Here is a 285,887-nt window from a genome sequence, read left to right as displayed (position 1 = left end):
CAGCAGGAGAACGAGAACATGCGAAGACGAAAAGAGGAGGAGGAGCGCAGGGCCAAGATGGAAGCCCAGGTACATCACCGTTTGCCGCTTCTATGTTATGAACCACTACTCTGTTTACACAGAACTTGTTGACACAGTCGATAAACCCTCTGACATTTAGAGCAGTCTTAAAGAGCACTGACCAAAGTATTATAGTAAATAACCATGTAACTTTTAAAGGAAGAGAAAAGTCTTTTATATACACGTGGCTTAACTCACACATTCGGGGTCTTGCCACTGCTGCACCATTTCCTCTGGTATGACCAGTAGCTTATTGTTGCTGAGTGACGTCTATGATATTAATTTGGCATTATGTCAAATACACAGTCAGAGTCAGATGAGAAGAAACCAAATATGAAGCTGAAGCTGGCAGCTGGTTAGCTTAGCTTAGCTTAGCTGGTAACACAAGTACACACTATTAAGCATTAGTTAAATAATTCATAAATACTGAATTCTTAATTTATAACGCATGAATACTCATTAGTATGTAGTTTATAAATACAGTTAGTGCTTATCGATGATGAGTAAAACATTTTAACTGTGTTTATAAACTACATACTAATGAGTATTCATGTGTTATAAATAATGAATTCGGTATTTATTAATGCTTAACTAATGCATAATAGTGTGTAGTTATTATAAAGTGTTACTGCTTAGCTTAGCTTAGCTTAGCTTAGCTTAGCTTAGCTTAGCTTAGGGAGCACAAACAGGGAAGCTGCTAGCGTTGCCTCCTTACATCGCAAACAAACTTCATACAGCAGCACCTTAAGATCACTAATTAGCACACTGTATCTCATTTTTTAAATCTGCACTAAGAGGAAAACAATACCTTGTGTTTCTGGGGTTATGTGCTGGACTCATTCTCAGCTGGTTGCCTAGCAACCTGACAGTACTGATAAGGAGGAAGCCTCTGCCACTGGCCAAGAAAATAGCTTTTGGGTCTATTTTTTTTTTCACCTTTAGACAGAGCCAGGGAAACTGTGTCCCCTCACCTTCAGCGTCTGTCCAGCTGAGCTCAGTGTCGTCAGATGGCCTGGACGTTCTCCACAAGAACAGAGAAATTAGTTTTCCCCCCCTGAGCTGCAAGAAAAGAATGACGTCACTCTTTTCCTGCAGCTCTGGTCTGGGACTTACTGCAGCTTGTTCTTGACGCATCATCTGGGCAGAACTTTTTCTTCTTGAATGGTGTCTGACAACTATTGTGTGATTAGTCAGAAATGTGAAGTTCTGCACTTGTGTTTCTTGTTTGTTTGTTTGTTTGTTGTTATTAATATGATAACATGTGTTTGTGTGTCACCAGCTGAAAGAACAGAGAGAGAAGGAGAGAAAGGCCCGGAAAGCAAAGGCAAACGGGGAGGATGACGGCGGCGAGTTTGACGACCTGGTGTCAGCGCTACGATCAGGCGAAGTCTTCGACAAGGACTTGTCCAAAATGAAACGCAACCGCAAACGCATCAACAACCAGAGCACGGACTCAGGCAGAGAGCGACCGGTCACAAAGCTCAACTTCTAAAGCAGCAGAGGTCGGGATCGCCCCACCCGGCCGGCAGCCGTTCCCCCCTGCACATCATTAGTTTCCCTCTCGGTCAAACTGACATTAACATTCCTCAGCAGCCTCCTCCGCTCCCGCCCAGCGCTGCCTGAACGCACCACGGTTGCATCATCGCAGCAAAGCCACACACAGCACATGTTTGGACCTTTCATCCTCTCAGATTTCGATGTTAAACGGAGCAGAAGCCAAAAACTATTATTAATGACCAAAATCTGATAAATCCCGCCGGAGGATCAGTTTTTTGGGGCAAATGAAACGTTTTTAAGAAGTTTGTGTCACGCAGGACCAGGATGTTCTGTCTCGTTCCAGGTGTGAGAGATGGTCACGGTTTTGATAGGGTGCGTTCTGCGCTGCTTTTTGTACGTCAGAATCTATGCACAGAGTGAAAACGTGCAGCTTTTAGACTCGTTCAGGGCTTGACGCTCGATCCAAACAGGAAGATGATTCCATTAAAAACACAAGGGGCCATTTTGTACGGACTGATTTCATAGATTGCGAGGGTTTTGTCCAAGAGACAAAAAGAGAAGGACTGAATCTGAACTTCCTCTTGACGCTGCCACTCTCTTGCAGTCAGAACCATTAGAGGACTGGGACGCTGCTTCTTTAAACAGATGTGGTTTTAACTGCAAGTAGCACAGTTGAGAGGCAGAGTGTTTTTGTTTGTTTTTTTTCTATTCATCATTATTGACACGCAGCATTTATATCTGATCACTGTATGTTTTTTGAACGTTTTCCTGTTAAGAGCTGGCCTTAACTCTGTTGACTTTAATTGTTGAGTGGATACTCTCAAAGGCCTGGGCCTAATCTGCAATTTCTCAACAAGTGTGGACACTCATCATGTCATAGATTACATATATCTATATATAAGGTTGCGTGCTTGTTACACTTGCACATATGAATTCATAATTACTATGCTAAAATACCATTAAAACCATCCCCGATCGATGCAATACACTTGTTTTTCCTCTCTGAGGGGAAAGCCCTCCTTTAAAGTTTTATTTGAACAGATGAAAGATGTTTTCTGCACGCTGGCTGGATTTACACTGCATTTACAAAGAAAAATAACTGAGGATCAACATCCTGATTCTACAGTCTGTGATCCACATGTGGGGTCTTCTACAAGAACGAAAACCTTCTGCGGCATGTAACTTCTGATTTCAATTTGTCCCCTCAGCAGCTGCGTGAATCCATCCAGTGTCATACACACACACTGCCCCCACTGGACTTTTATAATTTAAATATTGCCTTCCATTGTACAATGACCTGATGAAAATAAATGGGAGAAACCAGTCGTGGGCTTTGGTCTTTGGTTCAGAAGAATCTTTCTTTGTTTTTTTTTCTGTGTATCCAACTTCACGGACCCTGACAGCAGCCAGGCTCAGAGCGCCATCTACAGGTCAGTACCGGCTCTTCACAGCCCACTGTGGCTCCACCTCTTACAGATAAAACAAATCCAAACTGTGATACAACCTGTTCAAAATTTCAGACACACAACACATGTGTACAAATTAGTTTATATCATTTTTTAATCAAATGTCAATGCATTATAAAAAAATATATATATATTTTAGACTGCCTGGATTTGTTGTGTTATTACTAAAAAGTGAGCTTTTTTCACATAGAAATGTCAGGATGTCAGCTACAGTAGTATCATGTACTACTGACTTCGCCAATATACAGTATTATTTCAGGACAATGTAATTTTTCTATTTCTTAAAGCAGTTTAGTGCTCTCAGAGAATACATGATCCTTAATTTACTACTACTGTATAAAAATAATGAATTGTTAAGTTAGTAAAACAAACTAGTATCTCTTTAAGAGTTTATTATAGGTTAAATTCCCTCCTTAGAGTTTTGAGATGATTCATTTTGTAAATGTAATATTTTTAATGCTGCAATTCAATATTTTTAACCGCCTTTGCTTATTTCCATTTTAAGTTGGAAGTTCACTTCAGCAGAAAACCGTGTGTCAGTTCGTCATTCGGCTCCTGCACAAAGCGTGACACTCCGGTGTAGAAAGCTCTGCCAGCGACTTCCACCACGACGGCCTTGAAGTCTCCGCACTTGGTCTCCTGATGAGAAACATGAGAGAGAGTCACAAACACTTCCTAACATGAAACAGAGGTAACACGACATACACAGGAACGTTTTTGAGCTCTGTTTTTTGTAATGGGGAAAGTAGCATTTTGGGAAACACTTTAATTCACTTGTGCCTGGTCCTGGGGGTTTGTGGGTCACTGTTGAACTAATTAAGTTAAGAGTCAGCAGTTTGTATAAACAGTGCATGTTTTAAAGATGGACAAAAGCAATATTTTATGTACAACCAGAGGGATCAGAGGTGAATTTGTTTGATTCAGAGATGGAGGCCCCAAATTCTAATTAAACTCTTAACATACTGTAATATATCAAACAAATAATCACAGACACACTCATTTAATGTCAGTCCACTCATCAGGTACCTGCACAGCTTTCCCTGTGAACTGGGATCCAGTGGCTCCGCTCTGGAACGTCCTGGTCTGGTTGAGCTGTATGAGACCTTTGTGATACTGAAGAGCCACTCGAGCTGTGACGCCCGAGCCCGTGGGGCTCCGGTCCACCTGAGAACATGTTTAAAACCAGGTTAACCGTAACACTAAAATAACCCAGCCATGATCAAATGATGAGGTGTCTGTAAAATACCTGAGCCTCTGCAAACACACAGACGTTGGCGGTGGGATCGGAGGAATAATCGTCTTTGCCATCAGTGAGGATGGTGCCGTAGAGGAAGGCCAGGTCGTCACTAGTCGGGTGGTGCAGCTTCACCTTGGAGTGAATAAGGGAAAATACTGTGAAAAAAAAACACATGCAAATATATATTCCTGACACTTCTCGTCTGAGCTTTTACAACTGGGCTTAACCCTCTAGGTGTTCTGAACAGGAGCTTAAAATAGCTACATTTAAGTTGTAAATCTGGTCTGGCGGCATTGTGCCCAAGCCAAATTTCCTTCAAGTACAAGAAGAGTTCTGGTGTCTTGGTCATGTGCTGTCACCATGTTCCCACACATTTACATGCATGAGGCCTCTAAAAAAAACCCTTATATTCATGATGATGGTTAACAAGGTCAACAAAATGAATGCAAATTTGGGAACGAATGTAAAAGTAGCCTAAAATAAAAAGTGCAAAGTGTCATCTAATGACAGCTGGATTTCCTCCTTCAACGCCCTTAACCGTGAATTGTGTCAGGTATGGGTGTCCAAATAGACTAGAGAGGAGAGTAGAGTTAAACTTTATTCATCCCCGCAGGGAAATTCAAATGTCAGGGAGCCCATCACAAAAAAAAAACATACCAACAGCCACACCTCCAATTCATCCAAATGAGCACAAACTAACATAGAGCATAGACAGTACAAGAACATACCATAAAATAAGTTAAAATAAATTAAAGTGCATGTGTAGAGTTTAAAATGAATTTAAAATTAATCTTAAAATGTAAATAATTCATAAATTAGACACTTTATTCCACATTTGTGACTTAGACAAACTCTGAATTAGATGTTTTTCTGTAACATCTTGCACCTGAGGTTTCCTTGCTGTCATTCCACATCTGTCTGACTTGTAGAAGACCAAAGGTTCACACCATCACGATCATCGATCATCACAGTCTGTACAACATGAACATCTCACCTGAGCTTTGACAGCTTTCGTCACAGCTGAGGCTGCGTCCACCAGATCTCGAGTCCTGGACTCGGACACATCCAGACCAAACTTCTGGGCGTCTACGAAGGCGTAGAAGGCTCCTCCGTAGCTGATGTCCACCGTCACATCACCGAGCCCCTCCACGGTCACCTTCACATCTGGGGAGAGGTGGTGATGGAAGTTGGTCCGGGGGGGGGGGGGGGGGATCTAAAAACAGTTTGGTGTCTTGTGCATCCAGTTTCTATCTTACCTGTAGCAAATGCAAACGCGGGGACGCTGTGGAACCTCACTCCTCCTGTTTTGCCCCCAGAGAACTCAACAAAGGCCTTGACCAGCCCACAGGGGCAGTGGATGTTCACCTGTGTCTCCGGGGACTTGGTCTCCTTCACCAGTTTGTAGTCGACAGCGAAGCGTCCCAGGGCGATGACGGCGTGTCCACACATGGTGCTGTAGCCCTCGTTGTGCATGAACAGCACCCCCAGGTCGGCCTCGGGCATCTCGCTGTCCACGATCAGGGCGCCGTACATGTCGTAGTGTCCCCGGGGCTCGAACATCAGCACCCTCCTGAGGTGGTCCAGATGTTCCCGGACGTACCGCCGCTTGGCCAGCACGCTGTCACCTTTGACCTCTGGGTAGCCGCTGAGGATGACGCGTAAAGGCTCTCCACCTGTGTGCATGTCGACCACCGAGAGCTCGTCTCCCTCATGAGGTGGAAGCTGCATTTCCATCTCAGCGCTGATTAAAAAGACTGAAAACAACAAAATGCAGTTTTTTAAACAACTGGTTATTATTATTATTTATTTATAACCTTTATAAGACCATTGAGGAAGGTCCTCATTTACAATGTGTCAATTGAGAACATTGAAAATTATTTACCAAGTTAATATATATGGAGGTTAATCTGCCCATGACCTGAGGGTGTCTTAAAAACATAAATAAATAAGCTATATATATACATAACACAACCTGCTGCATATTTTACAAAGTGCAAACATATTTTAAAGTCAGAGACTCTGTTAGAAATGATGAAGTTTCTGGCCTTTCACAGAAGCTCCAGTGAGCACAGATATCATTGGCAGGATGAATAACTTAACTACAATAAATCAACTACAAACGCTTCTCAAAAACAGGCTTCACTGGCACTGCAGTTTGGATTGGACATGATCAAGTTTGACACACTGTTGCGTTCACTGCACCTTGTAGAAAAGTGGAAATCCCAGCTACTGTGTCTACCACAGCTGCAAATTCCTGCAAAAGCAATTCACCACTTCACTAACTCAGCTCTGCGGCTCATTTGTATTCAAAAGACCTGGATCAAAGTGGATACGACCGTCACAAAACTAATTATCATGTCATTAAGATTTTCCTTTCAGACGCTTATAGTGTAAGTGAATGGGGGAAACGGCAACAACTCAAGGGAAAAATGTGACATGACCTCACTCTCCGATAAAATGAAATGCTGCATAAAAGCAGCGACTTTTAAACTGGGACAACCCCACAAAGAGTCATATTTACCTGCTCCACAGATTCTCTGAACTTCGGATTCAAACTTCTGCAGCCTCCACTCTTTTTTCTTGTGCTTGCGTGTTGTATATTTACACTTAACACTAAAAATGAGACCTTAGCGCCACCCTGTGTCCTGGAGGGCTGCATTACATGAAGTAGGCTACTCATATGTTGCCTGTTCTGTCTGTATATCTATGGTCCTGTCTGTCTACTCTCTGCTGCAACAATGAATAAAAATAATTAATTGCGACCAGGTCAGGTGAAAGGTCAGGTGTGTTGCCAGGCTCAACTACGGTGGCCCTGAGTGCTCAAATTCTGAAACATTGCAGATTCAGAAAAAAACTATTTGACAAAACTGACTCTGCAATTTTAAAAAAAAGGATAAATAACAACAAGTGTTTCTGGAGACACAAATAGAGACGGACCAGGCTGTTTGTTTGGTTTATCATAATATCCACATTGTATGATTTAGATTGCAAATATGTGTTGTGTAATGCAATTGTGAAACGTGCTTGTGTCTGCACACACCCCAGCCTGGTCTGTCACTTTTTTGTGTCACAGGAAGCACTTCTGTTGTGTTGTGAGTCAAAACGATGACATTTTTTCTGGCTTTGTAGCACATTTGTGTGCACAGTTATTCCTAAGTTGCAGTGTTTTGAGCTCTCAGGGCCACCGTAACCTCCGTACGCAGTGATAACTTCAACCTCAGAGCCTTTGACTCACGCGTATCAACAGAAACAAACAGTTTTCATGTTGCTGTATCAACAGTCTTTCATAACAGATGAGACTAAACAACAGATTGTGGTCAGGCATCAGTTTCATTATTCACTTCACCGTTGACAGGTTCCTCGAGTGCATGCAAGGTCATTTACGTACCCAAGATAAAATCATTAAACAGTCACATGCTTACATCCTGACAGACCAAAAAAAACAAAAACATCATAAACTAAAACTTTGCAACTTTCTTACAATTTTTTTTATCAACACAGAATAGACAAATAGGTTCATTTAGATTTGCATAGCGAGGTGTGTAGTGACTAATTATTTAAAATCTTCTACAAACATGATTCGCATCACAATTTGATCATACAGGCAGGCAAATACAAAGTAACTAACACCGAAATAAAGACAATGCAATTCAATATCAGAACAAACATACCTGAGCAAGAGGCATAGTTACATGAAGTAAAGGACAATAAGTTCCACTGCTTTCATGTTTAAGGAAAACAAATCTCCAAATAAGGAGAATTAACAATATAAACCTTTAAATTAATTAACTGTCATCACAGCATTCCTGTTTCACATGCATGGTTATAAAGTAAATACACTGATGAAAAAAAAAATCTTCCTGTCCTGTCATTTCATACAGTTTGTTTTCATCCCAGCGACACTGAATGAGGCTTTGTATTGTAAGGCACATGTTCAAGTACCTGACAACTGAGTCATAGAAAGACAGTCCTCAATAAGATAAACTGAACATCCAGGGTGTTTAGTAATGAAAGTTACAGCAGGTGAACTTTCAGAGTAAAAGACCATGAAAATTAAAGTTTTCCACAAAAAAACCTCCATCTTTCCAGTGATGGTCCAGTCAGGCTGAGATGTTTTGACAAAAGTCTTCATGAAAGTATCATGTTCTTATAAAAACATACTAATTTCTTAGTTTTCATGAGTTGTTCCCGTTTCCTCTCGGCTCTTGGAAACGTAGCGTCGTACACAGGAGCATAAAAAGTGCCTCTTAAGTCAAAGTCTGTTAGAAAAATCCCTGGGTTTCTGTAGTGCTAAGGTAACATGGAAGAGGATTTCCACATGCAGTCAAGTGTCTAATGCAAGAAGTTTCTTTGGCAGGCCAGAGTCCAGCAGCAGGACATGCACGGTGACGATAGCTGAGATCAGTCTGTGGGGGGTTTTAATCAGTGAAGTCAAAAAGGCCCGTCGTCTGTTTTAGGAGTGACCGGCCTGGAGGCGGCGACCGAGTCTTGACTTTTGATTCTGGCCTTCGGAGAGGCGGACGGCGGCAGCGAGAGCCTCCTCTTCATCGACAGCAACCTGAGGACCTCTCCCACCTGAGACTCGAGGACCGACATCCGACCGCTCAGGAACTGGATGTCCCCCTTCAGCTCCAGCTTGGCCTCGTGCAGCGTGGCCTGAAGGAGCGCCGGTTCGGACACCGGCTGCACGAAGGAGTGTTTGAGGGAGACCTCGCTGTCGACGCCACCGCCGAGGCTGTGCTCGAATGGGTTTCTCTCCATCGGGCTCTTTTCCATCGGGCTTCGCTCGAAGGAGCTCCTCGAATCTCCTGCTCGGTCGATCCGCAGATCGCTCTTTGTGATGCCGCTGTCGCAGGAGTCCGTTTTGTGCAAGGCGCTTGTTTCTTCGTCCGCTTCTGCGCTGTTGCTGCCTTCTGTGGCCTGAGTTTCTCCGCCTTCCTCAGAGATGCTGATGGCTGCCAGCTGCCCCGAGGACTGAGATCCTTTGGTCCACTCTTCCCCTTTCTGTGTCTGCTTCCCTTGCTCCTCGGGAGCAGGAGGTGCTGGCACGGCAGAGGTGGCGTTCCTAAACTTTGCCCAGCCTCTGGCGCCTCTGGCACCGCCTGGAGCTGCCAGTCCACCTGCACCACCGGGCCTCGCAGGGGGGTTCGCCCTCTGAGTCTCTCCACAAGGCAGCGGTATAGACGCTCCTGCCTCTTGTGTGGAGCTCTGCTCTGACTTTTCATTGAGGACAAACACTTGTGCAGGTGCAGCCATGTTGCCTCCTCCTCCTGCACAGGGCGCGTTGTTCTGCACCGTGGAGCCGTAGTCGGGCTGCAGAGACGACACAGTCTGACTCTGGGTGTAGGAGTTTGAGTCGGAGCGGTGGTGTTGGTGGTGGTGGTGGTGATGGTGGCGCTGTGGCTCCACCTGCACACAGTTTGGACCAACATAGGCGTGAGCCTCCCCCGGTGTTGGAGCGTCTCTTTGCTGCCTGAACCTCTGGAAGAGCTTTCGCACCGGGTGGTCTTCAGGAATGGAGAGAGTCACTTCACTTCTCTGACGCTCCTGCTCCTTCTTCACATCAGAGATCTTTCTGAAGATTATCTGCAAGATGGAGAGTCGGTGTATGAGAACTGTGATGTGGGTTATACTTTGAATTTACAGCAGTGTAACTCTTTTTTTTCTGCCCATCGTGCTCTACTTGGATTCAACAGAACATACATATATAATGTAGCTTTAAAGCAACTATAACCTTCTAGACCCGCTGTGTTTGTTGAAATATTAACGACCTGAAAGCAGCGGTGCACTGGGGAAACAGTTAATGGAGCAATAATGCAATACTGGAGCGATATCCACGCCCAGCCAAGCTCTGTCTCTGAAGACAAGAAAAGTTGTAACAACTCAGCATCTCGCTGTGTTTGCAAACATTTTCAACCTCTGTTGTTTAAGTAATCGCAATTATATATAGGCAGCTCCTAGTTGCCTATGAAACCAACAGGGACATCTTTTCTAAGAACTACAAAAGGCCAGAGTCTTCTGTTTAATAGTTATATCAATGATTCATTCCCCTTGGGAAGGGAAAGGTTTAAAATGTTGATAATGCTGATAAAATAAGATGTGTAATGATTGGCTGACTGATTCCACATGAACACCTCCAGTCTGTGTTCATGTGCAGGTTTAATGCACATTCACTAACACGAAAGTGAACTAAGTATGGCGGGGGTTAAACCTTGAACCTCTGCAGGCATGAGCAGTTTCTGAAGCTGCTCAGATAAATAATAGATGCTTTTCTTATCATTTAATACATTTTAAGTAAAAGCCATACATTTTTGAACAAGTTGCCACGGTTTATTTTGAAATTGTTTAGATTTAGAGCTTCATCACAGAGGATGTGTGTTTTCACTGTAAATGCTTACATAAGGCCTTTTAGACCGGAGCGCCAACAAACTAGAGAAGTCAGCGATGTAAATTTAAAGTTCATACAGTAGTTACTCTTGATAATATAAATCATAATGACACAGAGACCTGTTGTATAACCCTGCGTGTCTCTGTACACACACTCTCACTGTATTGTCTGTGTTTTGCTTTGACAAGCTGAGATGATGCATCCGTTCACTTCCTTCATTAATGCGACTTTTCAGTAAAAATCTCTTTTTCACATCCACTGAATTTCAGAAATATTTCATAAGTTGCCCCTGAACAAAGAGCACAATAAATCACATGTACCCCTCTATCCATTAAGAATTGATATAATGTGTTTCCCATAGGATGATATTACAGAGATATATACTATATAACAGCTTCTGAGACTGGAAAGCAATACATCACCATGCTTTAATGGGATTAAAATGTATAGCCTGGAAAAGATCTATCAAATATTAATCAGTTTCTTAGTTTGGACTATTTTTCATGATGTTTGAGATTGCTCCACTTCATCTCAATATTTGAATGTGTCTCTGTGGCACTATCTGTGTTCAGATTGGTTGCTTATACTTGCTTTCACTACACGACTCTGTCTGCCACCAAACAGGAAAGACTGATGTAGCTTTGATTTGTGGCACAAGTGTAGTATGTCACTGTGTAACCAAAACAGGAAGAAGAGGACAGTGCGTGTGTGTTTTCTCTTTTGGCTTTTTGTTTACAGTAGCTATTTCCAGAGAGCAGAACTGGTGGGTGGTGGAAGAACCAGAGTGAGAGAGAGCACAATACCAACAAGGTGTTTTGCTCTGAGATCAGGAGTATGTGGCTCAAATTAAGATTGTTACTGTTGTTTCTTGTTTTGGACTGAAGCCACAACTGCTGTCACTCACTGCTAAGAGGTACCTTCATATCTGTCTTCATGCTGTCTCTACCTGAAGCACTATGATGTAATTCAGCATTCGGCTTGACATATTTGGTATCTCTTTCTTTAGTTTGTAATGGCCGATCATACATTATAATAATATTTAACTGCATTGTTTGGTTTGACAGTTTTAAAGGGAAACTATGCAAGTGTTGCTAACCCTCCTCTCGGCTATGTGCATTTGTTTTCAACGGAACCAGTGGGAAATCAATCCATCAATTTTTCAAGCAGCAGACATATAATGTTTCATATGAAAACCTAAGAAATGTAAGTGTTTCTGTCTTTTTTTTACCCGTTTTCGTAGATTGCAGGTGAGTATGAGGTTGCGGGAGAACGAGCTGGCGAACGCTGTGTAAAACTCCAGCACCCTCATCAGAGCCTCCCTCCGGATGACGTGCAGGTCGCAGTACGTCAGGGCTCGGACATTTGCACATGCGCGGGCCAGCGTGGTCTCTTTCCAGAACGCATCTCCAAACACGTCACCTTTACCTGGATGGGACATCGTCACAAGGGAAAAGCGGTGACTACAAACAAACAGCTCACGCGTCAGGTAACAGTTACACACTCTGGCATGAGACTGACTGTCTGGTTTTATCACGTTCAGATAAAACTTGTCCTGATCTGTGTCATAATATTGTGTTGCATTACCTAGTATTGCGATGACCTCATCATCCTGGATGACTTCCAGTGACCCAGAGACTACAAAGCAGAGGGTGTCGACACTCTCGCCGATATGGAAGATAAGGTCTCCAGGCGCACAGTGCGTGGTCTGAAACTCCACAGCGAGCGAGCGCAGACAGCCGTCGCTGGCCAGGCGAAACGCAGGGTGGTCGTTGAACACCTGTCTGTTCAGGTGGACGCAGATGTCCGCTCGCATGTCTTTGGGACAAATCTGGAGAACCTGAAGGTGAGATATCACAGACGTTATCATACGGAGGTGTTTCAACATCATATAAAACGACTACACAAACATAAAATATCTGTGTCAATAAAGTTTTATCAGATTTATGTTTTCAGATTTCGGTTATATAAGAGTTGAATAATGTTACATATTTTATCACCTGTTAGAGCCAAGCCAAGAGTTATCATAACAGCTGAATTATCACATGGAAAAGAAAAAATCGGCATCATATTGAAATCATATGAACTGCATTACCCAGCGGGCACTGGGACTTACCAGTTGACCTCTTTGACACATCAAGTTAATCCCACTAGAGTTCATCTATGCTCACACAAAGTTCTCTGAGGCTACTGTAATTAACCAAAATGTGTCCACAGGGATCATAGAGCTGCAGTTTGATAATGAGAGACTATCACAGGCCTCCTCTAATAGAAGTGTAATAAGTCTAATACAGATCTGAAGCCTGATATCAAACAATATCAAATTCATTCTTGGCAAATGAGAAAATAAATTGATAAGATAAAAACCAGTGATATCTCTTTTATGTATAAATTTGTCCACTTCAGGAAACTTTAGGCAAAGTTAGGTAAGATAAAAATCAGCTCCTATCATTACCGTGTTCAAGTTCAAGTATTGAAAATAAGAGCCTTTGATAAATATAAGTTAGTGTGGTGTAAAATCATTTGACACCTATCTCCAGGCTTTTCTTCTTCAGGGTGTCTTGGATGGATGAAAGCGTATTTTTCCCTTTTTAAAATTAAGTATTAAAGTTATTGATTATTACATCTCTCAGCTATCAGTCAGTTATTGCTTCAGCCTGCAGCATAGCACAAATACGACTTAGCCTACTAAGAGTCTGTGATTATGAACTATGTGACGTTGACTGTCTAGAAGTGCAAAAGATCCAGTTTCAGTGTGTGTCAGCGAGTGCACTAAATCTTCTGTTGACCTTTGAAGTTTACATCACAGTTTTCACCTTTCACCCAGTCCATACATGCTGTTCACTAATGAAACGTGTTCACTATAGGCCACTATAGATCAGTATCAGTTGTGATAACCCTATAGGAATAAACTACAATGACCCACATACAAGTTCACCTTACAAAATAATGGCACTATATAGATTAACGTACACTGCACTGTGGATTATTATTATTTTAAAGTTATTTGCTTAATACCTGGATGTTTAATAAAATTAATGTTCGTACTATCACTGGTAACCATAACTACTACATATGATACCTTATCTGTGTCGATGCCCTTGGACATGGCCCAAGCAGAGACGATGAAGTCCATGACTCTCTCACTCAGGCCTTTGGGAACCTGGTAAAGTTTGAGGAAGTCGCGCACGTTGTTGAGCATCTCATGGTAGCGGTTGGTGTTGGTGTACATCTGCTGGAAGATGGTGGTGACGTTTCCGAAGATGGTGGCGTAAAGCAGAGCTGAAGCAAAAAGAGAGAATAAAATATAGCGTCAGATACTGCAGCGGTAATGCAGTTTCACATTGATGAACAGGGCAGATTTACATGCAGAGGGATTTAATTTAGGAAATCACTTGTGATCATTAGGATTTCAGATCAAACTTGAGTTCATGGTTCAGTGTCCTCAGCTTTTTATATCAGTCTGTGGTCTCACCCACTATTTAAGTTGCAGAACACATGCTCACAATCTCCTCTTCTGTCTTAAAGTCTTTAAATATACAAAATAGCATTGCACATAACTTATACCCTCAGAGACATAAATCTTTCATTTGAATTTACACCAAACATGGGATGAATTTGATGAACCATGAAAATTATAAATTTTAATCTTTCTTGGAAACCCCTAAGGTGCAAATTAAATGATGATTTTAATGTGTGTTTTGAATGGTTTTTTAACCCCTTAATAATCCTGCAGACATGTAAATCATTCAAATGCTATAATTTGACACAATCCATGATCCATAATTCATGTATTGATTATCCCATTATTACAATAAAATTACCTTAACAATCATCATTGTTAATAAAAAAAAAAATAATAATAATCATAAAAAGTAGTTTTAAGATACAAATTAATTGATGGTTTGTAATATTTATTGCTAAGTGTTAATGGGGCCTCTTAAAGACCTGTAATAAAAGCATATAATCCTTTTAAAATATGCAAATAAATTGATAATATTTTCATACATCAATTTGCGCCTAGGATTCAGATGAATAGACTGTATACTGTATAATGATCAAAAAAATAAATAATAAAAATTGCATTTAAAGAGACAGAAAAATGAATAAAACTACCATAAAATAAATACGGTAGTAATGTTTTCATTAAGCTATAAGTGCTTCATGTTTTAATGCAAACGCTGCGATTATGTTGAATAACTTCCTTCACTGCACTTCATTATAATAATGTATACTACAGCTGACAATACAGCTCTCATTTAGGTTAACGTGTACACAGCCACATATACACAATGAGTGGTCTTAATAATATAATTCCTAACGCACATTTCCTCAGTGGGAGCACTGCTCTGCCGCGCTGCAGTGACCTCAAAGAGTCAGTCAGTATCTCTTATCCTGAGGTTTTATCCACTCAAGAGGAAAAGAGTCGTCTCCAGTCGTCACAGCAGGATCACAGAGGTTAGGATACATATCTAACGTGATGGCTCATTGTCCATTTACTACACTGGAGCCTGCGGGCGAACTCTGCATCTCCTCTCCTCCTCTCTCCTCTCACATAATGACTGTATCCGTGGCAGGAGATTTATCGGCCGTAATTGTACACGACACTGCAGTGTGACTGAGTGATCTTCGTGATCGAGACGCCACCAGAGTAATGGGTGTTTACTTTTGGGAAGTACGAACCTTTAAGCGTGGCTGTCAGATTGTGTTCCCCTCACTGTTTTTATTGCATCACTTTCCATGCTGTTTTAAAGGAGTGGGTCAAAGGTCAGCACACGAAGGCGAGCAGTGACAGAGGAACTGTAAGAAGAGGCTGACAGTGGAGACCCTGACACTGAAGGTGAAGCTCTTACTGTAACTGCAGCGAGTGGTGACACCTAAAAATAGACACTTCTATTTTTGTGAAGACGTTCACACTCAGTTATATCAGGATGATTTAACTCACTGTTTCATTTATCATAGCCTCACTCAGTTATTTTTATGAATGAAGCTGATATTAATGAATCTCATGTTCATCACTCCTGAAATTACCATGATATTGTAAGACTAAATGTTTATACTGTGTCACACAACATGCCAAGGTATATAACACATCAGTACTAAGTTCATTTCACACAAAAACTTCAATACCATAAATATACATTTATATAGCTTTACAATTAGATAAAGAAGCCAAATAACATAAAATGTTTGTTATACTTTTCTTTTCTTTTTTTATTCTCTCCAGTATTTCTACATAGAGCATTAGGAATAATACAATATAAAAAAAATGCAAAAAATATTTGATGCCTGAGTTCAAACAAATAATTTGAAGCAGAAAAGCAGTTAATAATAATTTTAGCAGTGGTGAATTTACACATAGACACTGCTGTTTTAATAAAGGCCAGTGATGACCAACCTTCAGACAGACACACACAGAGCAGGCTTGGCGCCGAACATGTCACTTTTTGTTATCGACAAAGCCGAGTCCTGAGCTCTCCCTAGTTCTTCGAGCACTGAGACTGCAGCGAAATGTGAATTACATGAGCGAGAGTCAAGGGAGCCTGTGAATTACCTAATACTACATACTGTTGAATGTACAGGACTATTTCTGGATTGTATTTATTTATACAAGACTCTTTCAGCAATCAAAATTAAATGACAGAATTAACTGTTCTTTTCTTGATTTATTACAAATATAATGCCGGTTTAATTGCTGAGTCGATATGAAAACATCAATTTGCATCTCAGATAAATAAATAAAGTAAATTTATCAATTTATATCCATGTCCAATATTCATGATCTAAAACAGAAACTTCACTGATATCATTACTGTTGAATTTCACTTATCGTCTGTGATGATCCTCACAGCCTCTCTACCATATGTTGCTCGAGTGCAGCTGTTGGATCGCCAGCAGGGCTGCGCGAGCACATTATCTTGTTTGCATGCAAGTAAAAGGCATCCAGATTGTTTCGGCTCCTGCGAGGTTCTTCTGCCGTGTTATGAATGGATGAGTGAGATGAAAACAGCATCAAAGGATTGTACGCTTCGTTTGGTGTGGAGTGATGGGGAGACTGAGCTGAAGGGTGGCTACTGCTATGTAGCTGCTGATCAGGCATATTGTACTAATGAAGGACATGTTACTGCATTTGTTCCATTTGCATATAACTGAACGTTTATCCCACTTTACTCGCAGATTACCAGGCATGTTTACACCATCACATTGTGGTAGCCTGTCAGCCACAAGTTAAGCTAATTATTTCAAAGCCAAATTACTCATAATAGTAATGATTTGTTTTCTCTTGACTTGGGAGTTGGTATAGTATTTAACGTATGCCACTGGCTTAATGCTAATAATCGTTAAAATACCAGAGTCCAACTGGAAAGGTGTGGTATCTGTCAGCACAGTCAAAACTGTGATCTAATATTTTCATTTTTTATGTTATGAATCCATGTTTCACCACATATACAGTCTGGGCTTCATACTGTATGGATCAGAGGCAAGAGTGAAGCTGCTGTTCTTTTGTCCTCTACTCAGATTTATTTGGACTGTCAAGGTTGGGGTTTGATTCCAGTCTGTTCACTGAAGGAGAAACACTGTGGTCACTTTGATTTAAGCTGTTGACTTGAATTCCCATTGTCCACTGGCAATTGATGATGAATTTACAGTTTGTGTTATTGTCAGTGGTTTAGAGGGAAAAGGGAGAGGCTGGGAGCCTTGTGTTAACTGGAGGCTGTTTAAATGTGAACGTGGAAAGTGCGCGTTTGTATCTATACAAATTGTATCTCTTCGATGCCTGTGTGAGTTTGCTGCAGTTTTTATAATGGCATATCCATCTACTGCTCCATTAAACACCACAACTGGTCCCAGCAGCAGTAATGTGAGCAGTACACTGTTATGTAATATCCAATAGTAGGTTTGTTGTTTTCTCTTATGTGATATAAAAAAAGATTAAACTTTTGTAATAATAATAAAACAAATCAACCAAAACAATGTAAAAACATTGACCTTATTAGATATTTAGAAAATACTTAAATTTCATTAAAGTGTGGAATAAATAGTGAAGGTGGTGCTTGAGTACTTACAGCCCACCATCATCATGGCCACTGAGAAAATCTTCTCGCCATCTGTGGTCGGAGCGATGTTTCCAAACCCGATGGTGGTGAGACTCGTCATGGTGAAGTAAAGCGAGGAGATGTACAGCGTGTCCTTGTTGGGACCACCTTCCCACTGGCCCGTGCCGGTGGTGTTGTAGCGGTATGGAGTTCCTATACTCAAAGCCAGCTGGTAGAGCCAGCTGTCCGTCTTTATGGTGTTGGTGGTCTCATCGATGACCTCGTAGTCCCCGATGCTGTACCAGATGCAGGCCAGCCAGTGGGCCACCAGGCCGAACACACAGACCAGTAGGACCAGAACGGCTGCACCATACTCCAGGTAGTGGTCCAGCTTACGAGCTACTCGGCCCAGACGCAGCAGGCGGATCACCTTCAGGGAACTGAAGAGGCTGCTGAGACCCTACAGAAAAACACATTTCAGTGTTCACAAGGTTTTCCTCTGTAGATTCAGACTAGAGAATGGACCTAAAGTAATATGTCTGTTCTGACACGTTTTGAATACATTAAGAATAAAGAAATTAGATGTTAACAAGTCAACTAGTGAGTGCAGGTGCTGGCTTATTGAGCAAACAGACTCAAGAGTGGTTTCAATCAACTCATTTGTTCCCAGAAAAAAAAGGAAATTAGTCTGTTTTCCAAATGACAAACTGTCCCTTTAGAAGGAAAATATGTATTTCCTTACTGGAAGTAAAGAGTCTTCAAGAGTCTTCGTTGCATTCCTGTGGAAATTTGACTCCCGTAGATGAGTTGTCGGAGCTGTGGATGTGATGACGTCCTTCAAAGAGACAATTGTACAGTAATAAATGAATCCCATTCAAATCTCTCATCAAAGAATACATCTGAAAATCATAAATATCACTCACCTCATCTACATGTTCAAAGGCGTTGATGACATCATACGGCAGACAGGACAGAAGATCGATGACAAACCACGTCTTCAGGTAATTCATTCGTATCAGCTTTGCGTCTGAAATGACCTCTCCAGCGGGACCTACAAAGGTTGTGTGGAAGTTCAGCACGATGTCAACCAGGAAGATGATGTCTACCACGCTGTCCAGCACCAGCCAGGCCAAGTTGTTTTGCTTGGTCTTAAAGGAGACGTTATAGGGAACCATGATGGCAGTGTAGAAGGTGAGGATGAGGATGACCCAGTCCCAAGTGGTCTTGAAGGTGCAGTAATGGAGAATAATGTGAGGAGGCGTCTTGGGGGCCTCTTGTTTGTACTGAGGGAGAATGTCTGATCCCAGCTGCAGAGCCTGTCATTCAGACAGAAGATTCAGCATCATCAGCAAATAAGCGTATAAAGGTTTGTATCTTCTTTAGAAATAAATCACAGTTTGTGTTTTCTAGATTTCCCAGATGCCCTGAGAAGATAGTTAACATTTCTGTTTTCAATCTGTGTGGTCTGGCCTGTAGATGTTTAAAGAGGAACTATGCAGTTTGGCACCTTAAAATGATAGTTCAGCTTTTTTGAAGTAGAGTTGTATGAGGTACAAATGGCCATTAATACACCAGTTCAAGAGTACGATATGAAGTAAAAATTTACAATGCATCAGCTGGTCGGGAAAAAAAGTTTGTTTATCTGGAACTAATCAACTCATTCAGTTAGTACTCCTCCACACAGGCAGGCTCCGCGATGCGCTGTATCACTGTGTGGAAGAGGCGGAGTGATCCAGCGCGTCGCAGAGCCTGCCTTTTAATCGTCCCTCATTCACAACAGCAGTGCGATGCGCCGGTGTTTCTCAGCGGGGGGAGCAAAGACCTTTCTACTGCAGATATTATACTTAATGGCCATTTGTACCTCATACAACCCCACTTCAAAAAAGCTTAACTATCCCTTTAATTAAACATCTTCGGAGTCATTGTGATAGTTAAATGACTTAAATGACAAAGCCCGGTAATCCATAAGGTGGAGGGAGGAGGGTTAGGAGTGAGTTTTTACGACAAAGGGTGCAAAATATGCACACACCACACAGTTTATTCACACACCATGCACATATAGTACACAGCACAACATCCCTCCGTAACAACTCTGAAACTATCGGTGGAGCTCCGTAGAGAAAAAAGTGACCAAAACAGCAAAAAAGCGACCGTACCTGCATAGTTCCCCTTTAAATGCAAAGATCATTAACCCTCAAAGCACAGCCTGCCTTGTTACTGCTTTGCAAGTCTACTTTGGCTAAATTAATTTTGAAATTTTGTGTTTTTTCCTCATTCAAAAAAGTTGTTTTCTCTGCATGATTGTTGAACATTGATTGACTCCAAGAAGAATCCATTTGACTGTATGCTGTTAAACTTCTCAAGCACTTTTACCTTGAAATCTGACTGAAATTCTGAGCGTATTTGCCCCTTTAAATTCAAAACCTATGGCCTATTTTTCCAGATCTTATATTTCTAAGTGACTTTCCTGATTGAACTTGAGTTATTTTCTTTGACATTTAAAAATTCAACAACCTCATTCAGACCGTACCTACCTCAGCCAGTCTGGACGGCTTGTGGCTGACCTCAGTTTTGCTAAGTGGCGCTAACTGCTGCACCAGGTTGCGGTTGTTGGTCAGTGCCCGCGTCAGTCTGGCAAACTTTGTCCATCCTTCTCCAAGATAGAAACACAGATACTTTTTCTTTATTATACTGCGCGACATGATATCCAAGACCTCTAAAATCTTAAGTTTGCCACTTATGTGGAAGAAATTATATCATTAAGTCATTTTTACGGCACATAAAGTTGTACCAGAAGGCATCACCCCTGCAGACTTTTAAATCCACAGTTTAAACTGAATTTCTTGGGCATATTGTTCCTCTAAAGAGTGATACAGTAGGACATATAAGCTCCTTGGTGTATTTTCACTGTAAAGCCAGTCAGCAGTTTTCCATGCGCTGGGAAACACTTGTGTTAAAGTGGACTGACATCTCTTCATTTCTTCTGTATACAAGCAGTATTTTCATACAGTCACCATCCCCATGTGGTCTGAGTGTCCTTTGTTTCTGCTTGATGTATGTGAGAGACTTAGTTGCGCATTGAATCCCCAGGCACATGGCACTGCGGAGACCCACAGAGACCAGTGTTCACTGACCCGCACACACAGCACCTGGACAGTTGTACGTTACATATCAGGGAAACAAAAACGTCTCTTAAGTCATGTGCTTAATATTTTGGCTGCGCTGCCTCCCAAATGGTCATATCAAGTATATTTGAGCTCTGAGACCAACGGGTGGACTTATTGAGACAATTGCAAGTGTAGTTAAACAGTGAATAGAAAATTAACTCTCACCTTTTGTCGCCTCGTCTTCAATTGGCTGTTTGAAAAGTGTAATGTCTCTGAATGTACAGAGAAAAAGCACCACTTGGTCATTTTCATTTCTGATTGGAGCAACCTGCATGTAAAGCCATATCGGTGTTCCTGCGGGAAAAGAGAAGAAAAATCATTCATTTTATGCACCTAATGTTTTCACTGACTACAAGTGACTCAGCAGTGATACTCACTATTCTTTGAATAGAGCAGCACCTCATAGAAATTGGACTCATAGTTGTCAAAGGTTTGTCTGATTTTGTCTCTAGTCTTCTTATCAGTCAGTTCCCCGTACATGAAACTACAAAATAAGAGCGAAACAAAGCAGGAATCAAAAAGGAGAAACAAAGGCAGATAATCAAAGACAGATATTATTCATTTTAATATGTTCTTTAAATAGATGCTACAGTTGTTGTGAATTAACAATCCACTGGAGCTTCACATTCCTGTCGTGATATGACAAAGGCCCATCTTACTTGCACGTGCTGCTCCTGTGCATGACCTCAGCTCTGTGGTAACCAGACAGCTTGCAGAATCCATCATTGCTGTAAACGACGGGCCACTCCACGATCTGTGCATTTCCCAGCAGGAAACTGGTTTCTGCAACAAAAACAGAAAAATAGCACTGAAAAGCATGAAAAATAAAATTGCAGGTTAATAATAACACACCTGCAGGAAATCCCAATAAGAAAATAATTGTTAAAATCTCACATTTTGATGTTTTTTATTTAAAGTTGCTTAACAACTTTGTGAGGAAACTAATGTGAATCTCTACCTGAAATATTTAGTGCAATTATTAAAATCTCTATACAGAAAACTCTCCAATGACATTTAAATAACCCTATGTAAACAAGGGGCAAATATCATGAATATTTAAAACAGCAGTAGTAATAAGACGAGTCAGTGGGTAGAAACAGTTGTAGATAAGATGTTTATGTTCCACCCTTAATGTTAATTAAATATTAACGCAGAGCAGCAAAGTTCTCCAGCTTCACAGCAGTTTGAAGCCTCCAGAGAAAAGAGTGAGGACATTGTCTCCAAGTAAAAATACATAGTCACCAGAAAAGCAGCTAAAGCACCTGCAGATTCATCTTCGAAAATAGAGCTTAGGTCATCATCACCCACAGAGAAAATCTGCTGACTACACAATATTGTAGACAATAACTTTACAGACTTTACCTCCATGTTGCAGGATCTTTCATCACACCAACATGCATCTTCATTTATACTAAAAAAAAACCAGTCTCACACTCATTCACTCTAATGTGTGTTTTAGACTGTCGGTTTTGCACAGATAAATAGGTTATAGTTCTTGAAAACATTACAGCAACAATACACCACTCAGCAGGTCATGGGCACCTGCAGTGATACAGTACAATGCAGCAGAGTGCAACTGAGTCAAAAACACAAATTAAATTACAGCCTACAAGCCCTAAATGAAAGATAAAAAGGTTTTTCATGAAGTGAAATTCCGCTTCAGTTGTACACAAATTATCAAACAAACAAAATCATTTCAGGGATTAAAAAAATATGCAAATATGTAGGCTAAACTAATAAATTAATATCCTTATCCTTCTAATTTCATTTTTTTAATAATGGGATTTTGCACATGGTATTTTCTTTTTTCAGTGCATATTATTCATTGTTGGGTATAGCTTTAAAAATGCAAATTATAAAGATGAGTTAGATGAAGCTTTTCCCCATTAATTGGCATATAAATAACATTATAGGTTTACTTTAGCATCCCAGTGACATGTCAGAACAACATCCAGTCATTACTGTTTCTCTTGCAGATGAAAACTCACCGCTGGAGCGCCGGACAATATTTTCCAGAAAAGTGTTTTGCGGGGCCACCAGTCCTCTCTTGCCCCCATGCATTATGAGGGTTCAGGACTGAAACTCGCTGCTGCTCGGTGGTCGTCCTCACGTTGACTGCCCCTCAGCTGTGAGCCCGAGAGCAGCGTGGATCGACACCGTCGAGTTAACTATGCTTAACGTGAATGTCCGGGCCAGAGTTTCCAAAATAAAAGCAGCGTATTGTCGATAGAGATGCCTTATTCATCTGTTATTTGGAAATGACATCAGTCTCAGTAATAATGATCATCATCAGAACAGTCGCATATGTAGTTACGATTAGGATTAGGATCATATGATTATGAGGAGTAAGAGGAGGAGGGTAGTGTGGCACTATTATTTTGAAGGTAAGACAACTTACTTCCGGTGTTATTCTGATATTTTTTGTTTCTGACTCCTCATCTGTGAAATTTGTGTTGAATTTATGAAATATGTATTTTTTTTTAAAAAAATATAGAGATAATCATGTGAATAATAATCTGATACTGAGTGGCAAAATATATTACTTTCTAAAGTAGACTATAATTCAAATATTACAGGTCTACTGCACCAGCATAAGAGAATAAATTAAAATGGAACTGATGGTGCTTAAACACAGTTTTGAGGCATAGGCAGTTCAATTGTTTATTTCTATTTTATGCATTTTTATGTAGCGCACATTTAAACAAATATCCTCAGAGAAAGAAAAACAAGGAGTCCTCATAGCGTGATCCAGGAGACAGGGGGACAGCTTATAAATCCAGAGGGAAACTGTTCTCTGTGATGCCTTGAAAAACCTAATTGTCAGGCACAGGAAAAACTGAGTGCAAGTGTAGGAGTCAATGGGAATTTGGTGCTTTTTAAAAGTCAGTGTGGTCACACCAAATATGAATATGATTTACGTTGTCATCATTCATAAAAACATTTATGTACTTGTAGTGCCTAAATAGTCCCACATTACAATTTATATTCACTTCATTTTGATGAGAAATGATTTGTAGGCTATAATGTTTTATGGCTTGTGCGTAGATTTATAGTTTGAGGCGTCAATATTCTGGCAATGTCCAACCATGAGCAAGTTCAAACAGTGACACAAACACATGGTATTCACCAGGTATACAGGGAAGAGGGGTGTGACCAACACTAGGGTTCTCACATTATGTTTATGTACTTGTTATTTATTCTATTTATTTTTTATTGTCGACACAGGAAACGATATTGTTGTTTGTTTGTTTGTGTTGAGGGTAAAAGAAAAGAAAGGACACACAGGAAGTAGGCTAAACAAGTACTGAAGTACTAAGTGGACTTCATTGTATTGCAACGTTGTATTGACTGCAGTGCTTTAAATGTGTCATATTACTCCATGGGCGTAATTAATGGGGGGATTAAGGGGGTTATAACCCCCCAGAAAATCAAATCCAGCCAATATAATATTGAATAATCACATAATTGCAGTAAATAAAAAATATCTAGCAGCTGGTATGAAGAAGTTTTTACTGTTTTAATTTCATTTGCAAGCAACCAAAAGTAGGATGCCACAGAATCAATGTGCTGGAAGGAATACCATACTGATACTAATATGGGAATGCCAAAATAAAGAGGTAAATTAGCCATGTCCTTTTCTAAAAGTTAATGATTTTGCACTCTTCACCCAAACCGAGATATATGCTGACTTTTTTGCTTTAGAAAAATCCTTTTATGGGCAGAGATCGTTCAGAGATCATTCATTCAATATTTATCCACCGTGTGTGTGTTCACCACATGTCCAGCAGGGGGCGACACCTGCGGCTCTCCACCGTGGATGGACCGACAGGAAATGGCAGCAGCAGAAGAAGCAGCAGCAGCAGGAGCGTGAACAGGGCGCAGGGCTGAGCGTCAGTCTGCGGAGCAGCGGATCTGTGTTTCCGTCAAGTAATGGTTAACTCTAACGGACTTTGGATGCTGTCGTCCAGAACTTCTACGTCGGTGTACAAAGTCGGTGTTTTGAGCGTGCGGTTGCCGGGTAGAGTTCAGGTGTAAGTAGCTGCTCCTCCGCTGTGTTGTGTTGTTTAGTTGACGGAGTAAATGCGTCGGCCGCCGAGCTGCACTTCTTCTCCTTAGAGCTCAGTCGACGAACATGAACTCCATCTTTACGCAGACAGCAGCAGCAGAGTCGTGTGTTGTAAACTAAACAAAAAACAAAAAACAAAAAACAAAAACCTCGCTGTGTGAAGTCATGGCCAACGACTTTGTGAAGTCGTTTGTGCAGATGTGCAATTACCTCCAGCAGCCCTGCCATGTCGCGAGGTTTCAGCAGCTGTGCGGCGTCAGAGGGACGTTTCCGGACAAATCCTCCACCACCACCAAGCCGGAGAGCGGACAGCCGGACCCGGACTGTCCCGGGCTGAGGAGGAGGGTCCCGGGCTCGGATGTCGGACTCGGGAACGGAGCGGCTGTGGATGCCGCGGCGGCTCCGCGGGTTAACGGGATGCAGGGTGATGCTACCGTTAGGCCCGACGGTTCATCATCACCATCATCATCCCCATCAGCGGCGGCGGCGGCGGCGGGAGCGGATGATGAGGAAGCCGACTCGGACACCGTCAGAGCCAAACCGCTCCGGAGAAACTCCCTGACCGGCGACGTGGGTCAGGAGTTCCTGATCCACAACAAGTTCCTCTTCTACCTGTTCACGTTCGGGACTGAGCTCGGCAACGAGATGTTCTTCATCGTCTTCTTCCCCTTCCTCTTCTGGAACATCGACCCCCTGGTCAGCCGGAGGCTCATCGTGGTCTGGGCCTGGAACCTGTTCGTGGGCCAGTCCACCAAGGACATGGTCCGCTGGTCCCGGCCGGCCTCGCCGCCCGTGGTGAAGGTGGAGGTCTTCTACAACTCCGAGTACAGCATGCCCTCCACGCACGCCATGACGGGCACGGCCATACCTTTCTGTCTCTTCATGCTGACCTACGGGCGCTGGGAGGTGAGCGGTGTTATTAAATGTCCTGCAGCACGACAGTTAAAAAAGTAGTAGCTATGGCAACTAACCAAGTTCCAACCAGTAGCTATGGCAACTAACCAAGTTCCAAGCAACGGGAGCAAAGGGGTCACCTAACCCAGACCTCCAGGGGTAAACTTTTATTTTGTAGGAATACGTTCAGTTCAGTTCAGTTCAGGTTTATTTATATAGCACGTTTAAAAACAACCATTGTTGACCAAAGTGCTGTACAAGTCATATCAGACACATAATATCAAACACATTCAGACTCCAGATCCATACGCATGCACAAATACACAGTTCCACAGCATAGGCTACATAGCTGAGTTTCCCATATTAACCCACATTGAAGGCCAGCGAGAAAAAGTACGGTAGGTCTTGAGCAAAGACTTGAATTGCACAACATCTTCAGCAGATTTTATGTGTCTCGGAAGCTTGTTCCACCGCAAAAGCTCTGTCACCTCTAGTTTTGCATCTTGTTCTAGGGACCCCCAGGAGAAGCTTATTTGCTGATCTTGTTTCTCTGGGTGCAACTTAAAAGGTCACATAAATAGGGTGGGGCTAGGCCATTTAAGATCTTAAAAACAAACAATAAAATCTTTAAATCAATCCTAAATTTAACAGGAAGCCAGTGTAGTGAGGCTAAAACTGGTGTTTTATCTGGTGGTTCCATCCCTTAAATGTGAATATTCACTTTTTCCCATATGAAATATCTTTGGGTTTTTTGGGGGGGAAACAAAAAATGTATTAAGCATCAGGTAATCAACAAACTATCCAATCCAACTTTATTTGTTGAGCACTTTAAAAAGCATCCACAGTGGACGAAAGTGCTACACAGAATAATAGACATAACAGCTCACATAAGGCATACAATTATATATAAATACAAATTAATAAATTAAAAGACATTGAAAACAATAATAGCCGTACAATAAAAACAATAAAATAAGATCAAATAAAACTAATTATAATCTTGCCTTGGAGTCCAATGCTTAAAGTGAACATTGTCCTCTAAGGAAATTATTCTAAAGAGGCAGTAAAGCCGCCCACGTCCATTTCATCCCCTCTCCTTTCAAATTAGTCTGTACACTGACTTAACAATAGCCACGTTTAAAGAATACAATCAGTAGGAGGAAAGGGAGTGGGGGGAATTGGAGGTGGGGGCACAATGGAGTTTTCAGGCCTCCTCCACCACTTTCCCTAGACTATTATTGTGTTATGGCAACTGCAAAATGTGGAAGTAGAAATGTGTTATTACAGAGAACTGGTACCAGCCACAGTCTGATACGTCTGAATTCACAATGCGCTGCACGTGCTCTCCTTCTTGTTCTTCTTTTTTCTTTTTCTTCGTGTTCTTCTTTTTCTTGCTTTTTAACATCAACATCAAGAGGCTGGTCTGAGAAAAGATCAGAGTTTAGGAGGTATACAGAGCATATGACATTTATCGGCAGGCACCCCACGGTGCCAAAATGAGGGTCAGTGGGTCAGATTGGCCAAAGGATTGAAAAAAGCACAGACTTAAATCCCTGTTAATCCTTGTAGCCCGGTCCTTTATGAGGCACAAGAGCCCAGTCCAAATAATTAAATGAGGCTAAATACATTTAGTCTTTGTAATAACTGATGCTTGCAGATGTTGACAACAAACATTTTTCTGTTTCAGCAGACTGTAAGGACGTGACAGGAAAAATACAGGAGAAAAGACACAGAAGGAATTGTGAGTTTTAGAGGATGGGAAAGTACTAAATGAGGTTTTAGTGATTGTTTTGAATTGGCAGTAGAGCAAATAAACAGAATAAAACAGTCACATATAGGAGGATATGAATATTTTTTGGATAAGATGGAGGAAAGAGTGATGGGACGGTTACTGAGAAAGAGCGAGAGAAGAGTGGAGGGTGGTATCACCCAGGTCAGAGCTCAAAGCCACAAAACTTCTTCTACTGATATGACATGCAGCGGTTGGATTTTCCAACACCAGCAGAGAGATAAAACTACTCAACTGTATGAAAACAGGCAGAGAGAGACACAAAGGATGTAACAGACAGACAGGGCAGGGGTTGTTGGTGAGAGGGTGTGGGGGGGGGGGGGGGTCACCGCCAGGAAGGAAGAGCTAAACACCACAAATGGTTTGTATGCAGTCGTAGCCATGCGGGGGATGCAATGCAGCTGGACGGTCTGAACCGCCTGAACTCTTACCCAGTGTCATCAAGTTTCCTCCGGTGTCGTGACTCTCAAGGCCGAGACACCGAGGCACTCAGAAGGCAGAGGTTACTGAAGGTTAGAGGAGATAAGATGCAAACTATTAACAGCCACCGGGGCGGGAGGACGACTCCAAGAGTTCACTAAAAGGCATTCAAAGACACTGTGCCTATGCAGTGACCTTTGCCTGGATACATTCTGAGAATGATATCAGTGAGTTTTCTAGAAAATGGACTATGTACTGTGGTTTTTTGAAACCTTATATTTCCTGCATGCATTGCCTGCATCTATTGAAATTAAGTGTCAATTCCCTGCAAGGGGCGGTGCTGCTGGAGTATCTGGGTTACACTTCACTCATGGTCAGCAGGATGTGAATAGTGAATAGTCCTCTAAAATGGCTCCTCCAGGAACGTGTGTTGGTGGTGGTGGTTGTATTTTTCAAAGCATCATCTTCAGATTCATTTGTAAAATCTGTAGTTTCTCAAAAACCTAATTCTTTCTGCTCTCTCCCACAGTACACCTTCCTGTTTGGCTTCAGTGTGGCTCTCAGCTGGAGCGTCCTGGTCTGTGTGAGCAGAGTCTACATGGGGATGCATTCTATCCTGGTGAGCACGTTAAATAAATCATGTCAAAAACAAACCAACAATCCCACTACACTAATATAAGAGTTAAATCAATAGTTTGCAGTCCAGTTCAGGATGGTAAGAGACGGTAAGAGACTTTAGGAAAACAAAATGCACTTAAGGCACCATTGGTCCTAAATAATACAAAATGATACACATCTTGGATGATTGTAAATTCTGGCATGACTCCAGTACCTGATGTTGCACTGATGATAATAAAGTCTTTCGGTAACACTTTATAATAAGTGCACACTATTAGGCACTAGTTAACTATGAAATACTGAATTCATCATATATAACACATGAATACTCAGTCTTGCATATATTATGGAGCCCTCCCTCCCCACCCTCAGCCAGCACCAGGCTTATCGGTCTTTTGAACACATTGGTGCATATTTGAGATTTCTGTGTGAGAGGAGTCGTCAGACCAGTTGTTAAAAATAGGATTCAGCAAAGACACAAAACAAACTCCTGTGAAAAGTTTTTCAGTCTTCACCTGTAGCTCTCACTATATGACATTAAGGCGTCAGAGGAAAAGATGACACTTTTTCTGGTTACCTGCTGTAAAAAGGGATAAAAACCTGCATGATTACCGAACACAATAACTTGTTTTGAAGTACAAACTAATAACACAAGCACTAGATAAACACACTCAATTCCAAAGCTAGTTGGCCTTTTCATTAATTTGCCCTTTTTTTCCCACACATTTAGAAATATAAAAATGACAATATGAATGTGTGTCGTGTACGCTAATGACCCCGTTATTCCAGCTGATAACAGAGCAGACACACAAAGGTATAATGACGGTCATGATGGAAAGTTGCGGGTAATCAGAACCAATAAACTCACTGAAGCCAACAGATAAAGTCAGATTAGATTCTGTGGTAGGGCAACTGCTGTTTGGAGGCATTGTTTATGTTGTCCAGTAGTAACACCTTCAGCAGGTCATCATGACCTTCAGGAAAAAGCTGCTGCTTACTGTAAGTGAAATGCCCCGGTGGAAAGTGTCATTTGGTGTCACCTACAGGTTGTTTGCTGATGATGCACAAAGACTTCGGACTGAGTGATGGTGTTAGTAGCCATTTTAGTTAGAACTTTATTATGTCATAAAGCACTTAATGAATCATAAACATTGCATGGATGACCGTAGGTGCATCAAACACGTGAATATAAAGCTATTAGAAAAGAGTTCGTGCAGAGTTTATAATAACTTGTGCTGTGTGTCTGTTACAGGAGGTAATCACTGGATTCCTGTACAGCCTCCTCATTCTCGCCTTCTTCCAGCCACTTTTGGACAAGATCGACACCTTCTACATGATGGGCCGCTACGCTCCGCTCGTGATCATCGTGTCACACGTGAGCCTCGGACTCGTAGCTTTCACCCTGGATTCCTGGAGCACGTCACGGGGCGACACAGCTCAGGCCCTGGGCACCGGCGCGGGAGCCGCTTTGGCTACCCACGTGAACTATCAGCTGGGGCTGCTGCTGGATCCGCCGCTGTCCGCACTCCCTCTAACTTTACCATCAGTCAGCATCGGCCTGGTGGTCCGCTCCCTGCTGCGCTTCCTCATCGGAGTCGCTGTCCTCCTCGTCACGAGGATGGTTATGAAAGCAGTGACTATTCCGTTCTTATGTCGACTGTTCGGGCTGCCCTCGGATGACGTAAGACGAGCGAGGCAGCACATGAGAGTAGAGTTGCCATACCGATACATTGTCTACAGTGTTGTGGGTTTTAGTTGCGTCTCTGTGGTCCCCTTCCTCTTCAGTATCTTCAACCTTGCCTGAGTGTGTTGTTGAAACAGTCGATGCACTGCTGACATGTTCATCTACACGGTGAAGGCAAACAGCACTTAATAACATGCAGGTAAATGCTTGAGAGAATTTAAAAGACTTAAAGGATTCATCTGATTATATTCTATATTTTTCTTTGCTATTAATGTCAACAAATCCCAGACCAAATTTAACAATGAATGTATCTTAATACTAACAAGTATTGTGTATGTAGCCAAAGCCTGACATGGCCTATCCATCCCACACAGCTCCATTGTCGTCCAAATGCTATGAAGATGCATCAGTGAGCCACACAGCTGCACTGAGTGACATGTTTATTCATTACAATAAAAAGAATCACTCTAGTTTATTTTGATGTAATCCAACATGTGCAGTTGTAAATGCATTAATCTGTGGTTAAAACTAGTCCCTGACAAATGAGCTGTGACTGGATACAAATTGCAGAGCCTGGCTGTTTTAGGAAATTATTTAGGGTTTTAAAAAAAAGTGTAGAGTATATATTTGTGATTATTTTAAAGCTTTAAATCTGCACTGGGAGAAGTTGAAAAGTATCGTGAGACAAACTAACACGGCGTTGGTTTTGACTTTTTCGTTTGGATTTGTTTTCAAGCTCAAAAATATAGAATATGACCTGGTTCATCCTTTAAAATCCTCCTGTGGTCGACACATTCAAGTGTTAACTGGAACTTTGCATACATATATACAAAACATGCCAGGTATACTGTAACGATGCTTGTGTTCATTTTTGGGGAGAATAAGTTGTACATTTTCATGGTTTGATTTAAATAAAAAACATAATATGTTATCAGAGAATTACATACGCTAAGAATAAACTAAACCACGAATCAGTGTGAAGGCAGTTCATGTATCATTTGTTGCCATGCTTAAATGCAAAACAACCTGGAGGCGGTAAAATAGTCGAAGTATTAAAGCTCACAGGTATCAGGGTAGTTGGTGATCTATATAAATCTGGGAGATTTTTTTTGTCAATGTGCAGGTTTGTTGTGTTATTACTGTTTTTCTACCATCGTCAGCATTATCTTGTCGCCTTCTTTTTGTACATTTCTTGTGCTGCAGTCCTAATTTTGGCACAAATGTCAACCAGGTGTTCTCCTAAATAATCATTTAAAAGTATAGAACTAAGAAAAGTAAATATTTTTGATAAATTATTTTATCATTTGAACTATCTTGACCTGAAATGATGCTCCAGAGAGAATAAATATAAATATATTATTACAAGGAATTTGAGAGGCATTTCAGCTGTGCTTGTACTACAGTATATAAAACACTGACTCTAGCACTTGTCTAAACATTGTAATTGTTGTTTTTACCAGATGTTAAGTTGTGATAATGGTTTTCTCTAATGTCCATCTCAGATTATGAATCCCAGACTCATTTCAACAGTACTCATGGAATATTTATAGATCTAATATTTCCATCAACACTCATCCTTTTTTCTGTTATGCAAGGACTGTAACTGAAAAAAATAAAATAATCTAAGAAAAGAGAGGAAAACGTTTTGAATGCATGTTATTTTCAGAATTGAAGTCTAACCAGTGCATCAGTAGTTGTAGACCATTACGTATTCTACTTTTATCTCAGTTCTCAGACAAAAAAAAAAGAAACAGATTTCAGATAAAGAGAATCGCTGCAACAGCTCTATGCTTGCTGTCTGCTCTGATTTTTTGATAGCTCAAAATACAAGAGGTCAGTAGTTTAGCAAGCAAGGTTGCGTTTTTACCTCCTACGCCCAAATACCACACTCAACCTTTGAGCAGCTTAGATAAGGAGTCTGTACTGTCTTTATAAACTGAACTTTGGTTGATGGCCCGTTTTTGGTATCTAAATCCAAAGAATTCACTGTCACAATGCCTGACTGTCCCTGAGCCTCCCTCGTCACCAGTATTACTTTAATAAGTACACAAAAAAGTTTGCCTTTAGATTTCAAGCAGTACTGACGAAAGCATGGTTCACAAGAATTTATTTTTTTGTGACATACTGTAGTTGTGAAACAGTATTCCAGCTCTATTTTTTTTTAAAGTAGGCCTCTCTTCAAGGTGGGCTTTTCTCCCATGCACCCTAAATCACTAATAGCTACTAATAGATCTCTTTTAAAGACCCATGTCCATTAATCCTATTAGTGATAGTACCAGACACCAGATAGACAGACTAAACAAACTTAAATTGTATAATATAATTGACTGATATCTTGTTGCAGTAATTTCTTGGTTTAAGAGTTAAAGCACAAGTTACCTGTTATCATTTTACAAGGCACAGCTAGACAGTCAGACACACAAAGTCTGACACTAAGACATTTTGCAAAAAATACTACTCACACAGTAGTGTTTTTTTGTTTTCTTTTGTTTTGTTTTCTTTTGTTTTTACAGCGTTAGTTAGTTATAGCAAAGTCGTCTCTGGTTATAGTAATTAGATGTGGCTTTATTGTGTTTTTCCACCTGCAAACAAACCGAGTTTTATTTTGAAAAACCGCTACACATGAAACCGGAAGTCCGTACTTTTAACTTCTTCCTCCCAAAACAATCACTCGTCCTACACTTCTCAGTGGAAAGACGCAAGGTAGGTAGTCGAGGAGTTAGCACCGATTTAAACTATGCTGTGGTTAACCTGTTTGGCAGCATTTAAGATAATAAATTAACCGGGAGAGTATAAAATAATAAGGTTATCTTAAATAACCGTGAAGAGGTCGGCTCGTGTTTCCTCGGTAACCACTAACGTTACTACGGCAGCCGCACTCACTGGTCTCGAGCTAACTCTGGAGTAGCAGGTTAAAGTTAAAAAGTTAGTTATCGGCAACAACAAGTGTTAAAACCGTATGTGAGGTTTTGTCTGGGGAGGATCCTGGTCCTCTGCCCACGGAGCAGATGCCTCGTCTGGACAAGTCAAGTGGCAGAGGGACGAAAAGGTAAGAGCCTGGAGCTACAGCTGCAGGAAGGCTGGTGGAGGAGTTACAGTCCGTCTCTGTAGATACTAACAAGTTTTACTGTTGTTCATCTTGTCATTTAAAGCAGAGGGATTTAATTGAATACGTAATGTTCACTTATTTGATTGTCCTTAAATAGCTGCACAGAAATACCTCCGTCTACTCCAGATCCTGGAATCAAAACAATGCAAATACACCATGTTGACTGCAAAGAAATGCATACTTTACATTTCATTGTCACGTTTTTTTTTAATGCATGTTAATTTATGTGAGTGACACACCTGTTTTTTGTTTTGTTTTGTTTAATTCACCCTCATGTCTCTCTCAGGCCAAAATTAGACTGGAAGTTTGTACAGCGGTTCTGCAGCATCCAGCAGGTCCTGTTCCCATCATGGAGCAGCCAGAGTGTCCTGATGTTTGGGACGCTGCTGTTTGTCACGCTGACAGGTAAATGCTGGACTTACCTGTTTGGCACTGTGGCAGCCCCAAGGAGGAAATACTTTAAGTTCATGTTGTTACATCAATGTGTTACATCAATGAAGGAACTAATGCCACTATTTGTCACGAGACGCGTTCCCCAATGACTTGTGTGCAACTGTAATGTGACACATCTGTGAACAACAGGGTGCATTTTATGTTTTCTCCCCCACTGACCTTCAGTTTCAGAGTGTTGTATAATTTCCCTGCTTTGTTTTACGAGTGTCTGTTTGAACTTACTGATCTCTTCTCTTAACAATGCACTAACATCTAACGTCTTTTTTTTTTCTGCCATCAGAGCAGCTGATCATTTACCAAGTTGGTGTCCTCCCCAGTCACTTCTACAACGTGCTGGCAGACAAAGATTACTCAGGCTTCAGGAGTCTGCTGGGCAAAGCTGTTGTGCTCATTTTAATCAACTCCACAGTAAGTTGATGTCGCTGGGAGGAAGAAGCAGTTGATCTACTTACTGACCATATACAGTACAATTCAGTACAATGTTCAGAAAGTTGACTCATTCATTATTAAGCAGAGAGACATGCTCTGCACATGCACATGCACTTTAATCACACTTATGACTAATCCAACCCAGTCCGTATGCACTGAAACTAAGTCAAAAATCAACTATATTATTGCAAGCATTTTATTAGATTTTTATTTTGGATTGCTACCATAACAGACAGTAGTTCCTCTATCAGGTCAGGGCAGCTTGACATTTTCATTTTATAGCCTGTATTCTTTTTTTTTTCTTATCTTGGTCATGTTTATTTTTGATGTTTACGTTTTGAACCAGAGGAAAACACTACATTTATTCAAAAGAAACAATTATTCTACCTGCTGTTTATTGTGTCTCTGTTGCTTTTTCTCTCTAATAGACATCTCTCTCTCTCTCTCTTCCAGCTGAAAAGTGTGGACCAGTACATTTGCAATCAGATGTATGTCAGCTGGAGGAAGACACTAACTGAGAGCCTCCATACGGCCTACTTCCAGGGCCGAGTCTATTACACACTCAATGTACTCAGAGAGGACATCGACAACCCGTAAGTAAACTGTATCTTTTCAGAGGTTTCATGTATTAGATCATGTGGATATTTGAATATTATACATGATTCTGCAGGAGAAGTGTTTCTGGTGATTGATTTTTTTTTCTTAATGTTTGTTTTACTTGTTTTTCAGAGACCAGAGGATCAGTCAGGATGCAGAGAGGCTGTGTAAGCAGATGAGCACCATGGCTAGTCGCTTGATCGTCTCACCGTTCACACTGGCTTACTACACCTACCACTGCTTTTACAGGTGGGTTAGAGCACCGTGGCAACACTTAATAAAAAGGCATTTAGCACCTACTGTGAAGTTAAAATAAAGCATCATCAGAGACACAGACAATGTTCTGTTAAGATGAGTATTGTGTCGTTACAGATGCATTTATAATGCTTGGAATAACTGAGAGAAAACAGAGAAAGCTGCCAAAAGCAGGGCATCCATTTATTTTTATCTGTGTTGGTTTCCTGTCCTCAGAGAGTCTGTCAGTATGCTTGACAGCAGGGAATTGAGAAGAGCTGAAAAAGACAAAAACAGAGTCTGTTTTCTCCACTGCTCCACTATCGCTTTTTGTTGAATTTGGCTTTTAGTTTTTTGCTTCATTTAGAATAATTGTATTAGGCTATAATTTCATTTAACGTTCTTTTAATACCCAGTGTAAATCACTTTAGGGGCTGTAGTAATAAAGTGTCTTTGTCTTGCAGCACCGGTTGGATCGGTCCTGTCAGTATCTTTGGCTACTTTGTGGTTGGAACCATCGCTAATAAAATCCTCATGGGGCCGATTGTGTCCACTCTGTTTGAACAAGAAAAACTGGAAGGAGACTTCAGGTATTTTTTTATACTCTGTGTTCATTGTGTATCAAGTGACAGAAATGAACCAGTGTCTGAGCTGAAAGGAATTTGCTTCTCCCAGAAAAGCAAAGCAGGACTGATTTAAATGGCCAGTCAACATGTGTTCTCCTCAAATTCCACCAGAGCAGTCGGCTGTTGTGTCGGGTTCATTTGATGGAAACATTTCCAGTGTTTATTGTTAAGGAAACCGGTCCCTTGTTAAGAGGAAGTTTCTGTAGACTTTGGCCCAGTGCCCTCTCTCTCAGGAAATAACACAGGATATGCGTCAGTTTGCACTGTAGTCTTTTCCTGAGGAGGAATTGTAATTTTATTTTTTTCATGTGTTGAAACTATGTGATTTTTTGTGTTGACCAAGAATTTTTTTTTTTTACAAAAATGTTATGTTTTTGTATCTCCAGGTTCAAGCACATGCAAATCCGTGTTAATGCAGAGTCTGCAGCTTTTTACAGGTGAGGTGATTTTTTTTTACTCCATTATGCTGCACAGGAAGATATAAACAATACTAGAAAGTGTAGACAATCCAACCCAACTTAAACAGGAAGTCTGCTTTCTTGTGATTTAATAAAAAACACTCCCTAGGTCTGTCTGAATATTCCTGTTGCATCAGATCACACAGATGACGTGGTTAAAGCAGTATGGAACAAATGCTTTTCTCTGCGTTTTTCAGAGCTGGTAAAGTGGAGCACACGAGGACCAATCGAAGACTCCAGGCTCTGTTGGAAACTCAGAGGAGTCTAATTAATAAAGAACTCTGGCTCTATAGTAAGAAAACCCCTCACACACCCACTCACTGGTATCTGTCATTATACTGTTAAGCTTAAATTAACCTCTGACTTCTCCTCTGTCAGTCGGGGTGAACACCTTCGACTACCTCGGAGGTTTCCTCAGCTACATTATAATCGCCATTCCCATCTTCACTGGTGTCTATGATGGTCTCACTCCTGGCGAGCTCAGTGCACTCATCAGTAAGGTGGGTTTTTCTTCCTGTTCCCTCTGTTTTAGCAACTGTAGATGTTTAAAAAAAAAAGTAGCTTTCTCGTCACTTAAAACATAAACATTGATTGTGGAAAAACAAAGAAAGACAAAGAACAAAGAAAAACTCCAAGGCACTCTCTTTAGTTAATAAAAATGCCTTTAATTAATCTGGCATTGTCACAATGGCATGTTTAAAATGACTACGACACGTTTCGGCATCAAGCCTTCATCAGGGAGTCAAACGGATAATTCAGATACACCTAGGTCTTTTGTCTTGGTGTTTAGCCAATGACAAGTTGCCACTCGATTGCTCTGTGACCCAGAGTGGGTGTGGTCAGCAGCCAACTCCTGCAGAAGGGGCTTGGCTATAACCACAGGTGACAAGGCTAAATAAAGCCTTGTCACTCTCAAGAGAGTGCCTTGGAGTTTTTCTTTGTTTTTCCACATCCCTTGGATCCCTCTCCAAAGAGCACCTCTAGTTTTGAGAAAGAAGTCCACGTAGCGCTCCTCGTTTTGAACATTTTTTATAAACCATGATTGGTTTAGTTTCTCGGTTTAGATCTCTAAAAAGACTATTGCTCTTTATTATTTGCCATCTGCTACACTCTTCGCAATTTCAGGATCCTGTAGGAATGATTTGATTGAGTTTTTCCCATAATCTGATTGGTCAGTTGTTAGACCGTTGACAGGTTTTGATCTGACCCTCTGAAGCTGACCTGCACCGCAGCAGGTTAAGAGTTCAGTAAAGGTTACCAGGAGGAAGTGAACCGTGTGGTAACCCTGTAAACCCACAGTTAACCCTGAAGTTACCTCATTAACCTCAAGTCCTGCTTCATAGCACCGGCTGCCTGTGGAACGATCATCTGCTCTGTTTTTTCACAGACCACCAGTCGTTTTGAAGACTTTCAATGTGTGACATTAAGAAGTTTAAGAAAATGGGAACTAAAAAAATAGGACATTTGAATCATATGATCAGTGATTAAATGTTTTCAGGAAGATGACAATGTAAAAAAACAATCAGATAGACCTAAAAATAAATGTAAAAAAAAAATGCTGCTGAGGAGATTCAGTGATAAGTCACTGATTTACACACTGATCATGGGAGTGTGAGTGTTGCTCACTGTCACAGTGCAGCGCCGCAACTGTTGAATATTTAACCACTAGATGGCAGCAAAACCTTTATATCCTGATCTGTTCATTTTGAGCTCATATGCCTGTTGATGGACAGAGATGTCACTTTGAAATGTGTGAAGATGCCATATTTAACCTTCATGCAGTCATAATCACATATAGATGAGTTTGTGTGTGTGTGTATATGAGTCTTTATCATCAGTTTTTTCTTAAATGCCTCTGTTGAGCCCTGCGGTTGTTGCCTTTTGTTTTCAGACACCTTTTAAAAAATAATGTTTTATCTTATTCACACTGGTGCTCTCTCTCCTTGTTCACATTCAGAACGCCTTTGTGTGCATCTACCTGATAAATGGCTTCACACAGCTAATCGACCTGTCAACCACTCTGTCAGATGTGGCTGGATACACCCACAGGTATCACACAGCATACTTAAACTCAACTCCTGGAGGAAAGATGACGATGACAGCAGTGAATCTAAGTGTGTGTGTGTGTTGTGGTCAGGATTGGGCAGCTGAGGGAGGTGATGGATGACATCCTACGTACACAGTGTGACTATGACCCAGCGTCGGGGGAAAGCTACGACTTTGACAGGTTTGTGTGAGCGTTTACAAAAATCTCAGCTGCAGAAAAAGCCACAGTCAGTCGATGTAACGTTTTATCACACAGCATATAGATTTACTTTATAACACAAGACAAATGGAGAGAAAAGTGTGATTCTTTAATTAATTTGATTTCTCCACACAGTGACTTTAACGTCCACGCTGGCCCAGTGGACACTGCCTTCATACTGGACCATCTTTCATACAAATCTCCGTATTCGGACCAGCTGCTGGTGGAGGACCTGAGTCTGAAAATCAGTCAGGGAACTCATCTGCTGGTGGTGGGGAACACGGGGACGGGCAAAACGTCCCTACTAAGGGTGCTCAACCGCCTCTGGGAGGCGGACAGTGGTGAGACAAGAGGAAGAGTTTGTGAACTCATACACACCTGCCTGGGCTGTGATAATAACCTGCGATTGGAATATCTATAAAACGTCAAGGCAGATGCAAAATTACAAATTCTCAGTCACGTGATGCTGGCAGAAACAGGCGACCGCAATTGTTAGTTGGTTTATTAATTCAAGCAGAAATTCTCATATTAGTAAGAATAGGTGCTTTGACATCTTCAGTCATTGTAAACTGAATAATCTTTGGGCTGTTGATTTGGCAAAAGAAGATATTTTAAGATGTCATCTTGCAGAAAGATTTGAATGACCATTTTTCACAGTCTTTTTGGTGTAGACTGAGCAATAATTTGATTAAGCAAAAAAGAATCATCAGTCCGTAATGATAGTGATGTTGGTTACAGCTCAAAATAGAAACTTTGTTCATGAGTAGTTGAACCTTGTCCTAATTTTCCCTTTGATTTGAACAGAGCAACAGCTGGTTCTAGTTAAACAAGGATCTCACTCTGAAACAAAAAGGTTTTTTCTCTGTTGGCATCTTAACTCATAATGTTGTCAGACATTTATAACCTGCCAGTGGTTAAAAAAAAAAAAAAAGCATTTCTAAAGGACGAACTTTGACATGTGCAACAGCCCCTTTCGATTATTTTCAGCAGCTATTTAGCAGTTTCCAGATGTGCTGTTCTTACTCAATATTGAGCCAACTGATCAATCATTTAAATCATCATTTAAAGAAAACGTCATGATCGAGAAACTCAGCATCTGTCTCTGGTGCAAAAAGATATAGAGATTATTTTTGTGCAGCTTGTCTACTGTTATTGTTTTGTTATTAATACTCTTTATGATAAAACTATTTAATGTGTGGGAGGGTCCAAAGAGAAATATAAATGTTAGTGAAATGATTTTTATTTTTCTCTTCCTCAGGTTTTGTCCAGATGACAACATGTTTTGGGCCCAGAGGAACTCTCTTCCTGCCGCAGAAACCGTACCTGACCGACGGCACGCTGCGCGAACAGGTCTATTCCTTTATATCATTTGATTTCCAGTTGTGTAGTCGCTGTGCTGGTTGAGTGAGATCTAGAGAAATCAAACGTTCAATGAAATGAGGGTTTACTGCAGCTGTCCTCCCCAACAGGTGATCTACCCACTGAAGGATATTTACCCTGCATCAGGTACCACATCTCACTGTGACTGAACAGCATTAATCTGTAATAGTTAGAGGCTATGAACTGGGACCAGTGTGTGTAGTCGCATACAAAGAGCAAAGCAATATTTCTAATTAATCTAAACTTGGTGTAGTGCCAGTGTTGCCTCATAAAATGACTGAAATAGTTTCTAATTGTTCTTTCTTCAGGGTCCGTGGATGATGACAGAATTATAAATTTCCTGGAACTGGCTGGAGTGGTGAGTGACTTTATTTCAGTGCTCTGCTTTTAAAGCAACAGTGTTTCTCGAGTTTCCCTTTTACATTTTTTTTTAAAAATGTGAGCACTTGTTCATCTATTCCAGTCCAGCCTCTTGAAGCGGACAGGCGGGCTGGATGAAAATGTAGACTGGAACTGGTAAGAGCCCCAAGAAGCAAGGTGCAGCAATAGCTGTTTGTATTGTGTGTTTTCAAGAGTAACATTTATTTTTTTCTTCTGCAGGTATGATGTTCTGTCTCCAGGTGAAATGCAGCGTCTCTGCTTCGCTCGGCTTTTCTACCTGCAGCCCAAATACGCAGGTGGGTTTTAAAAATACACTGTGTCATTTAGTGAGAGCTCACCCAGCCCACTTTTTTTTATTTTTCAATTATTGAACACCCAGTTTGGTTTAGCAGATTGTTCTCTGTGTTAGAGACGACCCAGACTGGAGTTTTTTTTATATCAGTGTTTTTTTTTCTTTTTCTTTGCAGTGTTGGATGAGGCCACCAGTGCTTTGACAGAGGAGGCTGAGGCACAACTGTACCGGACGTGTAAACAGCTTGGCATGACTTTGATCAGTCTGGGACACCGTAGCAGCCTGGAGAAGGTAGATTGAACACACACACCTTGGTTCAACTTGGGTTCTTTCACACTAAGACAACTAACAACTAGAAAACTCATTAAGTAAAATACTAAGAAAAGTTGAAATCATTTTTAAAAATCCATGAGCTCAATTAAGAGGAAAGCTTAATTGTACTTCTGACGTTTTGCCATATTTAGATTTTCAAATTTCCCCAGGTAATGCTTGATATATCCCAGTTCTGCTAAATGTCTAGAAATCACAAAAGCACTTTTATCAGTGTCTCTGAACCCTCTGACCTTGTGCTGTTTTTGTCTCTATTTTCATTTCCCTTCATTTTAACCTCTACTTCCTCTTGCTTTATCATGAAATCCGTCTAAATCCAAAAGATTTAATATGTTAATCCTGTTTGCCTTTTATGTCTTTCTCTAACAGTACCATGATGTTCAGCTTAAGCTGTGTGGGGGCGGCCAATGGGAGTTAACAAAGCTAAGAGGAGGCAGCGACAGCTTCTATCAGAGAGAAGACGATGAGACCACAGAGTCTTTGTGAAGTCCTGGACACGTGGAAACATCGGTGTGGGCAGCAAGATCAGAAAACACTCCAGTACTGATGTACTCTTCAATAAGGTGCTTTAACACAGTTGCTCCAATGGTGGTGGAGGCACATGCAGTTTGTGCAGTATGTATTCATGCTCACATGCATTTTATTTTAACCATTGCTTGCTTGCTTGGTTTAAAACGAGGTAACGAAAATAGGTTGAAATACAGAATTTGTCCAGACAAGATGCTGGTGTGGAGGACGGTCGATCATGGGTCTGGAACCAATGAAAATATCTTGGACCCATACAGGAAGAAATGGTTCATAAAACTATGTAATAGCCAGTATGATAATAATTATCATGAAAATGTCAGGAAAGTGACTCGTGTGTGCCTTTTATGTGAAATCACAGTGGTTTATTGTGTGGTATGTTTACACTTAATACATTATTAATGTCATTAATGCTGTGTTTTGAATATTTAAAAATACAATGTTTTTTTAATGCTTTTAGTGATTCCTAAGAGCAGGTACATCTGTGGAGAATACATACACTTTAAACAGCTGTTTATCTGATTTGATAAAAAAAAACAATCATATGTGCAATAAAAACAGAAAAATATTTGGCCTTTAAAAGTCATTTTGGATTAACAGGCACAGGTCTGTGTAAGTGAGATTAACATTCAAGTGTCACATTCACGTTCAGTTTTCGATAAGAACATTTTCAAAAAAAATGCATCATCATTTCTGCGCTTTGCTGGAGAGGTCACGCTGACCCTGGATGATCTCCTGAACCACCGCAGGGTCATCCAGCGTGCTGAGGTCACCCAACTCATTCAATTCACCCTCCACAACCTTCCGCAGCACCCGGCGCATTATCTTACCTGAGCGTGTCTTTGGCAGACGCTTGACAACCTGTGAGGGGGAGAAAAAAAACAAAAAATGAAAGTTACAAAGTGAGAGTTGGTATTAAATGTCTGTTTTTGCAACGGTAAATTTGGTGCAGCAGGATTACCTGAATGCAGTCTGGACAGGCGTACTTGGCGATCTTTTTAGACACCATGTCGTTCAGCTGCCTGCGCACGTCCGCCTCTTGGACGTCTGTGTTCTTTTTTAGCACCACAAAAGCGTAAACACCTGACAAAGCACAGAGAACCGTGATTTGATTTTAAGCTCTTATTCAACCAGGAGAACGACGGCGTAATGTGGGAAAAAAATGTGTTGCTCACCTTCTCCTTTAATGTCATGTGAGAATCCGATGACGGCAGATTCAGCCACCGCAGGACACTGGTTCTGTTAGAGACACGACAAAATAAAATATCAACAATCAACAACAATATGAATGAACTAAAATACAATGAAACTGAAACCACCTTTCAAACTAAGGACATAATTAAGATTTATTTTTACCACTTACCACCACATCTTCTATCTCTGCTGTGCCAATCCTGTGACCGCTCACATTGATGACATCATCAAGGCGCCCAGTGATCTGGTAATATCCCTCCTTGGATCGATAGGCCCCATCACCGGTAAAGAAATAACCTGACAAAGATATTTTAGAGATTGTTAACTTACAATAAGAAATAAGAAAAAAAGTCCTGCAAAGCAGAGATATACAGAGACTCCATATTGACAGTGACAGGTTGTTCTTGAAGGCATCGTTACTGTACCAGGATAAGGCTGACAGTAGGTTTCAGTGAATCTCTGGTGGTTGTTATGAATCGTTCGGGCCATACCAGGCCACGGCTGAGCTATACACAGAGCTCCAGATGAGTCGTTCGATGTCACAACTTCACCCTGAAGAAAAATGATACTAGTGATGAAGACAGTGACAACAAAATGACAACTTTATATTACTTATTTTTTAAATTATATTAAAATCACACAGGGGGCACATAGTGCTGCAGGCATAGAATAAATAAAAAAAAACACACATGTAGACAAACAATATTAGACATGGTGGACAAACAATGTTAAAAGGGGGACAGAATAGAGCATTAGCATTAGGAATCATAATAGCAGTAGGATAAAATAAAATACAAGTGACGTAGAATTGCACATGCACCGAATGAGTAATAATTTAAATCTGATTAAAAAGTAAGAATAAGAAACAAAGTGCAAAGTGCTATAATTCCAATTAACGATAATCGAGATGTATTGTTGATATTTTAGGACTAAATACTGTGTTATTGGGACCCTGTGATCTCTAAAAGCTGCGTGGGTTTGTGTTGATGAGAGGGAGGAAGGGAGATCAGCTCAGAGTCACGGCTCCAACTGTCTGCACAATCTGCGCATTTTCAGAAACAAGAGCAGCCGCGATAGCCACAAAGTAGTTTGACAGATTTTTAAAAGGGAGCGGGGGGGGGGCAGCGGGGGGAGTTGGCACGCACAGAGTGGCACTGGAGGGTGGGAGCAGGGTGGGTATCAAAAGTGACACAGCTGGTGACTGTTTTATAATCCTAATCTGACCCTCTCCTCTGGGCTGTTCCCAGCCATCCAGCATTTGCAGGGTGGCATGCTACACACACACACACACAAATAGACAACCCATAAGGATGAGCAGCAGTACCTCAGTGTCCATGAGCACTGGCTTTATGCCAAAGAAAGGTCTCATAGCCATTCCTGGGACAATCTCTGCGTCTGGGTCTGATGGCCTCGGGGCGATGCAGATACCACCTGTCTCTGAGAGCAGAGGGAAAAAATACAACAGATTATATGACGTAATGTATAGTATAAAAATAATTTGGGATAGGGGGTGGGGGAAGGACACGAAACAAAGGTCCCATATAGAAACGAAGCAGGGACATACAGTCTATGTGTCCAAACACCAGGCCAAAATAATTAGGGTTAACTAGTAGTTATTTTAGATGTAAGGTTTTAGAAACACAAATCATTGTCCAGGACATATTCAGCTGCTACAGTCAGACAGATGTTGTGTTATATGTTATAATAATACATACTTCTAGTACATGTTAACAGTTTGTTTCTATGTTTATTTCTCTCTCACCCCCAGAAGTCTGATTTAAATATTTGCAGCCTGTGGCTCTGACTTATTTATGAAATCTCTAACATGCTTAGAAATTATGACCATAGAACAACGCAAACATGTTGTTTTTGTTTTTAAGCCACACCCAAAACACCTCTCTGCTGCTGCTCTATCTGTCACTCAGCAGAGAGAAAACCCGTCCAATCCTGGAAACATTCATCAACTCAAAGTCTCCAGTTTTCTTTGGAAAAAAAATCCTTTGTCGGGTCTGAAAAAGTCAAACAGAGCTCTGGTATCTGATGTCAGAGTCTGATAAATAATCTTCCACGACAACTGAAGCTTTTCCAGAACATTTGACTTATTTACTCATTTTCCATGTGTTTTCCATGACTGGAAAATTGGTCAACGGCTTTCCAGGTTTTCCAGGACGCGTGGGAATCCTGTTCAAGCCACAAAACTCCCAGCATCTAAAATACTTAGCATGTATTTGTTTTCAATTGTCGCCACTCGCCACAAGTTACTAAAACCCAGACATTAAACCCTGTGTTGCAAGTTCCTGAACAGACCAAAATAGTTGCAGACCAAAACTTAATTTTCATTCAGAGTGCTGACGATGAATTGCAGTAGGTGAAATACTGAGGGGGACAGAGAGGAGAGAGCGGTAGATGAAGGTAGATGACAGTTTGTAAATCTACCATAAGCCCTTCTCACTGCTACAGATGTAGATTGTGGAATTACTGCCATACTAAGTAAATTAAATGCAATTAGGGTTCGTCCCTCCCAGCCGCGGGCGCACTGCTAAATCTGCCTGGTGGTGTTGGTGGCAACAGTGTCGAAAGCAGCAGAGGGGAGTGGACACGTTATTAAGTAGGACACAACAGATGATCCCACAATAGCACTAGCAACTGGCATCCTGGTCAAATCAACTGTATCTGTCCTGTTCTGGACTGAAACCGCCCCCTCAAGAGCCTCCAGGGACCAGGACTGCTACAGTTTTTACAGAAATACACTTATTTACACAGAGTATTGTTGTTAACACCCTCACATCTGTCTGTTTTTATATGGAGTTACAGTCAGCAGCTTGGTACCTTAGCTTAGCATGAAGATATGCTTCCCCGTTTCCTGTTTTCATGCCAACTAGCTGCTTGTTGTAGCTGCATATATTGCATATCATTTCCTGTAACAAGGAAAATTAACAGTAGTTCCAAAAATGCTTTGTTTTTATGCTAAACAGCTGCTAATTTAGCTACATTCACAAAGAAATTAACAGAGTAGTTTCAAAAATGCTTCAAAGTTAAACATTTAAACATGTAATTAAGTATATTTCCAATTTTTTATTTATTTCATCCTCTCACCTCCCCAGTGCTCTATAATCCAACATGGGGGCCGTATGCCAACAGTGGATCAAAATCTAATTTTCCCTCTAAACAGGCTACTTGCTCCCAGATCAACCAAATGGCATTTATGAATAATGCCACTTAGCCCTAATTGGAAACAGTGGTCCAGAAAAATAACATAACAACATAATCCTTTTTGCTGAGGTAGGGTATTTGGGTCATATCTGTGTCTGTAATTCTCAAGCTCATGATGCGCTGATGTTTAATTATCGTCAATTAATTATAGGTTTTTGCCATTTGTATGGTAATTAACGCAGCTTTTGCTCCATTTGGTCATTACTCAATCTAATTTGGAGAGACTGAGGATGAAACGCATAGTGTCACTCGGGTCCTGTGTTCATCTGTGAAATTGATTTTATTAGCGAAATCAGCTGATTTCAAACATGTTGTTATTATGTCCCGTCATAAGCAGCTTTAGAAAAGGAATAGTGGTTATTTTGTGGGGACTACAGAGGACAGTAGAGGCTGAAGGACAATTTTCGTTGCAAATATGTTGTGTCACACCCAACGCAATTACTCTAATTATGTTGTCGGTATAATAATATATTCCAAAATTCACTCAGGTTTATACTACAATACTTTTTTTTCTTTTCCCCACTGGTTTCTTGTTACATAACCACAAATGAGCACAGAAAGTATTGAACTGATTCTATAAGTACCTAAAGCCAGTTTTACTTTCTCTTTCTTTATGAGGACAAAGTGGTGAACAAGTTCACATTTTTACGGCTTTGAGAGCGAAACAGCTGCACTGGAGTGACTCGACTGATAGAGGGAGGTTCATAGACTTATCAGAGTCTCACAGGACGCCTGTGATCCATTTTGGCAGCTGCGGTCGTAACAGCTGCAGCGTACTTCGACACGGATCCAACTGGCTAATGTGAAAATTGACAAGATGAAAAGAGGGAAGAAGTGTGTGCCACCTACATTTCTCTACATGGCGTTTGTGGTGATGATGATGGTTGTTTTTATTAAAAATGGAGGACATAAGAAGTTTAATATTGGAAACTGATCCAAAAATCTGGAGATAAACTGAGAGGAAAACATCTGGTTTGAGTGGGGGGGCTGTACTACTGTGCATGCACAACCACAACCACATTCCTGATGTTATGTAACACTGTTGCTGGAGGGACACAGCAGACTGCTCGCCCCTTTAAGACGGACTCAAGAGCCGTTACAGAACCAGCAGACGTGGCTGCGTTGGAGGAAGAGCTTGTGAACTGAGCTGCCCTTGGGTTAGTCATTGTGAGGGTCATGAAATATGTACAGTCACACACCATGAGAGACGAAACTGAGCTTTATGTGAACTCAGCAAATCTGGTTAACTGGTCCCCACAAGAAGTGTACTCACAGTGTACAGGCAAAATCCGCATTTAACACCTGGACCAATAGTTGAACATTTACCATTAAACAGAGGATCCCTAAAGCCAAATATCTATTTAAGCCCATTTTTGATGGTAGCAGTTTTAGCTTTAATAATGAGCTGACTGACAAAAAAAATAAATTGCACAATTCTAATGATCAAAACAATGATCATTTCCTCATTACAGCTCACAGCTTCTCACAGCAAATACGTGTTTTCTGTACATGTAAAATCTGAAATTCAGACTTTAATATGAAGCTATTGGGCCATTTCAGGCATTAAATTACATTTTGTTTCGTGTAAATCTCTAACAAATTCAAGGTGTGTGATAAAAAGGTGTTGACATGAGTTGTGTTCAAATTTGGAAAAGGACACTGTTCATCTTATTGTCCATCTAACATGTACATCCCACCCACTAACTGACATTTTGGTGACAATGAAACAACTCAAGTTTCCAGTAGCTGATAGATTCAACACACCAGTGTGTTCACAGTTACCTGTTTGCCACCAGGTGTCCACCACAGGACAACGTCCGTCCCCAACCACACTGTGGTACCACTCCCAGGCTTCAGTGTTGATGGGCTCACCCACTGTACAAAGACAAATACAAATTAAATCAGACAGTGTGGTTATGTTTTGTTGAGGTCAAACGCACAGGATTTACATTCTTCGTGTTAAGCTTTATGTTGTTTCACTGGAACAGGTGTAGGACGTGCGCATACTGTGTGTGTGTGTGTGTGAACTTTGCTATGGACACTGAGGATTACTGAGGCATGTTGACGTACCACCATTAGTCCTTGGGCCAAGACCCAAAATTTCACATATCGGTATCACCTGGGAGGGCAAATTCTAGTTGTGATTTTTTTATTCCTATACACCCCTAGATTAAGTTTTGATATGATAGACCTTGCTGACTGGCAGCTTTATAGTATTTATCACCTCTTAGTAAAGTACAGTAATAGACTGTTGCTGTTCAGAAACGAAAAAAGTGCCTTCCCTGTAAATCATCTTTGTTTCATCATATCCTCTTCTTTGGGTGCACTAATGGCCAGCCACAGAGACTTGTAATAAACCCTTGAGTGGTGTGCACATTAAAACACTGGATCCAGATATCAGTTCAGTCCTTTATTTTGGTAACTGAACAATGATGAACGCAGATCAAGAAAATGTGAACAAAAGGTGGTGGATGTGACAGGGCACAATTGACAATGTGCCCTGTCAATTAAGTATTTTTTTCTCAGGGCTTGAGGCAGCGGATAATCTAAGGTTCTTCCTTCAAGTTTCTCGGTCTGCTGCCTCACTGTACAGTACGAAGCTCAAGTTGCTCGGGCTCTCCCTCCAAGCCCAGATATTCTGCTGTACCAGGCAACAACATTGTGCTAAGATGACATACGTAGGTATCAAAGGTTTTGTCCTTGTTAGATAGTCACACTTTAATAGCTTTGGGCCTTTCTCGAAATCTGGTGTTTGTCTCCTGCCCTCTCTGTTTTCACACTCACACCTTGCTTGCCCTCGCATTGATCTGCCTAGACTGGACAAAAACAGATGCGCAGACACCATGAAAATGAAACACTATAATTCCTGTGACAACTGGCCTAGGTGTTATTGATACTGACTACACGTGTCAATAACCTCTGTAGCCTGTCAATCACAGGCTACAGAGGTTCAGCAAAACATGTGGGCACGGGAATTAATATTATTACTGATGACGTATGACACCCATTGAGATCCTATCTGTCTGTTTAGACTGCAGACGTATTGGCAGATATCTGATTTGTATCCGATTTATTTCGGCTGTCTTTACACTGCACGGTTCAAGTGGCTCAATTCCGATTTTTTTCTCTCAAGTGGCTCAGATCGGATCTGTAACATGAAAGTGTAAACGGGACAAATACGCATGGAATCAGAAATTGTCAGATCAGATTCAGGCCCCCGTTATATGTGGAAATTAATCAGATAGGCCTACCTCTGTAGCCTGTGATTGACACGTGGGGCTGACCGGGACTACCTTGGCCAGTTGTCACAGGAATAGTGTTTCATTTTCATGGTGTCCACGTGTCTGTTTTTGTCAAGTCTATGCGGATCGATACAAGGGAAAGCAAGGGAGTGTGAAAAGAGAGAGCGCGCGGGACAAACACCAGATTTCGTTTTCCTGCCGGCAAAAACTGAATCGAGCCCATTAGAAATCAAGACAGGAAAATCAAACAATGTACACAAATGTGTCCAAGAGGCTCGTCCTGTCTTCACTTGAGTGACGGAGGATTGAACGGTGGCACAACTGTCACCGTCACTGTCAGCTGCTCATCTCACAGCAGCTCCGCTCCACGCAGCCACTTCACTGACTTTATTTAGTAAGGACAGACTAGGTGTTCACTTTGTAAACAGTGACGGGTTGGATATAAACTCTGAACACCAGACTCACCTTTGTTTAAAAATATTATGGAATCATAACGTGACAAACTCCCGTCTTAAAAAAAAGAAAAAGAAAAGAAATAACTAGTTTATTTCCAGCAGGTTGTTTCACACAAACAAAGCAGGTGTAAAGGCAGATATCAGATAGTCACTTCTGATTGAAAATGTAAATAGACAGTCAAAAAAATAGGATGAAGGCAACAAATTGAAATTGGGCATCAAGGCCTGTACTGTAAAGACAGCCTTCCACATATAACGGGGGCCTGAATCTGATCTGACAATATCCGATTCCATGTGTATTTGCCCCATTTACACGTTCAGGTCCATTTTCCAGATGGGTGTTTGCTCCGGCTCGAAGGACCATGAAAAAACTATGATGTGTGATGTCCAAAAAGAGTGTTAAATGACTTTAAATGTGTTATTTGGCCGTCTGTGTTCTTTTTGGAATTAATGACAATCTGCCTATAGGGGAAAATAAGAAAATGCGGGAAAAAAAAATATAAAAAGCTGCTCCTATGAAAAGGCTATCATATTTTAATTTACTTATATTGACCCTAAAAAAAATGTAGTATAGGTAAGGTTTTGCCCACTCAAGTGATACCGGTATCTGGTCTGGCCCAAGGACTACATGGCTTAACTTTCAGTTTACTGCAAGTGTGTAACACGTGTGTGTGTTCCCAGAGGAGACAAATTCCTCTGTTAACACACCAGTACATGAGTGTACATGTGGCGTAATACACTTATTTCATAATGTTGTGTATATTATACACTGTATTGTGTAGTTTGTGAGGAAAGCAGGAGATCACTTCTTTTTGTTTTTGTACTTTCGGGTGAAAATAATTCAAACGATGGTTCTCGAGCGGAGTATAACGTTACAAACGGGTAATAAAGATATGATTTCCCTATAACGGTGGATCATTGTGCACATACCAGAGCCCAGAGTTTTGAGGGTGGAGCGGTCGTACTTGTGCACCCACTGATCTCCGTATTTGAGCAGCAGGCGGATCGCTGTGGGAGCTCCGTAGAACTGATTGATCTTCAGTCTCTGAACCATCTCCCAGTACCGGCCTGTGGAAAAACAAGGCACACTTTAGTAAAACCATGGTCGAAAGGGACAAACTACCATGTACTGATAAGATACTAATCAGGGTCAGTTTCACCTTGACAACAGCCAGGTGTTTGCTCTGACACATAATGACGGCCGAGGCCCCGATTCCTGTTAATACTGAAGCGGCTAATTTTAGTTTAGCAGCTACAGCCAGGTTCAACTGTGAACAGTTATTTATAGACAGACACAAGCAAGCAGAGCTGCTGGCAGAGGACAGGAATACTCTGAATACTTCAACACACGTTGTGTAATACAATTTTACATGAACACAATCAGGGAATTGATAATAACATGATAAAATTACATTTATTGACAATTACATTAACATCCTGAGAATGTTTTGCTGTGCAGGTTTAGGTGTGGAGGCAAAAACCTTCGCCCTCTGGTGAGGAATAAGAAACAACGGAGGCCTACCGAGGTTTTGAGAATTTATTACAGCCCTCTGTCTAACTAAAGGGAACAACGAGTAACTAATAAACAAAGATCATCCAAATAAAGAGTCTTTCTACTCGGCCGAATAGAAGAGTCAAGTTTACAGGTCGCCTGAAGCTCCCGTTTGTTTTATCAACAAAGGAATATTGACACAAAAGCATGACATTTTCGCCGCAGTAAGAATACATTTGGCTGTTGTTCATTCTGCCTGTAAACATACTGAGCGCGTCAACTTGACTCTTGCGCAAAACTTTGTATTGCAGCTACATTTACAAACAAGTCTGCTTTCTTGAAGTAAGCACACCCCTTGGTGTATGTTTGAATAGCTATCTGACGCTGTCTGTGGCTGGAAAAAAAAGTGGTTTTGTGGGATGTAAACAGCCTAGACAGCCTAAGATCTATCCGCTCCCATTAAACGATGCCGTGGCGATGCGGAAACAGACAGAACTACTGCATAACAGGAGCAATTAAAAAGAAAATCTTCAGGTTTGTTATTTTATACCTAAAATATTAGGAAACAATTGCCTGGAATTGTCCTTTAAATACAATGATAGTAACGGGTATACAAACAGTTCAAAGTGCTTAAATACTATTGTCTAGAAAGACAGTCCAAAGTGACTGACGACATCAGCTACAGCCCAGAGTAGCAGCTGACCCTTATTGATAAACCAATCATTCCTTTGTTTCTGAGGTGATTAAACAGATTTAAACCAAAATGTTCCTTTACAATAAGTATTTAGAGTATATTTGTTTCATTTACTATGACAGAGCCAAACAGTTGGAGAGATTGATAGGTTTCTCGGCCTTCGTACCTGGGTCAGGGTAAATGGGAGTGCTCTCAAACAGGAGAGTGGTTCCCCCGTTGGCCAGGGGCCCGTAGACGGAGTAACTGTGACCTGTTATCCAGCCAATGTCAGCCACGCAGCCAAACACGTCTCCGTCATGGTAGCTGAAGACGTACTGAGGACGAGAGGAAAGAGCGATGAAATGACTGGACTAAAAAAAAGAAGTTCAAAATATGTTCAAAATCTTAGTTTAAAGATGGAAATATAGCATTTAGTAAAGAAATATAAACACATCCTGAACTCACTATTTTATGTCAATACATTGTGTAATCTGTTATCTGCTGTCACCAGGCTGCCGTTTCCTGGACAACCGGTCGGACGCTACAGATCACATTTTGGCCTTTGACACACAAAACCAAAAAACTACACACACTGCACCCACAGATAATAAAATCAGCAACACTGCACATGGTGCGTGGCGTTACCCTGTGGGTGAGAGCGGCGTACAGCAGGTATCCAGCCTGCGTGTGGACGAGGCCTTTGGGCTTCCCCGTGCTGCCCGACGTGTAGAGCAGGAACAAGACGTCCTCGCTGTCCATGGCTGCCGGCTCACACACCACGTCCTCCTTCAGCATTTCCTGAATGAAACAGTATAAATGTGTCAAGATGTTTCAAGATAATTTTAAGACAAAGCAACATTTTAAACGGCGAGTCCATTCAGCAGCAGCTCTGAAGCTTTTTCATGAGATCACAGTGTTCACAATTAGCCAACAGCAGATTAATTTTCAAAGTGATGCATCAAACAAAAACATTTAAAAATCTTTGTCTCGTTCTGATTGGCCGTCTGCTCTCTCACCTCCTCCATGGGAACGTCCCTGGCTGTCATGACAACCGGATTCTCTGTTCTCATAGCAACGAGGACCTGCTGCACCGTCGGACAGGTCTGGACCGCTGCGTCCACCGTCTTCTTCAGCTCTGTGACTTTTCCCCCTCGGACGCCCTGGTTCACCGTGATGACGGTGCTGGACCGAGCTGAAAATGAGACGCAAACGAAAATCAGACCATTGATACAAAAGTCTCTATTAAACGTTTTTAGTTTACTGCACTGCACTTAACTAGAAGATTTTTTAAACCGACATTCAAAACTTGAATTCAACATTAAAAACTGAATATGTGTGCAGCACATGGGATATTACTACAGATGAACCGGTATCTGATTTAGAAAACATCACCTTGACTTTATTATGTAAAATATTCCACAAACCCAACAGTACAACATGTTTTTGCCCTGCAAGCAATAACACAAGAATTATTTCTGTGCCAAACATGTGACACAATACAAAGCCAATCATCATCTTTTAACCTGGGAAGACAACCCAGTTTTACAAGTGTGCAGTGGAACAGTTCAAAGCTGAAGAGTAGCCTACATCAAGATGTTTTATTTAATTTTAGAAGTTAGAATCTGCCTCAAACAGATCACAGAGGCACAAATTACTGACCTGTCCCCTCATACTTGTTACTTTTCACTTGTTATCAATCAAGTTTATTCTAATAAATACTATATAATCTACTGTTACTGTTGATATTTGGAGAAGGGCTGTCTCGTCCTCTGCAGTTTAAACGTCGACCCTGTAAACTAAGTATCAACAGGTCAGTGAACGTCTCACCGTCTCTGATCCTCTCTGCCAGGGCCTCGGCACTGAACCCTGCAAACACCACATTGTGGGCCGCACCGATACGAGCACAGGCCAACATGGACGCCACGGCCAGGGGGCAGGGAGGCATGTAGATGGTGACACAGTCGCCCCTCTTTACGCCGCGCCGCCTCAACAGGTTTCCCAGGCGACACGTCATCTCCAGCAACTCCCTACAGATGGAGATATCAGTGAACTATATGGTACATACATGAGGTAGGAAAACACACAACAACACACACCCTAAATCCACCTTGCTCACCTGTAGGTGACCTTGACCTCTGTCCCAGGTTCATCTCTCTCCCAGATCAGAGCCACCCTCTCTGGACAGGTGTGCACGTGTCGGTCCAGGCAGTTCACTGCAATAAAACACACACACACACACACACACACACACACACACAGAAACTCACTTTAGTTGCTCATTCATCATGATAATAGCATGCAAGCTCAGATAAATGTGCTGATAGAGACTTGTTCTGCCTGGTGATGCCTTCAATGTCTCATTTTATCATGGAAATTCGAGTCTGTCTTGGGAAAAAATTAAATTCCACTTCATTGCCTCTGATTGTGGCTTCACTCACTGAATCAGTTTTAATCTCTTGATGACATTTATCTCCAAAAGAAAATATAATAATATAATGTCCTAATGAAAATGTGAAGTGAAGCTTACCGGACACGTTCAGCTTTCCTCCCTCAAACCACTTGATCTTGCCTCGGCTCAGGTCGCAGTCCTGCACCGTGTGGAAAGGATCGATCCAGCTCAGTCTCTGTCGCGCCACCGCGGCCCAGAAGCTGTGGCTGTCGGAGACGGAGAACTGGTGCAGGGCTGTCCGGTCCGAGACCCCCGCGAAGCCCGCAGCCTCCGGCATGAACGCCGCGGTGTTACTGCACCTCCTGCGACTCACACCGTGTAAACAAGACCTGAGGATCCGACGGCTGAAGGAGGTCATGACGGACTTCGAAGCGCATCCACAGGGCAGCCACATTATTATTAGGCTATTCCTACGTGAAGACTTCTCGGTGCGATGTGTAAAGTCTCCACAGCAGTTTCGCAACGGATAAAGGACGAGGTGAAGCAATTTCAGAAGTTACTGCGCTCAACTTCACCGAAGTGGGAAAACTTGGAAACTCCGGAGAGGAAGGGCCAGACGGAGGAGTGATGCGTTAAAGGGCGGTACAGACCCTTTGTGCCGACACTTTAGTTTCCAGGAAAGTAGTTCTACAAGAAGGCTGCAGCTGGATTTTAACATCAAATGCAAAAAGGAAAGACAAAGTGACTGTCGGGGTCAGATCCTGGAAAAACAACCCGTGACCGACAGTTCAGAGGACGGACTGTGTCGAAGTAAAAGTCTGTGGGTAATGATAGTGAATCACTGAGTAATAAATCCATAGTAGGTGCTGGTATATTAAAAGCGAAACTACTCTATTGTTGCAATGTGACGGTTCACTTCCGCTGGGAATAAACAACAACTCCTGCAGCGCCCCCCAGGCATCTTGCACCCTCGGAGACAGTCGGTGCTCATCTCCAGACATGACTGAACATTATATAATCTAATGCTTTTAATAGTAACGTGCATCTGATTTGATTTCAGGTTCAAGAAGAGAGATTATTCACATTTAGCTTATTCCTTCTTTGTTAAAAAAAAAAAAAAAAAAAAAAAGTGTAAACAGCCTATGCCTTTTAAAAATGTAAAGGTCCCATGCAGCCCAACTCTTTTCCATTGTTAAATTTGAAGCTTTGATATCCATGTTCATGGTTTTAGGTAGGTAAAAACAAATAGTTTTAGTTATTAATTATAAACATCACATTTTAGGTGAAAACTTGAGGAAACCAAGTCCTGGGGGCCACTTCTGGTGGACTGTAGCCTAAATGCTTTTTCGTGACATCACAAAGTAACATGAATCCAAGCGGCTCATTTTCTCAGTTTCTGTAACAGGCTGTCGGTACTTGGCTGTGTACTGAGCACTGTGATAGGCTACTTTCACAGTTTTAATATTGAGCATAGACCTACTTTATGAACAACAACAAGTTAGAAATTGTAAAATAAAGGACCTTTAACTACTGGACACTGGACGTCCATTCTCAGTCCAAAAACTGGAGGCTTCAAGTTTCCAAATCACAATAATGGATTTTAACGTGTTAGTTAGTTTTAAGCATCACAACTTCAACCTGCACATACATGTTTTAAAGGTTAATTAAGGTGATACAAAAACAAACTAGTCGAACAAGCAAAACACATATCTGAGTGGAGGTGCACTTTAAATAGTAACTTTTAATAGAGCTACAGTTACATTTATACAAAGACAAACAGATAGTTAATGTGAACTTTACATAATTGTACAGTATTAACTATTGGACAATATTTTTTAGTATTTACATCACAATTATTGAAATAGTTGAAATAAAATGAAGAGTGCCAGGTTTAACCGTGTTTTTTCATTTTCCCCGGCTGAAATTGGTCATCACAGGAGGTCAGAGGTCACAGTCAACTCCCAGTGAAGTCCTCAAACATGTTCACTGATAAAAAATCTTCAACCCAAGTTAAATACAAGCTGCCATGTCACAGAACTGTGAGGTTAAAGATATGTTTTAAAGAAAATAAATATATGTATATGTAAATCCAGCTCCGTGTGAGAACATTTTCCTAAAACGTCAGAGTGTTTAAGCTCCTTCTGTCTTTTACAGCGTCACTGAAACTGTGATGTGCAGTTTTTGTGACCTGTACAAACATTTCTATGAGTTAAATGGAGCCAAATAAGCCTTTTTCTCCCAAACCACAGGGAAACCTGAGCAGAGAAAAGTCTTTTTTTCCCCCATTTAAACATTTGAGCTGCAGGTTTGATCAACAGTATAAGTGCAGTGGCTTATTTAATAAGTTTATAGCTGGCTCCATGTTGCTTCCCCCCTCAGCTCAGCCAGTTAAAGAAGTCCTCTGCCTTTAAGAAGCTGTGTTTGCAAACTCTTTGCAGGTATTTCACCATCAGGCTGAACCTGGCAGCCTTTTTCAGTTTCTCTTCTCCTCCTCCACTGTTTCCTGCTCATCCTCAGCTTCCTCTTTGTGCGTCGAGCGGCCGTTTGTGCCGTTTGAAACTGTCCCGAGCATCTTGGCGCTGTGCTCCTGCGCCTTCGCCCGCAGCGCAGCGATACTGTTCTCTCTCAGCTCCTCTTTAGAAATCGGGGAGTTTGTGTCCTTCCTCTCTTTCTCCTTCTCTTTCTCTTCCTCCATCTCTCTGTCGGTTGGTTTCTCCTGTACTGGCGATGGGGGTGTGCAGCTGGTTTTGCCTGGATAGGTGTGTGTGGTTTCCACCGACTTCTTGTGCATACCTGTGAGGAAGACAGGATGAGATGTCGTACGGTTCAGAATAAGATTTAAGTCTTTTAATGGCTAAAATGAAGAAAAAAAACATTAACAAGGAATGTAACTATTGCTTACAAGTATGAAATCTTGTCTATTACTGAGCTATTTGACACTAAAAAGAGAGAATAACTATAGGCAGAGGAAGGATGGGTGGATCTTATTCAATTAGAGTCATCTCATTGATCTGAACTAATCAATTGACATGAGGTGAGAGAGGAGATTTGGTCTAATCTGACCTGATGGAGTAGGATTATCACTGTATCGACCGCTGCCTCTTATTGACACGCCGACACTTTTATTGGCTCCTAACCTGAGCAGGGCTAAGCTCCCACTTCCTGTTGTCAGGATTCATCTGTTCCCTGCAGTTCGATTTTTATCGGTTTCAGTCAGAAGTCACAGGGGAATTCATTTTGAGTTAACTTTTTTATTCATTTTAAGATTGTTCTGCTCTACATCCACTACTACTACTACTACTACATTCTACATCCAACATGTTGGACTTTCAGGATGATTCTGTCACAGTGGGAAAACGGCTGTGTTTATTCACATGTCCTATCCCACTCAGTCATGGTAATCTGTTTACTACAACAGAACCACTCAATTCCTCATTTATATTTTTATATTTGAAGAGTTCATTTGCAAAAGCAGATAAGTGCCATTTTGAAAAAAATGAGCTGAGGCTTTGTAATTATTCTTTGCATAGTGTTGTTTTTCAATAAAACTTTATTTTTTTGAGATATGTCTGTTTTGTTACATCTCAAAGTCACTCAACTTTGGTTTAAAAACGGAGTTATCTGCTTTTGCAAATGAACTCTTCATTTGCACATGTACAAGAAACTTGGATTATATTTGTAGGCCTATATGTACTTTCAATGTATGTGATTATCGTTACATTTAACCTTGAGCTGTGCTACTCCATCAATCAATAAAAGTACATCTTATCTTATCTTATCTATTTTTTTCTTATCTTATCTTATCTCACTGTGACACATAACACAACAGGATGATTCTGCAGCGACTCACCCAGTAACCACGGAGCGTACGACTCTGTGACTCCGTCCTTGGCCGACTTGAGGATGGACTCGGGCAGGGGGATGGAGTGACGGACCATGGCGCCGTACAGGCCGTACTCTGCCATCACGCTGCTGCGACCCCAGCACTTCTCCCTCTTCCTCCACTTGGCTCTGCGGTTCTGAAACCACACCTGCACAAACAACCGGCACAGCACGTAAGATAAGGTCAAACTAGATAAAACAAGATTTTATGAATGATGTAATTTCCCTGTATTAGATTAAATCTGTGCAAATAATGTGTCAACCAAAACATTCATGATCTGTCCTCTGTCACACTGATGGTCACATTTAAATGTGTTTTGCTCATTGTTACTTATATCCTTACAGTATTTGCCATAAAACATGGGGGGGCCTTTGATACCTGCCTTCTCAAACCATTGATTATAACTCTATTTATTCTTCCTTTTACAAAATCTTAGCATCAACCTGTCATCACTGCTTCTCTGTATAAATGCAGGACCAGTAAAACAATGACATCTGCTGGAGATTTAAAACAACAAAAGCTCTTGTTTCAGGCACTGGTTGTGAGAATAATAATCTCTCTTGAATGTTTTTTGCCTCGGCACCATCAGTAGAATGTCGCCTTTTGTCACTTGTGTGAGTGTGTGTGTGTGTGTGTGTGTGTGTGTGTGTGTGTGTGTGTGTGTGTGTGTGTGTGTGTGTGTGTGTGTGTGTGTGCGCTCCTGCATTATCCTCCCTCTGCCTAAATTGATTTCCACCATCCAGACTTTGTAATAGCCTCAGCAAGCTTGTGAATATGGATGAGGAAAACAGGGGGAGAAAAACAGCATCCTAAAATGGCCGGATGAGATTGTAGGGATGGTGTGTGTGTGTGTGTGTGTGTGTGTGTGTGTGTGTGTGTGCGTGTCTGTGCGTGTCTGTGTGAATCTGTGTGTGTCTGTGTGTGCGTCTTTTTCAGACCTGGAATTAAAAACGATCAAAGCCGAGCCGGGAAAGCTATTCAGGTAGATCTGATGATAACCTCCATCTCATAAAAAGATGGGCCTCAGATGAGCAATCATGCTTTTTGACAGCGACGGTGTGAGCGTGTGTGTGTGTGTGCGTGCGTGCATGCGTGTGTGTGTGTGTGTGTGTGTGTGAAGTGCTTCCTGCAAGAGGTGACCCCGGGGGCAAAGAGGCTGATTGAAAAATAAGTTAATTTCCAGGGCCAATCGATGGGGGACAGGAGCTCAAATATCACGGGAAATTAAAATGCTCATAACAGCCAGGCAGAGCCTCCGCTCAGCCGCTGACCTCTGCTAATTAATTTCCGTGTAGTTATCATTTCATTTTCAGCGCTGTGGCCCGCCGCTCGCAGGGAGAGAGGTGATAAGTTCTCCTCAATTAACTAATTACACTGAGAGGTTGAATTGGCTGCTAATGTGGGAGCTGGGGAGAGTTTGTGAGGATGATGATGGAGCAGATGACCCCACTCTGTTTGCCTGAATACTATCTATCTATCTATCTATCTATCTATCTATCTATCTATCTATCTATCTATCTATCTATCTATCTATCTATCTATCTATCTATCTATCTATTTATCTATCTATGCAGAACATAGTACCTAGATTATTTGGCTAAGCCTATATAAGTCTTAAAACAAGACAATTAAAGCATCTTCAGGATGTGAAATATTAGAAAAGCTAGGTAAATTTAACGCAGTGCTCTGACTGGACACATCTGCACAGACATGGACACACACCTGGATTCTGTCCTCAGGTAGCTCGGTCTTCATGGAGAGCATTTCTCGGGCGTACACATCGGGGTAGTGAGCTTCATTAAAAGCTTTCTCCAGCTCCTCCAGCTGATAGGAAGTGAAGATGGTTCTGCACACCAAGGAAAATGGAGCACATGAGAATAAATGCTATGAACCTGTACATTTTATTTTCTTCCATGTTTGTCTATTATTTGTCAAATAAATGAGGCTAAATCTGAAAATCTTACGAAACATTGAAATAGAATAATCACTAGATTATCCACATTTTCCAGCAATGAATTTTAAGTAAAATCAAGATCATGTAAAATAAGAAACATTTTTTTTCTTCTTCTTCTTTTTTTTTTTTTTTTTACCTCATGAAACAATTTTAAAAAAATTAAAATAAGAAAAATCAATGTCTATTTTTTCATTTCTATACCAAAGTGTACAAAACATTAACAGGTGATTTGATTTTTATTTCTAACAAAAAATGTGTTTATTTTTAAATCACAGCTGATCATGGTGATTTTAGAGGGAAAGAGGAATTTTTCTCTGCTTTCATATTAAATACAAACACCATTTAACCCCTAACACACATTACACACACAGAGGTGAAATGATGGTGTTTTTTTCGTTGGGATTTCATCACTGACACCAAACGAAAGCGGCCTGCTTTGAAACACGGCCTAGTACAGCAGATCTCATCATCGATGTAAAAAATAAAATACAGACACATTTCTGAATGTCTCTGTCTTGTCTTTACCGGGTTTAATAACCTACTGTATCTCTGTTGTCTTTACCTGTGTCGTCGTTTCTTTCTTTTCTTGCTCTGACTCATGGATGATTTACAGAATTTCTGGTCCCCGGAGGAGAAACTCATGTCATCAGAATCTGTGAGGAAACACATCACTCATCAACCTCAACATCAGCAATAAGAATAATAATTATAATTATTACTAATAATAATAATAATAACAATAATGATAATATAATAATAATAAATAACAACGATAACAAATACATGTCTTTTTTGTTAGTTTTTTTTCCAATAGCCTACATGTCTTTAAAAAAATAATTCTCCCTGGTGTCAAATAAATTATTTCTTAATTCTGAAGCCTGCAAAGAAAAGAAAAAGAAAGTGGAGAAGAAAAAATGAATAGGAAAAATTGAGTTTAAATTGTCTAATTATTTTAATCCCAACACGCGCTTCCCAGTATTTCCCCTTTTTTCGATGCATTGAAAAACAAAACGACAAAGGCCTGTAGATTCCGTGTGTTTTTTCAAAGTGAATCTTTCAGTCTCTTTTCGTTTTTGTTGCTCAGTTGCAGCGCGCGAAACCTTTGACACTTGCGCTCATTTTCTCCTTCTGTGGCGCAGGGAATTACTCTCACTATATGGATAAATAAACGGAAAATGTGATCTAAATGAACTTTGATTTTGTTCACTCTCGCCTCGCCATCAGAAACATGACATTGTGCATGTGTTAACCAGATGTACAGCAGCAGCATCTTGTGTCAGACACTCACCGGAGCTGGCGGAGTGCTGCGCCTCCATCTGCGCCTCCATGTGCGCCGCCGCAGCTCTGTGCAGCGGCTGCAGGTGCGCCGCGTTTTGCGCCTCTGACAGCACCTCCAGAAAAGCGGGCTGACTGTAAAACGAGTGTATTCCCTCCGGTCCCAGCAGACCCATGCCGACCCCGACCCCGACTCCTAGCCCGCCGTGACCGAGCGCCGACCTGGCGGCCAGGACGTGCGCCCTGTGCGGCAGAGCCTCCAGCGGCCGCCGCGGCGCCGCCGGGGGCTCCTTGTTGAGGCCGAGCAGCTCCTGGATCCCGAAGCCGGTGCGGCGGTGCACCGTGGGGGCCATCTTCCAGACAGGAGGCGGCTGCTGCTGCTGCTGCTGCTGCTGCTGCTGCTGCTGCTGCTGCTGCTGGGATCCCCCGTGGTTCACGCTGGTTTGAGAAGCTGGTTTCTGGTTATTCTCAGTGTCTGAAAGCACAACTCCCTCCTTCCCTGTCATGGTTGTGAAAGTGCACTTTTCTTTTCTCTTCTTTTTTTGTTTTTCACTCCGGAGTCCCTGGTGCAATGAGCGGAGTAGTAACTGCTCCTCCTCATCACGCTGCCCCTCTCCTCTGCTTTTTATCCAACAGGCAACAGGCGTCAGCCAATCACAGGAGAGGAGACAGCACACTGAAGTTTCCATCAGCCCCAATGAGCTTTATCCAAACACAAAGCAAATATGTGGTAATTACGTGTGACAGAACAGCCTGACTATATTTTAGAAACTGTGAGGCTGTGGATGGAGTCTGTCGAAGTCCCTGACGAATGGGCTAATAAGTGATGTCATCTCTTACGGTGTCAATCACCACTCACACTCATTGTTTTTTTGTTTTAGGCCTACATAAAAAGATTAATCTTAAATTTGATACCATATCGAATCTAGGAAAATAAAAGTATAGGCTACTTTATTTAGCCAGTTTTGACTTGAACTGAGAGAGCAGAAGGCAAAAGTAGTTCTTATTTCTATTTCATTTTATATATATTTTTAATCATAGCTCGTAACCTATATAAGCCAGAAAAGAGGATCAGAGATTTTACTTTCACTAACTCTTCGTGTTCTTGTTGCTGATGATCTAATCCAAACAGACTCGATGAAGCTTCAAGTCGAGGGAAAATCAGCTTGATTTGTCCAAAGTGAGAGACATGAGTGTGAAAATGTATAGTAGTAATATATAGGTCCCAAAAATGAAGAATCAGAGGCAAAGAGCAAATAATGCAGCTCAGTCTTATACATGAAAATGATGTAGAGCCAGTGCAAAGCTGTTTTTTAAAGATAAAATAGTGAGTTACCATTAACCAGTTAAAAAGGGGAGTCACTGCAAAATTATTTTCATTATTCTACTTAATTATTTCCCATTAAATATGCCAATAACACAACACTCATGTCTGCTCACAAGCAAGAGAAAACATAAATATTGGCCTAATAGAAAATTAAATGATTACATTTAAATAAATGCGTATAAACAATTTCTCTGACAGTTAATTGATCAATCCAGTTTGTTATTAGAAAGACAACACACTGATTGATCCGGTAGCTCCATCCCCAACGTCCCATATATAACTCACTCAGTGTGATTTGCATATCCCGGCCTGTCTTTGGTTGCTAGCTGTCTGCGCATCTGTTGATAGGTTATTAAGCTTTGTTTATTCTTTGACGGGTCACATGATAAAGAATACAATGTCCCAGTTCGGGGTATTTAGGACACACCAGGGTGGCAATTAAATACCAGACCAAAAAAAAAAAAACAGGGAGCAAATGCCAGTGCACAATAGCAACAGATTTATTTACCTCCTGAGGCTCAGCTGTTTGTTTTTTTATACTTGAGGTTTGGTATCAGACATAAAAAAAAAAAAAGTAAAGAAAAGCTGTGACTAAGACTGAAAGTGTTTCTGTGAAAGTGAGAGCAGAGACTTTTGGATCCGCCGGGGGAAATCACCTGCAGCTTCTCCTCACACTCATTCATCCAGATTCAAACAGCACTGAAATGTGAAATGAAGCGAAAAGATCCTCATCTTCCCGTCCGTCTTCACGACTTTAATCCTCACTAATCAGCCATTATTCAATTATTGCGCACCTTCAATTATCGTTAGCGGATCATTTGCGGCACGCTTTCGGACAGCTGGGTGGATAATTACGGAGAGAGAGGATGAGAGTTTATGGAGATGAGCGGACGCGCACGATGGAAGCGCAGATAGGGTTTTTTTTTTTATTATTATTTCATCAATGGGACATGTGGTGATGAATAAATAAAGGAAGAGGTTTCTCCCCGTGGGACCGTTTGGTGCCCGTGCGTCAGGCTGTCAGAGGCGGTCAAACCCACAGCAGGTTCACTGCTGCTTTGTAATCTGACCTGGGATCAGGAGATGTGGCAACAGTGGCATCAGGTCCTCATGGGCTCTGTTGTTCTCCTGCGTCCTATCGCTGAGATACTGTATCACGTTTTATTATCATTTTTTCATTTTTTAGTCTCCCTATAGTCTCTAACGTTTAGTTCGGGATTGGTTTCTGGATAATTTAGTCTTTATTTATTTCATAAGAAGTCAGTGTGAAAATCAAATCTTCAAAGTCAAATGGTCCAGATGTTACAAAGACCTAGAGAGGCTGAAATTACCCTCAGCATCTCATGAGAAGCTATTAGAGACATTTCATTAGAGGTGAATGAAGAGATCAATGCCATACCAATAGCTATGCTAATGAGGTTTCTACACACACACACACACACACACACACACACACACACACACACACACACACACACACACACACACACACACACACACACACACGTGCCGATTACTTCCACCAATCATATCCTTCATCTTAGATTAGGATGCAGCTGAAACCAATTTCTGCATCATACTGTACATCTCATCTCATCTCATTTTAATTCCAGCTTCAGCTCCACAGGTCTGGGATCAGCCACAAGAAGAGAGGAGTAAAACTGAGAGTGAGAATCAGGGAAGACTTTTCTTTGTAAGCCTGTCAAAACTATTTACCATAATTATCCATCAGTCTTTTATGTATTCTTTTTGATTTGGTGAAGTTATAAAATAATAATCCTCTGTAAATTGTGATGTGCTTTTATAAAAAACCCTCTATCAATCTGGTTGTAATTATTGTACTAAAGTAACTTGTAATATAGGTTGATATAAATGATGCCAGTTTTTTTTTTTTTTTAAAGAAACAGTGTAATATGATCACATGAGAACTGTAGCAGTCTGTAAACTATATTTCCTTTTGCCTTATTTACCAGGTCTATTCTTTTGTCCCTCATGACTTTTGGGAACAGACGTATGGAGGACAGAAACTGACAAAATCAAAAACTTACAAATAAATGACCTGATAAATACATAAATAAATGTTCCACTGCACCGCCACCACCAATAATAATGTGAAAAATAAATTTAGACATTCACTTATAAAATGTGAAATGTATTGATATATCTGCTTTATTTCCTTATTCATTCACTTTCTAATTAAATTTTACGTGTCGGTTATTCAATTGTTTGAATTTATGTTTTTATTTCCATTTGCATTTCCAATCAAAATTACACAGAAATGTTTCCATACTGTAATTGTTGGTTATTTTAGTTTTCACTTCAAATACTGAAACCATCCGTCGCTGTCATTGCCCCTTACAGAAAGAATCAAGCACCAGGGGAAACGCACACATTGTATCATCTGCTCAAAAAAGGGGCTTTACCACAAAATACATCTTGGCCCAATGGTCTGGATGTGATGTTTTCAATAGTCCAAGGCATCTTTTCTTTAAAATTATTTAACATAACCAGTAGCAACCATCATGGCTTGAACATCCAGGTGAACACCTACTCCCTCATTATTCCAGTTCATTCAAACTCATTGTGCACATGAAATTCATCAAATCATAACATAATATGAAAGATAATGAAAAAACAAACACAACCTTGTGATATTGCATTTACAATCAAAATCAAATTCCATCACTTTTCCAGAACTTTCAACAATTTCACTGACTTTCTTCCAGGCCTGGAAAATAAGACTTTGAAATTCATGACTTCTCCCTGATCAATTAAGAAAAACAACATCAACTGCAGTTGACAAATATTGATTACAGATTACAGAACAACCTGCACCCTTTGACTGAGTGGATATGAGTCTGTTGTATAAAAACATTATTGAACACATCTTTAAATAGCTAAATGATAATTAATAAATTCAGCTCTTCACTGAAAATAAACCTTTAAGGATAGGAGAGTCTGGGTCGGTCATATTCTGGTGGAGCTTGTGAGCCATTGTCAGCTCGTTCTGTCTGATCTATCTCTGTCTTTGTTTGAGGCTCCACAAATGGCTCCTCTAATCTAGCTAATTGCGTTTCCCAGAGCTCGGGGTTTAAGAAGAAGAGCTGGGTCACCATCTAACCGTTGATCAAAACATCCTATTAAGGTGAAGAAACAAAAGGCTCTCACAATCCTAACAATGTGCCACTGGTGATTCAACAGTTTGCTCTGTGGGCACAAAGCATTAATTAGGGCAATAATTTCATGCTATTGCCGTTCTATAGTCTCCATTTCTGTATGAGTGCATCTATTTATGCTCTGAAGTTTGTTGGGGACTCTGACTTGCCGAGTGTGCCGCATTCCCCTGTTGCATGTGCAGATGTGTTATTGGCATAATGAGGAAAATACTTTGGGAAATGTGGGAGCGGGGGCCCCCTCCTTCCTCTCTTCCTCCCACCGGCACTGAAACTTTCTTGACAAAATAATATTCTTCATCGTGGTTACTTGTAACGAGAATTGACATAATTACTCAGGCCCATTTCTTGTCTAATTAGCACACTTCCACAGTGGATAGGGACTAGCAGTTAGGCAGGAGAAGGGAATCGGACAGGCATGGCAGTAGCAACACAAAAAGGGGGCCCCTGGTTTCAGCGTAATTAGGTGAGACAATGCCCCTGACTGTTTTGAGCCATGGCGGCGGCTCAGAGCTGGGGCCGAGCGGGCGAGCGGACGCCCCGTGAGGTACATCTCCCTGAGACCCTAATAAGCCCCTAATTGTCTTTCTTTCTTTTTTTTTTAATTCACATGGGCTGCAGCAGCAGACATGAAACCAGCCTATTCCTGGTCTCCTGCAGAGATCATGGCCGTCGTCCTGCAGGAAAGGAGATTTGATTTGAGTTGACTCACCCAGGATCTTTACTGTTTGGCCCCAAAAACTCCAGACAGCTTGTAGACCCACTAACATCCTGTGACAGCGTCCCAAACCTGGAGAGCTGCCAACATGTTGGAAACGAAGGATAGACACCCACTGTTATCAGTGCATCATTATTTTTTTCAGTTTTCCCAGTAGTAGTATATAAAAAACAGCCATAAAAGCCAACTCATTCATGATATCTGCAACAATGCAAAACAGTCTGCTGAGTATCGCTAAAAGAAAACACGCCTGTACAGTAAATTCATCAGTTTTAACTAAAGACAAATTTATTTCAAGCAGTGTTGAAGGGATAGTTCAACATTTTGGCAAATTGGCCCATTGCCATAATCCCTATAGTCATAGCAGTAGGTTCGTTACCTTTAATTGTCGGTGCAAGATATTTTTAGAACGGCCGAGCAGAGCCGCGAGCTGCTCAGAGATACGCTACGGAGGCTAATGGGATTTCTTGGTTTCCCTCATGATGAGTTTGATTAGGGAAACCAAGAAATCCCATGAGCCTCCGTAGCGTAGCTCTGCAGCTCACGGCTTTGCTCCGCTGTTCTAAAAATATTGCACCGACAATTAAAGGTAACAAACCTACTCCTAAAACTATTGGGATTATGGCAATGGGCCAATTTGCCAAAATGTTGAACTATCCCTTTAATTGGTTCATGAACACGCCTTATGAAGTTGAGTGGTGATGCCGAGCCAAAGACGCAAAACCAAAACAATCAGCTGAAAGATGCTAAAAGGGAAACTGCAGGACTTCACTTATTTATATTATCAGATTCACTTTCTTTTTTTCTCACAGCTAAAGTAATCCCTGAACCACAAGCAACAGGTTGGGGTGTTTAAGGACACGCACACACACGCACACACACACACACACACACACACACACACACAAACACACACATAGAAAAAGGGTCCATATGTTTGAGGCCACTTCTAATGGCAGGTGGTGCTCATTTCATAAGTCGCTCTCTCTAACATCCCCTGCAGTCAAGGCCTCGCAGCTCAGAGGAACGTCAATTCGATGTGCCCTCACTCCTTTAATTAGCTGTCAATTAGCGCAAATGAATCAACTCTTCGCCTAATTAAGCAATGCCACCAGGCAGCTCCCATATACAGGCCATTGTGTAAGCAGCATGAGAAAACTACTAGCTAGCAAACTCGTTTTGGATCACAAGTGCAACCTAACGATCACATTGACACACACTGTGTTCAGGGTCCTGGGTATGCATGTGTGTGTGTGTGTGTGTGTGTGTGTGTGTGTGTGTGTCTTTGTGGGGTGTAAGGGAGGGTGAACTCACACACTTTGTCACAAAACAAAAAATTACTTTCCTGACTCATATGTTGATATTTCCTGCACAAGGACTGTTTTTATGTGCAAAACAAGCACATACAGTGCAGGACATTACCCCACTTACCCCGTTTCCTACTTTCAGCAAACTGTCACCGCTCCAAAACACACAAACACTGAGCAAACACACTGTGACATGAGCTCTTAGCCATCCATTTAGGCCTTTAAATGTTTCTAATCCCCTAATCCCCCAAATATGTCTTATAGTTTTATGTTTGATTCAGATCAGGGGATTTACTACACAGCAATTTAATGGAAACACTTATTTTCATCAAATAAACAAAACATGTGCCATTCAAGGCCGCTTTTGGGATGATTTAAAAATACTTTGACTGTTCTGACATGCAATATAGCAGGAACCACTTTTTTAAAAAATATTATTTTGTAGTGTCAGAAATTGTGTGGATATGTTATGACAATGAGAAGGTAATGCATTAAAACATAAGAATGATTCAATCTAGTTGATCATAAAACAAAATTACCTTCAGTAAAATATTCTGTCACATTGCAAAATTATGTTTTTATGCTCAGAATTGTACATTTAAGGTTTCATAGCTCCTCTTTCTGTCTTTTTCATCTTGTGTTTAGTTATTCCTCTGCCTCCTTCAGTGATAATGGTACATGTAATAAATGCAGTCCACTTGCCATAATGGAGCTGAGGCTCAGTAAATTGGAAGTGCATCTCAGCCTCCCAGGAGCCTCCGAAGCAGCCAGGAAGCCATGGACAGCTGGGCGACTGCCCGTAACACAGGAGACCAAACCCTGAGATCACAGTTTAAACAAAGTGTTAAATCACATGACATTATAATATCATTGAATTTACTGAATTTAGGAAGCAGAAATGTGAATTATATTAACAGACACATGATAAATCAGGCACCAGGACCATATCTTGTCTTCATATCCCTGCCTCTCCTGAATTATTATTATCTCTGGTGGGGACTGAATTCACCCCCCCTCCCAAAGCGATCATGGTGGCGGTGGCTCAGGTGGAGTCAGTGAGCGCCGGTGATTACAACCGCACATGGTCCAACCATATAGTAGAGTTATACCTAGTGCTGTACTTTCAAATCGTGGGATTGATACCCTGCCTCCAATTGCAGAGGATGATTTTTACCATGCAGACCACATACTTCATTTACAGTTGGAGTGGAAATGTAATCTCTTCAAACATCTGTTCGCGTCTGACTCTCAAGACGAGAGCCAACACCTTTTATTAAAGTCAAGCTGCCTTTAGCACATTGTTAACAAATGAGTTCAGATGTCTTTTAATTTAGTTTCTATGTTTTTATTTCACACACTAAGTGTAATTTTCACTCCAAACAAGTGGCCCTCATTTGAATAATTGTTGTACAGAGGTAACAGATTCTGTAAAAGATGCAGGAGAGGGTGTTTTATTTTGGGTTGAGTATTAATGAATAAAGCAAATCTGTGCAGGTGTTACAATAGTCAACTGAGCTGCTCATTAAACACATCTGTACATTAGAGATCCCTTGACACTGGGCGACCTAAACAGTCATAGCCTACATCATTTAGTTAATAAGTTAATACATGTTCTCTTGGACCGGCTGCAGAGATGTAGCCAGAGGTTTATGACGTCTGAGGTCAGGAGTCAAACTGGACCCAAGGCGGAGAAAAACAAAAGCTCTGTCTCTTATCATATTGACGAGTGCGATCAAATCAAAATATGTGTTACAGTGATCCAGGCTGCAGCTTGCATCCTGGTCATGAACACAACAACACAAAGAGAGAGTGAGTGTGTCGCCCGTCCTAGCTGAAAAGCTGACACAAGTATTTTATGGCCTCAGTAGTCGGTGTTTATGTATAAACCCTAGAGTTTACAGACTTTCCACGCTGCGGTGTGTGCGTGGTCAGTCAGAGTCAGAGTTTGAAGTTGATTGGAGGAACTGTTGAAATATAGATCGGCACCCGTCCCTCAATTTATCGTCTTCATATTTCATTTACAGAGAATACATTAAATTACAAACCTGTAAACTGTAAATCAGATGATTAAGTGAATTCAATGTCACATCAGGTGAGGTTGTTGTAGTGCTGTCTCAGATTTTGTTCATGTGATCATGATGTAATCAATGGGTCTCAGAAACAATGCTTGTAAAATAAAAAATTAAACAAATACTCCCATTCAAATCTGATGTTTTTATCTTTTCTTAGACCTTGATATTATTTTATCATTTATCCTTAAAGTAATCTGGGAGTAATCAAGTGTAGCAGTCTGTGATCTGTCCACAGCACAACACCACTGAAGTGCATTATCTGACCTATTATGGAAATATGATCACTCAGTCAGTCAGTAACATTTGCTGTTGTATTTCCAGCCAACATTTTACATTTTTTTAAAAAGTAAGTTTGTGTGTTAGAGTTGTTTCGTTGCCTTATCTCCTTTGTACTGCAGCTATGACCGAACCAAACCGTACAAAGACGACCAAACCTGTTGTAAAGCCCTCTGCTCACTGTGAGGGATGAATGATGCTGCTTCATTTTGTCCATATACTATGTCCTGGTGAACATGTGTGTGAGCGTGTGTGAGGATGATGTGTGTCATGAAGATCCAATCTCATCGGCACGTGAGCAGTTCAGCCATGTTGCCCCCCCCCCTCTCCCCTCTCCCCTCTCCCCCCTCCACCAGCCACTCTGCACCATTACAGGCAGTAATTGTTATTTAATGGATTAAACATTCATCCTTCCCGTGCAAACTCCCAGGGGACCAGAGGACAGCATCACCATGTTCATACAGCTAAACATCCCCCAACACACACACACACACACACACACACACACACACATAGACGCCAGTGCTCATTTGATGACAGTGTTTGTGCTTAAAATTCAATTACCCACTTATTGATAGCTCTCTGGGGTGCTAAAGAAGTGGACACGGTGCTGCTGGAGGTGTGGATGATTTCCCAGGAGGCCTCAGTCTCCTCTGCACATCTCCAGCTGGATCTATTTCATGGCTTTACTCATCAGCAGCAGACGCAGATGGAGCATAAGCAGCCGTCATACACCTGCACACACCAGCGCATGCAGACACAGGGGGAGTATCACACACACACACACACATCAACACACACAGATACAAACACAGAGATACAAACACAGGATCACAGGTGATTTTGTTATTATTGTATGCAAACAACTATTGGTGAGTTTAATAAAAAATGTTCTTTGTGCCTCATGAGAAAAGTGACCAAAGATTTCTATATGGACAAAAAGCTGCTACACTTTCATTTTTGAATCATCTATGTCACAAAATAGTAAGAGAAGCCAGTTACAATTCCTCATAGCCCATAGGCATAGATTAAACACAGAGGGAAAACAGCAAATCACATTTAAAGAGGGGCAACCAGCAACTCTTCAAAGTTTTGCTTAATAAAGGAATAAATGCATGTTTGGTGATTGATTTATTGTCAGTTATCTAATTGATTAATCAGCTTCTTTGAGCTTTACTAAATGTTAACAGCCAATAGAATAAACTAAGCCCAGTTTCAAGCTAAAATGTACTCATGTTCACATCAAGAGACATGATCCCCCTTCCACTCTTATCCAGAGAGCCAAATATGTTAACAATTAGTGATACATTTTTTTTTTTCTTCGTTTTTCTGAATTTACGTTCAGGAACTGTGAAATTACATTACAGGAAAAAACACAATAGTTCAGCTCTGTGGAAATCATGACAGTGTGAAATTGAGTCCTAAACAATAACAGGGCCCTGAAGCTGATGCATTTACTACTATGACATCATAAATGTCCATTAAATAGGCCTACGTTGTTACAGTAATGTTTCCTTATTCTCCACATCTTTCTCCAAACATTTCAAGCTCCAAACAAGCTAGGATGAGATCAGATCAGCAGTCAGAGCCACAGGTAGCGGCCCACAGGTTAGCCACGCGTCTCCAGGCCCCCTGAGGCCCCCCGGGGCCCCGTGGGAACACTTGGCTTGCTGCTGGCCTCGTTTCTCTACTAATTACAGCACTTGTCTCAGCTCTCCCCCATGAGACGCCACCACACTGATGACAGAACGCCCCGGTCTGGAGCTCTGCATCGCTCTGCAACAGCTGGGGCCGACGGCTGCACGTCAATACCCTGGGGGGGGGATGTAGGGGTAACACTGGCGTATGTGTGTGTGTGTGTGTGTGTGTGTGTGTGTGTGTGTGTGTGTGTGTGTGTGCCATTTTGCAGACACCATCCTAACTCTGATCTTTGCTCTGATAACTGCAACACCTGCTTTTCTTTACACTAAGTAAGATTTTTTTTAATTTTTTTTTTACAACACAATAAAATGTCCAATTTCATAAACAGGAGCTTTGATTAGAAAAATAAAGATGAATCTTTGTTGTCCTGTGATGTGGCAGGGACAGACCGCAGGTTAAGCCGTCCCTTAGGATGACACTGGATCGATGAGCTCTATACATACTGTACTCCTCTCTGTGTGATTGCTGTGGCTGTTCATTAGCAGCTCGCTGGGTTTTTAATGGCCTGCACACTTCTGTTGGCCGTAAATCTCCAGACTCCACCCAGGTTTGCTCCCCTGTCCCATCAAAGACCTGTGAAGAATGAAGTCAGCGTGATGAAAAAGAGAATGAGATTTATCTCCTCCTCCTCCTCCTCCTCCTCCTCCTCCTCCTACTGAGACGAGCTCATGAGCAAAGAGAAATGACAAGTGAGACCTCTGTGAGACCCACCCGTGAATGTGATGGTGCCACTGGATGTGTTTGAGATGCTAATGAACCTGCGGGTCAAAGACAGACACATCAGTGCATCAAGGTGTGTGGAGGTGAGCAGCTAATCCAGTCCAACCCAAACGTATTTGTTAAAGTAATTTCAAAGAATCCCAGTGGATCAAATCGCAGTACAGAAGAATGAATGAAGGAGTTTTATTTACCTGAGAGGACAGGGATGAAGAACAGGAAGTCAGGCTGTTCCTATGGTGATCGAGCAGGTGTAGCCTACATAATGAGGGTCAGGTGAGTTGACAGGTGATGGAAACTGACCGAAGAACAACAGGGACTGAAATGACAGGATGAGTTGTTATTGAGAGACATGACGATGCTGTCGTTCTGACGGAAAGAAGTTTCTGGTCTTAATAATCAGTGTGACTTCAAGCATCGCTTAAATGAATGATGTGGTGTTGTTTTACTTTGTCATGTCAGATAGGATGGTGACTCTAAATTATAATTAGTTGTTAATTCTTCCAAAATCCAAACCGTCGATTTTGCAGCGCTGGGTCATTTATCATTTCAAAGAGCTCCGTTAGTCGTCTCTGTTGATGCAACTGCAAGAACATGGGAGATGGGAGATTAAAGATTAGAGACTGTATTGTTACTCTGTGTTTTTATCTTCAGGGTACTGTGATTCATTAATCTATTTTGAGATATAGGGCCTACCTTTTTTAAAATTCTGTACTTTGTTTTATTTGTCTTTTCAAATGAGAAAAAGTGTAGGCTATTGGGGGAATTTTTTTAATGAAATGTTTGTTTTTTTTCTTTTGAAAGAAATTCAATTCAATTGCTGAATCATTGCTCAATACCTGGGTGAGGACTGTGTCTTTAATTAGGAAACTTAACATTGGTTTTTTACAACAACAACAAAAAAATCCTTCATAAATAGGAATATCTAATGTAAGAGAAGATTATAATCAGACTGATACTAAAAATGAACTCTCTTTGGTGTTTTATTAGTCAGACTGAACTGTGTTTCCACAACCTGTTCAACACAGGATGAAGCCAGGAACACGAACAGGTTAAACTGCTGATTCCAGGTCTGGGTTTTGTTCTCACCTACTAATCCACACTTTTATTTTGAGGCAAAGCTAATTGTCATAAAATGTAGTCTGACAGTTGGTCTGACCACTGAGTGTGGGGAGTGAAGACATGTTGTTGCGTCCATTCGCTATGACCTTTTTGTTCCCTTGCAGTTCCAGGTCAAGAAATCTAGGTCACAGAACAATGCACTCTCTCTGCTGGACCGTAGCGGGGTGCCAAACCCTTCACATGGTCCCCTCTGACCCTCATCCCTGCAAGCCTTCACATCCAACCACTCAACACCCTGCTACACTTGGCAGAAGCACCAAAACCCCCAGTGGTATTCAGCTGTGTCACACCTTCAAATAAAGCAGCATGGGGAGTCCCCTAGTGGTTAGATGTTACAACTACACTCTATCTATCTATCTATCTATCTATCTATCTATCTATCTATCTATCTATCTATCTATCTATCTATCTATCTATCTATCTATCTATCTATCTATCTATCTATGGGTCATGGGAACTACTTTGCTTCAAAATTGCATACATTTTTAACATTTACAGAATATGTAGAGTAATACACATTAGCCCATCAAGATATGTGCCATGAAATAAATCAAATACCATCACATGCACAATAGTCTTTTCAATGTCAAAATTATAGTCGAGAACATAATAATATGAATCTCTTAGAACATTTGATTGATTTGATTTGATGTAATTAATTAACTCTCTTTCATTTCACTGGAGAAAAACTATAATATAGCCTACTCATGTCTTCCTAAGAGACGTAACTTCATCTGAGTTGTTTTTTTTGTCTCACCTTGCCCAGGTGATGACGTCACGGCCTCAAAACCCCTGTGAGTGAATGGTTACGTCTCTTAGGAAGACATGAGTAGCTATATTACAGTTTTTCTCCAGTGGTTTGGCTCAGAAACAGAAATTACATTCTCAAAACTCTAAGATCATTTGGCTTTAACAGTCTTAAAGTTATAAGCACAACACCGTAGCTCACTTGCAAAAGCTCATATCTCTCCCAAAACAGTTGACACGTGTCAAAACTAAATTCCTTTCTCATATAAAAAATGTCAAATGATGAGAAATTTCTGTTTCAAGAAATGAGTCAAAAACCAATGGAGAAAAACTGTAATAGCCTATACTCATGTCTTCCTAAGAGACGTAACTTCATCAGATGCTTTGAGTCTCACCTTGCCCTGGTGGTGACGTCACGGCGGTCAGCCTCAAAGCCCCTCTGAGTGAGTGAGTTTGTCGCCGGGTGCGGTGGCGCGCGCCTGTAATCCCCGCTACCGGGAGGCTGAGGCTGGCGGATCGTTTGAGCTCAGGAGCTCTGAGCTGCAGCGGACTATGCCGATCGGGTGTCCACGCTAAGTTCGGTATCGATATGGTGGTCCTGGGGGAGCCCGGGACCACCAGGTCGTCTAAGGAGGGGTGCACCGGTCCAGGTCGGAAACGGAGCAGGTCAAAGCCCCCGTGCCGCTCAGTAGTGGGATCGCGCCCGTGAATAGACGCTGCAGCGCAGCCTGAGTAACACAGCGGGACTCAGTCTTTTATCACACTCACCGACACTACACCGTCACTACACACTCACACACTCTAACTTCACTCAACACTGCAGCTTCACCGCTCATTCTTTAACCTCCTGCTCCATCAACACCTGCACAAAGCCGCTGCTCCACACCGCCTCCACCTGGACGATTCACTGTTGATGCAGCTTCAAGTCTGGACCTCAACCCCCTCGAACAGTGAGCCGAGTTGGAAAATAAACTGGACAGGTCTCGTTTACATTCAAAGGAAAACCATTGGCTTGAGTAGCAGAAGGCACATTAGTGTTGAAGTTTTCACCAAATATATTGACACTATAGCCTACCAGAGAAGTCTACCAACATCAATACACCAACAATAAAGGAGCAGATCTTGGAAAACACAGATCACTTCACTTACCTTGGAAGTATCATCCATCATGATGGAGGAACAAGCCAGGGATCAACAAAGCACGTACAACCTTCATAAAACTTCTGGAAATCAAGCCAATACAAAACTAAAACAAAACTCAGGATCTATTAAAGCTGTGTATTGTCGACGCTACTACAGCATACAGTAGCCTATATCAAAAAACAAGGAAAATTAGGCTATATGTGGCCTAAATCAAATCAAATCAAATCAATCAAATGTTCATATATTCATGACATTATGTTCTTGACTAATTTTGACATTGAAAATTCTATTGTTCATGTGATGACTTATATGATACTGACATGTTTTGGAGAGAACAACCAGACTGAGAATCAATCAATCAGTTTAGATCAACAAGATCTATTCACTTGGAAATTGTGCTAACTGTAGGCTACCTGTACTACTTAATCATTTGCAAAGATTGCAATTTGATGAAATGAATGAGAAATTCAATTCTGTTGTGAACAATTGCCAAGTGGTTTGGAGGTTCGTCCATGTTGTTGTGAGAATGTCATTTCTGTTTTAAGAAACAAACCAAACCGATGGAGAAAGGTATGTCCACCTTTTACAGCTATTACAGCAGCACATTTCTCTGGCTCCACTTCTGTCTGTCTTTGACCCTCTTCTCGATGGTTCCCCAGCTCTGGTGGTGCTGTTGGAGTTCCTTCTTTATGGTCCTACGCCACATGTCATTTTAGGCCTCCCTTTCTTTCTTTTGCCTTCTGGGGTCCAATGTAAAGCGACTCTTGAGATAGCGTTGGTGTCCAATCCATCCTGAGGACATGGCCAATCCAGGATCGTCTTTGCTTAATGATTATGCTGTAGCCTACATGTTATCTTGTTGGGTAAAGTTGAGAAGTTTATTGTTTGAGATTGTCTTGGGCCAGAATATATGTAGGCGCAGGCATGATGTGTGAAATGTGGGAAATCTAGCGTCGACAATACACAGCTTTGATCCTGAGTTTTGTTTTAGTTTTGTATTGGCTTGATTTCCAGAACTTTTATGAAGGTTGTATGTGCTTTGTTGATCCGGTATTTAATATCCTTATTTTTATATGTGTTGGTGTATTGATGTTGGTACACTTCTCTGGTATAGTTTCAATATATTTGCTGAAAACTTCAATGTGCCTTCTGCTACTCAAGCCAATGGTTTTCCTTTGAATGTAAACGAGACCTGTCCAGTTTATTTTCCAACTCGGCCCACTGTTCGAGGGGGTTGAGGTCCAGTTTTCCTTGTTTTTTGATATAGGCTACTGTATGCTGTAGTAGCGTCGACAATACACAGCTTTAATAGATCCTGAGTTTTGTTTTAGTTTTGTATTGGCTTGATTTCCAGAAGTTTTATGAAGGTTGTACATGCTTTGTTGATCCCTGGCTTGTTCCTCCATCATGATGGATGATACTTCCAAGTGAAGTGATCTGTGTTTTCCAAGATCTGCTCCTTTATTTTTATAGGCCTATGTGTTGGTGTATTGCTGTTGGTAGACTTCTCTGGTATAGTGTCAATATTTGCTGAAAACTTCAACACTAATGTGCCTTCTGCTTCTCAAGCTAATGGTTTTCCTTTGAATGTAAACGAGACCTGTCCAGATTATTTTCCAACTCGGCCCACTGTTCGAGGGGTTTGAGGTCCAGACTTGAAAGCTGCATCAACAGTGAATCGTCCAGGTGGAGGCGGTGTGGAGCAGCGGCTTTGTGCAGGTGTTGATGGAGCAGGAGGTTAAAGAATGAGCGGTGAAGCTGCAGTGTTGAGTGAAGTCAGAGTGTGTGAGTGTGTGTAGTGTCGGTGTAGTGTCGGTGAGTGTGATAAAAGACTGAGTCCCGCTGTGTTACTCAGGCTGCGCTGCAGCGTCTATTCACGGGCGCGATCCCACTACTGAGCGGCACGGGGGCTTTGACCTGCTCCGTTTCCGACCTGGACCGGTGCACCCCTCCTTAGACGACCTGGTGGTCCCGGGCTCCCCCAGGAGCACCATATCGATACCGAACTTAGCGCGGACACCCGATCGGCATAGTCCGCTGCAGCTCAGAGCTCCTGAGCTCAAACGATCCGCCAGCCTCAGCCTCCCGGTAGCGGGGATTACAGGCGCGCGCCACCGCACCCGGCGACAAACTCACTCACTCAGAGGGGCTTTGAGGCTGACCGCCGTGACGTCACCACCTGGGCAAGGTGAGACTCAAAAGCATCCGATGAAGTTACGTCTCTTAGGAAGACATGAGTATATTACAGGTTTTCTCCAGTGGTTTGGCTCATTTCTTGAAACAGAAATTACATTCTCAGCAATTAATTGTATCGACAATATATTGACACTATACCAGAGTCTACCAACATCAATACACCAACACAAAAATAAAGGAGCAGATCTAAGAAAACAGAGATCACTTCACTTACCTTGGAGGAACAAGCCAGGGATCAACAAAGCATGTACAACCTTCATAAAACTTCTGGAAATCAAAAACTAAAACAAAACTCTGGATCTACCAAAGCTGTGTATTGTCGACGTTACAGTAGCTACAGAATATACTGTAGGATAACTGTAGGCAATTTTTTTTTTAAATTGGGTAATTTGAAAGTGAAAGTTGCAAAGCAGTAGCACAAATGGTTTATCTATTATGAATTTATTTTCAAAGTTTTGAAATTTAGATACATGCTGTAAGGCCACCATCAGGTCTTGTGTTAGTTGACAACATCTGGATATGTCATCATCATTACCCTTGCTGAGGCTTGAACCCACAGCCTCAAGCACCAACAACCAGCTCCTAACTCACTGAGCTAATTGTTTGGAAGTGAGCCCTGGTGAGTGACTTCTGAAATAGACTCAGGGAGTCACCGGACAGGCAGCAGTTGTCAAAATGTCAGAAATACAGTTACCTAAACAAAAATCTGATAATACATTAATTGCATTTAGACACCATGGAAATGTTGGTGATTTGTTTTTAACAATAAGTGTTTTGCATCATAAGATAAAATGTGATGTTTAAAAATGCCACTCTTACATTGACTGCAGTTGTTCCCATGAGAGCAGATTTAAAATGTATTTAGTAAGAATTGGATGGTATATTTTTACAGTACTGTTTACAGTCAAACGTTTTCATGCACTGTAGGCTCAATTTTTTTTGATTAATCAAAAATCTGTGTGGATCGTTTGTGGAGGACAGTCTGAAGATGCTCTCCAGCAAGTTTGGTGTCAATTGAGCAAAAATTGTGGGAAGAGATAGGTTTAATAAGTTTTACAGATTTTGAAACAGAGTGATGGACTTAATAATTTGTAATGAGTTTAAGTGGACAAAAGTTTCAGCAGTATTGGGGTGACATTTTGGTTAGAGTTGCAAACGTTGGTTTGGTAAAAAATTTCAAAGTTTTTAAATTGAAACACTTATTGTGAAAAGTCTGAAAGTCTTGTGAACATTTTACAAGAAACATGTTAACATAAACCAAGAGAAAGAGGTAAAGAGACAGATCGGTTGGAAAATGCACCAACACGGTTATTGAAGCGAGATACAAACCCACATCCTTTGTGTTGCCAAGCTGACACCATACGCACTGAACTACAGTGAGACTCGTTTACTGTAACAGGGATTTTGCACTGTGATCAATTTGATGCTAGAAAATGACACTGACCAAGTGTGGTAGTTTAAGTTCAAAGAGGCTGGTACACTAACAAAGTTGGCAGGGTGGGATTTGAACCAGTGACCTTGTGGCTTTGTGCAGGTGTTGATGGAGCAGGAGGTTAAAGAATGAGCGGTGAAGCTGCAGTGTTAAGTGAAGTTAGAGTGTGTGAGTGTGTGTAGTGACGGTGTAGTGTCGGTGAGTGTGATAAAAGACTGAGTCCCGCTGTGTTACTCAGGCTGCGCTGCAGCGTCTATTCACGGGCGCGATCCCACTACTGAGCGGCACGGGGGCTTTGACCTGCTCCGTTTCCGACCTGGACCGGTGCACCCCTCCTTAGACGACCTGGTGGTCCCGGGCTCCCCCAGGACCACCATATCGATACCGAACTTAGCGCGGACACCCGATCGGCATAGTCCGCTGCAGCTCAGAGCTCCTGAGCTCAAACGATCCGCCAGCCTCAGCCTCCCGGTAGCGGGGATTACAGGCGCGCGCCACCGCACCCGGCGACGAACTCACTCACTCAGAGGGGCTTTGAGGCTGACCGCCGTGACGTCATCACCTGGGCAAGGTGAGACTCAAAAGCATCCGATGGAGTTACGTCTCTTAGGAAGACGAGTATATTAGGCTACTACAGTTTTTCTCCAGTGGTTTGGCTCATTTCTTGAAACAGAAATTACATTCTCAAAACTCTAAGATCATTTGACTTAACAGTCTTAAAGTTATAAGCACAACACCAGCTCTTGCAAAAGCTTGTCTCTCCCAAAACAGTTAACTTGTGTCAAAACTAAATTCCCCGTCATCATATTAAAAAAATGTCAAATGATCTTAGTTCCTAAGAGACGTAACTTCATCAGATGCTTTTGAGTCTCACCTTGCCCAGGTGATGACGTCACGGCGGTCAGCCTCAAAGCCCCTCTGAGTGAGTGAGTTTGTCGCCGGGTGCGGTGGCGCGCGCCTGTAATCCCCGCTACCGGGAGGCTGAGGCTGGCGGATCGTTTGAGCTCAGGAGCTCTGAGCTGCAGCGGACTATGCCGATCGGGTGTCCGCGCTAAGTTCGGTATCGATATGGTGCTCCTGGGGGAGCCCGGGACCACCAGGTCGTCTAAGGAGGGGTGCACCGGTCCAGGTCGGAAACGGAGCAGGTCAAAGCCCCCGTGCCGCTCAGTAGTGGGATCGCGCCCGTGAATAGACGCTGCAGCGCAGCCTGAGTAACACAGCGGGACTCAGTCTTTTATCACACTCACCGACACTACACCGTCACTACACACACTCACACACTCTAACTTCACTCAACACCGCAGCTTCACCGCTCATTCTTTAACCTCCTGCTCCATCAACACCTGCACAAAGCCGCTGCTCCACACCGCCTCCACCTGGACGATTGATGCAGCTTTGCCTTAAGAACCAGTCGGTATTAGTGTATCTGATATACGAGGAATATCTATGGAGGAATATACATATACCCCTCCATAGATAGATAGGCTACTCTAACTATAAATACAATAGATACATGTATCTATCTATATAGGAGGAGTATCTATGGAGGAGTATACATATACCCCTCCATAGATAGGCTACTCCATACAATGATTAGATAAATGTATATCTACAGGAGGAGTATCTATGGAAAGTGGTGTTTCCGTGCTTCAAAAACTGGAAGATCAAACTTTGCCAAAGAGCATGAAAATAAGACTGATGGATGTTTCCAGCACATCAGTCAGTTCTAGTTTCTGAGTTTACCACATTTATTAGAATACGTGGCATATTTAAGAGGTTTCTGTTATTGTTGTTGAATTGGCCATTAATCATCATTATGCTCTATAAACCACAGAATAGAGCCATCATAAGAAGATTTGGGTAATTTTCCTTGCGAAAAACAAGCTCGGCCTATTTCACTGTCAGTGTAACAATCATGTTCCTTCACAGAAGAAGCCAAATTATTTACAAAGTCTGGACCTCAAGACCCTCAAACAAATGTGGGGCGAGTTGGAAAATAAACTGGACAGGTCTTGTATACATTCAAAGGAAAATCATTGGCTTGAGTAGCAGAAGGGATGGGATAACATTAGTGTTGAACATTTCACCAAATATATTGACACTATACCAGAGAAATGTGCTGTAATTGCTGTAAAGGGTGGACATACCAAGGCATTTTCAGATCTGTCAGCCGTTCATATAATTTTGACCACCACTGTAAACGAAAAAGTAAAACACAGACAAATTTGCATTAATTAACTTATTTATTTGTTCATTACACTGGTTATAGTTCGTGGTCTTCTGGGTGGTAAAGTTCACTCATCAGTCGGTAGATGTACGATGGTGCGTGCCCTCCAATGTTTGAGATGAAGAGTGTGATGAGCTCAGGTGGGACGTAGTCGAACACCGGACAGTGCACATTCACCTTTGAGAGAATCTCCCCTGAAATGCAAACAGCAAAGTGTGAATTACCCTGAACGCAACATTTGGGATATTATTATTCTGCAGGATGAAATTATTTTTACAGGATTGTAAAGCTGTTCTTTTGTTAAAGATGTGCTTTACCTTCGGTGAAAGGAAGCACCTCATGTGGAGAGACAAACTTGTGGAAGGTGTCCTCTTCATTTGGGAACTGAGGACACAAAGTGACTTTCCTCATCATTTGTTCTCAGCAGGAATGATAATAATCTGACAGAACGTACCGTCGTCTTACCTGAGGTGAGAGCTTGAACATGGGAGCGCAGACGATCAGCGGTGTGGAGTGATGTTTGGCCGCGAGGGCCAGAGTGTGTGTCCCGTTCACTGCTCTGAGTCCTCCGTTAGCTAGAACTGTTTGTGTGCCAATGATGACCTGAAAAGAGATCATCGCCACTCATGTTAGCCCACATTCTCCGACATGGCGGTTTCAGAGTCCTGTGTGGTGTTGAATACCTTATTAACGCGAGACATGACTGCGAATATGGCAGCATCTGCGATCACGGTTGTCTCGATGCCGGCTTTTGACAGACTAGTGGCCATTTCATGTCCCTGGTGGGAGGTGAAGAAATATGATTTTATTATAACATATAACATCTATATAACAGTGTCTTACCAAAGCAATCTTTTATCTCAATCACACCAAACTTTCTTGTTTTTCCTGCATAAATTTGTACTGTTCTTTCATGTTACCTGGCAGAAGGGTGCGCACTCTGCAACAATGACATGAAACTTTCGTTTGCGTGCAGCGTCTTTGAGGAAGGACTCCACGGTGCGAGAGCGACCGATCGTCATGATGACCTCATTAGAGTGGATGTGCTCCAGGGCCTGCATGGCAATGTTGTCCGTTGTTCCCTCTGAGAATACAATGGTGCAGAGAGAAAAAACAACAACACTGTAACTACACAGATTAAACACAGACTTGGCTCAAGTTTATTTACTGAGAATCTAGTACCAAATTGACTGGTAAATTACTACTTGTGAAAAGAAAAAAAGGAAACGTACCCAGCTCAGTCAGCAACTCATTAATGGCCTCGATGACGTTGGCTTTGAGGGCGGCAAAATGCTGTCTGAAGTTCTCCTCGCTGAGACCTCCGGTGGTCAGCAGCTTGTGGAGGGACTCCTGCTGGTCTGCTTCTTCGCTGCTGCCTCGAGATCTGAGGGAAGGAAAATTGACAGTCAATTTTAACAAGCAATTTTAGCAACATCAATTTAAAAAAAAAAACCTTCTCAGATTGTAGATTAGTGACCCAAATCTGTGTGGAAACTGATGCACACCTTGAAAAGCTTTTGTGGACAGGTGCGTTGGAGCACAAAGAAGAAAAGGCTGCCCGCACACACTGTCCTTTGACATGCAAAAAACTTTTTCATTTTTTTTGTGTGGGCATTGGGCAACTTTCCTTAGATCAGTGACCCAGCAATTGTAAAACTGAAACTGAGGGAAGAAAACCCCTGAAAACAACATGTAGTTGCTCGTCTCTAAACCTCCATAGTGTCATATTGTCCCCTTTTCTATTATGGTTGAGACTGCAAATTCATGACAAATGTATGACGAACTACAAAACAACTACTGAAGGCACCACATTTTTGTTATATGTATATTTTATGTTTATAACACTTTACTTCACAGGTCTACACTTCCCAAGTTAAGCTTTTACATAATGAGCAAATAAAGAATTCATATTTAGTTGTTTGAACTGAAACATTTCTTTTAGTACCAAAGAAACCTGAGTCCTAAGAAATTACCTTAACAATGAACCAAATTCCTTCAGTTAACTCAAGGAATAAAAAGCTGTTAAAAAACGTCAAAGTGGGGCCGAACTTTGTTAAATTTACTCTGATGAGAGTTTAGAAATGCCCGATTAGTCATCTGAAATGTGTATTTATGTGTAGACGACTGATTCTTGGTATCATCATGGAGAAGAATCGTTACGTATTAACCATGAATGACACCCAGAGAAGATACATCAGTACTAAAAGCACAAACAATCTGGCTACGACCATTCACCATAATCAGACCAAATCAGTGTGTGTGTATAATAATCAATGACCCTGATGTGTAGACGGTTCACACACCTGGCATATTCCTCTCTGATGATCTTCAGCACTCGTCTGATCATGTTGCCAACAGTGGTCTCTGAGGGCTGGGCTGCAGTCATCCTCCTCCCCTCTTTACGGATGATTTCCATCAGATCTCCTGAAGAAAAGAAAAAAAACGTCCAATTTAAGTGGAAATCAAGTATCTGTAACAAGCCAAGGCTGGTGGCGACAAATTAATACCCAAAATTTCTACAGTATTAATCACATCTTCAAAGTTAGAGTATAAAAGTTATTTCTTCTATTTAAGGTACAGAAAATAAAGCTCTGTCAGCCTCCCTGCTGACTCTGTAGTTGACCCAACACTTCATCACATCACAGACTCCCTTGAAGAAACGAACACCACTCTTTAGACAGCTGTTGCATCAGCTGCAGTAGGTTTGTTGTTCAGCTACGACACTGTCAGCTGCTCTAACACCGCTGTAAAGTCTGCGTCCATCTGTACATTGACAGACTGGATGTAGCATGACGCACCGGCGCTGTTCCACCGGGCCTGGGCTGTGATCCTGCGGAGCAGAGCCGTCGTTTCTCGGGCTGTCTCCGCCGAGCCCCGCAGCGGCCCCGTCCCGCTGCCTCCGCGCTTCAGGTCGGACAGAAACGCCTCGACTCTCTCGGTCAGGTCCGTCTCTTTGTCTGGGCCCGGCATGGCTGTGGTGGCTTCAACACGACACTAGCTGTCAAAGTAGAAAACCAGTGAACCCAATGTTTCCACCATGCAAAAATGTTTTAGACGACGAGGGAAGGACTTCAGGACTACTTCCGGGTCGTCGTGACCGTAATGTCCTGTGATTGGTTGGACCGCCTCAGCGTCAATGTTTTTTTCAAATAGTTCTTTATTGACAACAATAATTTCAGTAGAAAGGCAGAAATGTGAAATACAGAAATGTGCATACAAACCATAGACTGTATATAAAAGAAGTGAACAACAGCCAGGGGGGTTATTCAAATAAATGCAGTAAAAAAAGAAAAAGAGCACAAATGAGATGTGTTGATAGCCTTCTTATTAGAGTCAGAGATGCCTTGGATGTAGCTACTGTTCCGTTTCCCATAGCTATGCCACAAAACAGGGGTTTGAGTGACTAAATTTAGCTTTGTGTATGTATTTCCATAATATGATTAAATCTGAGATAGTTATTTCTGTATTTTAATTTTTACATTATGGACACCAAAAAGTATATTGTTCCAATCTGAAGAAAAGTCAATCTTCAACGTGATAAAAAATATTGCGTCAATGTTGCGTCGTTAGCGACAGGTTGCTATGACGTTGGCTGTTTGAGACGTGCCGTGTGTTAAATCGCCGTAACGTGTTGCATCGGTGTGACGTTCATTCGTCACACCGATTATACCACCAGTTTTTTTTTAGACATATCAAACGGAGAGGCAGAACTGTTTCCATTCGTTAGGAATCTGTAAACCATGTTTCACTTTGGTAACTGTAGGTACACAAACACAGCTTAATGTAAAAAAGAAAATGCGTGTATAATACATCAATTCAGTGATCATGACAACCCATCCAAAGCAGAAAGAGCTAGTATCTATTATGTGATGTGTATTGTCATTTGATTCACAAGTGTCACGGATGCAACATGGATGTTATTTTAGGTCATTTTCTAAAATCTTTGTTGTGTTAAAGTAAGAACAACTTACTCACCTTCTCTTCTGGTGAACTCCTTTTCATGGCATCTAGCTCTGGATGGTTTGGGAGTGTGAGGAAACTTGCTGTTGTTTTGAAAATAAAGCATCTTCCAAGTAAATGTAATGACTCCATCTTCTTTTCAAAGTGAAGATAATCAGCTGTAGTCATGAGATTTACACCAAACCAGCAAAAGCGCTCGTATCTCTTCAAGACAAGTCGTCACAATCACAAATAATACATGAACATTAAACCTCTGTGGAAAGTAAATTTAAAGTTCGAAAATTACGTTTTTAATGGTCACTGTTGTGACCAGCAGAACAACCAATGTAGTGTACATAGTGCTGTGATGTTATTGTGCCATTTTCTCCTTTACAATTTGAGAGTGACAATATTGTGATATGATTACAGCTAATGTCTGTGCAGGTAAGAAAAATAAATTTTAAGTAAAACTCTACCATACCAAACCCAACTATTAGCATCATAAGTAGGAGATACATGTTAAACTACATTGTAACTAATGTAAATTCATCCAATATTTTATTGAATAAAAGCCCAACACAAATTTACAAAATTTATCAGTCAACATAAAAATCATTGATTGCGCACAGTGCGCATGTTCATTGTTAAAAATGTATCCATGACAGATGCCTCAATTAATCCCTGTCAAAAAACAATCTGAACATTTGCAACCACCCACACTCTCACGTAACCCAGGCCTCTGAAGTATCTTTAACAAGAAGAAGCACGATGGATGGACCTGCAAGTACTGTACTTGGGGAGTGATAGTTTGAAAATGTCACAATAATAACTAAATTTACCAGTGTGTGAAGAAAAGAGGCGCAGGACTGGGGGAAATGTTTGGTTAACTTACTTTACATTTCCCTTTAAAGCCTCCATCCATTGCAGTCTTAAAAGAAAAAAAAAAACTTGCACAATCATATATGAACTGTATCATAGGAATCAGGTGGTTAAATTGCTCATAGCCATATACATATGCTGGAAACACCCTCCGAAGAACAAGGTTTTTGGTTTCTGGCTACTTTTGATTGGTGGTGAATTGCTGTTCAGGTGGTCCAAAAACAAAACTAGAACGTGCAAGAGCTAATAGAAGTGACCTAATTTATAACTAAGAGGATATCACTCTCACAACTCACAACCCCGCAAAAATATACCTGTAGAAGCAACTAAATAGCATTTACAATATGAAAACAAACCAAAGACGCCGTTAAATTTAGCTACCAAACATGTATGCAAATTAAATGACATAACACAGAAGTTAAGTGGTTGCCAATTTTCTTATCAAAGTAACAACAAACCACTTTTTTTTTTTCCAAATAGCCTTCACTTGATCAAAGGGCACCAAGGATCTAGTCTGCTTGGCATGGTAAAGAATGTGTACATCAAAAGAAGGGCAAAGGACATTCGCTCATGGCACATCCATTCAAACTGAGCTCAAAATCAAACTGTTGAACTGATTGAAGGAACAAGTTCTTATTCAGTAAGTCGCAACATTTAAAAACAGTGCAGACAGAAACGTGAGGTACCATGGGGGTGGACGTATCTCACCCAGTGCACTGCAGTGACATACGCCTCCCATGTCTCACAGTGCATTTCTCCCTACAGCGCTTTTCATGTTTCAAACCCCTAAATAAGCAGGTGAATCTTTTTTCTTTTTTCTTTTTTTTTCAGAGGACAACCATGACATTCTCAAAACCGTGAAAACTAGAATTTGAGCCCCTCAACCCCACTTGCTGTTGTTTGCTGAAGCTAAGTCCAAGGAGGGTGGATGTCGGGATGCATTGGCTGACCGGCAAGTAGCTTCCCCCGAGGTTAGGAGCGGGGGGGGGGGTCGCTTTTTACTCGATCAGCTTCTTTGCCTTGAAGAAGCGCCTCAGGTAGAAGACCTGCCATGTGGCCAGCCCGATCAGACAGCACATTGAGAATATGCTGAAGTACAGCACACGTGTGTTGGTGGACTCTGGAAAACGGCAGAACAAGAGGGGTGTGTTTTTAGATACAAGTATTTTTTTTGTTCATAACAACAAAGAAACAACACTGATCTTTTTTTCTCTTTCCTCACATAATCAAAACCTGGTGCTTCCTCTAGGGTCAGCAGCAATTAGTCTACATGCTCTACTTGCTTTCAACAAAGTCACCCATTTTGTTTTGTTTTTTGTTTTTACCATTGGTGTCCCGCATCTCTTCCTCTCTTTTCTTCATGTAAGCAAAGTCATTGACGATGGACTCGGACAAGTCTTCCAGTCGCCTCAGCTCAACCTCAAGAGGCTTCAGCTTCTCCACCTTGGCAATCTGGAGGGGGAAAAAAAACAAGAGGCTTCTGAATCCACTGAAAAATGATACCTGAGAAGTTTATCACTGTTGACATAGAACGACCAATTTAAACTGTGTTGTTATAAACTTTGTCCAGCAGGTGTCGCCCCTTGGCTGTGAAAACTGTTGAGATCATCCGTGTTTGGCCTCCTACTCTGGTCTACAGAGAAACAGGTTGGACCTTTATCTTAAACAAACTTGTGTGGTCGGTGTATGATGCAAACGAACATTCAAAGCCAACTTCTGAAGGAAACAAATCTACAGGATTTATCTGATGAATATGTAAAACCACCATTCATCATGTTGTAGTACAAGGCAGAGCCAGACTGATTAATAGGTTTGGAGGATTGCTGGTGATTGTGATTAAACATGTAGCAGCACAAATGACGGTACCGTTCGAGCTGTGGCAGCCGTCACTCGTAAGGAGCTTCTTTTTTTTTTTCATAGTGCCTGGTAATCAGCTGTTGGCCTTTTCTTGGTCCAAACAATCGTTATTTAAAAAAAAAAAAGTAGATCGCTAGTTCACGATATTTCCTCTCCAAGCAGCAGTCAATAGTTGTGGTTTTAACTAATGGCTGCTCACACAACTGTTTACGTAGGTACTCTTTGGCAGGACTTGCTGTCAGACAGGTCACCAAACCTGCTCAGCTAAAGGTAGGGTTGGAGATTCTGGAAAAAATGCTTCTAGCAGACCCCATTTTGAAAATACACAAGTCAAAAGTCCCAGCCCCTTTCCTTAGACCTCTCTCGTAGGTGAAGACACCCAACATGCATTGCCAGAGCCACATTGCCACCCATCAGACTGGAGTGTGGCTTTTCCACGGACGTAGGTGAAGACTGATCGGGCAAGCGGGAGGAGGGAGAGGGTGAGAGAGACGGCAGCTTGATTGGGCGTAGGCAGAACTAGACATGAAGGCATCCGATTGGTTTTTCCTTTTCGGAGCGAAAAGCATGGATTGGTCAGAGTTTTGTCAGTCCTGCAGCTGACACTTATTTTCATTCCTTTTTCTGAATACAAAATGTATTGACTACTCTCAGGATAGAAGGACCATTTCACCCAGTATAACAAAAAGTGTTTCTGAACATAATCACCAACCATTATCTTAATAGGTTACCATGTCACTTGTGTTTATAAATTTTGTGGAGTGTAATTAAGTGTGCTGTAAGTGGATTGTAAATAAACAAAAACAAAACAACAGTCCCCCCTTTCTGTAGACTACAGTGTGCCACAGATGGAGTATATAAATAATAAAATCATAATCACAGAACTCATCAGACTAAACAATCAATGGATACTGCACAGTGCACCTGCCATGTTCACTTTCTCAAACACTGTACAGCCACAGCACATTTACCAAATAACCACCACCACGCTGTCTACTGAAGAGTCTGAATCTGTTCAAGGTTACACACCCACCAACGTAGGTAAATACATGTGCACATTCGGCTCCACCCACCAGCCCACAGACAGGCATACCCGCTTTAGCCCCCACCCCCCCCGGACATCCACCTACACACTCACTCAGAAGAGCAGGACGTCATGTTTGGTGCGCCATGTGTGGGAAGCAGGGCGATTCTCAGCGCGCAGCCTTTATCACTTGTTTACTCAGTAAGTGTTGCCAGAGGCAGCCAAGTGCTAACCCGTTCTCAGAAGAACTATTAAGTTATGTGAGTGATGATCCAAATCAATGCGCCTGTGTACGGGAAAATACTGAATAATGTGGAGGCGAAGAAACCTCCTCCACCCATTTCCCTGTGTTCTATTCTATGCATTGTTGCCATTAGGAACAAGTGTTTTATGTGGTATATATGTAAATAAGGCACTGACTGCAGCAGTAAATTCTCGCCTCCACAGCTCATTGTGATTTATCAATCTGATGAAGGCATTGCTTATGTCAGTGTTGTGCAACGCTTACGTGTCTCTGGCTCTCTGATAAATAAAGGCCTTTATCCTGAATAGGGGTGTTGCTGAAGATTTAACAAAGTGTGCCAATACGCATCTCTTCACGGCCCAAAAACAACTCTGACCCAAATTTTAGTTTGTGGCCTCTGGCGCTTTTATCAGTGTCAGTGTTGGCTACTAGTAAAACTCCTTCAGCAAGACCAGTGTCCCACATCCAGCGACGCAGCCAGGCTGCAGAGCAGACAGACTTTATTTTATCTACAGTTTCTATCACATTACAAAGGCAACTTTACCTCTTCATAGTTTTTGGCCTCCACACCATGCTTCATGTCCAAATTGACCAGCTGGTCAGGCACTCTTCCAGTTCCTGATTAAAATAAGCAGAGCTTTTAACATCATATGCAACTGATAACAATAAAATAAAGACATAAATCAATTAAATTAAATTGTGGTTACTTGTGTGTGCAACATAGCGCTCATACGTTTTTAGAACATTAAAGGAGTTTATATTGATGCCAACTGTGAAACTTTATAATTACATTTTTCATATTCTGGACAAATCCTTATTGTTTTCCTGTTACTCCCTCATTACTGCTCAGCAAGAATACACTCTTTTTTAATACCTTGCCCTGGAAACGACCCTGCACAAATTTACATCTTTAATTTTATAACCGTCTGTGCGTGTGACAACAAAAATAAAACCCAAGTTACACAACACATTTCATTTGCACACAAACTGGAGTAACATCCTGCCTTTGTTCATCCAAATTAATTCTGTGTGTGTTGAATAACTGCTTTAGTATTTATGCATCTAGATCAGTGAAAAAAAGATGATGCCGACTGGTTTTCCCAGGTGACACACTTACCCAAGGGGGACTTGCTTTCAAAGCACACCTCAAACATGTCATAATCCTCTGTGGTGAATGCAAACTTTCCTTTCGTTGCATCTTCCTTGGAGTAAAGAGTGTGACTGGAGGAATCTGTGATCTGCAGAGTTAGAGGGAAAATAATAATATAAACATCAGTCAAGTGCATAAATGATTGACGGAAAATGTAATGCCATTATTTACATAACCCAAGCAAGATGATTATTTTCGGTATGGCAATGTGGAGTTGCTTGTATAAAACAGGACATTTCTGACTTTTGTGCAGTTAAATTTAATAATATCATACATTTTACAGATTTAAACTGTCCACAGAAGTCGGAACCACCGGATTAAACATCGTACCAACACAAAAGATCACTAGCCGCCCAAATTGGCATCAATCAGATCAGTGCAAAACATTCATCAACACCAATAAGTGCTTTTTCTTTATCACAAGGAAGACTACTGTAATTGTTTCCATATGACAGCTGTTACAACGTAGGGACTGATTTACAAAGCCTTATTGACTATCCTTTTTCAAATTAAGTTGCATTGAGTTGACAACAGTGTAAGGACAGGCTCTCAGTATGGTGTAGGCTATGGATGTGCTCTTTATGAGTCATTAAATAATTAAACACATGCCGCCGACGTTGACATGTACTCAACGCTAACAGCTAACGTGCTAACGCCGCTAGCCCGACTGTGCCAGCTGAATGGAGGCTAAGACTGACGTGTAACAGCAGCGGAGCCGAGCCGACGGCCTAATATCACACAACACACGACAACTGGGGGATAATCACCCACCTGAGTGTGTGATACAACTGCATTTCACTGTTTTGTTTTGTTTTACTTAAATGCGACTTAAATAAAAATCATATTAAAGTAAAGTCTGAACGGTGATGATGTTGCCACTGACGTTAGCCGGCTAATTAGCACCTCAAACCAGGAAGGCTAGTGTTTCTGGGCCTAGGCTAGCTACGATGCTAACAACAGTTGTCATGAAAAAAAAAATCCTGCCGCAACTCCGCACACCCCTAAAGGCTGTCCAAGATACAAGTTGTGAATTTCACAACCTTACACACATCCACGCACACAGTGAAGTCATTTCGGCCTCGGGAAGCAACCGGACCCGTTAGCCGCAGCTAGCCGCAGGTTTGTGTGCTCACCTTCAGATTAGTTTTGGTGTTCGCCTGTTCGCTTATTTCATATTCCCCCGTGACGAGGACGTCTTTGTGGATCTCCTCTCGTAAACACTTTCTTGAGTTGACCGGTAAAAAGAAAGAAATGGAAAATACCGATTCAATAAGAACCGGTAACAGCAGTAGCGCAGCGAGTCGAGCCATGGCTACCCCTCAACCGACCGACCGACCAACCAGCCCGTGCCAGCCCACCAGCTTAACGCCGAGCTCCAGCTCACACCGCCGGCCTCGCTCAACACCCGAGCGCCGCCGCCGGCCTGGAGGGAGAACTGCACCGCATCCACTCACTCAACATCAGCCCCAGAGGTTATGGCCAAATCAAACTGTGCTGTGCATGATGGGTCTAATTATCTGTTTGAAGCATAGACTGTAAAAATAAGGTTTGAAGGGGCAGGGCTCAGACTGCTCCTAAACTTGAGACAGTGCAAGTAAATTTTACATCTACCTATTTGCGCATGTGCAACCAGTGAATTTGCTGGGATTTTTTTTTTTTTTTTTTTTCAAAACTGGTGAAACATGGTCATGGAAGCAGCAACTCAAATGTGGAATCTGTCAACAGGTGGCATGGCCTATGTGTGTCAGGAGGATCATGACTTAAAAGGAAATGTGCTTTGCAAATTGATTTATGGTGTGCATAAGCGCCACAACATTTTCTGCTGGCGCTCCTAAAATTTTAAGTCAGAAGTCACTGTTCTCCAAAATGTTAGCCTGAAGCCCCGAGGGACCCTGGGGTGTCTGGGCAGTGGTCCACTTCAGTCAAGTGTTTCCAGTGTGTGGCCTTTAACCTTAAACCAACAGCTTTACTGTACAGAATAACTGAACTGGCAATATTTTAAAAACAAAAGGAGAGACATAGTGATTAGATTTGAGCTGACTCAGGTGTCTAAGGAATGGCCTCTCACTACCCCTGTAGCCTATATCTTAGTGGTGAGACCACCCCACAGCATCACGTCAGAAAAGGGAAGGATAACAATGAAGGTAGGTGCAGCAGGTCCATGTGGTAGCCTACTCAGGGCAAAAGGTTACAAGAAATGGGTGATGAGAATCCCAGTCAGTGTTAGGCCTGAGGCGGCACTGAGAACTTAAAAGCATCCCAGGCTTAAATCTTCAAGTCACAAGTCACTTATACCACAAACTACTCAACACCACAAGACTTCTTCTGGTATACCCTCAAGAGAGGACATGCCCAGGGAGGGAAAGTGAGATGGAGCATGACATGTGCAGCACCTTTGGGAAAGCAAATGCATCAGATGTCTCTGAATCACAAAATCAGCATGGAGGGGCTCGTCGTTTCAGAAAGAGGAAATTCACATACAATTTTACAAATACGAGGTCCACGTACTGAGAAAAAGCTTATGATCTCCATCCACATGTATTGCAGGATGCACACATACATGATAACATCTGAGTTGCTTAGTTTCTTGAGGAATATAGTGGGATGCAGTTGAAAACTCTGAAAACTCATTGACTAAACATGGAACAGGGGGAAAACATCTCTTATTTAATGACTGGACACAAAACAATAGACTACACATTTCATTCTTTATAAGTACAAATGAAAACATGCAGTTGGGCTGCAAACAGTACAAAGGGCCCAGCAATGCAATAGGACAGCATCATAAAGTAGTAGCGGGGTTACAGTGAATATTCAGGGTCCACATGTCAGTTTGGGACTTTGCAGGACTCCAATAGCCACAAGCTCTTGTTGTGTGTTAATGTATTTCAGATTGTAACAGACAGGAGCCTTTAAAAATATTGGCAGTCAATGTTTCTAGTTTTGACAGTACTCCAGAGCCCGAACACAGAATGCAACACATTTAGGCGCGAGGCCCTCTAGTGGGTCCGAGTGGGAATGTTTTAGAGACTAATCAGAGGCAGAATGTGAGAGGATTGTGTTAACATGGAAGTATTAGAAAGATCAGGGCTTTCACCTGCCTATCAAAATTCACTTTATTCAAGAATTATTGGCAATAAAATATTTTTCAAATGGACATTAACGGACAATTATTTCAGTTAGGCATCTGGTCTGGTGTTGTGTTGTTGTTATTGGGAACTCATGACAATCAATGTATGACCTGTGTTTCATATCTTGTAAACTCCTTTGGCAGAAGCCAAACACTGTAACTTGAATGAGTGATGATTGATATACTTTTATAATTGTATTTTCTATCAGTTTCCATAAACCTACATTGATATTGCTCTTATGAGATTAGAAATACACTCTTTTGATTTCATTCTATCAGCTGCTCACAATTAGCTTATTGATATTTATAGATTTTCTATCAAAAACGTCTTTAATATTACCATAATTGCATAATAATCCATCCAATATGTGGCTGATAAATCCGGATTATGAAACAGACATATCATGCTCAGTGTTGGCTGGGGTATTTTGAAAATCCCAAAAGCTATTATTTTTCTGTCAGCAGCTCAGGGATTACCCAATTACATATGATAGAGCTGTCCAGTTTCCAGGGAAACATCCTTGTTACGGATCCCACGAGACGAGACGAGAACAGGCTGCTGAGTGGGGAGTCTGGCACTAAGTGAACGGTAATTATTGGATAGAGAAATCCCTCCAGTATTGTAGCTTAGTGCGTCAAATAACCTCCAAGAATAGCATGTCACACACTCCTCCGTGCCACAGAGCTTTTAGACTATAAATGAGATCCACAAAACTTTATTCTCATGTACCTGTGACTTGTCAATGCTTTAACTATACTGAAAGGGGAACATCATCTGCCCATTAAACCTTAGTTCAGGCCATTTCAGTCATTTTCAAGAGCAATATTCATCGTACATTGGATATTTAAAGAGGTCAGATGAGGTCTTTAAACCACTTGGAAAACTACTTCAGTAATATGACAATTGATTGACTAACCTTTTTATCACCTCTTGGCACTGGTTCAGTGTTGCGTGCTATTATGAAAGTACTACAGAATAGAGTAGCTACTTCCATAAACGAGCCCGCTTGCTGACGCATGTCTCCACACCCTTTAATAGCTGGCTAGCGGCTGTCATGAGTTGCGTTGTTATCGCTTACAGATCTGTAAAACAAATATGTATCGATAAGGACACACCATTCAGACAGAGTTCAAACACAATTTTGATTTGTCATGCACTACCACAGAAGCTCACACAGACTGTGTCATAGGGACTTCATTTCGTAGAATATTTGCATTGTGTCAGATGGAGTTACAGTTATGATGACACCCATGATGGTAAAACATTGTAAGGAATTGTCAAATCAAGTGCACGTTATTGGGTAATAAGGCATCATAACCGCATCACTCTGTCACTCACAGAGACTCAGGGAAAAAACAGAACCATTTGGGCTTTCTTAAAGGTTTCATATCCTCTCTCGACACAAAGGGAAGGTATCAGGAGATGGATTTCTGTGAATATGGAGCTGAGCCAAATTGAGCTCTTTTCATCGTGTCACGGAGGCGACTCGGCTGTTTCATCATCACTGTGCTCGCAATTACACCCAGGCAGGGATCCTCTGTCTGTCTCCCTCCCAGCCTATCCTCATACACTCATCATTTCTCCTTTCCTCCTCCTCCTCCTCGCCTTAGTTTCTTCCTCTCTGTCTATCAGGCGTACGCTGCCTGGTCCCTCCCCTGGGTTGCAGCACCGACGCAGGTTGGCGTCATAGTGGTCTAATTTTACTGCTGTTGATGCTGATGTTAAAAGAAGCAATAGGCACCTGCTATTTCTGCCGCTACCCCATCTCCCTAGGGCCGCCAAAAAGGTATTAATAGACAGAGTTATTAGGCACTGCATGGTCGCACATAGAGGCTTTATTGAGGAAAAGAAGCTCTGCTTAAGTGCAAGGGAAAACATATCGGTGCTCTGAATTCGGTGGTTATACAACAGCATTGCACTGACAAGACATGAGGCTCTGCACTGCTTCAGTTCAAGCATTTTGAGGGTGTACTACAAGCAAGAGCTGAGGAAGTGGTGCATTGTACTTCTGCAACTTAAATCTTTAAATTGTATCAAATATTTTAACCTTTTGGTTAGTTTCCCTCTGGAGAAGTAGGCCATACAGGAAGTAAAGGAAGAACTGCTGATATATTGGCAGTGTTGCACAAAAGGGTGTGTCCACAATGAAAAACTCAAACGTCAGCAAAAGTCAGTTATTGTGTGATAGTAGTTTTTCATCCTGCCTGTCCCAAATGCACACGCATTTCCTGGTGAGGCAATCCGCCTTTGGATGATTCTTAATATGGTATAAAGTTGATAGAAGGTGAAATGGGCCAGAGAGGCGCAAGAATGACACATGGGAGGGACAGGATGGAAAGATTCTTGTTGCAAACTGCGTAACTAACACAGAGTTGCACAAATGGCAGAAATTTTGTCAAAGATACAAAGTGTGGTAAAAATAAATAAACACATAACAAAAAGAAATCCCCACCAAAATAAGGAAAATAACAAATCACCTCATGTGAGGAAGGAAATCAGTTTGTTTGATTAAAGCCAACAGAAAGGTAGGCTACTACATGATGACTCACCTTGTTTAACTTGAAATGAAATGACCATTGTTAGTTAGTGATGAACGTGTTGTCATCATGTTCGTACCTTCACCTTCTGAATAATTTTCTGTTCAAGAGAAAACAGAAGAGACAGGATGACATTAGTGCTCACAGAGCCAGCCAGATGCATGAAACCCTCAGCTTTAGGATTATCTTGCATTCACTTGAACCTTGAGGACATGAGCTGAGATGAAGTGACCACTGACCACCATGATTACTTTAAAACTGTTTTTTAAAACAACTAATTAATAATGATAGTGGATAAGAAAATGAGTGTAAATAGGCAAATATAAATACTTGCAAATAATAACATCTTTGTTTCCAAATAGTCACTGTGTGTAAAATGTAATCAGAGTTAACTAACCTGCATTAACAACCAGTGCAAATATATGATATTCTGGATAATTTGTCATTTATGTTTCTAGATCACCATCTTACACACTGGGTATGTAGCCTACATGTGACCCCTTTATCAAACAAGAGCTTTGATGTGATGTGGGCTGGTCAGTGTTGATCTTGGCCCTCGCTTCTGCTCCCAGAAGAGGTGGTTTCACTGTCCGCAGTCTGTCTGATGGGAAAGAGTTGGAACAAGCTAAATAAAAATACCAGTGTGCAGAGAGACACTTTACACCTCATGTCCAGCTGTCCTGTCCACATGCCCACAGTCTATTTGCAGGAAAACAGCTCATGTAGGTGAAGTCCACACTGCTGTCTTGTAGCCTATACCTTTATGAATTATTTCTGGGAACACCCCCCCCTCCTTGGATTGTGCTGTAACTCACGTATATGTCTTTGCTTGTACGTGAAGGTTAATAACAGTTGAATTTAAACCTTCCCAGTCAACAGAATAAATGAAACCGACGCAGACTGTGGTGAAAATGTTGCTTTCGAGTGTGATTTCTCTTGTGTAACCACAGTCTTTCGTCAATGTAGCCAAGTGTCTGCAGCGGTTTGTCGACCTGCGACATCATTGTGAGAGACCTATCTGCAGCACATCACGTTTTTTTTTTCTTTTTCTTTCCGACAACCTAAACTCAAACCTAAACCTCCGAGGCGAAGACCTGGGCTTCATGAAGGCTACGTAGTTGAGCGGAAAAAGGTGTCTGACCAAGCGCCATGTCGGCTCCTTGCAGGAAGACAGCAGCGGCGAGTTGTTCTAGCGTTCTATATTTGGGCATGGAAGTCTGACGTCATCGCGCTGGGCTTGCGAATTAAAAAAATGGAAAGAACGCACTGACGTAGGAGCCCTGACGTATAGTTAACCTTGGCAACAGACGGAACAATAAATAGAGCCAGTGGAGGTGCAGGAAAGTTGCCTCTATTCCTTATATACAGGCTAATTTTAGACATTATTTTAATTGCGTGTTCGACTGCTGGTTATACAAAGAAAATGCATGTGTAATATGAGCATATGTAATGTGTAATATAACATGTGCATATCATATGAGAGGGCAAAAGATTCAACCAGGCAAACTGAAGTGAATTTAAATATCACTATTTTATTTACATCTCTTACAAACAACATTCATCTTGACTCTCTCTGTAAAAAAATAAATTGAAATTTCATAAATTAAAATCACTAATGTTTTCACAGAAAACCTCATACTAAAGATAGACCACTCAGACCATGGTTAAGACAAAGCACGTCAGTTTTAAAGTTTTCACAAACAGTTCACAAGTACTCTCACATTCCATCAACCAGAAAAACAAACTGGATCAATAATAGCTATTGCTCGGAGCACACATCAATACTACAATAAGTTTTGTTATCTAGCACCATAAAATCATATATTAACTCATATAACGACTAGGTGGTATTAGTTGAAACATGCTTTTTAACTTGCTACATTGGTGTAATAGGCAAGTATAGATAAAGGCAAATAAAATATTAAATAATTTGCTTCCTGGTACAAGTCCATTCCATAGCCCTGTGATCTGCACATCTATCTCATAACATCAAGAAAATGTGCTTGATAGGAAGTATTTTTGTTTGTGGAAGAGTCTTTAAAGGGCCAGCAGGGTTGGTGAGCTGAGGGAATCAGAGGACTGGTCGTTGCTGTTGCTTCCTCTCCTGTGGGCGACGCCACAGGTGGGGAAGGTCTCTGCCTCTGGGAAGGTAAACACAAAAGAAGACGTGTAGGTGGTGCCGGCGGGGGTGCAGGTCACCACAGGTGTGCACAGGGGCTCAAAGTCATTGTTATTGGCTGAAGCATGGAGGGGCTCCCAGTCCTGAGTTGTGTAGAGGGAGCTGGACAGGTCAACCTCCGGCACCGACCGCGCCGTCTCCATCTCCGTCTTTGCGAGCAGATCCAGAGACTCCTCCAGGACGGAGGAGTCCAGGTCTGTCATCTTGACCGTGCTGCTGGAGATGGTGGCGGTGGAGAGGACGGAGCTGCTGCTGGAGAAGATTGAGTTGGAGGTTGAGGTGAAGGTCGGCTGGCTGGTAGTGATGGCGCATGTGGTGGTCTGCGGCAGGGAAGACACCTCGGTGGAGAGGCAGGAATGGACGGGAGAGATGGAGACCACGGAGAAGTCCGTGTCCAGCTCTGAGGGGATTTTGCAGATGGGCTGGTGGGCAGCCAGAATGAACTCAAGCCTTTCCTTCTCCTTCATAAGATTAGCAATATCGTTCTGCAGACTGGACTTTTCATCCTCCAGCTGATCAGTTTCCTGCAATTGATGAAGATGAAGAAAACATTAACTTGGCTGTTTGACAACATTGCTTTTAGCTGCGGCATGAAGTAGATTTTAATGAATGAGGGTAAATCTGTGGGATACTTACAGCTTGCAGAGTGTCGGTAAGCTCTCGCCTCCTGTTGCGGCACTTTGCTGCTGCCTGCTTATTTCTCTCTCTGCGAACCCTTTTCTTCTCTTCCTCCTCAGGGTTAACCTGCACATAAGACAAGAAAAAGTTAAGACTCAAGTTCTATGATACTTAATGCACTGCAATAAGGAAGTTACTGCTTGTTAGATAATTCCTAAAATAGATTGCTGGATGATAATTACCTGTTCCATTCTGCCCCTCTTGGTCGAGCTGATGTGAGCCTTGGATGAAGACCTCATGCCTTGTCTGGGGTATGCAGGGCTGGGGCTGGAGCTGTAGGGGTGAGCTCTGTGAGAAGGAGCCACTGAGGAGATCAAAGGCTGAACCATCCACTGCAGATCTGGGCTTGTTGAAATGGCTGTGACAGTGGGGATGAAGGAGGCACTTGATGCTGTCAGGTCAGTGAAATCCTGGAGGGAATGAAAGCAAGAGGATTGTCAGTCTGGTATACTTTCAAAAGAGGAGGGGTGCAGCTTTGCAGGGTACGTATGAATGAAGCACAGGGTCTATAAAAAGCTACATGGTTTAAAAATATCCTTGTGATGTCAACTATGACGTTACACTCTCTCTATGGAGTTTCCAGGTGGATGAATGAAAATTGTGAAGCGCAGGTCAGCAGGCTATGTCAAGCACAATCGGCAGAGGCTATCGCTTTAGCATATAGTTATAACTACAAAATAACATATTTATTGCTTTCTAGCGGTATGTTTTGTCCTCATAAGAGAAGCTAATTCAGAGAAGCTTCATCTTTATCTTTTTAAGTTGTTCTTTTCATGCCAAACTACAACAACTTAACATATTAAGTAAGCTAGAATGTTTAATAATATTAGACTGGACGTACCTGAGACTGTGGAGATCCCAAGCTGGAGTAAGATCCTGCTGGGGATGGGTAATATCCCAGATTGTCCGCTGATGGGGAAGCTGTGCTGCAGCGGGAGGAGGAATCGCAGTCCGCGTTGAAACCGGTGAACATCATCGTTCCCAAAGAACAAGACAAATATGAAGATCCAAACAAACTCTGCGAGGGAGGGTCTTGAAATAAGAAAATCCCTGTAGTGGGTTTGTGGAAAAAGCTCTTAAGTTCTGCTCCCGGTCTCTTTCTCTGTTGTCGTTGCTCTGCTAGTGAAAGTTTGAATGCCAACTCAGGCACCACGGAGGCCTTTTATAGTCTACCAGTGACGTCGAAAAGGGGAGTGCCCTTTTTTCGGCACCGAGAGGAAAAAAACACCAAAACACCGCCTTAACAACGCAGTAATACGCCAGCTTAATGCCTGTAGGTTCTTTAAAAGTTAAATATACAATACCCGCTCATGTTATCTAAAGCCAAAAAGTGATATTTAGCGATATTTTTTAAGTTCACCCTCAAGAAATGGAATATTCCAGAACGGGATCCCCAATACGTAATTTTCCAAATATGGTGCATCCTGTTTAAGGGGCGGTCCTTGCTGGGAAATACACCTTCCGAGATTGGCCGACAGCGAGTTGACGTTATGTAAGACAACAAACACAGAGGCTGTTGTGAAAACTAAAGAACTGGGATAATGGTCAGCAAAAGTACATCCTACACAACAAAGTGCATCAAACATTTGAACATGGAGATCTGTCAGCTCTGAAGTGTTTCAGATAAACGTAATGAACACTGACTATGTGTATTTCTGACTTTCATGTTAAATAGGCTAGTTAAGCTATTTAAATTATTATTATTCATATCAAAAACCTAATTTTAATCCCTCTGACCAGCTATAATGCATTTCACAGGGTAGCTTCCTGACAGGGGGATCAGCTGAAAAGCAAAAGTTGGCCTACATTTACATTTCAACAAACTGTGGTTTGAGGAGCTCTCTCAGTCAGGTATAGCACCGTTGTGTCAGAGGTTTGGAGTTGAAAAGCTTCAGAGATTTTTTGTCTCACGCTCATTCAATATATGCAATGAAAGGCAAGGGCATATTTTTGAGACTGTGCAGAGAGCACCATTAGAATTGTGTTAATAATGAAAATAAAACAATAAATAACAAATATGCATATTGAAGAAAAAAAATTAAATGTAGCCTAAATTTAACTCTTGGTTGCTTTTTTAAGTGAAAACCTCTCCATCTTATTTGAGATACGCTTTACTGACAGGTGGAAATTGTGGCTAATTTATTTGCAATCTAAAATACTTTCTACATTAAAGGTGCGTTCACACCGGACCTTTTAGCCTAAATATACATCAGGAGTAGTCCTACACGGATGCATGTCAGAGCAGACAGTGTTGCGTGTGCACTGTGCCTCCAGGCACTGCTTGTACCTTTTGTGTGTAATTCAAGCAGGGGTGTGTTAAGTTGTAGAGCAAGGTGATAACAGGTTTGTAGTGTGTACTTTTCCATGCCAGCAGTTTGTTTTCATGAGGGATGTCCAAACATGTCCATAAAGGTCTTCCCCAAGACTATGGTGGGGGGAATCCTCAGGTCTCTTCCTGTGTGATTTGCATAAAAAGCTGCAAGTTCACACATAGACAACCATCAGGCATTAGGCTATATTACTCTTCAAATTAATTATTTAATTGCTCTATGGCTAGGGTTATTATTTTGTCTTCTGTTATCTAATTTTGAAAGGTAGTAGGACTGTAGCACTAGGACCCCATGTCATTTTTTTATTGGCAATATCAGCATTTTGTTACTGTTGTTGATTTATTTATTTTAAAAAAAGACACAAATAAGCAGAAAATAGCATATTTGGAAAAAGCTAATATTCTAGCCAAGTTGATCTGAAAATAGTTACATTGCCCCAGTTCCCTTTTCTGTTCGTTTGTTGCATTATTAAACAGTGTATACTTATATGCAACATTGTGATCAAAGCGGTAACATATATTTAATATAATTCTAGAGAGTTAATAATAGTAAGCTATTATTGTGTCAAAGTGCATGGATGTAGGTTAAAGGAGTCTTGTTTTGTTTCCCGCGCTCGTGTTTTGTTCAACATTCCTGGTTGCCTTAGCAACACTCCACCCCTTCGCGTCAGTGACGTCCTAGATTTGCATGGCAACAAAGATTGTTTGTGTTGTAGCGATGGACCACTCGACACAGTAAAATAAAAACCGGCTGTTCAACCGCCGCCGGCGCGGGTCCCCCATAACAACACGTCATCACGCCAGTTAACGAGCCAAAACGTCTGGTTCCGGGAAACAGGGGCAGAGTGAGAGCTCTGTCTGTCGTGCTGGTCTCAGACGGTGCTCCTCTCCATGGAGCCTGCGGAGCAGCGGAATGAAACAGGACACCAAACAACCCGTTCGTCTTGTGGATTGTTTGACTGTGTTGTTTGATTGGTTGGCAAGAACAGCGGCTTCCCAATCAACGGTGCCGACCCAGACTGTTTGTTTTGAACAATGTTTTTAGTTATCAGGAGATAAGAATAAACTAATGCAAAGAATTAAATACAAAGATTGGTTAGCATTGGCTATAGGTAGAAAGCTATAGGCCTATATTTTGTGACCATAACAATTTAGATGCGAACTACCGACAAAAATCACATCAATTCTAAATTGACATTGAATTGAAATTAACACTGAATTTCTGGAAGAGATCATCTTCATTATTACATTTTTATACATATTGCACTCTGAAGTGCCCTTGTGCTTATTTGACAGACCTCTAGGATTTTTGTGTTTTTTCCTCATTGTAATAGGAATAAATAGCAATATAAATGGGAATATTTAATTATTTGAGTCATGTTATCCGAGTTTTGCTTTTTGTTTTGTTTTGTTTATTTATTATTTTGTTTAATTGCATTTAGCAACAGTGCACACGCCAAGAGCACCATGAACAAATACCTAGTCTATTTGCCTATTTTGCATGAACTTTGAACGCTGATGTCACAGAGTCTAAAAATAAACTCGGCCTGTTCATATTCACGCTCAAGTTGCTTTAAAGAAAACAACTCTTTGAGCTGTAGTGAGGGGTGTCTACAGCTATGTCCGACCTATGAACCCCACTGGTCTTGAGCCGCCTGTGACTGAATGGGCTAAAGCTGGCCACCTAATGATGTGCCGGTAAAAAAGCCTGGAGGGGGCTGTGACTGCCGGGAAGCAGCCGGGAGCGCAGCCCCTCTCAACAGGGTGAGGCCCCCCCTCTATTCACCATCTATCCCTTTCACTCTGGTGGATCTGTGAGGTCATCCGAAGCCTAAATATAGATTATCCCGCCTGCTATAAGAACCCCTTTTCTATAGAGTCTGATTCAGGATATGCGGGAAGATGGCTTAAGCTACATTGGTGCCAGTTGATTGCATCAAAAGAACAAAAACATGTAGCATATCATAAGCGATCATAAGGAAATCAGCCCTCACATCAATCAGTGAGTCATGAAAGCCTACTTGGAGAAAATTAGGGGCCTAATATTTCCAATTATCTGCATTACGCCATTAGTGTGGTGCTAAAGAAACTATAAATAGGCTAGTACATCTACAGATCAATATCTGCGTAGATTCCTATTCTTGTGGCAGAGGTGGGTCAAGTGCATGGATTCGCCCTCCTCCTCCTCATGTCCTAAAAGCAGTGTCTCTGCGGCCACAGAGAATAACGCTGATGTTATTGGGGGGCTAAAATACGTGACGGCCGAGCTTTTTGGCTCATGTTTCACTTTCTTTTGTAAGTGTGAGTGAGTGGGCCACACACAGCCACACGTCCGTCTGCGCGCTCTCACTCTGTGCGCCACAGCGCGCCCCTGTTCCCCGGAAACACCATATATGGCTCGACAGCGGTCCATTCGGCGATTGGCTGCTTTACTACAGCAACAAATCTGTTGCTGGAGCCCTGTTCGGATGCAGAGACAGGTGAAAGGCAAATGTGATATATGGATGACACCTCACTTAGCAGCTCATAAGTAATCCACCGGTGTGTTGGAGGTTTTGTGCATTGATGAAATCATGCTGGGGTTTGCAGTATTGCTTCAAAAGCTAAAATGGAGTCATTGTTTACATAATATATCACTATAGTCCCTATAGGAGCACACCAGCATTGTTGAAATCTGCTCTGTTCGATGGGAACACGAAGTACTAAACACACCAAATCCTCAGTTTTAAACAGTTTATTAACATATTGCACTGCCATCACTTGCAGTCACCTGCAACAGCATTTCTGATGCCACGAATAAACCAATCCAATTAGGATACGTCTCATGAACATATGTGGACATAAAAGGAACATGATGTATATGATGCAGATGCTGCATACATGAGATGACGTAGTTCATTCATGGCGATGGGCACCTCTTGCAGGCGGGGGTGTCCCTTTACACATGTTTGCTATGTTTTGATATTTGACTTAATTAAATGAGTAAGAAATAAAAATTGATGCTTAATGTTGCTGCTGGATCTTTTCGCCCATTTAAATGTTAAAGTGCATGGAGAAACATCTGCCGGTTTTTTCACCCTCACCTCTCCCTCTGTGGAATGGTTCGGTCTCACCACACAGATTTCATTCATAAAATTCCAGATCACTATAAAAGGCGGGCCTCTCCACTATCTGCACAGTTACCATTTATGAACCTGGCAAATGGAATATAAGTAGGCGTTTAGCTGTCTGTTTTGCTTTTTTGAATAGACCAGTCTGTTTTTTATGCAGTGATTTTAGGTGAGAACATGCATCCAGACTCCTGCACTGAGTTCGACTCTTCGTCCAGCTGTAGCACAGCATCGCCTGGCGGGGACACCCCTGGGTGCAGCCAGCATCCTCCTGACTCGCTTTCATCATCAGTGGACAGCGCCAAGGTACAAGCGGATCTGATCATCCAAGAAATGATCCTCTCAGAACGAAAATTCTTGCAGAATAATAGATGCACACGGATGATAGGCTATGGGGTTGCATGCCTCAGATTCTTCACACACATCCAAGATTTCATAGACAGCATCATCTTCAACAGGATTACTGTCCCGTGCTGAAAATGATTCAAACATATATAGGCTACAGTCTCCACATACGAAATCTGTGGAGACAGCGCGGTGACATTAAGTCTTATTTCATGGAGAGGTATAGCCATGTCTTGGTCGTGACCTTTCATTTTAGAATGGTGATGAAAATTACTGATAGGGATTTTAAGATTGGACGTGTAGATGATTTTTGATGGATGTACAGACAGCATTGATTTTCGTCTTTTTGCCATTCCTCAACCAAATGATTGATGTAACATTTATGCACATCTAAAGGTCAGCCATGAACGTGGTTGCACATTCATCAGATAAGCTAAATTGGTGTTTGTCTGCATGCGTGTGTCTGTGTGTGCTTCTGTGATGTGGTTTTTTCCAGGACAGTGATACAAGTGCAGCAGACTCCTTTGTTCCGACCGTGACTGCGATCTCAACCTCTCCGGATCTGAGGTGGATGGTGCAGCCGACAGTCATCACATCTGCCTCTCCGTCGTCCGGCCGAGCTAAGTCCAAAACTCACGGCGCGACGCAGCCGTCCTCCCCGGCAGGTGCAAGCAAGGCGAAGCCCTCCAGCAGGAAAGGGCAGAGAGAGCAGGTATTCAAAGAAACAGGGTGGGGAGGAGGCAGTGGCATGTCACGTTCACAAATACAGGTTACAGGTAGCCAATCAATCAATCAAACAATCAATCAATTAACCAAGCAAGCGATTGAGCAATCAATTGCTCTTCAACAATATCGCATCCTATCCATCCCTTGGCTCTCTATAATGCACAGAGGTTAATAAGAAAACTGAGCTATCGCGATATTTTAAAAAAGGGACATGCAAATAGGATGCAACTGTTTTTGCAGTAAAATTGAACTAAAACTGAGTAATGAAGCTAAATTACTACAGGGAGTTGCACATAAGGTGATTGGATTATGTCTAATTGGTGCAGCGATTGCTAATTACTGTTGGAGTGAGGAGCACCGCACTGTTTATGAATGGGATGGGAAATTGCATAAAATGCGCGTTCACGTGGCTGCCTTGACAGTGCCAGTGGTGCAGCATTTTAACGCCTCAACTGAAAGAGTCTGCACCGACTAGATCAGTATTCCCAGCATACACTGCAACGTTTCCCCCCCCCCCCTTCTCCTCAAATGATTTTAAAAAACCAAACAGCTGATATGAGAAGACTTGGCAGGAAGGAAGTATATTTAAATGGGATTTTTCTGATTGACTTTAGCCTTCCAAAGAGGAGGAGGAAAGGAGGAGGATCAGAAGGGAGAGGAACAAAATTGCTGCAGCGAAGTGTCGTAACAGACGGAGGGAGCTGATAGACACTCTACAAGCTGTAAGTATCCTGTTTTGTGAAATCATATGCATTGACACAGCACACGCGCTCCTCCAAAGCTGAAGGCATTTACAGTGCTGTAGCCTACGACATGTCGCTTGTCGTTATAGATCACAGCAGCACAGCAGGGAGGACTGCAGAGCGCCATAGGGCACCGTTGTTTTCATGCTTCCCTCATGCCAAGCCCTCTCTCTGATATTGTTCCCTCATCTCCTCAGGAAACCGACGAGCTTGAGGAGGAGAAGTCTGCCCTCCAGACGGAGATAGCCGACCTGCTGAAGGAGAAGGAGAGACTGGAGCAGGTCTTAGCCTCCCACAAACCATCATGTAAACTCCCTCCAAATGAAGATGATGATGATGAGGAGGAAGAGGCGGAGGTAGGGGGGGAGGAGGAGGAGGAGGAGGTTAACGAAGATGATGATAACACAATGCTGCAGGATCCCCCGGCCTCCCCACAGTTGCTGTCCATCTTAGAGAGTGGAAAAAACCCAGAGAGCAACCCGGCAGTTGGAGAAGCCCCTATTGGTCAAGACATTGACGAGGTCCCTTGCATTCCTGCTGCAGCCATTTTGGGGAACTCCAACATCCTCCTGTGTTCGAGTGCAGAAGAGGAAGCTCTGGAGGACTTGAATGGAGATGACCTGGATGACTTGGTGCCCAGCCTCGAGATGGCAGTGACTTCTGAAACAGCCGTATCGGTCCCTGACATAGACCTGAGCGGCCCCTTCTGCCTCTCCGACTGGGAAACCCTGTACAAGTCTGTGGCAAACGACCTTGAATCTTTGAGCACGCCAATCATGTCTTCCAGTCCCACTTGTAGCAATTACCGTACAGTGTTTTCCTTTAATTACTCTGAGATTGATTCCTTGGCTGAGGGCTGCGAGAGCCTCAAAGGCAGCCTTGCTACGTCTGAGTTAATGAAAGATAGTCTTAACTCTCCAACACTTCTGGCCTTGTGAATGCAAACGAGTTATGCAACGATACTGTCATCGTATTTTAACCAGCCAGCAAGCTATGATCTTTCTCAAATAATCTTTTATAGTGTGAGTTTTGATGTTGTGTAAAGCTGAACATCAAAGGTTGTGTGTAGACAACATGTTTTCTGTGACTGTAACAGGGTCGATTTCTTCCATAATGCTGGTGCAGTTCTCTTGAGATGAGACTTTGTGCTGGTGTCAAAAATGCATGCAAATACAAAAGTCATCTGTAATCCAAGAAGAGGTGGTATCTTGTGTTTTTAAAAATCCCTAAATGTGATTTATGTGAAGTTAGGTCATGCTCAATAGCCTAATGTGTGTAATAATGTTGACAAAGTTGTGTTGTAACAAGTGAAAAAAAAGAAAGGATACTAATGTGTAGCGTATAGGTGTAACATCTTGCTGTAAGGTGTCCCTCGACATTTCCTTTCGAGTTTTCCATGAAAAAATATTATGTCATGTATTTTATCAAGATGTATTTTATGACATAGTTTATTTTTTTACTTATTACAAATGATCAGATGCAAAAAATAGCATAATGCTGGTAATAAAAGAAGATAACTGCAAACATTTTTGTTGTTGTTATTCAGTCAGGAATATTAATTTGAAGTGAGTCTCCCCACAAGGGCCACAAGGTTCATCCAGGACCTGTTGTAGAGCTTTTAATCATATAGCACATAGTGAGATCATTTTTTGCCTGATATTTCCAACATTGATAATGAACACTTACCCTGAGCTTTCAGGCAAACATGAACGAAGAGCCTTGAAAAGCAGTTAATTTATTTGACCTTCCACATCAATTGAGCAAATTGCATGTAAAAACACCATTATATTTCATTAAAAGCTGCAGAGGAGCTACTAGATGGACTCATCTTTTCATGCTTATGAGTGTCAACTTATCTTTTCATGCGATGACGAAGATCTAAATGGACCTCGTGGTTGGATGTTCAGTCATCTGTCATTTCCAAGGTCAAGAGTGAACTTTGAATCCCAGCTTTTTGGTCAACATGAGATGATAGGAGCTCCTAAAAACAAACAATAAAAACAAAATAAAAACTGCTCGTCTGTTCCTGCTAATAAAAATAAGTTATGTAATATCCATTGGAAAACTTAGTTAAAAAGAGTCAGGAATGTCATATTACAGCCCAATTCATGCAATTGTCAGTGTTTTCCTTTTTTTTTTTTGGATCCAGCGTTACATAAAGTAACCATGACCACTGGGGATTGAATCGTGTTTAAAATGAGTGGGAGCAGCAGAAACAGCAGGTTAATTATTTATTCATAGCTCGCTCTCTCAGCTCCACTATTGTCACGGTCAAGGGAATCCGATTCCACAGCAGCACAGTGCGTGCTATGCGTGACGTCAACACGCGATTGCCACCGCTGCCGTATCATTTCCTATATGACCATGTTTGGGTGGTTGCAGTTGTTTTGTTTCCATGGCGACTGGTGTCATATTTCGGGGCCGGACTGTAGCGTGTTACCGGAAAATGTCGAAGCAGGGCCGAGCCGGAGTGTTGTAGAGCATGGACAGACGAAACTCCCTCATCACGTGCATACTGACAATTGGAGTAATAAGTAATTGACCACCAGTGCCAAGGCCTTTCCCGGAACAACACTTAGGACATCTAATGCTCACAACCCGTTTGCTTTCGGCTTTGAATAGGCAGATTGTGTTTTTAAAGCAACATTAACGCAGCAGTGGATGCACTTAATGTGACCGCATTCAAGCCCAAGGGATTACGTAAGACATTTACGTATGACAGAAAACCTATTGTTTGACACGCAATTAAAACACACAATGCGTCTCAGTGCGTGACTCTGGCTCTGACAGAAGTGTAGTCTCTTTCAGTCATCAATAGGGGGAGCTGCAGAATGAGCAAGAGACAGCACCAACACACCAGAGTCCACTTTACCCACAGCTCTTCATTGGGCCCCTATTGCTCTTAATGTATCCACTATCAGGCCTTTACAAATAACAGAACCAACAACTACACACATCTATTAGGTTCATGTGCAAGTGTTTGAGAAAGTGCACAGTGTGAAATCTCAGTCCTCTCCCCTCAAGACGCTGTAATCAGTGTGTGTAGCTCTGGGCTTCATTAACACACTTGGCTCCATAGGTTTAGTGTAATACTTAATTTTTACTCACTGTCAATGTGCATTAAGTTTACAACAAGGGCTCAACTCTGTTGGACTGTATGAGTGGCATAGTAAACCAAGATGACAGCATGCAGCCATCTAAACTGACTGATTTGTCCTAATAAAGACAGTCATTTTAAATAATGACTAAATTATATGATTATATTAAATATTGCTGTGGGCTGAATAAGTTGCCGTATTACTTGAGAAACATTATACATTACAATCTTAAAACTACTGAACAATAAGGCTTATACAATAAGACAGACTACTTGGTGTTTGTGTGACAAAACGTCTGTGTGTCTGAAATCCACTGCCAAACTAACTACAAACCAAAATCAAATCATTCAGCTCTGAATTGCTTCAATATTAGAATATAAATATGTTGTCAAAAATTTTATTATAATGCTGATAACATCAAATTTCAAAAATAAACTTTGATTTTGAAACCTTTTGAAAGGCCAATGAATGTTGGAGTACTTTGTTCCCTTCACTGCTACGCCACTGTTTCCAATCAGCCGTGTGTGTATGCGAGATGTCTTGGTGCTCAGCTATTTTCGAGCGATGATGGATAGGCCTGTCAACAGCTCTGATGCGTTCTGACTCATTTGTGTAATAATCTTAATGCTTTTTTTTTTTTTTTCTCTATTGTCTTATCCATTTCCACTATTTTATCTTATGCCTGTTTACTGTTTTTCTGTATGATGTTTTAATTGCTTTATTGTTTCAATGATATTGTATTTGTATTTTGTGAAGCACCTTGTAACCTTGGTTTTGAAAGGTGCTATAGAAATAAAGTTTATTATTATTATTATTATTATTATTCTCTGTCCACTCCACTTGTTCTGTCGGATTCTGTGTCCAACAGCGTGATGCCTCTCACCTCCATAGCCTGTTTCAGAGTTGCAAAATATCACATACTGAGAGTTGTTCACAACCAACCATCAAGCCACAAACCCGCTGTCCAAGATGTGAACTTCTTATTTTACAGTGGGGATAGAGACCTCCGCCCGCTGTTACTCAGCTGTATGGGGAAGTATTAATTCTCATTTTTTACTTTGAGAACGAAATAGAAACAATTCTGCCAAAATCATAGTTGATACAGTGGCTCAATTGTGACTTTGGAGGTTAAAAGCATTGAATAACAAGCGTGTCCTTATGCAATATTTCAGTGTCGTGGCTTTCCAGGAAGCTCATCATCAGCATATTTGGGTTGTTTAATCCCTGAACATTTGAGTTCCCCTTTTCTTTTGTCTCAATTAATTTTAAGGTTGTTAAATCATCTTATTACACTCGTATCATGTATTGACCCTCAAAAGTAACTTTGGTAACTTGGAATGGTAAAAATATTGTCATTATTATAACATTGTTGGATAATCATTACTGATGCATTAGTGTCAATGCTGAACAATTTTAGTTATGTGGTACTTGGTCAATACATTTACAGGATTTCATCGACTGATGTTTTGCATGAAAATTCAAAACAAAGCAAATAAGCAATACAGAAATTAAACATGCTGTTAAGTAAAAGTTCAAAGTTTCACGAAGCAGAAATAGTGAAGTGAAATATGAGTATGTATAAACACTATATACTGGAGGTAAATGCAGGTTACACCGGTGTTTTCAATGACTGACTGATTAAGGCTCTCCTCATGTACGTAGGTCCAGACTGCTTGACTGACAGCTCCTTTATTCTCCCTGTTGCTCTAGTTGCACCTGTTTCACCGTAATCTTCATTATTATTACCTCATAAAGTTTTGGGGGAAGTTACACAAGTCAGCAGAACTGTCAGAGAACACCTGTGTGAGTAACATTAGTAACATTTAGACTGAGGCCACATAACTGAATTCAATCTGAATTTATTTCATAAACCTGTTTCCTCATGTCCTCAATGAAAGAGGCCTATAGTTTCACTTTACACTTGGTGCATGAAGGCTGTTTTTATTTGGATGAACTTAAATTATGACTCCTAAAATCTAAAATCCCAGTCTAAGCATACATACCTTTTTGTTTTTACCACTCTTTTTTTGAAGTTTGTATTTCTGTATCTCTTTGTCATCTTGAAGTAATGTGAATGCTGTTGTAAAGCACTGACTTGATATTGCTAATTAATAAAATACATAACTTGGAGAGGGTGGAAGGGCAGTCTCCCTGATCATCAGCATCCTGTTATATGTCTCACATTCTCCAGTTACAGATCTCTATTCTTCTGTTATTTGTTGTTTGCTCACTGTTTCCACCTCTGTTATCTCATCCTCATACACCTCCTGACCACTCTGTTTCCTGCTGGCTGTGATATTCCCAAGGAAGTGCTATATTTACATGGATAAATCAATGTCATAGGGGTTTGGAAAGGCTGGGTCACCTGACATGAGAACAACCTTGTGGCAGTGTTAAAAAAAATGGTACTGAAATGTAAACGAACAGTATCCAACTGGAGATGGCACCTCCCGTGATAAGGTAGGAACAAAAAAAGATCTTGTGTTTCATTTTGAAAAGACTTGCCTGTTTTTCCAATATAACCATACCATTAAATTAACATTTTCTAAAATTGCAATGATTTCATTTCTGTGTGCAGCTGCAATGTACTTTTTATAGAGTTTGATGCATCAAATGGTGAATCCATTTCTCATGGCATTAAGACAGTAACACTCGATTGCTTTTACTAAAATGGAAATGAGGGTGGGGTCAGGGTACTGGCTTCATAGATGACAGCTTTTTGCTGTGAGAGGGAGATGAAGATGAAGATGAAGAGGGTTTAAAGTCAGCCACAGCACGCAAGTGGTGCACTAAGTGATTAGGAGTCTGCCTCAGCCTCAATCCATTAAAGAGAGCTTGTCCTGTACATCTGTCATGTTCATGTAAATAACTGGATAGGAAAAACTGTTTTGGTTAACAGTCTGATCACATCAGACATAATCATGTAGGGTATCTAATGCATGTTATCATTTTCGTGTATTGGTGGTATTTATGCATGAATCTTTTATATACTGTATCTGCAAATAATAGCCTGAAAAAACAACATTTGTTGATGCTTGCTGAATAAATCACAAAAAATATGTTTTTCCATCTAGTCCTGAAGTGTTTTAGTCATAAAAAACACTCATTCTATAGTCATGCACTATTTCAAAATCTAATACCCAAATGGCAAAATGCAGGGAACCAATCATCAAAGTTTTAAATAAACAGACCTAAAATGTGGATGTTAAACGCGTTACTCCACGTATTTTGACGCGATCTACAACTGTCTGGGACTAATTGGGAAGACAAAAAAAGGAAGGAAGGAAACTTATAAAATAGAGCATTCTCAAAAATACAGTTTGTCCGTAAGCTCCGCAGTATGGTGGATGATGAGTCAGGATTGTATCCGGAGGTGTCTGGTACAATGGGTATTTCCCAGAGATGCGATGGATAATATTGCGACAGAACACATAAAGTTAAAATCAACAGGTTTGAGTCAGGTTGATCTTTTGAATAAGATAAGAAAACAAGACTTGTGTCACATCTCATTCAACCAAGAAGATAAAGCTCATATCAATGCACCAAATGTTCTCCTGAACACACGTTGCTAAAAAGATAAATAAAACAGAAAAGCAGTGATTTCTGGTGCAAAAAACAGTTACATTGTTTTTACCTTGACTCCTGACGCCCACACACCAAGAACCGTGCATGAGTTTGGAAAAGATGCAAACCACAAACTGCTCTCCCTCTCCATTCATCATTTGGGCAGCTGTTGGAAACACAAGATTAAGTTTTAATGCAAAGACTTTCTGCAGGATTGGAATAAACCAAAACAAACTTGATATATATGTTGAGATGGAACTCTGAACTTCCAAACAGATCAAACCAACTTCGAGCTTTAAACACTTTGTCTTTGCCACATTGTGAATCAGACCCTGATTTTCCATAACAGCAATGTTTCTACTTGTCTTTGTGTATCCTTACACGCTCACAACTTGTTTCTCTAATGTTAAAAAGCAACTTTTTTGTAAAACAAATTAATATGCCCTGCATACTTGGTCTGAATATCCAGACGGGTGTATTTTTTTTTCACTGTGTCATTATCATGGCTTATTGTTCTTGGCAGGGACAATTCCCTCTTAAAGGCTTAAAGTGCCAAATGGGCCTGCACCATGTGTGTTGATGTACTGAGTGACATCTCTGGCTGCCTTTGTGCAGGCCCAGAGGAAGTCAGCTGAAAGTCTACACCTGGAAGGGGAAAACCAATGTCTTGTCTTGAACATCGATGGCCAAACACTCTCCGGTTTTATGAAATCTGTCTGCTTGTCGGTTCAGTTCTGCTTTATTATGTCTCCCCTAAAATTTGTCATCTATGTTAAGAGTGACTGTGACGCACTGCCTGCACCCCCCCTCCCTCTCCCCCTTCTCCCTTCCCTTTTCCCTCCCCTCTCCGACCTCCCCTCTTATGCGAGACATAAATCACAGCAGAACCAAATTAGAATCTAAAAAAAGGAACACAGTGGGGTATTTTTGTGAGCCTTTAATAACTCGGCTGCTTGTTCTAGATGGAACAGTTGAGATGGTATTGTGTAACAGCAAACTGCTTCAGATAAGTCAAATAATACAAAAAAACCTTAATAAAAGGTATTAAAATAATGCTAAAACTTACTATTTTATTACATTTGGGGATAATACGCCAAAATCTACATTTGTGGGTATTATATTGCAGCTCAGCTGTACTTGGGTAGGCTATTTTGTGAAGGATGTAGACCTTGGCACGATTTATTCGACTATACGATAACTGAGAACCCTAAATGTTGCAACCAAAATTTTATTTAAATAAATACACAACTCATTATATTACAGAGCTTTAGGTCTTTTAAGAGTATAACTGCACGTACCTATAAAGTGCAGGGTTTTAGTTTTCTTGCAGCAGTCCAGAGGGGTGTAGTTAGAGCCGTCCACACTAGAGGGAAGCAGCAGGAAGAATGAGGATGAAGTTTTTCTGGAAGTTTCTGGAGGCACCATCTGAAATACTTAGACATGATTTGGTGCACATGTGTTGTGGTTCTGTTTTTTTTCTCATTCAATGACAGCTTAATTAAGGTGCATTTGAGGAAAATAAAATACGGTTTTAAAACAGCCAAAGCCACATGTGTGAATATTCTAAAAGATTTACTGCAACAAACTTCCTCTACCAGCTGAAATAATAAGATTTCAGCAGCTCGTCTCCTTCAAACATGTGTAACAGCTGTGATGAATCTGTGCAAAAGACATCTGAAGATAAAAGGACAAATGACAATGGGGCACTGAGTAAAAGGGTGCAATAAATGTATTTAAATGAATTCTTAACTGTAATAATAATATGGTTTTAAATTCCACTTTTTTCCTCAAGAAAAACAGGAACTGATGACTTATCTTTGTTTGGAAAAAAGGGAACAGGCAGCAATTTGATGTAAGAGGAACAATCTGACACTGCTGTCATACTATAGGACTTTAGTGAAATGGATAACATGCTTTATTCTTTGGTTTTACAGTTATTTAACATGTTAGCCATCTTCTGAAAGCAATCAGGCACTAAACCACATCCTTCCTTGTACTTAAATAATCACAAGTAGTCTGATCTGAGGGAGGAACACATAACGGCATGTGCTCCAGAGGAAGGTAACCCAGTGCTACACAGCACCGATTTGGGGGTACAGGAATGAGAGGTCACTAGATAAACACAGGTGAACTAGATATATTTCTGTTACAAAAAAAAGAAAAAGGAACCTGACCTCCTTGGACCTTTTAAACACTACAGATGAAAATAGGTCACAGGGGTCACTGGAACAGGCTGATTTGTTTAAAGGCCCCACAAGCCAAACACATGGATGGATACTGTCACATTTAAGTATTCAAATTACCTGCCCCTATTGACCTTTGTCGGACTTGATTGTCACCACCACCACTACTACGACAATAATAATAATACATTTTGTCTATAACAACATCTATTGCACGTCTGTCCGTCCTGGGTGAGGGATCCGTCTGTTTCTCCGATTTTTCCCTGTTAAAAGGGTTTTCTATGGAGTTTTTCCTCAGTCGATGTGAGCGTCTAAGGGCAGAGGATGTTGTTGTGATGCCATGTAAAGCCCTTTGAGACAAACTGTTTGTAAAAACGGGCTATACAAATAAAATTGCCTTGCCTTGCCATTTTATTTCATACTGTAGGCGCCTTTCTGTCACTCAAGGACACCTTGCAATGAATAAAAGAAAGCGCAAAATAAACAATAAAAACCACAAGAGGTACACAAGATTAAAAACAGGTTCAAATCAGAGGGAAAGGGCAATCTGAATCCAGTGGTTTGTGAGAGTGAGTTTGTAGAGGGGACAGACAGTCAAATGAATGGAGGAGGATGATCTAAGGGTGCGAGATGTATTATAGCAGGTTATGACAACTTATAACCAGACTGATAACTTTAAGCCTTTTATTGTTGTCAATGGTTCAACTTTGTCACCTCCGCCTACTGCAGCTAAAGTGAGTGTGTTTATAGCCACTTATTTATTTATTGACTCGTTTGTGTCTGAAGGCGTGTGTTTCCCATGTTTGTGTGTCTGTCCCTCAGCTAAAAACTTTCCTCTCCTCCAGTCTGTGTCAGGTCTGTGTATGTTTTTTTTTTCTCTCTCTTTTCTTTTTGGTTGCTAGGGGTGGAGCAAACAAACCTCTGTGTGTGTGTGTCTTCAGCAGCAGCAGCACCTCCTCTTACATTATTTTCATCCATGCTTACGTCTGGGACAGCAGTTCCGCATTCCCCAGCCCTCACAGACAAGCTCGGTACTTAAACGGGCTGATGCAACGACTTCAGCCAGTCCCCTAAAACCGACATCCGACTCCTGACTCCCCGCCATTATTATTATTACTACTGCGGCTTTTTGGACGCACAACAGGTAAGTCCGACTGTCACACACCGAGCAGAGCAGTGCTGTTGTTTTCTATTGTATGCTAAGTTGTTAGCTTCACGTCGGCTTAGGCTTTAAATATTTGCATATTTTTAATACTTTTTTTTTTTTTTACTTACCACGTTGTAGGGACTCACCCCAACACGTTTGGTTTAACGAGTTTCAGTGCGGCATTTAGCGTCAATTAACGAGCTTGTTGTATCACTCCGCGGTTGTTTTAAAGTGTCCGACGTTTTAAATTAGTTTTAAAGTTTTCCGTCAATTTGTTGCTGCTGCTGCCACCGCCAACAACGACCGTTAAGTTCGTTGTTGTTGCAAGTGTTGTAGCAACGGTCGCCTCTCGCGCCCCGGCTTGTTATTTACAGAGCCGTTGGCGCTCAGACAGACACTTTACACCAGTCAGACAGTGTCGGAATCGAACCGGAGGTATTTATTTCACCTCGGGATTCTTCACGTCGGCGTTGCTAAACACAGGAGAAGTGTCGGTTAGCCTTGTGGAGACGGTTATGTAACGCCACACTCGCCGCACATCCATCGTGGGGGCTTCCTATAAGCTAACGTCAGTGTGGTGCACGAGAGAACAAGGAGCTGCGCGAGCTTCTGCCGTCTCACACAGGAGGGATCGTTCTGATTTACACCGGAACGTTCTGAATTAGAACTTGAACGTTCGGAATTAAACTGGACTTGCATGCTGTCAATAAATCGACCTGTAACGACCACAACAACATCCGCCTCCCTCAGTATAAATCTCAACTTCAAAGACAACACTCGTGCAACTGCCAGAGAGATAACACGCTGAGAGTGGCAGATTTGCAAAATCACTGATAGAAGATGATGATAATAATACTAATAAATAAGGATGGATTCAAGACATAACAATGATTTGGGTGCTGCTAAAGGCTCAAGTTTATTTATTTATGTAAATCATGGATTCATGTTTTTTGGGGGGGATCAATCAACTAATAATTTATCCTAAAAACTGCACTTTCAGAGCTTAAGGTTATAGTTTTCATTTGGAAAAAACAAAACAAAACAAAAGAAGCATCAAATACTCACATTTATTTGTGAAACAGGAACCAGTGAATGTTTGGTACTTCTGCTTAATAATCAATAAATTAATGAACTGTCAACAGTTTTTGGATCATTTCCTCTCCATCAATCAACTGACTAATGTTTCAGCTCTAATACCAACAATAATACTTCTTCTGTGAGTAACAAGATTTATGTTATTACCTCCCTATAGCGTCCAAACCCAGTTGCATCATTGACAGAAGACGACTGACAAGTTTTCTCTGAGTAAGTATAAGTACTGTATGCATGTAAAGCAGTTTTAGAATTAAGTAAGCAGGGAGGCTGGAGTATCACCTCCTGCTGCACAAAAAAAAATCTTTTCTTGGCATTAGCTAGTTCATTTTGAAACATAAGCGATGTAAATGAAGTGTGAAGTTTATTTGGCAGCATGTTAGTGCTGCAAGAATGTGCACTCCGATTGGCTTATATCTGTAGTCTTTGCTTTGGCCCATGATATTGCTCATGCTCAGTATGTTTAACTGCATTTTTATAGATACTGGATTAAGGAACCTCTTTGTTTCTGTGTGTGTGTGTGTGTGTGTGTGTGTGTGTGTGTGTGTGTGTGTGTGTGTGTGTGTGTGTGTGTGTGTGTGTGTATGTGCGCGCGCCAGTCTCTCATGTGAATTTGCATACTACCAGATAAATGGACACCAGTACAGTACACGGTGCCGTCGTCACAGCAATGGTTTGTTTCAGCCGCGTTGTTGTGATGAGCCAGTAAATATCACTTCGGGGTCTTTTAAAAGATTTACACTTTACTGTGTAACAGTAACTCTATCTAGGCCACAGATAGGTCCAGTTATCTGACCTTGTTGACCCGGAGGTTTAAGGCCAATCATGGAATGGGAACTATGACTGGCAGAGGTGGATCGTGTGTGCGTGTGTGTGTTTGTGACTTGCAAGTTCATGGGTTCAGTGTTTTCCTATATAGTGAGGGCACGCTGCTCAGCTGGTGCAGTGCTTGCCCATGCAGCAGCGTGCCACACGGGGGAAACTATTTGTGTGTTCTTTATATATGCGTTTCCTCTGTGTCTTGATCTGTGTTTGCGTGTGTCTAAGCGAACAAGCGTGTGTTGCAGAGGGTTTAAATGCCCCAGCGCCTGCCCGGGCACATCCGTAGGATGGTTTCCGCATAAATGGAACGCTGCAGTGGATTAATGGGGAAGGGCTGGCGAGCCGACAAGCAGTGCAGGGCCGACAGGGCTGTGAGGCTGGACGTGGGCGCACAGGGTTTATTTTAAGTAGAAATGCCTTCCAGTGCGTCTCCGGAGAGCTGAAATTGCCAAGCTGCACCCCACTACACTGAATAGACAGCAGACGCATTGCAGGCGAGCAAGCCAACTATGCAACAGCCAGGCTCAATGATACTAATACTAATGCTGGGGGGAGCAGCTATTCACTGCTGTGGGTATCACATTATCAGTATCACATTGTAGTTCCCATAAGCCTTTCCACATGGTTTGTAAAAACAGTGTGTCAAGACAGACTAGATGTACACGGTGGAAGCAAACACCCAAATGTCCAAAGGTGTAAGTGAGAGAAGAGCCATGACAGCCTGTTTTTTTTTGTAAGAAGAAAAGAGCACAGTAACAGCTCCCTCCTAAAAGGGCTACAGATACTTTATGAATTCCAGATTTCTTGCGGACCTGAAGCCTGTTTTCTCTGTTGACACAGAAAACAGTGTTGTCACTAAATGTCGACCTAAGCGCTGACCTTTCCCTCACAGCCTCCGAGAACAACAGAGTGATTGAACACATTGTACAGTGTGTAGACACTGGGGCTTGTTTGATCAGAGCAAGCGTCTGCTTGACGTAGGACAGATGAGGAAATATCAGAGTGCAAAGTATGAAACAGCAATAAAGTGACAACCACACGTTACATAATAACGGCGATTGCTTCAGCAAGGGGCATTAAATCTAATTTTCTGTGCACGGTTGACCAATTTTTTTCATTGTCAGGGATTGCACAGTACCATGCCTCGGATTTGTCATAGACGCGAACCCCATACATTTGAAATAGCCTTTGTCTGCATTCTGCATTTTGATTCATTTAATCCATGTCTGAGACAAGCCAAAGCTCTGCGCCCTGCAAGGTCTAATCCTGACTTACAATGTGGAGAAAAATAGTAACATTATAATAATTCAACCAGGACCACCCAGATGCAGAATATAGTTGTGTGACTGTCTGAATGGCATGAAGCAAGCCAAGCGGGAATCCAGCCAATGATCACATAGTAATGTTTGCATGAAGGCAGCCACAGTCCTCATGCTTTGTGCATATCTGCAGGTGCTTCGTGTTTGAATTTGCCTGAAAAATGTCTCATTCTTGTGCTGAAGTCGACAATAAAATGCAATCGTTCAACTTCCCGCTCTCTTGTGTAATTTCCTTGCGAACAAAAGATAACCCCAGCATGCACTGCACACTCCAGCTTTTTGCTCACTGCTGCCGCATCCAGACAGCGATTGTGAGCAGAAAACGGAGCTCGATCATCACCATCATCGACAATATTGTGAGGTTAAATGTTCCTAATTGTGTTGAATTGCTGTGTGAAGGTTTTGCTATCTTCACTAGAGGAATTTTAAAAAAAAAGAAAAAGTCTCCCTCAGTGTATGGGAGCTGTTGAAAACCATAAGAACAGCCAAAAGAGAAATGAAAGCTGAAATGAACAGAGATCCCATTTTCTGTTGTGATAATCACTTCCACTCCCACATACGATCACTCTTGAGTTTGATGGCCAGCGATGACCGCAGCGTGATCCAAACAACAGCCATTATCATCACGGTGGCTCCTCTCTGCCCCTCCCCGTGTCCTGTCTTGTCCCTCCAATGAAAATATAATGAGAGGTCGGAAGAATGTTGATATTGTATATTTGGACTGTCCTGTCCTCAAGGAAAGTTGGTGCCAACATCCCTGGTTTCCTCTGAGAATTGCGAAAGGGCTGTAACTCAACACACGGCCTGACTGAATGCAGACGGTAATGATGATCGCTGAGACCTTGGCCAGAGATTGAGAGAGTGTGCCTTGGCCCGAGCCTCCCTGCACATTGTTCACTTTCAGCGCTCGTGTAGAGGCTGGAGCTGTAGAAGCTATTTGCAAGAGTTTTGCAAGATGCTGGTGTGTGGGCTGTGCGATGTCTTATTAGTCCAAAATTAGACTTAAATGAAGTACACTGACAAAAAGCGGTCAAATAGCATCTTGGAAAGTGTGCAAGTCTTTCCCGTAACACTATGATCCAGTGATTTAAAAGTTGAGCAGTCTTGGCATCACAAAAATTTTTACTTTTAAGACTTAGGGAAAGATAAATTGGCCAACAAATACTTCTGACTCCTGCTTTCAGTCACCAAAACTACTGTGCTGGTCAGATTTATAGCTGTAAGTGGTCTCCTTCTTAAAAAGCAACAGTATATAAAGATAATGAGTAGCCTTTGAAATGCCCCTGTAACCCCCCCACCCCCGCCCCCTCCCATACCTCTCCATCACCGTCTCTATAGGGGTTGAGAATAATAGGGCCTCCAGTCGTGCTGCTGGCGTTTGGTAAGGGGCTGAATTCCTCAGCACAGCTAATTGCTCTCAGGAATGACTCAGGAAATGGACACATTTGGTCGAGCTGAGGACAGATACAGTATGTGAGCGAAGAAACCGGCGGATTGTGCATATGTGTGTGTGTATATATAGGCTACACTCACATGCTGGCATGTTCACGTATAGGAACCGTCACTCTCTTGACACGCTCTCTTCACAAACACCTCCAGCTATCCACAGCTCACATGCCGTTAGATTAGTTTTGGGCCGACGCCAGAACCTGCGTAGAGCACGGTCCTATATTTCATAAGTAATACATGACATTTCGGCTCCCCGCCCTTGGCTTCAGCCCGTCTCCTCTCAGTTTGCCCTGAGAGGCTGCGGTGCCCACACTGCTGCTGGGTTGTGTAGGTGTCTTTGTTTGAGGCCAGTGTGGGCCTAAAAGCTGTGGCACTGGCTTTTCTGCTCGACTGCAAAAGCACAGTTACCGCGTTGCATCATCAAACGCTGACCACTAATCCTCCGCCACAGGCTGCTGCTGATAGAAAAAAAAGGAGCAAAATACCCCTGTTTTGAAAAAAAGAAATGTAAAAAATCATTTTGACTCATGCATTTGAGTATAATTACACCCTGCGACGCATGCATCAGCGAACTTTCCCCTGTGTTGTAGAGATGAGACTTCTTCGGGGTTTCATGTCTCGAGGCTTGACGGGGTGTCGAATTTGCAAGGGGGATTTTCAGTCACTTGTGTGGCAGGTTGAAAGCAACGGAACAGATTAAACATAAAACCAACTTTCTACTCAACTTTAAAGTCAGGCTTTATTTACCGGCGAGGCACAGTGAGAGTCTGTTATGTCAGTTTACAATGAGACTATAAATTGTCTTTGAATTGAATGGTGTGTAACTCACTTATGTCTCGTAATTGTTAGGCATCTTGCTTCACACATGATTTCACCTTTGTGTCGGAGGCTGCTGGCTGGCAAAACCACCTCTGTGGTTTTTTTGATTTATGGGATCTGATGTCATGCAGACAAATATGAGGTTTATATATGTTTATGTGCAGAAGAGTATTACTGTGTGTGTGTGTGTGTGTCTGTGGCGAGGTCTGGCCTCAGCTGCATGTTTCAACAAGCCATAGTGAGGAATGGGGGCTTTCCTTGCAATATGTCTGACTGAGCAGGGTTCAGTTACAATGTACTGAGTACGAGCCAGTCTAATAGACATAAAATAAGATTATTCCTGAACAAACTTATTTTTTCAGCGTCACTTTCCATTGAAAAATCGTGTTTCTCCAGGATGGAGCCTAATCCGAGTCTGTAAACCAGTCCTGGGTGTCTGGCCAGCTTGGATATTGGACTCCATTTTGGCTCTGAAAGCGATTCGCTCAGTCATTCCTAATGGGCGCTTCAGTTCCTGTGGCTGTTTTCTCGGCCCAGGGGTTAGTTTGGATTGCATCTTTTGAATTCCAGCGCCGTTATTGGTCAGCAATGAGCAAAATATGAAAAAATATGGCACACTCTGTTGTCACGTGTCGCAGGACGGGGGGGGGGGGCTTTCGCTCCTGTTGGACAGATTTCTGGATGGATTTAGTAAAACATACAGATGTTTGGACACACGGAGGCACATTCTTGTAAGTCTGCACAGGCCACTTGCTCTGTCAAAAGACTTCATAATAAATGCAGCAGTTCAGTCACCTCCAGTCCAACAATTTACACTATTGTCTGGCTATTTTTTAACAGCCTCCGCTCTCACTCACCCCTGGATCAGCTGCCATATGGTTTGCCTTGTTCTTAGCCTTTACACAGAATGAGAAGGCCTTGGCACCTTTCATTCCTCTATGCCCCTCGGGAGTTTCAGAGAGAGGGAATTTTGTCTGCGAGAGATTTTTACCAGGGCTGTCTTGTTCTTTTCCTCTCCAGCAAAAACAACAGGCCGCTGCCAAGTGCAGTGTAAATGGGAGTATACATACAGTGGGAGAGAGGGAGTGAGGGAGTGAGGAAAGGGAGAGAAAGAGGGGGAGAAGGAGGGGGCAGTTAGGATTTAAATAATAAAATGCCTCATTGGACACTGGCTCCACACACCAACTTGTCCTTGGAGCAAATAAATCATGCAAACTGGAGGTGGAACAGCTCAGGAGTAGTAGGGATATTAAGTAAAAGACTTTTGGCTACGGATGCACTGTTTCTCCCTTTAGATGTAAAACAATATCCATAGTTTCATTAATACAGGAAGGTTAAATGCTGCATGTAACAACCTTCCCCCCCAAAAATAAGTGAGAACAACAGTTCGTGGTTGTACATGTGCTTTAGATTTTATTCGCTTGACTGTTTTGCATCATATTTGCTACCTGTCACTTCAGGTTGTTGAACTAATGGGTGAAATGGAAACGATACGGTGTGGACGTGGAGAATAATGATCTATATATCTCTGAAGCCACACCAGTTCGCAGAGAAATGTCAGGACTGCTGCTCAGAAGTGACTTCTTTTTGCCACAAGTGAGCAGGTTTGGTGGCTGCCATGCATGACAGCAAACCCCGGCCCAACTGTAAAAACACTCTGAGACCAGCCCAAGAGCAGGGTGGAGTACATTAGAATAGAGTTACATAACCCTGGTTTTTTCATTACCTCCTCTATGGCTTTGTAATAGTTCAAATCTTTCACCTCTGCAAAAGAAAAAGAAAGAGAAAGCAAAGAAAGGAAAACTTGGTATAACTTACAATACTCTGAGCCCCGTCGCCTGGTCAGCCACCAGCGAAGTCAGCTGTTTTTTTCGCAGCACCTCACAATACACTTCTTTGTTGGTTCCATATGAGAGGGGCTTTGTTCGGTTTGTGCCCAACCTGTAGAGGTTCAGGTTTGGCCAAATGCTCTGGAGGCAAATGTGAATTAAGCTGTTAAAGCAGAAGTCACACTGATATCATCAATCTCTTTAAAACTCCTCATAGCTTTGGCCGGTAATCCTAGCTGACCCCCTGTCACCACGCCAAACTTACTGAAGTATCAGTTGTTCAGTTGTATCAGTCATGCAGAGGTTTGGTCCAAAACAGATTTGATCTATGCAGAGATTGTGTCTCTATAAACAGTGTCTGCCTCCATTATTCAAACTGTTCCCATTTATCTACTGGATATTTTTCATTTGATGTATTTCTATTTATTTTCTACACAAAATACTGGACAGTAAAGGAAACAATTTCTTGTCAGACTTCTCTAAAATTCTCTCTTCTCAGTCTGCGTCTCCTCAAGAGATTGCAGGGATGGGCAGGGTAGAGGCGGCTCATGTTACACTGTTCCCATCTGTAACATTTGTTTTTTATTTGGCCATCAGAAGTTTTCCAACTCTTGGTCTTACAGTAATTAGAGAGACGTCTTAATTCTCCAGCCACTTCCTTTAGGCCCGCACAAGTTCTCCTTTTTCCTCCTCTCTGCCCCTCATTCCTCCCTGATTACATTAAAAAGTGCTGCGGTCAAACCCTCTAAACTACCCAAAATTGTTGAAAGAGGGTGGCGGTGGAATGTATGAGTGTTACCCGCTCTGTTTTGACACAAATGCTTTTGATATCCTTTGAGTCCTCTTTACGAGAACCGAAATGAACATTCAAGATGAAAAACCCACTGGTGGGTTAATGGTCGGGAGTGTAAGAGTAGAAGATAGTCCTCTGTTTGTGTGATCAGACCCCGGGGGGTTCATGACATTCTCTTTGCATGTGAAGCTACAGAGATGAGTGTGTGGCTGCTGACAGTGTTCAGTTTGTTTTCTCACCGGCTGCTGACTAAGAAGATAACACAGCTGTCAAAGCTGTCAACGTATGAATGCATTCTTGGAAATGGCAACATGTAGTTAGAAAAATGTTTGATGCCGAAGATGGTTAATTTTTTTTTTTTTCTGAAGCGGTGCCAATCCTCAAAGATCATAGTAGAGATAAAAGAACAGATCCGATGACTGCAGTTTGTTACAGGGAGAAGGAAATAATTACGTGGATCATATACACATTTTGGACTTGAGCGACTCAGGGATATCCTTTTCTTTCTTTCAAAGGCTTTCTATCACATTTTGCAGAATGAATTGGCCATTAAATGGTTATTTTAGGAAAGAGGGCAATAAAAACTAGAGGATTTAAAAGGGGTGTGTCCACTTTTGCTTTCCAGTATACTAAAAAAGAGTTGCACTAAATTTTAATCATCAGCAAGTTCTTTTTTTGGCTTCTTTTTCTTGTCCTAATTGCTTCTGCTCTTCCTGTTTTCTCTCTCTCCCTACAGCGGCGGTGGTGGCCGGGTCGGACATGATGCCGGGACAGATACCTGACCCTTCGCTGGCGGCGGGCTCTCTGCCCAGCCTGGGCCCGCTGGCGGGCATCTCGGCCACCACACTCACTGATCAACTCAAGCTGGCTGACTTCCGCCAGCTGGGCTCCATGTTGTCCCCGCTGCATTTCCTGGGGAGGCTGGGGAAGAGGCCGCTCGCCATCAAGACAGAGGTGAGGAGGAAGAGAAAAGAGGAGAAAAAGGGGAAATGGTGCATGAGTAGGGTGTGTGAAACATGCTTATCAGGCCAAAGGGCAGAAACAAGAAGGATGGTATCAGTTTGAGGATGTTTCAAAGGCCCCACCTCATGAACCAAATGATTAATTTGGGTATTACCAAGGCATTTGGCTTCATGTTTGTGATCTGATGTAATTGTAGGAGCTGCAGATAACAACTGAAGAGATGTTATTTTCTAGTGTGAGTTGCTCAGGAACTGGAATTATTTGTTTGATGCAATAAATGTTATCACTTGATGACAGAAAATGCATGAAATCATAAAAAGTTACATATTGACAAATTGGCCTGAGCTGGTTTAGGACACTGTATTTTCCTTTATTTCTCAGTAAAATGCTTGATTTAAATTACCAGTATGCACTTGTTATACTATGATGTGGTAGTATAAGTATAAAGATGTTGCTCCCTCTTGTGCTTTAAACAAGAATTACTAAAGAGGTTGTGGTGTAGTGATAACTACTCTTGGGAGTAGGTTTATATAATGTGTTTCATAATTATCAGAATCATATAAAACAGCCAGATGATATTTATGTCTTATACTATCGATGCTTTGTGTTTGCAGATGGATGAAGACGAAGAAAGGAGGAAACGGAGACGAGAGAAAAACAAAGTAGCAGCAGCACGATGCCGAAACAAAAAGAAGGAACGGACCGACTTCCTTCAAAGGGTGAGTTCATGACACAGCACTGCATACTAATGAGCAGAAGAAGAGCAGTTAAGGGCAGTAGCCAAGAGTAGCCTGATTTAAAATGACCTGAGCTAAGTTCAAGCCCATTCTGAGCCAACACAATCAGGCTAATTCAAGCCTGGTTTAAACAATCTGGATTACTGCACGCAAGCACAATTTAAAGTCATGATGGTCATAACTAAAATGAACCAACCTAAATCGATCCAAGAACTCTGAAGTACTATTTATTATTTGCTCTGTAGGGTCTGATAATGAAATGTCTCCATTCAGGAATCGGAGCGTCTGGAGATGGTGAACTCAGACCTTAAGGCCCAGATCGAGGAGCTCCGTCTGGAGAGGCAGCAGCTAATGGTGATGCTCAATCTCCACCGGCCCACGTGCATCGTCAGAACAGACAGCGTCAAAACACCTGAAAGCGAGGCCAACCCTCTGCTGGAGCAGCTGTCCACTGACACCAAGTGAAACCAGGAAAAGCAGGGACACCGCATCCCTGAAGCCCAACCTTGCACCACAGTGGCAGCCATTACAATGAAAATATAACTGGCAATAACATTTCTAAATAAGCACTTGAGCTCCAAGCTGGAGACTTTCGGAGACTCTGCCCAAGGACCTGAGGTTGTGGGGCGTCCTCAGTACTGTTACATGAGCTGGCTCTGTCCATTGGAAGACTGGAAATACCCAGTTTCATCTCTGCATTAAGAGTTGTTGTCAACACTTAATGCGCTGTGCCTAGTTGTTACTTCAACCACCTCTACGTAAAGGGACCAATGTAAACTGTAGAGTACGACTGGAAACAACGCTGAGGAAACACACTAATAATGAATATGGTGCTCTGTTACAAAAGCCCTGAGTTAACTGTGTGGCATTGTTTCAGTGCAGAGGCCCACAAAGGCTTAGTGTCCTGCAGTTTTCCTTTGTATGCTAGTCGAATATACAGGTGTAGAGTTTTTAGGATATAATACTCAATACAAGTACACCAAACTGAGTAGAGTTTTTTTTGTTTTGTTTTTGTAATGTTGATTTCTATACCCTGCCTTGACGATGGCAGATACCGGTTGATCCGATTTGTGGTGACGCTGGCGTCATGAAAAGCACATATACACAAAATGTTTACACCCTTGTTTTTGTACTTGTTGTCTGTCCATTATTGTACTTGTTTTATACTGCTTTGTATACATAAACATATATGAAATGCTTGTTAATCACTTGATGTGATTTGTCTCTTCAGTCTTTCCAGTCTGTCTGTCATGTTGCGCTGTCAAACAGCTGTGAAAACAAGCAGAAATCTTTTTCAGCTGAGCAGTATTTCAATGTCTGTTCTGGGCCTGTATCTGCTATGTATGACTCTGTTACCCTGAATAGATTAAATTTTATTTTCTAACTACAAGAAAGATCATGCTTTTTTTTTTTCCTCCACTGAAATTAATTAAAGTGATTTTATTTGTTCCAGTCATGACACCAGAAGTACCAAATGACAGAAGTTGTGTAATCATGTTTTCAAACAGCTGAGGCATGTTGCCAAAGTCAGGGATTTACTTCAGTTTGCAAAACTCAGAAAAGGTCATTCATGCTTTTATTTCTTTCAGGCTCCCTTTGTTCAGCACTCAGCAGGGGAAATGTCTCCCATCCATGGAGCTACTCAGTTTTTGACAGGATAGATTTTAAGATATTTCAATAACTACTTTAATGCCACCAAACAGTTTCCTCCGATTATCATGAAACTATAACTTCATTGTAATTGTACTTCCCTTTATGAGTCACATCTTTTGTTTTTACTCGATATGTTAAAATCTTTTGTTCTGTTTCCTCCTGACTTTTGGTAGTCAGCTTTTTACTGAAGGAAGAGCATTTATGATCCCCACTTCCCTCCTCACACTGACAGACATTTACTTATGGATGGCAAGAACAATTTACCATTCTGGGCCTCTCTCTCTCTCTCTCTTTTTTTTTCCCCCTCCATTTTTCTCATATTTTCTCCCTGGATGGGGTAAAAACACACTCATAGCAGTCTGATTAACACATTAATAATTATGGGCTCATTGAAACCTGAGCCATAATATTCTTAACCTGACAGCAACATAGGGTGGACTAAATAAAAATAGTTTTTTTTAAAAGAGTAATATAAAATAGAGTGAAATAGACACATAAGAGTAATAAAGCATGTGGGTTGAGAGTGAAGCATGGATGTATTGGTGTGAAGGCATCACTGACCTGTATCTACCAGCTTTGCCGTAGATACAGTGTGGTGTACGGAAGTATTCACGGTCAGCAGCGCCACCTACTGGCCATTTTTGTGAACTGTACTGTACTCTACTAGACCTGATAATTCAAATTGTCCTCACAGGACTGTAAAAGTCATGGATGTATTATATTCATCCATGGTAAACGTGTAGGCTAACGATTTGTGTGTCAGGAAAAACGTAATATCGTATTTACGTAGGCTACAGCTTTACGTAATGACGCATTTACGTCGACGATTCCAGTGCCAAGCAACTGCATTCTGTTTTTGCGCGGTTAACGGTCATTTATTAATTGATTTATTTTGTCAGTTTTACACGATCACATAACTGGCTCGGGTAGGCTGTCGTCTTCTTTTACCTTCAACTGTAGAGGTAATTTTACATTCCTGCTAAACGCATAACTTTAAACTTTTAAATGAGATTTATTTTGGTCCAAATCAAAGGTTACAATGTTGGGTTGTTCTAACGTAACTTAGACCGGAAACCTCATTCACCCTCAGTGTGTGTCTGTCCAGTCTCATAAGTTACTACTGTGGGCAATGCCCTCAGCTTTTCATGTCCACACTGCAGTAGGCTATGCTAACTGAAACACTCACCTGTCTCGCTCAGGACTTTGTGCAGGTGTATTGAAAGAGCTAGGCCTCTATTAGCTTCTTGTGTGATGATGATGGATCAGTTTGAAGAAGTAGAAGCAGTCCAGCAGCAGCCACCTGATCAACCAGCAGCAGTCCAGGATGGGATGGAGCACCAGGAGGGACAGACCCAGGGCCAAGAGCAGGACAATGGTGAAGAGTATGACACTGATCTGGAAACAGACGGTAGGTTAACATGGTCATTCAGTCCAGTAATGATGGATATCCCCCTCACCTTCTCAGGGTTTGTCTTCCAAAGCATTGATATAGGTTACCTCCAAAATATCAATACGTGAATCATGGTAACTTGGTAACTCTAGGCCACATCGACCCAACTGGTTTTCAATCTCACACTTACATCTACTTTCATATATAATTAAATTTCATTACATGTGGTGTTTACAAGCCAACGAGCAGAAACCCTGTCTCACTCATGCTGTCCTACTCCTTTTTCATTCCAGATGCCACAAATAAGAGAAAGAATTTACCATGTGCAGACATTTACCTGCAGGCCTGCCAGCGGTTAAGAACCACTCCTATTTCCTCCTTCATCCGTCATTTGAACGAAGCCACCGTCAACCTGAACCACTATGGTGTGGGACCTTTGGGCGCCAAAGCTCTGGCCATAGCTCTGCAGGTATGGATGGCCCTTCATTCCTCAAATGTGTACAATGATCAGCAAATGCAATGGTTGAGATGTAGAGAGAAATGGGATTTTATATTTACTTCTCCAGTGTTAAAATTTCCTTGATTTAGAGTAACCAAGATATCATTAACCTGGAGCTGGAGGACTGCCAGCTGAAGGCACAGGGGGCACGCTATCTGATGGAGATGCTTCAGTCAAATATCACCATCCAGAGTCTGGTAACCGTTCTTAATGTATCACATCAGCCCTGGAAAAAATGTCTGTTTACAAGTTTAATACATGGACGCACTTATTATTATATATTTTTTTCTTTCTTTTAAAAAAAAAACTATGTATATCACATGTTTTTATCCCAAAAATGACTGAATGTCTTAACTTCAGAATCTTTCCAACAACCAACTGTGCCTAAAAGGAGCGGACGCCACGCTTTTGAATATGCATGTGCAGCATTACTTATGCAGGCCCTGCAGAGTGGGATTATTAAGGGTGTGCGGATGAATTGTCTCAAGGTGTGATATCGAACAGAGCAATCTGTTTCAGTCAGGTGGCTCCAGTGGTAACCACAGAGGAGACAATGACATGACGCACCATCTCACCTGCACATGTCCTGTGTACCTATTTGTAAGTGATTTAACACAATAATATTTGGTCATCAGGACCTTTTTAAAACCTTTAAAACATCCTATTTCAGTCAGATTCATCAGTTCATATTTTGGGGGAACTGAGCATCACCACAGTCCAATATCTAAAGAGACATAATAAAGAAGTCTAGTCAGGGACAGGTGTTGGGAAACATGTGGAGGGTTAGGTTCGTCTCAAATGAAATTTGATTATTACACAGTAACAGCTGTGAATTAAATGAAAGTCCTTGTTCGGTGAAAACACTTTCTGGTGTAAGAGAAATGTGGTTGTTGAAGAAAACTCACTCCACTACATCTACCAAATGTGTAAAACTTGAGCTGTAAATATGAAAAATCCCACTTTCCATTTCAGGCATATGGCTTCAGTGGGTTACAGCAGCAGAGAGATTTGATTCTTAGTGTTGACTGACACCCCTCTGTGATGGATAAGATGATGATAAGAACACTTATTATTAGTTGAATATTTGTTGTGAAAATCACATTTCAGAGTTTCAGTAACACAACAAAATCAATTTCTCCAGTGCAGATAATTAAAAAATTTGACTTTGCCCAATCACAATCATAGATTGACCTTAAAAATCACAACAAACTCTGAGGCGCTCTTCTTTAAAACCTTTAAAAAAAGCCTTGTTTGAAACCATCACAGTTTGTTGATTTGTAAGGTCTTACATGACCACGCCATTATGATACAGGCTTTTTAATAGTTTTAAAGGAAAGCGCCTTGAAGTTCTTTGTGATAATTCCCAACCCAAAGAGCCCCTAAACATATGCACCTTGAGTCCACAAAGCGCTCCTCCTCCAACACTTTTTGACCTCACTTAAATGTGACTGGTCTGATGCATTACTTCTAGTATGCTTGTGTTCATTGCCTATTTGCCTCAGGTTTAGACTGTACTAACAATGAAGTAGAATTACACAGTTGTTTTCATAACCATTGGTAATGTTTAAAAAATGTGAGTCATGGATGTGGAAATTGTGCTTTAGTTATTGAACATCTTCATTTAACTGGAACTAATGAAGCTATTTCATGCTTTTCTGTCAATATCTGAGTCCAGATAGAAAGCACATAAAAAATATTCGCTCTACGCCTCTGTGCCTTTGATTTGGTGCATTTGTTGCTGCCATTGTTTGCCACCCATGACTAAAATGATAAATTTGTCCCAGGTCTATTAGTAAAAAAAGAATATGAAATAATTTGATTTGACTTAATCCAAAAGAGGATTTTAGAATAAGATACAAAATACCGGTATGTGCATTTGACAATATGTTTGACGATAAATGAAGAGCACTTTTCAAACTTAATAGGGTGCACTTAACTTTTTTAAAAGCAAAACTGTTTGAGGATAAAAAATATAAATGGCACATTTAAATACGCTAATTGTATCAATGTCATTATATGAAGAACTGAATTTTAGTCCAATTGGAAAAACACAGAAAAAAATAACAGAATAATTTAGGTAAATTATCTCTCTGATGTGGCTAAATGAAAACAAACAGCTAGCTGCCAATTTCTAATGGGCCATCTTTCATGTGAATGGACACAAAGACTTGAAAACCCACATCTTATTGAGCAGTCCAATTGGAAATTCACAGATTTGGCCAAATTTTGAAGACGAAACAAAAACCTGCCAACAAACCCTTCAGATATCTATGCACCCACTGGCACACGCTGCCAATTAACATGATCTCGAAAGCGCTAATGGAATCTTGAGCGGTAATAAAAGTAAATAATTAAATTAAAGGAACCCTTGTGTCATTGTTTGCTGTATTCAGGCCCATTAGGACCTCCAGTATTCTCATGGTAATCTAATGTTTTGGGTTTTTTGTATTCTCATAATGAATTCTGTGTTTTTCCTCCAAACAGTGTTGCTCAGACATTTGTGTAGGTGCTGGCAGAGAAACAAAGACGTACATTAGGACCCATTGTCCCCTGTGATTATTAAAGTAAACAGAAATACTGAAGGGGTATCATACACAGCTGCACACACTTGAGCCTGTGTTTGTGAAGTGGGAGAAAGGGCCAAGCAACCCTTAAGACTTTGTCAGAGATGATCCCATTATTTGGAGCTTCTCAAGAGCCGAGATGTAGTGCCGGCTAATGAGGCTTTGAAGATCAGTCTCTGGCGTAGAATTCATCTGCAGCAGAGAGTTTCGGAGCAAAATAGACTTGGCACGAGATAAAATGCTTCGGCCAAGATCACGAAGGCAGCCGCGAAGACGTTCCCTGTGTGCTTTTATTTTGCCGTGGTCAGATTTCTGATTTTCTTTTTAAAAAGGATAAGGGTCTGTTTTTAGGAGATGAAAGCTAAAGTGTAATGTGCAGCATCTACATACCTGGCACTACATGAATCACGATAGGGCTGCAAATAATTAAGAAATCCGATTATTGACTGATTGGGGCAACAAGAAGTAATCAAAAATGCCCATCACAGCTTTCAGGAGGTGAATGTGACATCTTGTCCTGTTTTGCCCAAACAGTTGAAAACCCAAAGATTATATTTTCAGTCACACAGAAACTTAAATAGAAATTTTTGCTTAAAACCTCTATAAAATAGTTTAACTACTATTATCAAAATAGTTGCAGATTAATGGATTAATCTACTGACAGAGACCTAAACCGACTAATTGTCAGGCTGGAGATAGTGTGGGTTTGTAAAGGAAATGTACAAGACAAGTTTCAGTACATAAAACTCTTTGAGATGTTTAATGTTTAAAATTGATTCTTTAAATAGATACAAGTATTTTATATATATAGGATAGCACAATGAAAATTCCAACAATGGAGCTTAACATAAAAACCTGCTGCCAAATTGTGCGTTTTGAACATACTCCCCAACATAACTGCCCAGAAACTAACATCATCATAATGTATATATGTTAAAAAACAAAGTGTCTTGTTTTGTACGCTTTCTGCTGATTAGCCGTGATTTCATTTGTGTCTTTTTAACCAGTATTTTTAGATGTGAACACTTTAAACCAAAAATCACATGCTCATCAGACAGTCGACTTGGGTTTAAAGGCATGGCACTGACACGCATGTGTTCCGTACAAAGATCTGGCTTCCTGTTCGCTGAGCCCTTTTTTCCAGACTGTAGCCAGTAACGATGACCAGCAGCAAACCAAATGAAATCTCTCAGTTCTATGTTAACATTAAAACATCTTGAACTCATTTGACTGAGCTCTGTTCTGGAAAAAGTGGCTCATGAGCACCAACTAACAAGCAGGGGAGAAGGTCTTGCAGCCAACTGTTGCCTGGAAAAGCCATTTGTATTTCATGATTACTGTGACAAGGATGCAGCGAGTGTTTATCTACCGTTTCGTGTCCTTCTGAAGAGCACATGCTTGGAATAAAAACACCCATATGCGAGTTGTCCTCAACATTTTCTGACTGTGTATGTGATTCGTCTCTTTGCTAAATCGAAATGTTTGGCTACATTTGGATTTAGACAGGCAGAGGATGTTGAGCAATCTTTTTGCTTTTTTGATTTCATAAAGGCTGATGCTTCAAATAACTCTCTACAGATAGCACAACACGTTTAAGCTCCATGTGAGTGTTGGAAAACATCCTCAGTATCCCCCTGCTCTGTGCTTGAACAGTTATAAAGACAACAACAGTTGTGTGAGTGGTTCTGTGCAACTTGTGCGTGTTTTTTGTTGTGTTGTGGAGTTCATTTTACGCAGCTGAGCTATATAATATATAGACATACTACATGTCCAGAAGCAGAACTCGTGGATCTTCAACCACAGCTTTTATCTTGCGTAAGAAAGTGACTGCTTCTCTACCGTCAACGAGTCGGTGGTCGTATGTCAGTGCCACATACATCATGGGCCGGATCTCAACCTGCACAAAGCACAAAGCAGTTTATTTAACCACATGAACTCCTCACAGTTTTCCTACTCACACAACATCTGTATTTATGGCCACATAATTTCTCACCTTGCCATTTATGGCCACAGGTCGGTCGAAGATGCCATGCATGCCCAGAATGGCAGACTGGGGAGGGTTGATGATGGGTGTACCAAACATGGAGCCAAACACACCACCATTGCTGATGGTGAAGGTGCCGCCATCCATATCTTCAACAGCAAGCTCATTGTTACGAGCCTGAGGTGCACAACACGCAAGATTTACAGGTTAAATTTTATAGATACTGATTTGAGTCTAGGTCGTGTGGCATTGTTTAAGATTTAAAGGTCCAGTGTGTAATATTTGTCAAGGTTTATTGGCAAAATCTGAATGTACTACCAATGAACATATTTGTATAAGTATAATTGCTATAAAATAAAATCTGTTTGGTTTTCATAGCCTTATAATTCTTCTTTTATAGATACATATAGCATGGGTCTTGCTTAGAGAGTGTCGCCATCTTGCGCCGCCATGTTTGTACAGAATGGAAGATCCAGCCAACCAGAGAGCACGTTTCACGTTCATAAATAAAGGATAGAATTATTTAATAGATAAATAATAGTCACTGTTTTCCCCTCATTTTACACACTGGACCTTTAAAAAGAATACTTGTGTATTCCTTTTTTCTGTTTACCTTTTGTCCCAGTGCATTAATGGCTTTCTCAATGTCAGTGAAGTTCATGGTCTCAACATTGCGGATCACTGGCACAACAAGCCCCTGCAGAAATGAATGACAAAAACGTCAATCATATGCTATAAAGCAACACTTTCTGCACAAAAACGTTCAGTCTACCAGAGTCAAAAGGCGTACCTTTGGAGTTGCCACGGCGACACTGATGTCCACATAATCCCTGTAGATGATCTCTTTGGTTGTGTCATCAATAACTAATAAAAACATTGTGAGAGTAAGGTTTATTTAAAATATATATATAATATTTGGCTTTTTATACACTGGAGACAGGTCAGTGTTGTCTTTACCAGCATTGACAGCAGGTTGGTCAGTCAGGGCGTGAGCTGCAGCCTTCACAAACGCTGACATAAAACCAAGTTTGATGTTGTGCTTCTTCAGGAAAGCATCCTTATGGATTTTCCTCATGTCCGTGATGTTGCTAAAGATGATGGCATGTTTATGAATTTTTGGCGAGGAAACAGCTTAATAAAATAGTCAAATAGATCCTAAGATTACAAGTGACTCTGGTGTGCAAGTAGTTCTGCTATGAAAAGTCAACCAGGTAATTGTTGTGTTTGTAATCCTGACTGTGTGGGGTTGTAAATATAATGAGTAATCACCGTATCTCACCTCATGTCCACCTCATTGAAAGTGGTCAGCATGGCGCAGGTGTTCTGAGCCTCCTTCAGCCTCTGGGCGATCCTCAGCCTCATTCGGTTCATCTTCACCTGGTCAGTGGGAGAACAACAGGCTGTGTGAACCATCTCCTTTATCTTGGTGGTAGGCCATGACAAAAAACTTCACTACTTCCAATTTGTGTTACCCTGTTTTCTCCTCTGGCTCCTGCTGCTGGAGGAGCCGCTGCTGGAGCTGCAGGAGTGGCCTTGACGGCAGCAACTACACAAGTAGAAAGACGGAAAAACTGTTTCAGACACAGCTACAAAAATCTTGTAAGAAATATATAAAGGCAACCTGCGGAGGAATACATACCAGGTTTTGCTGGAGCGGCCTGCGGTGGCACTGGAGGCATGGCTGCAGGGGTCGCAGCTGGAGTAGGTGGAGGTGGAGGAGGAGGAGGAGCTGCAGCCGGTGCCTCTGCAGCCGGAGTGGGAGCAGCTTTAGCAGCAACAGCTGAGGAGACAAAAAGAAAATAACAGCACTTTGAGTACATTATGTTGCTTCTGTGCATTCACAGTGCTCTCTCATTACATTTTCAATTTTAAGTCTTTGTCCGTTTAGATTAGTTTATTAGCAGCACATTACAATACACAGTTACGGTACAGTCCTACATGAACAATGTGGTGAAAAGCATAGCCTGTCTTTGCTTCGCCGAAGTATTACACATTGAAATATTCTTGGACTGTAAGTAAAATGCGCTGGATAGAGAGCCTGGAAGTGAACAGTAAAACAGTATTTATAATATACAGTATACGAAGTATGAGTCACTGAACTGATTCTGTATCTGATATAAAAATATTTAAAATCATAACAGCGTTAGTTTCTCATTGTATTTCATGACGGTGAGCAACAGCTGTTGTGTTAAGACAGCACTCTGCACTGATAAAATGTACTTAATATAAAAAAGTCTGTCCGTACAGTGAACGATCAAATATTGTGCTGTTTTTGTAGAGCGACTAACTGGCAGATAAACAAGAACCAGGACAGAGAAACATTTAACAGCACCAAGTTCTTCCAATTTATTATAAGTGATTAAATGATAAATGATGTTGGACTGTACACACCTCCTTTCCGGAGTTTGAAGAGCGGCGTTCCTCCTTCTACCTTCCCTCCGTCGGGCACCAGCAGCTCCTCAATTACACCGGCTGCTGGAGCCGGGACTTGTACTGAGGTCTGGAAACAGAATATACGCATGATTTGCTAAGATTTTTCTTATCCTGTTTAAATAAAATGAAAAATATACACCATATATATAAGAGAAAAATTAAATTATTCAAATTATTCTAGTTTTTTGCTCATACCTTGTCAGTCTCAATTTCACACACCACCTCATCTTCTGTCACCGAGTCACCAACAGCTGAAGGAAAAACAAAGAAAGAACATTTTTACTTTTTTGACTCACTGATGATACAAAAAAAATACAACACCTGTGAAATTCTGGTTACTACAGTATTGTGCATTGACAATTACCAACCTTTCTCCCACCTCACATCTCCCTCTGTAACAGATTCAGCAAATGCAGGAGTTTTGACTGTGACGACTTCATCCCCTGCACAAACACAAAAACAATAGTTACTATGAGTTGAACACTGAGCAGTGAGTTGAGTTCAGCAGAAAACGTTGAGACCTGCTGCAGTACATACTGTGAACAGCAGATGTCTTGAAGTATCTGATGTGGAAGACATTGGCTGACGATGGAAATTCACATCTAAATGTCAAGAAAACAGACTATTACTTTTATTTCTGGACTAACACAATTCAACAAATTACTTTGGATGAAATTAATTAGGGTAAGTGTACCTATTAAGCCCACGTACCATATAAGCCCACTTGTGACTTCTGAGTCAAATAAAAAAAAAACTACATCACCATTTTTGCTGGTTCATGGTTCTTCCAATGAAGCAGCTTGTTACATAAATTATACTTTTTATTCTAAGCAAATCAGATTTGTCAATCTTGAGTTATCGAAGCATATGTGTGACATGTGCCTGCTGCTCCCGAAGAAGTTGCAAAAAAACTTCAGTGATTTTGATGCCCTGAAAAAACAATATTTATTCCATATTTCTACTCCGACTTTAGCTAAGAACTCATTTGTTACCAAAATTTAAGAGATTAGTGCTTTAAATAAAACATGTGTTAGAATTTTTCTAGAATTAGAAATAGTTTTTCTTTTGAATTCGAAATATGCATTTTAGCATGCTAGCAAACAGCCCACATGCCACTGCACACAGCCACTGCATAGCATTGTTCATTGCCATGACATAAAGCATGATAAACATGGATAGTTTACATTTTTGTATGCAGAATATCCTATTTTATTGTTAAATTGATAATACATATGAATATTTATCTTTATTTATTTTTTAATTAACATTTTTACCAAGTGGGCTTAAAGGGGACAGTAGCAAAAAAATCACACCATTTAGGGCAGATGTAAATGAGTATAGCTAATTACTTAAATACATGATCAATTAATACTTTTCATGTTATGTTAGTGCAGCTTATATAGATTCATGTCATGTAGTTGTTTTTAAATGCCATGTGTGTAGAATAAAAATATTCAGATTTTTAACCAGTAATTCACTGATGTTCCCTTTAAGCCCATCTGCTCCCATTAAGCCCACTGGCTGTGTTTCAATGGAGAGTTTCTTCCTTTTGACTTTTGAACCATTTTCCTGCCTAAGTTTGACCTCACCTAATCAATCAGCTTCATAATTCAGATAATTAAATACCCAAATTTAAATATTAGTGATATTGCATCGGCCAATTCATTCATTTTATTCATTGTTTCTATTTAAGCTGTGTTTTTATGTTTAAAAAGTTATTTGTTTTGTAAATACTGAAATTGATTAATTTATTATCCTTAAAATAGTATTGAACCAGGAAACTGTCTTTCTCTCAGTCATTGGGTCTTCAGAAATCTAGATAAAAACACTTTCAACCAGCTGGCTGGACCAGAAAATTTGGCCAAATGTAAATGCCAATTGTATAATGTAGGATAGAGATACAGACAAAATGACAACAGATATTGAAAGCTTAAGTACCGAAGAGTAATTTCCATTCTAATTTTTATTTTGTTCATGAATAGTTTTTTGGCTACATTCCAAAGAAGACATGTTGTAAGTTTAGCTTTTTCTGTGTTGACAACACAGCAAATAGGCCGATCATGCCTATTTCAAATGCCGTTTACAGGGCCGAGGAGAGGAGTGGAGACAAAATGAAAATAGCTATTGAGAGCTAAGAGATTACATATTTTAATAGAATAAGTTTGGATTTTTAAGATTTTTAAATATATATATGTATTTATCAACAAATCATGAAGTGGGCTTATTTGGAACACCCATGGGCTTAAAGGGTACATTAAGTACCCATTAAGCCCATGCCAGATTTTTGGTATATTTTGACAAATTAAACAATAAAAACAATAAAAATTGCTATAAATGAACGATTGACACTTCAAATTAGACAATAGACTATCATTTGAACTAAAATGTTTTCACTTAAATTGGGGTGGTATATATTAAAAATGGCTGAAAAGCAGATTTGGTGGGCTTAATAGGTACACTTACCCTATATTCCTGCTAAATAATATTTTACTTTTTGATGTTTAGTCCACAAATGGTGAAAATGCTCATTACAATCACATTATGTTTTCATAACACTCATTTCACGAACAGTAAAGCAGCAAATGCACACATCAGAAAAATGAACTGGTAGTGTTATACAGTGGTATATTAACTTTGTTCCTAAGCGCACAAAACTATTTATCTTTAGCAATTTCACTTTTAGCACAAATTTCAAGTTTACCGAAGGACAATTGAAGGTGAACATGAACACAGGAGGGAGCACTTACGGCTGAGAATTCCTGTAAACTAGCCGGCTGCAGACGGAGACGCCTTAAAAGGTGGAAAAAGAAAAGAGAGAAACAAGAAAGAAGATCAACAAACGCTGCTTCTGCTCTGCCTGGCACATGAGATGTGAGTGCAGTTAACCACTTGTGGGCTCCTCAGGCATCTCAGCCATTCAATGAGCATTACTCATTCTGCTTTGAATGACCCACTCGTAGCGCTTGTTCATTCATGAGCAACAGAATGAAGACAGCTGTCTTACATGTTGAATCACTGTTGATGCTCTCAAATACAGCCCAAGCACTGGTTTATGTATGCAAGTGTGGAAGCATATTTACCTGATACACTTTGTCGGACCAGCACATTGTTGGCCTGAACAGATAAAAAAAAATAAAAAAGATTTATTTATTAAGATGTTTTTGGATGATGCACATGATTCAGAAATATCTATCTATCCGTCTTGAGATCAATTCCCCTGCGCCGACTTAAACACATTAAAACTACATCGCAAAGGTGCAGCTGAATGTTTTGAGCCTACTTAATCTGCCGTGGCACTGTGTTTGACTGTAAACAGACAAGCCTAAGCTGTAAGTCTCCTAAAGAGATTCACCAGTGATCACAGATGCGTGAGCACTGACTGAGCACACACAAAAACCTCTAAGTCCGCTTTACATGCACTTCATGGGGTTTTCTACTGGGTTATATTAGCAGAGAGAGACAGACCACATTACCTGAAGCAAACTTTAAGACACTACAATTTGCTAACTGAAAAAAAGTCACAAGAGGAAATGAATCAAGATCTGAGTGGTTTACCACCTCAACTATAACCTTCTTGGGGGAAACCCAGATTCATTGTCACTGCACAATTCCCTTAAGAAAATCCACCTTCGCTCTTCTCCTTTAGGGCATCACATCAGTGGAATACAGTTCCACCATCAATCAAGACGTCTCCATCATACAACTCATTCTAGCACAATGCCAAGAAATGGCTTGTTAACAAACAAAAATGTGAACAGTGATAAAGATTTTTTTTTGTAGTAGTAGTTTTGAGTATATAAGTGCATGATGCAATCATGGATGTGTGTTATTGTCTTTCAATTGTGTATATAATAATGTATGTGTTACCTTTTATATGTGGTATTTTATTGTTGCTGTTTTTTTTATAGGGTGCCTTTTAACATTAGAACATGAGGCAGAGGGACTACTGATGGAAATTAGCGTTTTAGCTAACTCGGGTACATTTACATTTTTTACAATGTTTTATCAATACTAATAATTATTAGTACACTGTCCCTTTTAAAATAATCTAATAAATAAAATCGAACAATCTCAGTACATCTAAATAACACATTCTACTAGTTACAGGTCATGTGCATTACTTTGTATAGATGTAGGGAGAGACAACCACAATATGAACAACTCTGAAAAACCTCACTTCTTAATGGGAAGAACATAAAAAAAATCCTTTGTAGCTTTAACTTTGAGTTGAAACACTGGATTTCCCAATGTTAGTATGGTTAACTGTGCTGTTTTGCTGTATGTGATGAGTCATGTGTGAAGTTATTTTGAAGGCTGGGCCTCTAGTTCTGGCTGAGGTTTGTCAAAGGGGATAAGAAGACAGGGTGGAGTTTGGACCAAATCATCAGCAGGATACTAGAGCAGACATGTTTGTGCAAACATGCAACTATTGAACTGGTACTCTAGTGCTGATAATGCACCATAAAGACCACTAGCAATATTTGGATTCATTTTGAATTCTTATAAAAACTATTTTTTCTTTGAATTCTTTAAAAACTCTTTAGTGCCATTACATGGACAGACAAATGAATAAGAAAGTAATGCAGAGACACCTGCCTTGCAAGAAATTCTCGCTTCTGTAATCCAACCTTCTCTGTCTACAACTGCTAAACTTGTTTGGTCCATGGATTTAAAGTAGTTTAAAGCAAACCAAACGCAAAATAGACATTCATTGGTTCAAGTTCCTCAAACTAATCTAATAGATAATGAAAATAATCATAAACTACCACCCCTGTAGTCTGATACAACAATCCTGCAATGCAGCCAACTTTAATTTTAATTTCACATAGGCGAGTTTTCAACTTACTGATCATTCAATGAGGCAAAAAAAATGATGATATTATTCAGTTGCACAGCATTTTACTGACAGGTGTTACTACTATTCCTAGTAACTCTCACTTACCCGTTAACTGAATACAATTCAAAAGCATGACTGACTGAAGCCTCTAAAATGATAATGAAAAGTTCAATCAGCAGGTCTAACAACTCTGACTTCAATCTATATAATAAAATCAGCAACATGAGCTACCAATTAAACCAAAATGAAGTTGCATCGCAAAAACCCCATGAAATAAGCATTTACAACAGAGCTGTTGGATCAGACTGCAGTAGTATCGACCCAGTGCACTGATAGTTGAGTGTATATCTGCTGTCAATGATCAGCTGGCAACACAAGACCCAGTGTAAGTCATAACTTTGGTGATCGTGTTTCAGTTTCACTACCTGCTCACTGACAAACCGGTGAGGGCAAAGCCATGATGTCTCCTCACTGCACTGACATGTCTACAACATGACACGGGCTATTTCTGTCTTCAACCACACGAAACCACAATAACATACTAACATTAGCCTGGCACACCGGGGCGTGTCCTGTTGTACAAGCGAAACACAAAATAATAGAGAAAACATTTATTAGAGCTCGTTAACAGAGGTTGTAACTCTACTCTATTAGCGTGTTAGCTAGCTAGTTCAATGCAACATGCTAGATAAAGATAATAATAAATGCGGTTTTTGACAAATGCATTCAACTAAAATAACATTTCCAATGGTTAGGTAGTTATAGTGGGGACTTCTGTCAGCTTCCTGGACAGCCTGTGCTGCCCCTGAAGCTGTCTCTGTCTGTCTGCCCTTGGTAGCTGAGGCCCACACAAGCTAACGTCTGCGGTCGGCTAGCAACCATCCAGCTGTCCGTTATAAACACTTTTTTTTTTACTTACACTTTATTATTACACTAAAGGTTTACAAACCTACCTGACTCACCGCTGACAGGGAGCGGCCCAGAGTCCGGTACACACAGCAGGACCGTGATAACATAGCGATAGCTGCTGGCGGCTGCTGCTGGTGTGAGTGTGTGTTGTTTGACAGCCGCGGAGGGAGCGCTGTTGGTGTGTGAGCCGCGGCCGGCGAGGGAGGGAGGAACCACCGGGAGGAACCACTGCTGCTGGGCGGGAGGGGGGAGAGGGGAAAAGGGAGATGGCGGGGGAGTCGATAAAAACGAAAAGGAGACTATACTGTAATGTAGAACATGATAACTATTATAAATAGGTTGAAATAAAAGGGATTTTCCACATGATGAAGATAATAAAATGTACTCGCTGATAACAGGACTGTACCATTACCTGCTTAAGGAGAGTAGTCGAAGTAGTAGAAGTCTTTCAAGCAAACTTTACATGCACAACCAAAGCCCTTCTAGGCTCTGGCACAACCCACAGTTGATTCAATGAGTCATCCCTCACTCAGTGTTTCAACAGTAGGTTTCAAGTGTTGTAATTATGATGTTATTATGAGGCGGGCAGGTAGGGATGGGATAGGTTGCCATGTTTGACCACACCTCCTGGCTTCTGAAGTGGCTCTTCTCTGGATCAGTACAAATAACAGGAGTCATTTCTCCTCCTACAAGATGCAGACCTGCAGCCTCATCTGGGCCTGACCTGCAGGCAACAGGTACGTGATAGTGTTTTAAACTACAGCTAGTTTCTGTGATATCTCAGTTACATGTTATATGTTAGGTATCATGCAACTTCGGTTTTAATTTGAATAGAAAATAGAGTCAATCAGAAATTGTATCACAGTGGGAAAACAATGCAAGTGAGAAACTTTAAATCTGGTTTTAGTGAAAAACTGTGCTATAATCTGCTACATATAATACATCTGATCAATTCACATTAAAAAAATATAGGCTATATTTTTTTTCAAAAGCAGTATATCAAATTGTTTGTTTAATTCACTTCACAGAAGAGGTATGATATTCATTTTATTATAAACTAGGCTACTATTTAAAAAGCAATTCAGGTCTTTGTGCAATAAGAAGTTAGCTGACCTCTGTTAATGTGACAGTTACAAGAATTCCAGGAAGAATTGTAATTTCTAATTTCTGCATTATATAATAAATTACGGTTTTCCCCCACTGTTGTCTTTTTAATCTAGGAAGCATGAATCTGAGTGCCTGGAGTAAAAGCATGTATTCCACTAGCAACATTTGTCTTGATGGCTGCACTGCCGAGCACCTCTCCTCCTTCCAACCTGACCCTGTGCCGTCAAATTTAGATGCATCAGGCGTCTCTAGTCATATAGACACTAACACAAAAATACCACCAGAGAGTGATTATTACAGCAGCAATGAAGCTGGTTCAGGTTTGATCTGTCCCAGCAGCCGACCGGAGCTGGATCCACCCGGAGACGCCACCTCAAGACGGCACCCATCTCCTGCATCCAGTTCTTGTGGTCATAATGACTGGAACCTGAGCAGTGGCCACCAAGCAAAACGAGCCAGGGTAGAAAATATCATCAAAGGCATGACCAGCTCTCCCGGTGGACACTGTTCAGATGTGATGACAAATCAGAATGATGAGACGGACTGCATGCAGGGAAATGAGAGGATTCATCGGGATCACATGGAAAGAAGTGGACCTGGTGGCACGGGTCACGGCCAGGCAGCGATCAAGCAGCTTGAGAGTCAGCAGCAGCACCTCCGACAGCTCAGAGCTAAGTTTAACTATGTGAATGAAGTAAGTGAAGCCCCAGACAGCCACACGAAGGAGAAATATCCCCCCTGTGTTGAATCTCCTGATACATCTCCAACTGATGCATTTACAGATTCATACGGTGAGTTTGAGAGCAGCTCAGGTAGAAAGTATCAAGGCTGGAAGAAGGTAAAGCTGATGAACTACTTCCAAACCAAACCTGAGAGAATAAAATTAATGGCAGATGTGTTAAAGTATGAACTTTCCAGAGCTGTCAGTAGAAGTGTTGACTCCGTCTTTAAAAGCATGCCACTTCTACAGGCATCACTAAACAATGAAGGGAACGCGGACACTGATATCCCTTTGCAGTCCATAGTGTGTGATGATAAAAAATTGAGACTTTCATGTTGCAGGAATGCAGAGGTCCCAGATGTTCAAACTGAAGCTCTGTCCCTGGTCGTGCAAAAGCCTCGACTGGACCAGTTGATCCTTCAGTCCAGATCGAGAGCTCACCATCGCCCCAAACCCCAGGTCCCCTTCAGTCCTGACCTCGCTCTACACGAGGACCGTCGGCCGCCACAGACAAATCAAAGCTCTCCCCACCAACACGGCCTGAGATGCCTGCAGGACAGATGCTCTGATGTCGGCCAGGCGAAGTTTGAGATGTTAGACACACGTTGGAGTTCAGTCAAGGTCAGGTCGAAGGTCAACTCCAGATCTGTGAGAAGCCCACAGACTCACACACTGTCTGTGGATCCCATGCTTTTAGAAAGCCTGTGCCTCCCCCACGTCAAGATCGAGTCTGATTCCCTGGTGAAGAACAACCTGTACATGCTGAACGTATCCTTTCTAATAATAGTAACATCCAATTTTTATTTCCTTATTGTGACCTCTGAATCGGCTGCCTTTAGATACAAGTAATAATTCTTCCTCTGCTGATTTTAGGTTAAAATAAAAACTCATTCTGTGTCATAAACCTTGTCATCACTCAGGGATGTGCTTAAAAAGACTTAGTCAATTTGACCTTTTTTTAAGAAAACAGGAACTTTCGCACCTTAGAGAATCCGATGAGTTTTCTCCTTGATCCCGGAGACTGTGAAGAAAGCGGCCGTCTTTCCACCTTGACCTGAGCCATAATGATTTCTTGGAGAGAAAATGTTTCCAGGCTCATCAACAAAGAGAAACCAGGCTGTTTAGTTATGTTTAATATGTGTGTGTATTTCATCCTTAACACTTGTATGTTTTAGGAGGGTCTGACCACAAACCACCTTAAGAAAGCAAAGCTTATGTTCTTCTACACTCGCTACCCGAGCTCACAGGTACTGAAGATGTGTTTCCATGATGTGCAGGTAGGAAAATACTTGCAGTGTTCAACACAGGTACACTTCTTCCACACGATCATATCAATTTAGAATAGATTCTCAATGACTAGAGACATGACTTAGTTTTACTAAAAGAATACAGATGTATAACATTAATCAAGATCTCACTCTGGAAAGTTTCTGGATTTTGTATTATAGCAGGCATAATGGTATTTCTTTTTTTTAAAAAAGAAGACTTTTACCCTTAAATCAAAAATTGATTTCTAGTCAATTTTGTTTTTGCAGGATGCATCTGTCACAACAGAATGAAAAAAACAATCAAGTCCATTATTTTAATATTTTATTTGTCAACACCATTATAATATTCAGGCAATAAACATCACTACTGGATTTCTAGGCAAAATGTACAGTGAAAACACAAGATAAAAGTACTTTATTCAGTTTTATTTAATTCATTAAATAAAATCATTTCTTTTCTTTAATTACCACCAAATTTTAATAATCTCCATATTTCATCAGCTCACTTACCTGCTGTCCGTGTCGTCCTCAGTTCACACGCTGCATCACCTCTCAGCTCATCAAGTGGTTCAGTAACTTCAGGGAGTTCTACTACATCCAGATGGAGAAGTTCGCCCGTCATGCCCTCGTGGAGGGAGTGGCCGATGTGAGACGTCTGGCTGTGGGGAGAGAATCAGAACTTTTCAGAGCTCTCAACATGCACTACAACAAAGCCAACGACTTCCAGGTGAGTTACACCTGTACAACAAACGGGGATTCATATTGTTTTGAATGTAACCGTTATTATTAGCCTCTAGAGAGGTCATTTTATTTATCATGTGCCATCCATCATGATTTACTTGTGTTCTGTGTTCCACTTCATATTTAATATTTCCCGGTAGTCACACTCCAAACTTTCCGATCAATCCACTTCACCACATCTCCTCATTTCTCTCCGATACATGTTTTAATGGGGGACATAAGGTGTACAAGACTTATTTAATATACCCATGAAATAGTGAACTACGTGCATAATTTTTGTTATGTGATGCAAGTGTAGAGATAAACAAAAAAAAAGTAATGGTGCTTCATCATAATCAGAAATCCTGCATGCATCCTACATCTGGTATTAACATTTGTATAACTCCAAGATGATGCATAAACCACAGAAGTAGGTCATTTTTGAAATATATTTAAATTCAAACATATTGCAACATGATACAAGTCGCAGTACCCAACAGCATAGCAACTATTATCTGAATTATACCAAACAAGTAGGGGGGGAAAAATCAAAACTGGGTGTTAAAGATTCATTTATGGGTTTTCTGCTTCATTAAATAGGTGACAAGAGGAGACTGAATTTAGAGAAGGGTGATTTTAGAATTAGGTGCCTCTGATCTCATCTACTTCTTTAACTAAAATATAATATTAGGAGAAAAATACCTTTCACGTCAGGTTCTTTCCAGGCATCACAATAACTTCAGAGACAATATAATAATTCAAATAATTTGAACACCAAGCAGAAAACAGCCCCATCCCTTCGTATTTATCAGACGACGTAGCATTAACAGTAAGGAACAAACACATTATGGATAAATGCTCTACAGCTGGTAAGTCAACATGTTAATTAATCACATATTTAGTATGGTGACGTGTCTAACTGAAACCAATACAAAGGTTCTGTCATAAAGTCCATTTTTATGATACCTATTTGTTGACACTGTCATAAACTGAGTTGATTAATAATCAATGTCATTAACAAGGCTTACAGGCTGTAATGGATGATTCAGCCTTTCAGCTATAGAGGCGTACTGTGAAGTTCATGTCACTGAGTAGCACTGTTTGAGATTAACAGTAAAAATGAGTGCGTGAGTGTCTCTGAGACATTACATTTTTTTTTATACATATGGAAATTAGAAACACCATGTATTTTAATCAGTGATCAAAACTGCACTTAAATGCGACCCTGGCGCATGTAAACTAAGTTCTATGAGTTGAGTTTACATGGGATTTAGCAAAATCGAATTTAGGAGGGCATCACTTTTGGCTATAGTTTACCAAGTGAAATTTAAAAATAAATGAAAGACTAAATTAATACCACCATTTATTGGCCTAAGTATGAGCATGTAATAGAACAGCAGTAGGGACAACATGGCTGCAAAATGTTTTTCCTTTAGCCCCCAGCACTACACAATATAACTGTAACGGGTAATGAATGAATTGTGTTATTTAAATTGGACCCAAGGAAGCACCTGAAAATGAATAAAGAAACTGACGACAATCTCACATTTATTGCTTTGACAGCCTGTACGTAAAAATATTTTATAACTACCATTACTGAAAAGTTACTAATTTAAACTTGTAAAACATTGTGGATTCAATGTGTGGTTTGGCTCAGTGTGAAATTCAGGGGTTCCAAAAATGAAAATATGCCAAGATGATCGATGAAAAAAAAGAAAGAACTTAAAGTTAGTTGTTAAAGCATCACCAGAGAAACTCAAGCTTTATCTGTTTTAAGAGACCAGTGTCAAAAACAGCACAGCAGCAGTTACAAAGGACAGAGAGAGGACAGGAAGGTTAGAGTGAAATGCTGTGAGTGTATAAAGTCCCACTTCCACCAATGTGCACTGAGTAAAAAGCATTTTTAAATTCAGTGCATGTTTCAAGATTTACATGACATAATCATCATCAGAGTCATATCAGATTAGTTTATATACCATTCACCTCTGCACCACTCACATCCCTGTCAGGTATCAGCTAAAACGGATCACACTGATGAAGACACCCAGCAGCGATGCTGTGTTCATGTGCGCGGAGCTGAAATCAAACATGCATGTCCGATATAGGCCGTTGCTCTTTGTTTCAATCCAGTTTCCCCTATTCGACTTAAACTGTGGATCCTCTGAAAACATGTGTGGCTGTGACTGGAGACTGTTGTTTGAATGCATGACATTCTGTATTTGCATTATGTTTAAACACGGCTGGACTGGAAACAAAAGCACCAACATGGACACACAAAGCCCATTAAGGGTAAATGCTCATTACATAGCCACCAAGGCAACATTATCTCATGTGTTAAGCTGGTATCCTGAGATAAGGTTGCCTGTTAGATGCATTGAAATAGGTCTGGTGAGCATCAAGCCTCTAGATTCCTCTTTGATGGAATTTATGAAATCTATAATTAAAGCAGAAGTAAGCGGAATGTTTGTGTTAATATAAGTCTTAAATAGTTATATCTTCCGACGGCAATCACTTACATAGAGTGTTTGGTCCGAAACACGGGTCTGTCAGTCACTCTGCTCTGCTGTAAGCCGAGGAGAAAACTTTCCTTGTATCCTACAACCTTTATCCAAAGAGGAGAGAGAACGGCATAAATGGGCGGTCCTCTCTGTGTGTGCAGCCAAGGGATGCGCGTGAATGTGGTGACGTAGGGACGAGGGCGGGGACTGCTAACTCCATCGGCTGACAAGAAGTTAGCCAAAACGACCGGATCGCTTACTTCTACTTTAACCAATATGTTATCAATACTACTAAAATTGGAAGAAGAAAAAAAATACCAGTGAAAATCCACAATTGAGCAGGTAAGAAAAACCTATAGGTTTAAATTAATTAAAATTACCAAAAAGGTCCTGCAGTTCTAAAAAAACAAACAAACTATGAAGTATAAACGAAATAGAGGGTTCATCCTCTGGGAAGCAGGAATGCAACAAAGTGCTCATTTTTGACAAAATGGTGGTGAAGCAGTTTAATTGCCAATGCCAATACAGTTTATGATTCTTCATCAATGGTGATCAGCTCAGAGGAGGACGATTCCATTGGTTTGGACAATTTGGAACAGATTCTTACAACTCACATCTGTAGTCACAGTTACTGAAAACATCACAAATCATCCTCTGAGGACAATGAATATTCGGACAACAGTCCACAGGAATGAGGCTGGTGATTGTTAAGTGGAGAAACATTGAGAAAAGCAGAGGCAGATGTGTGTACTGTCCATGAAATTTGCTATTGATCATTTCTACTGATTAAATATTTTCCCCCAATTACTCAAGGTCCTCTCCACTTGTTACTTACCTTGATTTGACAGACCCATAGATTACCTCGAAAACAATGCAAATCTACAATACAATACACACACACACAAAAAGAACTTAGGTTATGTGTAAATTTGTTTGTTTTTAATCCTGTCATTTCCATTCACAGGTTCCTGACAGGTTCCTTGAGGTTGCTGAGATTACACTGAGAGAATTTTACATTGCCATTTCGATGGGCAAAGACCGCGATCCATCCTGGAAGAAAGCGATCTACAAGGTGATCTGTAAACTGGACAGTGACATACCAGCTGAATTCAAAAGTCACCACTCTGGATAAAAGCCGACCTGGAGACAGAGGCTACTGTCACAATGTGGACTAACTCTTGAAGAATTTGAGGAGTTCATGTTTTATTTCAGACAAACATTGTAAATCAGATTATCAGGTAAGTAGAGTCCATGCCTGCATGTCCAGTCTCCATGTGAGAGGCAGACTGATGGCAGAGTTTGTAATTTACTGTATCTGTGTTTGCTTCAGGTATCGCCTTACGTTATTGTTGCAACATTGGGTTAATTTGACATATGTATTTTGCTGTATCAGCCATATTCTATAGCAACAATACATATATTTTTCGTGATTTCGGTTTCATCAGGAAGTGTAACAGTAAAGCTTTTTTCTGTTTTTGTCTTAAATAAGAACAAAAAAAGGTCCACACTGTAAGAGAGAAAATGTTTAATATTCAGCAGTTTGTTATTGCATGTATGTACAGGGTATATAAAACAAATCTAACATTAATGCTAAAACGAATCAGTGAATTATGTTTCACCCACCCCTTACAATCTCCAAAGATACAAGTATTGATTTCTGTCTTCCATACTTACCAAATGGATCCATTCATCCACTTTCCAAGTCATAGTGTAGTTGGCCATCAATGGACAATACAAGCTCACTTCATCAGCAGCGCTGTGGTTTCCACTCGCAACTGATCCTTGCTTGGGTCTTCAATGGTGATGCTCCAAATGAAAATTATTCCATGTGCGAAAATACTGGATTCTCTGGTTCTCAAGTGTGAAGTTTGTGGATGTGAAACGTGAATACATCTGCACATATTGCCACATATTAACATTAACCATTATAATCATACTCAGTTGGACTGAATCTGATTTATTTTAATATTATCCCATGTGCTCACAGGCATTTGTATTGATCAGAGTTCCTTAGAAAACTCATGTGGGGTAAGACAAGCCCATATATCTGAACATACCTCTGTAAATTTTAAATTCATCATGTTAAGCAATCACAGATATTATAAATCAGGCTCTTTCGCATGGAGATAGTCCAGATAAATTTAGTCACTTGTTTTGAGTCTGCTTAAAAATTTTACTGAATTAAGTGGTATTGAGATATGTTTTATATATGAATATAGAACAAAACAACATCATCAAACAAAAACAGCGTGTTGTACTTTTCTGTAATATTATGGTTATCTGCAGTTATCTTAATATAGTACAGGTAACATTTTTGTGTGTGTTAAAACAAAGCCAAGATTTGAAAATGGAAATGAGACATTTAATCAAAAAAAGAAAAACACAGTCCTGTGGTGAACAGCTATTGTCGACTAAAAGAACAGGCTTCAGCTACTTGATGTTCTTGGGTTTACTTCTCTGTTGTTTGCCAAAACACATCTGTGAAACTGGCAACTCTCAAAATATTGTAAAATGCCCATGCACACTGACATTATACAGCATCAGGACTTTTCAAGTATTTACAATCATTCCCTAATGAATTATACTGGTACACTTGCAGGTTTTTACCAAGATTGAGGTGATTCCACAATCATGTCCTCAAATCGCCCGTTGATCCTATGACTCTTGCAAATCTATTCAAGCAACAAGCTGAGACAACAAAAATACTACAACAAGCACAAGTAATCAAATTCATTTGAACTAAAAACTTGTGCCGGCCCATCATTTAATCTCATTCTTTTTAAAATGAAAATTTAAGACAGAGAGAATGGCAAGACCCCTGTCATTATTTGGATGAGGAAGTGATACAAAGAGGTGTATAACTATCAACGGATGTGGATACTAATTAGCAATATGCCATTTTATCATATTTTAATTTACTTTGTAAGAAACTTTCATGTTAATGGTCAAAGCCAACGTAAACATGACTGGCACATCATAAATATGTCATGCTGCCATTAATTCCCCTCACTTAAAGCAGATATCAGTGGCACGGCCGTTTCGGCTAATGCTGTGTTCAAGGCAGGCTTTTGAAACCGTAAGTTACAGCTTCAAGTCACAACTACGACTTGGTAGCGTTCCAGGTAACCCGTAGCTCGTGTTTTTACCGTCCTGTTGTCTGTGAAAGTTCCCTATAACGGCCACTCGTAACTTCCGACCCGTGAACTCGTACCAGATCGAACTGGTATGACTTCACAGGAAGGAAAAACACAAAGTACGAGTTTCCTTGAACGCACCATGAGTTAGCAGCCCCCGCCCTTGTCAGGCATCAATTGGTCCTCGTGCTACGTCACCACATTCACGCGCATCCCTTGGCTGCACACACAGCCCTTCATGCCGTTCTCTCCCCTCATTGGATAACACTTGTATCCCACAAGGAAAATTTTCTCCTCGGGTTACAGCAGAGCAGAGTGACGGAGAGACTCGTGTTTAGGCTGAAATACTTCATGTAAGTGATTGCTGACGGAAAATAGGACTATTTAGGACTTATATTAACAAAAACATTCCACTGATATCTGCTTTAACTGTGATAAACCTCATTACCTTTAACACAAGGGCAACACAAGTGAAGTCGGGCTCACTATTTCTCAGCCCATGTGATCTGCGCTGTCATTTCTAGCACATCCTGCCTTCATTGGTTTGTAAACACACACTTTTACGGCTTCTTGTTGACAAAGCACAGGTGACATCCTCCAGTAAGACTCCCAAAGTTGGTGACATTGTGAAACTTTATTGTCTTTTTCTTTTCAAGTATCCATGGACCAAAAAAATACAGTGCTACAGGAATACAGTACATAAAGCATGAGGAGTATAAAACAGCAAGAATCATGACTGAATATAGGATACATGACCAGAAGTAGCACAAAATTATAAACTACAAATTAATTGGTGAACAGCCAGAGTGGCCTTCAAAAATAACAGGGAAAATACTATACTGACTCCTTATCAATGTAGAAGTAAGAATTTGATATCTGTTGGTGATCATCACCTTGAAGAGTCTCATGTTTTATCACGAGTTGGCTTCAGATCTTTCACATTCTGGACACCTGCAGAAAGAAAAAAAATCAGTCTCAATTTGGCCAAAGACAAATTAGTGTGAGGTATCCATACAATTAAGTCAATCAGATTTATATAATAATCAAAGACATTGTCCCCTATAAATTAAAGTAAATGCAAACTGTTCCAGTTGTCCTTGCATTGTCAAAAAGTTACTCATTTTGTAATTGGTAAAATATTCTCCAATTAAAGAGCTACTTCAGAATCGTTCAGAGCGTTTTATTTACTTTTTACTGTGTTTAAGCTTTGAAGTGTAAGTCTCCTCAAGGAAATGACTGGCTGAACAATGGTGAGATAAGGGATTCAAAAATATTTTGTAAAATGATGTTTTGTCAAATGGAAATTTCCGTCACTTGTATTTAAGAAACTATATATTTTCAATAGAGGGCATGTAATAAGAAATAGTCTCAAACATGTCCTCATCAAAGGTCATTACAAGTGTATTATCATTTCAGATTGTACAATCGGGATATTCAGAAGCACCACATTGGTTTTCTAGACAAAAACACTCTTCTAACAGCCATTCAAACATTTTAAAGAAGAGTAACGAACCTACCTTTCAATGAAGGAAAAAAAGGGGGGGATACGATTCTCTTCTTAGAAATACTTAGTACGGTTTAGAGCTCTTTGTGCCAGCTGACCGCTCTCATCCGTTATTCTCTCCCAGTCCGTTTGACCCACCACAAAGCCGATAGCTCGCTTACGATCTGCTTCCTTCTGCTCTTCAAGATCAGCCCATCGAACCTTCAACAGGAGAATAAGCCATGTGTGGTGTTAAGGCAGGATCAGGACAAGCATGGATCACTGACATTAATATATAATAGTGTCATCTATAGTTCAAACAATCCTGTAGCACTTGAATTCTCACATAAAACATGACGTGTTGCCTTGCAAACAAATAAATACACTTTTAGACGACCCAAGCTATGTTCAGCATTGTCAAATTACCCGTTTCTTTCCTGGCTGTGACTTGCGTGTGGCATAATCGTCTGGCAGCTGAAGGTAGTCCTCCAGGCCTTCCGAGTCATCACCTTCTCGTTTCCGCTTCCCACTGCGGCCCACACCGTCTAACTTGTCTGTATAAACGGAAGATTACTGTTCAGCTCATTTTGGCCCTCCTATAAAAAGTCTTATTTCAACATTGAGAAATCTATAACCACTAAGCCAAATTCAGCCAATCGACAATGTCAGTTTTATTAGGCTCTCCATTGTAATGACATATGAAAACAACTGGCAATTGCCACATTAAGAGCACATCATCCTATAGAGGAGAACGTTTTTATTCGACTAGTACAATATTTGTGTTTATTTGGACAAAGGAGATGACCTTAAACGCAGAGCCAGAGTTTTTGATTTCCACAGTACAAATCAACCATAGGTTGTTCAAGTTAAAAATAAAAATCATATTATGGTGGCTCTGACTATTGTAAAATAATTCTGATATATAATTGGAGACATAGACAGTTAGGCTTTAAACAGTGTGTTATCGCTGCATTGCAGATAAAAGACTCAGTTTTCAGTCGTTAATTAGGGACTAGATAGAAAATAGAACAGAAATACCCACCAAGTTTGGCCTCAGACGTGTCCATCTCCCATTTGCTTTTTGGAATGTAGCCCTATATTATATAAAGAAACACTGCAATGGTTAAACATCTTGGAGAGACAGGGAGAAGGGAAGGAGAGAGACGGCAGGGGAAGGGGGTTGGCTGAAAAGAGAGGATACTGGTTTATCAGAGGTAGAAAAAAAGACAGACAACTGAAGGATGAGTCTGCATGAGAAACGGTCCAGTTAAGACACATAATGCAACACTGGCATAAAAACATTTTCATCTTACGTCAAGAGAAACTAATGTGTCTCTTTTGTAGGCCACATGCAAAAAGAAAGTAAGGATGGACAGCAGCTGTGCTCTGCCTTGGAGAACACACATCTCGTATGTCAGGCAAACTCTTCTCTGTTCTCACGTCAGGAGATTCAAAAGCAAAACTAGTAGTTCAGTCTCCAATCGTGTAGTTTATCTGTGCTAATGATCATGGGATCAGCACATTAACTCTGATTCACATTTCCCCCCAAAATGTCACAGAACAAATTCCTGTGAGTCTGTGTTTGCAGTTCTGCTGCTCACACGTTTGTTCAAATGAACAAGACAACGTTCATTGACATGGCATCTCTTTGTCGTAACCCTCACACAGCTGTCCAGGTGCACTGACTGGCTAGCTAACAGGAAATGGCTGACAGTCAACTGTCAGCACTCGTCACTTACAAAGTGAGGAACTTCATTATTATTTAAATATATTTAGTAATTTACTCTTAAAGACCTGCTTTTTAGGAACTTACGAGGATAGTTTGTTGTTCTTGGTGTTATCTCAGAGAGCGGCACGCTCAAATTGTGAGTGAAAAGCAACACAGGAGTCAAAGCTATGTTCAACAATCATGTTACACAGAGGACTTGTTTTTTAACCAGCTGGGCTGGAAACAGATAAACTCGTCCTTGACTTTTCTCTGAATAATAGTCAGAACATAAAATTACTAAATCTAATTAAAGTTGTATCTATAGCCCAACTCCATTGCATTATGATTTAACAAGTTCTTTATATTTACACATTTTAGTGAATTTTTCTTTGGGTTCACATTTTATTAACAGTTTAGGTCTCCATGTATATGATGAACACGGCTTCTGGCCGCTCTTAGAAAAAATTGGCACATAGGGTTCATTTCATAGATGAGCTGAAAATGACTGAGCATTAATTTTATCCTGCTTTGGAAAAAGAAAAATTAATAAATAATCCAGGTATAGACAAATACTCAACAAACAAATCAACAGGAACGTTTTAAGAGAAGGGGTCATACAGTTTGTTTATTTGTTTAAGTGCTGGCTAATGAGTTCAATGACAAATGAATGTCAGATTTAATTTAACTTAATTTATATATGAATATTAATGTAATTTTATTGTGTTATTTTTATGTATGGCTTTGTTGTTGAATAACTGGTGAATAATTGGGTTTGGTTCTCTTTAAAAACTTTAAAGAAATGATCCACACAGGTCAATTTTTTTTTTTTACCGTTTGAAATTTTGTGTAAAACTTAAGAGTCCTTTACACCCACACAAGTGTTTTCAATTACTGTTCCTCATTAGACTTGTGTCAAGGCTGATGATGGGCGGAGCTTTGCTGTCAGATCCGTTAAGTACAGTCTGTACACGCCCACTCAGTCCTGACAAACAGTCCAATCAGATGGAGTGAGTGAAAACACTAGTGTGAGTATCTGGTTGGTGCGTTTGAGCTATTTTTATTTGCTAAATATTAATTTTATTTTGACAATGTTACCCACAGAGTGGATGAAACTATGCTGGATATTATCAGTATTGCTCAGATTGTTGTTAACATGCACATTTGAAAAAATTATCAAAAACAAAAACATGAATGATAAAGACACACCACTGAAAATTCAACTGGGTGGGTTTGAGCCACGTCCAGGCGCTAAACACACAAAACAAAGCCTCATGCTTAAGGCTGACAAAGCAGTACTCAACTGCCACATAGGCCACCAGCCAAGATATGTTTTGATTATTCATAATAAAAAATACATATGAGACACACTTTCTCACTGCAGACTTTCACTGAAAAATACTTAAAACAACCTACAATAACTACATTCAGGTTGGTTTCCCTGCTTGTACTGCTGCTGCATGCCGTCCACACACTCTGCAGTAAAGCTCTTCACAACATGCTGCTGTGCAACACTACATCACCAGGGTGTGGTCATGAGTACGACAGATCTGACCACATCTGACGGTACTGTAGCATGTTGTTAACTGTACTTATGGCGCTTTTCCACTACACTTTCACGGCACGGCACAGTAAAGGTGCTTTTCCACTACAGCTGAGTTCTTCTAGTACCTCCTCAGCGGGGGCGAGGTCGGCACGGGGGTGATCGCGGGGCCGCATTGTCCGTCTCTCTTTTTTCGATCCTCTCATCAGCTCCAAACTCACTTGTCTGCACCTCAATTACGGACCACAGCATGGTTTTACACACAACATCATTTAACTCGAGTGAAGGAATAACAACAGTCTCGATTAGGGGTGCAACGGTACAGGTAGCCCACGGTACAATACGTACCTCGGTTTTTGGCCACGGTTTCGGTAGGCCTATGTGTTTTGTGCAGAGAACTTTTTTTTTCTCCCAAAATAATGTTTATAATTTATAATATAGCTCTCCTCTCTATCTCACACACACACACACACACACACACACACACACACACTATCACACACACACACACACACACACACACACACACACACACACACACACACACACACACACACACACACACACACCTGAACTGTCTGTGAACAGCCCCTAGCTCCTCCCTCTGCACACTCCTTTAGTCTTTCAGTAGCTATATGGTGCACACTCTGAAGCCACTTTCAAACAGAGATCGCGCTATATTGCCGTCATGGAAGACCGTCACTATGCTGGCAGCCACAGTCTCTCACTGGGAAAGAAGGAGTTAGTCTATTGTGTTTTTTTAAACAGCCTTTCACCACCTCTCATCCCTGTCAGTCAACTCCTGCTCGACCTCGGTCTCTCTATCGCGCTGAATCTGAAATACCGCGGTCCAAGATCGTATTGCACCGTGCAGGCCGTACCGAACGGTTCGGTATTTTACCGAGAACCGTTGCATCCCTAGTCTCGATACAGATCAGCGGCCGCTGTTGCCGCTCTGTTTTTGAAATTTCCGGGTTTGATTCTCATGTCGGACGTAGCGCTCACACTCTTCCAGTGACGACGCTCTGCCCAATCAGCGGAAGGCAGTCGGCTGACGTTACGTTTTAGTATCGCTTCGGCTTGCTTGGAGCGAGGGCCGAGGAGGTACTAAAAATAGTACCTGCCTGGTACCAGGTACTAGGGCTAGTGGAAAAGCAAAAAAAGCGGGCCGTGCCGTGCCGTACCGCGCTAGTGGAAAAGTGCCATTAGAGAGGGGTGATGGTGATAAAAATGGTGTAGCACTATTATTTCTATTATCTTTGTTTCAAGAAAACTAATTCTATAATCTCACCCAATTATACTGATCAACATATTTTAAAAAGTGTGACAGAATTTTTTGATTTAACTCAGTTTACCTATAGCCAGGATATAGCAACTTGAACAAAAAAGTCACCTTTCCAATTAGAAGAATTAATGGAGAAGCAACTTCATAGTGTTGTTTTGTTTTGTACATGTAGCATGTGGAAATGAATAAGGTCCAGTAATATATATATGTTGTTTATATTGTTTATGTATTGTTGTTTTGTCTTGTTTTGTCCTGTAGATCGTTGTGAGTTGGTGTGGTTATGGATGTTGTTATTGTGTTTATGGTGTGATGTGTTTTTGTATTTATCGACTGCAATGGACAGTTCATCTGTGAAGGTAGACTCCAGGAAGAATAGCGATGGCCTTTGCCAAAGCTAATGGAGATCTAAATAAATGAAATGTTAGCATGCTCTGCATCAACACCTGAGATAGCACTCACAATAGTCGGTCTGTTGCCCCTGGAGTTGGTGTGGTGATAAATATGAAGCATTATCGGTATGGTCTTCATGTGTCTACTTTCCTCAAGGATCGATATAAAGAACTATTTTGTACTTGTACTTTATACTAGGAAAAGTATCTGTTTTTTTTGCTGTATAGCCCTTAAAGGGGAACTATGCAAGTCGGTCGCTTTTTTCTCTATGGAGCTCCCCCAACAGTTTCAGAGTGCATATTTTATTTTTCACTGTTGCAAAAACTCAAATCTAACCCCCCCCCCCCCCGGCCATGTGCTTTTGTTTTCAACAAAGTGGGCGAGAAGGCAATCCATGGAGTGATGTCTACCAAGGTGGGTAACCTAAGGTGGGTAAGAGACTACAGATTACCGGTCGTGTTTGTTTTCGTAGCGTCGTAAAGCAGTCAATGTTTCTCGCAAGAAAAGAGCTGGGACACCGGGTCTGAGGCCGGATCATGCAAGGCTGGTTTCCGGCATGAGAGCCTCCATTCTGCCCGTAACAAGTCATTGAACCATCACAATTACTCTGAAGCTGTTTAATTAAGGTGCAAATCTTGCATAGTTCCTCTTTAAATCTCCCTAGAGGTCGACAGAGAGACAACAAAGCCTGCAGCACAAAAACCTTTTTCCGAGGTCATTATTTTTCTTTTAATGAGGCTGAAAACGTGCCCGTCCCCACTTTACCCATCATCAATGAGGTTGAGGCTGAGTTTACACCTTCCATTTTGATCTAAATTATGACTATGAGGAAAGATTTCCAAACAGAAGTCAAGCTCACCATACAATCTACAACAGTCCATTAACACGACATGATTACATTTCTTAAAATGTTAGTTTGTTTATAAACACAAATATGGATTAACAGTTTAGGAGTATTATCTTCTCAAGTGAAACAGTTTACATACATTTGACTCGGAGAAAAATGTTTTTCAAGTTTATAGACTATTGGTCGATTTTCTCTTAACAACAGACCATCAGACCTCCTCATGTTTCTCATTGGTGATAGGTGTGTTAGATGTGGTACTCAAACACTGGAGGTGCTTGAGATGTCCCATGTTTTTACAGGTGTTTTTGTATATATGTATAACTCTGAATATGAGAAACTGTAATGGTATTAGTAGTCAAATTTCAAAGTCATGTCCAGTGGGATTTATCTGTGGAGCTATGTTGTAGTTTTAGACCTGCAGTTCAAACAGTTAGAGTCTGGTTGAAGGTTGTGGTGGGAGTGACTTAAGATTTTGAACAATGTCAAAATCTAAATCAAAAGGCGTTACCTGTACACTGTGTCAAACGGCAGGTCTGAACTGGATTACTAAACAATGATCAGAGCAGCTTTACATTTTCATTCTTGAGCCCTAAGAGACTACCGATAATTCTCCTGGTAGTCTCAGGTCAACAGTTTTCAAAGTGTGAGATGTGCCTTCCCTGGTGGACAACAAAGAACCTCAGAGGAGACACAAGGTGAGAAAAATAATAAACCAGAGAGCAAAACCATAAACATCTGGTTTGATAAAAAAAAAGAAGAAAAAAAGATCTATTTTAATAGGTATATTGAAAGGAGGAAGTATGATCTACGTTTATTCAGCGCAAGTCAAAGACGCAGGTTTCTCTCTTACACTTTATGTAAAGTAGTGCAAAAGACAACACAAGTGTCTTCGCTAATTTCAGACCAACACAGTTGCTCTGTTCCCGTCCGACAACCTATGCTGTTTGTACAGAAGATACACCTGGGCTCAATGACTGTTGTCCTCTCTCAGGGTAGGCTCGCTTTCTCACACTTTGAAAACACACATCTCGCATCATAGTGAGAGTTTAATACACATAGGTTGAAACATTTGAGCGAATTTTAAATTCTGTGGGAGGTATATTTTCAGGCAATGACTTAGTGGTGGAGCTAATGCACCAAAAAACAATGAAGTGTCTACTTTTCAAGTCACATTCTCTACTTTAGATATCTCCCAAAAGAGTTAAGTATGTGTCACTGCATGAGTGCATTTAGCACAACCATATATTAAAGAAAGTTATAGATTTTGTTTACACACACATTTCAATCATGCCAAAGTGAACTCATGAAATGTGCTCATCACAAAAGCAAAAAAGAGGAGAATCAGGGCAGAGCTCAGGTATGTGATTCTGAAGTAATAATAATCTACAAAGAAACGTCTCATCACAACAGCATTTTCATTGATAATGCTAGCGCTGTACCAGATCAACCGATGTGCTGTGAGGTACTATTCCTCAACATGGATGTAAAGTATAAAGAGCTAAAGCATCTACACAACTAAAAAAAATCATTCTTAATGGTCATCTGGTCTGAGGAACAAATGGTGCAAAAACGTTTCTTACACTGGAAAAAAAAATTAAAAATGAAAATAATAATGTTTTAAATTAGAAACTGTTTCGCAGTTCAAGCTTTAGTGTTTGTAGATGAATTATTGTCAACTGTAACGGTGACATAGGTAGACGAGTAGTACTGCCGCATAAGGAATCCATTTTGACTAATGCATTGAATTTGCTCCTATATTTGAAGAGCATTGAACCAGAGCATCAACAGTCAATTTTACCAGGTTGGTCTGTTTATCACATTTGGGGACAATCCCATTGAGGTAGCACTCTAGGACAGATTTATCTTTTGAAACTTACAAAATCTGTAACAGGTGCTACAGTTTTTAAGTTTTCATCCAACTGTAAACAAGTGTGGAGAGTCAGCTTAAAATTTTGAATAATGATAATAGTAAGAAGAAGAAGCTAAATTAGTCATGTAACACTGCCGATGAATACTACTGTAACCATCTTCATATTAAAAGGCATTATTATCCTCATGTTTGTGAAATACATTTGCCGGATGATTAAAAGTCCTTGTATCATTGACTTGGAGTGTAACTTTTTTGGGGGGCATTTTATAATTAATGAATGTGCAATTTATTATGGACAAAAAAACTTTAAAACAAAGAAAGACATGTTTTCATTTGTTCTTGTTTTTTTCAATTCTGACATTGTGTGTTTTTTTTTTCTTTCTTTAGATAATGCATGCATTTTTAATAATATAAAATGTAAACTGAGTTAAATGGATAAGCATCACCCAAAATGGTGCAGACTGAAGTTTAGGAACACTTTTCCTGATGGTGGCTCCACAGCAACTATGTGAGTTTTTTCTTAGCTTGATTTTTTTAGGGGGGCTGATTCATTGTAAAATAATATTTTGACTTTCTCCATCTTGCTCCCTTCTATTCTTCCCTCTTACTTCTACTCTTCTTTGTAAACCTTACAATTTCCTTCTTAACACACAACTACATAAACAAATAAACTATGACAAATCTCTCTGACTAATGTAAAACATATGAACCTATGACTTTTCATGAATTTCATCTATATGTCTCTTTCACTGATGTAAAAAAAGAAAAGAAAAAAGAAAGATGGTATTTGAATACTAAAGGTTAATACTAACAGTGTGACAGATGGGAATACAAATAAGTGGAAATGATTCTGACATCTACGTGGCTATAGATATAAGGTTTTTCATGTCCTACCAGATCACTCTCTTCTTCCTCCTCTCTCTTGGGTTCCTTGGGCTCGTCATCAGGATTGAAGTCTTCCATTTCAACCTAGTAACACAAGCACATTAGTTGACATTAATTTTAGTTCATAAATGAGAGACAAAAGTAATATTTTTGAAAACTGTTGAGTCTTGAAGACTTCACCTCCTCTATAGCAGCATCCTGAAGCAGGGACCGAACATCTAAGCGCACCATATGACGTGGTGAGGACTCCCAGTTGTTGGACATCTGAGTACAAGATGCTTTGTTATACAGTGTTTGTTTTATGTTTACGAGACAGAGGACATTCATTATTGTAATTATGCCAGGCAACCAATCTACAAACCTTCGTTATGTCTTTCAGTGTACGCCCATGGACATTTCTCTTTGCACAGGTCTGAGTGTCAGTAGTGATTTCAGCCAGATACACCTTGAAATTTAAAAAAAAACAAAAAACACACCTCTTTTAGCACAGGAAAAATAGGAAACAACATTTGTTCTGACTTATTCGCTAACAACTCACCTCAAAGCCTTTTGTTTTGGCAGCGCTCCAGAACTGATCAAAATGTTTGACCCTGTCATTAATAGTGTCTAAAATGATGAAGGGGAAAAAGCCGTCATCAAGAGTTTTCTTGAACGTTTTGAGCATGCTGCTTCGGTAGGTGTCCTCCATCTCTGGCTCATATTCATATTCAAGAACCTGTAAAACAGATTTTAGTGTTACTTTGGTTCTAATATTTTCGATAGTAACTGTAAACTGTGTCCTTTAGTAACACTTCTGTGACAGACTCACCTTGTTTTTGACCCTCCTGCCTGTGTCTGGGTCTTTCTCAACTTTCTCAACCTCCGTCATGAAATAGTCATCCAAAACAAGGACTCTCGGTGGGGCACCGCCACAATCCACTTCTTTGTCCTTGATATTATTAATGAGATGCAAAAGACATGTTTCATATTTCTATGATGACAACTGATATTAAGAAACAGTTTTAAGGACACATTAACAGGCTCTATGAATGTTGTTCTCATTGTTGTGGCATCCTGTAAAGTTTGAGTTATAAAGAAGTACATTGAAGAAGACCTTCACTCACCCGTATGAGCTTTGCAACATGACTTTTTCCACTTCCAGGAAGTCCTCTCATGATGATGACAATCTGTTAAAATAAACATTTTAAATGAGAACTACTAAACATTATGTAAATTAGATGTTGATACATTAAGAAACACCAAACCAGTAATGCGTACCCTTTCAGGCCGAGACGATCTGCCAGGTGGTTTGAGGATATCATCAATATTCTTGATTTCTGGCTTCTTCTCGACTCGTGGAGGTGGCTGAGGTGGAGGTGGTAGAGGTGGTGCAGTGGGAGGCCCTCTTTCCTCCGGATAACTTCTTCTGTCCGCTGTATGATATTATTTGTAGTTCAAGTTTTTCTCTAAATCACACTATTTTTCAATTTTAAATGCACTTTACTGGTTAAAAAACGTTTCTACATGTTTTCTCTAAACACTTGTGATCTGAAATCTGAAATTTTCTTTTAAAGTTTCTACTTTCTTTAAAATCAATTTTTTTTTTTTTAAAGAAGTCCACCATCAACTTGAGCACTTAATGACTACAATGACCTGGATGACTGAGAACCTTCACGGACAAAACACTTGTGACTTAAGTGTAAGAAGTTTCAGTGAAATTCTACCAAACGCAGTTGTGTATGTGAAGACACACCAGGTAAAACATCTAGTACTGAACATACCATAAGGTGAGGAGCTATGGCCGTAACGTTCAGGCCCACTTCGGTCAAGTCCAGAGCGCTCGTACGGAGGTCTATCATAGCTAGGCCTTCCATAATGTTCATCTCGATCGCGACTGCCACTTCGGTCCCTCTCTCGGGGATCCCAGTCTCTCTCCCTGAATGCCGAGCGTAGGTGTGGGGCCAGTGAAGATCTACACAGAGGAGCAGTGGTATTGAGTTTCATTTTCCTCACCAAAATTTCTTGTTTCAAACTGGCACACACAGATGACTAATCACAGTGTACGACACAATGTGATATAGTACCTTTCTTCAACCAAGGACTGTGTGCTTGAATCAGAACAGACAAATAGAAAAGAATATTACAAATGTACGGAAGCAGCACACTTCCCCATAGTTTGGAAAAAAAAGGTTTCAGAGCCACAGAGGAAACATGTTACCTGTCATCTCGTTCTCTTGGGGGAAAGCGCTCCCTCTCAAATCTTTCTCTTTCGTATTCGAGTGGCGGCTTTTCCCTGAACACCTCCCTGTCTCCCCTGTAGTCCCGACGGTCCATGTAAGGGTCTGATCGTCGCTCATAATATGGATCTCTGCTATAGGGATCTCTGAGAGGTTCTAAGAGGAGGATTAAATAATGAACAATGGTTAGAGAGATGCTTAAGCTTGCCCCACCTGAGTAGAAAAACATAAGCTTTACAGTATCTACTGAACTCTCACCTTTTTCATAACCTCTGTCTGATGGCACCGGGTCAGGCCTCAGCACAATTCTCTCACCATAAGAGATCCGCTCAACAGTGGCACCAGGCTCTGAAATTAGTGTCAATATCAGCAACAATGTCTAGAAAGGTAAACAGTTTCATCTCTTAAACTGAAGAAATATGTTCTTCTTTGCAGCTCATACCATGTCCATGCCCATAATCCACAGTCTTTGGAATCACTGCTGGAGCTCTGGGTAGAGCAGACGGGGCTGGATGACCTGCTGTGCCAACAAGCTTTGAATCCCAAGACACAGCCTCAGTTGTGGACGTCTGTGCTGCTGCAGTCATGCCCTGAGGATGACCATTACATGATATCATATAGATCTTACTGTTACGTATGAAATGGCAAAGTAGAAATACAACCAAGATAGAATTTGTGAAAGCTGACTTGTGCCCTTTAGTTTTTATGCTGCTCATTACATGTCACATTGCGATTTGGAAGCAGCTTGCACAAAAACAATAGTCTTGTGAATCTGACATCAATGTTCCTTTGGAGTGAGGCTGTTAAGATAGCAAGATAGTTAAGTGTTGATATTTTGGCATTTACCTTCAGAACATTCCTGACCTCCGCTGGGATCTCCAAACCGAGAAGACCAGCAGGTAGTTCAGGCATGACATCAGCTGGTGCAGGCTGAGGTTCAGTGCCAGTGGTCTTCCCTTCCTGCAGCTCCCTGTAAGCCCAAAATAATGTTATATTGTAGATAAGTTCTCCTTGAAGTTGCACAAGATCTGTTAGAGCATTATGTAAAGTAGGCTTACAGTTAAACTTGAAGTTGAAATTACCGTATAAGTTTAAGTTCTTGAGCAGCTTTCAAGATGATCTCGTGCTGACGTTGAGAGAGAGCCAGTACATTTGCTGCACTTTCTGCTGCAGGTTCAACTGAGCTCTCTGGTAAGTTTGTCACAGGAACAGCAGGAAGTGGAGCTTTATCCAAAGGAAGTTCTTCCCTGTGGTCATCATAACGAGGTCTACGATCTTCATAGTCAGGAGGATATCCTCTTTCAGGTGGTGGAGGGAGTCTTGAAGACCTATCCCATTCTGAAGAAGGGGGTGGTGGGTAAGGTGGCTCTTCTTGTCGGTATGGTGGCTCATCCCTGTATTCACGGATTCTGAGTTCTCCTCTACCCCTATCCAGCTCCTCATATGGATATGGGCGACCCCTTTCTCTTTCTCTTTCTCGTTCTCGTTCTCTTTCCTCTACCCAGTGACTATCCCTGTAGGGCTCCAATGGAGGCATGCGGGGGGGATAATCCCTCTCAGGAGGCGGACGCTCTCTGTCCCATTCAGACTCATAGTACTTGGCCTCTTTCTGAAAGTCATCTGGAGGATATTCCTGTGGTGGCCGCCAGCGATACCCATCTTCTCCATGACCATAATCCTCAACCAAAACCTCATTATACCCCTCCTCATATTCCTCATGTGTTGGTCCTGGTCCTGGTCGCCACATACCTCTTGCCATTCCTCTACCCATAGGTCTTCTCCTTATTCCCCCCCTGTCCAATATCTCATGTGGGGGCATAGGAGGACCTCTACCATGTGGTGGTCGCCATCCCAAGTCTCTCTCCATTCCTTCATTGTACGCGGACTCCTCCATAGGATCCATCATTTCGTGGGGCGGTGGTGGCACGCGACGCCTGCCTCTCCCTGCATCAGGATGCATCAGGTGGCCGTGAGGGTCATGTCCATGGTAAATGGGGTGTCCTGCTGGATCAACTTCAGCGTCATCATTGTCCATTTCATGGCCTAATGGCCCATGATCCATTGGCCCATGCATTGGATGAGGGGGACGTCCTCGTCCTGGGTGCATGAAACCAGGATGACCACGTGGAGGACGACCTCGGCCAGGTGGAAATGGGGGTCTCATTCCTCTCATTGGAGGGGGTCTTCTCTCTCCCCAGTAAGGGTCTTCTTCCTCTAAGTACTCCACTGATTCAGGCTGTTCCCAGTGTCTGTCCGCTGGATCTACTCTTCCCATTGGCGGTCCTCCTCTTCCCATGGGTGGTCCTCCTCTTCCCATTGGGGGACCACCTCTCATCATAGGGGGACCACCTCTCATCATAGGGGGACCTCCTCTGACCATAGGTGGACCCCCTCTACCCATAGGTATACCTCCTCTTCCCATTGGTGGTCTACCTCTTCCCATGGGCGGACCGCCTCTACCCATAGGTGGGCCTCCTCTTCCCATAGGGGGCCCTCCTCTCATCATTGGGTGCCCACCTCTCCCCATAGGGGGTCCTCCCATTGGCTCTTCATAATACTCTTCCTCTGTTGTAAAGTGATGTTCCTCTGGCAGCCACATTTCTTCAGGGGGCACCTCAGTCTCCTCTCCTCCGAACTCCTCATAAGACGGATCTTGCCAGTGATATTCTTGCTGCTCCTCTTGCATGCCCATCTCCTCTTCAGGTGGCATGTAATCGTAAGACATTTCGCCCATCCCCTCCTCGAGCGGGACAGTGTTTGATCCTCTGAAGTCTCCACGACCCCTCTGCCCACGACCTCGTCCTTGTACCTGAACAGGCACTGGGGGCTGGCCTCGTCCCCTTCCAGGGGGAGGCCTTGGAGGCTCTGGTCTTGATTGCATTTGGCCAGAAGCTTGTGGCTCTGGTGGGATTCCTGGAGGCTTGGAAACCACTGTGGGTTTGTTGTTTGTCAATGGTCCATCTGCTTTGACAGGATTTTGAGGAGTAGTATTTTTTGTTGATGAAGAAGCAGGTACTGAAGGCTTACTATTCACAGATTTGGGATCCTTAACCTTTTCAGAAGCATCAGTGTCATCTACCACTGGGTTTGTCTTTACTGTCTGAGGAATGGGGTCACTTTGGACAAAAAACCCACCATTTCCAAGTAAGTTGTCATCTGTCATGTCTTCGGCATTGATCTTCTCATCTTTTTCTGATTCACCTGTTTCTTTTTCAGGCAGTGGTGGCACATCTGGTTTTCCATCCGTCTTGGATTCAGTACTGACTGTGTCCTCTTTAGGTTGGGGTCCTTGCTGTTGTTTTTGCTGAGGCACAGGTGGGCGTTCAAAACGAGGTGGGGGGCCAGGTGGCGGGCCAGGTGGCCTTGGGGGTTGTTCAAACCTAGGGTGCTGACCAAATCGTGGTTGGTCAAATCTAGGGGGACCATCAAAGCGTGGGCGTGCTTGGTCAAATCTGGCAGGACCGTCAAAGCGCTGACGTGGTTGGCCAAATCTAGGGGGTCCATCAAAGCCCTGTTGTGGCTGGTCAAACCGTGGGGGAACATCAAAGCGCTGCTGGGGCTGGTCAAACCTTGGGGGCCCATCGAAACGCTGCTGGGGCTGGTCAAACCTTGGGGGGCCGTCAAAACGCTGCTGTGGCTGATCAAATCTCGGGGGACCTTCGAAGCGTGGCTGGTCAAATCTAGGGCTGTGAAACAAATAAGACAGAAACTGTGAGAAAATGTTGCTAGTGTCCTATTAGTGATAGCATATCAATATAAAACATACACAATATACATTTTAGTCTACTGCATTAACTTAAGTCAACTGCCAGTAACCCTAGTGAGGCAACCAGGGTACCGGGAAAAAAGTGACACAGCAGCATCTGCTCAAAATAAGTCACCGCCAGTGAGATAGCAAGCACCAACAAAACAGCAAGATTTATGGGGTCATGAGTTTAGGAGAAAATGACTTTAAACTATTTTGGCATAAGGATAAAACATAACAAAACACAAATATAGTGAAGAGGTCTGGACATATTCTGAACGCATCAGGTGTGCCAGTTTAATTTTGACAGAACTCAAACTTTTGAAAAAGTGATCTGAAATGTAATTTTTTAAATTAAAAAAGGCAATCACAGTGGTACAAAACAATCCATACTGACCGAGGACCTCTAATACTGTTGAAGTTTGGTGGCTGATGAGTGGGAGGACCTGGGGGTCTGACTCCTGTGCCAGCAAGGCCTCCTCCTCTTACAGGGGGTCCAGCAAGTGATTCCATTGGTGCCCCAAACCCAGTGGGACGTGGACCCTGTGCTCTGGGACCAACAGCAACTGGAGAATGCTGCATACTCTGATTTAGTGACTGCTGCTGCATTTGCATATCTTGTCCAGAGTACTGGCCATATTGACCCATCATCCCACTATTATACTGGCCTGTGGGGAATGGCACCATGGCAGTCAGAGAGGCTACCCTTTCTTGAAGGTGGGCATTGGTGGCATTCATCTGTTCCTGCCACTGCTTCCATTGGTGCTCGTAGTCCTGTAGCTGGTCTTTGTGAGGATAGGTCTGGAACTGCTCATACCACAGGGCAAATGAGCGATCCCAGTCTTGGAATAAAGGGATGAACTGCTGCTGTTGTGCTTCATAGTGCCTTAGTTGCATTTCAGCAGACATTGACTGCAACAAAGGACATTAAGGAAAGGATGTTATACATTTTTTGTTTCAGTGTTATCATAAAAAGGTACCGTACATGTAGAATGAAGAAAAAATTACAGTTAAAAATGAAAACATATACGCCTCTGAAATGCTGCAGCAGGGGGTCGTAGATCCTGTAGTTATTCTCTTATACCAGCTTTGGTTCAACTAACATTCTATGCTTTATTTTCACCTTTCATTTTCTGGACAGGTCATCTTCAAACCAGTGAAAACAGCCAAAGAGTTAAGTCAGAGAGTTAAGTGTTACAGAAACTTCAATTTACTTACCTGAAGGTCTGCAGGTTGCTGAATCAGCTGTTGGTATTTTTCCAGGATCTGCTGAAGCTTTTCATGCTGTTGCATTAGAGCCTGATACTGTACGCTTGCCCTCTGCTGTTGCACCTGCTGCCACTGTGCTGCTGCAGCTTGTAACTGCTGAAGGCGGGCAGCCTCCGCAGGGTCTTGTGGGACTTCAGGCTTAAAAAAGAAACAAGACAAGAATTAAGCAAAGTGTGGCTCTGTAACTTGCAAATAATATTTATGATAAAGGGAAGTTTGTGATGGAGGGTGACACATTTTTGAGATGGAGGCAAGCATTACTAAGAATGTATTACACAATCACACAAACAACATTATTCTTGATGAATGTATTTACAGGACTCATCTAAACCATTTGGTATAGATGCCCTCAAAGGTATACCAGTGCACTTTTTTGGTAACTTACACTCAGTTAGTCTAAAATTACTTTAGTCTTTAAAAAAAAGGGTGGAGAAGGGGGGTGGAAGAAATAAATGAATGTACTTGACATGGAAATTATCACAAGAATTGGAGCCATCTATGAATGTGATGGTAATGATATAGTGGGGGGTGAGACTTACTGTATCTGTAAATATAGGTGTTTTTTCACTCTGAAAATTCATGCAAAAATATAAACCAAGTTTAGATCTAGTAATATTCCAACCTGTCAGGTACTCCATTTGAAACTGGATTTTGTTTTGTTTTTAAACTTTGTGGAGTATTCCATACAATGAGTGTGAAATAAATAATTGACAGTAGCAAAATTTGCAACCCAGTCATTAGTTTCATTGCACAACTATGAGAAGGGAACACAGTGACCATAGACATCTGCACATGTCAAAATCGTGACATACTGTTGCTGGGCAGTTGAGAGTTTTACATTCTTGTACAAAACATTTCAAATTCATTTTATTTCCTTTCATGACAAATGAAATACTCCAACGATTTTGCACTAAAATTCTACAACAATATCGGTTTGATCAAATTTGATGCAGCAGGACCACAGGTTAGATCTTTTTTCTTCCTTCTTCCGTCTACATTACCAACAACAAAACTCAAGTCGAGATGAGGAGCAGAAATTAGATATTAGGAATGCTTACCCTCAACTCGTCGGGTGGTGGAGGTGGGACAGGGGGCTCATCTTTTGGAGGAGGAGGAGGAGGTGTGTTTTTTGGAGGATCCGATGGAGGAGGAGGAGGAACTGACGGCCCATGAATGTCACCCTCTTTCTGATTCTGTTTGGCTTTTTCTTGCTTCAGCTTCTGTAGATTCTGAAGATGCTGTTTGTACCAAAGTTGCTGCTGTTCCTGGATAAATAAAAAATCACATGGACTTGTCAAACAAAGCACATGAAGTACCTCTGACTTTTTATTTCTCTATTTGTTTATACCTACCCAGTTCAGTAACTTTCTGAGGCTCATTTAGTAATCAAATACCAACATTTGACAATTGCTTTACAACCCCTGTTACAGATCTGTTCTTATGAGGTATTAATTACAAACCAAACTGTAAGAATGTGTTAACAAGCTAAAATATATTAGGCACTACGCAGGTTTGTCAGAAACACAACTTTAGGCTGTACAGGTGTGTGACATCGCAGTGTGTATTGGGACAAGAACAGTCACCTTTTTCATCCAAACAAAGACCATTTTTTATTTTTCATTGCCTATTGTCTGCTCTTTGATCCTGGTATTATCTGCTAGTGTTGTTTGATCGAAAGGAACAACATTGTTCCTGCTTTTTAAACCTGATCCTGATCAAAAGTCAACTCAAAAAGTCAATTTGGTAGTTTTTTAGAAGTGAACATATTCACGGTACAAACTGAGTTCCTGTTCCTGTGGTTAAGTGTCACTTCTCTAGTTCCCACTAGCAGTGATGAAGAATTACAGTTGTCTACACAGGATGTCATCACTTAAGACTGCACAGAAAATTACTAACAACACTAATTTAAAAAAAAAAAAAAAAGTTTGTTGAGGTGATATGAGGGAGTAAGTTCTGGCTGCAGGTGATCACCCAGTGATGTGATTTAGCATCAGACATATCAAAACAAAGCTGTACCTGCAAAGGTAAGGCTTTGTCCTCTTCTGCCGTGGAGGAATCCTTCTTACTGACCTCGGAGGCTTTGGGAGCACTGTTGATCTCCTGCGGCTTTGATGGCAGAGGCTCTGGAGGAGGAGGACACGGCTGGGGCTCTGTGGGGTGAGGTTGTGGTGGAGGCGGAGGAGGCTGCTGCTGCTGGTGACCCTGCTTGGGAACAGGAGGGCCTCTCGCCAGAGTCTCGTCTTGTTGATTATAGTAGGACTGAGCCCCAGCACTACTGTCTATTTGTCCTGAGGGGTCTGAATGCCACGATGACGGCCCTGAGTACCCACCACCACCGCCAGCGCCAGGGCCAGCGCCAGGGCCAGGGCCAGGGCCAGCACCAGCCCCACCACCACCGTACGCGCCGCCGCTGTTTCCGTGGTGTAACACGGTCTGGAGCTGCTTCTGGTGCAACATCTGCAGCTGCTGCATCTGCTGCAGGTGCTGCTCCTGCAGGCTGGAGAACATGGTGCCGCCGGACGGGGCCTCGAAGCCGCCGAACCCCGGGGCCGGGCCGGGGTGGGCCGGGCCCGGTTGTTTACGAGGCCCAGGTGCTCCGTAGTTTTGTGACTGAGGTCCACCATAATTCCCCCAGGAGGGATACATTGTTTTTAAAAAAGAGAGAGAGGTGGGTGGTGCACGGCCTTTGTGCTCACCCACAGCCGGGTCCCGGTGGTTGCTAACAACGGCTAACAGCTAACGTTGACTTACCTGTTGTAAAAATCAATAGCTACATTTTCATTTCCCGGCCGTGGCTGCCCTCATTAGGTAAAGCTTTTGATTACCACTTAAACGGTTAGAGCACGTTATCCGTTAAAGACCGAGATTTGCGCCCGTGGCCTTGCTAAAGTTACGTTAGGGAAACCATTCAGACACACAGGCCGTGTCGGCGAGCGTCTGATGACGGAAACACGTCACCAGTCGTTAGGTGACCACTTCCGTTTCGCTCCTTTTTTCTTTCTTTCTTTTTTACATTTAATTTAATTTAATTTAATTTAATTTAATTTAATTTAATTTAATGATCTGTATAATAAAAATATACATCCTGTATAATAAAAAATATACATCCTGATTCTCTTGTGATTACATGGAAGTGTAAATTATTTTTGCTGAAACTGTTTTTTGTTTGTTTTGTTTTTTTGGAGGGGGGGGGGTTAAGACATTTTAGTGGTCCACTGGTTACTGACTATTATGAGTTATTTTTCTTTAGTTGCTCACAGCACATGCACAAAATAAGATGTCCAACAGCTGACCCTGGACTCCCGATTTTACCACAAGAGGGAGACATTTACAAAGGTATTTGTACTCAACAAGAGGAACATTTGACTGTAACAACATTACCATTATCATCAGTAATTATTATAGTAATAATAATGACAACAACAACAAGAGGAGATACTTGGCTATTAAATATAGGACTATCAAAATACATTTCTTGGACATTGACAATTATCAGATGTAACATTATTTAAGTTAACAACAATAATATATGTAAATACATAGCCTAATTCAATTATAGGCTATATGAAAAAGACCTGAAGAGTTGTTGTTTTTTTAGGGCAAACCTATAGTAGCCTATATGAGTCCTTACAGCCTACAGTAGTTTGTTGACTCAGGGAGCAACTGTGTGAGTTCAGACTGTGAGAGGACTTTGTGTTTAGAAACCGAGGGGGGGTAGGGTGGGAGGAAGCAGTGGGAGGTAAAAGACCAGTGACTTTAGGTTGCCCTTGAGGTCTGATACACATAAGAGTATTTTTTGTCTTAAGATCACCAGTAAATCTGTATTAATTTTGACCAGAACCACTTAAAAAGAATCGTTAAAGCGGATTAATCAAGCCCGTCCTGTTTAATGTCTCCCGTTAATTAGTTTGTCAGCAGTGTTTTAATATCGCCTAATGACTTCATATTTCACTGATGACATTAAAGGGGTGTTAAAAGAGGGGAAATGGCCCATTCAGGATTCAGTTCTTTCGCTTAAGACGCCCTCGATGAATAAGACAAGGTCACGGAGGCCTAGCCTTTAGGGAGAGATACATTATCAGGGGATGGGGGTGGTGAAATCCCATAGAGGAAGCTCTCTCCCCTCTAAAACAGCATGACGGGCACAATGTGATACAGTTCTGTCTTAGAACAATACACTGCACAGGGAATTCATGCTACAGCTTAGGGCAGCCACGCTGTATAGGATGGCAGGATAGTCCCACAGTGTACAATAACACTGATGCTGGGGCCTAATGCCTGGTGTTGTTTGGAGGGGAGGGGTGAGGCTGATTGTCATAATGTTTGGCTGTGCGGTGTGTTAATAAGTATAGCATTTTGAGGTGATTATTAGTTATTGACCAGATGAATGTATGAGAAAAAAAAAACAATAGCCAAATATTTTCAAATCTATTTGAAGTTAGCCCTTTTTGATCTTCATCAGCACTTTCGAAAGCTATCTAAGCAAGAACAAAGAAATCAGAAATCGTAAAGTTGTAGCTCACAGTATTGAGGACACTGCATTTTCTCTGTGATGAAAATCCTATGTTAAACAAAATGCTCAATGGAGGCTAATGGATCCCGAACAAGTCCATGCACTGCTTCCAAAATGCTTTGTTTGACAAATCAATTTTCCCATAACCCGGTGAGGAGAAAAGTGATGCGGATTGATCGCCCCCCCTGACTTTGTTTCCAGAATATTGTTTGATGGCTGGATAGATTAATTGGTATGACATTTGAAAGCCTTCTCTTGACTGTCAGCATCCAAGCCCCTATACGCCAATCGAACCTCGGTCTAATTGTCTCTTCTATAATACCTCACTTCACAAATTAGAGACGCTGCCTCTATAAACTATTCCCAATGTAAGACCCCAAACAACATCACCCTGCTCAATCAGACACTGGTTTGAATAGGGGTGATGCTGGGCTGATAAGATAGAGCACATTAAAGGGCATCACCCAAAGCGCTGTGCCAGCACATCTTCCTCTCAGCACAGTACATCTGAAATATACAAATCAGACTCCAGCAGCAGCTCCAGGTAAACAGGCTCCAGACTCATCAATCTGGAGTAGTTGAATCTTAGTTAGGAGCCTAATTTGAATTAGGGCAACTACAACGAGGAACACAAAGAGAAAAGCATCTAATTCAATGACCTTGCAAATGCTGGCTGTGTGTAAACATGTCATCCAAGTGTGTTATTGTATGTGGCTCTGTGACTGGTTGAAATCTGAAGTCTAAACCATAATCAACACTCCTAAGTCAAAATATTTTGGCCGTGAAAAAGTCAAGTTGACCTCTATGACAACATACACAGTGTAAAAACACAATTATGAAATGTTGCATATTTCAACTTGTGCTGTAGTATCTGTCCGTTTTCTAACCCTTCATTCTTGCATTGGTGAGTGATGTTGTAATGAGAAGAAATACTTGGCAGAAAAATTGCATTTTTGTTTGCTTCCTGCAGTAATGTGGTGTAGACTGAACATTTTAATTCTGAGGTTATTTTTCTCCTCATTTAGATGTTTTATATATAAAAATATATACAATGTAACATATATTGTGATGGAAGATGCTTAGTGACCACTTCTAATTCAAACAAATAAACCCTATTCATCTAAGTTTGTTTTTGGGATCATCAGTTGTACAGCACAATACACTATAGCCTACATATGAAAACACAATACATTGTTACTTGTATTAAAGAGAAAAGTGAAAATACAAATGTATACATTAAAAAAAAAAACATGATAACATACAGTTAAGACCGTGGTTCAATCGTGAGACATTCACACGAAACTCCATTTGTGTCAGTAAACAAGGGGAATAAAAGATACCGATAGATTAGAACATCATCTGATTTAGGTTGTGCTTTCTCAGTTGTGTGTACTTTATGTGTGTGTGTGTGTGTGTGTGTGTTTTACTGTTTAGAGACAGTTCTGCATTAAGTTACATATCTGTAAAGCAAAATGAAGACAGTTTGCTGTAAAATATTAAAACAACCAATAATCTATGGTCTATATAGTCTGGTTATGTTTCTATATAAAGAGGGGGCAAATTTACTTGAGTGGGATAAGACTGTAGTTAGTGTAGTATCTGCCCCCCACATTTCATCACCATTTATTTATCATTCACAATGACTAATTGCCTGACTTGACTTCAATTTTGTGGGCTGGGATCCTCACAGAGCAAGCTGCTCAGCTGCCCACCTCCCTTCACTCGCCGCACCTCCCTATCACCCCAACACACCCACTTGCCTTTGAAAAACTGTAATTGAATGAGTTTATGTCGTCAAATTGATTAATCATATTAATTTGTACTTATTAGTGGGATGGTTGAAAGTGATGACAATTAGATTAATGAAATTAGTTAATTCTTCCTACCCACACCACACTCCCAACTATAACGAACCACAAAAAAAAAAAAAAAAAAAAGCATAGAAAGGGCGACTTATGACAAAATTGGCAATCAAGATTTGGCTGCTAATTGAATGTCTGCTTTTATTAATGATGAGGTTTATAAAAAGACCTTGAGAAAAGAATATTAATTGATTAATCAAAGTGCTCCAAATTAAAGTGGGAGTATACAAAGCAGAGGTCTGAAAATCTCTCTCATATGATTGTGAAGAATGCTGCAGTGTCTTTCACAGGATGCTAAATGAAAAAATATGGTGATATTTGTATGTGGAGCTGTTGTTTACATTTCCTTGCTGACTGAAATATTTGTGAATCATGTTTTGCTATGAATAGTCAAGTAAAAGTGACATTTCTACATCATTTTCTTTGAGTATATTGTGACTGACGACATCTGATTTGTTGACAGTTATTTTTAGTTACCAGTTATCTGTGCGTTGCTATATTTTTCAAAGACATTGGTGAAATCGTGTCATCTTTACATTACTCTGAGGAAAAGGGGTTAGTCTTTATTTGTCATGCATGTTGAGATGATGAAGAGGCTCCACTGTAATAAAACGTTGCACAAACTGAGGCTCTCCAGACTTTACAGTACGGTAAAGAAGCTGCCTGACCTCAGACCAGTTCTGCAGGGAGCCGCATGCCCCCATGGGACCGCAGCCATACATTCATCATGCCTGTTTGCCTGTTGTGGAAAAACAAAATCCACATAAATATATGTAAATCTAAGTAAACAGAGTGTGAGATCCCTTGAGCTGATAGACTGCTTTGAATTTCATTACGCAACAAGCCGTCTGACGGTTACAAACGATGCTCATGAAAAAGAAGTGATCGCTGGATGTGATAAGGATGAAATGTAATAGTTTATGCCACCATGAATCTGATTGTAACGTCCACACTATTAGAAAGGCTGATAAGAGCATTTATGACTATTTGCTTTGTGTGATAAAGGGAAGTGGGCTGTTTGATTAATATGAGCAGCTGGCCGGCTCCAGGTTCAACAGATTGTGTTGGTGCATATAACTAACAGTAATGGGCTGGTATATACTCTAAAATGTGAACTGTCACACGTGTGAGATAAGCAGAATTATGACTAACACATTCTGCATTTACAAAGTATGATGTTTGATATGCATGCTGTGTAAATGGAGGTGAGTTATGTTTTTGTTTTCACTGAAGAAATATTCACTTCAGTGGCGAGAGATGCTATCGCTTCATGTGGGCTATACAAAAGTGTAAAATAGGCTGGTTTCCACATTCAAAAAACATATAAATCTTGCTCATGGTTATGCTGCTGGAATGGATTACACCTCAACTTCACCAATTCAGTCAGTGCAGTGGGTCAGTACACACTTATGTAGCCTATATCTTCAGCCCGTTCCTTCAAAAAGCAGGAATCTCTTTTAGTCTAAAATAAAAAGTTATTAGAATTAACATCATGTTGCTACACTAGATACAGGTGTTAATTTAATAGTAGATTGTGTTGAACTACATCCTTTAGACCTCTTTACCTATGTGGTCCTTTAAGCCTCCGTAATTGGGGCTTGTTGGTAATGCTTAACAGTATACTGTATATAAAACCATAAGAACTTTGTTTTTAAAACATGCCTCTGATAAATTTAATTTGTTCCCATTCGAAAGTCCAGTTTAGGCCCCCTGAGTGGGAGTTTACAATAGCAGTTGGAGGTTAGAGGCTGTTTGCCAAGGGATGGGCACAGTTAATGTTTTGACATCCAACTGAGAAGCTGTAAACTATATAAATAATCATAATCATGGTCCATTAAAACTCCTGCACAAAAAAGGAGAAGAAGAATATTGCATGGAAAAGCTGATGCCTGAGATATGGTAATCCAAGTCTTCAAAGATGCAGTAAAATGTTTTATTTATAATAAATCACTTTTGAGAAAAAAAAAAGCAAAAAAGCGTAGCATCCAGGTTTGGTGTGAGAAACTCAAAACTGATGCAGAATAATATTGTGAAAAATGGAAAAAGCCAATTCAGTCTAGACAAAGAACTGGGTAAACATCCTTTACACTATAGTAACACTTGACCATCAAAAACATTTGTGGTCAAAAATTGATGAAGAAGACTCCCTACATAACCTAAAGTCAAAATCATAAAACACAAATAAAAGCTGTAAATTAGCAGATAAGGCTTTTTATTTGCAGGCTATTAACATATCAACTAATCAATGATTGTTGCAGCTCTAGTTGTGATTAATGGTCACTTTTCTTTAAATCGAGAGGATGAATGTGTGTATTGGGCTATTGTGAAGCAAAAAAGGTGAATCTGTCCACTTGACACCCATGGGACACTGTTACTGGACGCCTGTTTGCCAATACCCTCCTCCTGCAACTCTGGTTCCCCAATGGCCCCAGTTCAACCTCAACTGTAACACTCCAAGAATTGACCACTCATCCCTGGACCCAACCTTTACACATTTCAACATCTTGACGTCCCACACAGACAGGATCCAAACCTCTCTGTGCTGAAAGTATTGACAGCCATCAATGTTCGACTTGATCAAATGCTACCGCACCAGTCAGAGGCCATCAGTGGTCAAGGCATCCTCATTGGCAAGATCCATCGTCTCAATTTACACAGTCCATCCTCTTTAAACTGTGCTATTGATTTTGGCCTAGGTCATGAAGGTTTGGCATCAAGGTAGGGGAGAGGTGTAGGGGAGGGTAGGTGGGAGAGTAAGGACAGAGAGGGAAGAGAGTAAGGACACAGAGGAAGAGGCTTCCCATGGGTGTCTCCAGTGCCAGTTTCTTCTTATTTAGCATTTGACCCTGGTCTTGGCTTTACTGCTCAATGCAGTGGCCTTATTTTCAGCGTATAGTCAATGGCTGCCAATATTTTCAACAAAGATTTGTCACTGCTCTTCAACAAAAGCTTTAAAATACTTTAAACAAACAGACTTGATCTATGTAAGGTCAGAGGTTTCAGTTATGTTCGGCTATTCTGTTCCTACACATATCCTTTTTCTTTCTTTCTTTCTTTCTTTTGGTCACGGAGAGAAACTCAACACCAAACAGGAATCCAGTTTTCAAATCTGTCGTCCTGCTTTCCACAGTGTGACAGGTGCTCTGTACCTCCACACTTGCCGTTCCATTATGGGCACTTCTCATGGTCGCCTGTTGCTGTCGTTATTTTACAGCTCCGTGCCTCAGTCCATTAGCAACACCGCTGCCAGAGCAGAGCCGATAAACCATCTGGCCACGCTCCTGAAACAGATAGGAGCCTCTTAATGGAGTGAAAAAGTAAAAGCAATTAATGTCACATTAGCACATCACTAATAAGGCCTGCCCTCCAGTATGCTGCAGTGAGAATAATCGGTTGGTTCAAACTGAGATGCATCCCAACGCAATGCTTCACTGTTAGTCCTGAACAAGACTGTGTCAGGAGAATCAATTTCCATAAACAAATGACACACTTTCAGGTCAGCTGAGCACTGGCTTGAAATGTAAGGTCAACGTCATGTATACATACACCACACCAGTAACATCATGACAAAGGTGTTAACATTAGCATTCATTAGCAATTATGCTTCTGGCAAACAAAAGTCCGTACTAGTCACTCTCCTGTAGGCCTATATCTGCTTTTAGTCTCCCCCAGCTCCTGAGAAAAATGGCAAATTTTAGCTGAGATGATAAAAAATACTCCTCTGTGTTCACCAGCTAGTTGCTAACTCAGTGAGTGTGGTAGAAGGCTAACACAAGGCTGTACCTAAGCTACCTCTGCAAACCTGTGCATGGAGCTATAACAATGCTAACAGGTTAAGGACCATTGTTCACTATGTAGCATGCTAAAACTTACTGAATACATTTTTACTTGAAGATAGGCCTAGAGGGGAAAAAATACAGATTGTTAAACTGGTGGCTGTGGGCTGTCCCATGTTCAGGAGGTTAGTGGTTTGATGATTCCTGGCTCATGTAGCAACAAACTGAACCCAAAATTGCTCAGTGTATTAGTACTGGTAGGCCTAGCTATGAGAAACTGATATCTGTGACTCAGTTCAAGATGATGGAAATGATGGAGCGGTCACAGTTAGTTAGCCTATGAAGAAATGCTATCCTGTACCAAAATTGCCATGGCTGAAATATTGTTCATAGTTGCTTTAAAGTAAATAAAGAGAGGAACTTCAAATCTACAGCATCATATAGCTGCAAAATTGAGAAATGCAATTCTGCTACTCTGTTTATTATAAGGAGAACACTTTATTGTTATGTTACGACAAGATCTGAAATTATCCTCAAATAGGGCTTATGTTTTGTTGTCTTACGGTGGCAGCAATAGGCCGACATGTGGAACACTTTCTGTGCAAAAAATTAGGCTAGTTCCAAGTAAAATCACAAAATCCAAGGCCACATGTTTTCAGCTAAACAAAACAGGCAGACATGATGATTTGCAGTGATTCAAAAACACGGCACTCAGAGTAGCTGTGCGAGAGTCTTCGACCTCTCTGAACGCCCCCTCCCGTCGCTGCCTTGACCTCCCTCACTTTCAGCTCTCGTCTTTGAACTCTAATTCAAACTTCACACAACAACATCCCCGTCTCAAGAGCTTTCCCCAAACACAATACATGCCCTCTCCGGCTTGAATGAGACTGGGATTTTAAGATCTGGCTTAATTGTTGTCTTTTCCAGCGTTTAATTATGAAAACACCAAAGCACAGTCTCTGCTGCTGTCTAATTCCACCATGTTCCGCTAATTATGTTGTGTTAATAGAGGTTTTTCTGTTGTGGCGTCACACTCATTAACTCAGCGGTGACACTGCCCTTAATTGGATAACAGGCCATTAAGTCATTTTTCTTTGATTAAAATTATTGCTCCCTAATAAACATCAGCTTTGATTCTAACTGGTTCAAAGCATGTGAAACAACATAACTTTCATAATAATCAAATTCTTAAATGTAACATTACCTACTCATCATACCAGCACAAAGAAAACCTGCTCTCTATTACTCCACATGAGGGAACGTGAGTGTCACTTGCTGCTGCTGCATACTGTTGTTGCAGAGACGACACAGCTCTGTAGCCTACTGTAGGTTTAATAAGGATCAGTCTGGAAAGAGAAGCTCCACAAACCTCTAAAATGTCAGACACTGCAGTATCATCACTCACAGTAAATGGCCTTTTTTTCCCTCCATCTTCTGCCTTTGTCTTTTTTGTTGTGATCCTCCGGGGTCCATTGCACAGCGGTGATGCTGCGAGCTGATTATTTAAGGCAGCTTGTAAAACACAAGCTTTCAGGTCAGCTAACGGAGCAGCTAAGTGATGTCTCTTCACCAAAGTCAGCAATTGTTAATCTAGTCTGTAAAGTTGTCCTATTTAAAGCCGGAGTGTTGTCGAATCACCGCCAGCCATCATGTTTGAGCATCTCAAAGTTAATATCAAGCAGACCTCCATTTAACATAAGGCCCAATATAGACAGAAAACAGACTGATGCCACCACTGCTTTCAAATCCCCAGTACCCCTGTTCCCATACCCACACATGCCCTCAATTACCCTATGAGCACCACATGTGCAACATCATTAATAAGATCCACTAATAATGGTGGCGAGCTCCATTGGCCGTGAGTGAGATTTGACTAATTACTGTAATTGTATTGGAGTCATGCTCATTAAATATGAAAATTGTGTTCTGTGAAATGAATGGGGTTTCATGATCACTCTTGTATGGACAGGCAAGAAATAAATTAGAGAACAGTTTCTCGTTGCACAATTAACTACTGCACACACAGCTACCTGCCACTCCCCCCAGTCTGCTAATACAATGTGTGTGCGTGCGTGCGTGTGTGTGTGTGTTGGGTGCGTGTGTATTTTTGTGGATGTTTGCCAATGTGTCATTACTTGTTGCTTATGATTCTCTGTACACGCACTGGCTGCATGACCTGCTTGCCCATGAAACGTGGAAATGTTAATATTGCACACAGCATATAATTGCAATTGTAATTATTTTTTTCTTTATTTTTCAGCTACATTAAATTCAGTTTTTAAAAAAAAAATTGTATTTAATATAACTAGCAGCTTATATCAAGTGTTTTTTCTTTTCTGTTTTACTGAATAACGTTAGACATGGCATAAGGCACAAGAAAACTTTAGATAGGCTACATACACCCAAATAAGTTTTTTAAATGATCCTATTTTAAAGCTTTCTTTTTACTTTCTAAATTATAAAATACAATTCTGTGATCACATTACACAACTGACAAAAAGTATGTTACAAAAATATATGTTTTATCAGACATTCATGGTGTTTCTGTCCATGAATAATTAGTTGTAACTTCCAACCACAAACACAACAGTCTCCTGCCTTCACACAACACGATGTGTCAGTGACTCTTACTGTAACTTTTGCTCATACTTCTTTCTCTCACCTCTTGGGATTTAAGCAGCTGTCAGGACTCCAGAGCGTAGACGACAGAGTCTGGGAGTGGCTACGTCCCAGAGGAGCATGAGCATCTCTCTCTCTTTTTTTTTTATCCTGCCTACCACTGTGTTTCTGCATGCTCAGTTTGTTTGAGAAATCTTGCAATGCAAATGCGATACTTACCTCTACCGCCCAGTAACAAAACTGTGTCACAGTCAGAGCTCGCTGTGAAAGCCCTGATTTTGTCTTAAGAGATATAGAGGTGAGCAGAGGCAGGTAAACAAAGCATAATGTGGAGGTCAAATGCTAATGAGCGCTCCATTTGTTATGTCTGGCTCCCTCCAAAGGCAAAGTAACAACGCCAGTGGCACCCAGACATAATAAATCATCCAAATAAATAATAAAGATTCATAGAAGACTTGGTGTTCATTGTGCCACTTTGAATGAATTTACAGCCCGAACCTGATTCCTCTCATGTGGCCTTATTTAAATTGTCCCCATTTTAAGCCGCCTGCTTGAGACAGCAAGATGCTTGCAGGTCCATTTTCAGGGCCCAACACCCTGCCATATAATTTCCATCTGCTCACTGGTTAATAGGCTAAGACCAGAGAGAACCCCACTATGAACTGTAATGTAACTTGCTTTAGTTGAGATACAGGCCAAAGCGCTGCGAGACTTGAACAGATGCAATGCCATGCGGGGTTTGCAGCTGTTGTGAGGTCTCAGAAAACCCACAGCTGTCCCCCTCTCTGTCTGAGCGCCCCAGAAAACGAGAAGACTGAAAGACGGACGTGACTGATGAGGTGACGAAAAACCCAAAGAGGCAGGTGGAAGAGGAGTAACACAGGTAGCAGAGAGCACCATTACAGTTCAGATGTGATCATTTGCTTACTAGCTCTTCCTCCATCCCTCCCTTCCTTCCTTCCTGCGCCCTTTTTATGCCGTCCCTACCTATAGATGGCGCTCAATTCATTTTGAAAACGGTGGCTTTTCTCAGGGCTGTCCATCACAAAGTGCCACAGACTGCATGGTGGTGGGGATGAGCTGCGGAGAAAGGCACCCTTACCTGTCCTTGAGCCAGGCGAGAGAGAGAGAGAGAGAGAGAGAGAGGGAGAGAGGGAGGGAAAAAAAGAGTAGATTCAGCATGTATGTATGCTGTAGCCGGGAGCCATAAATCATGACCTTTTTCAATTTACACAGGGAGCATATTGATGGTTTCCTATCTCCTTCACTCACTTTCACCTAGTTACATTGTCTAAGACAACAGCACTCTGGGTAACCATGACTGACACTTTACAGCCTATTCTCAGTGGACTCTCACCTCAGCCGCTGAATAATACTCGCATGAGGCAAAGGAAGGAAGGAAGGAAGAAGGAAGGAGGAAAGGAGTGTGAGGTTGGACCAACAGTATATGATCCTAGATTTTGCTGAAGGTTGGTTTACGGCACAGACACAGACAGGTCAGAGAAGTGGTGACGATTCAAGGAGAATAAAAGCAGGTTTCCAAGGTGGAGGGTGAGTGTGAGGACAGTGGGCCATGTCCTGATTCTCTTCTACATGACTGCAAAAGAAGGAAAAACTACTTGTATTTAATGTGAGATAATAACTGCAGTGATGAGAGGGTTCAAAATAAGTGTGTTTTTTCTTCTCTCTCCATGCTTAATGATCTTTACACCTTCACGTTGACTTTTACTGGTAACATGGATCTGCCATGCAAAACAATCCACAAGTTAATATACACTGTAGTTATTTGCAGTAATAATGTGGAGTGGCGGGCGCGGCCGTGCCAAGAATAAATAAAAAATGAAAAAGTGACAAGGCCATTTATTTGTTTAATTCAATCTTCTGTTGAGAGATCTTTTTGCTGGACATCATAGTTGATTTTGTTTAGAGGAATGGTTTGTGGCAGGCTGATTAAACACAGACTTGCCCCCCTCCTCCCCTCGCTCACCCTCATACTGGCTGAAGTTGAAAGCCCAGTAAATGAAATGACTTCCACAGGATTGCACCACAAAGGAAGAGAGTGTGTCAGATGTGCATTCAGCCAGTGTTGTAGCCAACACAAGGTCAAATGGGACATTGTGTAGACAGCGGACCAACTAACAGTCGGGGCAGGAGGATGCCGTTACACCCCGAGGCACCGTCTTGCTAAATGTACAAGTGTGTGAGCGCGCACACACACACACAGATGGACATATACACATAATTGGTCATACTTGGCACATTTGACTGTAGATTTCTTATCCTCAGTATGAGACAAGGACACGGCTGTAGCTACTGTGAGACCGGATGCAGTTGACGCTACTTAGAGCATGGCATTTCTGTTCCTACTGAATGTTATCGTGTTGATATTCAAGGAAAGAAAATTTTACTCTTCACCATACACTTCCGAATGAGTTGGAAAAGCTAAAAGCAGCTTTCCAGGAAATCATTCAAAACTTAGTGTAGATATGATTGACAGAGAAAGAGACCAAATTTATTATTTATGATAGCTACTTGTAGCATATTAAATTTGCTAATTATATGCAATGATAATAATATTTAACTAAAGTAGATTTTGAGATGTGTGAGTGTATGTCTAACTGCAAATTTTAATTTTAATTTTCTTAAATCTGCTGTAGGAATAGATTAAGGCTGTATTCATATTAGGTTTAGAAATAGGTAACACTTTATAATAAGTAGACACTATTAAGCATTAGTTAAGCATTAATAAATACTGAATTCAATTATAACACATGAATACTTTTTAGTATATAGTTTATAAATACAGTTAATGCTTATCAATGATATGTAAAACATTTTTAACTTTGTTTATAAACTACATACTAATTGTGTTATAAATGATGAATACAGTATTTAATGCTTAACTAATGCTTAATAGTGTGTACTTATTATAAAGTGTTACATTAAAATCACATTACAATTACAGTGAATCTGACAATGTTGCCCTCTTCTGTATCCACACACATTCAATAGGTCAAATGCTTAATAAACCCAGTATTATTGATGTTACTCATACTGGAAATCATTGAGACGCACATACACATACTGATTTCTTATTCCCAGTTCTAGTCACAAGATAAATGGTCTTCCTCAGGTGTGAGGGTCAGAATTATGAAAAGAGGGCGACCATCTGTAGTTAAAACATTGTTATGTGCAGTGTGTGGGTATTTCCCCCCTCTCTTTTGGTTTCTGTGAGTGATACATAATCCTGTAAAAAAGAAAAACAAAAAGGCTGTTCTTCTGGGCCAAAGCTACAACCATTAGAAATGGTTAGAGGTGAGGATTATTCAAAGAAATCATTTGCAGTGGATACATAAACCATGTGATTTTTATTGTCACTGTACATTCAGTGCACTGTTTGATCTGACTCACTCCAAAAAAGCATATATTTACACATGGGTACAGTAGGCATGAACACAACAAACAAAACACAAGAAAATGGCACACAATACTGTCCAGTGAAACCTAGCTGTAGTTGGCTTTTTGCTTCTCACTTCTCCCATTTTTCCCTTTTTTTAGTCTTGCGAGCACTGTGAACATGTGTGCATAGTTACCCTGTCTTTCTGAGCAAAGGGCAAGTTTACAATTAAAACGAACCAAAGCTTCCTCTTAACTTGATTCATATATCACAATTGCTAACATATTGCTTTTGAGGGGAGTAAAACTCTTGGGTAATCACATGTCTATGGTACATACACCGAGCAGGGTCCTTTATACGCCGCAGCCCAGGACGGCCAGAGAGGTTCCTCCATGTTTTATGTAAATCTCGTCATCTCAGAGTGCATGGAGATAAGATAAGTCCGCAAATGGAACAGCGAATAAGCAGCTTTCTCCTCCGAGGAATGTGTTCCCCAATTGCAGTAGGTTCATCTACATTTTTTTTAATACCCAGTCAGTGATGTCACTTTATTTCTGTGCCACTGATTCCCATGAGGAACCCATGGCCCGCTTCCAAACCCAGTGTAATTTTCAAAATATGAATTGAGGTATAGGGTCTAGATGACTTCACTCTATATGTCCTGCTGTGCTAAGAACCAAAATCGATGATAACTCAGGGTGTGTGTTTTCAGCGTTGACAGACACAAAGACACAGAAAAGCAAAAATAAAATAAGAGAAAATCCCGTTCTCAGATTAACATAATGGACTTATTCTCACTTGAGTAATAACCCTCTGACTCAATGCAGTCGTTTGTATTATACAGCTATTCAGGTTGGCTCTAAATTCACGTTGAAGTTGCCAATACATCATGAAAAAATTCAGTAAACAGGCAAACAAAACAAATAATCATTGCTAGATCGATGCACAGCAGCTACAATATAGTATAGTGAAATATGCACAACACATCTGCTGTGTACAGCACTGTACAGTATGTAAACAAAGCACAACTAAACATCGGATGCTCCACAACACAAGGAACATAGGTGGCCATATTTGCCTTGCATAGCCCAGTGATCGCTCTGTTATGAAACTATTACAGACACCCGTGAAATCGCCTTTGTAAAGGTTTAGACAAACCCTCCCCACCGTCAACCGAAATAAAACGACTCTTGTCCCCAAGGTAGAGCCAAAGCAGAAATTTAATTGCTCCATTTCTATTGAGAATTTCAGCTTAGGAGACAATTAGAATTAATTGGATGTAGTCGAACCGTTTTAGAACTCTGAAAATAAATTAGGCATTTTTCTTTTATTTTCTTATATTAATTTTGGCAAAGTTGGGAAACAATTATCTAGCCATCAGTCTTCTTCAAAGTGCACGAAAGGAGAGGGAAGTGATGGGGTCGGCTTGCGTGGTAGCGTTGGTGTTGGTCAAGTTTTCAACCAGAACGAGTTTGTGAACACTTCACACAACCAGCACAACAACACTGAACAGATGGAGCTTGTTGAAACACTGGCTTTAAACTGCCTCCACACAGACTCTAGTGTGAACAAATGATCGCCATCGAAGGTTTAGAAGCTGCTCAGAGTGAGTGGACGCACAGCTGGACCCTCATGAGAACGAAGGTGATACTATTAATGAAACAGCTGCTGTGGTTTCATCGCATGTTAATTGTTCATATTAAATGACTCGAAGACACTATGCTTTGGTTTGCTACTGTACAGAGGTGATGCATCCCTAATTTCAATTGGGAATGGATCAGCTGGTTATAAATTTGGGGTAAGTGCATCTTGGGAATTGTATTCTCTACTGTATTGGGTTATAATTATCTATGCATTACATTACAGTGAATCAATAGCATCTGATCTAGTGGGGATTGTCTGTAGTTACTGGTCACTTGTCTTGTCTGTTTTCTCCTTGTTTGGGCAAAAGCTAATGGGATTTGACACTTTAAAGACACGGAAGCTTTTAAGTGTTCATAAGGGACGACATCTGTCTCACTAAAAATCCTACAGGCAGCCGATTAATTTATTATGGTATTACTGTGATCTTACGATAACATGTGCCATCCAACCTGCTCAGGTTATCAGGACAGGAAGTAATGTGTTGATAACTGCATCACGTTATTCTCTTATTTAAATAATTTGGCAACTGTTTTTTTTTACAATTGATAGATACAATGCTCTAAGTGTCTACTGTCACTTCTGGAGTATACACATATATTAACGTAGCGTGTGCCCCTCAGTGTGTCAGTGTTTGTTGAAATGTACACAGAGTACAGTGTCAGTCTGAATAATTAGCACCTTCATTACAGAACTGATCGGTGAGCCGTAATCTGAGTGAGGTCTGATATATTCTGCCATTATCAATGAGTTTTAATTCAGAGTGCAATTCAAGTTATTCTCAGAAACACAGGTGTCATTATATTGCAGCACACAAACATCTGTTGAAGTCTTATTTCTGGACAGGTTTAAAACGTTGCCACCTTAAAATCAAGGAGACAAAGCTGCTGAACATCCTAAATCATAAAAAAAACCAAAAAACGCATTATTTCATTTTGATCATTGCCACCTTAAAACTCAGGAACATTGATATTGTGGGTACTTGCTCTTGTCAATTCATCTCTAGTGGATGTTTATTTAAGAGAAAGTTGTAGCTTCGCTAAGATAGTTTCACATTTGACAAACAGTCATAAAAGCGGAGGAATTACACCCAATTACAGCGACAACTAATGATTATTTCCATTAATGATTAATCTGCTGATTATTTTTTGATTAATCGACTAATTGTTTTGTCTTTAAAGTCTTTAAAGAGTGAAAAATGCCTGTCATAATTTACCGCAGCGCAAGGTCATGTCGACAAATGTTTTGTCTGACAACAGTCCAAAGATATTCAGAGAGAGAGAGAGAGGGAGCAGTTCAGATATGTGAGGCGAGCACACACACACACACACACACACACACACACACACACACACACACACGCACATACACTTTGGTATCACACACTGCTGAGGACTGATGTAATTAGCTGTGGGACTGATGCTAATAATATAGTGACACTTGTTGTTTGAGAATACAACCTAAACAAAGAAGGAGCGGGTGGACACAAGGAAAAAAAGCAAAACCTATACAATATATTGCAATCTAATACAGCACCTTTACAACCTATAGACTGGAAAGCAAACATAGAGTTGAATCAGCAGCTACATGACACAAACTGAGCGTTACAGTCATTACAAAGGTAGTATGTGTCCCAGGGCTATCGAGGTGTATCAGATTGCATTAGATTGCATAGACGTTGCTGCTGTTGTGCCCTTCACATTTAGATAAAATAAACTTTCTTTCTTTTTTTTTTTAAATGACGGTTGAGTTGAAAAATTCTCTGCACAGAATAAAGCTTATCGTGTGTGTGTGTTTCACAGTATGTCTGGTTGCCAATATTTCTGTATGACACGTAACACAGAGAGAGAAGTGATGAGTGAGTCTCTATAGAAGCAAGAGCCGCTGACCCAGACGCTACCAAACAGAGCTCGCTAACACAATACCCATTATTGCCACGTTATTCATAGATGCTTAGTGCAAACTCTTTGTGAACTGTGATCACTCAGCCAACCACTGTCCTTCTGTGAGCACCAAGTTGACTATAACCACTGAGTCGTTGAAGCTACTATGAGGTAAATACATTACGAGGAAGTCGAGAATCTTAACATACCCGTCACGGTTGGGTGGCGCGTTCTTTGATGACGAATATAAGAATATGTCTAACAATTCTCCCCCCCCTCCCCGCCCAGTGCAATTTCACACAATATACAGTACACATATTATATGTAGACCAGTTAGAGACTATTGCTTTTAACAACTGAGATTAGAAAATATGAAAGAAAAGAAACAAAAAAACAAAACACATAATGTGGCCGTGGAGCCGCACAGTTCTTTAGGACATTTATATTAACACACTTTCATTTTGAGATGAAAATAAGATAAGAAACAAAATCACAGAAGCTTCAGGTGATATAGAGCAATGGGTCTCTGGTTATAACAAGACCTCGGTTGCCTGATTTCTGTACACAACATCTTTATATACATCATCGTGATCCCACATCATTCAGGTTGATAATTTACCCTCTTTAAACCATCGCAAGTTCCTTTTCCTTTTATTTTTATTACCATTTAAAAGTGTTAAAACGACTCAGTAGTCCAAAGCTTCCTCCTCTCACCATCAGTTGGCACACCGCCTTTAATTTTATAGGCTGTCTCTCGCCTTTGCATTGGGTGATGCAGCTGTCTGTCAAACCTCTGGCCCGGGTGTCAAGCCTTGGCTTCCAACATCTCCAGGAATAGTTTGTGCATGGGGACTTTGCCCTGCATTTTGATGCTGTAGAAGTGCTGAACCGCCTTGGTGGCGGTCTGACGGAGCAGAGGCAGGGTCATTAGGAGCTTCCCCGCCCGTCGAGGGTCCTCCGGGTGCTGGGAGCCCTCAAAGTCCTGCAGGGCCTCGTGGAGAGAATCCTGGAGCCTTTGGACGGCCTCGATGTTTTCTATGTGCATGGAGTCTGGAGCGGGAAGGGTGGAGAGAAAATACTTGCTTTCATATTTCAAAAGCTACATATACAAAATAAACATTTTCTACTCATTTTCTGCATTGCGACAAAACATCTGCAGCTACAACAACAACAACTTGATGTTTTGCAATTGCATCAATTGGCTTTAAATTGTCCATGGTGTCTTTGCAAACATGCAATTTTGGAGAGAGGTTTTCTCTTGTTAGTGGTTAATGACGCTCCTTAAATAAATGCCTATGCGTGGCTGGGACCCTGGGGACAGTGGGGGAGAGGGAGATGTACTGTAGGTCTGTATAAATATACAGTGGGACAGGAAAAAGATTCATTTCTTTTGGTATCATGGACCACATACATCCCCCCTGCTAATGAATTCAGATGGCTGCATTACTAGGATATCGTTCAGCTGAATGATGGCGGCAGATGGCCTTCATTTCCATAAGAAAGAGCAGTTGGCCCCCTTATGTATAGGCTCTAAAATAAAACCAGTTGAGACTTATTAAAAACTGCTCTCTATGTATACGTCTACAAGTAAGTAAAAAAAAAAAAAAAAAAGGCTTGTCCTCCAAAGGACACACTGACAGAGAGGGTTTTAATAGACAAGCAGTGGTTTGCTTTCAGCCAATTTCACTGCATAGACTTACAGTGTCAGGTCTAATCTGTGTATGCATCATATCCACAATTCATCAGCTGATAGATAAAATAGTCCACAAGCAAATGTGAATTCAATTCGGTTTTATAATTGAATCAAAACAATTCATCCTGGTTTATCCATCAGAATAAAATCGACTTGTTTCTTTCTGAACGCGCCGTATTACCGAAGCTAAACCAAACGTGGCTGCTGATTGAAGTGCGTGAGTGAATTAGATCAGCCCTGCTATGTGTCATGAAAGTTGTGGAGTGAAGTAAGACCGTGTATGAACATGTAAATGAGGCAGAAAAAAGGAAAGTACAAGGCTAATTATGTTCCTAACTGACTGATTAAGTCTCTTTTACCAGTCGCCTTCTGTGTAAATTGCGTTTCTATCTTGGGAAATTAACTAGGCTATGTGGACCGCACATGTGTTCCAGCACTCTTCATTTGAAACCTTCATGTTAATACTGATCTGATCCTCGTTTGGCTGTGTGAGCATGTGTGTGTGTGTGTGTGTGTGTGTGTGTGTGTGTGCGTGCGTGTGTAGGAGCAGGGAGAGGAGGGGGGACGCAAGAATATGTTTGCAAATGTGTGTCAGTGTGTGTAAATGCACTGGGAGAGTGTGACTCTGTGTGTGTTGGAGGAGGTTAGGGGCGGAATGCAAAACTAACTTTGAAGAAACAATTTCCATGTAATCCGTCAGCAGCCTGGCGTCAATCCCGTCGATACTCCGCTAATTACAAAATCAATGGCCATGAATTTCCACAGCTGTCACACCCACAGGACCCCTGGAGCCGCAGCTCTCCGAGACTGTGTTCAAACGAGCCGAAGCTGCCCTCTCGCCCTCCCTGAGCCTCCCTCTCAACCCCTGCCTTCCTCTCTCACACTTCTCCCTTACCTTTACATCCCTGCCTTTCCATCACCCCCTCTTTTCCCTCCCTCCCTCCCTCCGGCCCCTCCCCTCCCATTTATCCTCCCCTCTCTCCACTCTCCCATGGAGAGTTTGTCATCAGAAGACTAAAGCTCTGGGCTCAGCATTTTTCATTTTTCAGTCAGGCAGGAGAAAAGACTCCTAACAGGCATTGATTAGTGGGGGACAGGCCCGGCCTCATGAAAAGCAAACTGTCGATACGGGCGCAGCATCTTCACATTGGAACAAACGAGGCCCGTCGCTCCCCAACGCTCATTCCACTCCGCTTAACACATTTTATTGACAGCCCCTGTTTTCCTAATGAAATGCTAAATATATCTCCCTCGGCTGTGGCGCGCTGGCAGCTACTGTTATGGAGACGGAGAGAATGAGAGCGCAATGTGACAGTCACACACACATACACACACGTATGTGCACACAAATTAAAATATAGATGCACACACACACACTCCCCCACACATAGGAGGTGTTGAATTAAACAAGCGAGCTGCTGACCTTTTTGTCCCCCTCTTATCAGGTATCCCTCATTGTGGAAGTGATCAGCTCCTCAGATATAGACAATCACTTGACATTTTTTTTGTTTTATTTCTTTGTTTGCTTTAATTGAATGCCAGCTATCTCGATTTATTTGAGATTTGACATAGCGATGCACCTTCTGCTCAAGATCATGTCACCTTTGAGTTTGTAGGGAAAAGTAAAGGATATTTGGCCAAATGACTAATTCACAATAAAAACACCAGTTCTTGATATCACATTTACCTTACCTTACCTATAAATTATTTATTATTAAGTCAATTTTACCTCAATCAAAAGAATTTTCAATTATACACTCAGTGTTTTGCAGATGTGAAATATTTGTTAATGTATTGAATGTATGAATTTACCACTTCATATCTAGTTTTCTTTACACTTTCCATTTATTGCCACTTTAAAAAAAGACCAAGAAATCATCTTAATCCACACTGTCTGATATATATGGTATATTTGGTAATTTTGATTTAAATAAAAAAATATATGTGTTGGTTGCACGAGTGTAAACGGACTAACGTGGGGTTAACTTTACCTGAGTTGGCGAGGGCGATGGCTTTGAGCGTGACAAACTCCTCCTTCTCCATGCGCAACTTCTTGTAGCGACGGACCAGCGGCAGGATGGCGACGTGCAAGTCCAGCAGGCCCGAGAGCCGCGCCTGCTCCTCGTCCACCACGTAGTCCTCTGCGTACACAATCTCATCCTCGCAGGGCAGCGAGCGAAACACGATGCTCAGCACCAGGATCTCCATCCAGGCGCTCTGCAGTAGACTCATCTGGTCTGCCAGCGACAGAGTGGAAAAACCTAAAAAAAAAAAAAAGAGGAAAAAGTGTCATTATTTTTTATATTTTCTTTCCAGCCATTGCTTTGTACAACCACATGACAAAGCATGAGATCAATCCATTAATCTCACTACACTTTAATTGGCCATTTCAAGTCCTGTGTATGTTTTATGGGCAGTGTGTACAACGCTTTGCAATCCCCAGAGAACCCAACTTGAAACAGGGGCCGACCACTGTATGCGCTGGCTTAAGGGAAGAATATAAATCAGTCAAGTGTAGATGCCTTTGAAACATGAGCCAGAGCTGCTTCACCCATCAACCGTCAACAGTTCTTCTGCGACCCGGTGCATAAGCACATGAGACAGCACTTAGTGAAGACAAATCCATTCCTAACGCTAACCATCTCTTATTCTGCTCGCAGTGAAGAAGAAAGAACAGAAAATTAATTCTCCTCCAAAAACAAAGAATAAATCCAGGATTTTAAACTTCAGTAAATAAATGGGCCCAAATCTTAAATAGCCTCACTGCCATTATTTCAAGTTTGTGTTACCATCTTTCATAATCTGATGTTTAAATCACATCACATTGAAAAAGTCACAAAACTCTCCTCTGGTGCAGTGGGCTTTATTCATCAAACATTATTCAGACACTGTGCCTTCATCATCAGTCCAATTGTTTGAGACCCCCTTATCCTGTGGGGGCCCTGAATGACGAATAAATGTTAAAGGAGACAAAATGAAGACATTGCAACCTGAACAGGAAGCTACATTTGGAAAAAAAAATTAATAGTTGATTTTCTGAGGGGGAATTATTTTCATGTTGAATCATAGAAAAGGTTTGATATTGTACTTTTGCAATTTGATGGAAAAACATTGTAGAGTCAAGACTTTACAACATGGTGAATATTTATGAAAAGAAACAAAAAAGTCATCAAGGTACACTTTAACTTCCTTGATTGTTTTCCTCTGCGCCAGTGGAGAGGTTTACTGTGTTGCCTGGATAATGCACTGGATGCAGTGTTATGTAGAGCATAACTTCTATTTATGGCAATTTATATTTCTCTTGCAACGATATATAAATAAAACTTAAAGCATCAGATACCACCCGCATAAAGAAACCTTAGCTGGAAACTCAGTATATTAAAGAGGAGTTGTGTTTAAGTGTGGTGGACATAAGAGTATTGTACAATTAGTACAATTAGAAGTAGAAGTTATAACATGAAGTCGAGTCATAAAAGTTAGTTATTGGAAGTCTCTATGAACATTTTGCATGAATCAATGTTATGATGGGACAGACTGTATAAATCCAGCAAAGATAAAACTGAACTATAACCGTATTTTCAACCTGAAAGCTTCCTCCCTTTTTTCTTTATTCTTTTGACTTCAACCCTCTGAGTTCAGCAACAATTCATCCAAGATCTCGAGGTCGACCCATCAACTCTCTCCTTTAACATTCACACACGGCGCATCAAACAGACGGACACCTGAAAGGACCCGGGCCGCCACAATACCTTTCACTGCTCTATGGTGAATAGGAAGGTGATTGGGGGGTATTGACCAGAGCCTTGAACCCACCTCTCTGCTTACTTAAATCTGCGCTCGTATGGCTGGGAATGGGGCAGGTTGACTTAAAAGAGGCCCCTCCGATGGTTCTTATCAAGCAAATAGAGGAACGATGAGAAGAGAGAGAATGAAGCAGAGAGAAAAGAGTGCTGGGGGTGTCATTGATTAGTAGATTGTAATCAGTCCACCAAATGCGAAGGGGGGATCGATCCGAGCCTCAGATCTGACAAACAGACAGTTGATGGAGGACATCCGGTACACGTTTAGTGGGGGATGGGAGGACTCCGGGATCACAGAATGTAGATACTGTAGACTGCATCAGGGATTCATGAATGTACTCGCCATAACCCCAAAAACATCCTTTCTACGAAAATTAATGGGTTTAATCCTTTAAAGTGTATTTAGAATAATGATGCAGAATCAATGACCATACATGCAACACGTTAGTTGACTGGAAAACGCTACGGTGAATTAGAAAAATAAGTGTTTAAATCATCAAATCTCTTGTATATAGACCACCAAACACATGAGCAAACGAGATCTTACATCGAGGCACCTGTTTTTGTCATGTGCTTTCTTTCTCTTTTTCAAGTTTCTGAGAGAACCAACAACCTGTTCAGCTGTCTTCTCATCACTTTTCTGTTCTCCAGCCTGCGCTCCTTTCTTTTTTCTTTCCACTCAATTTACTGAAGCGATGGAGTGACTTCCTGTCTCCCCGGGGGTCGCCCCGGAGCTTCAGGTGCGTCGCCCGGAGGTGGCTGAGTTAAGTGTTGCTGTAAAGGGTGATTCCCCCCTGATGAAATATCAATATTTCACCCTACTGATTTACTGCCGTTTGACCAAACATGACACAATATTGAACAGACTAGAGGATGTCTACGTCTCTGTCTCTGCCGTTTTCTCCTCGTGCAATGACAAAAACCACAATAGAGACAAGAAATGCTACAAGAAAATGAATTATCGCAGTAGGTTTAAAGTATTCATCACGGTTGACAGTGGATACAAACAACTGATCACACCTGCACTCACAAAGAGTTTCCAATTAACCTGCATGTCCAACCAGTACATGGAGGAAACTAATGCAAGCACTGAAAAAAAAAACACAACTTCTCCACCATTGAGCCAAACGTGCTAACCACTGCACCATCATGCCGTCCTACACTTTAAAATGAAATCTAATTGAGAAAAAGTTTTACGATTGAACCAAAATCACCAAATTAAATAAAGTGTTGCCTGAAACTATGCAAATCTTAGTATTTTAAGTTGTATGAAGTTAAGGGGGAATCAAAATAAAACATATTTCTTCTTTCTGGGACTGTAAATATTCATGTAAGAGTCTGTGATGTTCAAACTGTTGCACTACAGTATATGATGTGAAATCACACCTTTTGTATATTTCTATGTAGATTTTTGAAGTACAATATCTGGTACATACCGAAGGGAAATAAAAAGTGCTGTGACTATGCAACAGTACAGTACAGGTAGAGATCAGATGAGTAATTGAATCCCTGCTCAGTACAATGAAGAGACTGAGTGGTTGGCAGTGAAGCTTGAAGCTGTCATTGAGAGCCAGGTCTAAAACAGACAGCAGTTCACTCTCTATTCATTTAGTATCATTACAGGCCTCCTAAGAGCCCTAATGGGCCTAATAAAAAGACAGAGGTAATAATGAGACTAGAGGGCCCTATATGAGCTGGAGGAGTAGGAGGGGGAGAGCCAGGGGAAAAAGAGAACAAGGAAGCCAGAGTGTGTGTGTGAGAGATATGATGGTGAGAGAGTGGCAGAGTGTGTGAGTGGCAGAGAGGGAAAAAAAAAAATCAAAGAGGAAGAAAGTGATGCTCTGAGCCGAGTGAACATTAAATACCAGAGGGCGCTGAATGCTGCTGCCTCGAATATAAATCTACACATGTTGTGTGCGGTGGCTAGTACGTGTCTAAGATGGTGTGTGTGTGTTAACAGCTGCACAAATTAGCGGCCACCTCTGACCTCCTGACAACTGTGTTACGATTCTGTTTCCATTTTCATGACAGTGTGTGTAACTGCCTGCTGATGAGTTACAACCGTCCTCTTTAACATGTTTCACCCCGTCTGCTAACTGCTTCCTGTTTAACGCCCAGATGTGTTTTCACTTCTGTTCTATTATGATTAAAGCGTCTATCTTGAACCTGCCACAAATGTTTCCTTTAATTTACATATATAATGAAATTGAACTTGTGCACGTTATTGAACAAAATCTATTTACCACAAATATTCAATCCTTCAGAAATATGTAACATAAAATCGATTTCTCGTTGCATGTTTCCTCCCAGGTCTCCACATCTGGGTGTTGAAGGACTTTTACATTAATGGAGCAATCTGCAGTAATGACTCTTATTACCTCATCGTTAAGGCCATTTGCGCAGCGGTCTATGAGTGTAATGGTGGGAGTGGACTGTTAAACTGGAGGGACCCCTTTTGTCTTAATCGTTACTTGGTGACACTCTGACCCGGTGGCCCCGGGTAAAATGTCCCCAGAGTGTCACACGCACCTTTAATAACTCTGTCAGGTCTGGACTGAGATCGTCATAGCACACAAGATCAATAGTTATACATAGAAAATGTAACAGAGATTGACGTCCAAAAATATGACAGAAAATTTGTTGAATTCATTTCTGCGCGCCCGTGGCTATGATTAAATTGAAGAATTTGATTGTAGTTGCCCTGTTTGACCTCCTTTTCACTCTCTGAAAAATATACCTGAATTAGATTTTCAAAAATAAAAAAAGCTAGTTCAGACATATCCTTGTTCTCAGATGTTGGATGAAAAAGAGGTCAGGGAGAGAGAAAAAAACTGTGCATTTAGGTCAGGGATGCTCCTTTCATTGCAGTGTAAACTGAAGTGGTGAGACAGCAGCTCTCCGGCTCTCTCGGCACAAGTCAGAAGCCTCTGAGGGTCTCAGGGCCAGTTTGGCATCAACGCACCTTCAACCACTTCAAATTACATTAATAAGGTACTGAATCTGATCAAAAATTAGTAAAAAGTGAACAAGGGGAAAACCTGGACAGACGAGAGGAGGAAAAATATCGCCAATTGTTACATTAAAAGAAATACACTAAGATTTATTTGACTCCAGACTTTTAAATGTGAGGATTTACTGCTTTATCTTATATCACTGTACACAAAATATTGTTGGATTGAAGTGTCTGTGAAGCACAACAAGATGTGTCGGTGCTGAAACAAAATGTTCAAAACACTGATAAACGATCCACAATATTTCTCAGTTAACTGAGCTGAGCTGTCTACACGTTAAACTCGGTGCATACTTTTTGTGACTGGACTCAATGGGATGCATCTACTTTGACGTACGCTCCCATCAAACATACTGGGGTCCAAAGTGTCTGTTTCAACTGATAGAGATGAAAAGAAAAGAGGATCTAAAAACATTTGCATAACAAGCCTTATTTAAGAATTCTTCAACAAGGACCGGGGAAATCCGTCAGTATTTCCCTAAATAAATCAATTTTACCACAGGCCCTGTGTAGTCTCCTTAAGTAAGTAAGAGGATTGCTTTCTTTAAGTCCTGGATTGAAATGGAATACATTGACATAGGGGCGGATCCCAACCCCCCAGACTCCCCCACCCCACCCAGTCAAATCAAAGGTTTCAGCTGCTCTTTATTGATTAGATTTTAGAATATGGGACTGGCTTTTCCCTTAGGTGCAGATGAGTAGCAGATGTTAATTATCCTGTGTGTGCATGAATGTATGTATGTGTGTGTGTGTGTGTGTGTGTGTGTGTGTTGGGGGGTGGGGGCGGGAGGGGTGTTATGTGTGTGCAACAGTCAGTGAACTACTTCAGTAATCTCATACTGTATCATTTCAGCAAATTAAACATTGCTTTACCAACAGCACACCACTTATGAAGTTAAAATTTATGAATCCAGTCGTCAAAAACAACAACTTAACATGATTTTATCCTCATTATAAATAATGTTCATATTCTGAATCCACCCGTTATTTCTTGTACTTATTCTACTGATTCTACTGAGTGCATACACAGCTTTATAGAGGAAACATATTCATTAAATGTGCGACCAGGTTTGAATAAAATGAAAAAGGAGGTCATTCATTAGCAGTCATGTCTCTACCTGGGATATGTTTGGCCCAGCCGATGATGACCACCAGCTCGCGGTCGGCCAAGTCGCACAGCGTGGTCAGGGCCTTGATGTCTCCGTCGGGCATGGTGGGGTCAGGCATGGCGTAGATTTTCTCTGGCTCCACCACCAACAGATGGGAAACGATTTTAGTCACTGACAGAGAGGAGGACGGGTAGAGGGACAGAGCAAGAGAAGAGAAATTAGAGAGGAGTTCTCAGATGTCTGATCATTTCAGGAAACACAAAATTGTTTTTTTTGTTTTTTTTAAGGAAAATAACAAAACTGAATTATGCACTGATAAAAAGAAGTGAATGAAATATGTTTGAAAATTGTTAAAGAAATTAACATTGTCTCTCAAACATGTGACAGGTTGGTCTGGAGATGAATCTGACTTCTTAGTGCCAACATTTCATTTCATAAAATTAAATTGGTGCTTTGATATAAAAGCAGAATGACGTCTTTCTGAATCACTAAGTTAAAAACCTACATTTCAACTGATTAAGATAAAAAAGAAAGAAAAAAACAACAAGAACAAACAAACAAACAAAACAAAAAAGTGTCTCACGTGGCTTTTTGGCTGGAGGGGGGATAGTGAGGCCGAGGTAGGCGCCATTCTCCGCGTCCAACCTTCGTTTGTACTTCTGTCGCCCTCCTCTCACCCGGTCCAGACGCACACCTGCAAAAAAACAACACACACAGAATAAAACCAATGAATGAACCATTAAATGCAGTTTAGTTTTTTAATCAATCAGACAAATCTCACATCAGTACAATTAAAATGCCATGTGACCAATTTGCTGCCATTTACATCGACAGCTACAATTACTGCTATCGACAGCCCTGTAGCCTCTTTCTTACAGGTTATTACTGGGAAACTTGACTTATTTGCATATTTTTTGCTGAGTCATAAATCTCTCTCAAGCCTTCCAATATTTTTTAATTTGAACCTCTTTATGCCACACCTCATGCAAAACTAGTTTGTATAATACTTTATATTTATAGTAATAAATTACTAACACATCTGTCTTCATTTATAAAGGCCTGCTGCATAAAAAGTACATTAAGGACCTATATGTTACGTATTATTATGTATGCATTATAAGTGGTAGCACAGAGTTTCCTTCCTTTATTCTTAACCTTTTGACTGTCAAGCGGGACCGTTCAATACTTCCTCGTTACAGATGGAGGAGTGTAAGTACCTAGTTAGTATACAAACGTGACATATCTGGGATTATCTTGAAAGCCATCTCAGAGGACACCGGCTCCATCAGATGCACCTTATGTCCTGGATTTACACACTTGTATTAAAAGTTGTTTGAGCATGGAGGGAGAGCAAACAGATTTTACATGGTCAAGTGGAATTGAGTCGTGTGAGATATCCCAGTGACTCATATAAATTCCTTTGATTCCCCTGGAAACAAAAGAATCCGATTAGGATGGTCTTTCAATTTCCTGACACCGACTATCCACTAACCTAATTACCCACCGTGCCCAGAGGGAGCTCATTCTTCCCAGCAAACACAGTGAGATCATTTTATGCCTGGCAGATTGAAGCTAAATCGAGAGCACCTCTCCTAACACAGCTTTCCATTTGTACGCCTTAAAGTAATCAATAAGGCTTGCAAATAGACTTCTTGTTCTTTGAACACATGTGGATGTGGTTTTAATTAGTCAGTTAGGCAGCTAGGAACTGGGTTTTGCGACAGATGGAGCTTTAGTAGTTGTTTTTACCATTACTCTTAGTTAAGGCAAATTCAAAATTATAAATTGTGCTTCAGGAAAACTGTGCATGTACTCCACATATTAAATCAATTCAATAGCGTCTCTCTATTTAATGACACACACAGGCCCAATAAAGGCGCATGCGGTTAGTAAAGGCTTTCACAGCAATAAGCTTGTGTAATGCAAAAATATATTGAGCAGGTGTAGACTCTAAATTCACACACCATAGACTTGTCAGACTAAGTGACAGTGAATTGTTGCTGCTTTTGTCCCTGACATCTACTGCCATCCATCCACACATGCATGCACATGGAAACACACACAAGTACAAACAAGTGGACAGACGCACAAACACGCACACACTGGTTTCCCTGCTGCGGGCTGCAGGGTCATGTGGCTGCGACAAGCGACAAGTGACCAAACAGCCGGAGTCAGAATTCCAAGATCCGCGGGGGCTGTTTGAACTGGAACATCCAACTGGTCCATAATTAATGGACGCTGACAAGAATTAAGAGCTCAGCGCTAACCAGTTTCAGTTTACAGCTTAGCAGCGCTGCAAACGGCAGAGACCCATGGCAGGAGGGGGCACAGGGAGAATGACAGAGCGGAGGAAAACAGGGGGTTAGATAATGCTGAAGAACGGGAGGGTTTGGGGGGAAGAAGACAAAACAAGCTGCTGCTTTTGGCCCGAGTGTATCAGTTTTCTGCAAGATCTGTTTTTTTTGTCTTTCTTTCTCTCACTTTTCCATCTGTCTGCCTCTTTTTCCTCTCCCTTTTAGCATCGGGTGTACATCTCCTCCCTCACAGCACTGCCTGTCCCAGCCAGCGCCTGATCCAACCAGTGCAGGATTATCTCCTCCCCATGTGATACAGCACAGTACTGAGAATCTGACCACAACAAGACAGCTGGATGAGGCCCTTTGTAGAGGGCCGGGGAGAGGAGGAGGAGGAGGAGGAGGAGGAGTGAGGGGGCTTGTGTCATCGTCAGCACCACATTCCACAACTCAGGCCCAAAACCACAGCAGCCTCCATGTTTCGAGCCGGTCGCGTCCTGAAGAGAGCCTGCGTCTCGGCGGCGAGAGAGCCGGTGACACGGCGGCCGAGCGGGTGCACAGATCATGTTAAAAGCATCCAGATCCATTTTTTACGGTGGCTGCATGGCCCTTCATAAAGTTTGGCAGCCAAAATATGGATGCAGGGGGTGAGGTTATGGGGTAAAAGGGAATGGCGCAGGGAATGGGAGAGGTGGTAGTGGAAGTGTGCGAGCTGGATATTATGGGCTCGGTAAGATCATACAGTGCTGTACAGTATGCTCATAACTTACTGCAGACTGTGAGGAAGACGGGCTGAGACACAGAGATACTGCCTGATAGTCCATCCTCCTCACTACAGTATGTGTGTGTGTGTGTGTGTGCATATGTGTGTGTACATGTGTATGGAAAGACGATGAGGCGTGTTTGCATAGGAGCAATCTTTACGGCCACCTGACCCCAGCTTCCCTTTCACATTCAATATCTTTATTGACTTCTTAAAGCGAAACCTTAAAGCGCATTCCTGATTGAAGCGGCTGTTTATTCCTGACGGTGGCAGAGTGTGTCATCTGGATTTATTTTATTCTTTCATTTGTATGTTATTTGTTATTATTGAGGTCCACAGTGTGATTGGGATTCCTCCTGTGTCCATATAAAAACCTATCTATTCAAAAAAAATTGAAATACTATAGTCATGACGCCAAGTCTTATTGAATTAAAAATAGAGATAAAATAATTAAAAACCCACTAAAATGATGGAAAATCACAAAATGATCACATGTATCATGTTTAACTATTCTGACAATTGTGTAATAGACCAAACATGGTCTATAATACAGTATGTGCCTTCTCAAAGCTGCAAGAATGATGTATCTTTCTATCTATCTAACTAGTTGTCCTAAAAGAAGAACAAATGAAAAATACTGAGTCTAAAATGCTGAAATTATTTTATAAATTACCCACCATGCACTAGTTTTTATTTAAAATCCAGTATGCTCTTATTCAACAGTGGGTGGCCATCAGAGTCGTGCCGTGTGCGTTCTGTATCACGTTAAAACCTAAGACTCCATTTTATGGCTGTAACATATGACATCAACCAGAACTATTCTGTCTATCTTAAGCATCAATTTATAGCGTATAACTGCTCACGGTTGTCACATTCCCAGATAAAACAGACGACATGACTTCAGCGTCCTTTAGTGACGGGTATGGCTCGACACAGTGCATTAATGACACGGCTGGAGTGTTTCACAAATCACATCTAAACAACAGAAGTTATGTGAATAGAAGGCTGAGAAATTAAAATGATAAAAAAATCCACTTTGGTTTCAAACACAAAGTTTCATTCTGTGTAGAAGAGATTCTTCAGCGAGAAGATTTCATCTCACAAATGTGCATGTCCAGGATCAAGCTGGTGTGTTACAATATGAACATGTGCATGAGTGTGTGTATCTGCGTGCGTGCGTGCGCGCAAGCGTGTGTGTGTGTTTGTATCTCACACAACTATTTTCAGCCGCTCACCTGTCAGAGGCGCTTCTTTCTAGAGAATGTGTCAGAATTGGCTGGCTGGTGAGCGCTGCCAAAGGGAGATTAGGAGCTCCCTATTTTAGCTGGGAAAAATCAGAGGGATGCAGCGTGCGCCCCCTCCTACACAGCCGCTCACCCTTTACAAGGCACGGGGACCTTGCCCTTGCAGAGCTACTTCTAAGGGCCGAGTGTGTGAGCCTGAGAAGAGCTAAAGGCACTGGACGGCTTTTGTTTGATTGTACAGAGACTGGGTGGGCCGCCGCCGCCGCAGAGAGGGAGGGAGGGAGTGTCTGAGAAAATGGGTATGGGACGAGAGGAAGAAGGGGTCTATGAGGATGGCATCCCACCTGCTCTGCCCTGATGGGCTGACAGGACAAAGCTGGAGCTGTTCTCCCATAACCACGCACACTGGCATCGCTCTCTTTATCATGTTTTACACTTTTCATAGAGCTGAGCCGGCGTGTCCGCGAGGGGTATTAGTACTGTGTGTTACAGAGCCGCCCTGACCACAAATGTGCCTGTAATCGAAAACATCTGCACGGCTGGAGATGGGCGGGTCGATCCGGGATCCCCGGTGTATTGGTTGGAGCTGTAGCCGGCTGCGTTCAGTTTGTTGTGTTCGCACGGTTGTGTTGCGGGCGAGTGAGAAAAAGACATAGACTAGGAGAAGGGTGCCAGGAGGAAACATGTACTTCAAGGTCCGATTCCATGTCACTTGTCAGGGGGTGATATACTGTACATTCGGCATGTGTGTACATGGATGTATGTGTACTGCGTTGTGTGTGTGTGTGTGTGTGTGTGTGTGTGTATGTATGTGTGTGGGGAGGGTTGTAAAGAGGTCAGCACTTCACTAAATCCCCTTCTTCAGAGGAACACGTGTTAGCCTCCATGTCTGATCTATCACCTGCCAGACAGTGAGGACAGGCCAGAGCGGAGCCTCTGGGTGGGCGCTGACTCTCAGCTGCAGCCTGCCAGATACTCTGACACCCGAAAAAGCAAACAAGGCCTCATACACATGTGCTAGATAGACAGGTTTGGAAAATGAGAAAAAAAAAAAAAAAAAAATCATGTAGCAATGGGTCAGGGGGCATTCAATCCTGCATACGCAGATATTGCGCTAACGTAGCCTTGTATCACGTGCCGCTTATGCGCTACACGCTTTTGCTATATCTTTATTTTGATGATGTAATCTTAGCGTATGGATTGGTTTCTGATCTAAGCCTATTGATTGGCAAGGGACCTGACAGTCTGTGATATTGGATATGGCTTTACTAATCTTTTGTGTATGTGGCTGGAGGAAAATAAGGCTGTAACGTTACCCCGGTAGCCACGTTCGCTCAGGAAAAGACTGCTGATCCCTATCTGTGGTCTGGCGAGGGCAAGACAGCGGTGTAGGTTGCCAAAATAGTCTGGCAGCTTGTATTCATCCACCACATTACAGTGGTGTCAGAAAATCCCCACAAGCAAAGAATACGGCACAGAAACACCGAGCTAACACACAAAAAAACAAACGAGTGTCAACTTCAAAGGAGCAAGAAGGCCGAAGAGTCGTTTCCGGGAAAAACTCTTCATTCCTGACAGAGTGTCCACAGCGTCCATGGGGGCAGACGCTGCTCTTTCAACAGGACATACTTTCCAAACACGCTAATTTGCTAACATGATGATGTGATTACTCAGTCAGTCATAGACCTACGCATGTTTTACTGCAGCGCTAAAAATACAAAAAAACTATAAATAAATCTTCCATCTCGCACAGGAAATAACAGCAACTCACATCACAAAATAGAAAAATAAATACACTTTAAAAAATGCTTACTCAGTCCAGAAAATTCAAGCATCATTTAGCACCATAGAGTAATGCTATGGGGGTATTAGCGCTACTATTAGCTGTGGGCACTGACTTCTGGCAGTAGTGACTGACACCATACCTTCCGCGAGTTGTAATTACGTGAGGGTTTTTCCATTGGACCTGTGACCTTTTATCGGCCTCGGTTGGACATTTAAGGGGTCACTGAGCGAGACAGGTTTCTTCAAAAAAGCCGCCTGCCTGCCGTTACCATCCGCCCTGCTCATCCCAGACGCTCTGCTGTGCCGCAGCAGTAAAGCCAGATCTGGAAGGAAGCCTATTGTCTACAATGGGTTTCTTTTTTCCATGAGTCTCTTTGATTTAGATACAGAAAAGATGAGTTGAGAGACAAAAGCTGTCAGATTCTCTTTATCTGCATCCAGAGGCAACTTAATACACACAAAATGGACAAATGTCCTTAAGATTAACTGCATAGTATGTGTTTACTACCACATTTTTGCTTTCCCTGGTCCTCTCTAGTGTGTGTTGTTGAGCTGCTGCTGCTGCTGCTGCTTCAGAGGAGTTGATTTGTTTGGACCTTTCACTCGACGCCACCAAAGCAGCTTTAAAAATTGAAGTCAGCTGATCAGCGGCAGGTGTTGCATGGAGGAGGGGGTTCCTCCTGCCTGCCAGTAGTGCTGGTCTGGCCCTGGCAGCTGGCACCATATGATTCAGGATGGCATGCTTAAAGTGGAGCTTAGAGGGTCCTGGTGGAAATATTAGATGCTTTAAGAACGACTGAGCGCATAAGTTCTCTCAGCATCTTCTGCGGCACAAAGCGTTTCTTATGATCACTGCTGTTGCCGCACTGGAACAAGTAAAAAAACACATTGAGCTGGGATGTTGTGAGCAGACATTTGTAATATGAGCCATGCCAAAAACAATTCATAAGGAAATGCTTGGAAATATCTGAATACTAATTCTATTCATACAATGGAATATTTTAAAATAGAGATGAAATCAAGTTTTCAATTTCAATATTATAACATTTTTAATTAGCCAGCATTTATTGACAGTGTTTTTGCTCCTGTTATCGGCTCTGAAGATCTCTCAGGACTAGATAGCTTTGTTCATGACATTCACGTTACACTGTGTGAATGTTCCTTTTCCATGACAGGCTCTCGGCCACTTGTTATACGGTGATCTCATTACATGAAGTAGGGCAAGCCTCTGTCCCCCCACTGATTCCATGATCAAAGTTCCCCCAAGTGTGTAAGAGGCCACGCCGCCGCGCTACGCCACGATTAAATGTCCTTTTTCCTTTTAATTGAATGCCATCACTTTCAGAGAATCACCCACTGAGCCACATGTCGTTGTGGCTGTGATGCTGCATCTCAGGAGCGGCAGGTGGTGGAGGCTACGGCGTCAAATTCCCCCAAACACACACTCTGAAACACACAGACACACACACACAACACACTGACCACATCAACGGCTTAGCTCAGCCCGCCACAGACAATACCCTGCTGTTTTCCTTTAAGCATGCGCTAATAGTTTCAGCTTTATTTCTAAAGCAACAGTGTTTTTTCTGGCTGACAGTCAAAGCCTCGGTGTGAGATATTTGGGCCGGGATGAAGACATCAAGAGTGGGCGCAGGTATAAATAGTTCTGTAACGGCAGCACAAAGGATGACCCTTCAGTCTGAGATGAACAAACACAGCTACATCAGTGCACGGTGAAGCTGCATTAGTGGACGCGGACCAAGAGCCTGACATACAGTCTTGTGTTACCAGAGCAGATTGCAGTTAACTGCCTCTGGCTTCTATTATGAGACGTGTTGGTGCTGGCAGAATACAACAAACCTGTATCACCACGGTTTTATTTTTAGGAAATTTATGACTGTTGTGTCTCTAAGTGGAGCCTATAAACAAAGTCTGTAAACATTCCCTTTTATATCAGGATATATATCATACAATCAGTGTGGATGGAGTTGGGCTGAACTCCAGAATTTGATCTGGTGAGACTTCAGAGATCAAATAATGTTCGACTGAATAAGTATTGAAAATACAAACAACTCTGTGAAACTGCTGTTTGTCAGCCCAGCTTTGCCCTGTGTGTGTGTCTCAGTAGCTCATCCGTCTCCAAAAAAAAAGAAAAAAAAAAGTCTAAAATGTTTGTATAGCTGATTTTACACTCAGACAAAATCAAGACCACACCAAGCCCTTCAGTAGAGCTGAATTAACAAACTAACATTAAGCTTTTTCACAGCTCTTATTTGCAATCTCTCTCTGAAATTTTTTAATAATGAAAAAAAAAAGATTCCCAGGCAAATTCTGCAGGTTTTAGAGGCATATTTTAAAGCGTAGTCTTAAATATATATTTTTTGTATAATTTCTATTTTTATTAAAGTTTAGTAGTGGATATCTGGGATGTACAAGATCCTCATAATGTGTCATGAAGTTGAATCTACAAATATGTGTATCACGTCTATGTGTTCAGGTTTGACTGACTGACTTATGGCTCTGAGAATAAATACATAGCAATAAAATGTGGCGCTAAGGGATGTAAAGTACCTGCATTACCTCCGTGAGCTGTTTGGCACAGTTACTGCTGCAACTTCAAACGATGAATGTGTTGAAAAGTAAGAATGGCCAAACTACAATAACTGACTTCCTGTTGTTTGTTCAACACCTGCATGCAACTGTCACTGATCTATGTATACTGACTGAAACTCAGGGGGAAAAATCTTCATGGGGAAATTGGAAACAGATGATGCACAATATTTAAGTGTACAGTTTGAAACACTTGTCCACAAAAACAAAAAAATTAACAAACATATTTTTTTCTTTCCTTAAATGTCAGTATATACTTCTAAATATTACTGTGCACACCGTCAACTTTAACTGTAACTTCATTAAACAGCTATACTATATACTATATCTTTAATTTAATACATTTTCCTGTTGTTGATAGTGTGTGTGTGGCTTATTTGTGATAGTTTTAATGATTATTTATTTCTATGCATATGTCTGCAAAGAGCTGTAAAAAAATATTCTGTTTTTTTTTTTGGTGAGACAGACAGAAATGTTTTTTTTTTTTTTTTTTGAAAGGGTCAGTTTCTATATATTTTTAATGACGTGACAGTCTACCCAAAAGAAAAGCACCTCAGTTATACACAGTAATGTCCCACTGGGTATAGTAATAATCCTCTTTACAAAAACATAACTTCGAGCTCGACTCAGTGTAAAAATCCACCAAAAAAAATAAAAACTCTTCCCGGGAAAAAAGAAAAAGAACAAGAAAATCTATCGGCTAGATTTTCCCTCTGTGCTCCCAGAGGTCTCTCGGCGGAGGAGAAACAACACATGCAGGAAGTGAGGTGGGATGTTCGGAAAGCATTTAGCGGATCAATACGCTAGGCAAGAGAGGGGAAGGGAGACAGACAGACAGACAGACAGACAGACAACGAGAGAGAGGGGGGAGAGAGAGAGAGAGAGAGAGAGAGAGAGAGGGAGAGAGGGTGAGGGAGGGAGAGAGACACCCAGGGCCCATGGGAGAGGGAAGTCTTGGGGGAACAGCTTGTGCTTTTCAAGAGTACTGTTACACATCTCAGTCAGTCTTTGGTAGGAACATCCAACTCAGCAGCTTTTCCCACCCGCCTCAGTTCAACGGCGAGAGGCTCAGGGGTGCGAGGAGAGGTAAGTAAGGCATGCGGGTGATGTCACTGGTGTCTCCCCGAGGCAACAGCTGGTTTAATATCTGATCACTGACTATAGTCCTTCAGCCCTCAGCAGGTCTGCTGGGCCGCATTAGATTCACTGTCATGACAGAGACAGTTGTGTGTGTTCAACCTTTGTTTCAGACCTTTATGTTCACTCGTGATAATCAACTCTCCCTGATCTAAAAAACACACACAAACACACTGACACAGTTTTGTTTTAAGCCTGGTCACTGAGTCTTGATGAAGTATAATAAAACACAGAAATTAGAAGAATGAGAGAGATTAAATCCTCAGAATGATAATTGGCTATTTTAATTGTTGAGAGCAATACAGTTTATGTAAGATCTCACCACAGTTACAGCTAAAGTATTTCTATTTATATGTTTTTTATAATCCAGAAAATAGGGGGAAAAACGAATCCTTTCATTTTCCCATTGAAATGATCGTTGAATAAAATCAGCACTCACCTTCTTTCAACATGCCGACTTTCAGACATTTCATGAAGCGGCAGGCCTGGCACGATTTGCGTCTCCTTTTGGTGATCTCACATTCGTTGGTGGCCGGACAGCTGTACTCAATATTCCCTGTAAGAAACAAGACAACGTGTTTATTTATTCTGTGCGTGCATTAAAAATCAGTTTGAGTTTGTTTTAAAATGACTGAACAGTAGAAAAGATCAAATCACAAATGGTAAACAACAGGCGCAGAAAGCCAGGAAGAGACACAACAATGTGTGTGTGTGTGCTTACGTACACACACACCTGTCCCAAGGTGACCCCGTGTGACACTCCTGAAGGAGAGGAGAGTTTAGTGGCATTTTGATGGGACATGTAAAAAGCACCTACCCGCCCTGGAGTCCCACCCCCATTTTGATTCACAGATAAATTAGCTTCATTAATGCAGAGCGTCCTCTCTGCGAGGCGCACCCCTCCCAGCCCATCCTTCTTCACCTAAGGGATGATGGGAAAGCTGCCCTCCCCTCCACAACACAAGGGCTAAGAGATGGACGCGCAGCCCCGGCGCTCTGCATAATGTTCCCCAGTAAGGACCAGGAGCTGCTGTTAGATTCGCCAATCTAACGCTGCCATATCATGTAGCAAAGCTCGATGTATTATTCAAGTCCGTCTCGACGGCTGTTGGCTCGCTATGGAAATATTTCCTATGCAATTTAATCACTCGGGTCCAAAAACAGCCAGAAATGCAGACATATTGAATCTGCTGCCATGTAACCGCTGCCTTTTCTTTCTCACCAGGTTCCGGTTAACAGTTTTTCTTCCGGATCATTACACGCTCACTTCAAAAGTTGACGTGACCCCAGAATCCAATGACAAATCCTCCCAAGTATCCAAATCCCTCGATTGAATGTTTAAGCAATGTCCCGTAAGTCCAGAGATGTATTAATGGTACCTAAAAACAGCAAACCAGGTGTTGTCTGGTGCAGATCTGCCAGCTTTGCCTCCCACCTCCCCCACCACCACCCCCCCCCCCCCCACCACCACCAACCACACACACACACAACCCCCTGTTGGACAAGGAGAAGGTGCCAACATTTGTCAGGATCCCTGGAATCGATGGTGCCAGCAGGGTCACATGCACAGTGAGGGGCCCGGGGCAACGCGCCAGGATGTTGGCAGAGGCTGGTGCTGGTTTCGGGGAGGCTCAAGTCTTTTAAACTGTGCAGCCATAGCAGAGGGGAAGTACAGTCGACTGCAGTGCACATGTGCAGGCTGCAACACTATACTCTTTGTGCAGTGATACCATGATGTAATGGCTTTGTCCAGTTTTCATATGATGTATTTCCAAACAGGTTTTCAAAAGTGTCCTGTGCTCACATAGGTGAGGGACTAAAGAAAGTACACAAGAGTCTGTGTGTTTAGCAAAAGAATGCTTGATTTCTTTGTGATGTTTGTATAACAATGCAATGCACAAAAGAAAGAGACATGAAAAAGAAAAAAGTTTCATAATCAAACTTTAACAGACGACTAATGATCCATGAGTTATATCTTTTCGTGTCCGTACAAAACAGGGACGTAAATTAATTTCTCATATACTATAAGTAATAAGTGTATTTTTGTTGTAATATTAAGCACAAAGTGAATACTATGACAAATACTACACGTGTTGTAAAGAATTTGTGTCCAGATGGAATTTGGGCAAAACTAATGAATGATTTTGTTCTACCACAAAATAATGCAATGCCACAGTCAATTATCCGCACTGTTGTAATGTTTAGCAGCTGTGAGCAGCTCCTCCACTGTGGGGAAGGATGTGTCCTATTCCCCATTCACTATATAGTGCACTTTATTTTAATGTCCACCATTTAATGTCTGAATTCTGAGTGTGAAATTCACTCTTTATATGGAGCCCTAAAACATTTCCACAATGCAACACAAAAGTAAGGTCCGTGTCCATGAAGACTACTGTCAGCTAACAATCCCACAATGATTTGCGTTTTACTGTCGCGTAAAAGTACAGCTGTCGATGACGCAAAGCGACGATGATCCATAAGCGCTCGAAATCTCATCTCATATCTTTACTGCTCTGCTATACAGTAAATTACTCAGTGTCCATCGTACAGAGCGAGGTATTCACCTTCCTCCACGTTTTACCTTTACATTTTTCTTTATCATATTTTATTTGATTTATAAACATATTATGAACAAATATTACACTGTATATATAATATATATAATAATTACAGTAGAACATTTCCCCCACTGTATTTAATTCTTTATCATTTAACATAATAATGGAGTACAGACGAGTTTTGTGAGATTAGAGAATCAATTTCATTAAATATTTTTCTGAATATTAAAAGAAACATTTTGTACCTGAATGGATCAAAAATGACCTGTGTGTGTGTAAGTGTATGTGTGAGTGTGTATGTACTGTATGTGAAGGGGGGGCTGCATTGGGGGTCCACAATAGTCTTAAATTGCCTACCTCTAAAAGCTCACTGTCGGCATAGCCTCTTAGTTAATCAGGTCTTGTGTCCACCTTTATTTCTCAAAGGACATTTCAACCACTCTAATATCCTTCCTTAACCTCTCTTATTTTCCCTCTAAATTTTGATATATTATTATGCCATGCTATTATCCACGCACTCATCTCCACTCAAGCTGGACCTCTCCTTGTCCTCCTCCTTTGCCGAGGCCGGGACCCCCCTCCCTGATTACCATTCCATTAAAGCAGCTTCTCCTTTCAGTGAATGACCATGTCCCCTGTCCCCGGTCCCTCTGCCTTTTATTTAGAGGACTTCTCAGCGCCTCTCTCTCTCTCTCTCCTCCTCTCTTCCCTTCCTCTGTTATTGCCCCGACAACACGTGCCTGAGCTTCTAATTGGCCCCCACCCCCCTTGGGTAGAGGGGCCTGGGGGCAAAGAACAGATCCACACCTCCCACCCTCCTTTCTTGACTTTCTCCCAATGAAATGCCTGGTTCTTAATTACAGTCACCCAACACTGATTGTTATTGACTGAAACTCCCGTGGCTCAGGACGAATGACGGACAGATTAGGTTCATTACGAGCCTGTCCTCCAAGAAGGAGGGCGAGAGACAGAGGAAGAAGAAGAAGAAGAAGAAGAAGAGAGGGTGCAAGACAACACAAAGTCACACACGAGAGCTATTTGCTGTCTCTACTGTGTTATTGGTCAGATGTAAATCAGAGAGCGGCTCAGAGTTGTTTGCATTAGATTTGTGTCTTCAAATGTTTTTAATGGGACACTGAAGTCTGTCCCAGCACAGAAGTATGGCAGCTATCAAAACAACACAGAGCACTTTGAGGCATTTAGTAAAATTGACACCACAGTTTATCATAAAACAATGTTTCAACTTGTTTTAAGCTCATTTAAAGAAATGTTCCTGTGGTAAAATATCTCCCTGTAACAATCAGGTGCGTATTAGCTTGTTATCAGCCCATGTCAGTGACAATACAGCTACATATGGCTGTTAATAGAAATAATGCTTGTTTTGATAGTTACTTGCCCTGGGACCTGCCACTTTCTGCAAAAGTACAAACTATTGAGTTTATTAGTCATTATCAGCTACAGTAATCCATCTGTACCCCTCACCTTATGGGTGCACTAGTGCGCCACTATGGTTTTTGCTACCAATTACCAATACAATTCAGAAGTGGAATGATGAAGATGGAAATTCGGACTGAGAACTTTTTCATCACATGTATCTGCCTTAATGTGTCCATGGCCTCACTAATCTGCTGTCTGACTTTATGTCTTTAGATGCAAATGCTGCAGATGAAATTCAAAATTCTGCATCTCATTTTGTGGCATATTTTTCTCTGTCCAAGTGATTATTCTGGAGCAGCTCCCGCACGTGGCAGAGCTGATGCCAGACATACGATTCACATGCAAACACATCAAAAAACCACAAACCCAGAGCAGATTTACAGTCTGGGCCTAAAGCCTGCTGTAGACACTCATAATCACTACACTGTATTAGTCCCATAAGCGCAGAGGGTTAGGTATCAGCACTGAGGAAACATGTGGGACACATGTCAATGGACTCAACGTCAAGTGATTTTTTTTTTGTTTTTTTTTTACTGGCAATCACAGCTGTCAAAGTATAGCTAATAAAAAGTATTTAGAAAAAATTATAGTCATAAAAATCTCTTTTGTTAAATACGTAACACTTCTGAATATTTAACCACCTGAAAAATGACAGAAAAATTCTCAGACTGCACTGAGAAGGACAGACCCTGGAGATGAGCTCAGGTGAGCCAGTAGAAAATAAAAGAGAAAGTGGGAAATACCTTGTATTGTCCTTTTGAAAAAGGCTTTGCAGGCCTCACAGGAGGCCACCCCGTAGTGGTAGCCTGAGGCAATGTCGCCACACACCAGGCACAGCCTCTTGGGAATGGCATTGAGCATGTACTCGCACTTGATTGGTGAGTCATCGGCCATGCTGCCGGAGCACTCCTCGTAGCGGCGTAGGCAGGCGGCGCCGCCTCCGAGCATGCCTGGGTTGAACATTGGTGGGGAGTCCAGGGCGTGTGAGCGTCCGCCGCTGCCGTTAATGTAGCCGCCGCTGGCGTCAGAGTTCCCGCTGGGACTGTGGTGACTGCCGGTGTCGACTAGAGAGGAGGACGGACTGGAAGGTTCGGTTTTGACGTAAGAACCACAGCTGGACGATAAGTGACGGTCCTCAGAGGGCATTCTGGTTAGTAACCTGGGGGAACACACACAGGGCCAGAGCTTGAGTTAAGAGTCAAAACAGCTAAATTCACCATTCATACGTTTTCAGTCCAGATAGCGGCCGATTTACCAAAATGGACTCCATCAGCACTGACACAGGAATCCTGAACTTTTCTCTCACAGTTCATGAAATCTTTCAGCTGTAGTCAGCTCACTGGAACAACGGGGCTTTCAAACAACACCAGCGATGTGATAGAAAACGCTGCCTGTTTACCTCAAATGGAAATGAGAACTAATTTTCTAAAGAACTGAGGAACATAGAATATTGTATATGAAAACCAATATCAATCAGGAAACTGCAGTATCAATAAAAACATCCCCACTAACAAGTCCAACAAGATGTACTGCATGTTGCTTTCTTCCATCATCGCCTGATTATCCTGCGAGAGATTCATCAGCTGTGATGGAGCGCACCGGTTCATTGGAGTTTGATAGATTATGTTACAGACACGAGCATTAATGCGTCGGAATGCCAAGTGATATACTACAGTAGCTTATTTCTCTCAGGCAAAATGGTAACTAATGATCATGTCAATGGATGCCCAATACATCTTGCAAACAATGCCCACAATGGGTCGGCTGCCAGAAGTAAGTGAATAAATGAAACTTCAGAAGGCTGTTAATGGACAGAGAGAGGTGTTACACTCAGCATATGGAGGATCATGGGTAATACATGACCCAATCAATAGTCCTGGTTACTTTGCCAATGGATGGTGCTGGGTTACGGAGGATTTAAGTGAGCGGTTGGACCGTCTGTGGAAGACACAGTCCAAGATTCACTGGTAAAATTTAGGAGAAAAGTTTGAAAGAATTAAAGGAAAAGATCACTTCTAATGTATTTAAGAGAAACCCTGTGTCGCTCCTCCTGTTGTTTCTTCCTTAAAGGGTTAGAGGCCAACACCTGTACGGATGCTACACCGATTTAATACAATTGTCTTGACTGGAATCAACAAAAAACCGTTTGAGGATTTCTAAATGACCAGATGTTACCAAAGGTCATCGAGGTCTCTGGAGGACTTTTTCTTTTTTGTAGTGAACTGTTCTCATGGCAAATGTTATTTGTGGAGCTAAAAGCGGATGCAAAGTCCTTTATTTGCCATGTTTTTGCAAGTGGCTTCAATAATATCCTCTCAAACAAAGCATGAAATGAGGCTTGGGTCTGTGTTAGAACTGCTGGCTCTGTCTGTCACAGTTGGTGCTGATCTAACACAGCTTCAGCCCTACAAGCTTGTAAATATTGTGTGAAAGCTGTGGAAAGTCATGCTAAGAATGTCTGAAACTAACAAGAAGCTAATGCTGCCTAGATTCCTCTGAACTTTGTGTCTGTTGCTGCCGGGGACTGCCCCATTATTTCATTTTTTTTTTTTTTTTCCTTCAGATTTTTCTGTTGTGGTTAGAAATGTATTTTCCCTCTGTTGCCTTTTTTTGCATAAGTGTTTATATATAAAGCCATGAAGTCATCAGGCCCTGACAACATGAAACCTCTCCTTTAACTGCTAACGGGGAGCGGTGGAGTAAAGGATGGAGGGGGAGGGGGAGGGGGAGATAGCCTCTACCCCTGGGCCAAGATCAGATCTATTGATCCTCCGCTTCCTTCCTGTTCCAGATGAGGCATGAAAAAATAAACCCTCCTCTTACGGGTCCCAGACATTCCTTATGCATTTTTAATCAGTCAGGACTGTTAACATAGTGCAAGATAGAGCGATACAACATAATGTTAGTCTTCATTCTGAGGCTGTTGTGGTTTATAAAAGATTCATAAGACTCAATGTTAAATCTTGCTAGCAATTATCATGTACCTATAGTCAACTGGAAGGTATATTTTCTCCCATCTGAGCGAGGTGGAGAGAGCGGCGTGGTAACAGTTAATACATCATCGCAGCCAGATCGGGGGGGGATTCCCTATGGGATAGTACATTGTGGCATATGTAAAAAGTAGTTCATTCCACACTTAGCACACAGTAACGCTGGGGAGATGTTTTTTGTTAGGTTTAATGGAAATTTCTAATGGGTCCTTTCAAATCTGTCGAAATGAAATAATGGCACGAACCACCAATTCGCATGGACAGAAATAGCTTCATAGTTTCATAATTTGGTTTCCCCCCTCTTATTATAAAGAGACACAGATTTTTTTAAGCGCAGCCTGACTTTTTTCAACCCGCCCGCTCCCTTGGCAACACACACGCACAGACTCAAACATACACACAAACGCATTGCACCTAATGTCTAATGGAGTGGTGTTTGCTCCGCCACGCAGAAAAATGGTACAAACCGAGCAGACAAGCAAGACTCATCAGACAGACGTGAAGGTCACCTGCCTTCTCTGTTCTGCTGCTGTTGGAGGGGCCAGATGCTCCCACAGTGAAAGGCTCGGAGCGGCAGACACACAAGGTTTCAGTGTGTCCACCAATCTGAGAGAAAGAGAGCGTCTAGACGAGACTCCATGTAAAAATCTAGAGAGCTGTCCAGAATCTTTAATACGACCGAGACGCTGCCTGAAATGCCAGATCAGTGACCACAGCCTTTTCAAAAAAAAAAAATATTTTTTATTTATTTTGGAGCCAAAGTGTGATGGGTGTGAAAATGTCCCATCAGATCAGCTTAAAATATCAAATGTTCATGTGTGTGTGTGTGTGTGTGTGTGTGTGAGTGTGTGTGTATTTTGGCATGCCCCATCATGCTGGCAATGTTGCAGATTCCCTGCTTCCCTACATAAATCCTGAATCCATCCACCTCTTCTGTAAGCCATGAAATATCTTTTCCAGCCTCTGAATTTCAGTGCAATAAATTTTAACAGGAGTCACAAAAAAAATGCATAATCAAAACAATTCTCCACAATGACCTCATGCTATCCTTTCCTTGAAGAGGGATAGGTTTTTTTTTTTTTAAATCAGTTTGCCCCCATTTTACTATGTATTTTCCCACTAAGGGGAAATATTATTGTTAAGCTTGGGGTTAAGCTTGTAGCGAGGAGCACGGCGTAAATCATGGTGCTGAACACACAGTCGAACATGCAAGCGCAGAAGGACAGAGGCAAGGAGCCATGCATGAAATTAGTTCATTAATCTTTCTATGATAGGCTGTCCTTGTTTGGGGCAAACTCTATCAGCTTTAAACTGAGTGCCCCTTCCTGCCTGACACATAGATTACACTGTTAGTCCGCAGCCGGGGTGTCTGGGAAATGAATGGTCATGCGAGCGGGAAAACGGGGTAGCGTGTGTCGCCCAAGTGTTAAGTAGTAACAACAACATGTGCGAGACACAGCGTTGGCACAAATGAAGGTCGTCAAAAAAAAAAGAAAAAAAGAAAAAAGATTGCGTTCTTAACATTTAAATGCATCGTTCATGCGCTGCAGCGAATTATGGAGTTGGGTTTTTTTCTAAAAGAGACATTAGTCAAAATACATCAATAAGACTCATTGAGGTTATATGTTGATTTTCCTAATGGAAAAAAAACACATTTGTTCAAATCTGCAAGCTGTTTCCTCGAAACCTGAAGTTTCACACCTGAATCGCAGCCTTTCAGCCGTGAAGTTAAATTTCACATCGTTTCGACATATTAAGTCTTTTAATCCCAAACTGTTGTGTCCATGAAGCACTTTCACTTTGCTCTTACGTTTGCTGTATTTGCTTTTAAATGAGAGTGGTTTTCCTCAATTAATCAGCAATCAAACATAAAAACTTTCACACTTACTTATTCATGAATCCAGCTGTTTAGACTGAGAGCATTTTTTTTGTTAACTGTTTATTTCTTGTCTAACTTGGACTTTGCTGTCTCTTTGTGATTGAATCTGTGTGTGGTTTCATCACTTTTATAATTTTTCATATGTGTCTTATGTTCAATTATGCACTCATTCAACTTTTACTTGGCTGGAAAATTTTCTTTTGGGGAATGATTATTTTTTACTTTTACTATTTTGATCAATCTGCAGATCATTCACTTGATTAACTGATGAATTGTTAACAAAGTCTATTATCATGAATAAATCGATTAGAGGATTGATATGATATTGATTGAGAACTACCAAGTCTGAATGTATGTGTTGTGATTTCATTGCAAATGTTTTTTCTCAGTTACTTTAATGACCCGGTTTCCTGTTCAAGCTCCATTTGTTGAAGAGGACCATTGGATTCGGTCAAAAGCTCAGGTTTATAGTAAGTGGACCTCTTAGTACATACTTCTTGTGTCCCAAAGGTGGCAAATAAATTTGGTTTTGAAAACAACATTTTTCTTTCACACTAAATCTTTGCCTACCTTTACACAACCAACATAATGCACAGATGTACTTTGTTTCTCCGTCTCTTTCTCTTTCTCTTTCTCTCTCTCTCTCTCTCACACACACACACACACACACACACACACACACATACTTGTACACACATACGTGTACACACAGAGCTTGGAGCATATGGCCTCTTCAATGTCACTGCCATGAGGGGAGATTGCATAGATTTCCCACATGGATGATGCCTCCTTACCTGGGGTATCAACCCCCATCTACATACTCGTCCAGCACCTCCAGGAGACTGCTCTCCCTGCAAAGTCAAACACACCCTTAACTGCCTTTTAAAAAGAGACAGAAGAAGAAGAAGGAGGAGGAGGAGGAGGAGGAGGAGGAGGAGGTTATGGGGACGAAGGAATAAACGAGCAGAGACTTAAGCCGTCATTGAGAATCAGAGGGGGACTCATGAGGGACAGTTACGATATTGATTTCATAAATAAACAGAGATGGCCATCGATCCTAATGTTATTTTGCATTTCAATTACTGCCCAGAAATATAACCTTCAAACGTCTGCTTCTCCACAGTAATAACATCCACTGATAATCACAAGCGAGTCTTGTCCGGCGCAAATTGGCTTTTCTCTCTCTCTCCCACTCTCTCTCTTTTTTTTTTTTCCAAATGTGTAAATGACACAACTTTGCATTTGCCTAATGGTATTAGGGCATGGGCTGAATTTCAAGTGCGACTCAAGCTGATACAGTAAGCACTCCGGTCAATTGACACAATGCAAATTAACGTGGTGAAGAGGAATTAAGTTCACAATGTGAGACGTCGAGAGGCTACGACGAGGCCCATTAAATTAAACATGCTGGCTGACCCACACTCCATGATTAGACGCACTGCTTCTCCGTCTTTGTGTGCATGCGTGTGTGTGTGTGTGTGTTAATTTCATTTGATCAATAAAACAAACTCATTCTACGAGCTCTTCACTGCTGCTTATATTCAGCCTGAGCCCATGAAAGCCACATTCATGTTCTGATTGAATAACGGCTGCACAAAAAAAGGAAAAAAAAAAGAAAAAAAAAGTGGGGGTCCATCTACATCCTGATGAATTCAGAGTCCTTGACAGGCTGCCTAAAGGATATATCTATATCAAGAGGGGGTCATGACATGTAATGAAGTTAGTTCTCCCCTCATACCGTCACACAGCAGCTCTCCACCACAGAGCTGGGCTGTGCAGTAATAAACATGACAGTGTGAACACTTGGGGAACAGACTCAGGACAAAATACAGCAGAGTTTTGAATTGTTTTTGTCTCTGGTAATTTTCCTCAAACTCAAAGCCGGTGCTGAAAGAATAGTTGGAGGCGACTTTTTTTTTTTTTTTCCCGCCACTAATGTAACCAACACAACGCAACACCCACTGTCCCACCACCTGCTCCCTCCATCCGTCAGTGAACTCATAGGTTCAGTTCCCAGACGATTTTACCAGTCCTGTCAGCCAAGCTTCAAAACTAAAAGATGGGCGAGATCAGCGCGCGGCGAGATCGGTGAGATGTTTCAAACACCAACCATGACCGAGTTTCTACAAGTGCAGTGATAAAGTGTTTTCCAGAAAGATGAGCTGGGAGCAACAAACTTTGTCCACTCACTCGGGCAACCAAACAGACTGTGACATAACTAACAAAACACTTCCACACAAACATTACATTTACTGTTTCTTACTTGCACTGCACATAAAACTGATTTCAAGAACGCACGTTAGAAGCAAAATCGTCAGTAACCTATCGCATGCCGCTTCATAAATCACTGTGGCACTTTGGAACTGCTGCCATGAAAAAAGCCATGACATTTTAGTGTGTTTTCTTTCTGCATCAGATTTTTTTTCATGTCAGTCTCAGTTTCCAGTGGAAAAAAAAACAAATTTTTGCAGAAGAGAGTAAAAATCATATTAGGGGGAACATACATTTATAATGTCTGGATCCACACATCCATTCAACTACAACTAAAAGCAGCTGCATAAAAAAAAAGTCTCTTTATGTAACGTGTGTTGTCATGTTTTTTTCAACCATTGATCACGATGTCTTTCTATTTATTTAAACAAAAGATTCTCATAAATAAACACAGTACATAGTATATACACTACAGTCAGTATGACCACATTCATAACCAGTGTAATAAATGCAGATGCAAACGCGAAACGATAAGATGAATGTTTCTCTTAACAGACACAGTCAGGTGTTTCCATGATATGGCAACGCTAAAATTAGATCCCAGGTCAGCGTGTGATTCTTTGCTCTCATCTGTACGTGCGCGCACATGTGTGTGTGTGTGTGTGTGTGTATGTGTCTATGATTGTGTCTTCTTGTGTGTGTGTCATGCATTTGACCGCTTGAGATTTATGCATTCCTGTTCGTTTGCCTATACGAAGGACACCTACTGTATGGGGCCAGCAGGTGGAACGGGAGAAAAGTGGATCTGATTTATCTGAACAAACTGAAGATACAACAACGTTTCAACTTTTAAAATTTAGATGATCCACTTGTCTAAAACTGCCAAAGTTAATTATACTGAAACCACAGCTGGTCACAAAGAGGCTCAGAGTTTTAAGATAACATGTTCAACGTATAAAGAGGTAGCAAATCATGTGTCTGTTTTACATAGAGCACATTCTGTTATGCGTCTTAAGAAAAGCATTTACCATGTAAAAAATTCTGAATAAAACACACCTTTGAAACAGATTAAAAGCAGAAGATTTTTTTCTGTCCTCAGAAAATTTAAATAGTGTTGAGTGGGTGAGAGGTGGAGTAACTGAGGAGGCAGATTTTAATGACTTTTGGTCCAGTTTTTGTTTTTTAAATCTACACTTTTATTTAGGTCATAAAATTGAGATTTTATAAAAATTTGATTCAATGAACACCTAAGCAGTCCTGATGAGAACCTTTAAAATAAAATAAGCAATAAATTCATTTAGAAACAATTTTGCATATTAGAGCATGTAAATGTATGTACTTTTTTGTTGGTTTTTCATTTTTTTCCCCAAATACTGTGTGTGAGTCATTAATTGTTATTTCTTAAAAGGGCACACTATCAATCTACATATCTATCTATAAATTATAAGGAGAGATGCCTGACAAAAATGACATTAGTCTGTTGCTGCAGGAACATTTGCCTCTTCAGCAGAGACGCAGCGTGACAGTTGGACTCGACAGTCGTCACACACCTCTCACCTCAGACCAATAGGCTTGTGGTTAGCACAAAAGTCCTCAAGGGGTTAATAACTTAATGTGACTCTAAAACCACAGACTTAGACTATGCAAGTACATCAACACATACATTTACCTCCTGGTGTGAAAATGTACTGTATGACAATAATATAGAAAGGTAAAGGCTTTTTTTTTTTTTTTTTTTTTAGAACAGTTTAGTATATCACATGTTGTAGCCTTGCATATTATGCACTTTTCTCAAAGAGAGTGTGCAATTGTCCTACAGTTTATAGTTGTGACATGTTATCTTTATTTAAAAGTTGTATCCTGGTTTGCTTGTCTTCAATAAAATATAATAAACTTCGTGAAGTAAATCACCGCCCTTAAAATATACACAATTAATCACTTCTAACCGGTATAAACACAGTGTGTAGAAAGGTGAGTTTGCGAAACAGCACTGTAGCATGTGTTTGTGTATGTGTGTGTTTTTCCAATGCTAGTGTCACTGTGTCATGAAAAGTGCTGTCCTATCAAATGTGATCAAACGGTCCTGCAGAAGCACGAGGAGAGACGACGACACACTCAGACCGCACACACTCTGACCACATTCACATTCACACACGTGTACTTCCATGCACCTATAAAAGTGAGCAGCCACCGCCTTCTTCAAAAACACACACATATTTTTGTGAGCATCCACATCTGCAGAGCAAACATGCAGATTTACACAAACATACTGCATCACAACACAATATAACACACACACACACACACACACACACTCCGACCTGATCCAGGGTCATTACAGGTTAACGGCCTCACATTGTTGCCTTTGTGTTTTTTTATAATTCAAATTGAGGTTCAAATGTTTTTCACTTTTGCGAGCTTAAGTTATAATATGTTTATAAAGTTTTTATTACATAATTACAAAATTATAATAATATAATAACTTAAAGGCAGTTTTAGTAGGATAGGTGTGTGTTACACGCAGGTTTTTAGATTCTGGAAAATGATGATTGTGCGAAAAAGAGGAGCTCAGGGTTGAGGTTTTATCACTACAACCTGCTTAGGAATTGCAATATTGAACATCAAAGCTTTAACAGACAAAAAATTGATATGTATTTATACTGATATTTAAATATATCCAAAAGAAATGAAATCCACTGTGAAAATTGTGTTGTGAATTTAATTGTAGTAATTATTTTCAATTTTACATTATTTGTACGACACTTTGCTGTTGTTAACGTCTTATGAGGATTTACACACTACTTAATAATTGCTGCAGAAACTATAATAATAGGAGCTACTTTGGAGTTCAATAACTTTTAATCATGTCTCTAACTGAACACATAGAGACTTTTATGAGTTTATCTGCCTCTATCGATCCTGGACTCAGGTGCAGTTAAGAGACTGAACCAAATAAAAGTAAATACATAAAATAAACATCCCAGAAACGTCCTATTTCCTAGGAGTCTTGAGAAGTTTGAAACATACCTAATGTAAGTCCAGTTAAAGTGTTAAGAAAGTTAAACCTTTCCAATCCCATCTACAGCTTAACATTAAGAGGATCCCAGTGAAGAGTCTCTCTGTCCAGTTAAAAGAAGAGCGAGTCTCAGCACTGAAACGCTGAGGACCAGTTCTCCAGCTGAGATTTGAGAGTTCATTTCCTGTAAGACAAGGTGCTTGATCCCTGCACATGGACTAAATGCACAATGACAATATGTGCGAGCATAAGTGTGAACCACTTTAATCTTTTGATATTAAATAGAAGTAACTGTTCACACACACACACAGTCTGTTTTTAGACTTTTCTAATTTCTCTCTGTCAATGCAACTTCTACAGAAGCACCAAAATTAAGGAAAATGTGAAACCACAAACAACATAAAAGTGATTAAAGCTTTAAGTAAACACAGGCAAACAGTTATTCACCCCCCTCCTCTCAAATATACTCTTATCTGTCTCTCACACACTCTTTCTCTCTCTCTCTCACACACACACACACACACACAAGGGGCAGCAGCACAGTCACAGTTTTCTTTCTCTGGGACACGGCCGGACAACGACCGCTGCCAGAGGATAGTCATCTGGATATCGTCCGCATTAATCTGCCTCTAGCTCTTCCCTGTGGCTGAGGTTAAACCCTGGATCCTGATGCAGAGCTGGACAGCTGTAGGGCAACCATCCGACCTGGACTCCCTGCGGGCTGCGCTACTGCAGCCTCACTGATACAGCTGAGCTCGGCTGTCCCGTACACGGGGAGGTGGAGCCGAGGTAGCGCAAGGAACTCCCTGTCTTTTGAACTTGTTTACTCTAAGCAGGATTATTTATTACACAAATACATTAAATTGATTTCCCTAATGTTTAGATAGTTTGTTCTCCCCTTGTGATAAAAAAAAAGTTCAAGAAGTGAATTTAATTCTGTCACCTTAAATAGAAACAAAAGCAGAAATGAATTTGAAGGGAAAAAGATGCGTAAAGAGATGCACCTACTGGTTGTGGTAGCAGAGAGCGTCGGGGATGCAGAGTTCGGAAACATCCATCAGTCCACGTTAAGCATTCCAGGTGTTGCAATAAAAAACAGATAAACAGCTTGGGAAAAGCTGAAGGAGGAGATCAGTTCCTAAGTCTCCACATATCTTGATGAAATGTTGGTCAGGTGTTCCTGGGTGTTGTCTCCCCTCCCTCCTCTGTTCAACACACACACACAGCAAAAAAAAATTAAAAAACCTTCTGCCTCGGCCCGACAAACTCCAGTCTGCACAGGTGCTGCACACTCAGGCTCAGGAGTACGTATGGAGAGAAGAGGAGTGGATTTAGTGATCATAAAGAGAGGGGAGAGTGGAAGAAGAACTTGAGGTTCAGAATGAAAAGAGAAGAGAAGAAGGAAGTGTCCAGAGGAGGAGAAAGAATAAAAAACAAACAAACAAGGGAGTGATGGATAGAGAAAGAGAGAATAAGAGATAAGAGATAGCTGGATGGAGAGCGGCAGTGGTGAGAGCGCACTCTGGCTGAGTAAGTCAGTGAGGGGATTGAGTCTCCATTGAAGACATGGGGGCTCTTTAAGAGCAGGGGGGGCGTGGTCTGGTGCATATGGAGCAGCCGCCACTGGTTAGATCTGGGGGGGCCGTCCTGAGGGCGGCCAATGGGGACGAAGGATTACTGTGATGGGACGCCCCTAATGGACGACCCTTTGGTGTCCAGTCATTCACAAGGGAGCTGCTGCAAAACAGAGACACAGGCAGAGACCCCCCTCTAAAGACAGAGAGACAGAGAGAGTGTGAGAGAGATAGATAGATAGATAGATAGATAGATAGATAGATAGATAGATAGATAGATAGATAGATAGATAGATAGATAGATAGATAGATAGATAGATAGATAGATAGATAGATAGATAGATAGATAGATAGATAGATAGATAGATAGATAGATAGATAGATAGATAGATAGATAGAAGTTATGAACTGCACTGATGATCCACAGAAGTAGCAGCACGTTCACTGAGGGTGATTTAAACAGGTCTGTTTACGGGGCTTTGGAGGGCTCAGTGCCAGCTTACAGAGCTAAACTGTTCCTTTACTCTTTTATCCTCCCCACCATGGATCTGGCTTTCCACAGCCTCACCCCCCTCTCCTCCCTTTAAACTGATGGCAGCTGCTTCCCACAGCATCTCACCAATCACACTGTGGAGAGGGGGATCTGCCAATCCTGAAAGAGGCAGGATGTTAAGAAACGGAGAGAGTGATAATGACCTGGACAGGAATGTTAATAATGATGATGACGATGAAGTTTGAGTGCACCTTCTTCACCACGTCTGTGTGGTGGCCATCAGAAGGGAAGCAACAACCCCCCTCCCCTCCCCTGCCCTCCCCTTCCCTCCCCACCCCACCCACTACCACCCACTCACCCACCCTCCAACCCACTTCATCAACCCACATTTTCCTGATCGATACAAAACCCATCACACGCTCTTATTGATCACAGCGTTGCCGTGTCGCCAGGAGCCTCGGGACAGACTCTGTTTCCCCAACCGTCTTTTAAATAAAAAGGAATTATAAATTTGAACGTTTTCTTTTCATGTCAGTCCGTATCAGAGTCACGGGAGCACAGGCTGATTGCTTTATTAAGGGAGCTGTGCATTCTCAATTAAATTCTTGATCAATATTTTGACATTTAATGTACTTTCCTGCGAAGGAAAACCAGGATATTCCTGCTGATCTGATTAAGACATCCAGACATAATCAATAGAGGAGATATGTTTATGTTTTTAATGAGGCGGAGAGAAAAGGGAGAAAAAGAGGGAGACTGATGTTCAGAGTTCACAATAGGGGATGAATACTGGAGCAGAAGTGAATGAATTAAAAAGGAAATGTGGTAAATTTTGTTTTTTGTTTATACTTTTACAGAAATTAGTGAAAATATCCCAGCTAAAGGTAAATTTTCTGGTTGTTCATTATGTATTAATTTTACATTTTAGTTCCTCTGCTTCCCTGTTGTCCCTCTGCTGGCAGTTTCCTGAGGTGGGCCATATTGTGCCGCCTCCCTCCCCTTCAGTCAGCCAGCTTAGCCAGCGAGGGAACACCGGGCTTCATGGCATCTGACAGGAAATCTATTGAGCGCACAGTCTGTAATCCCACTATCACGCTATCGCCAAACCAAGAAACAGTAATCCAATCATTAAGTCTGTATTTAAGCAAAACAGATTTTCAGCTCCACGACCAAGACTGTGTCCCTTTAAGCAGCTCTCAGCCAGTCTGGGGTCTCGCCGCTGTGCGTTTTCAAGCAGCAGTTTATGTTTTCATTGTAGTTTTGCTCTCATTTGCTGTTTTTATTCTCAGTGTTGTATTCCCCCATCGCCAGCGTCCCTGAATGCTGGAATATGGCCTTGATTGTAAACCGAATATAAAAAAGGGGAGCTTATGTTTATTTTCAGAGGGATATTTAGGCTTATACACTAAACACACAGCTGACTACGTGAAGAAAAACACATAAAACCTGAGTTGTAACGTTTCCCACAGCAGCTGATCAGAAACACGGAGATTTAACTGTCTGTGCCAATCAGCAGCTTGTTTCTGAAAAGTGAAAAAGAACCAATCGTTATCTGTCGATACGTAGTAATTACATATTGTGTTGGACTGAGGGACACAGTCTCTCTGTCACTCTGGGTGTGTGTGTAATTAAATTCCTGATTCATGAGCAAACTGGTCTTTTATGTCTGACCTTCTGACCTCAGCAGAGGGACCCCGTGGCTCAGCAGGAGGCGGCACTGTGTGTTCGCCTCCCTAAATCTGCTGCGCTGTCGACTCTCTGTGGACGACTGCTGCACCTCAACTTTTATCAACAAAAAACACGAGGGCAGAGCGCGATTTCACTAGATTGTTTCTGCAGCAACACAAATATTTATTTATAACAAAAAAAAAAAAAGGAAACCGACTGAATTACCAGAGAACAAAATAATATCAGGAATCTGTTTAAGTAGCTTCCTCAAAGAGAAGTGTATAAATTATTAAGGAGCCACGTAGTTTGTGATGGAAATGACGGCTATTAAGTTTTATTTGACCCATATTTCACATCAACCCAACACTACTCATACAGCTGCCACCTCTCTGGTTTTAATGAACTCATCACATGACCTTTAGCTGCTGATAATTAGTGGTAATTAAAAAAAAGTGTGAGAGAAGAAATGAAAGAAAAGGCCATATTGTCTGAAACTGATTTAGTCAAAGTTTTTTTGTTTTTTTTTAAAGTAAAATTTGTTTTTATTTGAGATGCAGAAAGTCGCCTCTGAGAATTTTTTTCCTGTAGAAAGTGTGTCTACATTTAAGTTAGTTTAGTAGCGGATAAACAGCTGGAGATTCATATCCATCATCATGTCTATTATATTGTAAATGACCCTGAACTGAAACATCTCATTTAAACACTGTTAATACGGTGTTGCTGATCTTAACTGCTCTTATTCAACTATGATATATTCATACTGTGAAAACTGGCAACATTATGTGCATAGTTTCATAGCTAATGCTGCTATTTATATACTGTATAATATTTTTTTGCACCGATACATATTTGCTTGTTTTTGCTCTACTTTTATACAGTTTTAAATTCAAGATGCTACTGTTTTAAGTGTTGTTCAATATGCGTTGTTAAATGAAAATCACTGAATAGATGTTAATTAAACACAAACACAAAAACACAATACAAAGAAAATCCATATATACTGTATATATATATATACATATATATATACACACACAGTACATATATATATATACACACACACACACACACACAGTAGAGAGTAAATGTTTCAGATGGATGAAAGCTTGAATTTCACCTGTGTTGTCAAACGTCTTTATCCTGCTCCATACATGAAGCCCACTGAACAGAGCCTGAATCGCACAGATCCATCATTTGCACATTTCCCTCTCACTGCCACACACTTGTTTGGCTCGTCTGCTGGAGGAGTGTGGAGAGGGATAATTACTATAGCCACAGGGCTGCATTAATCAGCTGGGTGCATTTGTTGGGCTTTATTACGTTCCACTCCCTTCTCTCGGCCACGCTAACTGAGCCACCAGGACCAGACAGGGCTGGTGGAGGACCGCGGTCGCCCCGCTGCCCGTTCACGCTGGGTTAATAAATGCTATTAGCCTCTATCTCGTGCCTCTTAATTTCTCATTTAACTGAGGACAGTTAAAACAAAACTCAACAAAACTACATGAGCGGCGGTGTTAATCAGGGACTCATAGCAGGACTCAGATGTCTTGATTGAGAAAACTGGACTCACACAAAGAGGGAAGGAAATGTATGCTGGGATCTGTAGCATTGTGAGTGGACTTTTAGTTTCGCTGTGAAACTGCGTCATCATGTGTGGTCAATTCACACTCAATCATTTAGTGGTGGTATGATGCCACAGTAAGAGTATCATGTCCAAAAAGCATCCATGAAGTAATCATGCTCATTTTTTAAGAATATTTTGTTTTGTCTAAAATCTTCTTGATGTGAAGTCCTATGGAGATTATATTGTAGGTACAGTACACGCATTATCATTACATTAAGATGAGGTGTTGAGATGAATATCAATTAAGCAGGCCTCATAAAATTATTTAAACTTTTGGTCAAAATATTACATTTTAATCATAATTTTGAAGGAAAATCCCCCAAACTCCAAAAAATATTGTCAACTTTCACTGGTTTAGTCCTGTATGACTGTCATGCTTGTTCTCACTGCACAGTTCATTATCAAAATGTTTTCAATCACGATAAGACACTTTGGTTAAAGGCAATCGCCAAATGGCATATATTATCCTGAGGACATTTTTCTAACCAGTGGAAACCCTGGTTGTGATTCCGGCAACAGCGAACGCTCTCTATGTTTAATCACATCAAATATAAACAAAATCAATTGTACCCATATGCTCTAATTTTAAATAGCTCCTTGACACCAGTCGAATCCTCAAGCGGCTCTACGTCTACGTCACCTGCATAACACAAGAGGTCTGGATGGAGTCACCTCTAAACTGAAGCCAGGTTGTGTCATTGCAATCCAGAAACGGGGGGATCAATACATTCATCTCAAGTTCATTCCAATAAGGCAGCTGGCAAAAACGGCCCTCGTGGTGTCAGCTTTTTAAAGCTTGATCACGCTTGTGCGTACGTAGCAATGCCTGCTGTGTCTAGACCCCTGCAGAGAAAACAGCTAGCGCCAAGAGAAGTGGGTAACTTTACACGGCCGCCTTCAGCGTTCGCTGGATTAACAGACTGATTAAACAAGCGTAATGAGATGTTTTATTATTATAGAGAATAATATATGTAGATTTTTTTATACTAAAGAACAACGTGCAGCATATTTAAAGAATAAAAAAATATTTAGCAAGAGCTAGCTAGTGTGAAAGTGTGAAGAGGCATGCAAAGAAAACGCACCGAGGGATACGCAGACTGATCTGTATAATAGCAGTTGTGACAAACTTCACATCAGTGAGCCTGAATGTCTGAAAAGGAGAAAAATTTGAATTCACGTCACGGAGACGCCAGTCGGGCTCATATACCGACTTCAACGACTCAGAACACCCAGAGGGCGCTAGTAACTCTTCAACTAGCAGCTCCACTCTGAGGAACAGCTAACTAAAGTACAAAACTTTCCGTTTCAAATGACTGAGAGTGGGTTTGATAAGGAAATTATCCTCTTAGCTTGTCCTGCTCCCCTGACACAAGAGGCTGTTACTGTATAAATTACCTCCATAGGTGAGAGGATTGTGTATAACACTGAGAGCCGGTGGCGTATCCTGTGAAACAATAGTCGCCCGAGCTGCTGAGAAATCAACACCTGGTCTGGTCTTCTGTGAACTGCGAGGAGGGGGGGAGCGAATGTCCGGTGGATTTTAAACTGCAGGAGGTGCAGCCTGTTTTACACGGGGGCTGATGAATATAATACTGAAAACAAACATTTATGTAAAGCGGTTGGCAGTAAATCTCATTTTGAGGAGAGGCTTAGTATTCCAGACTTGGCTCCCCTAAGATCCAGGGATGACTTTCATTTAGTCTCACCTCTCCATCCAACTGGGGTCACCCCTGTTGGTATAGCAAGCACAGCAGTCACATTGCTCCACCATGCGCGCAGATTGCTTACTAGAACCGCCTGGAACCTTTCATATTTCCCAGTCAGCATTTTTACAGGATAATTTTGGCAGCCTTTAAGGATATCGCTGCCTTAATAGAGGATAAAAATAAACGGGTGGTGGAAGGTCTATATCAGGCCGGTATAATCTTGTATTCTACACTGTGTGGAGCTAAACGTCTGGCTTTGGCTCCATTCAATGAGATTAAACTTCTCCCCAGTTGATTCCAAAAGACCATTTGTCCTATTTTTAAAACTAGAAAGGGAGTTTTGCGCCAAGTGTATCTAAAAAGGCCAGTTAAATTGATTAAAATACTATGGTGTAAATAGCATTATAGCGCAGCTTCTAAGAATGTCTTTGCTCTATATCCCGTTGAGCGATGCTGGTCAGCAGATTTCTGTAGATGGTTTGTCAGATTCAGTTTGTATTTTGCACGTGTGTGCGGCGCGGCTCGATGTGCTCCGTATGTGTGCGTCTGGGTATGCGCATACATAAACCAGCATATGTGTGTTGCTATGCGCATATTGGTACGGGGTCTGTGTAGTTTTAGCAGTGACTGACTTCTGCAGAAGAAAGCTTGTCAAAATGTCTCAAAGAAGGAAACAGCTTAATTCAATCAGCGCTACTGCTTTCAAGACCACGAGGGAGCCAGCTAATGGTGTTAGAAACTTGAAAAGTTGGAAAAATAAGCTTGAGGAAGTTCTCACTACCTGGGAAAGAAGTCTGTTCCTTGAGGCTTTCCTACACTGTATGATAGTAAAAGCTCCACTCTTCTGGGCCTTGTTGCTTCTCTGTGAGCTCAAATGCTGGATTTTAGTTTGTGCTCCTCCCATGAGGGGCAAAGCTTTGCAGAAGTTAGAGGAGGGTTATATGAAGTTCAGTGGAAATGTTTTTCGAGTACTCAGCCCAACTTTTTAATAAAAGACAAGAATATGGATCGAGATGTTCTGCAGAAGCATGTTTGGAAGTGAGTGGATGGGGAGTTGGAGAATATACAGGTTTAGTTAAATGTGAAAAAAGTAACCCTTCTTCTAAATAGGCATCCTGTGGGCATTCCCTTTCAGCATTATGAGATAGAAACAAATGTTATGCCAAAATCGGGAGAAAACATGACAGTCTATGTGTGTCTATGGCTGTGCAGTGCGGTGAAAACCGGCGGCTCTATAAGGCACGCACCTCCTTCATTTTATGCACCCTTCCCCCTTCTCCAACATTCACCCACATTAATTCCGTGATTGTGTCTTCCTCTCATTTTCTCCCTCGTTATGCATTTAATGTTTCCAATTTGCCGTCATCACAGAAAAACGCCACAAGACGCTATAAATTCTTTTCTAATTCCAAATAATTAGGATTACACGGACCAGTAGTTTTCAATCAGTGAGATCATCTCAATGATAGATGGTAGGATAACTGGTCATTGCCGAGACATAAATATTGTGTCGTTCAATTAATCTGGTCTAATGAGGTGTCAAAGCTGCCACTCATCCATCAAATACAATTAGGAATAAACACATATGCATGGAGATGGGTAATTAATAATTAGCAAAGCAAAGAAAACAGTATTGGTTTCAGCAGCCACATTCACAGAGCAATTTACCACAGCTCTTTTCTTCATTCGATTTTTCAAGCGAGTGAGACAATGCCCCATCAAAGGAATTTGAATCAATTTTTACCCATTTTCGTGTCTGATGTTTGCCACGCTCTGTGATTCTGCCAAGACGTGTGTCAGTTTAGAAAACCGTTATGAAACTTAAAGAGGCAGCGCTACATTACATCACCTTCAATGACAGGTCAGTCATTGAAAAAAAAAGAGAAAGGGAGAAGGAGAGAGAGAGAAACCTAATCCAGGTGCCTTTCACCCAAATGCACCACGACGGAAATAAAAGCCGACTTTTTGTGAGTGTGCTCCTAAAACTTAATGATGGATGGAGTTATTTTCTGGACCAAAAAGGAGGAAAACATTTATTCTAGATCTTGGGAATTAGGGACTGTCATCAACAGTTTGTCTTCATCTCTCTCTAAAGCCCACAAGGCTCATTGTCCTAAAAAAGACATTTCATACAGAGCGTTCATTGTCTTCCATTTTCAGAAGGCAGTCAAGCATCCTGACAGAACTAAAGTGCAGTGCTGGGATGAGACCTCCGATATGAAAATAATAATTTATTCTCCTGCAGCAAGTTCAATACATAAAGTTCCAGCTGTCAGCAGCTTTCATCAGACTCTGTCACACACAAAAGGTAGAAGTATTTGTGACCCACTCGTGTCAACTCACAGCCAAAGATCCCGCTTATTAAACCCCTCTGGAGTTGACACCTGTCATACAGGAGCTGTGGGGTAGTTTCCCTTTGACACGACACAATTACACGGCTTCATCTACAGACCTTTGGTCATGTTCGCTGAACCCAGGGAGGAACATGACACTTGTGGTGAGACAGAAGACAAAGCTTTGAGCAATAGCAGTTAATTATTGTGTTGTATATATCAAAATATGAGTATAAATTTAGATTTGATCTCCAGTTTAATTTTGAAAAATCTTTGTTGACTGTAAGACTGTTTATTAGAATAGGAGATAAAGGTGGAAATCAAATTTCTCCTCTGTGTCTTCAAGATATTCTGTATTTTCCTGTATCATACTCACTTGCAACAGTATACATGTGTTGAGAGAAACAAAAAAAAAGTGTGTCTTTCCATTCATCCACTGATTTAATGCACCTTTTCAAGTTAAACAAAAAAATCTATGTTTAAACATTATAACAGATTTTATGCTTGGCTCAAGTTCTGTTATCGCTAAAAGCAGGAACCCACAATTGTAACCTACAACATCTGTAATGGTTCTGGCGCTCACAGCACCTTGTTATGGTGACATGGAAAGATTGTGGTTTTGGTCAAAAGGTTGAAAAAGTCAAGTTAACATTTAAAGAGTATTTTATCACCAGAATGAAAAGCAGTGTTTTACTGCCCTCTTTGGTTGGAAGTCTGTTCCACTTATGACCACACACACACATACTGTACACACAACGTCAGTGATGCCGCGGGGTCCTGGAGGTCACCAGCACATCACTGCAGTGAAACCAGTTAAACCACTGGAGGTCAGAAAACACAACATTTTTAGGGAGTGGTGAGTGGCTTTAATAAAAATACAAATAACTGCCTAACTATGTTTTGTTCATTTTTAAATGTATGTACTGTATGCAGTTGTATACAGTGTGATCACTATGGAAACATCCCAGCCAAACATAAAAATGATCTCTGTGCTTTGTTTATCTGGGTGTTACTGTAGCTTTTATAACAAGCAGCTATTGCTAAACATATATTTAAAAAATTGATTCTTAAATGGATTATAATTTATATGACATGATGTAAATAATGTTACTGAATGGGTTGAGGTTAATTTGTTGCCTCAGTTTAGTTCGACACGTTTTGACTGACACATCAATGCAAAAGAAAAGACAACATATAAAAACACACTCGTATTATTTCTCTGTTTCAGGTCAGTCTGGCCTTCAGGTTAATTTTTGAACTTGACCAGGATCAAATGAATGTCCAGATTGGTGCCAGATTTGGCCAAAGAGCCAAAATCACCAGAAATAGACTTAAGATACAGTTAAAGATGTCAATTTATGAAACAGCTTCCATCTGGATTAGCAATTTTTAATTGTTCACTTGCTGCTGTACTGATGTATTAACAAAAAATGTTTCATTTTTGTTGATTTGCAGTTAAAATATTCACAGTGATGTTTTCATAATGATGTGTTTATTCCAGTGTACAGTATACACTCTGTAATGCTTCCCCCTCAAAAAGTGTCCCAGCTGGTGATGGCGGTGACACGAGATGCGACAGAAGTCAGCGGTGTCTTCCTGATGTAAGAGTCTCTACATAACAGGCAGCGAGACACCGAGACACCCTGACGGCTAAGTTCAGCTGTAGCAGTATAGCTGCAGCAAAGAGGCAATTACCCAGAGGCATCGGGGCGAAAGACAGGAGGAAAATCAATACATAATTTCAGCATTTCAGAGGGTGTTTCCTTCAACTGAGTCAATGTCTCAATTCACCGGTGTGAGCTAGTTGTTGTTTTTTTTTATTTTCAAGCTGATCTCCTTATATAGCACAATGGCGATATTAATAATTGATTTGCCTATCGTTACTTTACCTTTTGTGGGTGATTTGAGTCGGTTTCAAGTGGATGAATTCAAATGCAGTGGGGATGTGTATCTAGTGAATGCGAGGTCTAGCATTAATGAGAGCTGACAGCATCCTGCCATGAATTTTGAGTCTGGAAAAAAAAAAAGCGGATCCTAAACTCACACAAAAACGTTCTTTAGACGCCTGCGTGAGCGGCACATCAGGACTTCACTTCACCTGACCCCGGGGTTAAGTGTCTGAGAGGAATTTCATCTAGTACCTCACGGCACGGGGAGCACAGTGTAAGTTCACACACAGTTTACAGTAGCAACGCTGTCACACTCTGTTACGGCGGCGGGCAGATGGGCAACCCCTGCCTTATACCCAGCACCAAGATGCCACGGCGAGGTGACAGCAGCCCAGACGCCGGAAAAAAAGAAAGAAGAAACAAATCAATAGTGGCGTCTCTCGTGGAGAAGACCAAACCACAGCACAACATGATAATGACCACACATCCACTCAAGCGTTGAGGCTACCCCCAGAGAGACGCTTGTTTAAATGAATGTAGGTTAGTATGATTGACTAATCGCCTACTAAATTAGAAAAGACAATATCATACGGCTTGTGCTGCTTCTGAGAGCTCCGTCTGCTCTGACTCATAGGAGCACCTATGGCCCGTGATGACTGTTAAACATAATGGTACAGCTTCTTTCATAAGCCGGCAATTATACCGCCTGCAAAAACTTCAGGCATTATCTCCTTACAAAACAGTAAAAGACCCATTTTTGGGATTAGATATGGCTAACTTTTATGTCGTGGATTTGAATATGAAAAGGAGACTGGTGGGAGTGCAGGGGAGCCCAGGGGACCTAAACACAGACTTCCTCTAAAATGTTAATCGTTTGGCTAATTGAAGGTATGTTCTTTGTCGGCTCTGTGTTTTGGAGGGTCCCTTCTATGGACCGAGCGAGCACAAGGTAGAAGGGCTTTCAGATGTTATTGTATTTGACTGCTGCTGCACTGGGGGTGCCGGTGGATTTAGGTGCTTTCAAGATAAGTTACGAGGACACGCACGCACGCACACCCACAGACGCGGCTGGTGACGCGCGCACACATACGCGGCAAACACACACCAACACATGTACATGCCAGCCATTTACATTTCAAAAGAGCATAATTGCCCAGGGCGGCGGCGGGGGGAGCGTGGCCTCAGGATTCCCCGAGAGCACCTGTGAAGTTAACGAATCGTGAGTCTAGACTCAACCGAAACTCCTCTTTCATACAAGCACATTCACACCAACATCCTCCTGAGTAATAGTCAGGTAGAGTAGTCGCACACTGTTACACAGACAATCCCATTCACTGCGTGTTGCAGCTCAGGCAACAGAAAAAAAAAAAAAAAGATTTTCCCTTTCCCTTTGTTCAAGGATAATCTTTAATTGTTTTAACTGTTGAGCTCAGTTATTAGCTATTTTACACCCAAACTGGTCAATACTATGATTACAGGCTCACAGGAAACCAACTGAAATTGGGCTGACACATTTAGTAAATACACTGCAATAACCTGACTTTTTTTAGGCTGATTTATTTTGACCCTTTGTAATTATTGCAGATAAAGTGGTAAGTAATGTAACCCCAACTTCCTTGTTAGTCCTTGGGCCAAGACCCAAAATTTCACATATCGGTATCACCTGGGAGGGCAAATTCTAGTTGTGATTTCTTTTATTCCTATACACCCCTAGATTAAGTTTTGATATGATAGACCTTGCTGACTGGCAGCTTTATAGTATTTATCACCTCTTAAAGTAATAGACTGTTGCTGTTCAAATAGATAGATAGATAGATAGATAGATAGATAGATAGATAGATAGATAGATAGATAGATAGATAGATAGATAGATAGATAGATAGATAGATAGATAGATAGATAGATAGATAGATAGATAGATAGATAGATAGATGGTGCCGGCTCATAGAACAACCATGTGGTGTGCACATTAAAACACTGGATCCAGATATCAGTTCAGTCCTTTATTTTGGTAACTGAACAATGATGAACGCAGATCAAGAAAATGTGAATAAAATGGCCGTAGCCAGCTATGAGGTCACCGAGGTCCGGACCTCGGTAAAAATTTCAGCGAGAAAAAAATTGAAGAAGCCACAGCCTAAATAGCATGATAACCATATCGGCAGAATGCAGAAAACTTGAATTGAGATGACAGGCGCCTTGGTTAAAACGTGTGTATGTGTGTGCATGGGGGTGCCGGTGTTGAGATCCTTTATCCACTAATGGAGAAACCTAAGAACAGTAGTGGTGAAAAGAAAGAAATCCGGAAGGGGCAAATACTTTTTCACTGCACTTTATTTAATGGAGAGGGAACAACAGGCTACCTGATTTTCTCAGCTATAAACGGTAGATTAATAAAAGGCTGAAAACCACAGGACATTTCATGCTAGTCAGCGGTATAAAGCTCAATCAGCCTCCTTTCATATCAAATCGGTCTATAATAATAATAAACTGCCCCATGTGTTCAGGCTAATAGTCCTCACTGCAGGCGACCCCGGTTCAAATCCCGCGCTGAGCGGCCCTATCCTGCGTGTCATTCCCTCCCATTTCCTGCCTTTCTTAACTATCCTGTAACCCAACCCCCCCCCCCCCCCCCCAACAGTCTATTTTATATAATTGTGGGTCATTTTGATGTAATGATGTACAGGTACTTGCTAACTACTTGCTAGAGGGGTCCAAAGTGAAGCATATTTTTTTGTCAATAATGTGAACATTTTCCACATGTTCACATACCCCCCACCACCCCCTCTGGACCTCATCAATTTCAAAACCCTGGCTACGGCCCTGGTTTTGAATGTGAAAGCCCTGTCAAAGTATTTTTTCTCAGGGCTTGAGGCAGCGGATAATCTAAGGTTCTTCCTTCAAGTTTCTTGGTCTGTTGCCTCACTGAACAGTACGAAGCTCAAGTTGCTCGGGCTCTCCCTCCAAGCCCAGATATTCTGCTGTAGGTAACAACATTGTGCACTCCGATCCATCATCTAAGATGGCATAGGTATCAAAGGTTTTTTCCTTGTTAGATAGTCACACTTTAACAACTTTGGGCCTTTCTCAAACGAAATCTGGTGTTTGTCTCGCGCGCTCTCTTTTTTCACACTCCCTCGCTTGCCCTCGTATCGATCTGCATAGACTTGACAAAAACAGACGCTCTGACACCATGAAAATGAAACACTATAATTCTTGTGACAACTGGCCAAGGTAGTCCAGGTCAGTCCCACGTGTCAATCACAGGCTACAGAGGTTCAGGGAAACGCGTAGGCACGTGTATTACTGTAATATAATCATTGATGACGTAGGACACGCATTGCCAGGAAAGGTCCGATCTGTCTGTTTAGACTGCAGACGTATTGGCAGATATCCTATTTGTATCTGATTTATTTCCACATATAACGGGGGCCTGAATCTGATCTGACAATATCCGATTCCATGCGTATGTGACAGTTGACGGGTCCTGTCACTATGCCTCCAATTGATCATGCGCCCTGGCTACTTGGCCAAAGGGATGTCCCTTTGGGTGACTGGCAAGCGCATGTGACTCTTACCCGGGAGGTGTGGGTTCAATCCCCGCCCGGGCCCTCTTCACCTTGCCACACGTATTTGTCCCGTTTACACGTTCATGTTACATATCCGATCTGAGCCACTTGAGAGGAAAAAATCGGAATTGGGCCACTTGAACCGTGCAGTGTGAAGACATGTTTTTCTAGTTTGTGTCAGCTATTTTGGATTTTGATGGATGTAGTTATAAATCAGTAATTCTCCAAGAGTGTCAGATAATAATGGCAGGAACATGTTACTGAATGCTAAACTTTAAATGTTTTACAGCTAAATTAACTTCTGAACAGAAGAAATATTACTAGACTGAAGAGCAGAGGATACAGTTTGGGTCTTTTTCACAGTCAGATCTGTCTCCAGACCTGTCTGCTGTGTCAGCACTTGGTGAATGGTCTGGCTGCACTCGTACTTATTCAGCTGTGGGGATAAAAACACTCTGGCTTGTTTGCACTTCTTTAAACCAATCACAGCCCTCTTGGCGGCGCAGAGCCCAGGATGCAGTGACAACAACTTGCCATTTTTCAGTGTGTAGGTTGCTATATGTAGCTCTGAGGATGTTATTGTTCCTGTAGCAAAGTAGATTTTAAAAAAAGGAAAGAGTCAGAGGAGGGGGAGAGGGAGGAGACAGCAGATGAAATAGGTGTCCACTGGCAGGCTTAAACCCACAGTCAGTGAGTCAGACTGTTTTACTAATCAGGAGCAACTGTGGGAATTTGTGCAGATGCAAGTTGAATAGCTATAATTTGTCCTTTTATCTGTCTTTCATTTTTAGTTTTTATTTGTTAATTTAATGTGTATATTTCAAGAATTCAAATGTAAACACACTCCAGTAGGGACTGACCAGAAACAGGCAGCTCGACTGGACGTATAGCGATAAATATAGCCTTGTACATTCTGGTCAGACTCATGTCAGTCCGGTGGGGACAGTCGGGGGGGAATGATAGAGGAAGCTGAGGTGATGCTGAGTCTGGTACTACATGGACTACAGTCAACTGAAAGCTAAGCTGCCACGTTGCTGGAAAGAGTGATGGCCTGGCAGAAGTGTTATTTGTCTTGCATTGCCGGGTGAGCCCTCACGTCCACTCAGGAAGAGATGAAAAAGGGACGGACGGTCTGTCTGGGAGAAGTGCTAGCAATGTGGTGGAGGACAATCTGTCACCAGCAGTCATCACTTAACTGAGCCCAGAGCTGCACCACTCATTCAAAGAGAACCTCACCAGACTTAAATGGGAACGCTGGGCAGAGCCAGAAAGAGACATGATTAAAAATATGCATGAAACGAAATGAAATGCAAATCCTTCACTTTTTTTTTTCTTACTTTAGCACGGCTCTAAAAAAAAAAAAAACTGAACGTACAACATGAAACACATCTTAATAAAAAACGAATCACTAGAGTGAAAATTAGAAAGGAACAACAAAGAATATGAAAAATGATTAACAACATGCGACTCTCGTTTTACCTTTCGCAGAAGTATTTTCTACGTTTTTTTATCCCGTGTTAACAACCGAAGTGCTTCATCAACACACAAACGCGCTGCAGTTTCTAATAGGAGCTGGCGTTGCACGTGGAGGTGAAGGGCGTGCGGAGGGGCTGCCCTGTCTCATGACACAATAAATGACTGTGATCCAGGTTCCAGCAAAAACAAGGACTGCTTTTCAATTCCACCTCTTTTACACGGATGAATGATGAAACCTGGGTAAGAGGTGCAGTGTTGTGGTATTAATATACATCAGGGCCCTGAGCGCCACACTAAATCAGGAGCCCCGATGCATTTGTTATTCTAATGACAAGCAATAGCCACGATCTAGCTGTGTGGAAGTGGGAGATCCTAAAATGTGAGAGGACTAAAGTAAAAAAAAAAAATAAAAAAAAAAACTGTATGTAAAAACAAGGAAAGGTCTTAAGGAGATTGATAAAAGTCTAGTGGTTGTTTAAGGTTTTCACACATGGTGTTTGATATGTTGAAGAAGTGGCTTTTTACAGTAAAGCAGTTTCCGAGAGCTAAAATTCAAAATACAACCCCGGTAAGAGTCAAACAAGACGGGCCACTTTTTAAAATCACATCAAATGCTCTTTACTCCAAATCACTTTTATTCATCTCGGAGGTGTTTTAACCAGCAGCTGCTCATCTGACCCAAAAGATCATAAATCAGCTTTCAGGAGAAGATCGAGTGAAAAGGAGAAGAGAAGACGGACGACTCTGGTGAACTCTGTGGATTGAATAATCAATACTGACAAAAATAAATGGCTTGACTATTTATCAAAGTCTGTGGTCAGCACTATAGCAGAATTCCTGTAATGTATATTTCATACACTTTTATACCCATTGATTACCTGCCCTGTAGTTTGTAAATTACGTGTATATTGATCTGCTCATCATACAGTGGCGGCTTTTACTGTCGGCCATTTGTGTCACTGATAAAGAGTTCAGGATTGAACTCTGTTGTATAAATCTCGAGCCACTTTCTGCCATTACCACATCACTTATTATCACATAAAATATCACTTCATTCTGTAACGGTTTGTTTTCTTGTGTAGCACCTGTTTATTTATCTATTTATATCCTGCACAGTGCACACATTAATGAAGGTTTAGGTTTTATCATACTACCGTAAATCTTTACTGACTGAAATCACACTAGTGGACAACAGTGCACAATCACAAGGTGATTCCTGCACCCTGAGTTAAAAAATATTGATTAGAGGAGATAAATCAAACATGAAAAAAAGGGGGAATACCAGCAGCAATCAGAACTGCCATTTATTCTCATTATCTGAGCTTATGTGTATATTCCATGGGGAGATGGGAGTCAAAAGATGAACAGTGAGTGTCCCTGTGAATCTGAACAGATTACAGAGAGAGAGAGAGAGGGTTAGGGTGGGAGGGGAAACAGGCAAGGTTTGGATCAATGGCGCCAGATCAATGATCAATAGGCCGCTCACACCAATACACTTCCTGCTGACGCTCAGAGCTCTGGTTACACAGATGAAAATGGGTGGGCAGGGCCAGAGTGTGATGATGATTTATGTCAGCGGGGCAGATGTGTTATTTTGGAGAGGGACTGTCTGATAGAGATGCCTGAATGTCACTGCCTGGACTCAGAGAGTGAGGCAGTATTTTCACATTTCAACTGGCTCTGGTCTGCAGATGATGATAACAACTTAATAACAAATATATAAGAAAACGAAGAGGTGTTTTTAACCAATTTTTGAAAGATAGTTTCTTTTTAAAAGGACTGGACAATGGAAAGAAACACTGAGTGCGGCTCAGAGTGAAACAAAGGAGATTTGTTATCCAAAGTCCAACAAAATTCATCACTTTAGTGTAAAACTGGGCATTAGAGAGGTTGAATATGTGACGAAGAGGAAGAAGAAGTGCTACCAGTCTATCTCACAAGTAATGGCCAAGTAATTTAATATTCAGGCCAAAGTGTGCTGTTGCAGGCCAAAATCTCTCCTCCACAGACGCTGTACTCAGTGAAGAGGATTCAGTAACTGAAAGGGGAAGATAGCAAAAAAGATCAAAATCAATATCACATTGGCCGGGCAACCAAGAACAAGGAAATAGATCATTTTCCTGCAGTAACATGGGTGATATTTTATCATTATAAATTACAAATATACCCCAGTGTCTTCGTCACAGTTTATTCCAACAGAATTTCTCCACTGCAGAAGCTTTTCTTTATAGAATAAGTGGAAAAGTGGCTGCGCTGTAAAACATTTAGGATGGAAATGCCAAAACAAAACAATCTGAAATGGACCTAAACTTAATCATTTTTCTCGAGCAAGATAAAGTTAACGCCTCGAGGTCGTGTGCCTCTGCCAACCACTGTGAATTCTTAAGCGGCAAAACATTTTTGTGTTTTGCGGGGGTCACAGTAACCTTTGACCTTCGAGCACCAAATTCTAATCAGTTCATCGGAGTCCGAGTGAATATTTGTGCCAAATTTGAAGAAATTCCCCCGAGGCATTCCTCAGATTTCACGTTCACAAGGACAAAAGTGTGTTGTGTGAGGTCACAGGGACCTTGTCCTTTGACCTTCGACTACCAAACTCTGATCATTTCATACTTGAGTCCAAGTGAGTGTTTGTGCCCGATGTAAAGAAATTTCCCTGAGGCATCCCTGTTTTATAATTTTGACAAGAATGTGAGGTCAAATTGACCTTGACTTCTGACCTCAGTTCATCCGTGAATATTGTGAATATTTGTGAATATTTGTGTAGGATTTAAACTAAATCCTTCAAGGTGTTACTGAGATATTGTGCTCATGAGAATGAGATGGACACACACGGAAGCCTCAGAAACTCAGAGAGCCAGACTGAGATACCAGGAAGTGACTCGTCTGTTTTTTGTTTTCATGAACACAATTTTGGCAACTCCATCAAAGACCAAAAACGACTCACATATGCTCCAAAACAAAAAGGTCATCTTTAATTCATTTTATGACAATATTCATTTATCATTTGATCATTAAAAACAGAAAAGCTCTGGAGGAAAACAAAAACCCTGCAAAAACAAAACCATCTATTTGAGCAGAGCTGTTGCATCACAGCATGTGTGCACTGATACCACGCACACACACACACTCAGACAGACACAGACACACACACCACTGTAGCTCATGTCACCTAACGTCTCTGAGAACAAAGCTTTTTGTTGCTTCACAAGGTCAAACCAAAAGAGAACACGCCATCAAATACTCGTCACATTAGTATGTTGCTGTGCCCATTCATAGAGGTGAACACAACTCAACACGCGCACGCACACACCCGGACACACGAACCAGAGCCCGGCTTCGACCTGTCAGTCACCCATGCCTCTCACAGCCAAGGCCTAGTGACAACTGTTAAATCAGAGCATGCCTTCATCCCGGCCATGGCTAATGCTGTTAACTGCAGAGCAGCATCTCGGCTAACACACTCTGGGTATCTCTAATTGCCCCTGGATGAGTCCGGCTCCTCCTTATGATGCCCCGGCTCCACGCTGCGGTGGCGGCGGAGCGGGCGCGAGGAGGAGACCACACAGCATCACTGGATGCCTCCTCTTTCTTGTCAATTTCACAGCTAAGTGCTGCGCTCTCTCCTCCTGAGCTCCAGCTCATGTCTCCAACTTCTGCGCCTTATTGAGCTCCACCCTGTTACAACCCCCCCCTCTTCATCCTCCCTCCTCCTCATCCTCCTCCCCCCTCCCCCTCCCCCAGATCACACTTTAAGTTACCCCTTGCAACTGTGTCCACCCGACTCTTAGCCGCGGTAAATTGGGTTAACGCTCACTAAGTGTCCCATCGTTAGCGTTGTTAATTGACTACTGCGTGTGATAATTAACAGGGAGCAGACTGCCTACCTCGCTAATCTTATTTAGGTCATTTGCATTTAAAATGGTTTTGGTCTCTGGCAAGTTGAGGAAAAAAAAAAAAAAATACATGCGCTCTTGGAAATCATGCCTGATGGACGAGTCAGTACAGCCACTTAACATAAAAGCCTGTGAAATTGTGGTTGATGAATTTTGTGTCTATTTTTGTTTTTTTTACTTTTTGAACCAGTTTCTATATAGAAATATGTCTTTTAGTTATAACTTTTAATATAACAGAAAATAAATAAGCAAATAAAGGATTAGAGTGGCCCAAAAAGTTGACTTAAAGTTGCGTTGACTGACTTCACCAAAGGCGTCCTGTCCCATAAATGTTCCCATCGCATCCCATTTCTCTCACTAACTAATGCTGTGTACTCTTATAATGTATGAAGGTTGATTTTGTTGTCGTGCTGTGATACCTCCAGATGAATGTTTCCTTTGTCGAAGCACCTTCTGTCCTATTTTGGCAATGACATGAGCGCTCGGTAGCTACGGGGGAGACACACGGCTGAGCACTCCTCCTGATTCACACAAGCATTAACACAGCACATTAGCTCGGCGGAGTAGTGGGAATGAAAGATGGGCTAACGCCGCTGCCCCAGGCAAAGTGAAGACATACTCTAAAGGCAGCTGCCATCTATTATGGATAGCCAGTGCCGACCCCCACTGTTGGTGTTATGGGGGTGACAGTGCTGTCCTTGCCGAGGCGTTGACCTTCTTTGCTGGGGAGAGGGCGCTGGGCAGATTAAAAGTGGACTGGCTCACCGTGCAGTCCAGGCGTGCCCCTGATGTTCTGCCCAGATGGTAAACCACACACACTCATGAGCGCACACAAGTAAATACGCACACACACACACACACATTCTGCTGCATCCTGGGAAGGCAGATGTGGAGTTTTGAACACAGCCGCTCCTCGGGGTGCTCAGCCTTCAGAGTTTATACACTCTACGTCTACATTTTTCCCACACACTCACTGTGCAAGACACACACACCCACACACACACACACACACTCACACGCCACATGCAGCCCCTCAGAGGTCTAACCAACCCTCACCTCCTCCACTCTCCTTCTGAGTGTTTCTCCATCACTTAATTCTGGCTGTATGTATGTGAATCATCCATCACTCACTCAATCAGTCCATTGAATTTCATTTAGTGCGGTGTTACACAGGGCATGTGATTGATTCACTGGTACCTTTTCACTGAAGCTTGAATGACACACAATGCTGGTTTGTAGACGCTTGCACACACGCGCACGCACACACACACACACACATCCCCACACACACACACCACTTCCTTATACGCTGCTGCACTGGGTCTCCATTGCCAGGGGGGAGAGTTGGGTGCCCATGCTGCCAGAGAAGACCCCTCTGAGACTGACTCAAGGTTGCCATGTCCAGCTGGCTGTGCCAACATCTGTTCAAAATGGCCTCAAGACTGGCATGAGAGAGCCCCGTCTACGCTGCTTGACCTTGGATCAATGGCCACATTTGGAAAAATAAATGTTATTGCAGCTACTGCACGCTGCTGACTGCATGACTGTATCATGTCTGACCATGGAAAACAAAAATTTTTTCCCACTGATGACAAATATTTACTCATCAAGAATCAAAGCAGACTCGACCAGCTGGCAAGCACTTTGTGACTGGGATGGAAAAATGAACAATACAGTAATTCAGAGAGCTTTTCCAAGAGTAAATCAAAGGTTCATGCAGACCAATAACAAATCAAACTGTAAGAGACAAATGAGACGACTAAAAGAGCAACAATTGTATCCTAACACAAACACAAGGCTTTAGCGTATCCTGCTCTGCTTTCTCTTTGAGGTGTGGTTAAAAGAAGTGACTAGTTGCTGCAGCCCTCAGCACGTATAGGCACCGATAGTTCAGACGTGTGCACTGGAGTGAGACACTGACAGCTTCACTGGTGATGAGTTATGTGTTTCAGTCCTTCATTAACTCATTAGAAGCAGGTAGAGACCTTCTCTATTCCGTGTCTTCTCTTTGCACCTAAGAGTCGGCTGTTATATTCTCTACAACACATGAAACTGATGAGTAAATAGAGGTTCAACAGTTTAAAAAAGAAAAAATCAAAAAAAAATCAAACATCATTTTGTTATACTTCATAGCTTGACCAAGCAGGCGTGAACTATTCCATTCATCTCTGCACCAAAAAGCCAAATGTTTCACAACAGGTTTCATATTTTCTAAGAAACATCTAAGTTCATTCTGTCTTGGCATGAAATAGGAACAAGGAACAACACATTCACATCCGTTATGCTCTCATTTAAGCACAAGACAAAGGTGTGTGTATAACAGGACAGAGATAATATTGTATCAGTTGTAGGAAGCAGGAAGATAAATATTTCTTAAATATTTCTGTGCTGTACAGTAACAATACATTGTTCAAATTGAACATGGCAAAACAGGAGCAACAAATGTACAGCTCGAGTCAAAGATTAGAATCAAAATGTATATTTTATTACCAGAATATAAGAAACTAATCTCTTTTTGTATAATCAATCTATTCTGCTACAACAGGAGATATCGTACACTGACGCATGTATTTTTAGTGGATGTCGGATTGCACAGTGACTCTTTCAAATGAAATCATCAACTGCATTTTTTTTTTTACCTCTCTTCCCATTTCAGGGCGACAGCGAGTTTCCTGAAGGTAAATGACATTTATTCGTGGCTGCATCAGTAAGTGTAGTGTTAGTGGACAGAAAAATGATTGACCGCTACCAACGCTTTCCCTGTTTTAATTCTTCATGGAGGTTGTTCTCTGCCAGCAAGCCTATCGATTTTTCTATCAAATACGAAAACAGGCATTGTGGAGAGGCCGCAGAGGTCAGTGTGAATTAGAGCAGAGGTGTGTGGGTGTGTGTTTGTGTGTACCTGTGTGTGTGTGTGTGTGTGTGTGTGTGTGTGTTCCCCTCCTCCTCTCCTACATCCCCATTGTCACTCCCCAAAGGCCTCTCTGTTAAATTGGCTGACAGATAATAAGATCATACAGGAGAGTAAAGACACAGAGACCTTTGTCCCACAATCCAACAGTCTAACTTCTGGTAAAGCTCCTATTGTGCATCACAAACAACACTCAGTGAGTTCAGCATGGATGCACACGGAGAAGAAATAAATTCAGCTTAAAAATTTGTTTTGGGGGGTGAATTTATAACATATTGACGAATCTAGGATGAAATTACCTTGAGATTCAACGTTCTTCTGTTCAACTAATACAATTTTGAGCATTTAACAAATCCCTCTATTTTGTCAAAGCCTATTACAGTTACATTTCACGAATATTAATTGTAATATCAATGTGAAAGCAACGTGTCATGTCCGTATTCACTTAATTTCTTAGGACCATTTTACAGCAAATCCTGTGTGATCTTTTGGATATTATTGTGATTGATTCTATAACTCATATGACAAATGACAGCATACAATATATATTATAACAAATGTCATATCATACAATATTGACATTAGTGCAGGATTTAAAAACAAATTTTTTTTAGCTGAACTTTTGATTTGCAGTGACCAGAAAGTTTTGAAAAAAAAAAAACAAAAAAAATCTGAATGATCCAATAATGATGCTTAAAATCATGCACCTTGTATCAGTAAACATCTGTACCAGATGTGCAGGCAGTGGCTGCTCATTGTAAGTGTTTCAGTTAGAGCTGCATGACATGTACAGTACAATGTTAATCTTTATTGTATTGTAATGGGCTATATGAGCCACGGCAGGCTTGTAAACTAATGGGTGACTAATTATCGGTCCATGTGGTTTACAGGACGACTGTGAGTCGGGACGGTGAGCTGCCTCCGTCGTTATCTCGGTTTGCGCCTGTCAAGAAGAAGCCGTGGAAGTCGGCAGAAACAGGTTGTGAATCCTCCTTTACTCACCCTGTCCCTGCCGGGGATCTAAAAGCTAACAGCTGTCTGCAGATATCAGGCTGATGTCTCGTTAACACAAACAGTGCAGATGAATTAGTGAGCAGACTTTCAGTTTCTGCTCTGTCTGTTCTCAAAGTCATCATTTAGGTGGATGACTGTGCTTCGCCACGACTGAGCTGACGGTTCATGTGTAGCTATGAGATATCATTTCTTTTTAAATTATGCATAATGATGATACCCTTGTAAGTGGCACAGCTTTTTTTATATTCTTGCTCCACTGTTTTGCACATGTATGGCAGCACCAAAAAAAATGTCTATAATGTTTGAGTTATTTTCCAAGTGCTAAAGAAAATAAATCATTTGTCCACAGTTTGATGTGTTTCAGTTTATAGTGAGAGAAACTGTCTTCATCAATTATTTAATTTACTATTTGATCATTTACTTGAATATACAATCAATACATCATATGCTCCTGCTAAGCACATGTACATAAATCCATACTACTATGAAATATATTAATATAATAACACAAAGTGCATTTAACACGTATTTAAGGAAACAGATTGCAGAGCAAATTACTACGTTGTTAGAAACTACTACAGGTGATATGATTCAAAAATAAAATGTTAAAGTGAGTCTACTTTACCATGTTTCTTTTGTTTTGATGCTGGTTTCAGTGCACACACCAATGTATGAAAAAAAAGAAACATTTGACATACGTAAACAGCATTTTCAAACGTGTCAGTCATCAGTCAAACAGTAACAGTATAACTTCCTCACTCCTCCGTTTGTGGTCTTGGTTTTTCTATAGCAGTAGCTGCTCCTGCTTTTCTCATTATCTCTAAATCTCGGTGCTAAAATCCCAAATGGGCTGATTCTATTCAACCACTATCTGCTTTACATTTATCTATAGTATTCATATTGAGATGTGCAGCTCTCCCTTTCCCCACAACATCCCTTAATACATCCCCACAGCGTGTCCTCAGGCCCTCTGCCCCAAGGGCTCATGGGATACGGATACTCCCTAGGGCTGCTGTTTTCACAGCCTGTGAGAGAAGCACTCGAGAGAGAAGGAGAGAGAACAGGAGAGACGCGGCAGCAGCGTTTCTCTGTTTGCTTGATGTCACTATAATGGAAATATGCATAAGTGAGAAAAGGCATAGTGGGCCTTTGGGGCCCAAGAAGTACAAATATTTTAATAACAAACACTTTCAGTGTTTGCCTCCTGTAACGGCACCTGGGTATTATTTCACATTGAATGTAGTCAGTCAGTGCCAAATTCTGTATGCATAAAGATATAGATGTTTTCCTCTTTTACTGGAAGTGATTTTCATGCTGTGGAAAGTTTTCCTGGTGATATGTCCTTTGGAGAACTGTCATTAATCAAAAGTCAAAGTCACCTCAGATCTCACATTAGAATAGACCAGTTTAGCTACGGCTGAAATTGCAGCTGACCCCTCTTGCCCTGAGCACTTATTCAAAATCAGCAACACGGCCATAGGGGGCTAAAACAACTAAATTGAGTGGGGTTGCAAGAAGCTAGTAAGAGTACTGGGGGAAAATACCCAATAAAGCAATGCCAACTGGCAATCTCAAGGGTTTCTTTGAGCTTTCTAATGTCCTGATGGGTGACTTACAGCTTTGTATAGGCTATAAATGTAAATGACAAATGGGGTTATACTGTAGAGAGTAAAGAAAAATGAACAACAGTGGTGGTGTTCGTGCCAAAACGGTAACCCATGTCCAGTGCAAAAGGATGCCTGTGGTCAAACACAGACCTGAAAAGAATCTGACAAAGGTGGCAACCTCCAGCTTCACAAAGGGAGCGGCTAACCCAAAAACAGACCACAGCTATTACAGACGACAAAAAAGTTTGCATGCAACAACTGAAAACTTGGAGGCAAAGGCTTCTTAAATGTTTGATGATATCCATCGACACATTGAAAAATATTGTTTGGATTAGAGAACAACGTAAGCCAAGACTTCTTTTAACAGGCACAGTGTCGCCAACATATGGAACAGATGTGCTGCCTTTATAATAACAGACAAATAAATATCTGCTGTTGCTTAATCGGGAAAACAGCTTAACTGCACCTGGTTAAGGCATGTACTGTGTTTGCAGTGAATTCTAAATTACAGTAGATGTAGTCTATTCATCTTGATGTTTTCCTACTTTCACTCTCACCCACTGGAAAACAAAACAACAGTCCCAGAGAAAGAACGTCCTCAGTATTTGGTGGACATCGGTGTCCATACTCAGTGTATTTGAAGTCGGGGGGGGGGATACAGTAAAAGGTTCAACTGAACAAGTTCGACTCCCTCCTCAGATTTTCATAATGAGCTGTCAGTCATTTCTCAGTGCCCAACAACTTTCATCTGCCCTGATTCCTCCCAACCTCCCCCATTTATCACTCCTTTCTCTCTTCTGCGACGCGCTCCTCTGACGCCCCGTGTCGTTTATCACGTCCGGTGGAATAGAGTTTCTCCAGCTGTCAATTTAGGAAATGGAGTGACGAGCGGGACCCCTGGGACCCCGCACTAATCTCAGACTGCAGTGTTACGGAAAATGATGTACATGTCCAGTAGCCAGTTACACTCGCACGTGTAAATCAATTTACCTGTCCTCACCCCAAAAAATTCATCATGTCAGTAGACAAACAACTAATCAAACGCTGCGCCGGGGCAAAAGCCAGCTCAGTCAGGTCCTAAAAATTACACCTAAAGGTTGGAAAAATCTACTCCACTCGGCTCTGCTTTACTCAGCTGCTCTTTCATGTCGATAGCAGCATTCGATAAACTGCTACCTGCTCCGGGGGGTTTAACAGTCAGCGCTGCTCTGTGCTGTCAGAGCCTGTGGTGAAAAATGCCAGTGTCACACAGTTATGCATCCCATGGGGAACAGATATCATAGTCGGTTACATGACAGGTGTGGCAGATGAGCAGTGAGTGAGACCCCTGCTCATCACTCTGCTGACCGGTTACCACGGCTGCGGACGGAGCAGAGCAGAGCTACAGTACTCCCCTCTGAATGCACAAACAACTTCACATCCACCGACAACAGGAATCCTCTTCTGTGAAAACCCGAGGCAACAAAAAGTCGATTCTGTCTTTTCACCACCTAAAAAAATTTGTCACTGTCATTATCATATTTATTTGCATTTCAATACGATGCACAAGTTTGTAAATTTCCTGTTTTTTGGGTCAGTGTTTCTTATTTTTAAAAAAAATACCAGTTACCAGTTCTACCTCAGCTTGAGTGTGATGTGTGAAACAGTTATCTAATGGCCATAGTATAGCAGTTATTCCACTGACCGGCCACTTGTAATCACCCTTGTGGTTTAAAAGGTCGAGGGGTCAGGGGTTATGGGAGATAAGGACCCCTGGGACTGTCATAAAACACTTGCGACACTTCAGCCGTCGTTTGTCATGCCAGAGCTCGATATCACTCATTCATCTTAGTTAGGAAAGTCTTTTCCCTTAATAGACACCTTACGTCATAATCCTGCATTGGGACCACAGCCTGAGACCAGTTTACTGATTTTATTTTTATTTTTACACACATGTTCAGAGCATGATGGTGTATTTTTACACTGTTCAAAAATGGGAGGCAAAAGAAAAACGACTTCCTGTAGTTTCAGTCGAATGTGTGTGATTATATGTCTGTCAAGAAGGATCTTATTCAAATCTACAGAAGCTTTACTTAAAATAATGTTTCCTCTGCGTGTGTAACCATGACATAAGTTTTGGGGTTTTCAAAGTCAAAACACACTTTCCTCAGATTGGGTGGTAACAGCGACTGCTCGCCCTCATGCACATCTGCATTGTATTTTCCAGAATTTGCAAGCGCAGAAAGGAACAATCAAACAGCCGACAAAACAAATGAGATTCCCTTACATTACGCAAGCGTGTAATCACATTTCCCATGTTGTCTCTTTCCCTATATGCTATGTCCTGACGAAAGTGGAGCCAGAGAGCTGGAGCTGCATCGGGCGGGGAGGGGAGGGAGAGGGGGAGGAGGTGGGGGGTCACGGTGCGACCTGGTGCAGGCCTCCCTCCGTTTTAGCTCTGCATACGGGGACGTTTTTTGCTCCCGCTGAGACATCTCATTTAGTGCATCTGCAAACAACATTACAGGTGGAAACGCTTTAGGAGATGTCTTGCAAGCATTAATCCCATTTGTGTCCTAACCCATTTCAAATGTGCATTCCCCTGCACTCAGTAAATGAGAGAGATGCTGCGCCGATCAAATGGATGCAACACAAACATTTCCAAGGACTTCAGTGGACACACAAAGGAGATGTCATCGCTAAGAGGATCTGCATTCAGAGAAAAGAAAAACTACTGATGGTGTTGAGCAAAGAGAGGCTGATTTAATAAAAGTATAGTAGCCTATGTATTTTGTTGTACAAAGAAACAAGGAGTGGTGACCGCAATGTAACCAAAAACCACAAAAGAGATCTTAGAAATAAAATAGTGATAGCAGCAGGTGGTGACACAGAGTTGTATCATGCTTCTGAAAATACATTCAATAAATTACCACCCTAGTTAAATTAATGTCAAATTCATATGTCTTGCAAATCCATGTTTTTTAATCTGATAATGTGCAGTAATCTAGAGAAATTAAGCACCTCCACCGGGTTTAACAGTAAACCTGCTGTTATGTGTCAACATCATTTAAGGAAAAACAAGCATCATTACGATCATGACAAGGGCAGGTGATGCTTTGAGGACGACACCACGAGTTAATGACAAAGAGCCGTGCACACTTTCTGCTCCAACCTGGTTTACTGGAGCTCGATCAGGAGCCATCATGTCCAAAACATTGGAGGCGAATGTAAAAAAGCAGGTGGACTGAGTTCTTTAATCCAGCTGTGATTGCTTAAGTATGTATCATGTGGGAAAAAAATTAAACCAAAATAAACCGTAAAGATATTTAAATATATATACATATACAGGCTTTGGATACAGCATGGATACAGAAAGCATGAATAAATATCATATGCTGCCGGTAGTTAAATACTACCCTCTAGTGGAAGTTGATTATTGCTTGATGTTTAGTCGTGGCCAAACCAAAGGAAATACAGGCTGGGTTTTATTACTTTTAAAGTGAGGCCAGTTGTTAACAGGTTTTCTTGATTTTCTTGTTTCCAAACATCAACTACAGTTCAGAACAAACAGGAATAAAATCACAGGCGAACGATGCTGATTTGCTCAGATTTTTCAAATGTCAGCCACATGAGTTTGGTGACATGAGGAAGGAACAGACAAACCACAACATGAGGCACAGGGCAGGAAAACATGTAAACTTAGCCCCATGCAAGTCAAATGAGGAAATTATGATTGATGATTAGTTGATCGATGGAAAATAATTTGGCACCTTTTTTGAATCGTCAACATTACATTGTTTAAGTTGCTCAAGTGTGATGATTTGCCATTTTTCTGTGTCATATGTGATGTGGCACATCTTTAAGTTTTATATTAGACAAAATAAGTAGAAGATATTATCATGGTCACATATTGTGAATGCTGATTTTTAGACAAAAGCCATTAATTGAGACACTACTCAGTAGATAAATCAGTAATGAAAATAACCACCGCAGCTCTGAACACCTGCACTCTTCTTTTTCCTCACTGCTTTCTTCACGGTTTCAATTCCACATTACGAACTTAAACCACTATTAGCTGAATGACATACGCCACCCAATCTCCATCTCTCTGTGCTTTTAGCATTCTCCTCCTTGGTCACGTCTAATTAGCTATCCCCTAAACACTCTTTCTCATTAGGCAACCCATAATCCACTCATCGTGCCTTGATTTGGCAAATAAATCACACTCTGAGTTTTTTCAGACTCTTTTCCCTCCCTCCCTTCCTCTGCTGCTGTCTTTTTAAGCTCTGTCTCTCACTCAGCCTCGTTAACCCTGTCCAGAGTTTCTACGGTGACAATCTCCGCCAGGCCTCCTCATTGGACATGGCAGCCGGCAATTTGCATGCCAGACTATTTCTCTTCATCATTGGGCCTCTTTCTCGCTCGCTCTCTCTCATGCTCTCTCTCCCTCTCTCTCTCTTTCTCTATGCTAGAAGAATAGAGAATAACTCAGCAACTGACGGCAGACGGCATGCACGTCCTTGTCCTACAAGGTTACGAATCCATTTCATCTGTGCAAGAGGGGAGTGAATTAAAATAAATGATGGCTGGACATTTATTGCATTCTGGGGGTGAAGGAGGGATTGGGGAGGAGAGACACAAGTTGCAGAGTGAGACTTGTGTCTCATACCGAGTCAGACTGGCAGACAGTTTGATTTGGACTGGCACACAGCACTGGCAGAAAGAATGAAGACAATATGAAGACAATAAAATGATCTGTCCCAGAGCAGAGTTTGGATCGGTCTGTTTCTAGGCAGACTGGGCTGCTGGTCTGGGATCAGACGAGTCATTAAATGCCAGTGTGTGTCCATCATGTGTCACTATGTCAGTGCCAGGGTGAGTCAAAGCTCACTTCATCGTGCTTCTTTTCTTTTCAATTATATTATATTTAACACAGGTTATAATAGCCTACTTGTGCGTGACACTGGTAATGAAATGCATTCATGTTCCCTTGAGATCATTTTGCTAGTTAGAGTGGAGCTGGCTGTTGTTGTTGTTGTTGTTGAAATATGGAGTGTAAAGAAAATGTGTCTTTTTTATATTTTTTTGTTTCGTAAGTGTATTTTTGAACATAGACAAAAAGGCACAGTGGATTGATAACAGGTTTTTTGTTTTCATCTACAGATGAATCCTTTGGATGAGAGACTCATGTCAGATTATTGGCCACATTCAAGACAGAGCTCCTACAAATTGTGTTAATATAACAATGTTGAAGTAAAATCAATCAGCTCTCGACTGTTATGTTATTATCTAAAAGGCAGAAGTGGATCTTTGATCAACACTTCTTCCCTGTGAAACTTGATGAATGCAGCATGTTATTATTTCTTTTATAACACTTATCATTACATGTGGCAATAATGCTGGTTCAGAAGGGCTGCAAAAAAGATGCAACAAATTATATGTTGGCTTCTGCACACGCTCTGTTGTCAATTTCCCACGTGCCAATCATTTTTTTGTTCAGCTTCTACTTTTTGCATTTTATGTAAAAGCTGCAAACCTTCACCTGCAGACTGCTGTTGATATAGCTGGGTTCAATACTGAACTTTCAGTGCCATCAGTGTGGGGATGTCTTGTCCACATTTAGTCTCTTTCACCGTTTGTAATATTTCTAACCTTGGATTCACTGTCGTCGTCATATAATTAGCACTGTGACGTTGTAAAAAGACAGCAGTAGTGTTTATGGAGTCACGGGAGAGCCGCCGTGCATCACTCCAAACTGCTCCTTGTTTCCGTCTGCGTGTTCCAGAAATACATCGAGGACCCAAAGGATCTCTGGCTAAGTGACTTTTTTTCCTGTTGACCACAAAGCTATCAATATGTCTGCCTCTTGACACTGCCCTATCTCTCTCTGGACATGGAGGCCGGACTCTGAATGCTGACTACTGCTCGCTGCACAACTCTCCTGGACCTCTTCCAGGACACTCCATTGTAATACAGTTATTTTTAGACAAGCCGACGCAAATAAATATTTATAGTTGTTTGCAGGTCAGGGGTCTCAATGAACCGCGGGGTGGATGGCAGTGAATAAACTACTGTATGTAACTACGTAAGCACGAATAACGGTTCGGTGAAGCAGGGCAGGAATAAACTGATGGGTTTTGAACTGAGATATTTAAGGCTTGGCATTTGCTCATACCTTAAAATAGGAAAAAAAGACACATGTATGCAACACAATTAAGGCTAAGAACACATCTGTCAATACAAATGCTAGTTAGGCTTCAAAATAACCCAAGTGGAGAGCTTCCCGCTGCCTTATGGGGTTATTCATGGCAATGTGGTGTTAGATTTTTGCTCACACTTTCCCTGAATGCGGCTTTCTCATTTTCCCTGACATCTGGATGCCTGTGATAATAGCTTTGGCGCTGATCACTTTTACATTTAACTTCAATGTGTCCGTGGAAATTATTACACTTGTCACTTCACTCCACTTCCTGTCAAATTTATACTTTAGAGAGGGCATTTCTATGCAAAGAGACCAGAATGACCTAGACAAAGCCTTGGCTTGGGCGATGAAGGAGTAGCAAAGAGGGGAAAATTTAAGTTTAAGGAAATTAAGAAATGCTGAAGGAGCCAGAATGGTGATTGAATGGTAACATTTTCCTGTGGTCTCCCCGACCAGAATTTGGACAGAGTTTGGGGGGAATATTGTGTTTCTGTCATTGTTCGTCTGGCCGAGCTTTGAGTCTAAATATAGGTTATGTAAGAAAGACTCAGGCCACACATGCACACATTCACGCACAGACACACACACACAAAAGGCAGAATGAACACTGCTTTCTTTTTTTTTCTTCTAAATGATGCTCATTCCTCTTTTTCTAAAATTACATTCATCTTTCTGCCTTTCAAAACTAATTCAGGTATGTCATCTGTGCCATAACTATTATATCAGTATTTGTTATTATTTTGATGTTTGAATTGACTAAGAGATAGTTGTATCAGTATATAGAAGAAAACAATGACAAATGCCACCTTAGGCATATTAAAACATCATATTACATCTGTAACAATTACATTTCATGTATAGATGCATTGAGGATTCAAATGCAATGGAAACACAACATGTATAAACATCAAAGCCTGATATGAACTGTTGGATACAGATGGCTCTTGTGCAAAAAAATGACAGAAAGTTGAGTCTGCTCTGTGTCTTTCTCAGTTATTCATCATACAAGAGATTGTCGTCAGAGTGTGCGGGCGGTCAGACAATACAGAGAATACAAAGAAGTCGATTTTAATTTCTGAAAGTAATGGTGTACACCTCCGTCTCTGAAACCACATGTACCCATAATGGATCAGATTCCGCCAGAACATTTTGTCCTGTGCCTTTCTCAATTTTCTGACTCCCTTGATAAAAGAAACAAATAATAATATGGTGGACTTTTCCAATCTGCTTTTCAAAACCACATCAATATGTGCCATTGCAGTGAAATGGCTCACAACAATTAGGGGAAGCTCTGGTTTCAACAGACCGGCGACGGCCCCAAACGGGGGCACACACTCTGACCTTCCTACCAGCCCGCACCAGCAGGCGTCTGTCAGTCAAGGCTGCACAAATAACCGGGATACTCAAACACTTGTCATCATCGCTCATCAGCATCTTGATTGTTGAGGAGGAACAGATCAGAGGGAATGTCCACATACATCCAGCGGCCTCTGATGTGACAGCAAGGGTTTATGGGATAGCAATGCGCGAGCCCCACCCGCCTCACCTTGACCCCGCCGCCACGCTTCCGTCGCCGCCACCGCCACTCCTCTCGTCTCAGGCTCTACGGTCTGACCTCATCATCAAGGAGGGCTCTGGCCTCGCCTCTGACGGCTGAGTTATTACCATAATTACCCATGAGGCATTGCAGGGAGCGTCCACGTGGCAGAGGCCGCCCATGTTTAACAGAATATTTGGGTGTTTTATCGGCTTTAACTCAGCCCCTGGGGCAGGTGAGAGGGGGCCGGGATGATAAGAAAACCACTCATGTGGGAAATGAAGAGGACCATTTCACAGACGGAACCAAGAAGGGGATGAAATATATCGTCAAGGCAGCAGTGGCCAGTGCACATACGCCATATATTCTCTAAGACAAAGAGTAAATATGCTCATATATTCAGGCGGTGGTCGAGATGACTGCTATATAAAAATAGCACTTTAAACCTCATATAATGAAAAAAAGTACTTTGATTGTTTTCTGTCAAAATGTAATATTTCATGTCCTGAGCTGCAAGGCAAGTGGATTAAACCAATAATAGATACTTTTTTTTCCCCTGCCTTTTTTAATTCTTACTTATTTGCTGTCAGTCAAAACAGACGTTTTATGTAGTTATCTGTTGTTGTTGTTGTTGTTGTTGTTGTTGTTTTTAATTCACAGAGAAGGCAACTGCCCTTAAAAAAACAGTACTGTAGGTCAACATACCTTTGAACTGAAAATAGGGTCAGAAAAAAATATTTGGGAAATGCATTTCGGAGGGAGGGTGTTTTATTTTCTGTTTTTGTTTTCTTGTTATTTAAAACCACTTAAAGTTTCTCAATTTTTAAAGGAAGTGCTTAAAGTCTGTCATGTCCAACAAGCCAGGAGGCCATGCATATTCATACAGTTAGACTGAAGAGTACAGCCCGTCCTGCCATACTCAGGTCACAGGGGCCATTGGCCTCAGGCCAACGACGCGCATCGAGACAAAGATTGTGTACAGTACGTTCACACATTTATTGGTCTCCATATTTATACTTAAAAGCTCAGTCGAATCCACGCAGAGAAAAAACAGAAACACACACACATTCACACACGCCCTCACCTGCTCAGAGAGGTCAACGCATTAGCATTCCCATACTTACAGTATTCTGACTTTCCTAGCCCGATATAGCTACCCATCAAACATGTCCAAGATGGCACTTAGCCGTGTGTGCCCGTGTCTTATTATGCAGACCCATCTGTGTGGGTTCAGAGGTCATGGCCAGGCCTGGCAGGGGCTACAGGTGAGCAGATGAGAACAGTAGGGGCTCGGTTTAATTTAGCTAAGCACTACAGGACGTGGTGCGCCCCCGTACCTGGGAAGGACAAGTTGAACTTTTCACACTGTGCCTCACACTCATCAATTCAATAGGTGGAAAGTCGAGGAAAAATGAGAAACAGAGTCAAAAAAATAATAATAATAAAAAATTTGACACAGAATCTGTGTGTCTTTGTGGTTGTGTTATTTTTTAAATTGTGTCAGAGTTGTTCAAACAAAGACAGACAAGCTCATAAACACACAAATCCACACACACGCACACATGCACGCACACACACACAGGCTTCTGTCACTAAGTCTTTGTTTTTACCTCCCTTTCTTTCTCGTTTTCCCTTTGACTCACATCCAAGTACACAATACACACAGACATATTGTGAGAAGATGACTGTCAGCAGTGTGTGTGTGTGTGTGTGTGTGTGTGTGTGTGTGTGTGTGTGTGTAAAATGGTGTGAGGGTGTGAGGGAGAAAATCCCTAATCTGGCATGGACCAGCTTCCTGTCTAGACTCTGCATGAGGAGGCCAGCACTAACCTGGCCAGTGTTGTGAGTGTGTGTGTCTGTGTGTGTCCATACAAGCACATTAACACTGTGTTTGTGTGCATCCTGTTAATGTATGTGTGCGCACAGACCTACATTATGTCTGTGTCTGACTATCAGTGCTCACCATCATCGTTCTGGTCCAAAGCAGAGAACAGACATTAACCCCTGGCCTTCCATATCTACTGTCCAATGTCTGTTTTTAATTGGACAATCTCCAGTAAAGCTCCTTTTTGTTTTCTCTGTTATTTTGACACTTTCTCTGCCACGCGTGCCAATGCTGCCGCGATTCCAAAAGCCAATTTCCTCATTATCCAACTTGCTGCACTTACGGGAATACAGAGGTGGGGGTGAGGAGGGTTAAAGTTGGAGGGAAGTGGAAAAAGGCCTGATGTGGTTTGGTCTGACATTCCATACAAAAGGACGAGGATGAGCTAGAAAAGGCCGAAAGACTCGGTTTTCCTCCTCATTCTGTGGCATTCCTATAAATTCAGCTGATCAGTGAATGTGGAAGTGAACGCTGTATCTTTTAGCCTGAACAGCATAAAAAAAATAAAAAAAACGATACTGAAAGTGCTGAAAGTTAAGTCACTGTAAAAGAATCCCTCGTGGTTTGGTAACATGATTAAACTGAGCTGAATCATAACTGGAATCGCTGACAGCCTCTTCCCATCAATCACTCGCTCCAACCCTGCCATTAGCAATCACAACAAACATCACCGAGCACAGCCACTTACTCACACGGAGTACTAATCAAAAAATGCTAAGTGTGTTTAGCTTTAGCTTTGACAGTATTTGTCTGGAGTGTGAATCAACATCATGGGCGTTGCTATTTCATATTCATGCCGAGGCCCAATGACACCTTGTCCTCTGCTTTCCAAAAGGCCTTAACTCAGCAGATCACCATCCCCTTAGACCCAGATGTAAAGTGAACAGTCTTCACCTTTGTGACATCAGACCACCTCAATATGCCGTCTTATGGGAGAAAGCCGTCACAGAGGCCTGCCAAAGACCACGACCACGACCACAGCAGCCGTCAATCCAGGGAGAACAAATCACAGAGGTGATCTTTTTTTGAGGTGGGAAAAGAAACGACTAAATGTTCACACTTAGAATGTTTCTCAATCTATGTACTTTTATATTTAAAGCCCCTGTACAGACTTTTCATTTAGTGTTGATTTTGGCGGCCCCTGTGGATGAAAGCGATGGTGTTTTACCGTGCATTTCCCCGTTTGTCTGGCCGGCGTGTGTAGATTTGTTTTTGAAACGTCGGAAAGAAGACGAGACTTGCTTTTTTTTTTGCAGCGTAAGGTATCATTTCGTATCGTTTCGTCAGTGGTCCGACCCGACCATGCCTTCCAGAGGTAGTAGCCCATAGAATTAGACTATTTAGAAATAGCGTATCTTCACACTGATGGGCTCATTTGCTGTTGTACAGTAGGTAACAGAGACACATCAGCAGAAACCAGAGACTTTTGCGTATCCAGTTAAAAGCTCCGTACAGGGGCTTTAAATAGGACTAAACAATTATGTACAAAGTAAAAGGGCCCTATTCACTGATGAGAACTGTCTTGTGAGCTTCTTTGCAACTTTTGATCGCTAAAACAACCCCGGTATAGTTTTGTCTTATCATACCTCCAATGAATTCTGATCTATGCAGCATAATTTTCCTCAGAAGTGTATGGAAACAACAACAGGAGTAAAACTAGCATGAATATTGGACTCACCACCGTGATCAGGAAAGCAGAAACATGGCTCCAACGAGATGCTGATGTCGCTCCACGTCTCCTGCAGAGCACCTGAACACACCATGTCAGGGCCGTGCATCGCTCAGCTGGTTTGAAGGTCGTCTTTCCCCTGGTGATCAAAAACAATTTTGAAATTGATTTATCCTTTCATGGTTACAATTAAAACCAAACTATACAAAATTAAACGTAAAGTAAATGCAATTACACTACATCATTTAAGATCCTCATTTCTCATTCCTCAGGCTTTGTTTGTTTAATCTCCTCTGGAGCAAGAGCTCGATGTACAAGAGTCACACACAGTCAATCAACTGGCCCAGAAATGTCCATTATAGGGAAACATCTAAATAAAGCCGTCTACCATGAGCTAACACTGAGCAACCATAAGCTGCTAGTCATATGAGACCAAGTATGGCTGTAGCAGCGAAACCCCCTGAGTGTGTGTTGTGTTCAGTGGTCACGCTGGAGTGCAGGGTTTGACCGTGACTTGGGGGCGAGGAGGGAGAGCCGTTCGTTCACTTCACTGCCCTCTAGGCTCGTATCAGAGAGTTGCTGCAGCGAGGCCCCAGAATACTGTGTGTAGGGAACGGAGAAGTTGAATCGTGTGGGAAAACAGGATTTTGCCAGAGATGTGGGAGATCGGAATCACAGCCAGCACAAACCAAGTCCGAACCAGTCTCAGAAACACACAACCTGGGCACACCTGTGGGCGCACCGACACTCACATTCTTCCAGTGTTAATCATCTGAAGTCATGTGGAGCTGCCGGCCCCTGCCTCAAAACTTAACCACAACACCGAGGTGTGGCTTAAACTCTGCCATGTCATCAATTTCAGCACCGTATCAGGAGGAAGGCAGGAGAAATAATAAGACACAACAACAACAAAGTGACAGACAAGCTTTTGCTGATCATGCCACGTGATCTCACCTTAAGTCATCGTCTAGCCGCCGTGGTGTTCCTTTCCTATGTACATGTATTAAGAAAACCGATGACTAACACAGATGGTGGACGAATCATATGAGTCATTTGAGTTGTATGGCCATGACATATACACATCATCGTCTCCGCTGGTGTGGGTTTTAGGGGTCTCCTGTTAGCATTCCTACCCAACTGACTACCCAAGTATGACTCATATGGCTTGTTACCCTCAGACAAAGCAGACTTTACTGTGCTGGCTTGTCAGTGTGCTGTAGTAGGGAAATCTGGCAGGATGCTGCTTAGTATTTGGGGTTTGTCTGACTCCGTCTAGCCGGTCTTAAGCAGTCTGACTCTGTGTGTGTGTGTGTGTGTGTGTGTGTGTGTGTGTGTGTGTGTGCGCATGTGGTTCGGATGGTAAAGTCTGTCTACGCTATGGAACCTTTTAACATCTTAGAAGCCAAAAAAGTCAGTTTTATGTTTTACAAACACGGCACGGTCCAACCACCGCACCACTGGAGGAGGTTAAGCGCTACGGCCGCAGTAACTACTACTCTGACAAGTAGAGTCAGCAGGAATCTAACCTACATCGCAGGAAAAGGAGGACATATTCCTCCATATGGCTATACCAGCATGTGTTTTTGTTTTCATCGTCCGGACTGTAGCTGCATTCCTTTTCCGTGTGTCGCGCGAGACGGACAGATTGCCGGAGAGTGACTCACTAAAACCTGACCCAGCAGTGAGGTAATCACTGGAGGACGACTGGAGTAAAAGTGAACTTTGATGGTGAAGTCTGGGATCATGTCTAGGAATCCCCAGACAGTTTGGACTACTACAATGTGTGTGTGTGTGTGTGTGTGTGTGTGTGTAAGGGGGGGGATGACATAATTGTTGTGCACCAGACAGGGTCCATGGGACGGTGTGTGTGTTTGGCCTCCGGATGTGGACCTGAAACCCATTACAGCATCTCTCCACACAGTCCTGATAAGACAAACCGAAATACATGCTCAACCAGGAAGTGCCGTCGGTATTTGATCATTTGTAATTCTGCCTGCTTTTCTGATGAGATCAGGAACGACCAATGGAGGAGGACGATGAGAATTAGAGTGAGTCAAGACATGTTTTCAAATAAAAAACCTAATATATCAGCTGATGCAGATCCAAACATGCGACATTTCAGAGAAAGGTCTGAGATTGTTTTGTACTGACAGATTATTTTGTGCTGTCGTAGAGTATCTGGACTCCTGAAGGGAGAACATTTTTTGAGCATTAAATAAACATTTTCAGACAATATGATCCTCTTGAAATGTCGAGTTCCTCTGCTCCTGTGGCTGTGTGCAGACACAGACGGCAGACATAGCTATGCAGCATCACCTGCTGGCTTAGTGGAGAACTGCCAACATTACAGAAAACTGCCAAGGGATGGGACACAGAAACAGCAGCATTGCAGATGCAGAACAAGGAGCCTCATTTATTCCATCAAATCAACCAAAAGTCCAATTCACAGTAAGAAACTGTGTCCAGTAAACTGTAAGAATGTATCTATAGAAAGAAAAGCCACATAAAGTAATGGTATATTCACTGAGGTATGCCGCAGCGACTGGAAAATGATCTACTGCAAGATCATCGTGCTAAAGAACAAAAACAAATTCTGACTCTCTGAGAAAGAGGGGAAAAATCTGAAATGACTTTGTTGGGTCATAGTTTCCCCCAAACTCTTCCCTATGATTATTTTCAAACTTTGGAGATAAGCTTTAATTCGGTGCAACGCAGTATACACAGAGGACTGTGGGAAAGTGGCTGAGGGATACCAGGGACCTGGATGCTTGTCCCAAAATAGTTTCACAATGCCTATGAAGACATCTCATTCCCCGCTCATTCTTGGATCACTGAAAACCCAAACACCCATTTTGGGTTTGGAACACGACATCACTGAGCCAAACTTATGAATGAAGACATTTCAGCCAGAGCCTGGGGCGACGCTAGTGGAAACCAAATCCAAACAATAAACAGACAAGCAAAAATGTTTCTATGACCAAAGTATCAAAGGAAATTGATTCTATGGAGTTTAATCATCTGCAAACAAAACAGAGCATTTACCGTCTGCCTGTTTAGATAGCTCAGGAGAGATTTATTCCAACTGATATTTACAGTACGTAGGGGAAACAAACTGCTTATTAAAACCCATTCAAATGCAACAATAATTGAAAAGGGAAAAATAAATGTTATATTTTGAAAAAATGAACTACAAAATAGAGTTTTTCTGCTCTGTACTGTTCAGATATGATGACGATGGGCCGTTCAAATAGAAGACAAAAGACGTGGCAACAGAGATACCCATAGTTGGAGTATCTGTCGTGCATGAGCATGTATTCAACTTTAAGTAACATTGTTCTAACAAAATACACAAATATACAGCCTTGACCTACTCATCTCTAACTCCAACAAATTAGCAAAACAAATCACAATGGTTTATGTATAATGCACACAAACACCTGAGCATATAATCCAAAGCCAAATATTGACCAAGTTTGGACATCCTACAAAAATCATTCTTGCCATGCAAACTAGTGAGCAAAAGAAACATAGTGAAATACCAGACCCCATGTTTGGGTATGGGGCCTCCAGTGGTTGAGTGAGCTTTGACCTAAAATAGGTCTGAGAAATGTGGATATGCTCTATGAATAGAGATAAAACAGACTGCGGAGGGGAAAAAATCAAAAAGATGAAATAACTTAAGGGGTCTGCAAATAAACCTTCAGACATCAGGGTAGAAAAATGAATTTTATGTGGATGGCGGTTTGCAGAGGGCATGGGAAAATCTGCTACGACAGTGAGGAAACTTTGGTTCTTTTGAACAGTAATGAAATCATGTAGCCAGAATGTGAAGTCTGAAAGGATTTTCTGTAATTTAAGAGCAGCATCTGACAACCGGATTTGTCCTGTATTGTGTGGCTCTTTATAAGACGGGTCCAGCTGAAGAAGAGCAGACAAAGGACCCAACTGTGAATTATTACGAAATATGTGTTTGGAATTTCTATGTGTAAAATCTATGAATCTCGTTCATTGTTAGTTTTATGGTTTCTGTGACACATACATAGCACTTTTTCCTCTTTTTGTTTCATTTGCTTTATTGTTGCAGGTTTCTGTTTGTTTATTTGCTATTGGTTTTTGTCATTTGTCATTGTTGTCAGGGATGGTGTTAGTGGATGTAATTATTTTTTCTTACTTTCTGTAAAAAACAAAAAAGGAAACATAACTGTTGAATGTTAATTTCTCTGTTAATTGAACATAACACATATTCAGCTTTAAAAAAAATATAGGACACGATTTTGATGTTCAAGTTAAGCCAAACAATATTGAACTTCATGTTGGCCCAGTATTTAGAGCATTTCAAGGTTTAGATTTGGCTGTTGTGTTGGACTATTACCTTTAGTCTTTAGGGAGATAAACTGTTTTTATATTTTAGATAGAACAAACATCAAACAAACATGTAGAAAGTTATCTGATTGAGGAAACCACACATACTGTCTGATTAATTAGGCTACTGTGTGTACCGCGACTGGCCACTAGAGGGAGGACGACCCAGGCATGAACAAACTCAAAATACGGTAGACAATCAGAGGAGATATACAGTAGCCTATACTTAGACACCCCGAAGATCACAGCTGACGGTATTGTTGAAAAACATGGGGATAAACAGCAAAGACTATCGTGAACGGTCAGATCATGAATCATCTCAGGTGCCACAAAAGAAGAAGAAAAAAACTGGCCACAATATTAAAACTGTAACTTCCCAACTTCATATAAAAGTAGGCTACAAATAAGTGAGCAGTCAGAGAATAAAACAGTAGACTCTTTACATGTTTATTAGTCACAGCTGATGTCTGGTGCGTCGCAATGAGCCCTGTTATGATTTGGGCTCTCCCGGGTGCTTGCGGTCCCTCCTCCATCAAACGTCAGAAACTACTGGTATAAAACACATGCGAGGCCATACCGACCGCTCAAAGTCGCATATACCTCGTTAACCTGACAGCCTGCGGTCTGTCTCCTCAGAGACAATAAAGAGGCTCTAGATTTTAATGAGAAAGAAAAGAGGAGAAGTATGCCCAGCTGTGGGACGACTTAAATCTACTGGACTGAGCACAAGAATGCAAAAGAAAAGTCTGTTTGTTTCTACAGAGATATTTGTGCCGGATAAGTCTCATATATGTGGGAGAGTTTCTGTCGCTCGGGACTCTGAACTGGGTAATGTCTGATGGGCGAACGCACAGTTGGATTTCTGCTGATAACGAAAGGGACCGCCACGAGAAAATGCATTAAGTGAGGAGTTTTTCATCATTAAGCTCCAAAGGAAGTTCAAAGAAAACAACAGCGGGGCTCATCAGCTTGATCTCTGACGGCTCACTGACACTGACCTTGGCAGTCGTCGCCTGTGAATCTGCACCTTTTTGTTTTTCCTTTAACCGAGCGAACCAAATGCAGAGAGAAAGATGCATTTGGGCAAGGCTTTACTGTTTGTCCTCCTCCTCAACTGCGCAACTTTGAGCTCGTGCCTGTCAACTTGTGCCACCGTGGATATTGACCATGTGAAAAGGAAGAGGGTCGAGGCGATACGGGGTCAGATCCTGAGCAAGCTCCGACTGACGAGTCCCCCGCAGTCCCTCGGACCGAGTAAAATCCCTTATCAGATCCAAGCATTGTATAACAGCACCAAGGAGCTACTGGAGGAGCTTGGGAGGGATCGGCAGCAAAGTTGCGGTCAGGACAACACAGAGACAGAGTACTATGCCAAAGAGATATACAAATTCAACATGGTCTACGGACCGCCAGAGAGCAGTAAGTATTGCAGCTCCTTACGGGGCAGCCAAGTTTCTATCAATTTGCCATTTCAGTGTCAGCAATCAAGGCGTCCACCGTGCGCAATTACGCACCAATTGAAGAGCGAGCCAGATGCGTCAATCAAAGTTAGGTGTCTATGTCATGGAGCCTTAATCACCTCTGGTCTGCTGCATATTAGACAGATTTTAAGTTAAACACAAACACTTTGAATGATAACTCTCGTCTTCCACAAAAATAGTCTTTGAGTTATTTGGCTGAAAATTCATAAAAAATTCCAGCTAATCCTGCTGAGAAACCCACTATCCATGACTGTGCAAATAATGTTAATCCTTAAATTGAAAATGTCTCCTTCATAACGTGAGCACAGACAAACTTTCCTCCCCTCAAGAACAGATGAAGGTGAAGTCAGCCTTCTTATGTTAAACTCTGCACATACATCTAACGTTAAAAAGAGAGAGGGTACTTGTGTCTGAGCTTTCTGACATTTGTAAATCTGAAAGGTGGACTTGTTTTGCACTTGGAGGATGTGTTTTATTCCTGTAATGCTCACCACCAACCTGTTTTAACCCTGAACTAGTGTTCCAGGAAAGTCACTCTCCTCCTACTCCTGACTCCACTCTTCCTCCTCTTGTTTTTTTTCCTCCATGGATCCTGTCCCTCTCCCCAGATGTTCCCATTTCCTTTCCAGTCAGGCCCAAATGAGAGGGACATCTGCCCAGACAGAAGGGGATGCCTTTAGGAGAGGGAGTAGGAAAAGTTAACGGAGGTGGACAGGAAAAGTTAGATGATGGAAGGACCTCCCCGTTAGCCTGGATAAAGAGACCCCTCTCCCCCTCCGGTGTGAAACTACAGGAGGAGTGGGGGTCCCGTGAAGCTATCGCATACACAGACACATCATTACCACCCACGTCCCCACTGAAAGAGAGCTTTAAGTGACCCCGCTGCTTGTCTTGGCCTGCAAATCAGCCGCAGGGGTGGCCCGTGAGCATGAGATCACTAACTGCACCGCTCAGGTTTAACTTAGCTAAATTGGGTGTGAACCTGAGCCAGCATCCACCCCCTTAAACATGAATGATTCCACTGTGCCATCATTTTATTAACACTAAGGCAACATTGGGTAGCATTTATCTGCCTGGTTAAATAATAGTTTAGGATATTCGTCAGTAAAGTCCTGTTCACATTCTCTGCTTCATGCTAAACCTCTCCACAGCTATTTCCTATATGGAATTAAAAGCTATGAACTGGACGTGGAAAACCTATGCTGAGAGGGACATGTGTCAGTACTTGAGGGAGATTCATGCAGCATGTGGTCCAACTGAGTCTGGATTACCGAGAAAGCAGAATAGGATAAATGCTGTGCGTGTGTGAGAGCCGGAGAGGGCCTCATGGTCTAGAGGAAAGCCAAGACCATTGCATCACAGTCCCTTTGAAATCAACAGGTGTTTCTCAAAAGACCTATTTTCCTTCAGCAATGTTCTGTTTTGAATCTCACAAAATGATTATGACAAAAACGCCAGGCACTAAGGTGCCTTAAGTTCATGTGGTGGTTTCATTTTTGGATTCAGAGTCACAGATGGACTTTAGGTACAAAGATGTAAGACAGATTTACACACATGTACCTTTTCCTCATAGTTAGGTGAAGACCAGTACCCTAATGTAATTAATATGGCAGAAAAGCAATATAACTCTCAGATCTGAACTGACACAAGTACCTCAAAATATCTTAATCCTAGTCAACAACTAAAACTTAAAATGTGGACAACCTAAAATCACCATTATTTTTTTTTTTTTACTTTGTCAAACATAAAGCTGTGGTGTTGGCAGGAGTTTTTATGTGTCCAACGTGATCTCATACCTGGAAATATGCATTCTGTCAATAGCTTGTACAGTATATCCACATATACTCACTGAGGCTGCTCAGACTGGTTAATGTGATTTTCATATGCTGGAACAGGCAAGACGAACAATTTTCAGATTCATTGTGCTCTGGCAGGGACGACTCCTGATTTCTTCAGTTAAAGGATCATGAGGAGATGCAATCAGCCTCAGGTTAACCTATTTTACAGAAATAATATAAACTTTATAAATATTCTGTATCTTCACTATCTTTGCAGTTTTATTCAGGAAACAAATAATGGTCTACAAGTTTTGTAACATTTGTCTATTTTAAGATGCAAGTTTTATCCACAGCTGCTTTCAGTTATTTTATCAACAGCTATAAAAATAAGATCTAATAAGACAACTGATGCACTTATAATCAGTAAAAAAAAAAGTACTACAAACAGTATTTGTTTCTGAAATGTACAAACAGTGACAGAAAATTTTAAATCAAGTACACCATCTCTCTTCAGCAACACATGGAAGCATTTTCTGATCTGATGCCAGCTGTCAGCAGGATGACATTAGACAGTCATTTCCAGTCAAATATAAATCTCTTATCATCCGACAGAGCTGTGGTGAGGGTTGGTTAGATTTAGAGAAACACTGTGATTTAGGTTGGGCTTCTTCGTTAAGGTTAAGGAAGCCTCATTATCATGGCTACAGTGACAGACAGTTGGTTAAGGTTAGAGGGTTAGGAAACGGTCATTGTCGTGCTTAGAAAAAAAAGAAAGAAAAGAAAACATCTCCGACATCTATCCATCAACCCCGGCCTTCTCCCTGTGCAGAATGTGTTGTCATAACATTGTCAGACTTCCTCCTTTGCTCCTGACATAATTACTACTGCCACTAGAGGGATTTGACACAGGCTGAAACGACTGATGCTGTCATTCCTCTCTGGAGGACAGTCTCCAAATTTCAAATCAAGCCCATAGACTTCAATAGATGCACTCTGTATGTTTTATACTTAGTCAGCATGGTTTGTAATGGTATCTTTACTTAAAATTAGAGGAAATGATTCACATGCAACAAAATATTTGGATACATTTTTTTTTTTTTAAATCCCTACCATGTCTTAGCAAGCAGATTTCTTCTCTTCCCTTAGAGCCAGGCCAACACTCATGCTGTTTCTAGTCTTCATGTGCAGCTAAGCTAACAAGCTGCTGACAGAAGCTTCATATTGAGTATCCGTGAGAGATGTTGACGCAAAAAAAAGTGTATTTTTCCAAAGAGATAGAACAATTCTCTTAAGATCAGGTAGAAACAGCAGCAGTGTACTACTAGTTATTAGGACACAGCCACCTTAGGGTGTTGGCCCTTGTGGTATGACAGGACTAAAGTGCTGGCTTTGTGGAATCAATTTTTGACTCGGAACCAGTGATTTCACTTTCTTTCCCTCAGTTAATGTGGGCAAACATACACTCTCCTTTTGATGGTTTCTGGAGGTAAACTGTTGACCTTCTGGTGGATCTGAGGCAGCTCTGTGAACCACCACAAATCTGTGACAGGTGCAAATGAAGCAGAAAGCTGCTGCAAGACTGGCAAATTACTGCATTGAGAGGCTGGACAGCAAACATCGGAAAGATTTCCTTTTATAGCATGGTACGCATACAGAATCTGGCATATGTCAATGACTGAGGTTGGGTTGTGGAGAAGTCATCATGGTCAGAAGGCATTTGGGTCCAAAAAGTTGTCAGTGGAAGGGGTTTTGATATGCAGATACCAGAGAGATGAAATCATACTAAGCTCAATAATATTGCTATTTCAAATTACAACATTTTCATTTCCACCAAATATAGACAGAAAGTGTTGGAAAAACACAGAGGAATTTTGATAAGGCAGGAAACAACACAAATCATTTCACTGTGACTGATAAACTTGGTGGGGTTGGTAGACCCAAGCTCATATTTTAGGTGTGAATAACTTTTCCAGTATATATGTAATGAAGCAATGTGAAGAAATATGGTTCGACTGAATTATAATCTAATTGTTTAAAATGATTACATCTGCTGCCAACTTAGTTCATGATATGAGTTAGTAACAGTGACAGAGAGCTGTGTGTCCTTGGCACATGACAGATCTGGCATCAAGTGGATGAAAGTTCAATTGAAAGGCACAGTCCACCCGGAGTCGCCAGGCCAGAAGAGCACATTTCAAAAATATGTGGTGATCTGAAATGAGCATCTTGATAATTGATTGACTGTTTTGATCATTTTTGAAGCGAAATGCAACTTAACAACTTTCAGTTATAATTGTGGGAGTGTCTTACTTCAGCATTGTCTTATTCATCATGTAAATCAATAAATTAAAAATAATTGGCTCTGAGAATGAAAACAACACATATATTAAACTATCATCATTTTAAATATAATTCAGAGCTTGGGATATGAACATCAGAGTGTTTAGAGATTTCAAAAATCTTGTTCATAGTTATAAGTTATTTATTTTGAAAGGTTTTCAAAAAGATTCTCAAAATAATGATGGAAAAATCTTTTAAAAACATAGACGGATAATTATTAACTGATCGTCTGTTTCTGCACAAAGTCAGATGGAGAGATATCACGACAATGACTCATCAATTATGACCAAAAAATAAATATATAGATGACTTTAAAAAGCCTTTTTTGTTGTTAATTTTCAAAGACATTTCGACATGTCACAATAGGAAGAGCACAGGTTTCAATAATACAATGAATGACATCTGAACTGCATTTAGCTGTTTCGGTTTCAGGGTCCTGGTATTGATAAAGCTGGCTCACTGTGACACTGTCATGGCTTAGACTTGAACAGAATTTAATGTAATAATACCAATGTTATTGATAACACCTGTGCTTTTCCTACTATGCTAGGGCAGAATGTCTACTGTGAATAAGGCCTACACCTGAGAAACTCTTCATTTCATCTTTTGCATGCATGTGAAGGAGATTACAAATCGATTATCCGTGATTATGTTGTCCAGAAGTGATGATGCAGTTGTCTGGACATAGACTGCTGGTTTTATCAGATCCTGATAAGACTTTGTAAGCCTGTTCTTTCACTTAACTTTTATTTTATTCTCTCTGTTCCAGACGATCTGCTCTACTGCCCAAAAGGCATCACCTCTAAGGTTTTCCGCTTCAACGTCTCCGCCATGGAAAGGAACTCAACCAACCTCTTCAGAGCAGAGTTTCGAGCTCTGAGGATGCCAAACTCAAACGCCAAGAGGAATGAACAGCGGATTGAGCTCTACCAGGTGTGTAAAGATACTGTTTCCTTGTCCTTCTACCAAGATCAAAGGCAAAGCTCAGAGTCAAGGCTACAAGAAGCTTCGAAATCTCCCTTTTCTGGATTTAATCTTTGTATGCTAAAACATTACTAGATTCTAGTCTGTCAAGAATGCATCTTACATAAGCTGGTTACTTGTTCTCCGCCACATGATTTCAGGCTCTAATTGACAAAGAGAGCCAACGACAACCAGATTGTGGTTGCGGGCGTGGGTAACAGCCAGACCAAAAGCCAAAAAGCTCAACAGGCCTGCGGAGTGTTTGCAGAAGTGAGACAGGGTTACTGTTAGTGCAGCACTGGCAGGTCAGATCTAATATGGTCTCCATTTTGGTTATGTAGAAGTCTTTTTTAAATCAAGCTATTTAAAGGGGGCTCTGTTCGACTAAGTGATGACATGATACGACCACTTACCTCAGTCATAGTCAACATCATGAAGAGCCTGTAATTCTGTCTTGGTCTTATGGATCCAATATAAAGACAACTAAAGTAATAAAAACCGAACCAAAACAAACCAAACCAACAAAATGTAGTGCAAGTTTTTCATTCTGTTTGTTATAACTGAATCTGTCATTTTATGTCTGTCGCCATTTAACGGAATATACATGTCATGCAAAAGGATTTCAAGAAAAATCTGTCATTGAACTATAATCTAATGTTATCTAATCTAACTTAATCCAATAATGCCAAGCATCAAGGTTCTTCCATTGTCTAGCGAGTGCGTGTTTACAGAAAAATGGTCACTGTTATGCAAGGTAGCAACAGAGGGCAGGTGCTTTCACTCTACCAAGAACTTTTTTTTTCTTTTGTGCAAGTGATGGCAGATACTCAGGGATTGAATATGTTTCCATCTTTTCAAAGTAGCAATAACACAATAAGAGGGTTAAAGTCCTGTGTTTCAAATCTTAATAAAGTCCATAAATATGGCATCAAAAAGTACTGAAATATGGCACTTGCATAAATATACTTTTATTCCACGACTCCTCGTTATTCCAGAGAAATAAATCATATTTGTCTTTGACTTTGACATATTTCTTTTCACATTTTCATCCAAAAATATGGCACCATGTGAATGTGCATTGTTTTACTGTTTTACACCAGAGACAGGTCAGGAGCGCTAGACTTGTAATTTACTTTTATAGGTGCTCCCACTGAACACACACAGCAACCACCACCATTCTTTTAAAGCAAAAGCTATGAGCTGAACCGGACAAATATGTTTATATTTAGAAAGAATAAAAGTGACTGTGGGTGATGTGAAGGCTCCAGCTAGCAGTGAGAAAGTCACAGACAATTAGCATCCAATTCTGCAGCTTTGCACAATTTCATCTTGCCTGTAGCTTATTACTTTGGTCTAGCAGCAGGCGCGTTGAATAAATGGCTGAATTGTTGTATATTATATCCTCACAACAAGTTTGTTTTGACCAACAGCTGTTAGTCTTTTAGTAAACAAGCTGTGACAAACTATGCCCTTCCTTGTCATGACACAGATGATAGCAGATAATAAAGCAACTAGCAACTAGCTAGCAAGCTAATGACTCATTTTTTTTACCTTTGGAGAGAAAAACAACGTGAATATTTGACTCACATATTGAATGTTGTCCCATGTCGTCCATGTCAGGATATCTGTCGCGTTCTTCTGCCCCCAACAGGCCAAAAACTAAAAACAGAGAGAAACACAGATAAAGGCTCTACAATAATAGACCCCAGGTGTTTTGAGTTATCTGGCTAATTAGTCTCTAGCTCGGGCTAAAGGTGGATGGAGTAGCTCTGTGATGTCACTTGACTCCAATCAAAACAAGAAATGTGTGACATGTACCTCAATGCAAGCCAGTGGTAGTCAATCAAGCTGTCGACACATGCTCACAAACTCTACTCAAACTTACAGTGAATACACCAAGCACGGCATTATAATATCAACAATTTAAAACGAAACAATAAACATCGTCCCTCGTTAGGTCGCCTTTTTAACGATGAAGTTGAATGGGATGGGTCCAAATCTTCAGCTTGTTCAGCACTTTGGTTTATAACCACATACCTGCAGTGCAGATCCATTAGCTCCACTTTGTGTTTAATAGCTACTCATTAGCAATTGTTTTGCAATTACACTCATTATCACTAGGAGCATGTTGGTATGTTGACATTAGCATTCATCTGAGTTTGGAGGGAAAGTAATGACAAGGAATGATCTCATGACTTCAGCATTCATGTTCAGCTACAAACACATTTTTGTCTACCACACTTTAAAACTAAGGTAATTTGAACCAAGTGTCAATGATGTTGAGTGGCGGTTGTTCTTTTACTGCACAGTTTGATATATAAGAGTTATAAATACAGAGCTTGTTCAATACCCACTGTACAGTATCTAATACATCTCAGCCTTTAATTACCTTTAACGACAGACTTCAGCAGATCTCAACATTCACGCTTGCTTGCTCTTGCATGCTCTTTTACAACCAAATGCAATATATCACTGCTTTCAAAAAAAAAAAAAAAATTACTTTCCCAATCGTAATTACAACTTGGATGTTGACATGAATGCTATTTACAAGTGGGAAACTGGTAATTACTGTGACTCCAATATGACACGAAAGCACCATAAGTACAGCTTCACAAAGCCATAAAGATGTAGGTTTTAAGTCTTTTTAAAATCTGTTTCCATGTTCCTGTGATCTCATCATCTTAGCTCATCATAGCGTATCTTATCTTAGCTCAAGACAACTAAACAGCCTGATATCTGGTCTGGTGTTATTTTGTTGATGCAAATTCAGTGTTTTTGAATGACCGTGTCTTCTTGCCTTGCAGATTGTGAGGCCAAATGAACACATTAGGAAACAACGCTACATCGCAGCCAAGAATGTGCTGACCAAAGGTACCCCTGAATGGGTCTCCTTCGACGTGACCGACACAGTGCGGGAATGGCTGGTGAACAGAGGTAAGACTGAGGTCACTGTTAACTTGTTTTCCTACAAAAACTTGCGTCAGTTCTCATCATCCCAACTCATTTTCAACTCACGATCCTCCTGACAATCCTCATTGTACTTGTTTGCCATCAGGAACTAATCTGGGCTTGGAAATCAGTGTGCACTGCCCCTGCCACACCTTCAACCCAAACGGTGACATCATTGACAATGAGAACGAGGTGTTGGAGGTGAAGTTCAAAGGTGAGCCTCAACAACATTTTGTCCCATAGCTATTTAGGTCTGGTGTTAGTTGCTCTTTGTCTGAGAACGCCTATCCTGTCAGTTCAGGATCTTGAGGTGGTCATCTTGTCCTTAGTTGTATGATTGATCATTTCTCAACTTGGGAGGTTTGGTACAAAATCGTTTCAATTCAGGAGTTGATCATTGTCAGTGAAAGATGAAATGTAGCTTGATTCATCTTTTGCCTCAGAGGACTAAAAATAAAACTTGCAATGTCAGACAAGAAGACAGCGATGACAGTTTCATACTCAATAATTTTGAAAATTGCATGCTCAGATTCAGGGAAGTTGTAAAAGGAAAAAAGAAAAGCCACTAAAGGCGTTGGTTTACATGCGGCTCGATCGTGTCTATAATTAAGGTGTGGATGGAGATGAGGAACACAGTCGCTTGGATCTGGATCACCTGAAGAAGAAAAAGGAACAGTACCTGCCTCATCTCATCCTCATGATGATCCCACCACACCGCTTGGACACTCAGTACACCCGCCGCCGCAAGAGAGCCCTGGACACAAACTACTGTTTCTCGTAAGGGATACTCTAATTATCTTGAAAATTGAATATGTTTATATGCACCCGCTCATATATTATGATATCCTAAATATATCCTGCAACATAGTGTAGCCAATATAGCCTGGACAATGTAAATGCACATTTAAATGCATTATAACGAAAAAACTGATTGTTTACGTCGCAGAAACACGGAGGAGAACTGCTGTGTTCGCAAGCTGCACATTGATTTCCGACGTGATTTGGACTGGAAGTGGATCCATGAGCCCAGTGGTTATGATGCCAACTACTGCTCGGGGCCCTGTCCTTACCTGAGGAGCTCAGACACAACACACAGCTCGGTAAGGAGTCGGACTACTCATCAACACAAAACAAGAGAGTTTGTGAGAGACACGTTACTACAGTGGAAAATGAAAAATAGTTTTCCTTTAAGATGGTATAAATAGACGTGCAGGCATACACGTATTCATACCTTCATGGGATCAAAACAAGCATGAACCTAAAGACGATTACACTCATTCACACATTTCAAACAGATAGACAGAGAGAGGCAACAGGCACACTGGTAGAAAAGGCAACATGGCGGCAACTAACAAGCAACAGCTCGTAAAGATTAGCAACCTATGTCTTTTGAAGCAAATACTTTATATCTTGTTATGTAGCTGTTGACACTGCGAGGTAGGGCTGGGCGATATAACGATCTCGATACGGGATCGCGATAAATCTTTGAACGATTTCGATAATAAGCTATGGCCCTATTCCTCGATATCACATGAAAGTAAATATGCGCGACAGCAGCCGGCCACACTTCCGTCTGATACTCCGCCTCCTGTCCTGAGCATGCAGAGCTTGTTTGAGCTGCTGCAGCTAAAGGGAGGAAGGATAAGATGGATAGATAGATAGATATACTTTATTGATCCCAAGCTGTGATAAAGTGAAAGTTGTAAAAGAGGGAGGAAATGAGTGGAGGTGGAGCCGATGGCAACTGAAGCGATTGTGAACGTGTGGAGCATCAGTTCGTCTGTCCCGGCTAAAGAAGCCTGTCAGTGTGGAGTCAGAGCAACCTGATGATAGCCTACCACGGTCAGAAAGTGGAGGAAACACGGAGCTGCTTGTGACGTTTATTCTGCGGTAACATGTCTGTTTGCTCATGTACAGTGTGAAGAACATGCGCTAGGCTCAGGCCCCCACATACTCCGGCGTATTTGCCTCCGCGGATGTCCGCGCGCACTCGAGGCAGACGAGGACCCAAAGCGGGCGTCCGCCGGTCCCTTCCGTGCAAAGCTCAATTTTTATGACCGCGCGGACTCAATCTGTTTCAAATGTGATACTGTATGCTTGCCTATGAAACCGCAAAAGTCCGCGGACAGTGCGCGCGGAGTCAAATCCACTCACAGTATGCGCCGACAGCCTCTCTCCCTCCCTCTCTCTCTGTCAGCGCCGCGCGCACACACACACGGAGCGTCGCGTCGGAGCGGTGAAGTGAAACAACAACCTGCAGATCACCTGAGTTGACGTGAACTGCGCTCGTGGTTACCGAGTCAGATCAATAAATAGGCTTTATGCACAGCTCCACTACTTCCTGAGCTCAAACAGGCTCCTTTCCTTCCTGTCTTACATTATTGGACAAACTGATGAATCCAGGTGTGTCTGACAGTTGTTGTGACTACTGAGGTCAGAGTCAGACACACCTGGATTCATCAGAGTGGGCTCGGCATAAAGCCTGGTGTCAGAGCAGCTAAATAGCTAAATATTTGTCTACAACCTGTTCAAATAACTAGAAAGACTAAAGCCTCATGATTGACACATTTTAGAGCTGATGTATGGTAGAAAAAAGACAACAGAAAACAACAGCAACAACAATGTAAATCAAATCAAACTGTGGATTATTGAACTGTTCCACCCTTAATGAACATTAAAGTGAACTCATGTCATCCTCCCAAACTGAACACATTCTCTGGTTTCTTCAGGATTCAGTCAGGATGCTGCTTGAACTGGCAGCGGCAGCAAAAAATACATATCGAGACGATATCGAGAATCGATCAATATGGAAAAACATATCGTGATAACGTTTTTTGCCATATCGCCCAGCCCTACTGCGAGGTGTTTTGTTGACCCTGGAACTGAAATGAACTTTTAGCTTCACGTTTTAGTTATTGAGCTCACACTTGGGCTGTTTGGCCACACCACTGGAAATATCATAGGCAACATCAACAACACCCTTTTCCATAAAATGTGCGGGGAAAAACACAATAGAATTCACCAGATTATTTAGTATTCATCGTTTAGTTGGTTATTTATGAATCTTAATGTGAATTTACAATTACGTATCTGAGTATTTACAGATGGTATACTAGCCAGCAGACTCCATTACTCTATACATACTGAATATAGCACAATTTACTGACTTGTTGCACAGCTGTGAAAGATATTTGAAAGTGAGTTTCCATCTCTCCCCGTGTGCTTTCCAATAGCTGCTGAGCCTGTACAACACTCTGAATCCAGAGGCATCGGCCGCCCCCTGCTGTGTCCCTCAAGACCTGGAACCCCTCACTATACTCTACTACTCTGGACGAACCCCCAAAGTGGAGCAACTCTCCAACATGATTGTCAAGTCTTGCAAATGTAGCTGAGAAGACATTGAAAGGCGAGGTAGTGTGGCACGATTTTACTAGGTACTGACCAAACCCATGCTCGTTGACTTTTGGACTCTTAGCTGTGACAAATACTTAAACTGACCCTGTGGCCTCGTGGCTTAGATCTGAAAACCACTCTGGAGGTCACACTTTTTTTTTTTTTTCAAGGACGCAGATTTTCATAAAACTTGAGGTCACCTTTTTTTTCCTTGTTTATTGTATTTTTTCACCCACTCAGTCAGTTCTGGATAAGAAGTAGCTCTCTCCTCACTCTTAAAAAGGTCCAACCCTAACCAAACTCAGTCTTACAATCAAGGTACGATCTTTAAATATTTTTGTCTAGGTTTGTGAAGATTGAACAGCACGCTCATGAGGCTAGACTCCCGAACAAATCTGTGACATCTGTGGAAAAAAAAAGAGACCTACTCAGTGATCTATTTTCTTTTTCAAAGCTCAAGCAAATATTCCACAAAGTTCATGTCTCTACTTTATCAATACAGCAGCTTCCCTGTTTCTAGCCTTGGAACGGTATTGTTAATGGTCACAAATGTAGACAGTGCTCTTCTGAATGGTTGAAAAGTCCATTCAGGATCTGGACTTTTCCTTGAACTTGCCTTAAGCTCCCTTCCCTTCAAACAGTGGGCATTATCTTCAATCACAAAAGGAGAAAGGACAGACTTGCTGCTGTATCCAAAGCCATAGCTGTGGTCAGGGAAAAGGAGAGCTGAGAGAGAATGCCTGTTGGATTTGCAATGGAAAGTGAATGAACAAAGAAGTTGAGCCAAGCTTTTCTTTTTTTGGCCAGCCAGCAGCAATGGCCCTTTTTTTTCAGTGCATCTATTAGAATGGATGGAAGAGGAGGAGGAAGAAGCAGAAGAGGGAGAAGAAAAGGGAGAAGAAGGAGAAGAAGACGAAGGAGAAGGAGAAAAGGAGGGAACCTGTATGCAAGGGAAGAACTGTGATGGAAACTAGCCATGAGCACACTGCCTGCCATTCACTGGAAGTTTTCATCCCTAACAGGTTCAAATTATTTTTGGGACATCAAAGAATATACTGGAAAAGAACAAGTGTTATGCAACAAGTTTTTTTTTTTAACGAGATTTCTTTTACATTAATAGCAGATTTGGTCTGTTATGCAACTTGTCATATAGTGATTGTTTCACTAACTGGGATGAAAAATGATTGATGGAAACACTTTTGTATAAAGCCTCGAGTACTGTTACATTTCCTTGTGATTTAGACAGAATATGCAACTTTTTTTGTGCATCAACAACTTAGTTTGACTTGTTGTATTTGGTCCAGTGTATGTTTGACTAAAAGCTTAGTGTATTAAAAAGGCGACTATCCCCAGAAACTTCAACCAGAGCACTTTTCTCGAGCAATAACAGGAAATGACATGAAATTTAAAGAGCAGCTGTTACGTTTGTTTTTGTTTTGTTTTCAAAGTCATAGTATCCTATCAACTCACCTGTCACCTTTCACTCCAGCCAGCTGACAAGGAGTCACATGTGCATGTGCAGTCAGGACTCTGGTGTTCCCAAAACACTGCAGTCTTTCATTCCCTCGGCTCCGTCTCTGTTTGTGTTGGTGCTCTTTTACAGTGTGAAGCCCTAATGGAACAAAAAAATGAAGAGGGAGGGGAAGAAGTCATAACATGACAGTGGCTGGATGTACAGTTAGACCTCATTTTTCTCCGAGTCAGGAGAGCGACTCTGAATCCCTGTACTGTTTGACGTTGGCCCAGTCAGAGTCATCTAACCTTTAGGTGACATGTAGGTGATGTTTTTGGCAGTAATATTGTTTTGTTGACTTGTTGATTATGATTGTTATTAAAAACACAACATGCAAATCCTGTATGAGCCCTTCTTAAGAACCATTAGAATAACACATAATCAAATGTAATAGATCTGTTTAAACATTTAACACCAAATTAGAGAATGATGAATTTACCCAGTGGTCTTGTCTGCCATATTGAAATGCCATTTAAAACGTGATTTTCTCATAATGTTTTGGTTCCATACGAACATAATTTTTCTTACTTGAATCTCACCAGTCCCACCTGTTTCCTGCAGGGCGCATGGAGAGGCCTTTTTTCTACCGGAGCAATAAATTCAACTTCTCTTTCTCAGGGATTGTTGCTTAACAGCTTTCCCAGGCGAGATGCAATTACTCTTATTTTCAGAGCATATTAATGTGCGGACATCTCTTTATTTTCTTATTTTTCATAGTATTGTTAGTAAAAAAGAAAAACACACACATAACCCCGAGAAATATATCATATATTTTTACACTACCCTCCAGGTGTTTATCCCCTTCCAGCATTTCTGCCTTGGATTTATCATTTGAGTTTTTCCAATTCGCTAAACAGTTCCTCAGTTCACCAATGTATCAAACACAACAACTCCAAAGTACCTTTTGACCTTTGACCTGCTGGAAAAGAGCTGCAGAGCTTTAAAGCTAAAATTGTTTATTATTGTTTAACTTATACAACTTGAATAATTGTAAATGTTTGAGAAGCCATCACACCTTATTAATAATGGTTTTCTAACATTTTTGATTAATAGCCTAACCATTGGTACTAACCTTGATGATTTTATTAATTGCAAAACTGATAGTTTATTTTAAATGTGTTATGAATTATTAATGATGATAAAAACCAGTCTGGTCCTTCCTAACTTGTACTTATGCTTATTTATAGGTGTGTGATAAAGTATCACTAAATGTTTTATTAGCCATTAATAAAACCTTAATTAAGGGTGAAATTGGCAACATCTATTTTTATGTCAAGTTCACCAATGGTTTGCAATCAGCCGGGCTGATTTTTTTTTCTTGTGAGGGGGGGTGGGTGGCTTGGGTTGAGCTAATATGGACTGACAAGTAGCCAGAGAGAATTCCCTTTCTCTGTGTGCCCGTTATTGTTCCCTGTCACAACCAATCAGAGATGAACCATGATGGCGACACAAAGACCAGAGGGCATGACGAGGTCTAAAACAGGGGTTGGGGCTTTAATGGCTTTGCAGACGGCCCTGTACAAACAAACACACATTACCGGTAAAGAGCAGTCATGTCCCATGCATGATTGACTTTTAACCTTCAGCATAAGTCACTTACTTACGTCCAAGTTCACTTGTCCCCACTAGAAACAAACTAAACTAAACTACAACAGGTTAAATGTTACATACATCAACTGCTCTGTACTGTAGCTACGTGTCTCTGTTTACTTCTTCAAGTCAGTAAATGCCCCTTTAACTGGGTGGTTGTCCACTGGGAGCACTCCCAGTATAAGATTAAGATAATATAGCTGGTTCTTCCAGAGAATCCTTTCCCATGTCGGTGTAATGGAAGCAGGCTGAGGGGTTAGCGATGGCGAGGCCTCTCCTGACAGACGCAGTAATTTGCTTGGGTCTTTCTATTCCTGCAAGGAGTCATTCTGGCTTATGTAGTGGCCACATTGTTCAGAAATTGGCCACACAGACAGTGAAACGCTCGTTTAAGCTTATAGCGATGGGCATGCTCATCAGGTGTATGTTTTTCACATGAATCAGTATTTGATGTTATAACGGTGAAATGCCCAAGGAGAAAATGAGTATACTGATAATAATATGGTTGAATGAGTCATAAGTTGCACCATCTGATTGGATCTAAAATGAGCCTCAGCAAATGCTGTGATTGTATCTCCTGCCTGTCTTCTTTAATTGCATACAATTTTTTTTAAATGAGGAAAAAAACCTGTCTGGATTCTGCTGAGTCTGGACTTTTATTTATAGAAACAATGAGACTCAAGGGAGTTTTGAAGATGGAGATAAGAACATTGTTTTCCTCTTCTGGGGTCAAACTGGCCACCTCAACCTCAAACCTGCAATAAACCTATTTCAGGCTCCCAGCTACTGGATGAGCAAGCCGCATTCATTCAAGTTCAGGGTCCACTTCTGGGTTGGAGACTAACTTTCTCAGAACTTGTGCTCTTCCAAGACTTACCAATGATGAATTGCATGACACGTAAATGCACAGAGGTTTGGAAAACTGTCTGCTGCTATTCCCTGAGCAGATTAACAGATGTGGAGGGAGAAAAAAATGAGAGAGGGGGAAGTGAGAGACAGAGACAGTGGGGGAAAGAAAGCGAGTGTGTGTGAGAGAGAGAGAGAGTGAGAGGGGGGAGAGAGAGAAAAAGAGAGAGAGCGAGAGGGGGAGAGAGAGAAAGAGAGAGAGAGCGTCCTCAAAAGGACTGCTGCTGCAATAAAATCATCAGGTCACATCAGACCAGTTCTCAGGCCCCAGGGTGGAAAGAGTTGTGTAATTCAGCAATGAGAAGAGCGTACACACACACACACACACTTTCACACACACACACGCACGCACACACATATACATATACAAGTCGAGCCAGCAGCCATAGTTACTGGAAAAGAGTGAAGGGGTGAACAAATATGTAAACACATATCAACTTCATAGACCTTTATAGCTAAACAAATGAATGGGAGGTCTGGATCAAACTACAGCATTATATTACAGCAGAGTGTGTGTTTCCGTGACAGTATTCCAATAATAGTGGGATGGTGTGTGTGCAAGAGAGAGAGAGAGGGAGAGAGAGAGAGAGAGAGAGAGAGAGTGAGAGGGGGGAGAAAAAATAAGAGACTCTGAGAGAAAGGAAGAGAGAGACTGAGTCAGTGTGAGATTATAATTTGCACACCGTTTAACTCAGGATGCAACAGCCAAGTTTGAATTACATAAACAAGTGGTGATTTAGAGATAGAGAGTGAAAGAAAAGAAAAGAAAAGAAAAAGTGTGGCACTTAAAAGCACAACTATGTGCACGGGTTGGTCACTGCAGTTTGTAAACTTCCACTTTCAAAGTTCTCATTTGAATATTTGCTACTACCACCAAGATAGCGACTGGACGCCGTCTAGCTGGGAGAAATGGCGGATGCACACTTACAGTACTGTACCAGTGAAGAAAAGGTAAATTTGTATCTGCCATTTCCCCTCAGCTTGACGGCGTCCAGTCGCTATCTTGGTGGTAGTTTTTATGCAAGCCCACAGCGCCACACGCCCAACTTCACCTGCACAGCGCTCTGTCATTGGCTGAGGGAAAACACACCGACTTTCCGCCCAGAAAGGTCCCGACTACACCAAAACATCAAAATACAGTCACCCCCACACATGAGTAAAAGCCCATAGCTGATGACTAAGCAGGATTTCTTATTTAGGAAAATCCTGCAGACTCTTCCTTTAAAGACTCACCACAACACATTCAAACTAAATGAAAAGTTGAATACGCAACACATGCGCTCGCTTGTTTCAATACACTGAGACCACGTTCGCACCGACTTGTGTCGAGCTTGTTTGACTAAGGCCGGTCCATGAGCTCGGTGGGGGTGCCCACGCAGCAGGTTATGGCAAAAGACAGAAAAAATAAAACACAGGGTCAACCCAGGGGAAAAAATTGGAATCTGGCTCAAATTGTTTCACGACACATCATCATCCGCCAAACGTGCTGCGCTGGCCAATCAAATACATGCAAATGCATTCCTACTTGATTATATTTATTAAATACTGTTTACCTTGTGGTCATTACAGCGAATAGCTTGTGCCATGATAACCTTCTACCACATTCATCACTCAAACTGGACTTTTCACTACCTTTAAAAAACATGTCCCAACCAACACACTGTGCACTATTTTAATAACAGAATCAAGGGTTGTTTTTTTGTCTGATTGCCCATTTAGGGGTTTTATTCCCAATTTCTTACTCATGGTTGCTATTGTGGGTTCGATTCCAGCGCCTGGGGCCTTTCTGGATGGACTGTGCATGTTCTCTCTCTGTGCCTGCGTGGGCTCTCTCCTCCCACTGTCTAAACACACATTAGTTTAACTGGCAACCCTGCATTACCCATAGGTGTGACTGTGATTGTGTGTGCCTTGTTCATCTCTACACATCGACCTGGTGACCTGTCCAGGGTTTTCCTCGCTTAGTGAAAAAGGGAAAGCAGCACCCTGGAGAGGATTTGAGCTCTCAGTTAACTTTGACCAAGGTATCAGACAAGCTATTTACTATTTACACGCTGTGATCATTTCCAAAGGCGGTGCAACTATGTACAGTACTACTAAATATACAGGCTGGCCAAACCGTTGCTGCGGGCCCTTTTGCTTTTCTGTCATCGTGAAATTGCAAAAGATGAAAATCAAAAATATATATACAGTATATTATTTAAAATGTAAAGGGAATGTGTCATCCGTAACTTTATGCCTTTTGGAGATCATTTCATCTTCCTCTTGCTGAACGGTTCACATTAACGCATTCATTTTGCCAAAATTACTATAAAATTGTAGAAAACAAAAATAATGCACCAATATTGCTTAAAATATTGTAAAAAAAAAAAAAAAAAAAAAAAAGTGTTTAATGTTTCATTTAATCTTCCACTTGCTTAACTGTTCACATTAACAGAAATTTTGACTAGGGCTGCCCAAACTTTTGCAAAAGCATGCCATTGTAGATGGATGGATGGATGGTTGCTAGTATTATATAATCTATGCAATCTAGCTAAATACCTAGCCTCTACTGTAGCATTATCCATAACTCATGGTCGTACTGCTTCCCCGAGACACTTTGTTTAGACATAATGTCATACATGGGATGCAGACTGTGAACTGTATCCTCTGGTGTTGCATTTTGAACCGTATATAGTCCCATATAAACATATTTAATGCTGCAGCCAGGACTGTGCATCATTGCTACAGTAGCTATTGTTCAACAAAACGGCGGTACTCATTTCACGACGCACGTCCCAGTTTCAATACACAACGAGTGAAACTGCCCAACATCCTGACAATAAAATGATTAAAAGGACTCCTTTGTTTGAGGCCTCTGTGTAAAACTGCCGGCGGGGCGGGGTTTCAGTTTTCTCGATGTCATTTATTTTGTCTCTCTGTAGCTGTAAACACCTTCACCATTTATATCAGGTTATAGGCCCTAATGCTTTACCTACGACTATATAAACTCCCAGAGAAACATGAGGACCGGGGATAAAACAGCACGTCTGTGTTGCATATCCTGTACTGTACAGTATGTGTTCAACTGCTCTTATGTGTGTGTGTGTGTGTGTGTGTGTGTGTGTGTGTGTGTGTGTGTGTGTGTGTGTGTGCGCAGATGCAGTATATGGCTTGTGAGAAAAGGAGAATCTTAAATCATGTGGACACCTGAGCATTAATACATGTTAGATTACCCTCTAGGTAATGGTAACACCGGCCTTCTCCCCCATACCCATCCCCGAAGAGCGAAGCAGACTGATGAGGGCAGTCGTATCTTTAACAGCCTCTCATACAGCTGCCTTCACTCAAACAGGTAATGGAGACAGTGTCAGTGGGGCGCTTTCTCCTGCACAAGCTCCAAAATGAGGACTTAAGTGGTTTTGCTAAGTTTATTATCTTTCTGCCTGTCTGGGCATACTGTATGTTCTCACAGTTACTGGGGGATCACACTGGTGAAAACAGCTATGCAGTGGTCTCTCCACAAAGAAGCAGAGATTTATACCACTTGGATAAAGGCTAAGGAACACAAAGCTTAAAGTCACCGAGTCAATGATCTGCAAGAGGCCCTAGCAGATGTAAGAGATGCTGAAAATAAAGGCTTTTTTTAACCTGAATTTCCTTAAAGAATACTGGAAATAACAACCGTGCAAACATGGGTACAGTCCCAGCGCTGTGCTGTGTGTAGTTAAGGATCATTAAATTGGATTGCACTTAATGTTGGTCCATAGAAAGGAAAGTCTGCAGGTGTTTCATATACTGTAGAGTTTGGAATATGACTAAAAACAAAGGAAAACCAGGTGTTTCCTTCAAAAAAAACAAACTTTAAACAGGTGTCAGCAGTCCTGAGAGGTTTTTATTACGACTTTATAATGAAACCTAATACAAAATGCATGATAAGTTGGTGCAAAGTACCTTTCACAGACCAATTATCAAAGTCTATATATAAATCTGGACTGTGTGCAGCACGTTGTGCAACAGTTGCAATCATGCATTATCAAAATGAAAGAAACAGGCTTTAATGAGCACTGAAATTTCCAAAGTGACTTGAAGTATTTCACTTGTAACAATAACTTCACTGTTCAAATGTTCGGCTTCTTCAAACACCACATTACCACCAGTTACTCGTGGATACACAAAACTGCACTGCTGAACTTTTATCCATTAGCATAAACAACTTAATGCCAAAATTACTCAACAAAAGTGGAAAAAGTAAAAAAAAAAAAAAAAAAAAAAGCACATTCTGTAATTATTCTTGTGTGAGTAACGAGATATTTCTGCCGCGGCGTTTCCAAGTTACCGGCAGAAGCAAAGACGTGGTGTTCATCCACAAAGCCAATGAGAAACATGTTTGGTTTGTGCCTCCCCATTAATCTGCACGAGACCTCATGACTGCTTTGGCTGGCGGCGCTCCATGGGCGACTGGCTGCTCTATGTCTCACACAATGTGTTTATGTGTGTGTGTGTCTGTGTGTGTAGCCAGCAGGCCTAAAAGTTACACGTGTGTATGTGCATAGGCTGATATCCAGATTCAGTCCAGTTTCCACTCACATAGTAAAGAATCAGCCTTCTTCAGATTCTCTTCATCCTCATCTGTTTCTTCTATCTTAAATCATCCCTCAACACCTCTGGTGCTCCCCTGTCTTAAAGGGGAATTATGCAAGTCTGGTCGCTTTTCCTCTGTTCTGCTAACCCTCCTCCCGGCCATGTGCATTTGCTTTCAACGAAGCTGGCGAGAAAGCAATCCATGGAGCTGTGGATAACGTTATTTATCATATACATGTTACAACGTTTGTAGTTTTATCTGTCATAAACAAGAGATTACGGGTAACGGGGCGCATCTGTGTCGCATTGCTGCTTGCCGAGACGAGAGCTGGGACACCGGGTAGGCGCCGCTGATCTTGCAAGGTTTGTTTTCAGCCATGAGATGCTACATCACGGCAGAGAGCCTCCATTTATTCTCCCTCAGAACAAGTTATAAGTCATTTATTTAACCAGCACAATTACTCCAAAGCTGTTTAATTAAGGTAAAAATCCGGCATAGTTCCTCTTTAATGACGGCGTGGCCCATTGTTCAGTGCTGATGTTCTGATATTCCTCCTCTACATGCTTCCCCATCCCACCGAAACCTGTTACGTCTCCATGGTCTCCGCTTCCTCTACAACATTCAGCTCTACATCTCCGCCAAATCCATCATCACTGAAACTCACTCCACACTGCATCGCTGAAATCAAATCATGAATGAAAGGCAACTTCCTCAAACTGAACTGTGATAAATGAGCGAACCTCTTCTTTATACCACCTACAAAACCTAGCTCTGCTCCCTCTGCTGCACCAGCAGTTTTTATGTAATCTAAATCATCTTAAAGTCCACCATACCTCCAGAA

General features: G+C 41.3%; 18 protein-coding genes, 1 long non-coding RNA gene and 4 other non-coding genes across 32 annotated transcripts in view; 10 read left to right on the top strand and 13 right to left on the bottom strand.

The window, feature by feature from the left end:
- Positions 1–2,880, top strand: part of daam1b (dishevelled associated activator of morphogenesis 1b) — a 49,661-nt gene extending 46,781 nt beyond the window's left edge. For all 4 annotated transcript variants that reach the window (XM_085771309.1, XM_085771307.1, XM_085771308.1 and 1 more), the window contains 2 exons: positions 1–69; positions 1,340–2,880. The exon at positions 1–69 is cut by the window's left edge and continues 102 nt beyond it. In XM_085771309.1, the coding sequence (XP_085627435.1) occupies positions 1–69; positions 1,340–1,552 (282 nt within the window). In that variant the 3' untranslated portion in view covers positions 1,553–2,880. The remainder of the gene's footprint in view (positions 70–1,339) is intronic.
- Positions 2,881–3,272: 392 nt separating this feature from the next.
- On the bottom strand, positions 3,273–6,885 carry l3hypdh (trans-L-3-hydroxyproline dehydratase). Of its 2 annotated transcripts, none has more exons than XM_085771312.1 (6): positions 6,782–6,885; positions 5,517–6,014; positions 5,255–5,424; positions 4,270–4,392; positions 4,050–4,187; positions 3,273–3,662 (listed from the first exon to the last, which is right to left on the bottom strand). In XM_085771312.1, exons 2-6 carry the CDS (start codon positions 5,992–5,994, stop codon positions 3,537–3,539), a joined length of 1,035 nt encoding a protein of 344 aa, XP_085627438.1. In that variant the 5' UTR covers positions 5,995–6,014; positions 6,782–6,885; the 3' UTR covers positions 3,273–3,536. The 2 variants fall into 2 exon arrangements, with proteins under 2 accessions (XP_085627438.1, XP_085627439.1); XM_085771313.1 differs by having other exon boundaries at positions 3,397–3,662; positions 5,517–6,001; positions 6,782–6,845.
- A 688-nt stretch (positions 6,886–7,573) lies between these two features.
- On the bottom strand, positions 7,574–25,250 carry kcnh5a (potassium voltage-gated channel, subfamily H (eag-related), member 5a). 3 transcript variants are annotated; one of them, XM_085770267.1, is made up of 12 exons: positions 25,126–25,250; positions 21,509–21,632; positions 21,227–21,333; positions 21,015–21,143; positions 20,217–20,335; positions 18,606–18,998; positions 18,425–18,517; positions 17,713–18,142; positions 13,728–13,927; positions 12,233–12,485; positions 11,877–12,073; positions 7,574–9,846 (listed from the first exon to the last, which is right to left on the bottom strand). In XM_085770267.1, exons 2-12 carry the CDS (start codon positions 21,529–21,531, stop codon positions 8,692–8,694), a joined length of 3,099 nt encoding a protein of 1,032 aa, XP_085626393.1. In that variant the 5' UTR covers positions 21,532–21,632; positions 25,126–25,250; the 3' UTR covers positions 7,574–8,691. The 3 variants fall into 3 exon arrangements, with proteins under 3 accessions (XP_085626393.1, XP_085626391.1, XP_085626392.1); XM_085770265.1 differs by lacking the exon at positions 25,126–25,250 and adding an exon at positions 22,838–23,047 and having other exon boundaries at positions 8,509–9,846; XM_085770266.1 differs by lacking the exon at positions 25,126–25,250 and adding an exon at positions 22,838–23,046 and having other exon boundaries at positions 8,509–9,846; positions 20,217–20,332.
- Positions 24,729–31,743, top strand: sgpp1a (sphingosine-1-phosphate phosphatase 1a). The gene is made up of 3 exons (XM_085770268.1): positions 24,729–25,821; positions 28,548–28,637; positions 29,889–31,743. Exons 1-3 carry the CDS (start codon positions 25,081–25,083, stop codon positions 30,438–30,440), a joined length of 1,383 nt encoding a protein of 460 aa, XP_085626394.1. The 5' UTR covers positions 24,729–25,080; the 3' UTR covers positions 30,441–31,743.
- A 1,250-nt stretch (positions 31,744–32,993) lies between these two features.
- abcd4 (ATP-binding cassette, sub-family D (ALD), member 4) lies at positions 32,994–41,947 on the top strand. Its single transcript, XM_085771737.1, has 19 exons — positions 32,994–33,369; positions 33,716–33,834; positions 34,163–34,290; positions 34,765–34,904; positions 35,041–35,157; positions 35,607–35,732; positions 36,155–36,205; positions 36,424–36,518; positions 36,605–36,726; positions 38,184–38,275; positions 38,364–38,453; positions 38,607–38,812; positions 39,730–39,821; positions 39,941–39,977; positions 40,160–40,209; positions 40,315–40,367; positions 40,452–40,528; positions 40,700–40,815; positions 41,224–41,947. Exons 1-19 carry the CDS (start codon positions 33,329–33,331, stop codon positions 41,338–41,340), a joined length of 1,869 nt encoding a protein of 622 aa, XP_085627863.1. The 5' UTR covers positions 32,994–33,328; the 3' UTR covers positions 41,341–41,947.
- Positions 41,723–54,637, bottom strand: LOC146961812 (acetyl-coenzyme A synthetase 2-like, mitochondrial). The gene is made up of 14 exons (XM_085771735.1): positions 54,176–54,637; positions 53,765–53,861; positions 53,476–53,675; positions 52,665–52,840; positions 52,294–52,446; positions 51,836–51,983; positions 50,414–50,551; positions 47,569–47,661; positions 43,898–44,010; positions 42,999–43,125; positions 42,743–42,870; positions 42,555–42,618; positions 42,341–42,462; positions 41,723–42,240 (listed from the first exon to the last, which is right to left on the bottom strand). Exons 1-14 carry the CDS (start codon positions 54,489–54,491, stop codon positions 42,067–42,069), a joined length of 2,049 nt encoding a protein of 682 aa, XP_085627861.1. The 5' UTR covers positions 54,492–54,637; the 3' UTR covers positions 41,723–42,066.
- Positions 54,638–55,761: 1,124 nt separating this feature from the next.
- On the bottom strand, positions 55,762–61,914 carry LOC146961811 (visual system homeobox 2-like). Its single transcript, XM_085771120.1, has 5 exons — positions 61,163–61,914; positions 60,437–60,527; positions 59,643–59,766; positions 57,888–58,068; positions 55,762–56,830 (listed from the first exon to the last, which is right to left on the bottom strand). Exons 1-5 carry the CDS (start codon positions 61,836–61,838, stop codon positions 56,511–56,513), a joined length of 1,392 nt encoding a protein of 463 aa, XP_085627246.1. The 5' UTR covers positions 61,839–61,914; the 3' UTR covers positions 55,762–56,510.
- A 12,853-nt stretch (positions 61,915–74,767) lies between these two features.
- LOC146961810 (signal recognition particle RNA) lies at positions 74,768–75,066 on the top strand. The gene has a single exon (XR_015035301.1).
- Positions 75,067–77,278: 2,212 nt separating this feature from the next.
- Positions 77,279–77,577, bottom strand: LOC146961809 (signal recognition particle RNA). Its single transcript, XR_015035304.1, has one exon.
- A 1,712-nt stretch (positions 77,578–79,289) lies between these two features.
- LOC146961808 (signal recognition particle RNA) lies at positions 79,290–79,588 on the bottom strand. Its single transcript, XR_015035299.1, has one exon.
- A 429-nt stretch (positions 79,589–80,017) lies between these two features.
- On the top strand, positions 80,018–80,316 carry LOC146961807 (signal recognition particle RNA). Its single transcript, XR_015035303.1, has one exon.
- Positions 80,317–81,304: 988 nt separating this feature from the next.
- eif2b2 (eukaryotic translation initiation factor 2B, subunit 2 beta) lies at positions 81,305–84,387 on the bottom strand. Its single transcript, XM_085771164.1, has 8 exons — positions 84,106–84,387; positions 83,611–83,731; positions 82,540–82,691; positions 82,228–82,391; positions 81,991–82,086; positions 81,773–81,910; positions 81,625–81,691; positions 81,305–81,501 (listed from the first exon to the last, which is right to left on the bottom strand). Exons 1-8 carry the CDS (start codon positions 84,275–84,277, stop codon positions 81,344–81,346), a joined length of 1,068 nt encoding a protein of 355 aa, XP_085627290.1. The 5' UTR covers positions 84,278–84,387; the 3' UTR covers positions 81,305–81,343.
- A 1,400-nt stretch (positions 84,388–85,787) lies between these two features.
- On the bottom strand, positions 85,788–91,737 carry tmed10 (transmembrane p24 trafficking protein 10). Its single transcript, XM_085771163.1, has 5 exons — positions 91,534–91,737; positions 90,368–90,488; positions 89,795–89,868; positions 87,451–87,577; positions 85,788–87,245 (listed from the first exon to the last, which is right to left on the bottom strand). The coding sequence occupies exons 1-5, from the start codon at positions 91,708–91,710 to the stop codon at positions 87,124–87,126; spliced, it is 621 nt and encodes a 206-aa protein (XP_085627289.1). The 5' UTR covers positions 91,711–91,737; the 3' UTR covers positions 85,788–87,123.
- A 5,843-nt stretch (positions 91,738–97,580) lies between these two features.
- Positions 97,581–100,061, bottom strand: fosab (Fos proto-oncogene, AP-1 transcription factor subunit b). The gene is made up of 4 exons (XM_085770481.1): positions 99,767–100,061; positions 99,108–99,335; positions 98,884–98,991; positions 97,581–98,771 (listed from the first exon to the last, which is right to left on the bottom strand). The coding sequence occupies exons 1-4, from the start codon at positions 99,899–99,901 to the stop codon at positions 98,106–98,108; spliced, it is 1,137 nt and encodes a 378-aa protein (XP_085626607.1). The 5' UTR covers positions 99,902–100,061; the 3' UTR covers positions 97,581–98,105.
- A 4,352-nt stretch (positions 100,062–104,413) lies between these two features.
- On the top strand, positions 104,414–107,698 carry LOC146961803 (protein c-Fos). Its single transcript, XM_085770480.1, has 4 exons — positions 104,414–104,670; positions 105,206–105,421; positions 106,050–106,157; positions 106,376–107,698. Exons 1-4 carry the CDS (start codon positions 104,542–104,544, stop codon positions 107,114–107,116), a joined length of 1,194 nt encoding a protein of 397 aa, XP_085626606.1. The 5' UTR covers positions 104,414–104,541; the 3' UTR covers positions 107,117–107,698.
- Positions 107,684–117,059, bottom strand: LOC146961802 (uncharacterized). Of its 2 annotated transcripts, none has more exons than XR_015035180.1 (4): positions 116,299–117,059; positions 114,139–114,203; positions 112,911–113,006; positions 107,684–108,159 (listed from the first exon to the last, which is right to left on the bottom strand). It is a non-coding gene; the product is annotated as an uncharacterized LOC146961802 (long non-coding RNA). The 2 variants fall into 2 exon arrangements; XR_015035181.1 differs by having other exon boundaries at positions 116,574–117,059.
- LOC146961801 (jun dimerization protein 2-like) lies at positions 116,088–127,196 on the top strand. The gene is made up of 5 exons (XM_085770482.1): positions 116,088–116,167; positions 117,423–117,475; positions 125,030–125,247; positions 125,871–125,975; positions 126,267–127,196. The coding sequence occupies exons 3-5, from the start codon at positions 125,053–125,055 to the stop codon at positions 126,456–126,458; spliced, it is 492 nt and encodes a 163-aa protein (XP_085626608.1). The 5' UTR covers positions 116,088–116,167; positions 117,423–117,475; positions 125,030–125,052; the 3' UTR covers positions 126,459–127,196.
- A 1,277-nt stretch (positions 127,197–128,473) lies between these two features.
- Positions 128,474–130,012, top strand: LOC146961800 (uncharacterized). The gene is made up of 5 exons (XM_085771713.1): positions 128,474–128,608; positions 128,846–129,054; positions 129,330–129,505; positions 129,625–129,732; positions 129,896–130,012. Exons 2-5 carry the CDS (start codon positions 128,898–128,900, stop codon positions 130,010–130,012), a joined length of 558 nt encoding a protein of 185 aa, XP_085627839.1. The 5' UTR covers positions 128,474–128,608; positions 128,846–128,897.
- Positions 130,013–132,830: 2,818 nt separating this feature from the next.
- LOC146961799 (dihydrolipoyllysine-residue succinyltransferase component of 2-oxoglutarate dehydrogenase complex, mitochondrial-like) lies at positions 132,831–142,433 on the bottom strand. Of its 2 annotated transcripts, none has more exons than XM_085770260.1 (15): positions 142,307–142,433; positions 139,597–139,630; positions 139,264–139,306; positions 137,054–137,118; positions 136,885–136,959; positions 136,712–136,767; positions 136,475–136,583; positions 135,723–135,863; positions 135,556–135,629; positions 135,363–135,460; positions 135,041–135,171; positions 134,874–134,947; positions 134,697–134,780; positions 134,093–134,260; positions 132,831–133,996 (listed from the first exon to the last, which is right to left on the bottom strand). In XM_085770260.1, the coding sequence occupies exons 1-15, from the start codon at positions 142,367–142,369 to the stop codon at positions 133,862–133,864; spliced, it is 1,350 nt and encodes a 449-aa protein (XP_085626386.1). In that variant the 5' UTR covers positions 142,370–142,433; the 3' UTR covers positions 132,831–133,861. The 2 variants fall into 2 exon arrangements, with proteins under 2 accessions (XP_085626386.1, XP_085626388.1); XM_085770262.1 differs by having other exon boundaries at positions 142,316–142,433.
- Positions 142,434–143,451: 1,018 nt separating this feature from the next.
- Positions 143,452–149,753, top strand: LOC146961798 (prospero homeobox protein 2-like). The gene is made up of 4 exons (XM_085771820.1): positions 143,452–144,858; positions 145,266–145,367; positions 145,891–146,085; positions 149,541–149,753. Exons 1-4 carry the CDS (start codon positions 143,488–143,490, stop codon positions 149,706–149,708), a joined length of 1,836 nt encoding a protein of 611 aa, XP_085627946.1. The 5' UTR covers positions 143,452–143,487; the 3' UTR covers positions 149,709–149,753.
- A 2,572-nt stretch (positions 149,754–152,325) lies between these two features.
- Positions 152,326–171,874, bottom strand: ylpm1 (YLP motif containing 1). The gene is made up of 23 exons (XM_085771821.1): positions 171,330–171,874; positions 170,965–171,266; positions 170,007–170,213; positions 169,488–169,517; positions 168,898–169,086; positions 168,073–168,591; positions 165,017–167,667; positions 164,781–164,904; positions 164,377–164,524; positions 164,193–164,282; positions 163,916–164,090; positions 163,479–163,669; positions 162,976–163,130; positions 162,822–162,884; positions 162,527–162,646; positions 162,257–162,433; positions 162,080–162,163; positions 161,899–161,982; positions 161,728–161,802; positions 154,236–154,287; positions 153,620–153,747; positions 153,228–153,415; positions 152,326–152,661 (listed from the first exon to the last, which is right to left on the bottom strand). The coding sequence occupies exons 1-22, from the start codon at positions 171,592–171,594 to the stop codon at positions 153,269–153,271; spliced, it is 5,976 nt and encodes a 1,991-aa protein (XP_085627947.1). The 5' UTR covers positions 171,595–171,874; the 3' UTR covers positions 152,326–152,661; positions 153,228–153,268.
- Positions 171,875–185,475: 13,601 nt separating this feature from the next.
- Positions 185,476–278,081, bottom strand: esrrgb (estrogen-related receptor gamma b). Of its 2 annotated transcripts, XM_085770478.1 has the most exons (9): positions 277,944–278,081; positions 271,719–271,790; positions 259,220–259,346; positions 212,823–213,238; positions 208,524–208,640; positions 198,835–198,945; positions 198,261–198,422; positions 192,324–192,593; positions 185,476–189,689 (listed from the first exon to the last, which is right to left on the bottom strand). In XM_085770478.1, the coding sequence occupies exons 4-9, from the start codon at positions 213,223–213,225 to the stop codon at positions 189,445–189,447; spliced, it is 1,308 nt and encodes a 435-aa protein (XP_085626604.1). In that variant the 5' UTR covers positions 213,226–213,238; positions 259,220–259,346; positions 271,719–271,790; positions 277,944–278,081; the 3' UTR covers positions 185,476–189,444. The 2 variants fall into 2 exon arrangements, with proteins under 2 accessions (XP_085626604.1, XP_085626602.1); XM_085770476.1 differs by lacking the exons at positions 259,220–259,346; positions 271,719–271,790; positions 277,944–278,081 and adding an exon at positions 223,184–223,718.
- Positions 264,116–278,324, top strand: LOC146961795 (transforming growth factor beta-3 proprotein-like). Its single transcript, XM_085770479.1, has 7 exons — positions 264,116–264,988; positions 269,938–270,101; positions 272,936–273,065; positions 273,187–273,294; positions 273,692–273,857; positions 274,027–274,180; positions 276,314–278,324. Exons 1-7 carry the CDS (start codon positions 264,643–264,645, stop codon positions 276,470–276,472), a joined length of 1,227 nt encoding a protein of 408 aa, XP_085626605.1. The 5' UTR covers positions 264,116–264,642; the 3' UTR covers positions 276,473–278,324.
- The last annotated feature ends 7,563 nt before the right edge of the window (positions 278,325–285,887 follow it).

The sequence above is a fragment of the Trachurus japonicus genome, chromosome 24 (assembly GCF_045865225.1).
Source record: "Trachurus japonicus isolate A0001 chromosome 24, Traja_1.0".
Classification (NCBI taxonomy): domain Eukaryota; kingdom Metazoa; phylum Chordata; class Actinopteri; order Carangiformes; family Carangidae; genus Trachurus; species Trachurus japonicus.
Note: the sequence above shows the minus strand (reverse complement) of the source record. Positions and strands in the feature narration are given on the sequence as shown.

Bases quoted from the DNA above. Each gene is read 5' to 3' on its own strand.
- LOC146961811 (XM_085771120.1), bottom strand. From the start codon at position 61,838: ATGGAAACTTCAGTGTGCTGTCTCCTCTCCTGTGATTGGCTGACGCCT. The intron at 60,528-61,162 runs GTGAGTGTCTGA...GTTTCCTCACAG, and splicing joins GCAGCACTCCGCCAGCTCCG to ATTCTGATGACATGAGTTTC. The intron at 56,831-57,887 runs GTGAGTCGCTGC...TCTTCCTCACAG, and splicing joins GTACGCTCCGTGGTTACTGG to GTATGCACAAGAAGTCGGTG.
- LOC146961803 (XM_085770480.1), top strand. From the start codon at position 104,542: ATGCATCCAGACTCCTGCACTGAGTTCGACTCTTCGTCCAGCTGTAGC. The intron at 104,671-105,205 runs GTACAAGCGGAT...GGTTTTTTCCAG, and splicing joins CATCAGTGGACAGCGCCAAG to GACAGTGATACAAGTGCAGC. The intron at 106,158-106,375 runs GTAAGTATCCTG...TCATCTCCTCAG, and splicing joins TGATAGACACTCTACAAGCT to GAAACCGACGAGCTTGAGGA.
- LOC146961801 (XM_085770482.1), top strand. From the start codon at position 125,053: ATGATGCCGGGACAGATACCTGACCCTTCGCTGGCGGCGGGCTCTCTG. The intron at 125,248-125,870 runs GTGAGGAGGAAG...TTGTGTTTGCAG, and splicing joins CGCTCGCCATCAAGACAGAG to ATGGATGAAGACGAAGAAAG. The intron at 125,976-126,266 runs GTGAGTTCATGA...GTCTCCATTCAG, and splicing joins GGACCGACTTCCTTCAAAGG to GAATCGGAGCGTCTGGAGAT.
- esrrgb (XM_085770476.1), bottom strand. From the start codon at position 223,233: ATGGATGTTTCCGAACTCTGCATCCCCGACGCTCTCTGCTACCACAAC. The intron at 198,946-208,523 runs GTGAGTGCTGAT...GTTTTTTTGCAG, and splicing joins AGTCGGCATGTTGAAAGAAG to GTGTGCGTCTGGACCGGGTG. The intron at 198,423-198,834 runs GTGAGACACTTT...CCTCTCTGTCAG, and splicing joins CCCTCCAGCCAAAAAGCCAC to TGACTAAAATCGTTTCCCAT.
- l3hypdh (XM_085771312.1), bottom strand. From the start codon at position 5,994: ATGGAAATGCAGCTTCCACCTCATGAGGGAGACGAGCTCTCGGTGGTC. The intron at 5,425-5,516 runs GTAAGATAGAAA...ACCTCTCCCCAG, and splicing joins CGCGTTTGCATTTGCTACAG to ATGTGAAGGTGACCGTGGAG. The intron at 4,393-5,254 runs GTGAGATGTTCA...ATTCACTCCAAG, and splicing joins CGAAAGCTGTCAAAGCTCAG to GTGAAGCTGCACCACCCGAC.
- tmed10 (XM_085771163.1), bottom strand. From the start codon at position 91,710: ATGGCTCGACTCGCTGCGCTACTGCTGTTACCGGTTCTTATTGAATCG. The intron at 90,489-91,533 runs GTGAGCACACAA...CTAACTCTGCAG, and splicing joins ACACCAAAACTAATCTGAAG to ATCACAGATTCCTCCAGTCA. The intron at 89,869-90,367 runs GTAAGTGTGTCA...TATTTTAATCAG, and splicing joins TGAAAGCAAGTCCCCCTTGG to GAACTGGAAGAGTGCCTGAC.
- ylpm1 (XM_085771821.1), bottom strand. From the start codon at position 171,594: ATGTATCCCTCCTGGGGGAATTATGGTGGACCTCAGTCACAAAACTAC. The intron at 164,091-164,192 runs GTGAGAGTTCAG...TCCTCCTCTTAG, and splicing joins AGACAGAGGTTATGAAAAAG to AACCTCTCAGAGATCCCTAT. The intron at 154,288-161,727 runs GTAGGACATGAA...TATATAATATAG, and splicing joins AGGAAGAAGAGAGTGATCTG to GGCTACATTCCAAAAAGCAA.
- LOC146961800 (XM_085771713.1), top strand. From the start codon at position 128,898: ATGATGATGGATCAGTTTGAAGAAGTAGAAGCAGTCCAGCAGCAGCCA. The intron at 129,055-129,329 runs GTAGGTTAACAT...TTTTCATTCCAG, and splicing joins CACTGATCTGGAAACAGACG to ATGCCACAAATAAGAGAAAG. The intron at 129,506-129,624 runs GTATGGATGGCC...TCCTTGATTTAG, and splicing joins CTCTGGCCATAGCTCTGCAG to AGTAACCAAGATATCATTAA.
- LOC146961799 (XM_085770260.1), bottom strand. From the start codon at position 142,369: ATGTTATCACGGTCCTGCTGTGTGTACCGGACTCTGGGCCGCTCCCTG. The intron at 139,631-142,306 runs GTAGGTTTGTAA...TTATCTGTTCAG, and splicing joins CCCTGTCAGCGGTGAGTCAG to GCCAACAATGTGCTGGTCCG. The intron at 133,997-134,092 runs GTGAGAAATTAT...TGCTTTGTGCAG, and splicing joins CTGTGGCCATAAATGGCAAG to GTTGAGATCCGGCCCATGAT.
- LOC146961812 (XM_085771735.1), bottom strand. From the start codon at position 54,491: ATGTGGCTGCCCTGTGGATGCGCTTCGAAGTCCGTCATGACCTCCTTC. The intron at 47,662-50,413 runs GTATGTGCACAA...GTCTTTGTACAG, and splicing joins CCTCAAAACTCTGGGCTCTG to TGGGTGAGCCCATCAACACT. The intron at 44,011-47,568 runs GTAACTGTGAAC...CTCTGCTCTCAG, and splicing joins GGACACCTGGTGGCAAACAG to AGACAGGTGGTATCTGCATC.
- LOC146961795 (XM_085770479.1), top strand. From the start codon at position 264,643: ATGCATTTGGGCAAGGCTTTACTGTTTGTCCTCCTCCTCAACTGCGCA. The intron at 273,066-273,186 runs GTAAGACTGAGG...GTTTGCCATCAG, and splicing joins GGAATGGCTGGTGAACAGAG to GAACTAATCTGGGCTTGGAA. The intron at 273,858-274,026 runs GTAAGGGATACT...TTTACGTCGCAG, and splicing joins GACACAAACTACTGTTTCTC to AAACACGGAGGAGAACTGCT.
- abcd4 (XM_085771737.1), top strand. From the start codon at position 33,329: ATGCCTCGTCTGGACAAGTCAAGTGGCAGAGGGACGAAAAG. The intron at 38,454-38,606 runs GTTTGTGTGAGC...TTCTCCACACAG, and splicing joins GAAAGCTACGACTTTGACAG to TGACTTTAACGTCCACGCTG. The intron at 40,210-40,314 runs GTGAGTGACTTT...CATCTATTCCAG, and splicing joins TCCTGGAACTGGCTGGAGTG to TCCAGCCTCTTGAAGCGGAC.
- kcnh5a (XM_085770265.1), bottom strand. From the start codon at position 22,910: ATGCATGGGGGCAAGAGAGGACTGGTGGCCCCGCAAAACACTTTTCTG. The intron at 18,518-18,605 runs GTGAGTGATATT...GTCTCTTTGAAG, and splicing joins CCTTTGAACATGTAGATGAG to GACGTCATCACATCCACAGC. The intron at 18,143-18,424 runs GTAAGGAAATAC...GTTTTTCTGTAG, and splicing joins TTGAAGACTCTTTACTTCCA to GGTCTCAGCAGCCTCTTCAG.
- fosab (XM_085770481.1), bottom strand. From the start codon at position 99,901: ATGATGTTCACCGGTTTCAACGCGGACTGCGATTCCTCCTCCCGCTGC. The intron at 99,336-99,766 runs GTACGTCCAGTC...CATTCCCTCCAG, and splicing joins TGGGATCTCCACAGTCTCAG to GATTTCACTGACCTGACAGC. The intron at 98,992-99,107 runs GTAATTATCATC...TCTTATGTGCAG, and splicing joins AGAGGGGCAGAATGGAACAG to GTTAACCCTGAGGAGGAAGA.
- LOC146961798 (XM_085771820.1), top strand. From the start codon at position 143,488: ATGAATCTGAGTGCCTGGAGTAAAAGCATGTATTCCACTAGCAACATT. The intron at 144,859-145,265 runs GTATCCTTTCTA...TGTATGTTTTAG, and splicing joins ACAACCTGTACATGCTGAAC to GAGGGTCTGACCACAAACCA. The intron at 146,086-149,540 runs GTGAGTTACACC...TTCCATTCACAG, and splicing joins ACAAAGCCAACGACTTCCAG to GTTCCTGACAGGTTCCTTGA.
- sgpp1a (XM_085770268.1), top strand. From the start codon at position 25,081: ATGGCCAACGACTTTGTGAAGTCGTTTGTGCAGATGTGCAATTACCTC. The intron at 25,822-28,547 runs GTGAGCGGTGTT...TCTCTCCCACAG, and splicing joins TGACCTACGGGCGCTGGGAG to TACACCTTCCTGTTTGGCTT. The intron at 28,638-29,888 runs GTGAGCACGTTA...TGTCTGTTACAG, and splicing joins TGGGGATGCATTCTATCCTG to GAGGTAATCACTGGATTCCT.
- eif2b2 (XM_085771164.1), bottom strand. From the start codon at position 84,277: ATGCCGGGCCCAGACAAAGAGACGGACCTGACCGAGAGAGTCGAGGCG. The intron at 83,732-84,105 runs GTGCGTCATGCT...TCTTTTCTTCAG, and splicing joins GGCCCGGTGGAACAGCGCCG to GAGATCTGATGGAAATCATC. The intron at 82,692-83,610 runs GTGTGTGAACCG...TCCTTCCCTCAG, and splicing joins ATCAGAGAGGAATATGCCAG to ATCTCGAGGCAGCAGCGAAG.